The sequence below is a fragment of the Heterocephalus glaber genome, unplaced genomic scaffold (genome assembly GCF_053883595.1).
Source record: "Heterocephalus glaber isolate CG9 unplaced genomic scaffold, H.glaber_assembly_v1.0 deba00001452, whole genome shotgun sequence".
Lineage (NCBI taxonomy): Eukaryota > Metazoa > Chordata > Mammalia > Rodentia > Bathyergidae > Heterocephalus > Heterocephalus glaber.
The window spans coordinates 21603536-21890062 of record NW_028258302.1 but is presented as its reverse complement, the minus strand read 5'-3'; the positions used below and the strand labels follow the sequence as shown (position 1 = coordinate 21890062).

The window sequence follows — 286527 nt, the reverse complement described above, 5'->3', positions numbered from 1 at the left end:
AGTTGCAAAATTTTGTGCCAAAAGATCTAGTATGATGATCAAACTAACTTTAGAACTTGCCCTAGAAAATACTGAGGAATCACTTGTTCTAAGTGAAACATTGTAGGGGGCCCTCAAATTAACCTAATTAATGAAGAGAGGGCTCGAGGGATATGCACAGTAAAAGACAAAAAAAAAAAAGCAAATGGAGTGGAGACCTGAGGAAACATGTTCTCAAAAGCCATAGGAGGGGCTGTGGAGAGTTCAGTGGTGGAGCACTTGCCTAGTATGCATGAGGCCCTGAGTTCAACGCCAATACCAGCAACAAGAAGGCCAAGACCTAAGTCAAGACTTGGCATTTGCTATTTTAAGCACCTGCTTTGAGGTAATCTACAGTGAAATGGTAATGATTAAAGCCAAAATACAGGGAATTTCATGAAAGGGCAAGTAATTTCCCTCCCACTAGCTGCTTCTTTGAGATTCCAGCACATAGGTAAATGAAAACTATAATCTTGCAAATTGGGCTGTGCAAGCAGAACAGGCAGCAAGACAATAGCTGATGATGTTAAAACTCCAGCCAGGCTATCTCAAAACTAGGGCAAATTTTTTTAACTTGTACCAATTCCCTTCTCCCAGGTCACATTATACAAAGTATGCCTTGAGTCAAGATGAAAAGGTGCCTGTTTTTTTCTGGAGATAATTTAGATGTTCGTTCCTTTATAAACACCATTTGACAGTTTTATTTCTAAAATAAAACAACTCAGTTTTCTTCCTTCTGTGCCATAACCTACATCAGCCTATGAACACAGAAAGATGAAACAATTTTGTTTTTAAGTAATCTGAACCAACTCATACAATACGTTGGCACATTTCCTTACTAAATGCACTCCATTTCTGCACTTTTTCTTCTAATGTAAAAGCAGACTTTGAGTGATCTTCCTAAGACGCAAAAAGAACTTAGGTCAGAATCATTCATCTTTTACTTTATTCTGTCACACAGTACCTCTCACCACAGGGCTAGAGTCACAGCAAAAGTCCTCTGATCTCCCAAATCCACGAACAAGGAAAATCTTTTTTAGGCTTCCTTTAATTTGTAGCAAGGACTCAGCAGCCCAGCCAGTGAACAATGCAGAATCCACAAGAGGCCAGTTTCCTACCCGGACCATTTTTCTCCTCTCGTTTAAGCTTCAAAGGTTAGATCCAGGGCCGGGAATGGAGCTCATTGGTAGAGTGTTTGCCTAGCATGTGTGAGGCCCTGGGTTTGATCCCTAGCACCACACTCAAAAAAGATCAGTAGAGCCTTAAGTCAGCTCATTTTAAAGGAAATATAATGACATTAATTTATACCTACACCTAGCTGGGGAGTATAGCTCAGTGGTAGAGCACATGGGGCTGTGCATTCATCCCCCAACACACACACACGCATGCGTACACACACGCACGCAAAACTAAAAATAAATAAGGTCCTTAAGAGCATCTTTCCCTGGGTTGTATGATGACTAGGCCAGCCTGTGGACAAAATGAGACTGAAATCTCTTCAGGTTCAGAAAACTCAGTAGTTTTAAAAAGGCCTTTGCTCTGACACATCTTAGGAGAAACACACAGGCAATATCCAGCAAACCAAGATGCTATATGAACTTGGCTCTGATAAACTGAGGACTGGGTGGCTCAATCTTATGAGAACACAAGGGCTGGGTGTGGTGGCACATACCTGTAATTCCAGTACTCAGGAACCTGAAGTGGGAGCATCACTGAATTTGAAGCCAGCCTGAGCTCCACAGTGAGTTCAAGGTGAGCATGAACTACATAACAAGACCATCTCAAAGATCTTGTGTTTCCCCATCCACCAAGGTCAAGTAGCAAATGCACCTACAAGGTAAAGTTGGCAACAGAAGCTCCCTACCGACTTTGAAGCAAGAGACAGGGAAAAAATCAGGATTTCTAAATAAGACTGGGAAACACAAAAGGCAAACGAAAATCAATTTAAACATGCATTGCAAAAGAGAAACAGCGCCGCACCTGCCTGGCAAGTGCAAGGTCCTGAGTTGGATTCCCAGTACTGGGGGAAAAAAACAAGAGAAACATCAAGGCTTGGGATGTAGCTCAATGTTGTTAGAGAACTTATCTAGCTTGCATGAGGCTCTAGGTTTGAGCCTCAGCACTGAAAAAAAAAGGAAAAAATAAAAATCAGCTATGATGATTGTAATCATTATGTACTGTAAGCATGTACCAATAAAAGTTTTTTTAAAAGTCAGTTGGGTTTTGCTTTGTTTTGTTGTACTGGGGATTGAACCCATGCCAGGCCTTCTCAGTGAGGTACATCTCCAGCACCCCCGCCCCTTTTAATGTTGAGACAGGGTCTCTTTAAGTCACTAAGTTCCCCAGGCTGAGCTTAAATTTACAATCATCCTGCCTCAACCTAGCAGAGTATTGGGATTACAATGGTGGGTCACTACGCATGGTTCAGTTAGAGGTCTTCATGGATGGGCAAAGGAAATGGCAGTGGCCCCAGACTTTGGGGGAAAGTCCATCAGATGCTTGGAGATCCTCAGCTGGGGTGAATGAGCTCAGTCTTTATCCACAGGATCGTGCATCATGTGTCTCAAAAGCAGTTCTACATTAAGGTCCGCATTTCCCCAACTCAACAGACAGCAGAACCCAGCACACACATTCCACCAATCTGCCAAACCACAGGTGTAGCACCTCAGCTACCACAGCTCTCCACTGGGCTTGGAGTCTTCAGTCTACCTCCAAGCTCGATTCAGGAGTTTCACCTGTGCCAGCCTCTTAGTGATCATAGTAGCAAAAACCAGGCCAAAGAGGACACTGCTGATCAATACATAGTCATAGTCATCCTTCAGGACATCAAACTGTTTGGATGGGTAGACTCGAGTTTGGTAAATGTCCAAACCATAGGCTACAACCTGGAAGGCAAACGGAATGAGAATCAGGAAGAAAAGCAGCCAGTGAGCCACCACAACCTCAGACTCAGGTAAAGAAGGAAATGGGATCCCAAGCTGTTCTCCCAAGAATGAAATGAAGAGCAGCTACCATAAAGGCTGGTGTGGGCTTCACTCACCAAACATGTAGACTCCAGGCCCGAGGGAGCTGTGTAGATACCGCGCATTCGAGAGACAGTCTGATTATAATTGATGAATCGCTCTGCGTGGATCTGTACATCTGGAGAATAGGGGATTAGGTTCTCCTCTCTGCAAAACACCAGCAGGGATAGGCACTCTGAGAGCTGCTGTAAAAGGATCTCCTGGCTGCCCTTCTGGGTCTCTGGAGGGTTCCCGGACACATACCTAACCTCAAATCACCTTCGAGGTCTACTTGCATTAGGTAGTTAAAAATTTAGCAACTGAATGTTAGGAAGGACTGCAGGAAAGAAGGGTGTTTGGATAGTAAAGCTGAGATCTGAATGCCTACCTGAAAAGAAATAATATGATCCAATTGACTGGCATTTCACACCGTAAGAAGAAAGAGCCATTTTCAAGCCAACACTCTGGTCCACAAGGCCAACTCCTGTTCTTAAGTGTTCCCATCCCCTTCCTCTGAAAGCCCGGTCATCATCCCACCTTTTCCCAGCTTCAATGCCTTCTCGTGCAGTGCTCCAAACCACACTGCTGTCTGCTCCACCTGGGCCCACAATGAGCCTGCTCTGTCCTCCCACTGCCCATGGTTCTCATGGCCATAACAGCTTTCAGGACAGAGATGAGAAAATACTCAGAGGGTGGTTGTGAAACACAGAAGTTAACACTGCTACGTACGAGTTTTGGCCTCCCCACATGATTTGACCACCAGGACTTCCATAACCTCATTTCCCAGTGTTTCCACCACTGCTCCAGCCACACAGCCCTGTCCTCAACAAATATGATGTCAGGGCCTATGTGCTGCCTGTCCCTGCGGCCTGTGCAGTTTTCCCCAGATATCACTCAGCCAGCTCCCTCACCTCCTGCAGGTCTTGACCCAAGCTGCTTCTCAAATGGGCTTTCTAAGCCACCGGATCTCAATGTCACCCATGCATATTTTCTCCTCATATCTTCATAGCCCATCCCTGTATTTTATTTTTCTCCTTAGCTTACAGGTACCTAACAGCATGTCATTTATTGTCTGTTTCCTACCAGAACATAAGCTCCATGAAGCCAGACTTAAGGACCAAAGCGCATAAGTGAGGTCTAGTTCCCTAGTCAGAGCCTCCAGCCCTGCCTACAGGGGTCTTACCTGCTTTGTTCTGTTGGGATCTCAGGTCGCCGGGGATCCAGTAAGGCCTTAGGGAGAGAAAGAATTGCTCCGGAAGGTAGCCCAACTGCACAGGGAGAAGGGAATGTTCACACTTAACTAATTCCACATGAGGACCAGTTACCAAAATATAATTATACAAAAATCTTAAACATAGAGTTTAAAACAACCCCCCCAATCAGTGAGGCTCCCTTCAGTATTCAAAACAGTAATCAAATAATATGCATGGGTCTGAATGAAAGTTCCCACTTTTGAAGATACCAGCTTCTTCATACATCACCCCAAGAGATCAAAAGATAAAGTTTAACACTCAAAGCTGGGTATAGCAGTGCATGCCTGTTAATCCAGCACTCTGGGAGGCTGAGGCAGAAGGATCACAAGTTTAAGCACAGCTTGGGCAACTTAGTCCTCACCTCTAAATAAAAAAATTTAAAAGGCTTGGGAGGTAGCTCAGTATTAAGGCTCTGGTTCAATCCCCAGTACCACCAAAAAAAAAAAAAGGTGTAAGATTCAAGATACAGGGAGGTGAGGGATGAGACCAAAAAAAAAGAATTAAGGTATATTAGGTACATGTACCAACTCCCCACAATGAATATAATCATTGTGTAGTGCAAACATGTACTAATAAAAATTTTAAAAATACTTTAAACCCTTGAGCTATGGGTAACAATGAAAGATCAGAGTATGGAAGGCACATTTCTGGATCTCCTCTCATCCCTCCTTCCCCCAGTAATACTGCTCTGACAAAGCAAGACCCCCATTAAGCAAATTCAGGCAGTGAGCACCACTGGGGCAGTGTGAATGTGGAGGACCAGGCAGCACCAGACAGCACCAGTGTCGGTAATGGCGGTCAAAGCCATTTTGTCTTCACATTTTGACAACAAAACAGTGATATCAAGTGTCTGTCAAAGCTGAGAGTCCCACATGTTTTTGCTAAAATCAAGTAGGCAAAGAGCCTGTTAAACACATTCCCTGAGTCCTGAACTTAAACCAAATAGGATGAGATCTTGCCAGTTTCTACACAAGTACAGGCTATATTAATAATATGGGGGGAGGATAAAAATGATTCAGATGCAATACATATCCGTACCAATTCCCAAAGATAAATGTAATTATTATGTATCACAAGCATATATGAATAAAAAAAATCAGGAAGTTAACAGTTTGATAAAGTTGTCATTAATAAAATAGGATTCAGTCTTTCTAAAAAAAAAAAAACAATGGTAGCAAGGATCAATTTTCTGAGCAAGGTGAGAACACCAAAGAAGGGAAGCAGTTCATCAGAAGTGACAACTAAGAGAAAGTGGTCATCTTCATAGGAGGCAAAGCTGAATGAAGAGACTTTCCCCACTTCAATAGAGCCCTCTTCACCAACCTTTCCCTATGGTACTCAAACGGCTCTGCTGGCAATATGGCCCCTGCCCTTCAGTGTCACTGCTGAGGGAATCTGGTCACCCCAGAGCCCTCCTCCCAACACTCACTAAGCAGATGTCGGCTGGTGATCCCCCGCTCAGTGATGGTGGCTTCCATGGCACTGATGGAGGAAGGGAAGATGTAGGACTGCTGAAGGACCTGGGGAAGCTGTGGGCGGTCCAGGGAGCTGAAGGCAGTGGCATTGTATTGCTCAGTCCCCTCGTAGAGCTCCAGGGCCGTGAACTCATTGCGCCGAGCCTTGGTGTTCCAGTACTGGTACTGCAAGGAGACAGAGAGGTACCTCAGGTTCAACTAGAAAGGGGAGTTTACACTGGAAGGCACTTCGCAAACTGGCTACAGATTCAGGGAAGAACAAAATCATGTTTCCACCCCAGTTTCCTTCCTGTTTCCCAAGTTTACTAACATTCCAGGTAGTTTTGTCTAGGCTGCCCAAAGTTTGCCGTGTGACACAGGAATTCTCAATATTCTTAGAAGTCATAACAGCTACCCTTTGCAGCTTACCAAGTGCCAGGCATTGCTCTGGGCTAGACTGGAGGTTACTATTATTATCTCTACTTCACCAATGATGCAACACAGAGAGCTCACATAACTGCTTCAAGTTTGGACAGTCAGGAATAAGAGCTAAAATCAAACCTAGACAATCTGATTTTGGGGCCTCACCCTTAACCAGACCCTAGGCTGCCCTCCAGGAGGTTTGGGATCCTATGAAGACACAAAAGCAGCAACTAGGTTTCTGGAAAGGATTTAAACTGGAAGACCTCCTCAGTGACTTTGTGTTCCCAACAGAAACTCCTTACCACCACCCAGTTCTCTGAGTGCACGATGTGGACAGGGCCCTTGGCTTTCTTCTGCACCGAGGAGTGAATGATGCGTCCTGTGACACCATCAATGAGAAAGACACCAATAAAGGTGCGCTCATGGTGCGCATCCGTGCTCTCTGTCACCACGGCCAGCAGGTTGGGGTTCAGGCTCTGATGAGAGAGAAAAACTCTTTCATACTTGGCTCCACTGTGAGCGTGGGGCCTGAGGACAACCTGGAGCTCACTGGCCTAGCAGAGAAACCAGGGCTTCTGGTCAGAAGAGCTTCCAGTGTCATTTCTCATCCCCATACTTGGTTTATGTCCCTGGGGCCTGGGAGGTGCACTAGGTGCCTTATGTTGCATTTATTCCCTTTCCAAGACCGTGTAAAGAGGCTGTTAATATCCATATTCTACAGATGAGGAAATCAGAGTAGTGAGGCAGCTTCTCAAGTCACAAAGCCTGTGAAACAAGCCCTGGGTATACCACCCAGGACCTAAGGACACAGCTCCAGCAATGTCACTTCTCTTGGCCAGAGCCAATCATCCCAGTCAGCAGTGCCTTCCTCCTTCCTAACTCTAAAGGATGAGTGTTGGTCCTCATCTTACCCAACCTACGAGTACCATGTGACACGGGAGCACACTCTTATGGAATACTTTCTGCACCTGGCATCCAGGATAGTGGCCCCTGGTTTCCCTCTAGACTTTCAGGCCAATCCTCCATCTTTGGAGGGTCCTCCACATCTCCCCAATCTGTATCTCTTCATGATACAACACACTAGCCAGCACTCAGACACTGGGCATTTCTCTTTTTATTTTATTACTTTGCAGTAGTAGGGATTGAATGATTGAACCCAGGGCCTTCATACTAAGCTACATTCCAAGCCCTTTTCTTATTTTTTATTTTGAGACAAGGTCTTGCTTATGGGCTCAAACTTGTGATCCTCCTTTTTCAGTCTCAGAATTATAGTCTCTCTGGGATTATAGGCATGTGCCACAGTGTCCAACTGGCGCTGAGCATTTCTATCAACACCCACCTTCTGGTGACCTCAGCAAACTTCATGGTTCTACCAGTACTTATGGGTGCCAGCAGTGCCAAAATTACGGACACAAGCTAGACTCCTGGCATGAGGGTCCCTCCCCTTAGATATGCTATACTTCCAATGCCCCAGGCTGAAGGAACTATTCTAGCTGCCTAAGCCTGCCTTGCCTCAGGCTTTCCACCTAGTCAGCGGGAACTCTCTATGTCTTTGGCACAAAGCAACACTGTCTATATTACCCTTGACTGTTCTCCCTAGTGTGTGTGCACATGCGCGTGCACAAGCTCACGCGTGTGCACAAGCTCCCCGTCCAAGGTGGGGGGAGGGGCACTACTGGCTCTACCTTTAAAAGTATCCAGAACCCGATCCCTCCTCACCAACTCCACACTACCAACCTAGTTCCAGCCATATCACCTGGCCTGCATTACTACAATGGCCTCACTGGTCTTCCTGCTCTCCTCCTTGGGCAGATATAGTCAAAGCCAAATGAACCTCATTTAAAGGTTAAATCTCAGCCATTTATATCAAAACTCCCCAGTGATTGGGCTGTTCCTCTCACTCCCAGGGAAGGCCAGAGTGACGCCTGGTGTGATCTAGTCCTTCGCCTCTGACCTCAGCATCCCCCATGCCTCTCCTTAGCCACTCACCCAGCTCCCATCCCATGGCCCTCCTTGCTGTTTCTCTAAGGCCCCAGGCAGGCTCTGGCTTTTCTGTTCAAAAGGCTCTTCCCCCAGGTACCCACAGCCCACTTCCTCACCCCAAGCCTGAACATCAGGGGCATTTTCTCAGCGAAGCCCTCCTTAGCCACCAGTTTTAAATTGCATCCTCTCCCCAGTTATCTAGTCTGCTCACTCTCTCCCTTATTCAGGCTTTATTTTTCCCTACAGAACTGGACCTCTGCTAAGTGACTCTGTAATCTGCATTTTTGTTTGTGGCTTTGTAGTTCAGACTGGCCTTCAACTCACTAAGTAGCCCAGGTTGGTAATCTGTCTTTATTGTTTTCATTATTAGCCTCTCCCAACAACAATGAAAGCTGCAGGAGACAGAAGTTTTGTCTGTTTCGTTCACTGATATATTCCACTGTCTAAAAAGAACATGTCACATCCAACTAGGACTCTCTTCTTTACTTATGTGGCCTTCCTTCTAAAAGTCAAAAACCAGTCTAACCATGGGAAACCATCAGACAAACCAAAATTGAGAAACATTCTACAAAACACCTCACTAGGACTCTTCAAACTATCAAGGTCATAAAATACAAGGGGAGACTGAAAACCTATCTCAGATTACAGGAGACTAAAGAGGCCTGACAACTAAATGCAATGTATGATCACAGTCTAAAGTAATGGCATCAGTGGAAAATCTGGTGAAACCTAAATGAAGTCTGGAATTTAGTTAAACAGTCACGTGCTAATGTTGGTTTCCTAGATTAGACAAATGTACTATAGTTGTATAGGCAAACTAGGAAAAGGGATACAAAAATTCCGTGCATTATATCCACAACTTTTCCAGGAGTTTTTTAGTTTGTTTTGTTTTCTTGAGTTTTTCATGACAGCATCTCACTATGTAGTTCAGATTGGCTTTGAACTATGTAGCCAAGGAAGGCCTTGAACTTACAGCAATCCTTCTGCCTCAGCTTCCCAAGTGCTGAGATTACAGGTATGTGTCACCACACCCAGCTACCACAATTTTTCTCTAATTCTACAATCAAAACAAAAAAGTTTATTTGAAAAAGAATAACCTTGAGTATTTGCATAATAAATATGAATTTTTTTTGTTTTTTAAAATAAATATGAATTTTAACAGCCTTGTTCCTAGCTACTTCTCATTTTACCATGGAATGGTAAAATTACATATAGTGTATGTTTTCTAGTACAAATTAATATGAACTTTTAAAAAATTTTAAGCCCCCATACAGAAATCGAACTCAGGACCTTGCACTTGCCAGGCAGGTGCAGCACTGCTGAGCTACATCCCTGGCCCAAACCTTTTAAAACTTTAAAAAAATTTTATATTGCTTTGTACTTTTTGGGGGGGTCCTTGGTGCTGGAGATCTAATTCAGGGCCTCAAGCACTCTACCACTGAACCTCATCCCCCAGCCTGAAACTTACTTTCGAATTTGTATTATTTTGGTCATTCTAAATAAGCTAAAATTAACTGCTACCACATGGAAGATGTTCATCAATAAAGAATTCAGAAGAAAGAAAGAAAGAGAGAGAGAGAGAGAGAAAGACGGAGGGAGGGAGGGAAAGAGAGAGAGAAAGAAAAGAAAAGAAAAGAAAAGAAAAGAAAAGAAAAGAATTCAAGGGCCGGGGATTTAGCTCAGTGGTTTCCCGCCTGCTGCGCAAGCGCAAAGACCCGCGTTCAATCCCTGGTACCAAAAAAAAAAAAATTCAAGTCAATAGGTCTAATGTTACCTAAATGGCAGGCAATATTCTAATCACTTCACATGTTCTGTTTAATCTTGAAGAGAGTCTATGGAAGTCAGTGCTGTTAGCCACATCATACTGGTGAAAATAGAAATGTAGGTGGCCCAGGTAAACCACCAGTAATGAACAGCTAGGCCACAGCAGGGCCAAGTCTGAACCTGACAGTCCAACTCAAGGCCTGCACTCTGCACTGCTTAATGCTTGGTACAGCAGCTCTCTGTCAACTTCCATGGTCTCATTACCCTATCCTATTACCCCACTTTTCACACAGTCTCTGCTGTCAGTAATTAATGTTCATTCCAACCACAACTACAGTCTATCTCCTAGGCAGCCCAGTAGTCACCTGTTTCCCTCCCTTTACCACTAATTTGAGTGCTGGATCATAGACACGGAATCTCTTTTTGTTGTTGTTTTTCTTTGTGGTGCTGGGGATCAAACTGAGGGAGGGCCCTGTGGACACTAAGCAAATGCTCTGTCACTATACCCCCAAGCCAAGATGGAGTTTCTGACAGACTGACTAAAGTTTAACTCCAGAAGGGTATATTAGCATTATTACTACCACTACTACTAAGAACTAACACCTATCAGGTAGTTACCATACATATGCCAGGCAGTGGGCAAAGCATGAGTATTTCCTGTGATCATTCCAACAACTATACAATAGGAATGCGTTATGCCCAGGCTGAGGGTGTAGCTCAGTGGCAGAGCACTTGCCTAATATGAGGGAGCCCATGGGTTCTGTCCCCACTACTACCAAAAAAAAAGTCCACTTCTCAGACAATAAATTAAGGTTCCAAGGGATTAAATGACTTGCCCATGATCATATATCTACAAAATCCTAGCGCCAAAATTCAAACCCTAATTGCTCTGTGCAACAGCTGTGCCATACCTTGTAGAGCACACTGCGGTCCCCCATCACCCGGCCCTGGGAATGGACGTGCTCGCTGCTGCGCTTCCCCTTCACCTTGACGATCCGCTGTATTTCTGGGGGAATGGTCAGCTCCCAGCTCAGTTCAGTGGTGAGATCCTAGGGCAAGGGCAAAAGCACTTGTGAACAGGAGGGCACACACAGACCTGAGACAGCCGTAAATGACATGTCCAACAGTTTAGCATCTGAGGCCTTTGTGCCAGAAGGAGTAAGACCAGAACTGTTAGAAAAATAACAATATAGTTCTGGCTTATGAAGAAGTTTAGAACTCTCAGTTTGATTAAGAAAGATACTAAAACCAGCAAGACAGGAAAAGAATACTCAACAGTATCCCATTGTTTATCTGAGGAGGAAGGATCCAAGGAAAACTCATCATTTATAAATAAAATCTAGCGTACCTGTACACCATGGCCAATGGTGATTACTAAGCTAGCAGGGACCTTCAAACATTTCCTACATGGTTCTGTCAGTACAGGAAAAACACTAACTGTTCAACACATTCTCTGTCCATACTACGGAGATACATGGTACCCTTCAGGATAGCGGCCCAGAGCCTTCTGCAATGCTAGTAGTGCTTCGCTTCCTGACCTGCCATGGACACAAGTGTATAGAAGGTTCACTGAACCTCATGATTGTGTACTTTACTCTAATAAAAACTGGGTTTCTAAACCAGAGGCAATACCACATGCCTGTAATTTCAGCACTTGGGAAGCTAAGGCAGGAAGAGCATAAGCCTGAGGACTACTTGGGCAACTTAGCAAGACCCTAACTAAAAATAAAATACAGCCAGGTCTGATGGCACATGCCTAGAACCTCAGCACTCAAGAGGCTGAGGCAGATGGACTGCCACAAGTTTGAGGCCAGCCTGGGCTATACAGTGAGTCTAAGGCAGAACTACCTAGTAAAAGACACTGTTTCAAAGAAACAAAAAAATAAAAAGGACTGGGATGTAGCTCAGTGGTAAAGTATTCCTGGATTCAATCTCCAGTTCCACAGAGGGGTTGTTCTGAACAAAATACTGAGACAAGAAAATGTACTAAGCAAAGAACCTAAATAAATAAATAAACATAGGTCAATTCCCTTTGAGCAAGAAAATAATTTTATAAGACACAAATGTATGTATCCATACAGCTGCTAACATGGTTACAAATTCACAGAAAGACTGGGTGTAGTGGTGCACACCTGTGATCTCAGCACCCTGGGAGGCTGAGGCAAGAGGATCGCAAGTTTGAGCCCAGCCTGGACAACTTAGCGAGATTCTGTCTCAAAATAAAAAAAGGAAGGGCTGGGGATGTGGCTCAGTGTGAAGGCCCTGGGTTCAATCTCCAGGACTTAAATAAATGAACAGAAATGACAGGGAAAGGCATGGCAAATGGCTGATGGATTTAGCCAGCGATGGTACTACAAGGGTCTTCCCACATCTTGACTGTGTACCTCCGTATGAGTGAAATCTTTTATAGTAAGAAGATTCATGTATTAGTTATGTGAATTTTAAAATAAAAATGGTACTAATTTTTAAAAATACACATTCTTGGGTAGGGGATTTAGCTCAGTGGTTCCACCATCTGCCTCGCAAGCACAAGGACCCAAGTTCAATCCCCAGTACCATAAATAAATAAATAAATAAATAAATAAATAAATAAACATTCTTTGCCATAACTTTCTTAGAAAACCTGGGAACTCACAAAAACATCCCACAAGAATAAGGTCGCCAAGTGAGTGGACAGGCAGCAACACTGCTAGAGGTCAGACTGGAAGCCTGGCCCTGGTTTGGGCCCTGCATAAAGTTCTGCTGCCTGCTCCCCACTGGTCACTGCTGACTTGGATGAAATCTTCTGGACTCCCCTGATTCACGATGCCTACATCCACTTTGCTCCCTTCCATCTACAATGAACTATCTCTTGTGAGGTCTCTTTTTTATGATCTGAAAGGGTGTTTTTCACCTACAAGGATGAAGAATGTTTTAGGGGCAGACAATTTCCTATGCTGTTTATGCTAAAGATTAGCTGCTATAAAAATGTCAGGAAAGGCCAGGGATTTAGCTCAGTGGCACTGCACCTGCCTTGAAAGCGCAAGGTCCTGAGTTCAATCCCAGTACCACAAAAAAAAAAAAATTTTAAATGTCAGGAAAGGGCAATGCATCTTCAAAACAACTACAGCTCAAACTCAGGTAGCACTTGCCATGTGTCAGGTACGATTTTATGTGATTTACACATAAAACTCACTGAACTCTCATAGCAACCTTATGACATAGGTACTGTTACCATCTTAACTGACAAGAAAACAGAGCACCAGAGACTTGTAAGTATGCCCCAGGTTACAAAGTAAGTGACAAAGCTCGACTACAAGCCCAGGCAGCTGACTCCAAGTTCATCACACACTTCTGTGCAGTCTTGCCTCTCAAAGGCCTTACAGGATAGGAGGGAAGGATTTTCTGGTGAGTGCAACCACACAGTAGGCCTCTACTGAGCCCTGCTAGCAAGGCCAAGGCTAGCCCCCTGGCACTTCCAAGCCAGTGTGTATCACTGTTTGCCAGAGCTGGGCTCAAGTGTGTCAGCATCAGAGCAAACCAACTCCATACCTAAAATTAAATTCAAAGCACACATGCTATCAAGACCCTGTCAATAGCATCTTTGTGTAAAAATACAACTCTTTTTTTTTTTTTTGGTACTAGGGATCAAACTCAGGACCTTGAGCTTGCCAGCCAGGCACAGCACCATTGAGCTACACACCTGGCCCAAAAAATACAACTCTTCATTCAACCCTCATTGCTACTTTCCATCCTCCTGAGAGGAAGAAAATGCCCCTTCCCTGGGCTACAGGAAAGGAGTGTGGATGAAAAGGCCATGTGGGCAGACATGGGCCACTATGCAGTGCTCTATCTACGGCACCTACTGCCATGTGTGCCACGGAGTATCTGCCCAACAACAAGAACACATGACCAACAGGCAGCAGGATTATGCTGACCTAAGTTTACTACAGGACTAGCAGCATGGTTCGTATCTTTGCTAAATAACCAAGAAACACTCACATCCCCCATACAAAGACTCCTGCCAGTGCGCCCCTTCCCTACCTGTCAGTGTGCGACTGTGGCTGTGCAGAGGATGAGAAAGATTAGTCAGAGGCGAAATTTAACTCAATCACTGAGCACTCAGAGGAGCCATTTGTTGGGTATCAGAGAGCCTCAGGGAAACAGTAACCAATACTCATTTGCAACTCAAGGACATGAGAACAAAGACGTACAAGAAAAACATTTTGCAACATACTGTATAGGAGTTTTTGTCAGGGGACAAGGCTGGAACGGGATGGTTTGCAACATGACACATGTCCACCCAGTTTAAACAATCTTATCAGGGCTGAGGGAACACACCAGCCAAAGCAAATCTCTCAGACAATAACTTGCTCTTAACTCTGATGACTGCTGTCCTGCAGATTCTGTTCTAAACTCTAACCACACAATCCAGGAGCACAGGAACTACTGTTCCCCAAGGTTCCTTCTTCAGTGCACTCAGGTTCAGTCACTGCTTTGGCCAGAGTCTCCCCACACCTACCTTGCGAAGCCGATATCCACTTAGCCATCCCTGCTCTGCATCCACCAAATAGAAGAAGATAGATGGGGCAAGCTCATGTAGCTGTCGCAAGACATTCCGAGTGGCTGGAAAAGCTGTGACCTTAAAAACCCAAAAAGCCCAAGGAAAGGGTTAAAGCAAAGTCCATGACTCTAAGCCCAGTTTCCCAGCATTCATTACTACCTCATCAAAGAGTCCCTTAAGAATAAAACAGCAAATCTCAAAGGAAATACAGTCTAATGGACTCCACTTAGGGCTTCAATTGAGGTCTGTGAAGAACCTGAGGGTTCACAAGGGCAGCCACAGCAGTCATGTCTCTGGGGGATGGGCCAGCGCACACATGTGCTACTGCAGTCCAAACTCTGCCTCTGGTTGGCCACCTGTTTGACCACCCATCCCCTGCCACCTCCGCCTGAATTCTCAACCCTCCTGAAGACACAGTACCTTGTACTCATCGTTTATCAACAGCAAGACTTTGGCATAGTCTTGATCCATGACTGGGAGAAGCAAGGACTGCAAGATGGGGCGCTTCAGCACCGGGGTGGCTACCTGACTCCACTTCCCAAAAATGGGATTGAAGACATACAGAGAGCTCATTCCTGTTTCCTAAAATGGGCAGGCAAACACAGAAAGAACACCAATCTTAAGGGTAAACCAGGAAACCTGTGACTTCAGCTCAACTGGGAGGAATTCCCTATTTATTGCCCTCTTTGTGGAAAAATTAAGTTCTTGGCTTCAGGTGAATAGTCAAACTGTCTCTGGCTCCAGACCTAACAAAGAACAGGCATGATGCTGCACACCTGTAATTCCAGCACTTTGGGAAGCTGAGGCAGGAGGATCACAAGTTCAAGCCCAGTTTGAGCAAGTTAGTAAGACCTTTCCTTAAAATAAAAAATAAAAAGAGGTGGAGATGTAGCTCAGTCCAAAGGATTCAATCCCCAATACTGCAAATAAATAAATAGGTCAAGTACAATTCAGTAACCCCACAATGGCCTTTCCAGAAGAGTGTCTACCAAGGCCCCTCCCGAGTAATAGAATGGATCCACAAAATCCATTCTAATTCTGGGAGGCAAGAATGTAAAGTTTTGTGTCTTGCTCCCCCTCCTAGAGAAAAAGAGAAAAGAGCCACTCAACTACCAACAATGGCCTATGACTGGAAAGAAAGCTGGCTGAAGTGAAACCTGCTTTTGATTAACTCTGCATTAGCACTGGATAGCTCCTCCACCCAGGCAAGAAACTGGAAGAAACAAGAGTCCTAACCCTTGAATGTTCCTCAGGGACTCACATAATTCCAAAGGCCTGGAAGAAATGTGAATTGCAAAACACCAAAAAGGCTACACTGTGGCTTGCCCAAGTCAGAGATGGAAGGCCTCACCTTGTCCTTTATCAGGAGTGTGCACTGTGGGGGGTGGGGGAAGTGAGCAGTAGTTCTTTGGACCATCAGTTTAAAAGAGGAGTCTGGCTTGACACTGGGTAGATACTGTTTCCACAGAATGGTGCCAGAGCTGCTCTCAATGCCAAAAAGCTGCAAGATAAACAAATACTTGGCTCATGACTAGAAAGAAAAGCCAAACAACTGGTTCTATCTTTGCAAACTAGAACCAGCACTACTATCCCCTACCAAGTTTTTTATTTCCCACTCCCTGAACTTCAGAAGGTCTGGTACCTGGGGCTCATAGCTATACCTTGCCTGAGGCTGTTACCATCACCATCATCTTCTGCAGGTTGAATTCATCCCTGGCCAAGGTGTCAATGTTGATCTCGTTCTTAATCTGACTTCGGGGCTTCCGAGCATCATAGAACATTTTCCAGAGGTGGGAAGTCCACGCTTGCAGTAGGATGAGCTGAGACGAGAGGCGTTTTAGGAACATCCCCAGCAGGCCGTCTGGTGTCAGGAAATGGTAACGCACTCTGCATCAGACTGGGTGTCCAGCAAGGAGGCACATGCTTTTCCCAAGGAGAGATATGTCCCTCTCCTGTAGAGCGTTTTGATCACTTATACTCTATGCGCCAAGCCCCAGAGGCAGTCTGTCTGCTGCCAGCAATCTCAAACTGAGGTATGACCATGCACAAGCTTCCAAAACCCCTTACCTGGCACTTATGATTTCGCTTCACTGGAATCTTTAGGAAAGGGAGACTAAGAGGTCAAGGACTGGCCATGCAGGATGCAGCCATGCTGTGAATGTCACCACCACAACCCCACATCCAGCATGGCAAAGGAAGGCTTCTGGGTGCCACAACAAAGCCAGGAGGGTGTGGGAGTGCAGAGGCACATGTATCACAAAGGGGTGCTTCTATTTCTCATTGTTTCATGCCTACTTTGTCAGCTATAATCTGTACCCAACAGTCCTACCTGCAACCCATTCACAGGGTCATCATTCCCTCCATCCCTTAACTAAGGCCATCACCATTAACTAGGCCATCACCCTCCAAATCTCCATCTCCAGGCCAGACTTGATGACAGACCCAAGGTAACATGGTAAAAGGAGGAGGCTCTCTGGAGTCTGCATGGCTGGATTAAAATCCCAGCTCCACTCCTTGCTACTGTGTGACCCTGGGAAATATAATTAACTTTGATGCTTTTGTTTTCTTCATCTGTAAAAGGACATGTAACCCAGAGGGCTATTACAAAGATCAGATCACATGATGGACATACAGGGTTGAGCACAATGCCTGGTTCAGGCTAAGTGCTCACTAATAAGTAGTACCTTTGCTTATCTATTTTCCATCAACCTCAGCTCAAGGAAGAGAAGTGACCAGTAGAGAGGACAAGTCATAAGCAGAGCAATTCACACACGTGTGGTATGTATCTCAAGTCAGAAAAAACAACCAAATGCTAGTCATGTGGACAGCCAACTAGCAACAAGGCAGCAAGAAGCAGGCTTTACCTTGAATTGCTGGATCCAGGCAGCAGAAACAAATAGTAAAGTCAAATTAATCCTTGGCTTAAGAAAATGTGAGATGCTAGCAAGGCTCACGGCCCAGGCAGGCCCTTAACTACCTGCTGGGTGGCTGGATCAATGGATGGAGGGGATGGGGGAAGCAGGATGGATTCAGAGTGGAGTAAATATAGTTCATCAGGGAACTGGGACTGTGGCTGGCTTCAGAGTGCACTGGGCTATTTCTAGAATTAACAGATCAATACGGTCCTGTCTCCCAAGGCACATGTGGCTGTTGCTTTGGGGACAATGGGTGGAATGCCTGACACAGTGCCTGACAACTTTTAGGCACTCAGGTAATGACAGCTATTACCATACTAAGTTAAGGAGTTTTTTGTTTTGCCTCAATATCCTTCCCTAGAGGGACTCAGAGTTCATTCCTTTGCTGGAAAAAATGATTACATAAACCACAGGGACACAAATGCACTACAAACTCACCGCCTTACTTAGAACAGACTTGCAAACTGGTTGTGCCCAGGAAGCCAGGGACACCATAGGGTATCTCTTGTGTCTAACTAGCAACCCCCTCCAGCAGCTTTGCAGTCCAGCCCCCGTGGGTTCATACCTGCTTTCTTGCCAAATTCTCCTTCCAGCTCTGCCTGTGCCCCTGTCAGGGGGAGGTCCACCATCTCCAGGCACACCACCTCTGCCAGGGACTCCTCGCGGCTCCATAGCACCACCTTCCCTGCTGCAGGAAACCAGTGGACAAGAGCTCAGCCTGCCTCTCCTACCTTCTGAAGAGACTCTGCTAGGTGGCTCAGGGATCAGTTCTCATATAAAAACAGAACAAGCCAGGCGTGATGGCACACATCTGTAATCCCAGCACTTGAGAGGCTGAGGCAGAAGGATCACCATGAGTTCGAGGCCTGGGCTACATAGTGAACTTGAGGCCTGCCTGCACTACACAGTGAGACTGTTTAAAAAAAAAAAAATAGAACAACAGGCTAGAATCAATAGGTAAGGTGAGGAAAGTTCAGACCCTATTCTAAAATGCTAAGAATTTGGGGGAAGGAGGAAGGGATCCAAAAAGAATAGAGATATGTACATGTACCAACTCCCCACAATAAAATCATTATATACTGTAAACATGTACCAATAAAAAAAAATAAAGAATTTTAGAGGGGGAAAAAAAAATCCTAAGAACTTACTCAAAAGCAAGTGACATGTGGCTCAAAAGAAAGAAATGCAGGGCTGGGGATTTAGCTCAGTAGTTTAGCTGCCTGCTTTGCAAGCACAAGGACCCGAGTTCGATTCCCGGTACAAAAAAAAAAAAAAGAAAGAAAGAAATGCACAGTATACTCCACCTGAGGCTGTCCTAGAAGCCTGTCCACCGCCCCCCAGAACCAGCATGTGGGGCAGGCTGAAATACAAATGGGTTGCATAAGATACACTCACCCAGCTGCTGCAGAAAAAGTAGCAGATGGTCCTGTGTCTGCACCAAGGCCCGGTAGCCCACTGAGTCATCCTTCTTCAAGAACACCTGGATGTATAGCTATAAGCCAAACAGTCAGTGAGAATCCAGATGCTTTTCAGAGCCCCAGCTCCTAAGATTCAAAGTGTTTGGAGTTCTTAGCGGTCATGTCATTATTTAACAGCTAAACATACACCAATTATCTGGATGACAATAAGATTAGGAATATTTTCTGAAGCCAACACAACAAGAGTCTTGAGCTCTCTCGGACCTGTCCATGAAGAAACTTGAGTACTTAGTATTATATCCATCCAAGCCCCAGTCCCGCTCCATGATACAAGCAGGAGGCCAGGACTAGACTTTCCATTTTAGGGATAAAGAAGCCAGAGCCCAGAGGCTAAGAAACACAACTCCATAACCCTAAAGAGACTCTGGGTAGGATTATGAGTGCAGGCGTGGAGTTACACAGCTGTGACCTTGAACCTCAGCAACATGTCTTACTAGCTGTGATTCTGGATAGGGTATCAGATGCCACTGGGCCACGGTAACATTTGTAAAACCAGGTCAGTAACAATCACAAGACTGTTGAGAAGGTTCCATCAATTAGTGCACAAGCACAAAGCTGAGCACTCTGCCTGGCACACAGTGATACATAGGCACAGGCCATAGCTGCTTTTCCTATTATTTATGATCAGTTGATGGCTCAGGAAGAACTAGAACCCATGTCCAGAGGGCTTTTATCCAGGATCCAAACTGTGACCTAGCCCTGAGGATGAAAAGCCCCATTGCGAGAAGCCCACAGGATGGACTCTTGAGGCAAATGCTCTGACTCACTCGCTCAGGTTGAGTATGGTTCTGCTCCAGGCTAAACGTAATTGTGGTGTCCAGCAGCCGCCGACCCGTCTCCACTAAGTAGAGGTTAATGGTGTAGGTCTGGTTGAAGCAAGCCAGTGAGTCCTGGGAGAACACACAGCGTGGTCAAGTACAGCAGAGGTTCCCAACCCTGGTTGGTACTGGCCCACAGCCTGTTAGGAACCAGGTACAGCAGGAGCTGAGTGGCAGGCAAGCAAATCTTCTGTATTTAGAGGTGGTCTCCATCACTTTCCCCATCGCTCCCATCACTATCAGAGCTCCACCTCCTATCAGATCAATGGCAGCAATAGATTGTCATAGAAGCCCAGACCCTACTGTGAACGGCACATGTGAGGGATCTAGGATGCAGTCCTTATAAAGATCTAATCTAGGGCCAGGATTTATTAGCTCAGTGGCACTGCGCCTGCCTCACAAGTGCAAGGTCCTGAGTTTCATCCCTGGTACTGGAAAAAAAAAATCTAATCTAATAAAGTATACATTAAATGTAAGGCACTTGAATCATATCAAAATCATTCCCCCTGCCTACATCTATGGAAAAATTGTCTTCCATGAAGCTGGTTCCTGGTGCCAAAAAAGGTTGGGGACCACTGAACTAGAGGGATCCCCAAATTCCCCCAAACAATGTGCAAAGATTCAGTGCAAATATCCTAGAGAAGGACCAGAAAGGGAAATATGTGTAAAGGAAAATAAAAAAAGAAAGCTAAATCCTAAGAAAGAAAAATGAGGTACCTGAGTAAACAAAGGAAATGACGATTACTACACTTGCTTTAGAAGGAAGCCAGGAAGCAGAGTGCAGAAGAGATTTCAAAAGAAGGGTAAGATCCTGAGCAAGGACAGGAAGAAAAGGAGGCTCGAGAGCCAAAGCCAAGTTGAAACCACAGCTGAAGTCCAAAGCTCTAGCCAGAGCCTCACGCTTCTGCCTCAGTGCAAATGCACAGACCACCACTCAGCTCTGCCAGCCAGGATCCCCAGAGAAACGGGGAAACTGAGGCCCAGGGAAGAACATGGGTAGGAACAGATTCTAAGGACTCTCGTCCTCCTTTCACCATGAAAAGGGGTGAAAAGAAACATTATTTAGTTCACAGCACTTAGGCACCACTCAGGACAGAGAACTTGAAGAGACCCACTAGCCTCAGCTGCTCTACAGCTTTCTCAAGGTATCTCCTGTGTCCCCAGGGCTGGCACACTGCCTATACCACACCTACCTGTGCACTGGACTTCTCCACAAAGTTCCCCATGAACCCATCTTCAGAACTGCTAGGTTTCTAAGGAGAAAAGAAGGACAAGAGAAAATTCAGCCAAAGGGCCATTCCCCAGTCACCAAAATGAGGTCTCCTTCCTGGGAAGAAAGAGGATGTGCACAAAGCTCTAGAGGTAAGGAGAGGACTGACTCAACTTGCAACAGCCTCCTGTCCTCGCGTTCTACCTCACTTGGCAAATACACCCAGACTTCTGACTCAGGGTTCTCAACAGGAAAACGCCATATGCTGGCTGTTACTCTCAGTACTCACCACTTCATTCCGACAGGTCATGACTGCAGCCACCGTCTTCTCCCCAGTAGTAGCAAAGCTCACAAGGGCAGTCTGGGGGGAAGCAGAATGTCAACTCCCAGATGAGGCCTATATTAGCCAGCAGCCTTCCAGATGGTCACCTCTCCTGGGAAGGTCTCTTGGCCTTGGAGTTCAAAGTGCTCCCAACTTTGGAAATGATAGCCAGGGCATCTCAGCACAGGAGGTCCTTGTTGCATCTAACAAAACTCTCCACTCCCTCTAACACAGGCACAGATCACCCTAAACTCCATGCTGCACTGAGTATACACAGCAGGGCTTTGACATCCCCATTTTTCTGTGATCCCCAAGGAAGGCAAGTTTTCCTCTGAAGATCTCTGTAACACTCGGGGGAAAGGGTTGTTGCATTCCTGCTGTGACACAGTACCCCTCTCAAGCCACTCATGGAATGGTAGCATCAATCTACAAGTAAATCTCTCCAGATTTAAAAACATTGCCTCCTAGGGTCCTTGTCTTGGCCAGACCCTCCTACAACCTAGCAACCACGCTGCCTGCAGTTACCTGGGGGAAGTTTTTGAGCAGACTCAGAGTTCCCTGGTGGTAGTGTAGCAGGGCATAGTGGCTTGGGGACAACTGCAGGAAGAACTGGGGCCGAGAAGGATCCACTGGGTTGGGCTGTGTGGGCAGCACTCGAGGCTGGAATCCACTTCCAAATTCTAAGTCAAGAGACTGAGAGAGACAAGACAGATTAGGATTAGGGAAGGCAGTTGACCAGTCACTGACGCACCTATGCGTCCATCCTCTGTCCCCTTTGCCAGGAGACATAATTAAACCAGGGCAGAAGCTCCAGAAGCTCCCATTCAGCTTCTCCAAAGCACAGTGGCCTATTTCCCCAATACCAGATCGGCCAGAGGCCTGTTCTTTTCTCCATGACTGCATAGCTAAAAAAGGAAGCCACAAAACCAGGAGAAAGACCCCCAGGGGAACTGTGCTGACCATTCTGAGCCCTGCAGGCAATGCCTTGGGCCAGGAAAAGCAGCTGCAGCTTCTCACCTGCAGTGGGATCTGCTGAAGTTCCCATTCCGTCTCCAGGGCCAAAGTATAAAGAGAGCGTGAGCTAGGGTCAGGGCACACCAGGACAGCCTCTGCTACCAAACCACAGCCTCCAGTGAGACGCTGCAGCCATGGAGTTGAAACCCTGACCTACAGGAATGACATCAGAACATGAGGTTCCCGAGGGACTTCTATATCCCCTCTCAGCCCCTTAACAGCATTACGACCACAATGCCAGGAGGGTCCTAAGCTCAAAGGCTTTTCATGGTTGGCTCCAAAGGGATTCCTACTGCCCCAACCCTCAACAACCTTCCAAGAGCCTCCAAAGATGGAGAAAAGTCAGGATTTTCTTTCTGGTCACTAGACAAATGTACTAGGTAACTGCAAGTACCTCATATTTCAGGTAAGTATTTCTCTACTATGTTTGTCTACTATATGATGTTCTATAATTACTTTATAATAGTGCTTAGAAAATACCTAAGGGCAGTGACCAGATCTATACAATTTTTCAGACATCATAGAAGAGCACTTCATGCAAATGTAAGTACCTTAAATACATGGCAATGTGGATGAGACAGCAGCAAGGGACTAGAATCAGGAACCACAAACCACTTTTGATCTGCTGATCCAAGTTCTCTGGCCCCAGTGCAAATAAGTACTCTATCAATCCCTCCCTTCCCCATTCACAAAGCTCCCAAGCCAGATGCATTCCCATACCTGCTGAACAATCTCTCCATCCTCCACGTTAAACTTGACAGTGTTCACATGGCTGAAGGGAACAACGCCAAGGGCCCACACTACCCCAGAGCCATAGGAATACACCATCTGATAGTGGATGCTGTCACTAAGAGAGGGAAGAAAGAGTAGGGGCCACAGCGTTAACCTGTGGCTAGGAACATCCTACAGGATCTTCCAAAATCAGGCTGCCAGGCCTTTGCCAGATGTCACAAACAGGTATTCATACCCAAACAGGTATTGCTTAATTCACAGTTTTGGGTTTTGCTTTTGTTTTGTTTTTTTCAGTACTAGGGGTTGAAGCCAGTGGTGCTCTACCACTGAGCTACATCGCTAGCCCTTTTTATTTTTTATTTTTTTGGTACCAGGGATCGAACTCGGTCCTTGTGCTTGCGGGACAGGCGGTGAAACCACTGAGCTAAATCCCTGGCTCCTTATTTTTTATTTTGAGACAGAGTCTAAGATGCCCAGGCTAGCCTTGGACATGTGATCCTCCAGCCTCAACCTCCCTGTAGCTGGGTTTATAGGGGGGGGATCACATTGTCCAGCCTTTTGGGGCTTTGAGGGGGGGTTGATTTTGGGTTTTTTTGCAGTGTTGGGGATCAAACCCAGACCCTTTCTCATATTAGGTGTCACTAGTACAGCACCACTGAGCCACATCTTTGCTTTGCTTTTGTTTTTAATTTGAATATCTGTCAACATTTAGAATTGAGGTTACTCATAAAAATCAGATTTCTAGGGCCGGGGATTTAGCTCAGTGGTTCTGCCACTTGCCACGAAAGCACAAGGTCCTGAGTTTGATTCCCGGTACCAAAAAAAAAAAAATCAGATTTCTAGCTTTCCTTATGTTAGAGTTGCAACTCCAGGCCTACCCACTTACCCATCAGCTAAGGCTGCCCCCTGGAGGTAGGTCAGGTACACTACAATTCCCAGCCAGCCCCACAGGAATTTGACTTTTGATCCCTGCCTAAACTTTGAAAATGGCCATGGGTGGTCCAAGGAGATCCTTTCCTTTCCCTCCTCTTGTTCCTTCCCAGCTTCAATACTTTCCACCATCAGGACCTCTGAAATCCCTCTCAAGCCTCACTCAGCCCCTACCCTAGGGGCTTTTTGAGTCCCTCCCTTCCTTCCTTTGTTCCTTCCTTCTTTTCCTCCCTTACCCCTCCTTTCCTCCCATTCTCTTTGTTCTATTTATTAATATGAATGAAAGACTCAATCTAACTTGAACTGGATGTTGAAAAGCCCCAAGTTACCATGCCCATGAACATGCAAGTAGCTCCCATCCTTGGCCAGCTCTAGTGCCCCAGTATAAGAATTTTTCCTCCTGCAGAGGACACTTGCAGTGTAGCCACAGCGTTTGCACAGGGGTCCAAATCCACCAAGTACAACACACCATACACACCACCAACATGAGGGAGACCTGGCCAAGCAAATGCTGCAGGACCTTCAAGGAGAATGAGGGGCTCACAGGAAATAGAATGAGGCACCCATAGCCTGGGAGAGGCCAGTCTTACCTTTCTGGGAGATGCTCCGCCCACTTTAGGTGCCCACTGGAGAGGTGATGGAGGGCGAGAGTTGTCTTCTTCAGGACCACAATGTACCTCACTGACTCCTGCAAGCCTACCAGCCCAAGTGCCTGAAAACTGAGCACAGGTACAGGGGTGAGGGCCTCAGGCTAGAGCATAGTCTCACCACTGCCACATTGCCTGAACGTCAAACTTGGCCAATTTCAGAGTCTGCGTTGCAACCACTGAGCCACACTACCTCCCTGAATCCTCAAATCTCCTAAGGACTGTTCCTTCCTTCCACCAAAACTTAACAACCAGATCAACTCTCTACCCTACACCCATCAGGCAATGCTGTCATCATTGGGCCACATGCCCACCTCCCCTGAATTTGATAACAGAGCCATCTCACATTCATATGCCCTACAGGATGGGAACCAAGTCTTTACTGAGTGAATTATTATCATAAGATGTATAAGCTAATACCAAAAACCTTGTAACTTAAACAACCTTAGCAAAGAGAAAACAGTGACTCAAGCTGCTCAAAAATAAAAACATGGAAAGTTTTATATTATGTTCTTAGACCTAGAACATGGCCAGGTGTAATCCCAGGCTGAGGCAGGAGGATCACTGTGAGTTCAAGGCCAGCCTGAACTACATAGCAAGATACTGTCTCCAAAATAAAAAAGGAATATGGAAAAGGTCACATAGTAAGATGAGGAAAAGCATTCAAGTACAAGAATAAATAATGCCCTCACAGAACTAGAGAAAACAATAAAAAACTTATACGGAGCCAGAAGAGATCCAGAATAGCAAAAGCAATTCTGAGAAACAAGAACAAAGCAGGAGGCATCACAAGCCCAGATTTCAAGTTATATCACCAAGCTACAGTGATAAAAACAGCATAATACTTGCACAAAAACAGACATATGGATCAATGGAATGGAACAGAGGATGCAGAAACAATCCTGGGAACATTCAGCCATCTTATTTTTGACAAAGGCCAAAAACAAACACTGGAGGAAAGATGGCGTAAGATTAAATTTCGTGGGCAACCGGCGGAGACGGCCCGAGCCTCAGGGGCAGTACGAGAGCCGAAGGCGCCCTTCCCGGCTCGAGACGCTCGGCGAGCGGCTGTGCCCGCGCGCTCCGAGGGCCCAGTGGAGACTGCTGGCCAGCGGGCGGCTCAGAGGCCGGGGGCTGCCCCGGAACGCCTAGGCGCTGGCTGCCGCTGGGCTGATGTGCACTGCGCTGGCAGCCTACACCTGCTGGGGACAGCTTCCCTGGGCGTCCTCGGCCCCGCTGCGCTGGCTGGTGGGCGTGCTGCTGTGGTGGGAGAGCTAGGGGCTAGCGGCCGGGCCTTGAGGCCGGCCCCCAACTGCTGGCTGCGCTTCAGTATCAGCGGGTGCCGCCTGCTCACTGACCGCGCGGCCTACCGAAAGGCTCAAGCGGTGCTTTCCACCACCGCGACCTGGTGTGGGGACCCCCCGACTGGCCCCTGCCCTGGGGTGCCCAGGTCCAGGCGGACGAGCTGCTGCTGCGCGTGTTAGATGACCCCCGGGCCAGTGCTGGGTGTGGGTGAACTTCCAGTCACCCTCTCACTCTCCTGGGGCTGCGGGCCCTGACTGGGAACCTCTTCAACTGGACGCTTTCTCAACGGGCCGACCCCAACATCTTCATGCCCTACAGCTACCTTTATCCTAGGAGACACCCTGGCGACCACCCCATGGGTCTGGTCCCGCTGCTGGCCCGGAAACAAGGTCTGGTGGGCTGGGTCGTGAGTCACTGGCATGAGCGCCAGGCCAGGGTCCGCTACTACCACCGGCTGAGCAAGCACCTGCTGGTTGACGTGTTCCGCCGCGGCGGGCCTGGGCGGCCTGTGCCCGACAGCGGGCTTCTGAACACCGTGGCCCACTACAAGTTCTACCTGGCTTTTGAAAACTCTCAGCACCTGGATTATATTACTGAAAAGCTCTGGCACAACTCGTTGCTGGCCGGGTTGGTCCCGGTGGTTCTAGGCCCAAACCGTGCCAACTACTAGCACTTTGTGCCCTGTGACTCCTTCATCCACATGGACGACTTCCCTAGTGCCTCTTCCCTCGCTGCCTACCTGCTTTTCCTCTACCGCAACCTGGCAGTGTACCTACTTCCACTGGCGCCAGAGGTACACGATCCACATCACCTCCTTCTGGGACGAGCCTTGGTGCAGGGCCTGCCAGGCAGTGCAGACTGCTGGGGACCAGCCCCAGAGCATTTGCAACTTGGCCGGCTGGTATGAGCGGTGAAGCCACCTAGAATGTGACCATTTTGATCCTCTACTGGGTATTCTCCTTGACTGCCACCAATTTGTGGGACTAAGTTCCCCAATCGCCTATTTTTGCTCTCTGGGATTAAGGTGATTTACCAATTAATATTAATTAGCACAAGGATGAGGTGGAAAGGATCCTTGATTCTCATGGTCTTTCAAACAACTAGCAGTTGTACTCCCTCTGTTGTAGGTGGACATCTAGGAGCCTTTCCTTACCCAGTATACATTTGTACAAAGTCTTTGGGAAGGTTTCTTTGAATTTCCTCCTCTACCACAGGCCATATTTGTAGCCTATGTAGACTCTCAATCTTGTACATGCTGCTCCTCCACTCATATTTGCCTGAACCAAGGTGAAGCAGATCCCTGGTGTTTAGAAAGAGCGTTGGTGTGAGATAGTGGAAGGACTGTGTCCCCATGTGGGTCTTTTTATTTTGTTTTTGGTACTGGGGATCAAATTCAGGTCCTTGCACTTTCAAGGCAGGTGGCAGCACTACTGAGCTATATCCCCAGCCCTGGGTCTTTTTCTTTGTTGGTTGGATTCCTCAAAGCCTCTGCTCTTGGGAAAGGTGAGGAGTAGTTTATGGAGCCACTGACTTCCTTAATAAGGACTGTTTGTTTCTTGCCCTTTGAATGGGAACAAGTGCTGGATTGTCCTTGGAGGAGAATTAAGATGAATATATGGGTGTACCCCACTTTATACAAGAAGTGTATTCCTGAAAAGCTGCATCTAAATCACATCCTAAATTCAGTGCCCTAAGGGAGTTCAGTATTTAATGGAACCCTGTGGAAAATCTCTTTACAATGTGAATAATCATCTAATTTATTTATTCTGTCTTTATATTTTCCTATAAACTGGTTTTTAAGAACATGAAAAGTACAAATGTGAAAATAAAGCACAAGCAACCTTCTTCTCCTCCTCTCCCCGCTCCCCCCAAAAAAGATTAAATTTTGTGCCAAGGAGCATAAGTTATGATTTGGGTGTATTTTAACCAACCTTATGCACGCTAGGTTTTAAAAATTGGTGCTGGGAAAACTGGCTATCCACATGCAGAAGACTGAATCTAGACCCATATCTCTCACCATCCACTAAACTAAAATCAAAATGGATCAAACATTTAATATTAAAACAAAAACAATCTTCTGCAAAATAGGTAAAACTCTTGAAGATAGTGACATAGCCAAGGATTTTCTGAACAGAATCCCAACTACACAAGAGATAACATCAAGAATCAACAAAAGGGATCATATCAAATTAAAAAGCTTCTGCATAGCAAAGGAAACAACCAACAGAGTGAAGAGACAACCTACAGAATGGGAAGAAGATTTTGCCAGCTATTCCTCGAACAGAAGACTAATACCTAGAATTAAGAACCCAAAGGGCCAGGGATTTAGCTCAGTGGTTCCACTGCCTGCCTTGCAGGCAGGACCCAAGTTCGATCCCCAGTACCAAAAAAAAAGTTATCTACAAGAACTCAAAAAAATTAGATACCCCCAAAATTAAAAGATCCAATCAAAAAACGGGCAACTGAAATGAATAGACACTTCTCAAAAGAAGTACAAATGGGGCTGGGGATTTAGCTCAGTGGTGCTGTGCCTGCCTCAAAAGCACTAGGTCCTGAGTTCGATCCCCAGTACCGGGGAGAAAAATAAAGAAAGAAGTACAAATGGTCAACAAATACATGAAAGAATGTCAAAAAGAAAAAAAAAGATTAAACCTAATATAAATATTAGGACTGGGGGTTTAGATCAGTGGCACCGTGCCTGCCTCACAAGCCCAAGGTCCTGAGTTCAATCACCAGTACCAAAAAACAAACCTGAAGGCAGAAAGAATGTCAATATCTCTGGCCATTAGAGAAATGCATAATTAAACAACAATGAGATTCCATCTTACTCCAGAAAGAATGGCCATCGTCAAGAAATCAAAGAATAACAAGTGCTGGCAAGGGTATAGGGAGGAGAAAAAGAAACTCTTTTACATTATCGGTAGGAATATAAACTAGTACAATCACTATGGAGATTCAGCAAAAAACTAAAAATGGAAACTCCAGTCCTAAACTGGATGATTCCAGCACTTGAGAGGCTGAAGCAAGAGGACTCCTGCAAGTTCGAGGCCAGCCTGGGCTACATATCCAAAAAACAATAAGGAAGGAAGAAGGGAGGGAATAAAGATAGACCATTGAACCAGCTATTCCCTTTTTAGGTAGCTTCCCAAAAGAGTTAAAGACATATTACTGCAATACGTGTATATCTGTGTTTATAACAGTACAATTCGTAACAGTTTAATCTTGGAAGCAACTTGTATGTCCATCAACAGACGAGTAAAGAAAATGTAGTATTCACACACAATGGAATACTACTCTGCTGTAAGAATGATAAATGAGTCATTTGTAAGAAAATGAATACACCGTGAGACCATAATTATAGGTGAAATATATCAGACATATAAGCTTAAACATCACATGGTTTCTCTTGTATGAGAAACCCAGACATAAATAAAGTGCAAAAAAGGGGAAAAAAACTAAGATAAAATAAATTAGGAAAAGAAAGAATAAATTCTGCACCTAGCTCAGAGCTCGGGATCTAAGGGGTGCTCAGTAAACACTGGCTGAGGAAAGACACATTCTCCATAACCTCGAGCACATCAAGATCAGGCATTTGATGTTCTCTGCCTCCTCACAAGGCCTGAGATTGCTGTTCGTGCAAAGGTGTGCCCCAGCTGAGCTTTTCAGTGAGCCAAGATGGAACACAGCTTCTTCCCCTACCTGCTGCTGTCCAAGGTTATCTCCCAGTTCAGGCCTCCAATGTTAGTCTCCCAGGAGCGCATAATGCGGCCTCCATTGGACACAGTGATTGCATCTGGAAGAGAAAAGATGATGGCAAAGTCATTTCCCAAACTTGCTCTGTCACCTCCTAGAGTCCACCCAGAATAGCCTCACCTCTGACTTAGAAAAGCAAACAGACTTTAAAGGGTGCCTGTCCTTCACCCGTCAGTAGCACCCTTTCCCTTTTCCTATCAGATGTGGTACAAACAAGGGAGCCAAAGAATGGGAGGGTGGCAGCCGGAGACCCACCATGCCTCTGCTTACCCTGTCCATGGAGCAGCATGGCGTCCACGGCTCCTTCTGCCGTGCCTTTGTCAACATGGCGCCACACTGGAAGACATGAAAGCAGGCATGACTATGGACATTTCCATGACCAAGAAGACTGGGAGAGGGCTGAAGAGATCTCTATTTGGACAGCAATATCCAATTTTATTTAGAGGAGAAGAGGAGTACAGCTAATAGATCATGATCTAGTCCCATTCACTGAGTAATGAGAGGAGAGGAAGGGTTGGAAGGGGCCACTATGTCCCCATCTGAGGCCTCTATACCTCCAGTCCCCACTACCACTCCACTGGGCATGTAAACAATTACAAGATTAACAAAACCCATCTGATTCATAAAAAAAAGTGATTACAAATTCCATTCTATGATTTTAATACCTAACAACCCAGCTAGTAGCAGAAATCTAAGAGGGAGGAGGGAATCTGAGCCTTTACTATAAAATAGAATAAAGTGCTATGCAACAATATCTTTTTTTTAAGACAAGGTCTTGCTGTGTGGTTCAGGCTGGTCTTGAACTCACTATGTAGCTGAGGTTGGCCCCGAACTCAAAGTAATCCTCCTGTCTCTGCTTCCTGAGCGCTGGGATTACAAGTGTGCACTACCACACCTGGCTCAGTAATATCTTACAGTATTTAAAAATGTTCAGGACTAAAAGAATACACTACAAAGACCAGTTATAGGAACATTAAATACTCAAAGATGACAAGACTGAAAAAAAACCCAAACTATCAGAATCCACTAAGAAAGAAATCTTTTGGCCAATGTGTCTGTAACTTGAGAATCAGTTCGGTAGGCATGACAAGCCACAGGCCACTCAGATTCACTACAATCAGCCTTCTCACCCAGAAGCCAACCAGTCTACACAGCCCACTTACAGATCTCCCCAGTGCGAGAATTTAATGCCGCAATCACATTCTTCTCTGTGGCCACAACCAACTTCTTGGATCCAGGGGAAAATTCCAAGGAGGCAAACTTGAGCTTCCCAACATACTGCTGTCTCCTGTGGAAAAGCACAGGAGAGCATCAAGGAAAAAGTAATAACTGTAAATAAGAACCAAGAGGCATCATGTAAAGATACAAGTTCCCAATGAGAAATGTAATTGTGTTGTATACCTAAAATGTACCAATAAAATAATTTAAGAAAAAAAAAAGAAAAAGAAAAAGTAATCACTGCACAAAATGACCTGCAAAACAACAAATCACTGGGTTATCACCATCACACCTATATTATCCCTAAGAAATGTTTTGAGGACATCTGACAGAAAAGACTTCCACACAATGGAGTCAAAAGCAAAGGGAACCAAAGAAGAGAATTACCTCCATATAGATGAGAAATAGTTGTCCAACTAAATGTAAGCACATGTTTACTCAAGGTAAGTGACACCTAAAAGAGCCCTTGAGGGCCAGGTGTTGTGGCATATGTCTGCAAGCCCAACACTGGGGAGGCTGAGGCAGGAGGACTGTTGTGAATTCCAAGCTAGCCTGGGCTATATAAGTGAATTCAAGGCCAGCCTGAACTACATAATGAGAACCTGTCTGGGGGGGGAAAGGCCCCTAGCCTAAACCCCACTAGAACAAAGTTAGTCTTCTCTATACTCACTGATAGTGGGAGTAGGCAGTCAGCTTACAAAAGGAGACACACAGGCCTACCTTTGATGAGCATACACTACAACATTCCTTTCTAACTTCAGTAACCTTTAGGGGGAAAAAAAAGTTCTTTTGTGTCTTTAGTTGCACTCAACAAATACATCAAGCTATCTGAGACAAAAAAAAAAAAAAAAAAACTTCACAGAAGAGGAGATACCTGAGGACCTGATGGATAAAATGTAAATAGTAATAATAATTATTTGGGGGCTACCAGAGATCGAACTCAGGACCTTGCGCTTGTGAGGCAAGGAGCGGCACCACTGAGCTAAATCCCCAGCCTAGTAATAATTATTGATTGCACTCAATGAGCCAGATTTTGTGCTAAGTACTTTAAAGGGATTATCTCATTTATCCTCACAATATTGTAAGAACTACTGGTCAATTAATAAACCCATTTGACAGACAAGCCAAGGCAAAGAGTGGCTAAGTTACTTCCCCAAGATCACAAAACCCTTAAGTGGAAAAATGGATAAAGCAAAAAGCAAGAGTGTTAAAGAAGATGAGAGTGAACGCATCGCACCTTCTGGCTAATGAGAGTTTGCGGCGTCCATTCTCTGAGCCCTGGGCCGCCTTCAGATGACAGGAGGCGAAACAGGACTCGATACAGGACTTAGAACCAGCCCTAGTTCATATGACCAACTGACGCCAGCCAGTTCGAGAAGGATAGCAAGTTCACTGAGGGCTGGTGACCTCTAACACCCTGGAGACCAGAAACCTGACAGTCGAAGAAACAAGACCAGGCGTGGGAGGAGGGACTCAAACCAGAACCCCAAAGCACAGCCAGCTTCAACAGTCACACAAATATCAGCTGAGAAGATCTCCCCAACACTGGCTTAATACTCCTCGGTCGAAGTCTTAAAATCTTTAAATTCTTAATTTGTGAACAAGGATCCCACGTTTTCATTTTGCACAGGGTGCAGCAAGCTATGCAGCCGAACCTGCTCCATGGTAACCTCCCTCCTTTTACCAGACAGGAAACGACTCTGGAAAACAGCCACCTCCTTCCCGAACAAGCCCCCCACGTACGCACCAATCAAACTTGCCCACTTGGTCTTCATAAACCGCGGCCGCAGGGACAAGCAGCACAGCCCAGAACCAGAGCCGGGAACACAGCACCGACGCCATGACTGAAGCCCCGAGGCGTCCGCCGCCGACCCAGCATGCACCAGGCCGCAGGCCCCGCCTCCCGGAACCATAGAGTTGCGACCGCGCGAGAGGCTTTTGTTGGCCCTAGGGAACTTGGAAGCGGCCGAGGCTCCTAGGTCGTTTTCCTGCAGACACGGGAGAAAGCAGGCGGCGGCCCGGAGAGACGAGTACCAGCTCAGATTGGGTCAGGCGCTCACGAGGACACCCCCCGAGGGCCATCCCAGAGGCCCCCGCGCCACCGAGGTCCTAAGGAGCCACACCGCCTTCTTCCGCCGCACGTGGTTCCAGCGCGATGCCCAAATCCAAGCGCGACAAGAAAGGTGGGCGAAGGGATGTCGGGAGCCGGTGGGAATCTCTTGGGCTAACCGCCTGGCTTTCGGTGGGGGCTTCAGATAGATGGAGTAACGGAGTGGAGCGTCTGGGCCTCCGTAAAGAGCTCCACGGTTTCTGCGAGTTGGGTGAGACGGTTCGGAGCGGCGGGGCCGCCGGGGGGAACCAGAGCCTGGACGGGTCCGGGGTTTTTACTTGGCCTCTAGTGCTTTTGCCAGCCCTACGGGGCCGAGAGACAATTCCCAACCACCCAAATTGCGCTCGATTGTCGCTGTAGCACACATTCTCCACCTCAGCCCCAACTCATCTTCCTTGATTGCCTTTGCCTCCCTGCTCCCATTTTTTTCAGCACAGGCTTGTTCCCGCGTCTGGCTCTTAACACCTGCAGTCCCTCTTGGAATGCTTATCCTCTGGTATACATAGGGCTGGTTCCTCGGTTCCAGGTTTGCAGAGCATCTCCTAGCCCACCTTTACGATGAATGGTGCCATGTATCTCACCCTGCATCTCTAGCACATTCAATAAATATTTAGGGGCCTGACACTGTAGGCGATGAAGGATAGAAAAGTTAAAACAAGAAAGGCCTAGCACTGTGCCCCCGCCTTGAGTAAATACAGTGTGTCAGTGATGAGTCTCAGAGTGAAAGTGAGGTAAAAAAATGAAAATAATGTTATTTCATATAAAAGTAGTCAGAAAAGATCTGTCTGATGAGGTGACAAATGAGTAGAAACCTGAGGAAAGGAGGTGAGAGACCTGTGGAGTTACCTAGAAGGTTGTTCAAAGTAGAGGGAGCACAAGGTGCAAAGGCCCTGAAGTGGGCCATAGCTGACATGTTCTGGGACAAGGAGCCAGTATGTTTGGAGCAGAATGATCAAAATAGACTTGAGGGAGGGAGAGCAAAGCTTCAAAGGTCTTTGTAAGGAATTGGCTTTCACTCCCTGTGAAAAGGATAGACATCCTAGACCTTGAATAGAGGAAGAGTGTAGTTTAACTTTAACTGGTAACATTTGACAATAGCCTAAGGAAGATAGGATCAGGAGGCAGCAATGAAAAGAGTAAGAGTTTGTGGATTAATTTGATTCTGTGGAAGGAATTCTACCAGATCTGGCAAATGCCAAACTCTGGGGGCAAATTGGGCCCAGGTATTTTTACAGTAGTCACTTGTCCCATTCCAGAGAGGCAATACCGCATCCATAGGTCTAAGTTGCAATACTGAAATGCAGACATACAATAGAAGAGATACGGTACCCAGGTTCCATTCCACAGCATGAGCCAGCCATCAGTGGCTTCTGTGCACCATGGCTAAGAACAGAAAGAAGCCTGTCTAGGCCAGCAGGTTCAGGCTGCCACTGAGAGCACTTCAACACTAGGGGCAAGCCCTGCCCCCATGCTGCAGTAGATTTCGGGGTTAGCTTAAGGGGCCAAGGAATATTTGGTTTGTGTAAGTGACTGAGGATGTAGCCAGGGATCTCCAGACCTGGGAACACTGGAAAGTAAGCACACCATGGACCCCGGGAATGGCCTTGTATGCCAGAAATGATGACAGCCACAGCCTCGCTGCCTTCACTTGGACTGGCTTGGTCCAGCTGAGCCACCAAGGCTGGTAGGAAGTAAGTCTCCAGAGTGCCTAGATTCATCTCTCACATCTCTTTTTCTTCTTTGCATTAGTTTTCTTAACGAAAACCACCAAGAAAGGCTTAGAATTGAAACAGAACCTGATAGAAGAAGTAAGTGTGTACTGCTTTTATTGGGGGGGGGGTAATATGTTTAGTTTATAAAAGTAGGAATTGGACTTTGCTAGGGAAGCATACTGTTTACCTGCCCTTCCCTCCGACAAGCAGCAGCAACACTAAAACCAATAAAAACTTATGGAGTGAGGATTTCCAACTGTGATAGAAATCTTACCATGTGCCCTGCACTATGCTGTTTCATATGCCTTTTTCTACACCCTCCTCCTCAGATCTCTGTGACATATAGTGACTACTAAATGATGTTACTGCTGTTTTACAGTTGAGGTAACTGAAACTTAGTAAGGCTGACCTAGCAACCCCAGGCTACAAGGTAGCTGAGAGCAGAGTCACCTACTGCACAAAGATTCCATCCATTAAGAATGGAAGCACCTGTCTTGATGGCTTCGGCATTACTAGCAGAGCAGTGCAGATGAGCCAGCTCCCCTTATCAGCAGATAATGAGGCACCAATGTTTCCATTTAGGAGGAACCTGTCCATTGAGGGCAGATGTTTAGACACCAAGGACAGATGTGGGATCTAGACCTATGGCTCAGCTTCCCCTGTAGGTTCATGGCTTTAGTGTCAGTAATGGCAGTGAAGAGACAACCAGATTAAAGGCCTAGAGCAGATTCTTTCCCATCTGAGGCAGAGTTGCCCAACCCACAGTGCCTCTTAAACTCCAGAGCCTCGTGAATTGTCCCACAGCTTCGGAAATGTGTGGACACATACAAGTACCTCTTCATTTTCTCTGTGGCCAACATGAGGAACAGCAAGCTGAAGGACATCCGGAATGCCTGGAAGCACAGCCGGTGAGTGGGCAGGGGAGGGTCCTGCTGAGTGAAGAGGGGCCAGGCTGCTCTTGGCCAGAGCATAAGAACAGTGTCTGACCCCTCTGTGTCCCAGGGTCACACTGATGGCACATTAACAATGACAAAGTGCCACCTTTACTGCTGAGCACTTTTTAAACATTAAAACTGGTCTTATGCTGAGCTAGAACATGAGGGCTAGAACAATGAGGGGACAGGACTTGGTAATTCCTCAGAGGATGTTTGAGAATTGCTTCCTTTGTGAGAAGTTGTCCTTGACCTGGGACTCTGAGCATCATGCAATTTTAGAATGTCACTGTGGCATCCGCCACAGACTGTGACCAATATGAAGCTGTGGGGGCCATCTGGCAGATGGCTCTTGGGTCGATCAACTGCTGCACCAGTTCTATTCAGTCTGGGAGAGATTGTTACATGATGCATATGGTGGCCTGGCTACAAAATATTGCCTATCAGGTTCCACAAGTGGAAAACTAATGGAAGGAACCCTGAACTGGGGACAGAGTGGGTGGGCTCCATGGAAAAGTGGGAGCCTCTGGACACACCTGTGTCTGGGCTCACTGGGATCCTGGGATCTAGAGCTGCATGCATTTGACTGAGGGAGGGAGAAGTGAGATACTTCCTTTCACGTCCTCCTCATTCTTGGTAGGATATTCTTTGGCAAAAACAAGGTGATGATGGTAGCCTTGGGTCGAAGCCCGTCTGATGAGTACAAAGACAACCTACACCAGGTGAGTCCCTGACCCTCACTGGGAGGGGCTAAGGCCAGCTGTCTTTTTTCCTACTGCTCCCATGTGCCACCACAGCCACGTGGCCTACCTGTGGGTCAGGATGGCCAGGCCTGGCTTACAGCTCTGGGTTCTCCCTTAACCTGCAGACCCAGGGAATCATACCCTTGTGTGTCATCCCCTCCATAACCAAAAATGTCCTTAGACATTACCAGATGTCCCCTGATGGGCGGAAGTATCCCCAAGAGAAAAACTGATCTCACTTTTGATTTATAGGTCAGTAAGAAGTTGAGGGGTGAAGTTGGCCTCCTTTTTACCAACCGGACGAAGGAAGAGGTCAATGAGTAAGTCTCCATGAGGAATGAAGGGGAAGAGAAGGTGAGAGGATTCCAGGACTAATGAAGGGACTGTCCCGTGTGGCAGTGTGGAGTTCGAACTGATCCTGGAAGCCTCTTATTTAGAGCAGTGGGCCGTGATCAGAGATGTCTCTGTCCTCTCCGGCACAGTGGTCCAGCCTGGCCATGGGCCTGGGGAGGCCTAGAGCTACTGGGCACTTGCTGGGAGACTCAATTTCAGTTGGTGAGTGGCTCAGAAACATCCCCTCTCATCACTTCTTGCTTCCCTAAGGTGGTTTACGAAATACACAGAAATGGACTTTGCCCGAGCTGGTAACAAAGCAACTTTCACCGTGAGCTTGGATTCAGGGCCCCTGGAGCAGTTCCCTCACTCCATGGAGCCACAGCTGAGGCAGCTGGGGCTGCCCACTGCCCTCAAGAGAGGTACGAACAGACCCCAGAGCTGAAAGGTGACAGCCTAGAGCCCAGGACGATAGGCCTCCAGGCCCACCCCTTCCTGATTGAGCAAGTTACTTCTACTGGCCTCTATTTTCTCACATGAGAATGGGGTTGAGCGCCCAGCTCATAGCTTAGGTGAAAGTGGAGCACATCACAGCCAAAGTACAGCACTGAAGGGCCACTGAAGAGGTGGCCATTCACTTTGAAGTGAGCTGTGCGAAGGACAGCAGCCACCATGAGCTTCCCAACTCGGGGCAATCGTGGCAAGTACAGTGTAGGCCTCTGTGCCAAAAATAACTTGGGGCACTCACCTGCAGGTGTGGTGACCCTGCTGTCCGACTACGAGGTATGCAAGGAGGGTGATGTACTGACCCCAGAACAGGCCCGTGTCCTGGTGAGTCTGGCCCTCCAGGGCTCTGGCGGGAGGGACTGCTGCTTTCCCTGGCCTGCACTTCTGGTAACATTCCTTCTTCCTCTGCATCCGTCTGCCTCTTACAGAAGCTTTTTGGGTATGAGATGGCCGAATTCAAGGTGACCATTAAATATATGTGGGATGCACAGTCAGGCAGGTTCCAGCAGATGGGCGATGACGACTTGCCAGAGAGCGCACCTGAGTCCTCAGAAGACTCAGAGGATGAAGACGACTGACTCGGACTCAGGACCTAAGACCTTCTGGCATGTTCTGTTCTTCCCCAGCCCACACAGGACTGCGGCACAGCTCTGAGGAAGCAGCTATTTATTTTGCTGTGGACGAGGACAAAGGGTAATGGGGACTGACGTTGTTTCCATAAAGAATAAAACTTTGTCCACAGGGTGTTCCCCTGTAGATGGCAAGAGACTCTTAGAAGAAGGCCTTTAGGTTTGTGCTTCTACTTGGATTCCCACCGTGCATCTAGTCAGCCAGTGCAGTGCTGCAGCTTTGGAAACAGCTGAGAACAGCCCTCAGACCTGAGCTTTCTTGCCCTCTCCAGCTCTTATTGCCCTTTACAGTACTCAGAACAGAGATTTCCTGAGGAAAATGGGCACTCTTGCAGCCCTTTCCTGCCTCTACACACATAGTCTCCCTCTCCAAACCATGGCTAAGACTGATGGGTACCAAGGGGCCGGGCACTTCAGCTAACTCAAGAGTAAAGCCACTGCTGGAGGTGGGGGTGAGTGTTTAATGTGGCACACAGCATCCTGGGACATTTTTAACTCCAGCAATGGACTCTTGCAGGTATTTATGAAAAGAAAATCTAGTCCATGGTGTATGACATTGAGATACATACATTTTTTTATGTCCACTCTTCCTGGCTTATAACTCTCTTCTCTAGTCCCTGCCTACGGCTGACCATAAAGATTCTCTGGGAACAGGCAGCAGAGCTCAGTGGTAGAGCACCTGCCTAGCATGCCTGAGGCCCTAGGTTCATCCCTAGCACTGCAGAAAAAATCCTGACGTATCTTGTTGATCCTTGAGATCCTCATTGCAGACGGATCCTGCCCCGTGCTTGAAGGAAGGAGAACTTCATGGAAGCAAGAACAAGCTAACTACAGGCTCTTCCAGGTTCCCCACTCAATCTCTGCATTCACATCTGCAGTGAAGTCGCCAAGTAAAAACTTGGCACCACAGGGTTCAGAGCACTCCCAGGATGTGTGAACACATGGTTTCCAGAGAGTGGCACATCTGTTCCCCATACTTCACTCTCTACAGCCCTTCACCTATATCCTTTCTAATCCCCTTTAAGATAAAACAGTCGATGGTGTTTCCCTGAGTTGTGAGATCCTTAAGCAAATTAACAACTGAGGAAGGGGTTGTGAGAACCCTGATTTGTAGTGGGACAGTCAGAAATAAGCTTGCAGTTGGCATGGGGGGGCAGTCTTCGGGGCTGAGGTGACAGAAATGAATTGGATTTGGGACACTAGCAGGTGCTCACTGCTGATGGTGCTAAGAGGAGAGGGAAAGCTGGCAGTTTTTCTGGTACAGAGTTCCTGGCAGACTTCCCATCACACAGAAGACAGGCCACCTATCACTTGCCTGGTGATAGCATTGTACATGCCCTGCAGGGAAAGGGGCCAGTTAGGGTGGATGTGTGAACGGAAGGTACCCCAAAACTATCCTTTTAAAGCCCCAGCTCAGACCTAGAGCATAGGACTTTGCCAATTAGGGCTTGGTTATGGCTTGTGTTTGGATGCCCCGTCCCCCCCCCCCCCCCGCCCCAAAAGCCTCACACAGTCATAGGTGGGGCTTTTGAGAGTTGGCTGGCTCTAGAGTGTGGGATGCTGGGGTCAAGGGTGTATAGTATTAGATTAGTCCACTGATTGGTTTAGCAGAATTCTGGGAGTAGATAATGGGAAGGCCCACCCTGGGTGTGAGTGCTACCTGCCCCAAGGGCTTGTAGTCTGGATAGAAAATAAGACAGGAGAGCTGTAGTCACTGCTTACTGCTGTGTTACTTTGCTGCTTTCTGCTTTGTTGCCTTCTCTTGCCTTTCAATTCAACTGTGAATTGAAACCTCTACAAACTATGAGCTACAATAAGCCTTTCTTTAACTTTGGATGTTGGGTATTTTGTCTCAGCAAAGAGAAAAGTAACAGAAGTAATTTAGTGTTGGAGAAGGTTATTTTTAGGAAAAATTCGTCCATTCAGCCAACATTTACCTGCATCAACTGGAAGCCAGGTTCAGAACCACAGCTAAAGGAGAAGGTCCTTGCCTGAGGTTACAGCAAGGGCGAGTAAACAAGTGTAACGATACAGAGGCAACCTTAATGTACTAGTAAGTTCTGTGACCAGTGCCTGCAACCAAGCAGGTGTACAAACATTTGTTGACTGGACAATGAGGACATAAAGTAGAGGCTGAGATCTCAGGCTCCTGAGGGCTTTGGATAGGCACTTCCCAAGGAAGAGTCACTTAACTGAGACCTCAGCCCTTCTCCCAGGGAGCAGGCAGGAGTGTTCCAGGCTGAAGTACAGAGTGGGTATGAAAGGAAGGTGGAGCTGCAGGAAGCCAGCAGGTGCCTGGAGGGCAGGCTTAGGAGCTTGGGCCTCATGCTGAGGCTACCTGGGAGCTACCTATGGGTTTAGTAGAGGAGACACTGCTATATAGGGACATAGGGGCAGTCTGAGGGACAAGGAGAGCTGGGATCAGCAGAGCCCTGCAGCCTGAGACCCCAGCAGCCCTGGCACCCCAGGAAGCCCTCACCTGGTACATGGTGGCCAGGATCCAGCCATTCTTCTTGCACAGGGTACAGATCTTGGCCATCTCCCAGGCAGCATAGTTGGAGAGGCCAAGCTCCACAAACTTGCCCTGCAGGAGAGAGGCCTGGTAAGAACCAGCTCAGCCCAGGAGTCAGGCATGGAGACCTGGTAGGGAGTGGACTTGGGAGGGGGATTGCCCCCAGCTCTCTGGCTGCCCCAGTGCCTCCACTCTCCTGGTAGTGTCAGCATGAGGGCGGGTAGAAACCACCTCCCACCCTCACCTCTTGTTGCAGCTGCTGGCAGGCCCGCAGCGTCTCCTCCACAGAAGTATCATGGTCAGGCATGTGCAGATAGAAGAGGTCCACTAGGGGACACTGCTGCCACTTCAATGACGTCTCCAGCTGGGACTGGAGACTATCGGGCTTCAGTGTGTTTCCATACAATGAATTGGCCTTGGTGGCAATTTTCACTTGGAAGGGACAGAAACAAAATTTGAATCAGTTGTTCATACATCAGACATGGGGCCTATGCAATGGATAAAACAGACCTAGGTTCAAATCCCAGCTCTGCCACTGCTAGCTCTTTGGCCTTGACTAAGGTACTTTATGTCTGAATCTCAATCCTCTTCACTGTAAAGTTCCAGTAAAAATGGTAACATGGGTAAGTCTTGAGGATTGGTTGGAACTTGGCTAAGTGTAATCATCATGAATTGGAGATGTCCTCAGTATGGTGATTACATACAGGGCTGTGTCAGACCTGGCTGTAGGGCTGGTAAAGGGAAGAACTCTCATCTTTCAAGGATTCAGTCTGGAGAGCCACTCTCTAATAGGGAGGCAGGGAAATGCATAAGGTGCTGGAGGAGCCCAGGGCATAATCATATGAGGCCTGCTGGGAGCTCAGGAAGGATCTCCTTAGAATCTTATTTAAAAACAATCTCAGGTGGACTCTTGGACCAAAACCTGAGGTCAAGATGTGGAAAAGTTGGAAATTCATCCCAGAATGTGAGGCATAAGGGAAAGCCAAGGGGAGCCATGTCTATTAGTCCATGGATCAGAGCACCAGGTTCAAGGTGTGGGACATGGGACACAGGGCCAATTCCAGAAGCCAGAGGGGCCCAAGTGTACCCATACAGTGCCTTCAGAGGGCCCTGGAAGCCCCTGAATGCTTTTAAGACGTGAGCTCCATGGTCAGCCTTCTAGTTTTGAAAGATGACTGTAAATGCACTAGGGATGAAGGGCTGGTCTAGACACAGGGAGAGCAATAAGGAGACTGCAGCAGGAACTAGGAGAGGCCTAGACATGGGCCTCCAAGAAGGAAAAGCCAAGATCACATATAGACCTCCCAGAAAATGGGGCCAGCAGTGGGCCATCCATGGGAGTCCAGACTTTCCTGCTTGCCCTAAATTTAAATACCATATTGTATCTCTCATTGGAGCAAGACAAAGTACAAACAGAGAATAATAAAAGATGGAAAGATGGGGACAAGGGGATGGATCACTTGCAATAGGGAAGTGGTCCAAGGGAACAAGGTCAGGGGGTGAGGAGGAGGTAAAGGGGAAATAGGTAGAATAAAGATATGCTGTGTACAAGAACCTAATAACCTCAATGAATATAAACATTACCTACCATAACATGAGTTAAGAGTAATAATATCAGCAAGAATGAAAATCAGGATAGGGGAGTTAGAGGAGGGAGGGAGAGGGAAGGGGATTAAAAAAAAAAAAAGTTGCAGCATGTACATGTAGCCACTCCCCAAGATGACTGTAAACTGCATGAACTGCAGACATGTACTAATAAAATAATAAAATCGAATCCTAGTTGGCTAGATGGACATGTGAGAGAAGTGTCCTCTTCCCATTCTCCACACTCAGAAAGTCACTTGATCTTGGAAAGTCACTTGGGGTTGGAAAGTCACTTGGGCAGGCCCGTGGGCAATCACTGGAACCCTTGAGACTTGGGAGAGTCCAGGCTCAAGGAAATACACATGGGAAACTTTTCCATTCCACCTCTTCTTGATGTGAACTTACCTTCAGATCTGAGATCTGTGAATATCAGGCCAGCTAGTCCTGGCCTCAAAGATGGAAGGGAAGAGTTAGAAATAAAGAAAAAGCAGAAATGAGATCAGAGGCAGCCAGGCAATTTATAAAGAGCTTGGCCCTGAGATGTACCCATCTCCTATTGTTTCAAATCTACTAAGCTGTGAAGCAAGGAGCAAGATGGCAGGGGGGATTTGAGGGGCTAATACAGACTGCAAGAAGGCAAAGGAGGCTTTTAAGAATAAAGTGGGTTAAACCATGTACCAACTTTTTGGTTGAAATTATGTAGCATAAGTTAAATGTATTCTGTTAACCAATACAAGTATATTTCTGTAAGTACAGTTATATTGAAATAAAGTTTTAAAAACCAAAAAAAGAACAAAGTGGGAGGTTGGGCATGGTGCCGCACACCTGTAATCCCAGCACTCAGGAGGCTGAGGCAGGAGGACCACTGCAAGTTCAAGGCCAGCCTGGGTAAGGGCCAAGGATGTAGCTCAGTGGTGTCATGTCTGCCTGGCAGTGCAAAGTTCTGAGATCAATTCCAGGTACCAGAAAAAAAACAAACAGGAGGAGCCAGGGTAGTCATGCCACACATGCAATTCAATTCCAGCACTCTGGGAGGCTGAGGCAAGAGGATCACAAGTTCTAGCTCAGCCCAAGCAATTTAATGATACCTTGTCTTGAAATGAAAAATAGAAAATGACAGGGGATGTAGCTCAGTGTGAAGGCTCCGAGTGCAATATCCAGTACTGGAGGGGAAAAAAAAGGGGTAAGGATAGAAGAATATGATGGACAGACACAGTACCATATATACATGTATGGAAATATCACAGTAAATCTAATTAGTTTGTGCAATTGATATGGGTCAATAATTTTAATAAAAGAACAAAGCACCTGCTCAGTGTGGTGCATACACCAGTGGTCCCCAGCCACTGGGAAGGCTGAGACTGGAGGACCAGTTGAGCTCTACTTTGAGACCCCATTTCCAAAGGAAAGACAATATCTAAAACTTCTGAGCCTGCTAAGATGCCTGCAAGCCGATAACGTGGCATTAGACCAATGAGGGATGCTCCCTCAGCTCCATACCCATCTTCCCCTTAAATTACATAGGTCTCCTCCAACCTCGAAGCTTTAACAAATCTCACTGCCTTTGCACACCCACACCATTGCCCAGAATGCGCTTTCTCCCCTTATATCCTCTAGCAAACTCCTACCCAGTCTTTAAAGATCCCCCCTCTGGAGGGGCTCTCTTCCATGGCTGGCTCCTGAGAAGCGTGCCCCCTGTGCCCAGATATCTCTAGAATCTGAGCTCCCAGGAAGGTTCACATCAATTTCTCTGCTATAGCCTTAGAGTCTGGCATGGATAGAGTCAGTTGCAACTCCAGTGTAGCAGGAGACACTGCCAAGCCTCGGACACAGGATAGCTACTAAAAGCAAAGACCTGGGCCCAGAGCAAGGCTGGTAGGAGCAGATGAGCAAGCAGCTCTCCTCCAGAGTTGGATCTGGGGCTGTGTCAGGGAATGCCAGGGTGGTAAGGACAAGATTCCTGAAGATGAGGCCGGTGAGGGGCAATTCAGAGAGGAATAAGAAGGGAGGGGCAGCAAGGAGCCAGTTTCAGAAGTCCTCAGAGCCCCACAAAACAGACAACAGGGTGATTCCAGCTCGACCTGGGTTGAACCTCGCATTGGGGAGGATCCTGCCCCACCTTCCCGAAAGGGAAAGGAGTCTGAGCAAAAAAAAATCGTTCAGGTGTCCGTTGCCTGGGGCCCATAGAGCTGCAGGGAGCAGAGGGAGAGGTCGGGTCCCAGGAGGATGAGAATACTGTGCTGTGGAGGGGTCAGCTCCGCACTGTGTAAGGGGTCGGGAGGGCAGGGATGGCCGTTACCTCTGCAGTCTGCGCCGTCCAGCCCGAGCCCCAGGCTGCCCAGGATGCTCTCGGACTGGCCGTCGCTGTACATGAAGGCCGTGTCTGTCTCGGTGTGGCCGCGCTCCAGGAAGGCGCGCACGGACTCGGCGCTGGCTGAGGCGCCCAGGCAGCGCCCCATCTCCATGGCGCCCAGCACCATGGCGGGCCGGGCCCGCGACTGGGGTGAAAACATGACGGCAGCGGCGGTGGCAGCACAGAAGTGATCCACAGGAGTACTCCACACAAGCGTCCAGGGGAGCGCCCACTTCCTTTAAGAAGGGCTGGCCTTGCCCACTAGAGGGACAATCGCGGAGGGGAATAGTGGAGGGGAAGAGTCAGAAAGGGAGTGGAGGGTGAGCGGGGCGGGGGGGGGGGGCGCAGGTGGCGCACGTGGAGCTGGTGCCAGCGCCAGCCAGGGCTGCCAACACGTAATCTGGGTCTTGGCCCCAGGTCCACGCGAGCGAGCTGTGTCTGAGGGCTGTGAACGAACCTGAAGGCTGAGGGCTGACACCCCTTTGTAAGACCGAGGGCCTTACCAAACGCTCCGAGGAGCTGACTAGTGAAGCACACCCAGGGATCCCAGCGGTGCCTTCAGAATGCAAGACCAAGAGCCGAGCTGACTACAGCGAAGAACACCCGGGAAGGAACACACCGGACAAGTTGGAAAATAAAACAGACCTTTATTAGTCTGGCCAGACGGCACTCCCAAAGCAAAATAGCTTAGAGAGGCAACTGGCTCAGAATCCGAGGCTGTTTTTATAGGGGGTTGAGGGGGAAGTTAACATATTAAAGAAAAGGGGACAAAGGTTAGTGGTCGACTGTCACATATTGATGGTCAGCAGACATCTGCAGCTTGTTCTAACAATTGTGGTGCCTGGAATATCAGTTCTGGATAAACAAAGAGTTGAGTAGTTTACTCTGGGACTCTAGGTCTGTTACAGATCCTTATCTAGTGTCCCTAGACTAACAAGCATCTCCATCTATTAACTCACATTTTAATCACAATGGGGCTGGAGAAAAAGGAACAAAGGTTATGCAGTCCCACACCTTGGGCCTTCCTGCCTTGCCGCCCCATTTCTTAGCCTTGCCCCTGAGCTGTCCTGGGGTCTCTGTCCCCAGCTCAGGGAGATCAGGACATGGGTGACTTTCGGGCTGGCTGCCCACTGTGCAGTCCCATAGTTGAGGCTTGTAAAGGAAAGACCTTCAGCCTCCAACACTACACACAGACAAAAAAAACCTTCACACCTGAAGGCAAAATAGAGTCATCCAGGAAAGCAAAGGTGAACAGAATCCATAGGCTTTCACTACAGGAAATACTTGAAAATGTTATTTAGGCAAAAAGGAAACTTGTTTATTTGTACCAGGGATCGACCTCGGGTCTTTGCACTTTCAAGGTAGGGGTGGAACAACTGAGCTAAATCCCCAGCCGGGCAAAAGGAAATTTGGATTTACCACATGAAAAAGAAGAGTGCTGGAAACGATCAACATATAGATATAGTATATAAAAAGCTTTTTCTCATTTTTAACCCTTAATAAGTTGAGGGTTGGGAGTGTATTACCGTGCTGTAGAGCACTTGTCTGGCACACATGAGGCCCTGGGTTCCATGCCTGCACCACCCACCCTTAATATAAACAAGATAACTTGGCTCTTAAAAAAGTTAATCACACACCTTGCACTGTGACTTAGCAATCTCAGTCCTAGGTATTTACCCAAGCAGAGTGCAACTTATGTTCACTAAAACCTGTACCTGGTTTTTTTGGTTTTGGCTCTTTATAAGACAGGGTTTAATTAGGTATTCCAGGCTTGCCTTGAACTTACTATGTAGCCCAGGCTGGCCTCAAACTTGCAGTGATCCTTCTGCCTCAGCTCCCCAGGGCTAGGACACAAGTTTTTATGGTGGTTTCATTTTTAAGTGAAACATGGAAAAACTGAAATGTCCTTCAATTGCAGAATGGATAAATAAGTGCACTACCTGATCAACCTGATAACACAGATGAATCTAAACTGAAAGAAGCCAGATTCAAAAGGCTACCCGGTGTGTGGTTCCATTTATATGACATTCCTGCAAAGAGCCCTTATAGAGGCAGGAAAGAAACCAGCTGCTGCCAGGGGCTGCCGGTAGGAAGAGGGGGGGATCACAGGGAGGGGGGGTTGTGGGCAATGGAACTCTTCTACATCTTGGTCATGGTGTTGATTACTTAACTGCACAGAAGTATCAAAACCCTGAGAACTGTGCAGTAAAAACAGTCACCTCCAGCCAGGGATTTAGTTCAGTGGCACCGCACCTGCCTTGCAACCACAAGGTCCTGAGTTCAATCCCAGTACTGCAAAAAAAAAAAAAAATTTATGGCATATAAATTATGTATTAAGAAAACTGAAAAAGAAAATTGACTGCTAAAGAAAAATAACTTTTTGGTTTGCTTTTGAGACAGTGTCTCCCTTATGTAGCCCAGGCTGACCTCATCCTGCAGTCCTTCTGCCTCAGCTTCTGGAGTGCTTGGATACAGGCACCACCATGCCCAACCACAGTGTATTATTATTATAATACAAAGAATGTCTTCAACCATAATGGAATTAAACTAGAAATAAAAAATAGTCTGCTATCTGGAAAATCACCAACTATTTGGTTAATACACTTCTAAGGAACCTATGAATCAAAGATATAGTCAACAGGGAAATTAGAATGTATTTTGACCTGAATGAATGCAAAAGCATGACATTTCACATTTCTGAGAAGCAGTTGCTGTTCTGTCATGCTAAGAGAAATGTGTGGCACCACTTGGACATATTGGAAAAGAAGAAATGTCTCAAATCAGCAATCTAAGCTGCTCCTTTAAGTAAGCAGAAAAGCTAGAAGTGGTGGCATAGTACTGCAAAGGCTGAGGCAGGAGGATCACTTGAGCCCAGGAGTTTCAGGCCAACCTAGAGCATGTCATGAAACAGTTATTAAAATATCTTTAGGGTGAGTGTGGTGGTACACACTGGTAATCCCAGCACTCTGGAGGCTGAGATAGAGGGTCACTACTAGTTTGAGGTAGGGCTGGGCTACATAGTGAGAACCTATCTTAAAAAAATAAAATAAAAATTTAAAAATTTTAAAAGCACTTTGTGATTGAGCCATCACACTCCTAGATATTTGCCAGAGAAATAAAAACATATTCAAACAAATACTTATATACAAATGTTTATAATATTGAATTAATAATGGTCTACCAGAAACAACATATCCAACTTCTGAATGGATAAACAAACTATGGATTCTCTATACACTGGAATACAATATAATTAACCATAAAAGAGTGAACTACTGATAATACACAATGACATGGATAATTTCAGAACTATGCTAAATAAAAGAAACACACAAATTCTACATGTTACACGATTCCATTTATATAAAATTCTTTTAAAAGGCACATTTACTAGCACGCACAAAGCCCTGAGTTCAAACCTTAGCATGCAAAAAAACAAAAACAAAAAAGGCCAAACATGGTTTTACACATCTGTATCCCAGCACTCTAGGAAGCTGAGGCAGGAGAATCAAAATTTGAACCCAGCTTGGGAACCCAGCTGATTTAGTGAGATCCTGTTTTTTAAAAAAAGTGTTGGGCATGTGGCTCAGTGTGCAGAGTTCAATCCTCAATACAGAAAGAGAGACAGACAGACAGAGACAGACACAGAGACAGAGAGACAAACAAAGAGAGAAAGAAAAAGAAAAGGCCAGTTTATAGTGACAGCAAGCAGAGCAGTGCAGACCAGGAGCATAATGTGGGGGAGGTAATTAACTACAAAGAAGCAGAAGGGCATCAATCACACACACAAAATTGGTGATTATAAGCAAATTATGTTGCAATAAACCTAATAGTTTTGTTTGTTTGCTTTTTTGTTGTTGTTTGCTTTTTCAAGACAGAGTCTCCCTATGTAGTGCAGGCTGGCCTTGAACTCACTTTGTAGCCTAGGCTGGCCTCAAACTCCTAGCAATCCTTCTGCCTCAGCCTCCTGAGAGCTAGAAATGCAATCATTGTGTCACCATGCCCAGATAAACATAATTGTTAATGATTTATGTTATTCCTAAATTTAATATAAAATCCCAAAGAGACATCATTAGAGCCCATGATGGGAGCTCGGCACTGTAGATCACTATGGCCAGGCCTAACTCGCCTCCTCCCACAGATGAGGCAGGGCCCGTGGGAGAACAGGTGACAAGAGGGTGTGATGAGCGAGGCCTGGCCGAGAAGAGGATGTGCCTTCCTCCTTGTCCTTTCCCCATAAAACCATCAAAGCATGATGTTCTGCAGACCTTAGCTACTCTCCTGGCTCCAGTTACAGACCAGCCCCTTTTACCTCTCTCTGCACTTCCCTTATCTCTACCACTATAAATAAATGGGGTGCAGTTGCCTGGAAGTCTTTTTCTCCCATCAGGAGAAAAAGTCCCACCTGGCCCCAGCTTTGGATCTCTTTGTTCTTTTCCTTTTCTTCATCCCCGACCACTATTCTCACTCTGTGGACCCTTCAGCCATGCAGGCTGTGGCAGTTGGCACCCAAAGCAGGCAGTGTGCAAGAACCAGAGAGGAAACCAGCAGGAGGTTGGGGGGGTTGCAGATTTAGGTGAGGGGACACCTCGGGGTGTATGTGCGCATGAATAAGTTAGGGATGAGGTGGATTGAAAATTCACTAGGTGTAAAATATGGGGCAATCAGGATCGCTCAGCCACATCTGTATACAGAAATGCTTGAGGCACATTTCAGAGGTAAAGGGTCTGATGTTAAGAAGTCCCAATTAGCAAAGTTTTTAAATTTCTTTCAACAAACGTATCCTTGGGGCCAGGGATGTAGCTCAATGGCACCAGATAGGTGCAGGACCCTAAGGTCAATCCCTGATTCTGAAAAAAAAAAAAGAAAGAAAGAAAGAAAAAAAGAAAAGAGAAGAAAAGAAAAGAGACATGTCTTTGGTTTCCTGATCCCAAAACTGAGGGACCGGAAAAAATTTCTATATATACCTTTTCATTATGGACTCTAATCCATGAGTGCTTTAACAATTGAGCCTTCCCAGAGTCCACCCCTAAAGATCTGGCAAAAAATAGTGTTCTTAGATTACAAGAGACTGCCCAGGAATGTGGGACTGTGGGGAGGTCCTCGCCCAGTCTGGAGCTGCCAGCTCCTACTGAGCTCCTGCTCCACTTGGGGAGCTTGCTGCCTCTTGCTGTGGTGGCTGTAGTGGGGAGGTGCTCAGTGGGGAGTGTGGTGGAAGAACTCTTGAGGAAAGTATAATGGCACTTTCATTGTTGGCCTGGCCAAAAGTTAAATCCACAATTTTTCTGCACCACAGGCTCAAACTTCCACTTTGCAAGAACAAAGAAATTCTAATGCACATGGTGCAGCTTCATCATTTCTTGCAGACAGGCAAAGGAGACTTTTAAAGTGTCTACACCCACTGCTCTGCCTGCTTTTGGTCCTTTACACCCCACCACCACCACCAGGAGAGGGACTTCACAAAAGAAAGGAATCTATAATTCTCCCCTAGCTCTGCCTATTTATCAACAACTTGTTTGGCAGGCTACACTAACAAGAAATTCCATTGGGCACTATTGTTTTCTACACAAATATTGGAAAACAAAATGTAAGAGTTTAAAACAAAACAAAATGTTATGGTTAAAATCAGAGCTCAAAGACCAAATGCTAAACTACTGCCCAGTGGCTGCTACAGTTTGCTTGCTCCATATTAAAATCAGCTGTGATGTCCTGCCAGTAGGGGAAACTTAAAAAACAAACAAACAAAAAATCAAATTATAAATTCTGGTTAATTGACAAATGTATCTTGCATCTCTAACTTAAAGTAATGTTTAATTGGTGTTTGGTTTCCAGATGTTTTATTGGTATATTTAATTATTTTTTTTTTTTGGTACCAGGGATCGAACTCGGGTCCTTGTGCTTGTGCAGCAGGCACCAAAACCACTGAGCTAAATCCCCAGCCCTATTGGTATATTTAAAACACTTGTTCTACATTGCAAATTCTTAAATTGTAATTATAGGGTTAACTTGCTCTTCTCTCTACTTTCTGCTTACAGACTTCTGATAATAACTATAACACAAGATTATGCTACTGTTCTATTACTAGCTTGTGATACAAGTTATGCTTACAAGTATAAAGCACTTTTATTCCTTCTGATTCTAATTACAAGAGATCTTTATTGATTGACCTACAAAAATTTTGACTAGTCTTAATTACAATTTTAACCAAAAAATTATAAAAAGGATGTTATAATTCAAATTGGCCAAATATATTTGAGTGAACTCTAGTTTCATAGTCTTATATGCTTGTTTGTTTGTCTTTCCAATTGTACACTCTTTTGTTTGAGCTCAACAATATATTTTTGCCTTAAAAATTTTTTCTTAACAGATATTTGCCTATAATTTAAATTGGCTTATAGATAAATGTTATTAAAGTTAAAGGCATGCCTTCCTTTTCCCTCAGGTTGCTACCTGATCAAAATGTCATCAAAGATTAATTTTGACTGTAATGCATATTGCTGTCTACATTAAATAACTCAATATATATATTTTATTGGTTAAAAATAATATATATATATATTTGGTTACAAATAATGTGTTAATTGTTACAATCTGGTTTTTATAGGTTAAATAAAAAATTGTCAAGGTAATTAAATGGAGACTTTTAGGTTTGGGGAGATGGCTAAATGGGACTCCCCTTGGTGAATAAAGAAGCAGCTGCCCAGAAAACAGTTATTTTGTTTTTGTTCACTAATGGGAGCCTCAGTAATTTTCATAACTTTATGGGAAGACACATCTCCAGCAAACATTGCTTAAATATGTTGTTATAAAATGTTTGCATTGGTCATCATCAAAGGGTTAAGTTCTAAATATGTTATTGTGATATGTTCATATTGGTCACCTTCAAAACATAAAATTTTCAGTGGGAAGAACAAGGTGTTATTAAAAAGTTGCTTTTGGTACCAAGCTACATTATAGGACATAAGGTTGCATATAATTGTAATAATTATTATTGCTACTTTTCTGGTGTGAAAAATGTATTCATGTCTTCTGACTGCACAGGTCTTCTAACATATTGTTTATGATAATAACCTCCTTTTGATTCAGGTATTCACCTCTCATGCTCCAGCTACTCATGATAACAGGTACATTTATAGGCCCATACATTTTCCTTAGATGGAATCCTATCAAAAGATAATAAGTAAGAGTTTCCTTTTTTTAAAATGTGTTTTTGGAAGGGAGTGAGTGTGTTTAACAATGGCTATTTTACACTAAGATACACATCTAAGTGTGTTACAAAGATAATGTCATCATGATTGTCATGCTAAAGTATTATGTGTGACTCCTGATTTAAAGTTTTTCCTATTAATAGTCTACAGGAATTCAACTACTAGAACAACCATGATTGATAAAAATAACAGTCCTCTAATTGTATTTTAGATTTCAAAATACTTGCTATCCAAGTAAAATTATAATAGTTAAGTTCATTACTCCTATTGCAATGCTAAGGTTATTAATCATCTCTTCTGGGTATTCAACCACTAAAGTGCAGAGACCAGCACTAGAAAGGTAACTGAGCTAAGAAGCTAGCCAATATTTTGGGCCTGGTCCTCCAAGGTCAACAAAGATCCAGAACATGAAGAAACCTTTTCTATATTTTTGATAAGTCATTCAACCTCCTCTTGGAGGGAGATTGTTTGGCAAACTGCAGTTTGCCAAAGCAATGTCACCTGGAGGGAAAAAAATCTCCCATGCTTTCACAGAAAGCAACATGGTCAAGTGAGGCCATGACACATCCTGATGGCTGACACTGACAGGAGCTTAGAGGCTCTATACATGGTTCCAAGATATTGCTTGAGGAGACCTAATTGACCTTAGTAGATAGCAAGAGGTTAATTTAATATAGGTCTCACTGACACTTGGTCTTAAACATCCAGTAGAAAATTATAAATAAAGATGTGTAAAATCAAGAATATATTTATATAGCTAGACTTAAAAAGAGGCTCTAATTGCTGACCCATTCTGACAGTTTCCAGATACACTGGTAGTAAACCACTGTTGTGGATCATTGGATAGAACCATGGTAAAATTTATACAAACTCAACAACAGTTTTTAAAATATTTTGGCTTGGGCCAGGGATTTAGCTCAGTGGTTCCACTGCCTGCCTTACCAGTACAAGGTCCTGAGTTTGATCCCCATTACAAAAAAACATATTTTTTTTGCTCAAATTGTTTTTTGAAATTATTAAGTTTTAGTCCTTTTATAGCTACAATTAAAATTATGACAAAATATCAGGCTTATAGATTATCTCCATTAGCGGAGGGTCTACAGGTTGACAAGTTACATTCACTATTTTAATCCCCTGAAAACAGTTTCTAAACATGGCTCTTTCCCAAAACCACCCTTTTATTTTAGTCCTTATACCTTGACTATACATGCTCTAATTTCTTTAAAAATTTTGTTCATTCATGCCTATAGGCTGCCATACTCAAAATGATCATACAGATAATATCAACAACTAATGTGCTAGACATTTTTCTTTATCAAAATCCATCAGATTGACTTTACAAAGAGAGTTTATAATTACTAAATTACCACATGATTTTTATTTAAGGCCTGTAAAAATTAACTACCTTAAAGGAGCCCCTAACTGTGGTCTTCCCTACATCAACTCCTTTCAGCTTGAAGCACTTAGATGAAACCTATGCCCCTTCTTCCCTAACTGCAGTTGGAGATAGCCCTTTGAAAAAGAGCTTATTATACACAACTAATCCAGTTAAACACATTATAGATCTTTATTACCCACAGAGACAAGCTATTGTTGGATGTACTCACTTTTCCCTAAAAACACACTTACATAAACAAGAAAGGGGGAGTAAAGCTACCACTACAAGCTTAATTAGATTTTGTCACCTTCTCTAGTTGGCTTTATTTAAAAATTTTTAAATCCATTCATGAAAAGTAAATATCCTCCATCAAAACTCCATTGATTCTAAGATAAATCTACAGACATGTCCTAGACACAAACGTTGTCAAAAGATGTCCTAACTAAAAGGTAATATGGCTCGATGCAATTAATAACAGGGGGCAGAGTTTGCTTGTGTTCCTACAGAGGACAAACTCAGATCCCCCTTTGGCTCATCCCCTTCCTTCCTTGAGAAACTCCTGCTTCCGTACCTATTTTCACCAATCAGTCCGACATCTTGGGGGGCCATCCTGATGCTCATATCTCTCCTACATATCCTACCACATATAATTACACCAGGAGAACAGCAGGGCTCCCTCTCTGTCTCAGCCCAAGCCCACCCCCTCCCACAAGAGTAAGTTAAATTAAAATAGCTTCAAAGTTCATCCAGTTTACTATCATAATGATTGGTGGCCACAATATTTTCACTGTGCTAAATCATGCTAGCTCATCTTCTAGCTTCTAGAAAAAGAAGAGTAGAACAAACCCAAAGCTAATACAAGGGAGGAAATTATAAAGATCAGAGCAGAAATCAATTCAATGGAGACTAAGAGAATGATACAAAAAATTAATGAAGCCAAGAGTTGGTTCTTTGAAAGAATAAACAAAATTGACAAACTCTTAGCCAACCTTATCAGAAAAAGGAAAGAAAAGGCCCAAATCCATGCAATTAGGAATGAAAAGAGTGAAATTACAACCGACCCAGCAGAAATCCAGAGGATCATCAATACCTACTTTGAGAACCTATACACCAATAAGATGAAAAACACAGAAGAAATGGACAAATTCCTAGATACGTATGAATTACCAAAGTTGAATGAAGAAGACCTAAAAATTCTAAACAACCCAATATCTACCAATGAAATTGACAACATAATTACAAAGTTACCAACTAAGAAAAGCCTAGGACCTGATGGCTTCACTGCTGAATTCTACAAGACATTTAGAAAGGAACTACTGCCACTACTCTTTAAACTCTTCAATGAAATTGAAAGGGAAGCAATACTCCTGAATTCATTCCTGGAAGCAAGCATCACCTTGATCCCCAAAGCAGAGAAAGACCCAACCGAAAAAGAGAGCTATAGGGCAATCTCATTAGTGAACATAGATGCAAAAATCCTTAATAAGATACTGGCAAATAGAATGCAGAAGATCATCAGAGAACAAGTCTTATAGACAGGGCTTGGAAAAGCCACTGATTTAGCTAAAACACCCATTGAGACAGTCACTGTTCCTAAAGGGTGGGCAACTACTTACTCATGAACATATCTAATTCCACCAGGCTTTCTCCTTGATGGCACTCTCTTGTATCACATCACAGTAGTTCATTTTAGAACATGACCCAACTTTTGTGGTTTTGATTCAGAAAGACCTTAGTATAGGTGGGAATGCTAAGTCCGAGAGTTAGAACTTTCTATTTAATATTTGACAATTCTACTAAGATTGCATAATGAATGAGTTCAAAAGCCATGCCCTTGGGCCGGGGATTTAGTTCAGTCGTGCCGCCACCTGCCTCGAAAGAGCAAGGTCCTGAGTTTGATACCTGGTACCCAAAAAAACTCAGGAGATAGCAAAGGCCAAGGTCTTCACCTAGTTATGTGATTATTGCAGACACCTGTAATTCCTTGTAGCACTTGATTTACTGCTGCTGGGACCACTTTCAATGCTTGGTTTTGTTTTGTTTTTTGTTTTGAAGTAAAACATTTATTGGTACATTTTAGATATACAGAATGATAACATTCATCACAGGGAATTTGTTCCTGTATATCATACATCTTGTTTCTTCTTTATTTCCCTTTCCCCCACCCTGACCTCCTCTTCCCTTCCTTATTTACAAAAGCTTTGTTTCCATTTTTTCCCTTCTATTCTCTTCCCCCGCCCCCTTGGCCATTCTTTCCTTTCCCCCCTCCCTCTTCTCTTGTTCCCTTTCTCATTTGAATATTTTCTTCCTATTTCCCAATATCTATTATACATTTTGGTCCTTATTAATACTTTTGGTTTCTCACACCAGAGAAATAATTTGATATTTAAACATGTGTGTCCAATTTATCTCAAGATGCATCATTTAGCTAGAAATGTCTCAAGCTTATACTTTATGGCAGAGTAGTACTCTCTTATATAAAAAAAACTCATGTCTTCTTTATCCATTTATCTCTTCATGGCCATTTGGACTATTCCCAAGATTTAGCTATTACAAACTGTGCTGCTATAAACATGGATGGGCAAATATCACTGCGGTATGATGCTTTGAATTCTTTTGGGAGGATATCAAGGAGGGGAATAGCTAGGGTAAATGGAACCTCTAGTTTTAGTTTTTTGATGAATCTGCACATTGATTTCCACAGTAGTTGCACTAGTCTACACTCCCACCAACAGTGGAAAAGGATTCCCCCACAGCCCCACCAGTTATTGGTTGATTTCTTCATAACAGTCATTCTTTCTGGAGTGAGATGGAATCTCAGCGTTGTTTTGTTTTGTTGTTTGGGTTTTTTTGTACCAGGGATCAAACTCGAGACCTTGCACTTGCAAGGCAGGAGCCAGAACCACTGAGCTAAATCCCCAGCTACTCTCAGCATTGTTTTACTTTGCATCCCTCCAATGACCAATGACGTTCAACATTTTTTCATATATTTATTTGCCATTTCTACTTCTTCATCTGAGAAATGTTTATTCATTTCAGATGCCTATTTTTAGATTGAGTCTTTAAATTGGGGGGGGGGTTGACTTTTTTTAGTTCTTTATGTATTCTAGATAGTAGTCCTTTGTTTGAGGGACAGCTGGCAAAAAATTTTTTCCCACTCTGTGGGTTGTTGCTTCACTTTCTTGGTGATTTCCTTTGGTGTGCAAATGCTTTTTAATAAGATGACATCCCAGCTGTTGATTCTTTGTGAAATTTCCTGTGCAATTGGGGTTTTGTTCAGAAAGTCTTTGCCTACACCAATGTCTTCAAGAGTTCTATCTATTTTATCTACCAGCAGATTTAGTGTTTCTGTTTTAATTTTTAGATCTTTGACCCACTTTGGTTTTAGTTAGCATGGTGAAAAATATGGGTCTACTTTTAATCTTTGGCATGTGGACAGCCAGTTTTTCCAGTGCCATTTATTAAAGAGGCTATCTTTCTTCCAGTGCAGGTGTTTGGCTCCTTTGTCAAAAATAAGCTGGCTGAGTATGTTTGGAGTTGTTTCCGAATCTTCTAGTCCATTCCATTGATCCCTGGGTCTGTTTTTCCCCAGTACCATGCTCTTGTTTTTTGGTTTTTTTTTTTTGGTTTTTTTTTGTTTTGTTTTTGGTGCCAGAGATCGAACTCAGGTCCTTGCACTTGCACAGCAGGCGGCGAAACCACTGAGCTAAATCCCTGGCCCCCATGCTCTTTTTATAACAGTAGATTTGTAGTATAATTTCAAATCAGGGATTGTGATGCCCGCTGACTTGTTTTTGTTTCCCAGAATTACTTTTGATATTCTAGGTCTCTTCTGGTTCCAAATGAATTTTCGGATTGTTTTCTCTAATTCTGTGAGATATGGTATTGGGATTTTCATCAGGATTACATTAAATCTGTATAACAATTTTGAAAGTATGGCCATTTTCTCTATATTGGTTCTTCCTACCCAAGAACAAGGGATATCTTTCCATTTTTTTGATAGCCTCTTCTGCCTCCTTTTTCAGATTACTGTAGTTTTCCATGTAAAGGTCTTTTACTTGCTTCAGTAGATCCACTCCTAGGTATTTCATTTTTGGGGATGCTATTGCGAAAGATGTTGTTTCCCTAATTTCTCTCTCTGTGAGTTTGTTGTTTACAGGAATGCCATTGATTTTTGAGTGTTGCCGGGCATTTAGCTCAGTGGTTCTGCTGCCTGCCTCGCAAGCGCAAGGTCCCGAGTTTGATCCCTGGTACCAAAATAAATAAATAAATAAATAAATAAATAAAATGTAGATTTTTTGAGTGTTGACTTTGTATACAGCTACACTAATGAGTTTGGTTATTAAATCTAGAAGTCTTTTGGTAGAGTTTTTTGGATCTTCTATGTAGAGTATTGTGTCATCTTCAAATAACGATAATTTAATTTCTTCATTTTCTATCCTTATTCCTTTTATTTTTTCTCTTCTATAATTGTACAGGCTAATGTTTCCAGAACTATATTAAATAACAGTGGTGAGAGTGGGCACCTTTGTCTTATTCCTCATTTTAGAGTGAAAGTTTTCAGTTTTTGTGCATTTAGTATGATGTTAGCTGTTGATTTGTTATAGATGCCTTTTCTCAGATTGCGATAAAGACCATCTATTCCTATTTTCTGTAGAGTTTTTTTCATGAATGGGTGTTGGACTTTATCAAATGCTTTTTCTGCATCTATTGATATGATTGTATGTGTTTTTGTCCTTGGATCTGTTAATATGGCATATTACATTTATTGATTTACGTATGTTGAACCATCCCTGCATCTCAGGGATGAATCCTACTTGGACATGGTTTTTGGTTTTTTTTTAGAGAGGGGAGCTGTATTATTAAAAAAAACTCAGTGTATAAAATATACACTAACACCTAGACACACACCTATATTTAAGTACATACATATTTTGTTATTTTCTCACCATATTAATACACTAAAATGTGCATGTATCTCTTTTTTCCTAACTAGTCCTTGAATGCAGACCCTTGAAGGTGTGTGCAGTCTAATACAGGGCATCATCCACACTGGGGACATGCTCTACCTACGAGTTGTACCCTCAGCTCCTGTTTTTAGGTGTTTTGGGGTTTTTTTTCTTCCCCCATTAAGTTTATTGGTACATTTTAGGTATAAAATACATTTACATACATCATTAGGATCTTGTACCATTACATGAGTATCTTGGTTCTTATTTTTTCCCCTTCCCCTGCCCTCCCTTCACCCCCTCCACCCTTCCATATTTGAAAAGACCTTGTTTCCATTTTTTTCCTTTTCTCATATTTTTGCTTTTCTCTTCTTTCCTTTCCCCTACCCCTCCCACTTCCCCAGCTCCTTTAGACCTTTACCTCCTATTACACAATATCAATTACACATTTTAAAAATTATAATATCAAGATCTAGGAGACATTACCACAGATTTTACAGAATTTAAAAGGATATAGAAAGCATATTTCAAAAATCTGTTTTGAAATAAATTTGACAACTTCTAAGAAGTACCTTGGAAGACAAAGTAATGAAACTAATTCTGGAGGAAATATAAAATTTGAATAGCACCTATTAAAGAAAGTATATTCCTAGCTTGAAAACCTACCTATATGACAACAACAGGCTCATAAACATTTTAGCTGATAAATTATATCAAACAAAGCAGAAAAAAGAAGGAACATTTCTCTCCTCATTTTAGGAACTCAACATTGTGCTAATACTAAAACTGGATAAAGATAATAGAAGAAAAAAGTATGAACATAGATAGAAATTTGTTTAACAAAACAAACTATCAGAAGTCAGATCTAGCAGGATGTAGAAAGTGGTTTTGTTATAGGGATGGCAGTGTTGGTTCAGCATTGGAAGATCCACCCCCAAAAGTCATCATTTTAACAGAGAAAAGGCAAAAGCCATATGATCCTGTCATTAGTTGGAGAAAAAGTATTGGACCAAATTCCACAGCTGTTCATGGTAAAAGCTATCAGGAGACTAGAAGTAGAACAGAACCTTCTCAACATATTAAAGACATGTACTCCATACTTCCAGCAAAATCACCTTATATGAATGGAGAAGATACAATGCTTTCTCCTTAAGGTGGGGAACAAGGGAAGATATGCTTACTCTTAGGATAGGATAGGCAAGGTAGAAGCAAAATCTTTATTATGTAGATGAAGTGATCCTCTACAGAGAAAATACTAAGAAATCTCTAGGAGCCCCTAGATCTTGTATTTGAATTTAGCAGGATTAGAAAACACAAGGTATATATAAAAATTCAAGTCTATATATACTTGCTATAAATGAAAATTGGATATTGCAATTTAAAAGTTATGTAGGAGTACAAAGGACCTAGAAAAGTAAAAAAAAAAAAAACAACAATGTTGGAAGACGTTTAGTATCTAATTTTAAGACTTCCTCTAAAGCTACAGTAATCAAGGCAGTGTTGGTGTAAGGAAAGACATATAGATCATTGGAATAAAATAGAGAATCTAGAAATAGAACCACACATATATGGTCCACTCAGTTTTGAAAGATTATTTAACATTAACATTTTATAGAATATAAACTCAATTCAAGAGCTAAGGAAAAGACAGTGTTTTCAGCAAATGGCACTAGAACACCTGGTATCTGTATATAAAAAATTAACCTCAACCCTTTATTTCCATACATAAAAATAACTTGAAAGGATCCATGAACCTAAATATGAAAGCGTAAAAGTATAAAACTTTAAGAAGAAATTATAAGAGAAAATGTTTATGAATTTAGGGCAGGCAAGAACTTCCTAGGATACAAAAAGCATGATGTATAAAAGAACAAAATTGATAAATGAGATTCCATCAAAATTTAGAACTTTAAATGACATAATTAAAATGAAAAGTAGTCCTTAAACAGACCATATTTATAATGCATATAACCTATGACCAGAATATATAAAGAATTCTTACAGCTCATTAATAGACAACCCAATTAAAATGTAGACATAAGAAGATGATAAATAGCTAGTATAGCACAAGGAATCGTGTGCAACTCTAGAATCAGAAAAACACTAATCATGAACAATAACAAGATTGAATTATATACTCATTAGGGAGATGAAGTTAAAAGTTTTAAAAGCCCTGTCATGACATTTTCTTTTTGTTGGATTCTCCCCCTTTGCATTTAATTTGTCACCCCCAATGGATTCATTATGCTGGGCTTCCTGGGGTTGTGATCCTCATTGTCTTTTCCTAGGATATTGTCTAAAATTTTTTGGAGTGCTGGTTTGGTATTGATGAAGTTCCTAAGGTGCTCTTTATCATGAAAGTATCTTATTTCTCCATCAATTTTGAAAGATAGTTTTGCAGGGTACATCAATCTGGGTTGGAGGCTGTTTTCATTTAGGGCTTGAAATACATCACCACAAGCTCTTCTTGCCTTGAGGGTTTGTGTTGAGAAGTCTGCTGTGATTCTGATGGGCTTTCCTTTGTATGTGATTTGTTTCTTTTCTCTAACTGCTTGTAGAATTTTGTTCTTCTGTTGGGTTTCTGGAATCCTAACTATTATATGCCTATGTGTAGAGTTTTTTTGGTCAAGGCTAGCTGGAGTCCTATATGCCTCACTTATCTGTATGTCAAGTTCTTTTCCCCTGCTTGGGAAGTTTTCAGCTATCACTTCTGTGAAAATCTTTTTCATGTCATCTGCACTCTCCCCTGTTTCTTCATTGACTCCAATCAGTCTTATGTTATTCTTCTTTGCATCATCTAGCAGCTGCTGGATTGATTTCTCATGGTCCCTTACAATTTTAAAGAAATTTTTCTTTTCCTGGTCACTAATTGCAATCTTATCTTCTATATCTGAAATTCTGTCCTCACATTGGTTCATTCTGCTGCGTAGATTTTCAATGGAGTTTTTGATCTCCTGGAAATCTGTTTGCATCTGTTTTATGGATTCCATTTGTTTCCTATGTTGGGATTCCATCATGTTCCTCAGATACCCTATTTTTTTTTTTACCTGTGTCCTCTCTAGATTTATTAATCATGTCTTGTGCTATGGGCACAATCTTTGGTGTTATCCGAGAAATTATTTCTGATTTCATTTTTTCCAGATCCTCTTTTGTTGCCAGTTCAGGGAGTCCAGGTGGTTGAGTATCAGATTATTCCATCTCATTTCCCTTTGGGGTTGCTGTAGGTGATCTGGAAGTCTGTTTTTGAGGCTTGTTTACGTGTCTTCTCATTTCCACGGGGTGGCGGGGGGGAGTGCTTCTGGCCCTGGGATTGGCTCACCTTCTCTGCCCTAGGAGCGTGGAATGGTGGCGGGGGAGCCTCTTGGTCATGGTTTTTAATCTTCTTTATGATTTGCTGCATTCTGTTTGCCAGTATCTTATTGAGGATTTTTGCATCTATGTTCATTATTGACATCATCCTGTAGTTCTCTTTTTTGGTTGGATCACTCTCTGGTTTTGGTATCAGGGTAATGCTTGCTTCCAGGAATGAATTTGGGAGTGTTGCTTTCCTTTCAACTTTTTTGTCTGTTTTGCTTTGTTTCGCACTCAGGACCTTGTGCTCACCAGGCCAGCACTGTGCCACTGAGCTACATCATCAGCCCCTTTTCAACTTCATTAAAGAGTTTGTGAAGTAGTTGCATTAGGTTTTCTCTAAATTTCTTGTAGAATTCAGCAGTGAATTCATGAGGGCTGGGTTTTTCTTTGTTGGTAGGTTTTTAATTACATCTTTAATTTTATTGGCTAATATTGGTTTATTTAGAATTTTTACATCTTCTTGATTTTTGGTAATTCATATAAATTTGTCCATTTCATCTGTGTTTTCAATCATATTAGAATATAGGTTCTCAAAGTAGGTCTTGATGATCTTCTGGATTTCTGCAAGACCTAATTCCATGCATTTGAGTCTTTTCTTTCCTTTTTTTTTGGTACCAAGGATCAAACTCAGGTCCTTGCCCTTGCACAGCAGGCAGCAAAACCACTGAGCTAAATCCCCAGCCCTCTTGCCTATTTTTTTTGACAAGTCTGGCTAAGGGTTTGTCAATTTTATTTAATCTTTAAAGAACCAACTCTTTGATTCAGTGATTCTTTTTCTTGTTTTCTTAATCTCCATTGCATTAACTTCTGCTCTGATCTTTATGATTTCCTTTCTCACATGAGCTTTGGGCTTGAAGCCTAAGGTTCAACATTAGATTGTTCATTTGAGCTTACTCTGTTTTTCTGATTTGAGAATTCACCACTATAAATTTCCCTTGTAGGACTGCTTTCATTGCATCCCATAAGTTCCAACATGTTGTATTGGCATTATCATTTAATTGTAGAAACTGTCTAATTTCTTCTTGAACTTCATCTGTGACCCATTGGTTGTTATTTAATTTCTACGTGTTCGTGAAGTTTTTGTGGTTTCTTTTGCCATTGATATCCAATTTCATTGCACTATGGTCTGATAATATGCATGGTATAATTTCAATTCCTTTGTGTTTATTTAAGCATGTTCTAATAGCTAGTATGTTGTCTCTTTTTGAGAATGTCTTTTGTGCATCTGAGAAAAATATATATTCTTATGTTGTGGGTTCAAACACTTTGTAGACATTTACTAAGTCTATTTGGTCAAAAATTTGGTCCATTTCTGATGTTTCTTTGTTGTTTTTTTGTATAGTTGATGTGTCTACTTGTGCCAGTAGGGTATTGAGTTTCCCCGTTATAACTGTATTAGTGATTATTTGATTTTTCATGTCTGTTCATATTTGTTTTATATAGTTGGGTGTGCTGCTATTTGGTGCATATATATTTATGATATCTCTTCCTCTTGGATTGTTCCCTTTACGAGAATGTAGTGACTTTGGTTGTCTCTCTTAATCAGTCTTGACTTGAAATCAACTTTGTCTCCAAATAGAATAGCTAACCCTGAGTTTTTCCAGTTTCTTGTCTCACAGAGTATTGTTTTCCATTTTCTGACCTTTAGTATGTGAATTTGTTTTTTAATTAAGGTGTTTCTCATATGCAGCATATTGTTGAATCTTGCTTCCTAATTCATTATGCCAGTCTGTTTCTTTTGGTTGGTGAATTGAGACCATTTACATTGATGGTTGTAACTGATATGTATTTGTAGGAGACCAGATAATGAGAATTGAGGCCTCATTGACCTCTGCAAGTACAGAGGAGAAAAACAACAGGCTGTTTCTCCTTTGCCAACATGTAGGCATGCTAGCATGCTGGAAATCCTAGAGAAGAGTCTATGCAGCTGAGATTTGGTTTTCACCTGGGTATATCCTATAGATACCAGGAAGCAGATGAATCTTTTATTACCCTGAATGCTTGTTCTCATGTCTAAGTGAATAGAAGTCAGATGGGCCAAATGCTCAGGGCTCCTGTCTACTAGAGACAGAGAGCCCCCTGGCTCCCTCATTCTAAATTAACTCTGTATCTTTTTGTCTTTCATCTTCATTCATCCTCTGGCTGGGAGCAAACTTGTAGGTTGACCTCCTACAAGTGGGGCCTGAAAAGGGACGTGACTGGGGAAGGTCAGGGAATTGGGATCTGTATAGGGATCTGACCAGGGAAGTCCACCCAGGCAGAAGGAATAGTGAGTCAGCGATCAGGGAGCTCCACAGCAGAAGAGGAGCCAACCTAGACAGCTAAGAAAAGGAAAAGTAGATGTGCAGGGAAATTTTTCTCACTAGGGTAATAGGGGCAGAATTCATTGATTGAAGTACAGCATTATACCCCTTTTTTGGAAATTCTGTTGCACTAGTCTGGCACTCAAGTCAGTACTTAGTTGCTTTCTTATCAGATATAATCTTTGGTTTCTTAGACTAGCACGTTTAATGTAGAAAGTTGGGGTCAAGTGGGAAAGAATTTTTTTTGGTACCAAAGATCAAACTCAAGACCTTGTGCTTATGAGGCAGGTGCAGCACCACTGAGCTAAATCACCGGCCCTGAGTGGGAAAGAATTTAAAGTGTGCTCATTCCTAGGGCTCTATTATATTCCCAAAACTTTCTCCACATGGAGCTTGATCTGTGAAATTCTTTGTCCTTTTACTGTGGGAAAATATCCTACATTTAGTGCACCCTTGAGAGAGGATAAAAATGGAGTGAATAGCCTTGGTTCCCTTCTCTTACCTTTTCTCTTCCTCCTCCCCTGCACTTGGGCTCAATACAGATAAAAGGTTTATAATAAGTAAGATGGAGGCTGCTTTAGGATTTGTAGGCTGTTGATGCATGTGGGCACTTTGCATCCCATACTTCCATCTCCAGCTGCAGGTCCACAGGACTGAATTATGGTAGTTATTAATCCTAAGGATTGCTTCTTACCATCTCCTTAAACCCACTAGATCCAATATAAATGAACTTTCTTGTCACTGGGGATGAGGAACAGTTCCATCCTATGTCAGCATTTTGTCAATCAAACTTTAGATCCTTTTAGGAAAAATTCCCTCAAGCCTATATAATACATTGTATGGATGGTATATTGCTTACTGTTGATTCTCAGCAATAACTTACCCTTCTTTTACTGAAAGTAAGTGAGCTTTGATACAATGTGGGTTATGTATAACCCTAGAGAAAGTGCAATCTCCCCCTATAGTTATTTGGGTACTCTGGTGGTGGAAAGAGCAGTTCAGGTGACACCTGAAGCCCTTAAAGAGCTCCAAATAATAGAAGCTGCTTTGGCAGATAAACAGGTACTTCAAGTTATTATCTTCCTAACCAGCTTGCAAGGGGTTTTCAGACTTATGCAAATCTAAAGGCTGGACTGGTTCAGTGGGCCTGCCACCGCAGTGTGCAACTTTGGGGATTTGATCCCAATCATATCATGTTCCCCATTGATCTTGCACAGCATACTTATTTATTACAAACTTTCTTGGTCTGGCAAATAGCCTTTGAGATTATATAGGATGAGTTGATAATCACTATCTGTCTGATAAGTTTGTACAGTTATATTGTCAGTATTTGTCTTACCTAGTAATAGTTAAACAATTCCTCTTACAGATGCCTCAACTTACATTGCAGAGGAATCTTCTCATGGTTTTCTGGCTTACTGGACTATGCAAAATCACCAGAAAGCTGCTGCCCCTGGACTTTCAGCTCAAAGATGAGAATTAGTTGCTGTAATTACTGTATTAGTATGTAATATGAGCCAGGTGTGGTGGTTCATGTCTGTTGGGAGGCTGAGGCAGGAGGATTGCTGTGAGTTTGAGGCCAGCCTGGGCTATATAGTGACCTCAAGGATAGCCTGAACTACAGAGAAAGACCCTGTCTACAAAAAAAATAAACGTACTCTGGCAGAACTGTTAACATTTTGTGTGATTCCACCTATGTAGTTAGTGTCACCAATTGCTTGAAGATAGCTGCCACAAAGGGCATCCTGGATTCCCTTCTGTTCAATCTGTTTTTATGATTACAGAAAGCCATTTGAAATAGGACTCCCTTTTTCTGTAGAGATCATGCGTGCTCACATTCTGGTCTTTCTGGACCAGTGGCAGAAGGAAATCATCACACTGATAGACACATCCCCTTGACTTTTCAATAGGCAAGGCTTTCACATTCTTATTTTCCATTAAAAAGCTATAATCAGGGCCGGGGATTTAGCTCAGTGGTTCTGGTGCCTACCTTGCAAGCTCAAGGTCCCAAGTTTGATCCCTGGTACCAAAAAAAAAAGGCTATAATCAGGGGCCAGAGATTTAGCTCAGAGGTGCAGCCGCCTGCCTCGCAAGCACAAGGTCCCGAGTTTGATCCCTGGTACCAACAAAAACAAAAACAAAAAAAAGGCTATAATCAGCCTCCAGGTGAATGAGCTATGGCCAATTGACGTGGCCATATATACTCCAAACTGTGGAGTATATATAATCCAATTTGGCAGACTTCAGTATGTGAAAATTACTTTTTAGCAGCCTTTAGAGGGAACAATTACATGTGGCTGTCAAAACAGCAGTTTTGGCTATCAGCTGTGACTATCCAATAACTATGGCTATCAAAGCAACATTGTGAAGTATATATAGCTAGATATTCCAACCAGACAAACTGTCAGTTTAGGGCCATCTTAAAAACTGTTTTTACTTTCACAGGTGCAAAGGTTTTCATTCCTTTAGATTCTTATTACAAGAGATCTCTATTAATTGACCTACAAAAGTTCTGACTAGTCTCATTTATAGTTACAAACTTGAAAACTATAAAGGGTTATTATAACTTGGACAAATACATGAGTGCAGTCTGATTTATAAACAAATCATCTTGTCTGTGTTTGTCCATCTGTCTTTTCTATTGTTACAATATGAACAGCTGTTTTGTTTGAGCTTAATAGTTTGTTCATTTTTACTTTTTGGATTTTTTGAGTTAGTAACCTAAACTGGCTCATAGATAAGTATCATTAGCGTTAAAGTCATGCTCCCCACCCAGATTGCCAGCTGATTGAAATGATGTCAGGGCTGGTTTTACAAACATGATGCACATTGTTGTCTGTGTACAATAAATCAGGAACCTTTCATTGGTCAAGAATAATGTGTTAATTGTTACAATCTGGTTCCATAGGTCTTCTAAAAATTAGTTAAGGTAATTAAATGAGGACTCTTAGGCTTAGGGAGACTGCTGGACAGGACTCTCCTTGGTGAATAAAGGATCAGATGCCTGGAAATATTTTATTCCAGTCTTTGTTCACAAAATGGATCTCAATAGTGTCCATAGTCCTATGGGAGAAACATCCCAATAAACATTGCTAAGCATATTATTGGGATATGTTTACATTGGGCATTGTCAAAGGAATAGGTTTTCTGTGGATAAAACAATAAGGTATTCTTCAAAGATTCTCTTGGTACAAAATGAAACTAAATTAAGGGACAAAGAGTTTTATATAGCTGTGACACTCATTCTTGCTGATTGTATGGTGTACTGAATATATTTACACATGCCATCTGGGTGTACAGGTCTTCTAAGATATAAAACCAGGATCGTTTATGATGATAACCTTTTTTAGACTCAGATATCTGCCTTTCTCTTGCACTCCAGCAACTTGTGGCAAGAGGTACATTTATAAACTGACACATTCTCCTTAGATATTATATTAAAGAATAACAAATTAGGTGAGAGTTTTCTTTGTGTCATTTAATGTTTTGTGATCAAATGAAGATGTTTGACTAAAAGGCTACTCTATATTAAGATAGACATTTAAGGGGCCAGGGATTTAGCTCAGTGGTTCCCTGCCCGCAAGTGCAAGGTCCCCAGTTTGATCCCTGGTACCAAAACCCCAAAAAAAGATAGACATTTAAGTGTATTACAAAGATAATATCATCATGATTATTATGCTAAAATACTATTTATAACCACAAGTTTTCTCTGTAAACTATATAACTGTTGTCTGTTAATTCTACAGGGATGCGACTACTAAAAACAACCATAGTTGTTAAGAAATAATGGTCCTAACTGTGATTTATATTTAGATGAAATTATAATAGTTAAGTTCATTGCCCTCACTGCAATACTAATGTCATTGATCTTCTCTTCTGAGTGTTCAACAACTAAAGTTTGGAGACCGGAATTAGATAGGTAACTGGGCTAAGAGTATAGCCAACATTTTTGCAATAGCCCTCCAAGGTCAACAAGGATCCAGGACATGGGAGAACCCTTTCTGCAGGATCCTACAACTATGTGAGTCACGCAACCTCCTCACCAGAGAGATTACTGGACCCCAGACGGGACAGGAATCAACAAATGTACAGTGTGCCAAAGGAGGGTCACCAAAGCGGGAAAGTCTCATGTTTCACCCAAAGCAACATGGTCAAGCAAGGCCATGACCAATCCTGATGGCTGACACTGACAGAGGAGTTAAGAGGCTCTATGCATGGTTCCAAAGTAATGCCTGAGGAGACTTAACCAACTTTGATAGACACCAAAAGGTTAATTTTAATTAATACAGGTCTTACTTTAACTTGGCCTTAAAAACCTAGTAGAGAAGTATAACTAAAAGATATATAAGATTAATGCCATAGTAATAGAGCTAGATACAAAAAGGAGCTCCAACCACTGACTTCTGGCAGTTTCCAGTGATGCTGGTAGCTGACAACTGTTACGGTTCATTAGAAACTACAGTGTTATCTATAAAATCTTAACAAGAGTCTTTAAATTCTTTAGCTACAATTGTCCTTCAAAATCACCAAACTCACCTTCTAACACCTGAGACTAGAGAGACTTATAACAAAATATCAGATTTATGGATAACTTCCATCAGTAGAGGGCTCCAAGAGCCAGTGGGTTACATTTGCTATTCCAGTCTTCTAGGAGCAGTTTCTAAACATTGCCCTTTCTCTAACCTGCCATTCCATTCTATTGCTCATGCTTTGATTGCACATGCTCTAATTCTTGATAAATCTGTTCATTCTTGCCTAGAGGCTGTTAAACTCCAAGTGCCTGTACAGATGGAACAAATGACAAATGTTGTAGACTTTTTCCAGAATCCACCAGATTGACCTTGTAAAGAAAGTTCATAACTGCTAAACTATAGCATAACTTCTATCCAAGGCCTATTAGATTAGTTCTCTAGAGAAGGCCCCTGACATTGGTCTCCCTTACATCAACACTTTTCAGCTTGAAGCAGCTAAATGAAAATTATGCCCCTTTTCCTCTAACTACAGTTAGGGATACTTCTTCAGAAAGGGGAATATTGAGCCAGGGATTTAGCTCAGCTGTTTTGCCACCTGCTGTGCAAGCACAAGGACCCAAGTTCATCCCTGGTACCAAAAAATGGGGGGGGGGGATATTATACACAGTTAAGCTAATTAGAAATATTATAGTGAGGCTGGAGTAGGCCCTCAGGGAAGTCAGTGCAGAAAACCACTGTGGCCAAAGACATTCACTGAAGGCCAGAATTTAAGAAAAAGAGGAACCCAATAACATATGAAACAGGCACAACTGCTGCTAATACAAAAACAAGAAGGGGGAGATATATGAGACCAGATAATGAGGACTGAGTCCTCACTGACCTTCTCTGTAAGTAGAGAGGACAAAAACAACAGGTTGTGTCTCCCTTGCCAACACAAGGTCATGCTAGCACGTTGAAAGTCCTAGAGAAGAGTCTATACAACTGAGATCTGGTTGTTTACCTGGGTATTGCTACAGATAACAGGAAGCAGATGAAACTTTTATTACCCTGATTGCTTGTTCTCATGTCTAAGTGAATAAAAGTGAGGTGGCCAAATGCTCAGGGCTTCTGTCTACTAGAGGCAGAGAGCCCCTGGTCCCCTCATTCTAAATTAACTTTATGTCTTTTTGTCTTTCATCTTTGTTCATCCTCCAGTCAGGAGCAAACTTGTAGGCTGGTCTCCTACATGTATTGATTTATCTTTGTCATGTTATTTTCCTATTGTTGGTTCCCTTTTTCCCCCTCTGTTTAATTGCTTACCTTGCTGGGTGAATTCATTCTGTTGGGAATTATGGAATTGTAGTCCTTATTGTCTCTTTCTAGAATGTCCTTCAGAACATTTTGGAGTGCTGGTTTGGTGATCATGAATTTCTTCAGGTGTTCTGTGTCATGGAAGTATCTTATTTCTCCATCAATTTTCAAAGATAATTTTGCAGGGTACATCAACCTGGGTTGGAGGTTATTTCCTTTTAGGGCTTGAAATACTTCAAGTTCTCTTTGACTCAAGAGTTTGTGTTGAGAAGTCTGCTGTGATTCTGATGGGCTTTCCTTTATAGGTGATTTGTTTCTTTTCTCTTAATATTCTGTTCTTGTGTTGAATTTCTGGAATCTTGAATAGTATGTGTCTTGGTATACATTTTTTTTGATCATGGGTAATTGGAATTCTGTATGCCTCACTTATCTGTATGTCAAATTCTTTTTCCAGGCTTGGGAAGTTTTCGGCCATTACTTCTGTGAACAGGTTTTTTATGTCATTTATGCTATTTCCTGCTTTTTCATTGACTCTGATCAATCTTACATTAATCTTCTTTGGATCATCTAGCAGCTGTTGGATTAATCTTTTGTGGCCCCTTCCTATTTTTAAGAAATCTTATTTTTCACAGTTGCTAACTGCAATCCTGTCTTCTATATCTGATATTCTGTCCTCATATTGCCTCATTCTGTTGTATATACTTTCAATGGAATTTTTAATCTTCTGGATATCTGGCTGAATTTGTTTCATGGATTCCATTTCTCTCCTATGTTGGGTATTCATGGTTTCCATAATTTCCCTAAGCTCCTCTATTTTCTCATCTGTATCTGCTCTAGAGTCACTAATCACATCTTTCATTATGGTCACCATCTCTGTAGTTATCTGAAAAACTATTTCTGCTTTGATTTTTTTCTACAACCTTATTCATCTGCTTTGTTACTTCTGCTGTTACCACTTCAGATAGTCCAGGTGGGTGGCTTTTGAATCGTTCCACCTCATTGCCCCCTGGGTTGCCTTTTGTGAGCTGGGAATTGGGGGTTGCATCTTGCTTAAGTGACTTCTCATTTCCTTTCTTTTTAAAAAGTTTAATTCCTGGGTTGATGTTTATTAATTACTTATAGCAAGTAACTTTATTGCTAGTATTTAGAATATTTAGGAAATGAATACTTCTAAGAGATGTCTACTAGGCATAGTTGGCTTTTGGGTTTGGAGTTTGTTGCAAGATCCTACCTCTTCAATTTATTGGGGATGAGAAATTGCTGCCTTTTTGGCCTAACCCCTGGTTTTTTGACACTGGCACACAGTATTATTTATGACCCTTAGGCAATATCAATCTTGGTATACCAGGAAAAACAACTGATTAGAACAACTATGTCACCTTGGCTAAAGTTGTACAATCATCAATAGTGATAGCATCAAATACAGTGTAGAAAATAACAAACACTGGTAACTTTTACTTTGCCACCTTTAACCATATGAACTATATTTGTGGTTATATAACAAAATCTAAAACAAACCGGAAAATTCTATACAGTTAATATGCCCTCAGTATGGTGATTTTACCCTCAGGGAAGAAATTTTAAAATAGGTTAGAGTGAAAAATAGATAAATAAAGAAGAGGGAAAGATTAGAAGCAAGGATGGAGAACAAAGGAAGATTATGCAAACTTTGAGAAACTGGTGAAGAAGACAGGAGGGAAAGAGAGGGGAGAAATAAAAACAAGAACAGAACAGAATAACAACAACAAAAACTAGAAACAATGTTCACACTTATATAACAACAAGAACAATCAAGAAAAAAGAAAACAAAACAAGAACAAAAACAAGAAGAGAATCTGGGTCTGGTGGCATATGCCTGTAATCCCACCACTTGGGAGGCTGAGGCAGGAGTATTGTCACAAGACTGAGGCCAGCCTGGGCTACAAAGTGAGTTTAAGGTCAGCCTGAACTACATAACAAGATCCTGTCTCAAAAAAAAAAAAAAAAAGAAAAAGAAAAAAAGAGGAAAAGAAAAGGAAATGCAAAAACATGAAAAGAAAAAAAGAAAATAAAAATTTTTAAAAGTCCACTTCAAGGTTTGTTCCTGCTGTCAGTAGTAGACAAAGTGATGGAAATAGCTTTGTCCAAGAAGGATATCAAAAGGCAAGTTGTGCAGTTGTCAGTTCACAACAGTGAAGCTAAACTTCTTCCCCTAGGAACCTCTGGTCAAAGGGCAGAGCTAATAGCTCTAACTCCAGCACTGATATTAGGAAAAGGCAAAAAGTGAACTATCTATACAGATTCCAAATTTGCCTTTCTGGTGCTACATGTCCATGCATCAATCTGGAATGGAAGAGGCTTAGTGACTAATAAGCAATCAACTATGAATAACAAGCAGGACATTCTACAACTCCTAAAGGCAGTCCATCATCCCAAGCAGGTTGCAGTCATGCAAGGACACTGAAGAGACACTGAAGTCTCCTTGGGAAATCAAAAGGCTGACAGGGAAGCAAAAAGGGCAGCTTTATAACCCCTTAAGGCTCTATCCTTATTCCCAGTTCCTGAGAAACCATTAAAACCAGTCTATATTCCCCAAGAAGATAAATAGGACTTTGGACATGGGGGAATTAAAAATAATCTCTGGTGGTATTTAACAAAACAAACTGGCCCTTCCTCAGGGGACACAGTGAAAGCTATAAAAACACATCATGATTCCTTCCATATGGGAAGAAATCCTACATTGGAAATGGTCACTCAAGTTTTCACAGGACTAGGACTAGCAACAACTACCCAATAGGTCTGCAAAGTTTGCTCACTCTGTGCCTACCATAACCTGGGCAAGCCCAAACCACTTCCTTTATTAGAACCTCTACAGAAGAGAGGGATGTATGCTGGAGAGGACTGTCAACTAGACTTTACACACATGCAAACAGGGGGAGGATTTAAACAAATGTTGACGCCTACATCTAACTGACACCTTCATAAGCTGCACTGAAGCCTTTCCTACCTGTTCAGAAAAGGCTACAGAGGTAGTCAGGGTGTTTCTTAAAGAAATCATCTCAATATTTGGTCTACCTCTGTCCTTCCAGAGTGATGATGAGCCTTATTTACCTCTCAAATAATTCAAGGAGTGGCAAAGGCTTTAGGCTAAAGGAACCTAAAAGTTCCTAAAGGCTTTAGGTACCTCCATTCCACCTGGCGGCCTCAATCTTCTGCAAAGTTAGAGAGAGCCAACCAGATCTTAAGTGAGCTCTGCCAAAATGTTGCTAAGAGACATCTGAGTCCTGGCTCTGATTAGTGTCAATAGCACTTACGAATTTATAAAATGCCCAAAACTGGGTTAAATTTGAGCCCATTTGAGATGTTATATGGAAGGCCATTTTTATCCTCAGATAGTAGACCCAGAGACTACAAGATCCTTACAATAGCTCATCAATATGGGCCAAGTACAGCAGGCTATCCAAATGTATTCTAGCTACTGGCCCAGGGGGACCACCTACTGTCTACCTTGGAAACCAGGTGCTTGTAAAAACTTGGAGAGAAGAGATTCCCACAGACCAATTAAAGCCAAAATAGAAAGAACCCTTTTAAGTAATCCTTGCTACACCTACTGCAGTAAAAGTGGTAGAGATAGATAATTAGATTACTCTTTCTAGAACAAACTCTGTCCCACCTGAACCGTCTGAAGAAAGAGATTATCCAAAAAGGAAAAACTAATCCTGTGAGCCTCTGGAAGACTTGAGATTTCTCTTCAAAAAGCAAGACTCCAGTGCTGCTACAGATAAGTAAACAGGATCTTGCTATGACCCTAATTCTCAGATTTTTTTTTTTCTAGCACTGGGGATCAAACTCAGGACGTTGTACTTGCGAGGCAGGCAGGGCGCCACTGAGCTAAATCCCCAGCCCAGTTCTCAGATTCTTGATAACTTACATTCTTCTCTACAGGAAGTGTGGAAATCTGACTTGCTCCTTATATTTGGGCTAACAGTAAAATTTCTTTCCCCCATGAAACAGGCAGCTCAATGGTCACTCTTTCCTCATTATCTTCTGACAGGCTTTTCTTTTCTTTTCTTTTTTTGTACCAGGGATCGAACTTGGGACCTTGTGCTGGAGAGGCAGACAGTGGCACCACTGAGCCAGATCCCTGGCCCCTTTTTTTTCGGGGGGGGGGGGTACCAGGGATTGAACTTGGGACCTTGCGCTTGTGAGGCAGGTGATGGCACCACTGAGCTAAAACCCTGGCCTCTTTCTTTCTTCCTTCTTTCTTCCCTTCTTTTTCTTAACAGTGAGCCCCAGGACTCTAAAATAGTTGGAGAGTACATAATCCCCAGTAGGTGAGGTCTGTAGCCTCTTCCAGCTTGAAGAAACTATAGATCACAGAGACCTACACTCCCTCTGCAAACCCTAAAGAATTATGAGGATTTGTGCCCCTCAGTGGAAAATGAGGCTGGAAGGCAGGGCATGGCAAAGTTGGTTGGGGGAATAAATGTGAGGAGATTCCAGGACACAAATCCCAAATAAATCCCAAGGCCATGCACATGAAGTTCTCTCAGGTCCTGTGATGTGTAGAAGAAATAAAGAGACTGGACACCACTAAAAGTGTGTTACTGTGGGTTTTCTTATGGTAGTCCACTCTGTGTACTGCACTGTATACTTTTATTTTGGTTTTTTGTTTTTATTTTTCTCCACTTTACTTGGTCCAAGTTCACTCTGCAGAGGGAGTTTCTCTCTTACACTTCATTTTTAATTTTTCTAATAAACTCTGTCACCATTTTTGCTTGCTTTGCTCAATTTTTTCCATGAGATGGAAGGAACTTGGAAACCAAGGTGCCAGCATCCCAAACCTGCTAACAACCCTATGTCAAAAAAAACAAAATAAATTTTAAAAGTTAAATGAAAACAATGAAATAAAAAATTCTCAGAATTCTATGAAGTGTCAGTCTTCATCTTAGTGGTGACTCTAATGGTAATTTTTGCCCAAATTGTCCCATTTCTGATTATTTGGTGCCACAGTCCCGAATAAGAGAAAAGCTACTCCAGGGTGCCTGGCCCCTTTTTCCCATCATGTGTAGGAGACAGTGAGGTCAGGTGGGGCTCAGGAGAAGGAGCCAGGAGACCTCTGCAAGGCCAGGGTGCTCCTGAGTCTGTCCTACTGATATAGGGGGAAGAGATGCAACTCCCAAACCTGCTAGATATCCAAAGTGTGAGTTCGTGTTCTCTAAAATCAAAGACTGAATTCTAGGAACATCAGAGGTTAAGAGTAGGAAAATTTATTGAGAGAAAGATAGCTTCTGTCTAAGAGATAAAGAAGTGGGGCCAGAAAGTGGGTTGCCTACTCACCCAACTTCTCAAAGGTGTTTTATAGGACAAAGCCATGAGGTGAGGCGAGTTCAAGGTGGGACAAAACTATAGTCAAATAGTAAGATTACAAGTATAGTCACTTAGGTAATATTGATCCAATGAGAAATCACAAGGTAGACAAAACTATGAACAACCAATAAGATTATGACAAGTGCTTAGGTAATATTGATTAAATGGGGATTCAATGAGGAAACAAGTCAAGTAGCAAGTGTATAAGGAATGAGCAAGGATTTTCAGTGTTAAGGGAGGTGTCAGTGTCAGGGATCTTTCTTGAAAGATCTTTGTCCCCCACCCAGATGATTGATACCTATTTAGTATATCAATCACTGCTATTCATCCTTCTGGGAAGCACATGGGTGTGGTAGTTTCTCTTGTTTTAAAATGTTGGCTTTCATTGAATGTGTCTAGATTGTCCTCCATGTTGGTTCTGTGAAGGCCACCAGCCCTGCCTAACAGCCTACAAGATATTTAAGTAACTTACCAATCTACAATACTATAATGTTTGCCTTCTAGAGACCCCAGCTTACAGCTGCAGCCTTTCTGAGAGGCCCCCAGGCAGAGTGGCAAAAAGCAGGTCAGCAAGGAGACAAGTGAGTTTGGTGTTTCACCATGCATGGACTGCACCTGGGTTGAGGGCCTGCTTTATTGAGACAGAAATGCTCATGTAGGACTCATGGACCTCAGCTTTTCCAGGTTGTGAGAGGAACAGGGAGCAGGGTAGGAATTTAGAAAATACTGCATGATTGAGACAATCGGGAAAGTCTATGCTAAGTCAGCTTAGGGAAAACTGGCCACAGTAAGAGAATCAAAGAGACAGAGAAACCTTTGGCACCTTAAGCCATACTGGCGCCTAGCGAAAATAGTTGGGACACTCATGGGCAAGCAGGTGCCAGCCCTGATCAAAGGCCTCCACCACAGCTGGCTCCAGGGGCCCTTCCTCCACTGCGGCCAGGTTTTGCTGCAGCTGCTCCAGGCTGGACATGCCCAGGATGACTGCATCCCCTCGGGTGCCCTGCAAGGGGAGAAGCACCCTTGAGCACACTTGTGCTGCCCAGTAGCTCCAGTCACCCCCCCCCATCTTGCCCTGCCCCTGCCAAGATTTGGGATCTGTGTGTATTTATATCCTGAGCACCCAGTAAGAACTCAAGGTACCTCTGACTGTCATACTTAGGTGACTTTATACCTTACCTTCTCTTCCCTGCTCATCTACACAGAGCCAGGTGAGTTCTGCCACCCAACAGCTGGGTAAAGGCCTTGGTTACTTAAGCTCCTTGAGATTCAAATCTTCTGTTTTCTTCTTTTCTTTCAAATCTCCTGTTTTTAGTGTAGTTACGGAGAGGAAAATTATCTAAAGCACTTAGACCCCATGTATGGAGCAGCTACAACATATACACTGTGAGCTGCCTAAGGCTGTGGCTGGAGAAGTTTTCGCCAGGAAGACCTGGGCCTGAGAGAGAAGGAAACCCAGCTCCCAACAGAGGAGTGGGGCCAAAGGGTTTTGCAGTTAAACCTGCATTAAAATTGCTACCCCGTTAAGAGCCATAGGAACTCCAGTTTTTCATCAATAAAACTGGAGAAACCACACCTCCTCAGGCCTAAGATAGAAGGAAATCAGGTTAGCAAAACTCATATTATAAAACCTGGCACTTAGATGACAGCACAAAACAACAGGAAGAGTACCCATGAGAACTGGAAGGAGAAATTTCAGAAGAGAACAGAAAGCACCTAAAGGTGATTCTGAGATCCTAAAAGAGCACAGGAGGCATCCCAGGGCCAGCCGGGTTACCTGCAGCTGAGAGTGGTGGTATATCCAGCGCAGGGCAGCCGAGGTCATGCTGGGGGCACTGGTGCCATAGGCAGCCTGCAGGGCCTTCTCCACCAGGGCAATGGCCTTGAAGTGATGCTCCTTCCAGAACCTGAGCAGGTGGCAGGGTGGCACGGGTTCAGTACCCTGGAGCCCACAGGCAGAGTCAGCCAGTGCAGTTGCTCCTATCCACATCCTGCAGTGTCCCCTCCAGCAGTGGAGCTTCTGCTCTATGGGGCACTGGAATAGGCCAGGCTGCTGGCCCTCACCAGAGACACTGATGACATCTTTATCCTTAGAAACTCATGCACCTGCCCCTCTTTACCTAATGAAACAAAGTAGCTAGGCCAAGGGCAAGATTCAGCCCCAGGTCTCCTGAGCCTCTGTCCAGAGTTCTTTCCTTCTTTCTCAGCAGGTGATTTCTCAGGGCACAGCTATAACTGGAAGACCACATGACCCTGGATTCCCAATTTCTTCACAGAGGTCCAGAGAAAAGAAGAAACCTGAGACTTTGACAATTCTTGTAGGAATCAAGAGAAGTAAGTACAGGCAGCAATGAACGTTTCACCCCAGGAAAGCCACTTAGAAATTCATTTCAGATAAAGGAGATTTTCTGCATCTCACCGATTCCTGTAGATCTCAGCCCAGCTATTTCCAAAGAAGCGGCCCTCTGGCTTTTTTCCGTCCTTGTCCTCATACTTGTACTTGCCGGTCAGCAGGCCCCCTGCAGGAAGGCTGTGGTCAGATCTGGGCCCAGACTTCTCCCAGTGGCTGTCAGACCCTCCAGCTCTGGACACGGGGAGGCAGAGGAGCCAAAAAGGGATGGGGGATCCAGCCCAGCTCTTGCTGAACCCTCCCTGCTTCCCAGGCCCTGGGCTGGGCATCCACAGGGACAAATTAGGCATAGACATGGCCCGCAATGCCCACCCATTCCAGAAGAGCCTGTTCCCACAGGACCCATACCAGCCAAAGGGTTGTAGGCGTAGAACCTCAATCCAAAGTGTCTGAGGCAGGGAAAGAGCTCTGTTTCCACCTGCCTGGTGGTGGCGTTGTACATGCCCTGCAGGGAGAGGAGACAGTTGGAGAAGGTGAATATATCAAGGGAGGGGACCCAGTCTGTCTATTTTCTTTTCTTCTTTTTTTCAGTACTGGAGACTGATCCCAGGGCCTCTGTACTGAGCTGTATCCCTAGGCCTTTTAAAATTTTTTATTGTGATACTGGGTCTCCCTAGGCCAAATTACCCAGGCTGGCCTCAAATTTGCAATCCTGCCTCAGCCTCTCAGAGTGCTGAAATTAAGGCATGTACTACCATACTTGGCCTCTTTTGTTTTTTTAATAAATAATTATATCTTTAGAACTTTATTTTTAAAGACAGGGTCTCCCTATGTTGCTAGTGAAGGACCCTAGTTAGTAAGACAGACTCCACACTGCTGCTTGATCCACCTGCCTGCCCTTTAGATGAACTCAGAAGGAGGAAGCTTAAAATCCTCCTCCCCTTAGAAAGTCTCTTTAGAAATAACAATTAATCAACTATTGTTTTCCAAATGTTCTAACAGCAGGATGTTCTGCTTCTGTACGTTTTGCTTGCTTTACTAGTTCTATCCCATAGGGGGGCCTAGAAACTGTTGGCCTCAAAGGTGTATAAAACATGTTTGTCAACCCCCAGTCAATGCTGGAGTCCAATGCTTGGCTCGGGTCCCGGCCGGTAATAAACTCCTGTGTGGATTTAATATCGGTCTCTGGTTGGTTCTCTCTCACTGGGTGCAACATTCTTGGAGGCCCCAGCGAGATAGCCAGCTGCTCTGGAGCCTATTATCTTGGAGCCATTGTTTCTTTTTAGGAGACCAGGATCGGACATCAGCGGTGTTTGGCCCCTCTGGACACTGGTCTGCAGAAGGAGAGGCCACCCTGACGGTATTCCGGGGCTCCGAGTAGACGGGTCCCAGCCGGGCCCTATCACCAATCAATCGACTCACAGGAGTTTATCAGGAAAGCCTCTAGAGGTAAGAATCTAATGATTCTTAGTGCACTGTGGGTAGGTAGAAGGAAGCCAGACATGGTGCAGGTTCCCCTATCTACAGTCTCTTCGTAACGGCAAGCAGACTCAACTGGGTCAGAGTCCTCAGAAGAGTGACTCCCTGGGTGGGGTCCAAATCCATTGGGGCCCAGAGGTTTATGTGGCCAAGGTTTGTCTTTGTTTGTTTATTGTTGTCTGTCTGTTTGCTCTGTGTGATTTTTGCATTTTCACAGGCTAAAATTATGGGTTCCTCACAGTCCACAGAAGGAACTCCACTTGATTGTGTTTTGAATACCTTCAAAAAAACTTATTCGGGCTGGGGATTTAGCTCAGTGGTTCTGCCACCTGCCTTTCAAGGACAAGGTCCTGAGTTCAATCCCCAGTACCAAAAAAAAAAAAAAAATTTATTCCACAGACAGAGAAGATGAATATGGCATGAAATTTTCTAAAGGCAAACTGCAAACTCTGTGTCAATCAGAATGGCCAAGTTTCAGAGTCAGTTGGGCCCCGGTGGGAACTTATTCTGTGCACATTGCTCACAAGGTTTGGAATGTGGTCACGGGAGTCAGGGCTCCACAGGTCCCGATCAACCTTTGGCACTCGATTGGGACAGGACTATGGTCCATGAGCCCTGTCTTCCTCCTCCCTTTTTCCCTTAAAACAGACAGAGCCTGGGGGAGGATTGATTTATGTTCCTTTTACAACCAGTGATCTTTACAATTGGAAACATCAAAATCCCCCCTTCTCTGAAAAACCTCAGGCATTAATCTCTTCTTGAGTCTGTTTTTCATACCCATCAGCCAACGTGGGATGGTTGCCAGCAGCTTTTACAGATCCTGTTCACCACTGAGGAGCGGGACCGCATTTATCAACAGGCAGTCAAAGAGGCCCTGGGGCCAAACCCCAGTGTCACTCCGGGAACTACAGGGCACTAGGCCAAGGCTGAAACAGTAGTTCCATCATGACACCCTGAATGGGATCCCAATGATGATGACGGTAAGAGGAGGCTGGGGACCTACTGCCAGCACTTATTAGGGGGACTCTGGGCAGTGACCAGAAAGCCCACTAATTTGAGTAAGGTAAGTGAGGTTCGCCAGGGAAAAACAGAGTCTCCGGCTGCATTTTTAGAGACTCTTGGAAGCCTATAGAGTTTTCACTCCTATCAACCCAGAGGCTCCCAAAAATGTAGCAGCTTTAAATTTGGCCTTTGTTTCCCAGTTGGCCCCAGATATTAGAAAAAAAAAATTACAGAAATTGGAGGGATTTGAGGGAAAGAATAGGACTAAACTCCTGAACATAGCCCAGAAAGTTTATGATAACCGTGATGCCCCTGAGGAAGTCCTAGCCAAAAAACTGGGGAAAGTCACTATTGCTGCACTCTAGGCACAAGAGATAGTCCCTCCGGACAGAAAAGGAGAAAGTGCCTTTTCGGCTTTAAAGAAAGCCTTACTGTCAGCACCAGCCCTGGCCCTACCTGATGTCACCAAACCCTTTCAGTTGTTTGTGGCTGAACGGGGTGGCGGTGAGGCATAGCCAAAGGAGTGCTAGCTCAGGCATTAGGGCCTTGAAACAGACCTGTGGCCTACCTGTCTAAAAGACTTGATCCTGTGGCAAGTGGATGGCCTACCTGTTTGAGGGCAGTTGCAGCCACCACCCTCCTGGTCCAGGAGGCAGATAAGCTCAGCCTGGGACAGGACCTGGTCATCACCACACCCCATGCGGTGGAGGTGTTGCTGAGAGGAGCCCCAGAATGATGGCTCTCCAACGCCTGCCTGACTCAGTACCAGGCCCTGTTGCTGGATGCTCCACACATCAAATTCACCCGAGAAATGACCCTCAATCCGGCCACCTTACTCCTGGACTCCGACTCATATGCATGCCCCTCCATGACTGTCTGGACACTCTGACAACTTCCACCACCAACAGCCCAGACCTGACTAATGAGACCTTCTTCACTGATGAAAATAGCTTTGTGGAAGATGGAGTCAGGTATGCAGGGGTGGCCGTAGTCAGTCCAGGAGGACAGGTGCACTAGACACAGGCATTAAGCCAGGGGCTTCAACACAGAGGGCTGAACTAATAGCCTTAACTCAAGCCCTGTTAGGTTGAGACAAGGCTGTAAACATCAACACTGACAGCCGGTATGCATTTGCCACTGCCCATGTGCATGGCCACATCTACAGACAGAGAGGGCTATTGACATCAGAAGGAAAAACAATCAAAAATAAAAAGAAATTTTGGCCTTATTGGAGACAATTTGGGAACCCAGGGCATTGGCTATTATTCATTACAAAAGCCACCAAAAAGGAGACAGCTTCGAGGCCCATGGTAACCGAGAGGCCGATGATGCGGCCCGACGAGTGGCCAGAGAACCAGTGGGGCCAACAGACATTCTGCCCATCCGACCCTTTGGCTACCTGCCAGAAAGACCCACATATACCCCGAAATAGGAAAAAAAAAACCCCAAAGCGAGGGGGTATAAAACTGGACTCAGGCTGGTGGAAAGGGACAAATGAACAAATTTGTCTCCCCCGAGCCCTGGGGCGACAACTTGTTCATCAGTTACATCACTTAATTCACCTGGGAAAATCAAAGTTAAAAAGACTAATGAGCTCTAAGTTTTCAATCCCAGGACTGACCTCTGTGGTCCAGGACATCAGTTCCAGGTGTCAGGTGTGTGCACAGGTAAACACCAAGACGAGACCAAGGAACAAAGGTAATCGACTACGGGGAAGAGAGCCAGGGGAACATTGGGAACTTGATTTCACCGAAATAAAATCCAACAATAGGTTCAAATATTTACTGGTATTGGTTGATACCTACTCAGGTTGGGTAGAAGCTTTCCCCACTCATGGAAAATCAGCCAACATAGTAACTAAGGTTTTGCTCCAGGAGGTAGTTCCCTGATTTGGCATCCCTTGTTACCTGGGGTCCGACAATGGGCCTGCCTTCACGGCACAGATATCCAAATTGTTGGCAAGGGCACTACATATCGATTGGAAGTTACACTGTGCCTATCACCCACAAAGTTCAGGGCAAGTGGAAAGGATGACTAGGACCCTGAAAGAAACCCTGACTAAATATGTTCTAGAAACTGGCAGTAGGTGGCCCAATCTGCTTCCTCTAGCCTTGTTAAGAGTTAGATGTACCCCATATGTGACAAGTTTACCTCTTTTAAAATCTTGTATGTGAGACTGCTGCCACTCCTCCCTAAGTTAAACCTTAAACAGATTAACAGAGAGTTCTTGTATCTCTTTACTTCAGTTTCTTCAAGCCTTACAGATTCTTCAGAGTGAGATCCAGGCTACAATACAACAGGTTCAAGAAAAACCCTTTGCGACGTTCCAGCCCCACGGTTTCAAGCCAGGAGACCTGGTCCTGATATGATTGGTCTCCTTGCACCGAGGACTTGACTAAATACATTCCCAAATCAGTCTTGGCTACCCAATCTGCCGCTTTATTTTGTGTCACCGTGTATGTTGTTCTACAAGTCTTGTATTATAATAAAAAAGGGGGCCACGGACATCTGGGATTAACCACTGAACACTATAGAAGTAAACGGGCTGCCCCCGTTTTAGTGGCCATTCTGGGGGGATTAGGAATAGCCGGGTCAGCGGCTATTGGAACTTCCTCCCTGATCCTTCAGGACATAAATTTTAAAGCCCGAAGCCACCAAGTAGACAGAGATTTGGGTAACCTGAAAGACTCGATCTTCAGATTAAAAAAACCAGGTTGATTCCCTAGCTGAGATGGTCCTGCAAAATCAAAGAGGACTTGAACTCCTGTTCATAAAACAAGGAGGGTTAGGGCCGGGGATTTATATCAGTGGTTCCGGCGCCTGTCTTGTAAGCACAAGGTCCCGAGTTCGATCCCCAGTACCAAAAAACAAAAAACAAAAAAAAAACAAAACAAGACCAAAACAAGGAGGGTTATATGTAGCCCTAAAAAAAAAAACCTGTTGCTTCTATGCTAATGGTTAACTACCCTAGTTTTTGCTGTAACAGGCCCCCTAGTTATCTTACTTCTGCTTTTGCTTGTGAGACCTTACTTACAAATGCTCTGACTAAATATGTTAGAAAGAGAGTTGAAACAGTTAAACTGATGGTGTTGAGACAAAATTATGAGATTTTTAAAAGATGTTTAAAAAAAATTCAAAGAGTAAATACAGGAATCAAAGATTTGACTAAGTTACAAGAACCAGTGGGGAATGAAAGACCCTAGTTAGCAAGACAGACACCACACTGCTGCTTGATCCACCTGCCTGCCCTTTAGATGAACTCAGAAGGAGGAAGTTTAAAAACCTCCTCCCCTTAGAAAGTCTCTTTAGAAATAACAATTAATCAACTATTGTTTTCCAAATGTTCTAACAGCAGGATGTTCTGCTTCTGTATGTTTTGCTTGCTTTACTAGTTCTATCCCATAGGGGGGCCTAGAAACTGTTGGCCTCAAAGGTGTATAAAACATGTTTGTCAACCCCCAGTTGAGGCTTGAGTCCAATGCTCGGCTCAGGTCCCAGCAGGTAATAAACTCCTGTGTGGATTTAATATCAGTCTCATTGGTTCTCTCTCACTGGGTGCAACAGCTAGAATAGCCTTAACTTCCTGGGGTCAAGTCATTCTCCTGCCTCTCCTGAGTTGGTAGGATTATAATCAAATGTCACCGAGCCATTCACCATTCCTCTTTTACAATTCTAAATCCAAGCCAGGTGCGGTGGGGTATGCCTGTAATCCAGACGCTGAGGTGACTGGGGCAGGAGGACACCCCAAGTTCCAGGGTAGCATGCACTACAGAGCAAGATCCAGTCACAAACAACAACAACAACAACAACAAAAACTAAGTCCACACCAACTCAGGACATCAACAATTATTTGTAAATTTCCTTGTAGTGAGTGGTACAGAGTGGGAAAAGGGTATCTGCCCCAAGAAGGAACACTGGCCTGGACTTACTCTACAAATGACTGTGAACCTGTCTATAGGCTGGACACTGGATTTACAACCACTTGCAAGTATAGCAAAGTCTTTGCCTCCAAGAGATGTTATAGTTAAAAAAAAAATGAAAACAGGCTGGGGATGTAGCTCAATAGGAGAGCACTTGCCAAGCATACATGAGGTCCTGAGTTTGATCCCCAGTCCAGAAAAAAAAAAGAGAGACATAAGAGAATTGTACAGTAATTAAGGTAGATTCTAGGATTATAGTAGGGGCTCAAAAAGATTCACTGAGGACATAGTAACTTCAAGCCAGTCTGATCTACATAACTGGACCCTGTCTCAAAAAACTAACCAACTAAATAAATAAAGCCAGGTGTGGTGGCACACCTGTAATCCCAGCACTCAGGAAGCTGAGGTAGGAGGATGGGTGAGAGTTCAAGGCCAGCCTGGGCTATATAGTGAGTTCAAGACCAGCCTGCAATACAAAGCAAGATCCTGTCTCAAAAAATAAAAAATAAATAAAGACTCACTGGGTGCATAAAGATGTGGTTTAGAGACTGGAAGCCTCAGGGGACTGTGGGGAGAGGGTCCAAGGAAGAGCACTTAAATAACACTTCAGCCCTTCTTACAGGGAGTGGGAAGGAGTGTTCCAGGCTGAAGTGCAGAGTGAGCATGGAAGGAAGGCAGAGCTGCACACTCAGGCAGGAAGCCAGCAGGTGCCTGGAGGGCAGGCTTGGGAGCTTGGGCCTCATGCTGAGGTCCCCTGGGAGCTACCCACAGGCTTTAGTAGAGGAGACACTGCTGTGTAAGGACACAGGGCCCGTCTGAGGATCAAGAGGAGACACTGCTGTGTAAGGACACAGGGCCCGTCTGAGGGGCAAGGAGAGCTGGGATCAGTAGAGCCCTGGAGCTCGAGGCCCCAGCAGCTCTGGCACCCCAGGAAGCCCTCACCTGGTACACGGTGGGCAGGATCCAGCCATTCTTCTTGCACAGGGTACAGATCTCGGCCACCTCCCAGGCTGCATAGTTGGAGAGGCCAAGCTCCACAAACTTGCCCTGTAGGGGAGAAGCCGGGTGAGAACCAGCTCAGCCCAGGAATGAAGCAGGGGAGACTGGGGTGGGGACCCAGGAGAGGGTTCTTCCCAGCTCCACTCTCCCGGCAGCATCAGCATGAGGGCAGATAGAGACTACCTCCCACCCTCACCTCCTGGTGCAGCTGCTGACATGCGCACAGTGTCTCCTCCACGGGGGTGCCACGGTCAGGTGCATGTAGGTAAAAGAGGTCCACTCTGTGACACTGCAGCCGCTTCAATGATTTCTCCAGCTGGGACCGGAGGCTGTCAGGTTTCAGTGTCTTTCCATCCCAAGGGTTGGCCTTGGTGGCAATTTTCACTTGGAGGTAGAATATAAGAGTATCAGAGCTACTTACTGGCCACGTGACTCTGTGTAGCAGACACCTCTGCCTAGTATTAGCTACAGTGCCACAAGCTTCTTTCCCCTCCATAATTCAGCTATACTACATTAGAAGTAGCAGGGCTTGGCTGAGTTCACTTCCAGCCAAGGTCAACTGACTCCAATGCTTCTCCTCTGAATTAACCATTTGTTCTTTTCTGCAGAAGTTAAGCTAGTGTCTTCATTCTATAGTCCTGCTTACAATACGTGTTATCAGCATGTGTCCCAAGGGCTGCCCAGGTTCCCACCTTGCCACGCTTGTAATGAATAAACACTGGATATCCTTGGTGTCTTTGTCTTTGCTGCCCAGAGCAGCTGACATCAGCCCAAGACCCAGCTTCTCTTGAGTCTCTGTCTATGTTTTTGTTCCCTCTTTCCTATCTTGCTGACATCATTCTGGTTCGCAGGAGACCAAGACCCACAACTGGAGTTTTCAGTAATGTCTCTTATAACCCTGATAAATTACTGAAGTTCCCTGAGCCTTATTTCCCTAATCTGTAAAATGGGGTAGCAATAATTGAACTGTCCTCACACAGAAGTCACAGGGATTAAACAATGTTTTAAATTGAAGTTCTCAACATTCACTTTTGTTCCAGGCACTATCATCAGTCACCAAACTGCTGGTGGTGCCAGACCCTGCACAAGGGACTGAGAGTGCAGAGGCAAAGTGAACACACTAGATCCTTGCCCTCCAGGAGCCCACAGTCTGCTGGTCAGTGCAGCAGACAAATGAACTCAGCACTACTGGAGCCCCTAGGAGAGGCACGAGGCCAACCCTGGAATCTGGGTAAGGCTTGCTCTAGGCTAGAGGCGGTGAACCTATGGCACCCGTGGCCCAGTGAAAGCTCTAAGAGGTCCCCCCTCACTGCTCTAGATGATGATCCCAATCTGAGTCCCCAGGATGTAGTCTAAGCTAACAAGGAAAGGACAAACAATGTCACAGAGACAAGCAAACACAGATGCGAGGCTGGACGGTTCCAATTCTGAGTCTGTAAAGGAAACCTGGGAAGAGGGCACAGATCTGATCCCAAAGGTTCTCAGACACCATCCCAGTGAATCTGAATTAGATCACTCACAGGTTTTGTCAGGTGTGAACCAGGCAGCAAGTTCGCTGTGTTTGCAGTATAGAGAAGGAACTCAAGGAGGCGGCCTGGAAGCAGGGAGACCAGGACAGAATCTGGCTCTTCAAGGTATTGATCAATTGGAGTTAGGGGCACCCTGAGCAGAAGGTAAGTACAGACCCTCCTCCTCCTCCTCCCAGACTGTAGGAAGCATGCACATCCATACATCCACTGCAGAGGCACCACCCCCAGGAGAACACCACAGTGTTCTGCCATTCAGGAAGCTTGGAAGTGAGTTAACTTAGAAGCTGTCTGGACTGATCAGTGGATGGGTTTGGCACTTTTTCCTCTTGGCTGAGTTAACTCAGCAAGTCAGAGGGGTGTCCTCAATCACGTGGGACAAGGGAGAGAAGTCCAGAGTTCCTCCCCTCATTGCCCCCCAGGCATTCTTGGTGTGAACTTTGCCTCGGGTGTGAACAGCATCTCTAGCCCAGTGAGCTCCAGGCCTCAAAGAAAAAAGCAGGGAAGGCTTGGAGAAGAAATACCACTTCAGAAACAGAAGGTTCACTATCAACCAGATGCAGCCAGGTCAACTAGTAAGTGCAGACTGGAGAGACACATTCCCATCTGTCCAAATTGTGGATCTAAGAAGATGCATAGAGGGTCACTCCACAGGCATGGGAAGAAGGAGCCTCAGGATGGCAAAGAGGGGGCCCCACTACATGCCAGGGACCCTTCTGGTACTTCCAATGGCACCAAGCTAAGGAGGGACAGGACACACACACCCCCACTGAGCCACACCTGCCCACACTGTGCAAGTCAAGTCTGCACAGCTATTCCCCAGCTTCTAATGCCCGTTCTCTTGTTTTCTCTCTCCCAACAGCAAACTACTACAGGAAACCTTTGAAGGCTCGGCTCCAGAGTTTTCTAAGCCTTCCCTACTCCATCTTTCTGAGCCTCTCTCTTCTGCCCACTCCAGAAAGCAGTGCTCCAGTCTTCCCCATTGGTCTCCCTAGGGGGCTAGTCGCCTTCCCTCCTCTAGCCCCATGATAAAGCCCAGCATAGAACACCTCCACCTCCACCACCCCTACTTCCCCAGTTGGGGCCCTGGCATCCCCACACTTCTCCCTGAGACCTGGAAGCACTGCCAACTACAAGGAACAAAGTCTAGGGACTGATCAAAGACTGGGATAGACAGGGTGCTCAGAGAATGCATGGGTGGTCAGGGTCGGGTGGAGTGGAGAGGCGCAGAGCCTGGGTGAGGGGACACCTGCCAGGGGCTGCAATGGAGGTAAGGAGATGGAAAAGACAGAACTGGCTCAGGGTGTGGTGGGGCCTGTGGAGCTGGAACCCCCAAAGGAGGAAGCAGAGGAGCTAAGGAGCCACAGCAAAGCACCATCCAGTTTTCCAGGGCTAGATGCACCTGAGGAGTTGGAGATTCACAGGGCTGTGAGGAAGTAGAGAGGAAGTTGCCAACCCAGGACTAGGACAAAGCTACAGGTGCTGAGCCCAGCTGGCGTGCAGCTGGGCAGGGGTCAGCTCTGCACTGTGCAAGAGTGAGGGAGTCCAAGGGAGGCCGTTACCTCTGCAATCTGTGTTGCCCAGCCCGAGCCCCAGGCCGCCCAGGATGGTCTCAGACTGGCCGTCGCTGTACATGAAGGCCGTGTCCAGCTCCGTGTGGCCGCGCTCCTGGAAGGCGCGCAGGGACGCAGCGCTGGCGGACACGTCCATGCGGCGCCCCATCTCCATGGTACCCAGCACCGTGGCAGGCTGGACCGGGGTACCCGCGGTGGCCCGTGGCGGCGGCGACTTGGACATGAGGAGTGTGCGGGAGTCTGTCAGCCCGGAATTTCGAGCGCAGAACACTGCAGCGAGGTTCACAGCCCGAGAAGTTGGGCGCAACATCCGGACTGCGCCTGCGCACGTAGCCGCTTCAAGCCCCGCCCAGGCGGGAGGGGCGGAGCTTGGAACAGGTTAGGGAAGGAAGAGAAAACTCAGGGCGCTGAATGGAGCACACAGAGTGCCTGCGAGGCCTCCAGGGATGGTCTGCCAAGTACGGGCTGTGAGAGGACGAGTCGCGCGGCCTTCAGAGCGGGGCGGAGGTGCCTGGTCAGCTGACCCAGAGGACTAAACCCAGAAGCCGGATCCCGCGGCGGATCCTAAGGTGGTGAGAGGGCTTGGGGGCTCCCCGCAGGTCACACGACCGGGGTCGGGACTCTTGAGGCTTCCTGCCACGTTTTCCTCCCGCCCCTGCTCTGTCGGGAGTTTCTGTTCCCTCCAGCGGCGAGAGATTTGGGGACGAGGCGCGGGCTTGCTTGGGGCAGCTTCTTGGGTTCGGGGGCTTTGTCCACCTCGGAGACGGCGAGCAAGGCGGTCAAGCCACCCTGGGCAGGGTTGGGTCCGTGTCCCCTTTCACCTGCTCCTGTGGCCAATGGCTTCTAGTGGCTTTGTTTTCCTGCGGTAGACCGAGGGAGGGCACTGGCCCAGCGGCTGCCCTGTCATTATCCCTCTAAACTGGCGGTGGCCGGAAGGCCTGGTGCAGGTGGAATCCCCAAGCCGGGACGCCGCCCCGCCACATTCTCCCCAGGTCTGCCCAAGCCAAGTGTAGGGCAGGGTGCCAAGAGTGCAGGGCTAGTGTGGGTTTAGATATGTGAGGACTGGCCAGGGTCATGGTGGCAAGTCTTGTCCATTCAACACTTACCAAAGAATACTGTGTTTCCGAGACCCTGGGGAGGGGAGAGAAGTTACAGCAGGAACTGTCATAGCCTCCGTGAATATTGCTGTGAGTGTTCCCCACTGAAATCGCGTGGCCTGGGTTATTTCAGTGAGCCCTGCATTCAGCCTAGGAGGTAGGCACTTGCATTATTTCCCCCGAGTTACAGATCAGAACGCTGGGGCTCCATCACTTGCCCAGGATTTCTAGACCAGCAGCTGGACCAGCAGCTAGACAGACAGATTCACTTTTCTCCTTAGTCCTAGGCCCTTTGAGCTCAGTTTTCGTCTTCCTTTCCTTTTTCTTGTAATTTCTTTCACTCTTTTCACTTTCTTTCTCTTCTTCTCTCTCTTTTCTTCCCTGCGGTTGCTCTGTCTCTCAATATTTTCTGAACTTTTACTGTGTAGCTTTTACTGGTAAGCCTAGCTGCTGAGACCAGGAAAGGAATAACCACGGCGAGGGGAGAGGTGGGTGTTCAAATGGTTGCTGAGGACCTTCATAAGCCTTCTTCAGGTGTATAGTCCAGGGAAGGGGAGGAGGTGACAGGTTAGATACAGCTGGCTTTTTGCAAAACCTCTTGGAGAGGGCCATTTAGAACTGGGTCATAGTATCTCTTTAACCGACCCTGTGTGGAGAAGGACATTTCTAGGTGGAGAGACAGTGTGTGAAGACACCTGGGATTCTGAGATGACTCTTTGCAGACCCGGGGCAGGAGGTAGAGTTAGAAGGTCAGTTCTTGGGTTGCCTTGGGGCCTTGTCTCAAGGAATGTGGACTCTATCCAGTAGGCTAAAGTGGACAGTGGGTCTGCTTTGGTGGGAAATGCCTCTTTGGCTTTGCTTTGAGTCCGGGAGAAGGGTTGGGTGTGGATGGAGAGGCTCTTTCCAGCTCAGCCTTTCTCAAAGTACATGGTGTGTGTGTTGGAATTCTTGAAGAACCCAGAATCTCTGTCCGCATCATTTCTTCCTTACCCCAGTGAGAGAGAAGCCCCAGAATGGTCCAGGTACTGGGTTTTCGTTCTCATAACAATCACTGCCGAGTATTAAGTCGGACACTGGGCTGAGAGTTTTAGGTGCACTTTGTCAGCACAGCCATCCAAGGATGGAGTGTCATTAGCTCCATTTTATAGACAGGCTCCAATAGGTTATATTGCTCACCAAAGCCACTCAACCACATCTGTGTATGGGGACAGTGTCCTCTACCCTGCTGGGAAGTTGTAAGGATGACAGCGTCCAGATATGTGATGGCTGAATCTACCAGAGGAGGGTGGGGGAAGGCAGTCTGGGGGGGGGGCGATTGTATTAAAGGACTTGGTTTGAAATCCCTTTGGCATTACAAAGAGGCAGTTCCTAACCTGGACTGTATTAGTATAGGGTAGCCTTGCAGCTGACAGTGACAAGGCATCAGGTAAATGCTTCCAGCATCAGCTATGCTGATGGTCATCAAGGAGGGCCACTGAGATCCAGGAAGAGCCTTTCCACCCCCACTGTGCAGGCTCCCCGTACCACAGTGAGCCAGATAGACAGTGACCTGGGCCCTAGCTCCCACAGCCAGTCACGTTAGGGCTGAGACTTACAACTTCCTGAGAAAAGGAGCTGACTTGCTTCCTCTCTTCTTCTGAGGCTCCCTGATCTCTGCGACCTCAGCAGTTCCATGGGTCCAGCCAGGGCATTGCTTTATGAGGAGCAGGGCTTCCAGACAGAAGTGGGAACGAAGGTACAAGAGGGAGCCACCACCTGGGTGAGGAAACCCCCGCTACTTAGCACAGTAAGAAAAGGGGAAGCCAGCTTTTTGCTCTTCGGGAGCTGGGCAACCATGCCTTACAGGAGATTCTGCACACCCAGGGACAAAACCGCCTGGGGCAGTGGAGTGTGGTGGCTTTGAGCAGGGGTCTAGGTCTTGGTCCTGGGTATGACCTTTTTGATTTCTGTTGGGGTAGCCCTGGCAGAGCACATCCTTGCGGGTGGTCTCAGGTCCCTGCTGGGTGTATCAGTAGTCCCCACTTCCCCGAGTGGGGAGGACAGGCTGCATTAATCCATGCCAGGTGCTCAGCCTGGAGCTGGGGAGGAGCTGAAGTGTCAGGGTGGTGGCGGTTATCATCGATACAGAGGTGGCTCCAGCCAGGCCCCCCTCTCCCACGTCAGTGACTGCTCTGCTCTCTCTTCAGGGTGCCCAGGCACTGGGAGGAGGTGTCTCCACTCAGCTGGATTTTGGCTTGGGAGGTGACTGTGGATTCCTTCCCAGTAGGCGTCCCACAGGCCATGTGAGCTCCTTGGGGAATTCAGGCTCAAGAACCTCAACTTGTATCCCAGCTGCCAGGGCAACCCTGGGGGGATCACCTTCTCATTCTCATGTGACTGTCATGTGGGGCAGTTTATGAGAGCATGAACTGGACAGGCCTGGCTTTGCACACCCTCCCAGAGTAATTCACAATAACAACAGCAAAAAATGGATTCAACCTCAATGTTTGTGCAAATGCTCCTGTCCCTGACTGCAGGTTCTGGGCTCCCCCTGTATGCTTGTGGTTGCAGGTGCTTACTTTGATCTGTGTGCCTGGAGGCCTGTTGTGTCCCCACTGGCAAAAACTATGTCTTTTATTTTTTTGGTCCTGGGGATCGAACTCGGGTCCTTTTGCTTGTGCAGCAGGCGGCGAAACCACTGAGCTAAATCCCCAGCCCAAGGACCATGTCTTTTATCTTTCTCTTGTCCTGGCACTTGGTTAGGGCCAGGTGATGGGGCTGGGTTAGGTTAAGGTTGGAGGGGGTCGGTGAATAGGGGCTGGGCCTCCCACAGCTGAAGGCCTGCTCTCTTTCTCTCTCTAGAAGGAACCCTCGCCAGCCTCAGTGCACCAGTGTCCGCTTTCTCTCCTGTGTGGTCCCCCCAGGCCAGGACCCTCTTTCTGCAGCCATGCTCTGGAGGAAACTGGGTGCCAGCAACTTCTCCAGCTGTCCCAATGGCTCCATCCTGTGGATATGGGACGTGTTTCATGAGTGTGTCCAGGACGGCTGGGACAAGGCCAGCGTGAGCCTGGGCCTGATCTCCATTCTCTGCTTCGCTGCTTCTACCTTCCCGTGAGTCATGTCTGGGTGGCTGGAACAACCAGGGCTAAGGGGTGGGACTGTGGTTTGAGGCCATGATGGGCCTGTGTAGACTGTGTAGCCCAGGTATGCCACCCCCATCCAATCACAGTCACTTACTTCCGGTTTGCTTGGGAGGGGCCTGAATGGAGGCACACACACCCCCACCCCGCCCCGCCCCCACCCCCACCCCTGCCAAGCTCTCCCGCTGGGGATTGCTGATACAGAAAGCATAACCTTTGCTATGGTTTACTGAGTGTCCTCTCTGGACCTGGCTTAGGTCTAAGTGCTGAATATGTTTTTACCTGTTTTGGTCCTGACAGCAAGCCTGTGGGATTGGTACAGTGACTTTTCTATTTTACAGATAAGGGAACCGAAACCCAGGGAGGTGAAGTACTGTGCTGTAGTTTACACAGTTAGTAAGAAGGGGGTGGGGCGCAGGAGGGCTGGGGTACATCCAAAATGGCCTTTGTCCTCAAAGCATGGATGGTTTGGTGGTGGAGACAACAGCACTGAATACAAAATGCTGATGATGACGGGGTACAGACACACCGTGTAACAACGCAGGAGTCAGGACTGGCTACCCTCAGCAGCCAGGTGTGTTGTCACACACCTGTGATCCTGGGAAAGATTGCGAGAAGCTGAGGCAAGAGGATTGCAAGCTCAAGCCTAGCCTGGGCAATTTAACAAGACCCTGTTTCAAAATAAAAAATGGGATAAGGATGTGCCTCAGTGTGAAGGATCTGGGTTCAATCCTCAGTAGTAAAGGAAAAAAAAAGATAATCTGGAAGTGACAAAAAAGAAGGACCAGAAGCCTGAGTCCAGCAGAGTCGGACTGTTTGGTGTCTCCATGAGGAGGAAGACGGCTGGGTGCTGGAGGAAAGTCCAGGGAGGAACCATTTCCTGAAAGTGAAAGATGAAGAGGGGGTGTTTGGGCCTCGGAGGGGGCAGCAGGCATCTGGAGATGAGTCTGGAGGAAGGGAAAGCAACTTTGTGTGGGCGTGGTGTCAGACCTGGGGCTTGGAGGGCACATGTTGAAGGATGTGGGTTGTTATCAAGGAGCCTGGATGGTTCTTGGCAGTTTCTGGCAAGACTGAAATTTTAGAGAGATCCCAGAGAGGATGGATGGCTCTGGGGGAACAAGGCTGGCTTGGAAGGCCAAGAGAGTCAGGGCCCAGTAGGAGATGGAAGAGGGACCAGTGGGTAGAACCGGAGGGTCAGTGCCCACCCCTCCTCTAATTTTAGGCTTGGGCGGTGGGTGGGAGGAGGTGCTGTTTAGTTTCTTTCCTTATCTTTTTGGTGCTGGGGATCAAACTGAGGGTCTCACATGCTAAGCTGGCTCTCTACCTCTGAGCTACACCCTCAGCCCTTCCTCCCCTCCCTTCCTCTTTCCTTTCTGCCTCCCTCCCTTTTCTCCTTCCTTCTTTCCTTCTCTCCTTTTTCTTTCTGGGTCTTCATGGGTACCTGCATGCAGATGGTTAAAAGGAAGTTTGTGGAACTGGGGGTTTAACCCAGTGGTAGAGCTCTTGGCCAGCATGTGGGAGACCGTGGGTTTGGTCCTTAGTACTGCAAAGAAAGAAATCTGAACAGTAAATGCTGTGTGTATAATGGTTAAGCACAAGACCAGAGGCTCGGGCCGGGAGAATCTGAGCTGTGTGACAGCACCCTCAGTCCACAGTGGAGGGCCCATGACCGCCCTGACCTCAAGGGGAACTGGGAAGACTAAGGAGCCAGTGCCCACGGAGGGCTCTGAACTGTGCCTGAGACACCCCCGGCCCCAGCAGCCTTGGCTCATGCTCAGCTTTGGCCTCAAACTTCCACCTGGCCACAGGTCCAGAAAGTGGGTCCCAGCACCAAAGAAAGACCTTTAGGAAAATAGTGGGGGATCCAAAGTACTGGAACTCTTGCTACTGAGTTACAGGCTCCTCACCTCTCCTTCTCTGTTGCCCTTTGTGGTTTGGCCTATCTTATCATCGACTGATCCTGGAGCTGGAGCAAGGTACAAACTACCCTCACCCTGCTCTCAGTACCCCTCATTGGATTCAGAAATACAGGAGGGCTGGGGATGTAGTGCAGAAGTAAAGTGCTTGCCTAGCATGTGCAAGGCCCTGAGTTCTGTCCCCAGCACTGCAAAAATGAAACAGAACAAAAAGAGCCAGGGAACCTGTAAAGTGGTTCTCAGGGCCTGACACCAACTTCCAATCCCCATATAGCCCCTGAGTCCCCTCTGGGATCCCAGGGGATGGCAGGGCAGAATCTGAGTGAGGCTGAGGGTCTCTCTGGCTGTAGTCACCCAGGCTAGAAGGGATTCCCCCAGGTAAAGGGCAAAGAAAGGTCATGCAGACCCTGCTACCAGGAAGGACCTCCCCCCAATCCCCAGGCCATCTCCTATTCTAGGGTTCATGGGGGAAGTTTCCTTGTTGGCCCTCCGAGGCAAGGTGCCCTCACGGCCATGGTCCCCTGAGCTCATGTCCCCTCCTCTCCACAGACAGTACATCAAGGCCTGCAAGACAGGCAACATGGACCAGGCTCTGTCAGTGTGGTTCCTCCTGGGCTGGATTGGCGGAGACTCCTGCAACCTCATTGGTTCCTTCCTTGCTGACCAGCTGCCCCTACAGGTGAGTGCAGGGTGGGACAGCCAGGGGCAGCTAGGGCAGAGGCATTGGGATCAGGCAGCAGGAGAAGAGGCCCAGGCCTCAGAATCCTGACCCATCGGTCCATCCACTTCGGATCTGCTCCTGGAGTGCTGTGTGACAGTGGGGAAGTCACTGCCCCTCTCTGTGCTTCCAGTTTCCCATCTCCAGTCTGAGCACTTCCAACCCCTGGGGTCTTTTGCTTTTGAGGAGCTACAGCTCCAACTTAAGGTGTCAAGGTACAGGACCCTGGAGGCAGAAATGAGTTTTTCCTTGGGACCCTCTGATGTCATCATCCTCCCTTGGCCAGGCACAGCTGAGAATCACAGGAAGTACTATCTTCTGTAGTAGGACTGAGGTCCTGACTGGTAGAACCGGCCACAGATTCCTCGGCACCTCCTGGGGCTGGGCATTTGGCTGAGCCCTTTGCCTACATGGTTTCTCCCTCTGCCAGGCAGGAACCATGATCCCTCCTCCTAGGTGAGGAAACAGAGGCTCAGTGGTAACGCCGCAGGGCCAGTCCTGAGTCTGAGGCTCTTTTCTCCCGCAGAGCTACACAGCTGTGTACTATGTCCTGGCTGACCTGGTAATGCTGACACTCTACTTCCACTACAAGTTTAAGAAACGCCCCTCTCTGTGTGAGTACGGGGTGCTCTGGAGCAGACTCCCTCCTGGCAGCCTGGGGGGCCTGGAACTTGTGAGGAAGCAGGTTTCCCATTGCTGGGTGATAAGCCAGGCCTCAGAAAGGCCTTATCTAAAAGCCTGAGTTCATGGGTCAAGATAGTGACTGGAGGGCAGTGAGCACATCCGGCCCAGACCACAGGGAGTTCTGCTCGCTCTGCTCCCATTCAGCCAATGTGGCTCAGCTCCTCCCCTGTGTCTGGCTCTGGGCTTGGAGCTGGGAAAGGAGGACGAGTCCACAGACTGCCGCTGCCCTCCGGGATTCAGAAGGGGCAATATACAAGGTCAGCTCAAGGGTGAAGAAGACATGGGGAGGCCTTAGGGAAGGAATTGTGTCGTTGGCATTTCCTCTTCCGGACTCTGCTGTCCTCATTGTTTTACCTTTGCTACCCTAGGAGAAGGGTACTATTGACAGACTCATTCTACAGATGAGGAATTAAAGCTCAGAGAGGTTAAGATCACTTGTCCAAGGTCACACAGCTACTGGGGGTTATGGCTGGGATGCCAACCCCAGTCTCTCTGGTGCACGCAGATATGGGACTTTGGATTCTCTGTTGCCTCGTGTCTAGTGTCTGCCCCCATCAATTCCGTGCTCTTGTTCATCTCTGGGACCGTGTGTATCACACCACTGCTGAGCAGCACTGGCCCTGTGGCTGCCCCTAGGGAAGCCTTCCAGGGGCGGATGCTCCTGTCCGTGGAGCCCGGCAATAAGGTGAGGTGGGGGTAGGCTGGGTGTGGGTTAATGGGTGGGGGCTGGTTCTCCCCCACAGCTGCCCCCTGCAGGTCACATGGGTGTTTGGTGGAGAAGGATCACCCTTTCGGCCCCTGCAAGGCTCTGAGTACTCCCTCCTGTCCCTCCAGCCCTTTACAAAGCAGGAGATCATTGGCTTCGTTGTTGGTTCTGTGTCCAGTGTGCTGTACCTGCTCTCGAGGCTGCCACAGATCCGCACCAATGTGAGCCTGCTCAGGGGTGGGCCCGGTTGGAAGGAGAGTGACCCAGTGGCTCAGGCCTCTGGGTTAAGGAGCGGCATGGTACAGGAGTCTTTGTCCAGAAGGCCTGGCACCATCCTCACTGGTAGCTTGGCAAGCTAGTCCAACTCTCTGAGCCTCATTTTCTGCCTGTGGAAGAAAATGAGCCAGGAGATAGATCCCTACCACAGAGGGGTACCTGAGAGCTGTGTGTGTCCCAGGAGTCAGAGGTCAGAAGAGAAGGACCATCTCAGAGCTTAGAGGCAGGAGAGGAGGAAGGGAGGGGAGGGGAACAGGGATGGGGAGGCTTGCTGGGCGGTAGGAGTCTGTGGGGCTGGAGAGCAGAGCATTGTGGGGCCAGCAGGTATGTGCAGCCATGGTCTCTGTGGACCTGGGTAGGGGCTTGAGAGAAGAGGTCAGAATGAGATCAGAAGTGGTTAGAAGTGGTCTGGATGGGGCTGGTCTGCGTACCAGTTCAGAGTGTATACAGTGCAATGGACCCAGTGGACATGTGAGCAATAACAATCCAGAGTGACAGGAGTCCTCTTTCACCCCCAGTTTCTTCGGAAGTCAACCCAGGGAATCTCTTATTCACTGTTCGCGTTGGTAATGCTGGGGAATGCACTGTACGGGCTGAGTGTGCTGCTCAAAAACCCCGAGGTGGGCCAGAGTGAGGGCAGCTACATGCTGCACCACCTGCCCTGGCTCGTGGGCAGCCTGGGTGTGCTGCTGCTTGACACCATTGTATCCTTCAGTGTGCACAGGGCAGGTGGGGCAGGGTGGGCTGAGCAGCCTCTGCCTACACACAGCCCTGCATTCATTACCTGTCTAGCCATCCACCCGTCCCTACATTTGTCCATCTACCCACCATCCATCCATCTCTTCTCTCATCCATCCACCCACCTACTCACCTATCTAGCCTCCCATCCACCTATCTGTCAGTTCATGCATCCTCCCATCTGTCCATCCATTCAAAGAGTGCATAACCCCTGTGGGCCAGGCACCTGACCCGGCACTAGACCAATCAGTGAGCCAGAACAGAATTTCCCTGGCCTGGAGACACAGCTTGGTGGACAGTCCTACAGGACACATGGCTTATCCTTCCAGTGGCACCAAGTGCTGCAGGGAAAGACCAGAAGAGTGCATTACCATGGGATTGTCCTGGCCTAGAGGGTAAACAAAGGCTTCTGCAAGTGTCTTTTAAACTGTGGCCTGAGCAAGAAGAAGTTGGTCAGGCAAAGGCAAGGGAGAAAGTTCCAGGCACAGCTTGTGCAAAGGGCCTGAGGAATAGAAGAGTCCATCCAGGCTCTGGGAATGAAAGCTAGAACATAGAGTAGTCACTCTTGAGTTAAAGTCAGAAAATCCTGGGTTCAAATCCTGCCTCCTCCACTGCTTCCTAGCTGTGTTGACACAGCAACCTGTCACCCTCTCTGTGCTTTTATATCTTCATCTGAGTTAAACAGTTGCTGCCTCACCAGGATCCTGGGTAGTGATGTCAGATAATGTATCTGAAAGCTCTCCCCCTGTAACCCAGCACTCAGTGAGTGCTGAGGAAATGTTTGCTAAAGGGCTGCACAGGACATTATTTGGGTCTTGTGCAGGAGAAAGTAAACGTTGCCCTTGTTTCAACACTTCCTGATTCTGCAAGGGATATAATGAGAGAGGGGAGCTGTGCTGAAGGATGGAGGGAGGCAGGTGGCAGGGCAGGTCCTGGACCAGGCCCTGGGAGGCTGGAGAGGAATGGGGTGTGGCTGGGCTGGGGGACCAGGAGGGCACTCAGAGTGGAGGACCCAAGGTTGGGAGTCGTGGCTGGGCTCCCACCTGCAGGGGGGAAGCGGTGTGAGAGAGAGGGAAGAGGAGGCACGGCCCCATCCCCACCCAGGCAGGCCCAATTTCTGCTGCCTCTCGGCCTTAACGTGGGCCTCAGATCTCCATCCAGTTCCTGGTGTACAGGGACGTCATAGAAGCTGCCTCCCTGGAGCGCGAGCCCCTCCTGTCCAGCTGCGCAGGGCCAGAATGAGCCCAGGACTACGGAGACTTCCAGATTCCAAGCCCAGAAGGAGAGATGCGGGCAGTGACATTGCCCAGCTGCCCCACCCCTGGTGCTTCTGACCCCTCCAGATGGATTGACTCTCCCAGAAGTAAGACAGCCCCGGGGCTGGCCCGCCCAGCAAACACTTCCCGGTCAAAGGCAGCTGCTCTAACCTCGGAGACGCCCACCTACCTCATTCTGCCTGTGTAGGCCTGGGGGCCACGCCACCCAGGACTGTCTTGAGGACTGATATAATCTAGTAAACGTACCTTCCAGCGAGGCCTGTCCCTGCTGCTGGTCCTTGGGTGCCAAGGTCTGAGCTGTTCCAGAAACAGCGGTAGATGGGCGGGGGGGGGGTGAGGGGTGAGGAGGGGAACCGTGTCTGCCTGTACCCCGGCCTGGCCTCCCAGCGTCCTTGGCTTCTTTCACCCACATCTCTGTGCCCTGTCTGTCACAGAAGGGCTGTTTGCAAAAAGCCATCCTGCAGGACAGCCAGGTCCTGGGACAGGGCTCACGGCAGTGGCCGTGGGCGATGGCAGTTTTTTGGGGAGGTTCCTCTGGCTGCAGACGAGGAAGAAGGCACTGGGCTCTGAGGCTCAGGCCCATCTAGCTTCCCCGCCCCATCTTCCTGTGCAGGGCTGGGAAGCCCATGTGTCCTGTGCCTGGGCTTCATCCCAATGGCCCCCTCTGCTGGGTGGAGTTGTAATGACCATTTTCGGATGGGAAAGCAGGCTTAGGGGACAAGGTGCCCAGTTAGGGGTGGCAGCGGTTTGGAACACATTAGTTCCTCCAGTCTCTGGGCCGGCCTGGGCTGCAGGAGAGGTACCCCGGGTCCTGGTCACTGCCTGCAATGGCTGGCACATGTTTCAGGTCCAGGGCTGAGATCTGGCCTGATGGTGGTGACCTGGGGCCAGGTAGCACCCTTTCTAGCCTGAGGACCTGTGGGGTCTGTGTGGCAGCATGAACCTCAAGTGCAGGCCTGAGCTGAAGCTGGGTGGGAGGAGAATGAGGTCACACAGCCCCTGGCCCCGGAAGCCCTGTCAGGTGAGGGTGCACAGTCCCTGCCTGTGGGAAGTGCTTGTTTGGGGGTGGGAACTCTTGCTATCAGACATGGCCCAGCTCACCAAGAGCTGTGTTCCCTGCCTCAGGAAGGCCTGGCTGATGGGGGAGACATGGCCCTCGCCCCGTGAGTGCCTGTTCTGTGGAGCAGATGTGGTCCCTTCCCTCAGGGAATGCCTGGTTTGTGTGGCTTATCCTGACCTTGAATCCTCAGCCTTGGAAGGCCCACAGAGGAGTCACACTGGCAAGGCTGGAGGAACCTGGTGGCCTCTCCCAGGGCGTCATGTTCATACCCTGGCTCTGATGCTTGGTCAGGGAAGACCTAGTGACATACCCAGTTGACAGGAGTGGGGGGGGGCACAGACTTCGAGGTCCTACACCTGAGCTCCAAGCATGCCCAGCCACTGGCAAGCCCCGTGACTTGGGCACCTGTCCCCAGCCTCAGTCCCTTCAACCCATGAGACCAACAATAATGGCATCAGCCTCAGGACATAGTTGTTTTTTTTTAAGTCACAGACAATTTTTATCATTCTCTGATTAGATAAGGAGAAAAAAAATGAACTCTTGGGTAGCAGAAAGAAGCAAGTGTCTTTGAGAGTGTGGCATTTGAGAAAGGTACTCAGTTGCCGTGCATTTCCATTGTTTTTCCATGGCAGAACATATGGCAGAGACTTGGGAACTGGCATGCCTGAAGCCAGGTTGCTCTTATGTTCCGTAACTATGTTGCTAGCAGGACTGTTGTTGCCACAGAAGCTGGCTGTGCCCCAGACAAATGGGGTGCTAGTTTGTTCCCACAAATCTTTGCCCCAATCTTCATCGCAAGGGGGACATTGCCACGTGCTCTCAGCCGGTGTCTTGTCCAAGGTTTCTGGTCTGGTTGACCACGTTCTGCTCAATGCAACTGTTGTCATCACAGCTTGAGATATGGTGACTGATTTTGGCCCAAGGAACCTGGTGATGAGCATCAAGGGACAAATAGCCAATTTGTTTGCAACATCAGGATGATTCTTTGTGCATTGATAAGATGATAAGGAACCCTGCAGGCCCTGATCTGGTGGGTTTTATCACAGGGACACTGTAATAGCTTTTCAAGGTCCAAGGAGTCAATGTAAGTGTCTTCCATACTGAAAATGAAGGAGCTGATTTCAAGTGCTTGCAGGTGGATTGTTCTGGAGAAGCCAAGCCGGACTCAGGGCCCTTTCCTACCTCAGCAGTGCCACACTTGCCCCACGGCCACTTTGCCCCATCAGGACATAGTTGTTTTTTGTTTTTGTTTTTGTACCAAGGATCGAACTCGGGACCTTGCGCTTGCAAGGCAGGCGGCAGAACCACTGAGCTAAACCCCTGGGCATACCAGGACACAGTTTTGATGTTGAATTGAGGTGTGCTTGTGGCACCTGGGACGGGGAGGTAGACACACGATGGCTCTGTTAGCTTATCCTGAGGGAACTGGGACAGTCACCCCCAAAAGTCACTGCTACAGCAGGCCACATTTTAACTTCTGAGTGAGGTGCCACTTATGAACCAGCAGCCCACAGACACAAGGACCTGCCCCTCCTGGCCCAGGGGTAGGCTGGTGACTTCCCCAGGGAGCCGAAAGGATGGGCCCAGCGGTCCAGTCCTCTGAACTTGAGCCCAGGCCCCACTGGTTATTTACTGCACCAGGGATGTCCTGAAGTCACAGCTGAGACAACATGACCTTTAGATCTCCCCTTCTGTAGGAAGGCAAAAATCCTCAGCTCACCCCTCAGTCCATCCCTTTTTCTGTCTGACTTTTGACTTTATTATAGTCAAATGGCTACCAGGATGCAGCCAGGTACTGAGCACTATTGAAAAAAGCATTAAACTGGGGCCGGGGATTTAGCTCAGTGGTGCCGCTGCCTGCCTCGCAAGGGCAAGGGCCAGAGTTCGATCCCCGGTACCCCCCAAAAAGAAAGAAAAAGCATTAAACAGAGTGTTGTGGCTGGCGTTATCTTTCCCTGTGGCTTAATTCAGCTCAGGACTACTTATCTAGTCTTCCAGCCCCATGACAACCCTGAGGACAGTCACTTCCACTGTGTCCCCTTCCCCAGCCCTACTACTGTGGACAGAGACAGTCTGCCCTGTTTGCCATGTATCCCCAGTATATAATAGGTGCTCAATACATGCCTGAGACATTGTCCCTCGGGCTCTTGTTCCAGTGCTAGCTACTTGCGGCCATGTGGCACCCTTTCCAACCCGAAGACCTGGGGCTCCTTGTGCAGCATGAACACCAAGTGCAGGTCTGACTGGAGCCAAACTGGAGTGCAGGTGACAGGCATGTCACCAGCAAGCACAGAACTACTGAGCTGTACATGTTACATGGTTGAAGTGCATGGTATATGAATTATACTCCGTAAAGCACTTTGAGAAACAAGTTAGCTGTTAAGTACGGTAATATCTCAGCTCATGAATGCTTCTGTTTGCGAACAATTCAGTTCAGAAACAGAAACGTTTGCCAAAACTTTGCTTCCGTTCTTGAACTCCGCATCGGGTGATGAACATGACCATGGCCATCTTTTCTGCAGGAGTGAGAATGCAGACACCTTTCCCAGCATTGTGGAACAGATTATGCTCGTGACCCGAGGCACAGTGGGAAGGCAAGGGTGATGAGACTATAATTAGAGCTTGGGTTTCTACTCATATCTAGTCCAAAGTAATGGGAACGCCAGCTGGTGAAGGAATTCTGCAACCAGTCAGCTCCTAGGGAAGTCGAGGTTTCATTCACTGGAGGCTTAAAGGGTTAAATAGTGTAAGGATTTGTTTTCTAAGTCTGTCCACCTTACAGAGCATCTATGGAACACCTATTCCAAATTGTAGTTTCTTTTTTTTTTTGTACCGGGGATTGAACTCAGGACCTTGTGCTTTCGAGGCAGGTGGCAGAACCACTGAGCTAAATCCCCGGCCCTTCCAAAGTGGAGTTTCACAAGAGAGGTAGAGACAGTGACGTCAAAGTGTGTATCTACATGAGCAGAAAATAAGAATAGAAAATTCAGCCAAGCATGGCAGTCCATGGTTGTAATTCCATCACTCGGGAGGCTGAGGCAGAAGAATCATCTTCAATTTGAGGCCAACCTGGGCTACATAGTGAGTTCAAAGCCAGTCTGAACTATATACAGCAAGACACTGTCTCAAAAAAACAAAAACAAAAAAAACTTAAAAAATGAAATCTATTTCACAAGCTTAATTTCTACATGAGTTTATATGAAAAAATGTTTATCTTCTAAAAAATTTGTAAAAGGTAAATGGAATATAAGTAGGGGAGATACAAATTATAACCAAACTATAAAACAGGAAAAAATAGCACCAGGTAGTTTGTCCTAAAGAACTATCTATTTAAATCAGGTACGGTGGCACACACCTGTGATCCCAGCATTGGGAGGCAGAGGCAGGAGGAACATTGAGTTTGAGGCCAGCTTGGGCTACATAGTGAGTTCAAGCCCAGCCTGAACTACATAGTGAGACCCTGTCTCAGAAAACAACCGCAAAAACCCACACAACTATCTGTTTAATAGATCATCTGCTTCCTAAAGGGTCACAAAGCGAGTTGCAAAATCTGAAACAAGGCCAGACACAGTGGCACATCCTTGTAGTCCTAGTTACTTAGGACACTGAGGCAGGAGGATCAACTGAGCCCAAGAATTTGATGTGAACCTAGCAACATAGTGAGATCCCATCTTAAAAAAGCCCAAAACAAAAAACTGCAACAAAAGTTCTCACCCAAAATACTTGTAGCTATGTGGGTTAGTTTTGAAGGAAATAACTACACCACAACATGTGATTAAGTAGTCTAGTTTCCTGAATAGGTTTTATGAATCTTAAATTACATGGAGAAAAAATAAAGTGAGATGTTTTGACTTCAACTTATGTAACGTTTAGTTTATAATATTTATACATTTTATAATATTGTTAGGAATGAAGCATATTTACTGGGTTTCCAGGCTGCTGTGGAGGCTGGGGAAGTAGCTGAGGGGAACAGCATGTACTTAGAATGCACAGGCCCTGGGTTCGATCCCTAGCACCAAAACACAACCGCCACCGCCACCAAGACCAAACCATCTCAGAGAGAGCAGGAGAAAGTGGCACCAGCTCTTGGAATTCAGACGAGCACCAGGAGCCTGCTGGGCATGGACAGCAGCTGGGGTTGGTGAGGCAGGCAGATCCAGGTGGTGGGGCTGTGATCCTGGCTCCCCACCTATGATCTGATGGGGCGGGGTTCCACCTGCTGCTTTGACTTGTGAGGGTTCGGGCCAGCTTGGGGCCCAGTGACCAGCCAGTCCTTAGTCTCTTTAGGGCTCACTGATTACCAGTGGGCACCCAGGGTGCCACACACTAAGCAGGCAACACAGGAAGCAATGACAGGCTGCAAGTTGATCACTGAAGGGAAGGAAACCGAGAGGCAGTGGTGTCTGGAAGGGTAGGAACCAAGGTGCTCCAGGCAGCAGTTCTGCCAAGGACCAGGTCTCTCAGGAGAGGCCATCTGCACTGGTCTGGCGGGGCCCTGCAGGGAATGAGGGACCACCAAAGGGGCATCACATGGAGGATGCATGGAGGTGAGGTGGCACCAAAAGAGAAGAGCAGCACCATCCTCTGAGGGCCTGCGCTCTTGGAGGTGACCAGTTGCTTAAGGGATGAGCTGAACGAACAGGAAAATCTTTTTTTTTTTGGTACCAGGGATCAAACTCAGGTCCTTGCGCTTGCGCAGCAGGCGGTGAAACCACTGAGCTAAATCCCCGGCCCTAACAGGAAAATCTTGGAGACAGGGAACCCAGGGCCACAGAACCTCCCCTGCAGGAAGGGCTGCAGAGGGAGATTTGGCAGTGGCGAGACCAGCTCCCCCAGACTATCCGCCTGAGCCCTCCCCAGTCCGGAAACACTGCATCCACAGCCCCAGGGTGCCAGACAGGTCTGTGCAAGCTCGGAATGAAAGGCGGGCTCCTGATCCAGGGCCCCTGCCACCACACTCTCCCCTTGGCTGCCTCCTGTCGTTTACCGACACCAGGGGCACCTCCAGGGGGCACCTGGTGAGCCCGTGGGGTAGGGGACATGGCCTACTGCTGCCAAACCCCAGCAGCCCTGTCACCTGCAGCCCACAGAGCCAGAGGGCTATCGCCACCCCTCACCCCAGCTGCCTTACACCATTTCCTCAGCCTCTCTTGGCTCCTGTGTCCTTCCAGCTTCCACAAGGGAGCAGGGACAGGAGTGGCCAGGAGGTGGCAGAAGCCTACAAGGTGGCCCTGAGCCAGGTTACAAGCTCTTGTCTTTGGCCATTTGATCCCTGCTGGCCCTAAGAAAGCCTAGGTCAGGGGCCACTGTCCCCATCTCACTGGCTTGACTCAGCATCATAAGACTAGAAGTGATGTCCCTGTGAAGACACCAGTGGGGAGAGCAAGACCAGGCCTGTCTTAGGTCACAACTTCTGGGATTCAAGTTTTTTCTGGTCACATGATATCACACCTATACACAAAAAACCTCATTTATTCTGTGCCCTGTGTATGCCAAGTACTGTGGTAATACAAGCCTATGAGGCTGTAGCATCCCTCCCAGGTCCTGGAAGGAAATGGCTCCATACGTTTGCCTCACCCATAGCCCATACTGCAGTGTCAGAGCCCAGGCCTGCCTCTCTCCAGCGTCCCGTCTTTTCCACCAGTAGTTTTGGGATCCATCATCTTAGTTATTTTTAAAATTTATTTTTATTTTTAACTTGTGGCAAGAGAAGCTAAACCCCCGGGGTACTAAAAGGAACTCTGAGTGGGAGGTTTCTCCTGTTGTTTGAGTTTTGCGGTGCTGGGATGGAACTGGGGCTTGGTGTGTGCTGGGCAAGCCCTCTACTGTGGAGCCCCCCCCAGCCCACCCCCAGGCCCATCCCCTTTCTCTCCCATGCTACTCCACATTCCATGAGGTGTTGCTTCAGACTGAGGGGAAGCCAGGACCAGGAGCTGGGGACCAGCGTTAATTGCACCCCAGTTTTTTTATTTATGGCCTGCAAGCCCAGGAAGGCAGAGGGGAAGGCTGGGAAGGGTGTGGCAGGCAGAGACCTGCTCTGGGCCATCTCTGTGGCACTGCAGGGCCTTAGGCCTGTCTGACTGCCACAGCTGGTTTCCACCCTGCAGTGAAGGGCACATGGCCAGATGCTACAAGCACCCAGTGGGGGTTGATGGCTCCCTCACCCTTGCTGTGGTCTTGCGGTTACTTTTTGGCCAAGATCAAGTGTAGCATGTTTTTATCAGTTTAATAGCTGAGGACAGTATGTCACAGGGACTTCTGGAGTTGAGAGGAGACAAGCTTGTTCCACCCACCGCACACCCCACCTAGAATTACAGTACTTTCTGCAATGGTGGAGCCCTCGGGAAATTTAGAAACAAGGAACTGAGGGAAGAGGGCAGAGGGTAGGGAGGGCCAGGGAGCTTCCTTCCACCTCACGTGCACCAGGTGCTGCCACATGGCCAGCCCTTCCTGGGGTGGGCAAGGGAAGCGGCCCACTGTGATGCCTGTCCCTCCTGGCTCCCCACTTGTCTTCGGTCTCCCCCCTGGAGGCCCCCAGCCTCATCTGGCTGAGGCCATGGATGCATGCTGAGGTCAGCAAGAGAGAACACAAGGCCAGCACTGTGTCCCAGTTTCTTTTTATTTTTTTTTTGTTCTTTTTTTCATTTTTTTTTAAGTATGGAGGCTCAAGTATAAGATGTAGATTTATTTTTTTAAGCTTTACAAAAAAACAAAATAAAACAAAAACTCCTTTTGCATTCCATAAAAATTGACAGAAAAGCACCTGGCCAGAAGAGCAGGGCGCCACCCCTCCCGGGCTGCGCAGCTGCAGGGCCGGGCGGGTCTGGTCTGCCCAGGCAGATGCAGGGCCATCTCTCCCTCCAGAGCTGCCCATCCCGACCCGACCCCCACCCCGACCCCCACCCCGACCCCAACCCCAACCCCAAGCAACTCCCAAACACACATGGAATCAGTTTTTCTTCTATCTTTCACACACCACAGTTATTTCATAAAATTTTTTTGTTTTACATTTTTTACACCAATGTAACAAAAAGGTGGGAGGGAGGGGTGGGTGGCTGACGGACAGTGTATTTTATGCCTCTAAATGGAGGGGAGGGGAGGGAGATGGGGCCCAGGTGAACAAAAAAACACACAGTTTCTATGGAAATATCGAGAGTTTCGATAGCAAAACGTGGTGGGAAGCAGGCCTCAGAGCCAGACAGGGTGGTTATTGGGCTTTATTCTCAGGGAGAGATGGCGCTGTGCAGTGGGTGGGAGGTCAGTGATGCAAGTTGTTATGTGACCTGTCAGGGAGGGCAGGGGCAAGGATGAGGGAGCAGAAAATGAGTTTTCTAAGAAAGGAACCTAATGAGGGCATGGCGTGGCCAGTTAGCACAAAGCAGAGGTTTAACATTGCTGCTTTCTCTTCAAAGCCTCCACCAAGTCATTCTTAAGAGCTTCTTGTTTTGATTTGTCTGCGAAAGTCTGCACAGACCTGCAAAGGAGGAAAGGAGGAGTTACACGTGGATGGAACAGGAAGAGGCACAGCTCTGAGGGCCAGGCCAAGGCTCTGGGCCTGCTCCGGACCTGCACCTGCACCCTCAGCACCCCACTAGGCTTCCTGGGGAGGCACCGCCCACTGACGGATATCAGCTCAGCCCCAGGCTGTGGGTGACCTGGTTCTAGCAAGTAGAACTTAGGGCCACTGCTTTGGGCACAAGCGCCCAGAGCCATGGGAACCAGAAGGTGGCCTCTGGGCTTTCGAGCACAATGCAGTCACAACCCTTAGCTGCAGACCTCCTGCCCCAGGCTTCCCGCTGGGGGCTTGGGTGAGGGGCAGAGGGCACCAGCTCCTCCTCTAGGGTACAGCAGGGCCCCACCCGGCGAGCCGTCAGGAGCAGTGTCTCTGCAGTCTGAGCTCTGGGGATTACAGCCAAGGCAGCACAGGAAGGGCAGGTGCTTTTAGGCTTCTTCTATAAGGCGCTACTGGCTGTGAACTTGGCCCAGACTCAGGGACTCCCTCAGCCAGGATAGTGGAAAGCAGCACAGGAATGAGGTGAGCGCCTGCACCCCCTGCTATTCAATCCTGGAAACACCCTTTAAGAAACAGAGAAGCCCCTGGAAATTCCCAGAAGGATCGGTGGGAGAGGGAGGGCAAGCTGCACGGAGGTCTCAAGTTTGAAAAATAAGTGGGAAGGGAGCGTCAGAAAACAAATGGCCAAGTGCTGGACAGTGGGAAAATAAAAGGAAGCAGGCCCAGAAGAGGCAATGGCATCCCAACTCAAAAGTCTGGCTACTGAATCCTAGAAAAATCACAGAAGAGTAAGAGGTGGCACAGACAGGACTCTGAAGCAATCTGTACACAAACGAAAACAGCCCCACCAGAAAGGCCTCCACTGTGGTCAGTGCTGCTGAAATGCACATCTCTGTGTATTTGCCCCAGACCGGCCTGGGGTCTGCAGCAGGGAAGGCAAGGGCAGAACTCCAAATCCCAGCTGACCCACAGAGTTCACAATGGGCAGCCAACAGCACCATCGGAAGGACACGGTGGCTCAGCAGTACTATAGGGGCTTCCAGCCTGGCAGGGCCAGTTCTTCTGGGAAGGAGGAACCAAGAATTCCATGTAGAGCTATGTCCAGCTGACCCCACCCTGGAAAGGTGACTGTTCCAGAGTCAGGATCAGGCTAGAGTTGGGGATGCCAGACTTGGTTAGCCACAGGTCTAAGGAGCAGAGGCCTCACTCACGGGCAGAGCTTGGGAAAGTCTTGCTCAGGGACCGAAAACCAGTACCTGGAGGCTGTGCTTTCAGGAGGTGTCCTAGCAGGCAGGCCCCCACCCCCACCCACCAGGGATCCTACACCACAATGACTCCAGTGGGCAGCTGGGGAATGCTGCTGTCACGGTGCACCTTAAAAGGAGTTTTCTCCATGACATGATGGGAAGCCTGAGTCTTGTTCTGCATCTCAAGCTGGTGGCTGCCTTGGACTGGGAACCAGCATATACACTCACCAGCCTATTGCAGAAGCCACACAGCCTCAGAGCACAGCTCTGCCTGGTCACACACACACACGCCTGACCCCAGCCCACTGAAGTTCCCTGAGCCTCTTCTGGGTTGGGCAGACCTGCCGGGTTTCCAAATGCTTGTTTTTCAAAGCCGCTTCCCGCTCCTACCCCCAGGGATGCTGACTGTCTTGGTACATCTGCACTTGTCCAAAGCTCAAGTCATGATTCTTGGCCATTGTCAACAAGCACGACTGTTTGCCTCTCCCTGAGCAGAGCTGGCAGAAGAGGAATGTTCAGTGCAGCTCATTAGGGTGACAGCCACATTTGGCTGGAATGGCTCTAGCAACAGCCTGGAGGCACAATGGGTTGGCTGGGGGAATCAGTCTCACACCGTGCCCCATCCCCAGGCTCAGGGGGAGACTACCTTCCCAGGTCAGCTGGTCCCCGTTCCACTGGGACAGGGCTTCCTGGGCTTCGGGGATCCCTGCTGGAGAATATGGGAAGGGCTGGCTATGAATCCTCCACACCCAGAGAGGCTGCCCCAAGGAAGGAGGATAGGCAGAGGGTGAAGGGCAGAGGGCAGAGGGCAGTGGGCAGGGCCCAGCCCCTGTTGCACAGGGAGCTGACAAGTGCACACTAGCGGTCTCTGCTGGGCAGCAATGTTAGTTCCCAGGGCTGGGCTTCTACAGGAGCAAAAGCCCAAACCACATGTCTTCACCAAGCCTAGCCTGTGCCCAGAGTGCAAAGCATACACACCACACACGTGATACATGTCTGCGTTACATGGGGCCGAGGCTACATGTTCATGTGGCTGCTCACCAGCCAAGAACAGACACAGGGTTAGTGGTGGTATAAATGGCCTCGCAGCAGCCACCGGACCTGCAGGGTCTCGGCGGGTTGGTAAGTCCTGTTTAGTGCGCATCTCAGGCCTCTCGAGCAGGGTACCTGGGCCAGCTTAGTTATCAGGCTGGATGTAGACCTGGCGCTGGGTCAGCACTTGAGAAAGCTCCCTCTGCAACTGCTTAAACTTGTGGTTGTCGGGGATAGCATCAAGAGATCTGAGAGTGTTCAGAGAGGGTGAAGCCAGAGGGAGAGAGCAACAGCAGTGAGAACATGGGGCTGGCAGCTAGGGGACAGGCAGGGACATATGGGGGAGTCAACATGGCCACTGTAGGGCCTCTGGTGCAGGTCAAGGCTGGCAGTGGTGCCAGGTTTCAGGGGCTCATAGCCATCACCCTGCAGGTCCACGGGGGAAGCCTCTTTATAAAACTGTATAGAAGGTGACTCAGATCGGTCTTCTGGACAAATACACAAGCTGGGGCAGCTGCAGGGTCTTGCACTCCTCTCCTCTGGCTCAGCCAAGAGATCCAGGCATTGAATGAGCTCGAGGGCTGGCCACCAGGGGCTCAGCAGGGCCCGAAGACTCACAGTGGAGCTGGGCTGCAGAATTTTTCACAGGCATCACCAGTCCACCTGACCTCATGCCCTGCCTGATTGGTGAGGGCCACTGAGGAGTATGTGGAAGGTCTCCTTGAGGACTCAGGTGACAGCTTAGAGGAGAGCCTGGCCTCTGGACTCCAAGACCAGTGCTTGTTCCTTAGCTACCACCTGCTGAGACCCCTGTGAACTCTCAAGGCCCCAGAGATCCTTGGCTTTCTGCTCAGCCTGACCCAGGACCTGAAGTGGGTGAGAGGGACAGCTCAGGACCCTGACTACAGCCATAAGACACAGAGCGGCCTGCATCCTCTGCAGCAGTCGGTAGGCCACACTGAGCTGCCCCGAAGCCTGGGCTGGCCATAGAGGCTGGCCCAGCAGCGGGGATTCTCTCTGGAATCTTGGGGATGGTGGGGCTCCTCAGGCCCCAGTGCCAAGGGAGCCAGGCAGATTCTCTACATGGGCCCAACGAGCTGGAGGGGCAAACTGTAAGGATAAGGGCACCAAAGGCTGAGAAGGTGAAAGAGGCAGGAACCCAAAGCTATGGAGAGTGTGAACTACAGGAGGCAATGTATCTTTCAATCCCAGAGTAGGGGTACTTTGGCTCCATTTTTAAATTTTTTGGTACTGGGAATTGAACTCAGGACCTTGTGCTTGCGAGGCAGGCGTGCTGCCACTGAGCGAAATTCCCGGTCCCTTTGGCTCCATTTTATAAATGAGGAAGCCAAGGCCCAAGGCCACATAGCTATTAACTAGCAAAGCCAGGCGTCAAACCTGTGGTTTTGGTTCCACAGCTTCTGACTTTTGGTAATTACCTCAGCCCGTTGACGATGTCCTTTGTTTTTCCAAAGTAGATCTCATTCAGCGTACTTCTGATTTTATTTTCCATGTCCTAGGAAGGGAGGGCGGTCAGCCAGGATGGCAGTAAGGAATCACAGGGCCACTCCATACCCTGCAGTCCCTGCTGCACCCACAGGGGGAGACATGCAGCTACAGCACTGCTCCTTGAGTGAGCTCCCAGCTGCCAAGACGCCACCTCTCATTTGTGCTCTGAGTCTTTCCTGTCCTTAGGCCTTAGGCAAGGAGGAAGCCAACACCTAGGGACTGGCGGCCAACTCTGACCATTATTGGGAGCTGGTTTAAACCACATCTCCACCCCTTGGCCTGGCCACCAATTTTGTGAACAATTCCTGTGAAACCAGAGTACTTCCCCTCTTCCAAACAATGTGGTGACAGGCAAGGCGGAGGCAGCCTCAACTGAAGCTGCTCCAAGGCCACCCTGTTCCAGGGATCTGCTTCCTTCCTGAGCCTAGGTCTCTTGTTCACACCCGGTGGACTGGGGGAGACAGGACTTATCACCTCCTAGAGCCAAGGGCTGAGCACAACCCTGTGGGAGCTCGCTGGGTGGGGTGGTGCCCAGAGTGGAGCCTTGTGTGTGAATCAGGTGAATCAGAAGGCTCAGAGGCCGAGGCAGGCAGAGCTGAGCAGGCTGGCACCTGCATCCTGTGCTGCGCTGGCACAGAAATGAACCACAGCCCTGGGACCCAACCACTCACCTCTACCAGGCGCCCGATATTGGCTATGTGTGGGGAGCAGTCACTCACAGTTTCATCTTTTTCCATCTGCAAATGACAAAAAAGCATGGTTCCAAGTGAGAGGAAGCACTGCTGCTGGAGAATGCACCCTGCTGACCTCCAAGGTTTACAAACAGCCCAGGGTTGTGCCGTGGGTGGCTCTGTGGAACCAGCTGCAGTTACAAAGCCACTTTTGCCGCACAAAAATGAAATTTCAGACCACAAACAGCCCAGCCAACAGAAGCCCCGAGAGCCTATTTCCAGGGGAATTTTCTGCTGTGGCCATGGGAGGGACAGACACCCAACCACCCCGCCCCCGGCCACAGAGGTATAGTAGAAAGGCCACTCTAGCCAGGTACTGGCTTACCCAGGGCCACCTGGAGAGGACTCGCTCACTCACTCTACCTTCACACCACTGCTGGCAGGTGTGGGTCCAGGCTGCCTGCCCAGGCAGGGGCCAGGGTCTCAGGCGAAGCCTCCTGGACCACAACACCGTCACACCTCGACACTGTTGGCTGAACCCAACCCTGACCTTGCCAGAAGGGCCTGACAGCACTGGATGACAGTGGGGAGCCAGTACCCCAGTCTCCAGGATCTTTCTCCTAAGCCAGGCAGTCAGCTCCACCCCCACAATCAGCACACTGAGTCCCGACAAGAAAGCAGGCGGAGAAGGAACTTCTAGGCCATGCCTGACCTGAGCTCCTGGTTACGGATAGTGGGTTTCCCCTATTATTTTCCCTGTTACTTCTCTGACAAGATTATAACTTTTTTTTGGTACCGGGGATCGAACTCGGGTCCTTGCACTTTCGAGGCAGATGGTGGAACCACTGAGCTAAATCCCCGGCCCAAGATTATAACTTTTAATTTTGGGTTGTACTGGGGACTGAACCCAGGGCCCTGCTCTACCACTGAGCTACATACCAGCCCTTTTTAAATTTTGAGACAGGGTCATGCTAAGCTGCCCAGGCTGGGCTCAAACTCACCATCCTCCTGCCTCAGCCTCCCAGAGGGCTGGGATTATGGGCATGTGCCACTACACCCATGTGATTATAGCTTTTTGAGGAAAAGATCCCGATGTCTCACAGGGTGCCAGGCAGAGTACAGATCATGTAAGTGTTCAACATCACTAAACTGACTATAAGAGCTTACTGCTGAAATAAATGGAATCTGGAATATGAAACAGGGAGAGCTGGGCATGGTGGACTGCCACAAGTTCGAGGCCAGCCTGAGCTACATAGTGAGCTCAAGGTTGCCCTGAACTGCACTGTGAGACCGTGTCTCAAGACACACAACAGAGAGAGAGAGAGAGAGAGAGAGAGAGAGAGAGAGAGAGAGAGAGAGAGAGGGAGGGAGAGAGAGAGCGAGAGAGAGAGAGAGAGAGAGAGAGAGAGAGACAGTATCAGAAAGGCCAGTGGGGTCACGATCTTTTGACAGGCACGGGCGGCTGATGGTGTGTTCAGGGGTCAGAGGCTCTGTGCTTCCACCTGCTTCTGCTTGTCTTCATCAGAGAGGATTTTCAGGCAGGGAAGAGAAAGCCAAACCCAGTTAAGAGGTAGCTGAAGACACGAGTTGATGAGCAGAGGGGAGGGAGAACCAGGTCACTTTACTGACTGACTGGTTGGGACAGGGTCTCACTGTGCAGTTCTGGGCGGCCTTGAACTATGTAGCCTCGGCTGGCCTTGAACCCGTGGCAATCCTCCTGGCAAGTGCTGGGATCTACAGGTGTCCACTGCCACCATGCCTGGCCCTGTTCTGTTCTGGACACATCAGCAGGGCTGGTTTCAGTTCAGGACCCTGATGGGTGGGTGGGTGGGGGCAGCAGGGTCTTGCTAAGTAGCACAGGTTGGCCTTTTACTTGTGGCCATCCTCCTGGCTCAGCCTCCCAGGTGCTGGGATTACAAATGTGTGTTCCATGCCCAGCTGGAACACTAGATTTTTTTTTTTTGGTACGGGGGATCGAACTCGGGACCTTGTGCTTGTGAGGCAGGCAGCAGAACCACTGAGCTAAATCCCCGGCCCCTGGAACACTAGATTTTTAAGGGAGCCTTGGACAAGGCATTTTTTTCCATCTAAAAGGTTTGAACATCCTAACCCCAAGAACAAAGAGGGAAGAAATGGGGATATCCAAGCCTAGATATGTGGGAAGGGACTCAGGGGAGCCTGCAGGACTCTGAAGGGGGAACAGACCAATTTTTGTCATTACAGATGGCAGAAAGGTGGAACTGAGAGGGGTGAAAACATTACAGATGATTAGGTTGGGCCTTCAGTGTGCTAAGAGATTGTCCTTAACAGGCATCTGCTTACAAAGCCGTAAGCCCCAATCACTGAGAGGCCTGGGGGGAATGGGGTAGCTGTTGGTAAGATGCAGTAACATGGGGATCCAGTTTAGAACTCCAGAAACTATGGCCTTGCAAGCCCCTTCTGAAGTTATGCAACTCAATCTCTGCAAAACAAACACATCTGGTTCTGGCACTTGGGAGACTGAGGCAGGAGGATCATGAATTTGAGGCTAGCTTGTACTACACAGCAAGATCCTGTCTCAAAAAACCAAGACATCTGGTGGCAGCAGGACTGTTCTGCTGAGGGCCGGTCAGATGGAAAAGGGAGAGGAATTCTAGGATGATGGGCTCCTCTGCCCCCATCTAGGGTCCTGGATTGCCCTGAGCACCCTTGGGCAGGGATCATGGGGAGTGTCAATCTGAGAGACCGAGAAGGTACACACAGGACTGTAGTGAGAATGCCCAGGCACGTGCCAATGGCAGCCACCCCCTCCATGTCAGGAACACAATTCAGCCTTCCCAAGCTGGACCCCCACCAGGTTGTGTGCTCTCTCTTCACATGGAAATGGTCACTGTGCCCAGACTCAGGGCTGCTCAGAGCTACTCCGCTGGGCAGGGAGAAGGCTGGGTGCACGGGATGTTGTCTGATCCAGGTGAATTACATCCTTCCAGCAAATCATAGTCTTTCTCCTTCCTCCCCAGCTCCTCGAAGAGGGCAGGTCCCTGCTCAACCCTCACCCTGGGAAGGGATGAAGGCTTTGAGCTCACTGAGGGCTCCATTTTAAATGAGTACCAGCAGCCGAAGGTAAAGCCGGGACTGTGGACAAAGGGCTCATTAAAAGGGTAAGTAAAGTCACGCCAGCCATTCAGTCTTTTGGTTCCTATCTTTGTGCTTTAGGATCCAGAGCCACCTTCCAACAAGCAGAAGGGCTGAGACCACTGGACACTCAAAAGGAGGTGGGGGAGCAGATGGAATCCTCAGGAGCACATAAAGGGACCCCTTAGCTAGGGCAGGAAAGCTGAGCCCCAATAAAATGTCAGCAGGGGCTCGGGGAGGGGAGGGAAGGTGCCTGGGGTGGGGGCCAGAGAAGCTGGCACACACCAACATTTTTCCACGGACCCCTTGCCCACCCTCCGCTGACTCCCCTCCACACCTGGCCAGGCTCAGCTTGCTGGCAATGCTGACCCACCAGAAATAGAATTATTTTTGTAATGCATATATTATTACATCCTTATAAAAGTGGCTGCCAGAAGGAAAACACTTTTATGTGCTGTGGCCGCACAGATGTTCCACAAGGTAGTTCCAACTGAAGTCTGAAGTCAGAGCCCAGGCTGCCTGTCCTCAAAACCCTCTCCTCCTGTCCATGGCTTGAGGTGGGGGTGACATCGGAAAGCTCTTGCAAACTGGTGGCCGTTGTCCTCAGAAGGGGAAACTGTCTCTCACTGGCATGTGGCATCTTTAAGTGGGCACAGCCAGGAGGGAGGGCCGCTCAAGAGCCCTGTGGCTGCTTCTGGCACTGGCTCCAGGGCCCCTGTGCTGGAGCCCAAAAGGAAAAGGGCTTCAGTTTGTCTAGGACTTGATTTCCTTGCCTCTGCCTCATACTAAAGAAACTAATATATATAAAATGCCTAGAGTGGTGCCCAGTGGGATGGCAGCTCTTCCGGCTTGTCAAAACAGAGCTCCATTCCCAGTCCCCTTCTGGCCCTTGGAGTCCTGCTAGTTGCCAAGGCATGCTGTGGGCATGAGACCATGTTGGAGGCCAGGATTCAACCCGCTGCCAAGCCAAGGAAGGCTAGAGTTGCCCAGTGTAGGAAAACGTTGGGTCTAAAACTCTATACATTCTAGAAGGTCTGTGGTAGCAGCAGTAACAGCTATCTTTATTGGGTATAAACCATGTGTTGAAATGTTAAGAGCTTTCAAAACAGACAGCATTGACTCTACCATGAAAACCCAGAGTCTCAGAGAAGCGAGGTGGTCTGTCCGGGTCACATAGCTGGGAAGCTATTGGGCTAGGACCAGAACCAAGGTCTGGATGATTCTGAAAGCTGTTTTCCTCCACAAGAGCTCTTTGCTGGCTCATTTTCCTATGTTCTTTACCAGAAAAGCCAAGGATAAACCACAGTCCAGAGCTCAGAAATTCCCACCAGAGTCCATCTCAGCCTCATGTGTCTCCCCTTCATCTCCTGCCCTGTCCTCCGCAGCCTGGGATGGTGGCAGAGAGACAGCCTAACACCAGCTTTCCTTCCCGACCAGGCACTGGGTCACTCTGCCCCAGGGCATCTATCTGACAAATGTCCCACAAACCACACGTAGGAGCCGCGCTGCTCAAGTGTGGCCACCCAGGCAATCTCATGGAAAGCAAGGAGCTGCCTGCAGCTGCACACACTCCCAGATCTGCCCTGAGCTCACTAGCCCACCCTTTGGTTCCCTGCATCTGGAAGGGCGGGTAATGGCCTCATCCCTCTAAGGAAAATATACTGCCTGGCTAAATGAACTGCCGAGCCCAAGTCAGGGAGGCCTCTGCTGCCATGACCCATAACAAGGGCCACAGCTAGGGCTTTCCTGCCTAAAGACACATTGGGCAACTTGTGGCTGTGTGGGAAGACAGCTCTGCCTGCAGATGACCGGTCTGACCTCCCCACTCGACAAAACATTCCACCTTCATGTCTAAATATTTAGAATCTGGAAAAAAAAAAAAAAATCAAACGAACATCTGCAGGGCCCTTCCCAGGATGGGAGACCTTGGATCTCCTTCTAGAGATTTATGGTCTGCCTTTCCCACGTCTGCTGTCACACACAGATGGGACCCCAGTGCAGCTTCCTTTTCAACATGCTGGTACTTGGCATGCAGCCCTTTTTCACTTGCCCCAGGCCTTCCTGCTGGGGCTCCGAAGCAACACTCCAGGGGACACCTTTGCTGGCCTTCCTACTTCCTCACAGGAGAGTCCCAGGGGGCAGGAATGAGCCTCCACAAAGCCCCATGGTGGCAGGGATTCGCCTAAACACTTCATTCCAGAGAAACAGCTCTAGGTGGCAGGGGTCCCAGAGGCTCATACCCAGGTATGTCCTGACCAGCTGGGAAATGCAGCTGTGGCTATTCATCACCGTGACAGGGACCACGGAGAGCAGCACTCCAGCTCATTCGCTGGCACTTCCCAAAGCCATCAAACCGAGGACACAGGGAAGCCTGGGATGCCCGGGGAAGGGACCCCTGAGGAGAACCACCAAGTCTTTCTGGGACATTTCTGCAGGCAGGGCCTAGAATGCCAGAAAATGAGGGAGGGTCTGGGGCCATGCATAGGCCAGGGCCCTTGGCCAGATTGCTGCTGGGGTGGGGGACAGAACACTGGGAGAACTGGGACACAGCTTGGCTTGCTGGGGAGGGCTCCTGACAGCTGGCCAGGATGACACTTTTACCCATGGGCAAAGTGAGTGTGATGGTAAGGAGGCTGAGTGTCCACAGGAAAACCCTCAGCCTGCCACTGCAAGGACAGTGTAGGGAAGGGGCGAGGGAGACTCCCATCTGACTGTGCGCGCAGCCTGGGGCTCACACAGCCTTGGCTGTTCTGCTCCAAACACTTCCCAGCTGTGGCTGCTCCTCTAGCCTCCTCCTGCCTTTGCCCTCCTTCCTGCCTGGAGCTGACAATGACTTCTGTGCAGACCCCTCCTGTAGAGACCCTTGGGTCTCTGGGGGCTTCCCGGGGCCAGGCCTTGCTACCTCCCTCCTGGGCAGCTCTAACAGACAGCCCTACTGTCAGCCAGTTTCTACAAATGAAAATCAGGTCACATCACAGGACCACCTAAAAACCCTAAAGCCCTCTTTGTTCCTCCAGGTGTGAATGCATCTCTGGTGGTCCACCTGTCCCCTGGTGCCCATAAGGCGGGATCCTGCCTAGAAGCAGCTGATTTTCATTTGAACATTTATTTACCATCTACTGAATGGCAAGCAAGGAAGACAGTTTCAGACCAAACAAGTGTGGTACAGTAGAAAGTGGCGTTTTTTTTCAGTCAGGCAAATCTAAGTTCAAATCCTGGCTCTACCTCTTATTGGTCAAGTCATCATGGACAAACTATTGAATAGCTGAGCCTCAGTTTCCTCACCTGTTGGGTGGGGTTATATGCCTTGCTTATAATCAAATCAAAGGAGATGGTCTGCACAGCCATACATGCTTACTGTGCACTGCTTGTCTGCCCAATGTTCCAGGAACCCTCTGTCTCCCATCCAAGGCAACCCCAGACATTTTTCCAGGGCTCATCTGGGACTCATACCTAAACCCCTCAGCCCTCGTTTCCCTTGTTTGCTCAGAAGCTGCGCATCATTAACTTAGATTTGTCTACCTCACTGCTCCCCCTTCCCCCTTTTATAGTTACTTACATTGGAAGCGAGCCCTAGCTTTAATGCACCTCAGATGAATTATGGGATTGACCGTAAGAATGATGACAGAAGCATGAATTTCCTCATTAAAGCCCCAAGAGCAAAAGGCAATGCAAACAAGGTCCGCAGCCCCAGCCGAGGTGTGCTGAGGACAGCCACTCATCAGGCCCGAGTTTGGCTTGGCAGCAGCTGCTGCTCAAGGCGAGCCGGAACCAGACGCTGGCCATGGCTGACAGCTCTGATTTAAACTATTAGGAAGGCTGAGGATTAAATATTTGTCCAGGTCACTGTATACCTGGAGAAATTATAAACAGTTCAGAATGGTAAGTGATGCAGGAAGTAGTCTCTGGATACAAATTTAGGGCTTTCCACCATTCCCCAGGTGTGAGGGTGTGGGGAGGCAGGCAGTGGAGAAGCTGGGGGCCCGGGGGTGTGCTGCCCTCTCAGGGTCCCTGGAAGGTGAGAGGCTGTTTCCAGGCAGCGGGAGGGGCTCTGCCCTGGAGCACCAGTGCTTGGTTCTGGGTGGGGCAGGGACAGCCTTGTCTCGAGGCCAGGCAAGGGGACCCTGTGCTCCCTCTGGCCTCTGGCCGAGATACAGCGGAGGTGGAGGAGGTTCTGCATGTGAGAGTCTAGGGCTCCGACACCCCCCAAGGTGTACTGGCTGACTTCTGCCTTGCACTACTATTTTTCAAATGCGTGTAGATGTTGTTGCAACTAGTAGAATACAAATTAACTTAAGAGTTACTAACTAGAAAAAAAAAAAAAAGTTACTAACTGATCCTGTCATTTTTTTTTTTGGTACCAGGGATCGAACTCTGGTACTTGAGCCTGCACTTGCGAGGCAGGTGGCAGAACCACTGAGATAAATCCCCGCCCCTTTCTGTCATTTTTTTCTATCAGGAGCTATTAAAAGTATGATTATCTTTTTTGTGTGTTTGTGGTGCTGGGGATGAAACCTAGGGTCTTGCACATGTTGGGCAAGAGCTCTGCCCCTGAGCCACACTCTCAGCTCCGAGAGTAACCATTTTATTGAGAAAAAAAGAAAAATCTCCTGACACTAAGGGGAATGCTCATTCTCAAAAGCTAGGTATTCTAGAACGGGACAGGGTGCCATCTGGCAGGCTCCCTCCTGAGGGCAAAGTACTGCTCCTTCAGAGCCAAACTGTGCTGCCTCTGTGTGTTCTGTGCCTTCTCTTTCCCCTTTACTCAAAGCTTCCTGTGAGAAGGTGAAGGGTTCTGGAAGGAAGAGTGTGACCCTCAGAGGGGTCAAGGTCTTCAACATGAGCTTCACCCTAGACGGGGTCTTAAACCGGCTTAGATGCTTCCAGTAGTGTCTGATGAAGACAGTAAAGTCTGCTGCAGGAGCAGACAGTCTCTTCCAGTGCAAACTCCAAGTTCAGTTTAGACACAGCAGAGAAGGGATGTTTAGAAGCCTGGTTGCTAGTGATACCCAAGGATAAAATGGGTGAGAGGAATGGGTAAGCAGCACCTTTTTCAGTTTTAATGTGCACACAGAATTCCCAAGAGAATTTCATTAAAATGTAGCTCCTGAGTTGACTGGTCTGGGTGAGGCCCAATCTTTCAGCTTTTCTGTTAAGCTCTTCAGTGAGCTGTGGCTGGTCCTCAGACTGGGCTGAGGCAGCAAGGTGCAGAGACCCTGAGCAGCAGATGAATGGCTCACAGAGAACCAAGCTGGCTTGGCCTGACGGTGGTCTTGACAGGAGGGCAAACAGCGCAGCACTGCTTCCTGGAGCACTGCGTGAGCCTGCAGTGTAGGACTGTAGCCAGCCCCAGTGAGTGAGAAGAAACCATGGCTAAGCCTGCAGTCACCTTGTTCTGCTACAGAAGGGAGCCAGCTGGGACGTGGCAGGGGTGTACGCTCAGAGGGCACTGATTTGAAACAAAGCTTTCTCAGATGGCAGATTTACAGCTGGCCAACACAATCACCCTAAGTGGGGCACACTGCTCACTCATCTCTGCAGAAGGTCAGCTCTGAGGCTGGCACCCGTGGGCACTGGCAAGTGGCTGGCAACAGGAACTTTACCTGTCTGGTGAGGCTGCCCCCGAGGTTCATGGTGCCCGAGCCGGATTTGTTGGTTTGCAGCCAGAGCATCACTGTGGAGGTCAACTTATAATGGGCAGTGCGGCCACTGGACTTCTCCTAGGGGGATGAGGCAGAGATCAGAACCTGAGGAGCAATTTAAGCCGAGGAGGGCCTTGAGTGTCTCCTTCAATTCAGGGTCATTGTAACATGTCCCTTCTGAAGGCATCACCACATTACCTGCCTTAAAAATACCAACTGTTTTTTTTTTTATCTGATGCCAAGAATCAAACTCAGGACCTTGCGCTTGCCAGGCAGGTACGGTACCATTGAGTTACATCCCTGGTCCTCCCAACTGTTTTTTTTTTGTGTGTGTGTGTGGTACTAGGAACTGAACTCAGGACCTTGTGCTTGCGAGGCAGGTGCGGTGTCACTGACCTAAATCCTCGGCCCTCCTCCTAACTGGTTTTTAAAGGGGCAGAATCTGCAATTCTGTATATTAAGTTCTCTTGGGATCTTTATTATAGACTACTGCAGCCTTGTATCTATCCAAATGGATTTGGGGCTTTCTTAGGAATCAGCAGGGGTCTTTGCATCACATCGGAAACCTTTGCTAGAGACCAGGCTCACTGGTGGGCTTGGCACCTGCACTGGGAGGCCTGGGCCACCAGCTGGTACCTGCACTTCTACCACATGGATGGAATCCCAGCAGCCTTTGATCTTCTTTGATCCATCTCCAGCCTTCTTTATGAGGATCACTCCAGCAAACCCATGATCCAGATCCCAGAGGTAGACAGACGAGACTCCACCTTCAAAATACCTGCAAGAGACAGGCCCATGTGCCCATTAGGTGTTAAGAGATCTTAGACCAGGTCCCAGGCTGTCATTTGGCAACAACACACCTAGACATCTGTCTGGGATTAAGGACCCCCCTTGCAATGTTTCCAGGCCCGCTCTTTCCATCCCAATCACCCTCCAGGTGAGAGTGAGATGCTGCATTTTCAGGGTCAATAGAAGAATGTAGGCTTAGGGGTCATGAATATAAATTTGAATTTGAGCTTTGTGCTTCTGGCAAGCTTATTAAACTTCTCTAGCCTTCAAAATTCTTCCCAGATAAAGGATCTGACATAGTGTGTGACACACAGCAGACTGGAATGACTGGAAGCCACCACTACTGTAGTAATCATTATTATAAATGACTTTAGTCAGTATTTCTATCTTTTGAGATTCCTATTTGAAAGGGGAAATGGGAAAATATAGCAACAAGCACTGCACTCTTCCCTGAAATCCCACCCATCCCAGGAAGACCCCCTGATGGTCTTTCAGGGTCACTTGCTACAAAACCCTAGCGAGAAACAAAGGGTCAAATGCAGGAATACAGCTTCTCCCCAGCTCCAAGTCAATATGGAAAGATTCCCTGTTATGATCAAATGGAGGAGGCAAAGAAAAGGCCAGGCGAACAGGCAATCAGGCTGAGAGCGCAGATCCAAGGGACCTGAGGTGACTGTTGTAGCAGAGGCTGCTGTGAGTAGAGATCCCAGGAATGGAGCGAACTGACACAGAATCTCAAACTGCCGATAGCTGACTACAACTCTGGAAAATTCAAATCTCTCACGGCCAGTGCATTCTTTACCCGGCAGTCCAGGACCTCTCTGACACCAGGGAGGCCATGAATTAACAGTGCAGCAGCAGTGTGTGTGAGGGACCTCAGCCTCAACAGCCCGGAAGGCCAGCCACAGGGGCACAGAGAACATCAGACACACGGGCCAGACCCAGCAGCCCCAGCGACAAGCACTGCTCACGTGCCTATCCTATCCACCCGACAATGATTAGCTAAGGGCAGTGACCAGGGACCAGTTGTGAGAACCTGGGCCACACAATGCCTACTTTATCCAACAGCTTAGAGACAAAAGCAAAATAAACAAAATATCTGACAGATGATTACTGTTGTTTTTTATATTAAATACTAAAAATTAACAAGCATCTGTGGATTATATACCAATAGAACTGTTATATAACACACACACACACGCGCGCGGGCACGCGGGCACGTGTGCATGCAGTAAATGTTAGTATTTAGGGAGCATGGAAGAAGAGCAGATAAGAATTCTTTGTATAATTGTTCCTCTGTACCTACAGCCGGTTCCACATCCTTGGACTTGGCAAATTTGGGGTTGAAAATATTTGGGAGAAAGACTGCATCTGTACTGAACATGTACAGACTTTTTTTCCGGTCATTATTCCCTAAACAATATAGTATAACAACTATTTACATGGCAGTTGCACTGTGTTTGGTATTGTAAGTAACCTGGAGATGATTTAAAGCCCACAGAGGGTGTGCACAGGTCCTGTGCGATTACAGTAGGATTTTATGTGAGGGCCTTGAGCATCTGAGGACTTTGGTTTCCACACAGGGTCTGTGAACCTACCCCTGCAGATACTTAGGGCCAACTATACTCTGTATTTGCAATTTTACTCAAAGTCTAAAACTATTTCAATTATTCACTAAATGACATACACCAAAGTATAACAGACAACCAGACCAAGGAATAGCCCGACCTCATGGATACACTGACACATGAGGGTGGCAAAGCTATTTTATCTCCTTGTTCTAACTTGGTGCAGACTGCAGGTTCAGGGTGCTCAAGGGGGCTTGTGCTTAGCTGGCTGCCCTTGCCTCAGCCCTCCAAGACTCCTTAAGGTAGATGGGGCCAGTCCTCTGGTGCAGGACCCTTCTGTCCCCACTTCTCCACCCCACACCCCCACTGTGATTAAGCCGTCAAGGTGGACTCACATCCCACCTCCCACTGCCAGGGGCAAGCACAGGAGCCACAGTGAGTATCTGTGGATAAGTGTTGAGGAGCCAGATGCACAGTGACATGCTGCAGTGTGGGGCCTGGCTCTGGACAGGTGCAACACTGCAGGACCATGAGAAGAAAAGGATGTAGGAATGAGCAGACACCTGTGGGGCCCGGCACTCAGGCCAACCCTGCACCCTCGGGGATGTGACACTAGAATATAAAGGTCTCTTAACCCAAATTCTCCCCAAACCTCCCCTCCCGGGATGAGATGTGTTTTGATTTAAGGTCTGAGGTCCCACCTCCCTCTGTAGAGCAACTCTGGTGTGGATCAGCCCCACAGGGTGGGCACACACTGGGCCATTCTTGAATTATCCCAGGCCATGTCGAAATGGATCAGTAACCTCTAAATTAGAGCTGTGCTGGACTCCAGGTTTCACAGTGCTCAGGCAACACGAAGCATGGGCTCATGAATTTTTGTGGCCATGAGTTAACTTAGGAGGCTGGAGGGAACAGCAACCCACAGCAAACCTTCTGGTACCCTTCCTGCTTGTAATGGTTCTTGTGTGGCAAAAGGGCTGGGCTGATAATTTCTTCTTCCTTCTGCCTATGCTGGAACAAAGGCTGGAAGGCCAGGGACACTGTGGCACCAGCCATAATGGCACCACTCCTCTGTATGCTGTAGTATTGGGGAGAAGCAGGTCAGGCTGCCCTTCGAGGGAACTAGGTGTCCTGGCTGCTTGGCAGTCCTAATTAACACCATCTAGTGACCAGTTCAAAAGTACCAGGTGGCCTAAGGTTGAAAACCTTGGTCCTATCCCTTTGTTCTTCCAGAAAAATAAAACATCAGCATCAATGTTTTATAATGTGGAACTGGCTGTTTCTGCTCCAGTGCCCCACCCCGTGGCCTGGCTCCTACCCTGGTCAGCTTCTGTCTGCTATCCTTGGCTACCCTTGTGGGCCACGCAGACCAGGTCTAAAGTTTCAAAATGCTGGAGAGGAAGAAGGTAAAAATGAAAGCCCAATAGTGACCTCCTTGTGGGTTACTTTTCTTTTCTCAGAAAAAAAAAAAAAAAAGAGCATAAATATTATTAAAAAAGAAAATTTAAAATATAGCCCACAATACTATAAATCAATGTATCCCATAAATCTGATTTTTCCAAAGTCCCTTCCAGTCTTTGTCCAGATATCTAACCTTTATATAATCATAAGCACAACAATGGGTACCATGTTGAGTTCAGCTTTTTTTCACTTGGCACCTAATGATTATCACTTTTCCATGGAGCCACATGATCTCCATAATCATTTTTTGTAGCTGGGATAGTATTCCACTGGGCAAGATCCTAATTTATAGTTGCTTTGACTTTTAATAAAGAAATGACGGCAGTGGAATTAGAGGCGGTGCCGCTGGCCTCTCAATTTGAATGTGTTCTTCTCCAAAGGAATTGGGGTGTTCCCTCCTGAGGTGTGGAAGGCGTGCTGGGACATAGCCTCCTCCAGCATGGCCAAGACACCACAATTCAAGAATGGACTTGTATTCCATGCACCAAGAGGGATCTCCAGGGACTTGAGCGGCCACAAGTCTCAACGTGACATTCCAAGACAAAGTGATGAGAAAGGACTGCTCTGGAATGGCTCAGAAGCACCAGCCTTCCGGCTAAGTGCTGTCAGGTGAGCTCCTTGCACAGTCGGGTGGGAGGTGACTTCAGGGGGCACAGACACCCCCCCCTCCATGGTTTATGGTTTTATTCTGCGCGTGAAGCATTAATTAGAGAGACTTCAACAAGATTTTGAAAATTTATTCTTACCTACTGTACTTTGATCATAATGACATGAAACAAGGAAAAAATAACAATTTTTATGTGGTTCACATTTATGAATTTTTACATAAAGGCTTTTGTGGGTATTTTAAGAATGTGCTAAAATGTCTGAAACCACATGAAGCCATCTGGGAAGTCACCCGCCAGAACTAACAGCACACACCTGGAAGCACTTTAACTGGCCTTTGTATATGTAATGAGTCAAATAGTATTAATATGGTTTATATGCTAACATGCTATTTCAATAAGGTGGCTCTGCTATCACCAGCGACCTGCTCTCGGGCCCCACGTGGCAACACGAATGATCAAATGTGGCCAAGAGTTGAGAGCAGGCTCCAGGGGAATTAAGCCACCCTGCCTTGAGTTCTGCCTGTGCTTGGTCATTTCAAAACCCCCAGCTCTCCAGGAAGCAAGAACGGACCCAGACTGAGTGCCTCAGCTCAGCCAACTGGGCTCAAGAGGGAAAGCCCAGAGTTGCAGCAGCAGGGTCTCCGGTCACGGGAGGCACAGAGAACATGTGCCCAACTGGAGGCCCAAAGATGAAAGCACGGGCTTTGCTTGGGTCACCTATCAAAGAGGGAAGCTGAACAGCCCAGGGCTGAATTCAACACACATGGTCAAGGTGGTGAACACCTCGCTCAAATGACGACACCCCACTAGCAGGCTGACAATCTCAGGAGACTGCAGAGGGTCACCTCGGACAAGGGTTGGACATGAAGTGGTGGGGCCTCAGACAGCTCCAGGACGCCCAGAGTGGGTGGAATGACTGACCCAGATGGAAAGCCAGGAATCACCTTGCTGTTTGCAAACTGTCAACTGGTAGTTCCTAGCAATGATGAACCTTTGCTAAGGCAAATGGACCTGCAGAGGAGTCAGACAGCTGGGACCAAGGCAATGGAGCTGCTTGGGGTAGGAACTGTAACCCCAAGATTATGTTTCTGGGGACTCTGAACTGGATGAGCAAGGAGCAAAGGGCAAGACACTCAGGCAGGGCTGCTATTTATCAGCCTAGTCAATTATAGGTTGAGTTTATTCTTCACCATAAGATCCCTGAACTTGGATCAGCTCAAAGCCTAAAGTGTCAATAATCTTTCTCTTGTGAGTTCTAGGCTGTTTCTCCCTGAATGCCCCTCTTCCTCTAGTATAATACCAAAGTCATGTACTGAGTTTACCCCCATTATTCTTCCACTGCAGGACTTCTAGGGGACAGAGAAAAAAAGGGAAAACAGTTCTTCACACTCAAAATGACCTACTTCACAAAAGTAAAAAGTATTTTGGCCCCAAAGCCTTGTGGAGTGTTTGAAGCTGAGGTGGGCCCAGAGACCTTAGATGGGAACGTGTGGCAGGAACCTGAGCTGTAACTATGACTAACTCGATAGCCAGGGCTGGCCAACACCAGGCTGCAAACATAATGGGGACATGGGCTGCAGTGGAAGCTGACCTATACTCCTTCCTTCAAATTGCCTCCTGGGACAGTGGATGCATTCCAGGTGGAATCAAAGGATCCCGACAGGTAGTGAGTCACATGCCACAATCTTCCACAGAAGAGCCAAGGCCAGGACAGACCTGCTGGGAAGGTGCTTTCCAGTGCTGAGCAAGAAACAAACCCTGAGGTTCTGGGCTTCACTCAGATGTGTCCTTCCAGCACTTACCTAGCTGGGCCACTGTCATGGTACTGGGCTTGGACCAGGAGTCTCTTGCAGAGTTGGGCCTCCAGCCTGGGGCATCTGTGATGCCAACACAGACCCACACACCACACAAGTGTGGGGCATAAGGGAAGTCCCAGGGATGCTGGATGGGGATTTTTTTCTACAATGGCTTTTTATTAAGTAAAGCCAAGAAGACAAGGAATATTAATTTGGCACCAATGTAGTGCCACAAACCATTTTCCTATCTGTAAAAATTTTAAAACCTGGCTAGAGGATCCCTCCTAGCTTTGACCTCCCCATCCAGGGTCTGGTGGCCTGAATGAGGAAGGCCCTGAGCACCACAAAGGCAGGTTCTGAACGACCCCTCCCCTTTTGTGAACTGGGGATTGATCTCAAAGCCTTCACACCGAGCTACATCCCAGCAGCCTGTTTTGCTTTTTATTTTGAGACAGGGTCTCACGGCGCCATTTAGTTACCTAGGCTGGGCTGGAACTCGTAGTCCTCCTGTCTCAGCTTCCCAGAGTGCTGGGATTGCAGGCAGGCACCACCATGGCTGGCTTGAACACCTGAATCAACCATCTGTCAAAGCTTTGCTTACATGCCTGTAGTGACAGGGGGACTCACTACATTCTTAATACAAAGATTTCTCTTTAGAATAATTCAGACAGCTGTCTAGACTTGAGTGAAAACTACTTTCTGCCTTCTAGAGCCACACAAAACAAGAATCTAAAGGCTCTTCTTCATTTAGTTCTTTCAAAGATCTAAAGTTGGCTTCCATAAATGCCCAGATTTTCTTTTTTGGCCTTCCTATCATTGTACATATGATTGCCTGTAAGTCCCTATACTTGATCTGCCTCTTCAACATTCCCAATGTCCTTCCTAAGGTAAAAGAGAAAGCACTGGCCCAAGAGTGTGTTAATCAATACCTTGTGGAGATGAATACATGGCCTGGCACAGGCTATTCTTTGATCATATATGCGGCCCAGCCAGACCTTTGCAGTCACACCTCGCCACTCTGGCACACACAGAGCATGTGGTCATCTCAAATGGAATATGCTTCCTTGTGCATTCCCATGAATTGTGTTATGATTTAAGTATGAAGTGTCCCCAAAGACTCACTGTATTGAGGGCTTGACCCCAATGCTGCTATGCTCAGAGGGAGGGCTTAGAGAAGAGAATGGATTCCTCATCAATGCATTAAGTCTGCTGAATGTGCTTTGAGGAGCTGGGGACCAACTGGAGGAAGTAGGGGACTGGGGGCATGGCTTGGAAGATGCTATCTTTTGCAGGGGATGGGAAGACAACTAGAGATTGAACCCAGGGCCTTTACACTGAGCTAGATCCCCCCTCTCCTTACCCTAGTACTGGGGATTAAACCCATGGTCTTTGCACTGAGATACAACCCCAGCCCTTTTTTGATTTTTAATTTTGAGACAGGGTCTCACCGAACAGTCCAGGCTGGTGTCAATCTTGGGATCCTCATGCCTTAGTCTCTCAGAGTGCTGAGATTACAGGCATGTGCCACCATGCCCCACTTGAAAGATATACCTTGTCCCTGATCCTTTCCTTTCTCTTAGGCTCTTTGCTTCCCAGATGTTTCGAGGTAAGCAGCTTTCCTCCGCCATGTCCTTCCCACAATGTTTCTATGTTGGAGTTAGCTGACCATGGACTAAAACCTCTGAAACTGTGAGCCAAAATAACCTCTCCTTTAAGTTGAGAGTGTCAGGTATTTTTGTCCCAACAATGGAAAGGTGACTAATACAGATTATCTTTCACACTGGACATGTGAGTACTTGGTAGACCAGACCTGAGACAATCACCCTCCACTGAAATCCGTTATGCATCATTCTCACAGATACAGCTTCACCACTGCAACTCATCTTCTGGATTCTGAATCTGCTGCCATCCATGTCCTATATCCGGGGCACCCTACCAGAGAGGCCTTTAGGCCTGTGACTACATGTGCAAGAAGAGACAACACAAAGGAGAAGAAGACCAAGCTCTAGATTGTGTAGACCAGTTTTCTGCACTTGAAAATCTCAAGGCTTTCTACAAAGGGGCCAGAGGCCAGATTGAAGGCCTCTGGAGAAACTGATGTCCACTAGGCAGGGCCATGGGCTGGTGTTTCTGTCAAGTTGGAGGTAGTACCAAGACAGGAACACCCACAGCCTGACTGGAGTCAGGAGACCTGCCAGGCTGTCTGAGGGAGAGAAGGAAGGAAGAGACGAGGCAGGCTGGCTGAAATGCTAGTTAAGGTCCAAAGTGAAATTGCCAGCACAACCGAAACAAGATCCCTCAGGTGCCAAGCTAGACACACTGGCCCTCAAAATGTCCTAAGTCATAAGATTCCACAGATTTTCCCATTTTCAACCCTACAGCCTTCTTTCACGGGTATGGTCTATTTGCTTCTGAGATCACACTAAACAGCAGCAGCAGGATTTGTGATAAAATGCCCACAAGGGACACTTTTCGTTGTAACTGGAGCTTGGACATGGCAAGGACAAGGTCATGCAGGTGCAACTCACATGCTCCACAAACAATGACAGAGGGGGAGCAAAATCCAGAGGCAGTACTGCTCTGCCAGGGGCTGAGACTCTGGCCCAAAGACAATACATTTTTGTTCCTTTCCAGTCTCAAAAAAGAAAGCAAAATCCCCAGCTACCAGCAGCAGTTTATTTTTTCTGATCATCTTCAACATTCTCACAACATAAAAAGGCACCTGGTACCACAGGTGGGAACAATTCAACTTCCTCCCAGGAAAGAAGAAAAGCCCCAATTTGCTTGGAAGAGGCAGCTGAAGCCCAGCCACTTCCTAGCCAGCACAGATCAACATTATCTTTTGTGTCCCTTGGCTCCAAACCAACCGCTGAGAAGATAGGCATATCCCCTGTCCATCGCAAGGACATGGGAGCTGCCCAATGGATACAACTTCGCTAAGGTCCAGAAAGTTGCAATCAGCCACAACTACCCCAGGGGCTCTCTTCCTCCTGCTGGTTGTACTAGCTCCCACTTAGGATGCATCTGCAAAAAAAAAAAAAAAAAAAAAGCTCCCGGAGACAGGAGGAAGGTGACAGGAAGTGAGGGACTGGAAGGGCTCACATCTATGTCCAATTCCATTAGGCTTTTTCCCTCTAGGCAAGGAGGTTGAGGGGACATGACAGCAGCCTTGACATGTTCTGAGCTGCCCAGGAAGCATCCCATCAGAAACAAGATACTGTGAGCAGGGTCCCATCCCCACAGCCCTGGGGGCTACACTTGGCTCTGCACCAACTGGAGAAAGTTCAACACTTGGCCTTGGTCTGGCCACATCCACATCTGACACTGAAACCCAACTGCCCTTGGTTGTGTGTTGAGACCAGCAGTTTTCATCACAGCTTACGGAACTTGTCCCAGAGTCTGCCTGTGGACACAGGGCAAGTATTCTGTGGAAATTCCTTCCAGCACACACAGGTGTAACGGCCCCCTGAGCAAACATACCAATGGGCTTAGGCATGTGCGACTTTAATGCCAGCTGCACTTAGAAGTGCACATCTGGACTACGGCTGTAGCTCTTTATAGCCTCTTTTTACAAGGCTTTTATTTTTTTACTTAAAGGGGAATAATGAAGCTCTCTCTGGAAAAAATGATGTGGCTGGAGGGGCCAGAGACCTTCCCTGAGCTCTGGTTTTGGGATCTGATGAAGCATCCACCTGCAGAACCAGTGACCACCTTGCCCCTGTGGATGGCATGAGGAAATGCTGCTGCCTGGTTAGCCTGCCTTGTTACAATTCAACAGTTAAGACTCTGGAGCTCTGAAGCTGTTGCTATCATAACAAAACTGCTATTTGTAAAGAGCCAATTTGGGCCAAGGGCCTTGCACTTATTACTTCACAGAATGTGCCCAAGTCACAGAGCTGAGAAGTAGGCAGCTGAGACTGGCCATCTGGTGTGGCTGACCCCCAAGATCCACATTCCATCCCCATGGCAGGCTGCCTGGCCTCATGAGATATCCAGCTGTGGTGGGAGGCATCCCACAGAGCGCAGGAGGGGTTCAGCTTTAAGTTAAATGCAGCATAAAACCACCTTATTGTGCATGTGCTCCCTTGCTCAAGGTGGAAAAAGAGCAGGCAAGGAGGTCCCTGGGCCACCAGGAAGCTGGGGGAACTGACTGAATATCGACACTGAGAATTCTGGGAAGGAGCCTTAGCGAGACATGGATCCTGACATTAACAAGCAGCCTGCCACACGGGGGAGTGCAGGGCTCCGGCAGAACCAAGGGCCTGACCATGGAGAGAGCTGGTCCCTGGCTTCAGTTTCATCCCATGTGGTGGTTAACCTTGACTGTCAACCTGAGTGGACTGAGAAACACCTAGGAATTTAGTAAAGCACACCTCTGGATGTGTCTGTGGCACACAGGAGCAAACTGATGGGGTAGACTCACCCTGAATGCGGGCAGCACCATCCAATAAGGTGGGGCCTAGATGGAGCAAAAGCAGAGGAAGGAGGAATCCTGCTAACACAGACTCTCTCTGCTTCTTGGCCCCCATGAGGTGAGCAGCTTTCCTCTGGCCATGCCCTTCTGCCTTGTTAGAAATCTAAACCAAAAGAGCTGGCTGGCCATAGACTGCAACCTTTGAAACCATATGCCCAAATAAATCTTTCCTCTTGCGAGTTGTTTTTTTCAGGTGTTTCTGTCACAGTGACAGAAAGCTGATGAATACCGCCCAGCACACAGCACTGCAGGAACCCAAGTATGACTGCACCATATGGTTATGAGAATTCTGGAGAAATTACAAGAGTCCATGATGCTGACCTGGGGGATCACGTTTATAAACAAAACTTAGTTTCCACACACTCCTGTTTTCCATTTAACTTGCTTTTAGCAGATGAAAATCAGACAGCACATGCCAAGGCAACTGATCCCTAGACGGCAGCCTCAGAGTGTCCAATGAAAGGGACTGCATAGGGTGCTCCTCATGGGTCCCCAGCAAGGGGCAACAAGCAAGACCATCCAGACTCCTTTAGGGGCTCTGGAGACTGCAGTAGATGACCCCACTTAAGGGTCACAAGAGAGCAGGACGCTGACAATCCATTCCCCAAAAGTCCAAAGGGCTTTTCCTGATCTTTCTCGCCATTGAACCAACAATATAACTGCCGTGGGCCTAGTTTTCCCCACTAACTGCTCTCAGCACTTTCACATGGCCAGGCTATGGCCTGCTGTGGCCCACAGTGCCCATGGCAGGCAAGGCATTGTTCTCAGAGGCTCTCTATCCGCACTGGTTGAAGATACAGATAATACCTGTTAAAACCCAAGTACTAATCACACCACTGACAAACTGAAAGCCAGGGATGACCTCGCTGCCTCCACCCGCTGTCTCGGGGCCTCAAGGTGAAGCAAGTGACGCCTGTCACAGGGTCCCCCCGAAGACCTTCAGACCTAGGAAACAATCCCACTTTTGGTCGAGGAGGAGGACAGAGACCTATTTCAAGGGGCAGGCAGAGGGAGGATGTGACTTACTCAAAGGTCCCTCCAGCTCCAAAACTCTCCTGTACCTTCTCCAGACCCTGGAGCCACCTACTCCCTGCTCTCCTCCACTTCCTAGGGTCCCTGACTCTGGAGACCAAAGGCTCCTGGGCTGGTATTTCTGATGGCAGAAAGCCCTGGGCCTTTACCAGACTGAGCTCTTAGCCAACTGGTCAGAATCTGTCCCCAGCCTCTCTTTCCCAGCCTTCAATGTCATACCCTGGGCACTCTTCAGAACGATAGCCCAAGCCCATGCCCAACAGGCCTGTGTACCTCTCCCCACTGCCCTTGGCCCTCACTAGCCTCACTTGCCATCACAACCACTTGGACCCATCTCAGGGCCAGTCCTAGGTACTGCCCACTGTTCCAAACATTGCCTACTGTCAGGTACATGGCTGTGTGGGCCCAAGGGTGCCAAGGCTCAAGAGTGTGCTAGGTGGTAACACAGGATCCTGCACAGAGCTGTATTCATGGCCAAGATGTTAGAGTGGAGACACCCAGGGAGAAGGCCAGGGAACCCAATGCAAGCTCATGCACCTCTCTGGGTGGGGCAAACCAGACACACTGAATTCCCAGCCAGGAGCCGCAAAAGCCCAGGGAGACTCATTAGAGATTTGGTGCCCAGGGTTTTACTTATTTATGTTTCGGTACTGAGAATTAAGCCCAGGGCCTCATGCAGGCTAGGCAAGGGCTCTACTGCTGAGCCACACCTCTCCTTTTTTTTATTTTGAGAAAGGGTCTCAATAACTTGCCTGGGCTGGCCTTGAACTTGCAATCTTCCTGCCTCAGCTTCCTGAATAGCTGGGATTACAAGTATACACTGTAATGCCTCACCAAGGGCTTATTTAAGCCTGCATTAAAACTTAAGACTCCATAAAGAAAGCAGGAATTCAGCACACACCACAGTGTTTGAATACACAGTTCATGCAGTGTGAGACGATCTCATCAGAGAACGATAGGAAGTCTCTTCAAGTCAAGTTCCTGGATACCATCCAAGGCCGCACTGGCCAGAAGGCCTTTTGAAGGACACCAGTCTCTGGCCTGCTTGGCCACCTCTTATCTGCACAAGGCAAAGTGTTGTCGTCCCCCACAGCAGTGTCCTCAGCTGCCCTCATCTGTAGCCCAGTCCCTCTCCTCTCTGCTCTCGGGGGGCCTGTTTTGGCTCTTCACAACACTTCCTGACTGGTGCGGGCAGTGTTGACATATTTGTTCACTGTTCCCATGTGTGCCTCTTCAGCCCTGTCACCTGGGAGCCTCAGCAGGGCAGAGGCAGCTTAACTCCACCACAGCTGTGCCTCAGTGCACTGCCTATCCCTCAAGGCTCTTGGGAAATGTGTTCTGATGGCCTTAAGTGTTTTCTCTCCAGTCACACAGATGGGAGCTTCATGTGTCCTCATGTGCTCCAGGGGGCGGGATGAGCAGGACTCATTAACTCCACTTTCCAGACAGACTCACTTGAGGTCTCATGGTGGGTGGTGGCCTAGCCACGACCTGACGCACAGCCTTCCCATGCAGCCAGCCACATCACTTGGCCTGCTACCTTGCCAAGGCCACTACACAAGCAGCCCAGTATCACTGTCACAAACACAGAGGAGACATCCATATAGGTAACTGCTGCATCATCAGGATGAGGCTGATAGCCTAGCAGCCCAAGGATGCTGCACAGATGTGAGGATTGCAGCAGCAGGGGACTCAACACAGTACCTTGCTGAGCGCCCCCGGCTCATGGAAGCTACCTTACACAACCAAGTTCATATCCCTCTTAAGGCTAAGGTCCTCCCCGTTCTGTGGCCTGGCCCCAGACTCACTCTGGCTGCCTCCTCTTTGGGGGGCCCTCCCTGGATCCCAGTGACTACTCCCACACTTCTGCAGGGCTTCTTTAGAAGGTCTCCCTGCTACTTGCAGTTCCCCACAGGACTGAAACACTCAGTGCCCATGTTCAGAGGAAGGAGTGGCCAAGAGCCCAGGGCCTGGGGCTGGGCCGTGCAGCTTCAGGGACCCAGGGCACCAAGGTACCAAACTTCACACACAGTTGTGGCTGTCCTGCCCTTCCTGGACCACAGCTGCTCTAATGTCATCAGATTATACAGATGGAAAGTGGAAGGTGTGAAAACAGCCACAATCTAATGCAGTCCCAGAAAGGGGAGAACAGACAGAAAGCCTGGAGAGGCCCATCTACCAAGTATCCTGGCTACTCCTACAGAGGCCCATGGGCTTCTGGGACTGCCACAAGGACACCCGTCTTGTTGCACTCTGTAAACTTCTTCCAGACAAGGAGGGTTGATTAGAAAAGCTAATTAAAGCCCCAAACAAGGAAGAACACAAAATGCCTTCTCACCCTGCTTTTCCACCCTTTAGACTCTGGCCTTCATTAAGTTTTGATTTCAATCAATTGCACACCCACTAACGTTAACTTATAAGGCCAATAAATTACAACCGCATGTCTGAAGGTATTATCTGCTCCAAGCCAAGAGCCAAGGATTGCGGAGCACGGGACAAGATGTCTGGCGCAGATGGGACTGATCATCTTTGGAAGAGAGTGGTGCCAGCCCTTTTCGTTAGAACATCTGGTCTCTCTCGCAACCCAGGCTGACAGAGGCCAGGCGCAGCCCAACACGAGAGATGGAGCAGGAAGAGCTTATCATCTTCTCTAGAGACCTCAAGAGTCAAGGTGCTGCCCTTGGGGCTCCCAGCACCTATGGTGGCTCAACCTGCCCTTAAGCAAGCTAATTCCCTGGCAGCTTCGAGTGCCTGCCTGCATCTGAGGCTCTACTTCTAGATACCTCCTCAGAAAAAAATGGACTCTTGGGTCCAGTGATGAGGTTTTGTGACGGATGAGCTAGACTAGGATGGACCTAAAAAAAGCAAAGCATCAACTCTCTTGGGAAAGAATGTGGAGGAGCCAGGGATTTAGTGGTTCTGGCACCTGCCTTGCAAGTGCAAGGTCCCGAGTTCAATCCCCAGTACCAAAAAAAAAAAAAAGAATGTGGAGCAACCCACAGGCCAGTCACCCATGAGTTTGCCATCTCTGCTGCCTTTCCTGACTTTCCCACCTCAGTGCTTATGGTTCCTATACCGAGCCTGAGCTATTAATCAATCAGGGAAATCCCCTTGGGCTTGGGACAGAGGGATGAGAACAGCCAAGGTACCGGTGAGCCGGTAGAAGTGGCAAAATTCAATATGACTTGGGGTAGGTAATGCCCTTACCCAGCCCCAGCACTCTAGCAAATGGGCCTATCATCTTCCAGGCAATCTCAGCGACGTGGCTCACTTTAATCTAAAAACTGAGCTGTTTAGGTAGTGCTATCAATAGCTATTTGACAGTCTTATGGGAAAAGGACTTGTAGATCCCTTTAAGCTGCTTCAGAATGGCAAAGAAGAGAATTGGTACACGTGGGAGGCGTGTGTGTGTGTGTGTGTGTGTGTGGCACAGGAGTTAGGTGTTGCAGGGAAATCTAGGAACTGGCAGACTTCAAAGGGAACTGTGCAGGACACACACCTCAGCTCCTTGGACCTCTACTCACCTTTTGCCTATGGTGGGGGAAAAGCCACACTTCAACTGTTGGCCCTTTTAGTCCATAATTCAGAAATGCTGTGCACAGGCCAGAGGGGGTGAGGTGCCACACCCCTACAGTAGTCAGAAGCCAGAGGGCCTGCAAGCCAGCCATCTTGGCCCCAGCCCCATCACTTGGGCCATACTGATTCCATGTGCATGTGATTAACTCCTACTCCCTGCAAAGTCAAAGCCTTTAAAGACCTAGGTATCAAAGCCAGGGCCTGAAGATAGAATGCAGCCTTCCCTCAGGGTCTTGTGAATAGAATTTTCTCTTTTGTGGCAGGAACCTTCTGAGGACACTGAGTACTCCGTATATCTGGTGGGTTGCCTGGCCTGGATCTTGTTTCAGCTTCAGACCTCCTCACACTCACTGCTATCTCCTTCTACTCATCTTTTAAGCACCTCAAGGAGGAAGGAAAGACAAGGCTAAAGGGCTCACGGGTTATGACCAGAGAGGGAACCCAGTGCTTGCAGGGCCAGGTCTGCTGTTGGCAAGGGCAAGGCATCTGAGGCCTCTGTCTTCGTTTGATGTGTGTGTGTGTGTGTGTGTGTGTGTGTCACATCTCTGGTGAGCAAGCCCAGTGTGGCCTTCCCAGTATACAGAGAAGTTTAGGTCACAAACCAGAAGCTCCCTGAAAGTTCACAGCAGTCCAGCATACCCCATAAGAGCAGTGACCCCAGAGATGGCTGGAGTCTGGCAGCTTTCAGTCATTTGATCCATGGGTGGTCAAGAGGTACAAGCCAAACACAGTTTTAATGCTGCAATTTAACAGATCCAACAACTCTGAAACACCAGGATTGTCAGAAATTAAAAGATGGGTCTGCACTGGATGTGGATCTGCTCTTGCCTGGGAGCACCAGCCTCACTTACCCGGTCCTCCAGCAAACAATGTTGTACTAATCTTGCTCTGGAGGTGGTGCCTTTTCTTTCTAACAGGGATGGGTCTGCCTGAGGACCTGAGCATGCCCCATCAGCACTGAGATGCAGGCCATCTTCCTGGCCCTTATTCAACAGCCAACAGGCCTGAGGTGGTGTGGTGTGGGACACCTCCTCCCCAGAGGGACTTTGCCTGAGCCTAGTTGCCAAGGCAACAATAAATAAACTATGTTAGAGCAGTGAGCCATCTTGTCAGCGTCAGCGGGGAAGGAGTTCTACAACAGGTTTGAGATGTAAGGACCTTTTTTTTGTTATGGGGGATCGAACTCAGGACCTTGTGCTTGCAAGGCAGGTGTGGTGCCACTGAGCTAACTCCCCAGCCCTGTGAGGACCTTTAAGCAGTGAAACCTATTCTAACTGAAATCAACAATTTGTGGAAGTTTCAGGCAAATATGGATTCAAATTCAACTCTTTGCCTCCATTCCCTGTTGTTCTTTATGAGTCATTTCATATCCCGGAACCTCAGTCTCTTCGTCTGTAACACAGAGGATGAAACAATGTTCCCCAAAAGTTCTCTTAAGGATTAAAGATATTGCACATAAAATACTGGCACATGAGAAGGTACTGAAAACAAACTGTATTATACTGTTACACTTGGGGCTCCTGAAATGTTCAGGGCCACTCAGTCACGGCTCCCTTAGCACTATGGCTGTGTATCTCATTCATCTGTGCAATGTTACGGGGCTTTGTGTCAGGCCAAGAAGTGCCTCCTTGCCTCACAAACTTCCAAAAGCCACTTCTTATTAAGCGTGTTAGAGCAAGCGCTGCTGCTCAGTACATCCCAACAGCCTGCCTTGAAGGTCCTGCACCTCCTTTTCTGACAACAGATTCAGATGTTCAGATGCCTGGTTTCTCGGATTTCCATTTTCTTGCCTACATCCTAGACCAGAGGGGGCAAACTACAGACTGAGAGCCAGATCCCACTTACATCAAAGCTTAAGAGGTGATTTTTACATTTTTAAAAATTTATATAGAGAAAAAGAAAAAAATAGTAATAGCCTTCCATGGCCTACAAAGCCTCAAATGTCTATTTGGCCCCTTTCAGCAAAAAAGGTTGCAGGTCCCTGTTCCGATGATGGAATTTGTATTGAACTAGGATTGCACATTTGACAGCTTTGCTACACACCCACACTCACTACTTGGGGTGTGGGGTGGTATTTGAGACTGAATCTGTATGCTAGCACCCCAACAGTTCCAGGTCTTTTCATTTTTATTTTTAGGCAAGGTCTCGCTGAGCTGGCCTCAAATTTGTGATCCTCCTGCCCCAGCCTCCTAAGTAGCTGGGATTACAGGTGTGCACCACAATACCCAGCTCACTGTATTTTCAGTGTAGAATTTAATTTAAAATGAGATTCTGCTGATAAGAAACAAAACAAAAAACACCACTCCAGAGGATAGGATAGTCTTCTTGGAGCTTTCCCTTGTAAGAGTGAGTAAGTGACTGATCTTTGTGGTAGTATGGTCATGGCAGGATTAAAAGGAGAACAGAAAGAATCTAAATAGTCTGGCATAAATGCCTTTTTTGTTGTTGTTGGTACTGGGGATTGAAAACATGGTCTTTGCATTGAGCTACATCCCCAGCCTTTTTATTTTGAGACAGGCTTTCACTAAGTAACAAAGTTGCCCAGGCTGGGCTTGAATTTGCAGTCCTCCTGCCTTAGTCCCCCCGAGTGCTGGGATTAAACTTTCTTAAAGAAGAGGCCAAAGCCCAGTCAAAGAGTCACAAAATGTTAGTTAGAGATGGCTGCACAGTCCTTATGCATGAGACCTCGACTCATCCTGCCCTGGCACTGGGGGAACTGCAGGAGCTCCCAGTCAGAACTGAGGGTGTGGGGCAGGAAAATCCAGAGGTTACTGGAGACAGATCTGAGGTTGAGCCCTGGCTCTGCCAGTTGCCTTAGACAAATACCTTCATCTTTCTGAGCCTTTCTTTCCCAAAATTGATCCCAGTTAAAAATCAGTTGGGTGAACCAGGCAATAGATGTAGCAGAGACTGGCTCAGTCACACTGTCATCCAAATCTGTCCCATCAAAGCCACAAGAGCTAGAAGACAAAAGGAGCAAGGAACTCACAGGTCTCGGTACTGGTCAAAGGCATTGTTGGCTTCCACTTCCAGCTTTCTCAGCCGAGCAGACGGCATGGCCCCATCTTCCAAAGGAGGGTCATACTTGTTACTCCATGGTGACCTGGAGGGAAGGGAAGGAGAGGTCGTATGAGTCACTCCAGGGGAACATGACTTGTGAGCAATAAGCCTGAGCCTCAGCTGCCTGAAAATTCAAAGCCACTGCCCGCAGCCCAGAAATTTCAGGCCTTGGCAACCAAGAGGGCTTTCTGGAGTTTCTCAGAGCAAGGGCTCAGAAGAAGGGAGACTGGGGGATGCACCCAGTGGCCTCTCTCACCAGCTGTGTGACATGAAGCTAACGGTAGGGCTGTTGTGAGGAGCCAAGAGAAAAGATGCCCAGTGCCAGGGCCACAGCTTGGCATACAGCAAGTGTTCAACAAATGCTAGTCCTTCCCTTCCCACTTTCTTAGCTTCCTCTGTAGTGATCAACTGATGTCCCTCTCTCCTCCCTGACTTGCTGGTGGCTCCAGATAACTGTTCCCAAGACTTTCTCACACAGGAAGGTCTAAGAATAGAGCTGTCAGTTACAGCAGCAGGCAAGAGACCTAGGTCCAGTGGAAATGCCAATTACAGTGAACCATCAAGTCATGACTGTCTTGACATACGAACCAATTGGGTTATAACTGGACATTTAGTTTTAACTTATGAACAAAGTCTTGAGTTACAATCTGAATGCTGGCCGCTTGTGCTTCTAGATGGTCTCAGATACAGACTGAATCCCTAAAGAGTTCTAGAAGGAGCATTATAACATCCTTTCCTGTGTGGGGTTAATTGAGAAATCCTGGGCCAATGTCTCTCTAAGAACACTGAGAACTGCCTGGATACAGGAGAGAGACTTCGAAGGCTAGCCTTCAGCTAACCAACCTAAGTTACAACCAGTCTTCACAAATGAATTGATTTCTGAAGTCAAGGGTTCACTGTCCATTAGAAAAGCAGAATGCCTGACCACCCCACAGGGACAGAGGGCAGCTTTCCCAACAGCTGAGGGCTGTCCATGCAACTATGAAGTAACAGGAACCAGCCCTGCAGTCCAAGATGTGCTGCACTTCCCAAAGTGTACTGTGCTGCATCAATAAAGCACTGTTACACAAAGAATGGGGAAGAGGGTTACAGGGAAAGGTCTATTCATTAGTTCCTGCAGGTGGACTCTTGGGGATGGGTACTCAGAGAGAGAATTAAGAAGGTGAGAGAGAAGTGAAAAGAAGGAAAGACAAGATGGAACTGGGGAAAAACCTTTATGCTCCTGAGTAGGAACCCCATGATATTTCCTGTCCAGAAACCCACGCTGCCCTACCCACTTCCCTGAGGACCTTGAACTTTCATTCTCCAAAGACCCTTTCATTGTAAGACTAATGTTAAGGGGGGAAAAGATACTATCACCACTTTCTTGGTTTTAATAAATTCTGTACACAGATGCCTTCTCCTGGTTAACTGATGGTTCCACATTGCATCTATGTCAGCAAATCATGTCTGGAACTAGCGTAAGCTGCCCTTGGGCAGAGGTCCCAGCTTTCTCAGAGATGACTCTCAAAGTGTAATGGGTGAAGAGTCATCATGTGTGTCCTTCTAGGGTCCCCAAGCAGCAGTAATGCTGACCACTACAGCAAGAGCCTTAGAAACCTTTCCTTCCAAGCTGGCCACTTCCAGGCCCCTGATCACTAGAACTACTGGGGACTCTGCATGGATGGTAAACCCCCTTTCTGTCATCCCCAGCTGCCCCAGGACTGGCACTAGCTCCTAGTCTGCCTGCACTCGCGCGCACGCGCGCGCACACACACACACACACACACACACACACATCACAACCTGGTGTGGAGAGGAGGTGATGCCTCTCCTTTCCCAGGCTGCCTCTCGTCCGGGAACCTGCCTTGTTCACCCATGGATGAACTTTCTGTGAGGATGGAAATGTTCTGCACTTGCCCTGGCCAGCAAGGTAGCCATGACCAACGTGTGGCTTCAGAATGCTTGAGATGTGGCTAGTGTGCCCGTGGGGCTACAGTTTAATCTTATTTAATTTGAATGAACTTAAATCTAGATAGCCAATTCTAGAACTTCAGCTCAAAGAGGAATATGGCTTTCCTGCCTTGCTCTCCACTGGTTTCTCAGCCCCTGAACAGTGCCTGACACTCAGAAGTTTGTTCATTTAAAAATAAATTGCTAAAAGAATAAATAAATTCTTGTACTTCCCCTACAAAAGCAGAAGTGACCACTCCCTCTTCCCCGCCCCTCCCAGACATCCAGATGTGAATTCTCACACTATTATAATCCTTCCCTTCTTCTGCCCAAGCCTGCAAGTCTTTGGAAAGAGGGCCTATGCTGGCTGCTGGATAAGGATGCTGAGACCATAAGCAAGGGAAGGAAAGACAGATGGGAAGTTCTGCAGGTGGTCCTCTAGGCCACAGAGACAGAGTAACTTTCTGTTCTTTCTGCTCAGGGATATACAAGCTCAAAAAAACCAAAACTGAACTGGCTGCAGTAGCTTGTGCCTGTACTCCCAATTACTCAGGATGCTAAAGATCACCTGAGCCTAGGGGTTTGATCCCAGTTGGGCAACATGGCAAGACACTTTCTATAAAACAAAGAAACAAAAAAACCTCAAGGACTTGCACTGGATTTCAAAGACATGAATGCTGTTGGACGAACGCCACTGCCACTGTCATTACCACTATTTACTTGTAAAGGAGATTTGGTGTTTCTACTGGTGGGGGTATGTGTGTGAACCTAACTCCTGCATCCCCACATGCTTGCTTTGAGACTCCCCCTCAGGACACTCATCCGCCAGACACTTCCACAGTGGACCAGCCATTGCTGTTCTGTGGCCTGGGACCACCACCCCCGCCCAACTGGCTCTCATTTAAGGCAACCTGAGGAGACACAAGAGCCCATCCTCTTGCAGACTGAGGGCCTGGAACTTTCAAGCAGCCTGTAACTCACATTGCTCCTGGCTCACAGACGACAGCATTTCAAGCCGTTAGGCCTGGAGCCGGGGTAATTGTAGCTGGGGGAAAAAATCCTAACATTACCCATAATATTCTTAGTGGAAGGGGCATTCAGAACACATTTAAGAGCTTAAATGGAGGCCATCTGAGAAAAGACAGATGGACAGGGTGCTTAGATTTCAAAAGTCAGGCCTTTCATTTTCCCCTGAGAGCTTTTTGTTTCAGCTAACAGGTTTCAAACAGTGCTGCTGGCAGCGATCACACCATAAGGATCTTATTTAAGCAAATGATCAAACATAGGATAGAAATGTGTGGGGAAAATCAGAAGACCTTGAAGTTTCCTATTGAGGAGAGAGAAGAAAAGACCAGGTTTGCCTTGACACCCATGCTCTTCTACAAGGAGGCTCAGATCCCCAGAGCCCTCTGGGACCACTGGAGAGGGGCAGGTTCTACAGGGCACCCACCCTGGAGGACCACAGGTCCCAGGGGAGCACAGCCTCAGTGTGGACTTGATCCCTTCTTTCCACTGGCTCCCCTCGATAGGCTGCCTTACAGAGTTGCCTTACCTTGAGCTTTCTAGTGAAAAAAAAAGAAAAACAACAATGCTGATACCACCTCTTCCAAGAAGCCCTCTCTGAGCCTGAGCCAAAGGTCTACCAAGGGTGCTTCCCATGGCCATGTGTGACTCTGGGCTGTCAGACCATTTAGCACCTTCACTGGACTTTTTCTCCAAGAGTTGTTCCACCCACTTCCCAAGAGGCTTACAAGGAAAACAAAGCCTGACACCACGCTGTGAACTCGATCTGACTCAGGACTATACCACAAGCTCTGTGATTCATCTCCCGCCCAGCCCTCTTTGTGGGAGGTCCATGTTGTGGGTACATGCCCACTCGGCATGCCCTCTTTGGTCTAACAGGCATCTCAAGCTTAACACTTCCCAAGGCAGGTCCTTCCTGAGTCTTCCTCCCTGCTGTCAATAGTAACCCACCTTCCAGCTTCCCGGGCCCTTCATCTCTCCCAAACTGTGCCCATCTGCATACCAGCCTGCATACTTCTCAGTCACACCTCTACTTCCCATCTCTACTCCAGCCCTGCCCTAGATTATGCCATCACATATTTTCTACCTAACTTCAGTGTGAAGTCAAGAAGGGAAAATGATCATAAAACACTGGTCTAGTCTCTTATAAAACGTTAGTGTAAACTAAGCCATTCAAATATACAAGTTCTGTGCTGTTTAGCACTACATATATTGTTTCTTTTACTCTTCCCACTAGTCATCAGGCTGGCCTTCAAGGGCCTGTGTGCCCTCCCTGCCATGCCTCTGATCTCCTCTCCCACCCTCATGCCTTCTTCACGCTGGCCTTCACAGCTCAGTGCCAGCAAGCTTATCTCCACCCAGGGCCTTGACGCACAGAAAGCTCTTCTCCCAGACCTGTGTGTCACTGAAGGTTTTCATCCTGACATCGCACTTAACAGGCAAGCTCTGCCTGTGTAACCACTGTCTCCTCCTCTCTGTGTCCTTTGTTTTCTCCAGCAACACTTTCACAACCTATATTACTTATGCATGTGCTTACAGTCTGGCTGGCTTCCTTACTGGGCTGCACGTTCCATGGAAGAGAGGCTGAGAACAGTGCCCGGTATGCCAAACATGCTTACACAAAGATGCTACAGAGACCAGAGATAACAAGTGTCAAAGCCCCAGTGCTGGTCTGCAGCCCACACTGGCTGACTTCAAGTAATTCCACCTGCTTTTGCTGTCCAGACACACAGTGCCCTGTTCAGTGAGAGCATCAGGCTGAAGCTTCAGGCCTGAGCCCAGGTGATGTGTCCTCTAATACACCTAAATCATATTGTGATACTCCTCCATTCTCCAAGGTGTTGAGTAATAATTCCATCATGGAAATACTAGACTGCTTAGGGAATCCCACTCTTAGGAATAATCACCATCCACCCTTAAAAACCTGCCTCAGATATTACTTCCTTCAGGAAGTCATCTTCTATTCAACCCCAAACCCTGGACAAGCTTTGCACTGGCTGCATGACTATTAGGTGATGAAATGTATCTCCCAGGGCAAGGACTAACGTCAGCCTGGCTGTTTACAGCCCTCACCATGGGGATGGACAGAGATCTGATGGAGCCAGATCAAGCATCCCTTAACCACAGAAACCTGTCCTCAGGACCCTCATCACCTATATACCCTGGACTTTGCCCTTTGCAGAGCTAATGGAATTACAACGCAGCAGCTGTTTTGGTAACGTTCCTCTCCCATAGACGGTAAGATGCATAAGGGTTCTACCTCCAATGCTTATGACAGGTGCTTCAGCTGGTGGACGGGATGAACAGCTGGAAGGAGGGGGGAAGAGGCAGAAGAGAGGAAAGAAGAGGACAGAAGGACAAATGGAAAGACAGGTGGGTGGGCTGGTAGCCTGGCAAAGTCCAGAGGTCCTTGTGCTGCCAGAAAGGGCAGAGTGGCTGACATCATGGCCCTCCCGAGTATGAGCTCACCTGTAAGAGTCCCCATCTCTGTTGTAGTCACACAAAAGGTAATCCTTGCCCACCATCTTGTCTCTGGCAATTTTCAGTGGCTGGTCAACAGAAGATAGGAGATCTTCACACAGACTGGGGACCTGGCAGAAAGAAAGGAGCAGGTAGAAACTGGTTAAAATAACACCCTGAATTCAGGTCAATGAGTGATTACCGTAGCCATCTTGTGGTCAGTATATTTAACATCTGTCCTTTGTTGTCCTGCCAAAATTACAGGCCTGTTCTTTTCTTTTCCACATGTGCCTGACACCAACTGTGTCTCTCTATAAAGAAACCTGCTCTTGAATTACAGTGGAGTGTGATTTCCAATACACTCTTCCTTCCAAAACCTGTGTGCAGCTCTAATTACCTGATCGCCAGGGTGGTCTAGCAAATGGAAATACGTATGTGGTTGCTATTGGTCTCTGTGGAGTGGGCAAAGGACAAGTTGAAGTCCTGAGAAGAAGGTAAACATTTCAAATACACAGGAATCCAAAGAACTCAGAGAAGAATAACCCATCCGCGCTGGGAACTCCCACAGGCTCCCCTGTGCTGGGTGGCGTTTCCAACACTTTCCAGGCCCCTGGCCAAGCATTACCAGCCTGGCTCATACAGTCAGTCCTATCTGCTGTGGAGGTGGCTTCGTATCGCTTTTCCCCAGCATAGCCCGGCCTAGGCAGCCTCACTGAGGAAGACAGCCTCATGGTCAGGGACAGGCAGAACTGGACCTCAGGATAAATGCTGCTGATTGTGACCAGGTCCCTGCTTGTAAGCAGGCTCCTGGGTGCCTCCCTCCACCTCAAACATGAGTTTCCACCAAAAAATTCCAGGAACGGATGGCAGCACTTGCCAGAAATGGATTCCTTGGGCCTTGAGTCATTTCCATGCTGTATTTTCATGTGCTGACTTGCTTCATGGTCTGGGTTTATGGGGACCCCATCATATAGTTTACCAGGCAGGTGGCTGCCAACAGCACCAATAACCCTTCCCAGTAGAGAAATGAAACTGTAAGGCAAGGACAATCCGAAGAGGGGCCGCATTCCTCCTGAAGGCCCTCACCAGCACCTGAAGACAGGGACAGAGAGCATGCCACCAGAGTCTGTCAGCCAGGCATCTTGAGCACCCAGCCCCTCCCCAACCCCATCCTTTAGAACTCAGCTTGGAAGGCACCAAGAGGCACAGTTGGAGGAGGAACACAGAAACTCTGGCCTTGTTGAGATGATCTGTCTCTTGCACACAGAGCAGCTCCAAGGAGATGCACACACCATTAAGCTCAGTCAGAACCTTCTCCATGTGTACTGGCCCTCCCCTCAGCAAACCAATAAATGGGGGCTAATTTTCAGTCACTGGCTACCACTTCCAAGAGCCTGTCATGGATCATGCACTGTGTTAGGGGCCCTCTGTAGACAGCACATTGTTAACTTGAAAGCACACACACCTGCTGTAAAGTAGGTATGAATTGTCCCCATTTTACAGATTAGATGGTTAGGGCTAGAGTCATTAAGCTCCCCAAAGGCCATATGATCAGAAATCAAAGACAGGGATAAAAGGCTCCAAAGCCCCTGCTCTTCTCAACTCTGACTATAACTGACTTCTAAAGGGAAATAGCAAAGAGTCCCTCCTGGCCCTACTGCTGCTCAGTCATAGTCACAGAGCCCTTCATCAGGGGAGGAGTCCTGGCTGAGGAAGGAAGGTCTAACAGCCTCTACCTGAGGGAGCTGGGTCAGGGTGGTTCAGTTGTGATATCATGGGTCCAGAGAAATGACCCTGAGCACCTCTGTATCTGCCTATCTCGTTGAGCCCATCTCTGAGGATCTCCACTTATGTCATCCATTCTACCTAAGTGAGCTCCTTAAACTAAACTTCCTGATTCCACTCTGTGAAAGGGAGCTTCCAGTCTTGGGCAAGTCATTTTACTTTTCTACTACAGCCTGACTTCCTCACCTGCAAAGGGGTGCTAATAAAAACCCACTGAGGTTAATTTGAGGTTCAAATGAGAGAATGCATTCTATCTTCAGAAAAGTGCCCCATGCAGGGAAAGCATGTATATTAGCACTGGGCTTAGTCATCTCCCTGGTCTCCTGTTCTGGATCCCACACCCTTTGCTGTCTGCTACTCTCAGATGGCAACTACTAGCCCTCCTCACACTTCAATTCACCAGCTGCTTCAGGCACTGGACACAATCAGACCCAGTTCTTCTTAACCCAGTTCTGTCCAAAGCTGGCTGGTTCCCTTTCTTTCAGTCAAGCTGACAAGAAAATGGGATCTGGTAGATAAGACTCCGAATTCACTCTTACCCAAGAGGTTAATCCATGGATAAAGAGTATTTCCATAATTTCTTCCTAGCACTTTATATTAACTGAAACTATTTGTTCATTGATTGGCTGTGGGAGAAAGGAAGGAAAGTGAGAGGTGGAGAGGAAGAAAGGAGCTTTTGCCATACAAGACCTCTCGAACTCCAATTGGCTTTACTTTTTTTGGCGGCAGCGAGTGAGTGGGTGAGTGGGTGAGTGTGTGAGTGTGCGTGTGTGTGTGTGTGTGTGTGTGTGTAGTGTGTGGTTATGGGGGATTGAACATAGGGTCTTTGCACAGAGCTGCATTTCCCAGCCCTATTTACTTTTTGAGATGGTCTTACTAAGTCACTAAAGTTGCTCAGGCTGGGCTCCTCCTGCCTCAAGTCTCCTAGACTGCTGGAGTTACAGGCATGCACCACCATGCCCAGCTGAGCTTTATCTTTAAATTAACAAATCAATTTACCAAAAGAGTCTGTTGTCAAGAACCAAATTTGGATGGACGCCAATAACCAATTCCACTTGGGGCTCCAACTCGGCATTCTCAAATACAAACCCTGATGTGGTGGGAAAGCACCAAACAAGAGAGACCTGGAACTGTCCTTGAAGCAGGGGATGGGGGTGTATGTGTGTGTGTTTCAAAGAGGAGGGGTCTCACTGGGGTTGCTCAGGTTGGCCCCAAACTTCCGAGCTCAAGTGATCTTCTTGCCTCAGCCTCTTGAGTAGGGGGAACATGTGCACATGCCACTGTGCCTAGCTTAGCTGTGACTTTTAGAATACACAATGTGGAGGAGCCACAGCAATGGTAGGATTGAGAACTGAGAGACCTAGGCCCTGGCTTCTGCTCCACTTATGAACTTGGAAGCACAGTAGGTGAGCCACAACAGAGACAAACCACTCTTGAAGATCTGAGCCTGGATTTTTGAAAGCTATAGCCAGGCCTGGCCAATCTCTGCAAAGCATACATTTAAACTGACTCCCCCAGATTGTCTGCAGAGAAAGGCCAGGGAGCTCATAAACTGCATGTCATCTGCCCCTCTATGAAAAGCATCTGGGATGGTATACAACCTATTGGTTCTCCACCCACACAGGTATGTAACTTTTGACTTAAAGATAAACTCTCAAATTGGGCCACGTTTTCACATTCTATTGCCATCAGTCTTGTTTCTTTTGATCAAAGATAATCTGCTATGGAATAATGATGCTATCGTTGTCAGGGGGATTAAGTGTGGACTGTATTGTGTGCCCACAGATGTGTGCCACACCGGCAGCCCAAAGGTGCACCAGTCACCTGTCTCAAACCTTTGCCATCCCCCACCTGTGCCTACTCACTGCCTCTGCAACATGGTTTGTGCATAAAAGTCTCCCCATTTAGGAACTGTGCATAAACTACAGGATGATCAGTGAAATTTGAATTTCAGATACACAATGAAGAATGTTTTAGTATGACTGTCAAGTGTTACACAGGATATGTATTTTTATTCGCTAAATCTGGCAACCTATCCCCAGTCCCCACTTAAACCCCACCACCCATCCTTCAGAACCAGCCTAGACTCCAACTTCTCACTGGGATTCCTGCAGGAACACTCACATCACTCAATCCTCAATCAGGTGGCTATTTCAATACTGCTTTTGGCTAACATTCTTCTCCTTCATTTTTCATCATATGTTGGCCCTGTCCCCTATATTGGCACAGTGTCCCACAACTACCGAAGGTGCTCAGTCTGTGTTGGAATTCCATGGGAGTGTTAAACACATGGTGTGAAGTCACAGGAGAAAAACAGAAAAATGAGTTTATCTCTGCAATCTAGTCAACTAAACAATTCTTCCTCCTCCAATCCCAGCCCTGGCCTCATGCTTGGAACAGTGGAGGGAAAAAAATCACAGCAAGCCTCATGGATCATGAGTTTGCACAGGGATGGAGCAGAGAAGACAGGTCCAAAGAAAGGCAGAGCTCACTCTGGGGTGTATGGGTTGCTGGATCCGCTGCCTGCAAAGCAGGGAGGCCCTCAAGCGGGGAGTGGTGCCAACACCAACGGCCAGTGGTTTCTCTCCATGCTGCCCATCTGAGCTGCTTCCCGGCCCTTGAAAGGAATGTTGAGATAACACCGAAGGTGTCAGGCCAGTCCAGGTCGCTGGGGGTTTAGAGTTAATTCCCAGTGACTTGGAATAATAAACAACACTCTGCTGGCCAGGACCGTGCCTGCCTTCTTCCTGGCAGAGATTTAGGATTCTGCCAATGTCTTCACTACCACACAGAAGCATGGCAACATCACAGGGACTGGGAACCGTTTTGGCCTCCTTCCCAGCCCTGCACCTCCTCCTGGCTCACTGGTACCCAGGGGCCACTGGAAAGATACAGAGTGAGGAATAAGGTGAACTGAGCCTGGGGGAAGAGAAAGAAAAAAATCCCACCAAAATACAGATGTAAAGGGTGATGCTACTGGCATGATCTCAGATGACACCTTCATAATGAGGATAGGGCTGGGGATGTGTGTGGCTCAGCTGTAGAGAGGGCTCACCTAGCACACCCTGGGTTCAGTACTGTGATTTACACCTGGATGTCTCCTCAAAGCCTCACAGGCTCACGGGCAGGGGTTTTGAAAGGTGACTGGATTACAGGGCTTATGGCTGACTTGGTCTTAGGAGGTGGGGTGTGGGGCATGGCCTGGAAGGACTTATTTCCCTCCCCAGCTCTTCCCTTCACTCTCTGTGCCTCCTGGATGCCAGGAGGTCAGCAGCTGTCCTCTACCCAGGCCCTTCCACCATGCCACCCTGCCTTAGAGCCAGCCAACTATGGACTGAAACTCCTATAAACTGTAAGGCAAAATAAATTTTTCTTCCTTTAAGTTGTAGCTGTTGGGTACTTGATCTTAGCAACAAAAGTTGACTGAGACAAATCTCCAGCATGAACAAATAAAAACTTTTAAAAAAAGAAAATCACATTTGCCAGGTGTGGTGGTACATATCTATAATCCCAATATTCAGGAGGATGAGGCATGAAGATCTCCTCAAGTTAAATGCCAGCTTAGGCTACATAGTAAGTTCAAGGCCACCCTGAACTACATAGTGAGACCCTGTCTCAAAAAACAAAACCAAAAAAAAAAAAAAAAAAAAAAAAAGATTGCACTTAGCCAGGTGCAGTGGCTGAGCAGGGGATTGCTTGAACCTATAGACTTGAGACCAGGCTAGGCAACATCCAAAACTCCATCTCCAATAATAACAGTGAAGACAAAGATGAGTGCCAGGTGCTCTGCTACCAAGTCTACCTGCACCATCTCTTTCAATCCTCAGGACAGCTCTATCTGTAGAGTCCCATTTTTAAAAAGGAAGAAACAGGGCCTGAAAGAAATGAGCTGCCTGGATTCACATAGCTACTAGCCAAAGTTTAAAGGGGGACATGAGAGATACAGAGAGATCTAGGTTTAAAAAAAAAAAGTCAAATCCTTGCTTTTGCCTAAACTGAATTCCTGTCTAAAATCTAACCCAACAGCTGATCACATGAAAGGAGATACAAATCAGAAGTTTCCGGCACAAGTACGGTTTGTGTTTGTGCTGCCATATGGTTCCACTTTGCCTCTTCCTCTTCTCCATTAGTTATTAATGTTGAAAAAAATTGTTTAACCAGAAAAAGAAACTTGAGATGAACCCCTCACAAAAGCCCAAGAGCCAGACCCGTTCAACTGCATGGATAATCTAATCTGCGGTGCCCTCGTCTCTAAGAAATGCACCCTTGGCCCTTGGCCCCATCCCCCCCAAAAGGCCAAATGAATGCATTCCATCTTTTGATCTGCCTCTTGGCCGAGAGCCTGCCACCAGAGAGATAAGAATCAAAACCAGACCCTGCTCACTCGGGCACACGCTCAGACGAGTAACACTGCTGAAATCACTGCTTCCAAGAGTCCTCCTGCCTGGCCCCACTCTTGCCACTGGAACAGCTCATTCCAGGGAGCCAGAGCACCTGGGGGCCAGCAGAGGGCTCTGTTTACAATCTGTTCCCTCTATTTTGTCCAAGGCCCCAAACTTACCCTTTTTTAAAATAAAAAAGTAAACAGAGTGTTCCTAGCAGGACATATCCCAGTGTTGGAAACATTAAGTGTGAAATCAAACACAGGTTCAAATCCTGGTCTGCTATTCTCTGCCTAAATCCAGGCACCAGGGTCATAACACCTACACCAAAGAGACATTCATCCCATTCACAAAATACTGAGAGCCTGCAGCAGCAACTATGCAAGAGGCCAAGATTCTGCCACAAAGGGGATATATGCAGCCACCGTGATTGCCATAGTTCAGCCACAGAAAGGGACCAGACAGAGGAAGGCCCGTGTCTAGAAGTCCTAGTGGGGCAAGGAGTGAAACAAACCGAGGACACTGACTGAGGACCACGGATGGGGAAATCAGTGGTCCAGGAGGTGGCATGGGATGAGCGGCAGCTGATGGGGAGGAAAGGAGCCTCCCAAATGGAGAGGGAAATCAGCACAAGACCTCCGAGCTAAGTGTGAGAGCAGAGGCAGACCTGTGGGCTGCTCCATGTGTGAGGGAACCCTTGGCTTGCTGCTTTTAAAAGTTGCAATTTATTCATAATAGGCAACATACTCACATTTTTAGTTGGGTTAACTAAAAAAAGAACAAGAATATAGGTAGAGAAGAGCAGCCACCAAGCCCTGCAGCACCCACCCAATGTCATTACCAGTATGGAGACACAAGCCCTCTCATGAATTCCCCAAGGACACTTTGTCGCAGGGACCTGAGTCTGCCAGCAGAAACACTGGGCTAAGGAAGCAGAGCTTCCTGGGAACCCATCTTGGAGGTCTGGACCAGTTTTCCTGAAGGCCTCTGCCCACCTAATAAGAAGCCACCTTAGGGCAGAGGCCTCGCCTTCTTTATCCCCACCCGTGTCCCACTCTGGTGGTTGAAGCTCATTTGGGGCTGGAAAGCAACGGATGCTCCGAGCTACTCAGGAAATGAGGTGCTTGAGCCAGCAGAGGGAGTCTCAGGCATCAGAACATGGCACCCAGGACAAGAACCTGCAAGCTGAGGAGTTCAACACCTACTCTATGGCTGGACTGATGGCACCCAGCTCTCATGGCTGTGGACGCTACAGAAGACAAGACCTCATTTCCTAACCTCAGAGCCAGCTCTTCCACAGTGCAAGGTTGCTTATACCCCAGGCAGCCTCACAGGGCATGGGGGAAAGGGAATTGGATTAGGGGGAGGGGAAGCATGCACCATGGGACCTTAGGGACCAAAGCCTTCCCTTCTGGGGTTCTGGCCAGAGCAGACAGAGCTCCTGGCCTCCTAAGGGCTTACGCCAGCACCACAAAGGAAGGAGTGCTATCCCCAGATCCTTCAGACCCAGCTTCTCTTCTCCTTAAGCAATCACTTGGCTCAGTACTGTAATCCATTTTTAAAATTAAAAAATTTTTTTAAGTATATGTTTGCAGTACATACTGATTATATTCATTTGGGGAGTTGTACAGCATTGTATTCTTTAAATATAAGTACAAGCTGCAATCATTATTTGAAGATTGTAATCTGAAGATGTCCCATTAATTAGAACACTGCTAAATGTACACACGAATGTTAAGAAGCAACCTCCCCACCTGAGAAGCATCACCATGTGAGTGAGCTGGGCAGGGTGGTCTTGCTCTTGTAGGCACAGTTACAGGCTGGGCTCCTGGTGAATGAGGGCCGGGCGCAAATGAAGCTGGCCAACATGGGAATATCATTTTTGGCCAACAAATGTTTTCCTCTACTTAGAAGTGAGTTTTGCACATGCCATTCATAGCAAAGAGCATTCTGAAGAAACAGTAGGTCCCCTCTCCTGGTTTCTTTTCTTCTGCAGGCTCCCCAAACCATTCCTGAGATAAATAATCAACAAAGCCAAAACTCCCAGGCTTAGTTTCAGCCATTCATACTCAAGACTCAAAAGCCTCATTTTCTGGAGGCTCAACCCTGAGAGTAAGGGGCCAGAACAGTTTTCTAAAGAAAGGGTCAAGAAGGGGCAGAACAAAGAGAACACAATTTGAAAGGAGAAATTAAAATCACTATATTTGAGTCACCCACAGGCATACACAAGGCTTCTGTTGTCCACATGTAACCCTAAGCTTCCAGAAGGGGATGAACCGAAGGGGATGAACCGGGTGCTTACAGCCTGATTAAATTAACTATTTCCTGTCCAGGACTACATCTCATCACCTGCCTGCATGTGGAAAGACACCAGGGCTTCTCTAACTGCCTGTTTGTTTTGTTGGCAGTACTGTGGGTTGAGCCCAAGGGTGCTCTACCACTGGACTATCCCCCCAACCCTTATTTTGAGACAGGGTCTTGCTAAGTCATCTAGGCCGGCCCCTTAACCTCCCAAGTAGCTGGCATGCCTGCACCTTCTGATTAAGGACAAGTATCTGAGGACAGAGAACAACATACATATAAGCATCTTCAAGACACCAAAGAGGTGGAGAACTCACAGGATGGAAGTCATCTTGGACTTAGTGCTGAGGACTGCCTATAGCTACCCAGGGCAGGCAAGGAGGGTCCCACAACTTGGCTGGCCCCTCAACCACTCGGACAGCCTATCCAGACCATCCGCTGTCCTTCCTACCAGGAATGGCCTGCCTTCCCCCACTCCATCCGATGCACCCCAAGTGCTCCTGCCAGGACTGACTGGCCACCCTGCCTCTGGCACACATCTTCCCAAAGGCTCCCAGGCAGAAGGTCTCCCCAGTCAGCCATATTAGCTTGTGATGCTGGGGTCTCTCCTCAGAGTAGGATGCGGTGGCTGGACCACCTCATGCCTGGTACAATGCTGGAAGTGCTTCCTGAATATGGCAAGTGGTACTGAGCTGTGTAAGACTAGGGCCATCTGCGCTGCATTCTGATATGTGTGTGTGTACCATTCTGATATGTGTTTGTATATGTGTGAGTGTACATGCACATGCAGGTGTATATGTGGTACTGGGGATTGAATGAACCTAAGGCTTTCACACTGAGCTATATCCCCAGCTAACCTGTCTAGGCTGGGCTTGAACTTGAGATACTCCTGCCTCAGCCTCCCAGAGCACTGAAATTATAGACACTAGTTGAGTTTTGATCTCTGGAAGCCCACGTCTGCCTTATAGGAAGCAAGCTCCTAGAAAATTTCTTGGTGCCTCTCTAGGAGACAGGACTGGGAAGGAGACCAACCAATGATCCCTGCATGGCATTTAATCATCATGGACACCAGTCCTCAAAGTCGGATGGAGAGACTTAAGCTCTTGTACTCACGGGGTGTGGACTAGCCCTGTGCCTCGAGTCCTCACACCGCAGCAGGCTCCTCCTAGAACCCGGCCTAATAATGTTCCTACAAGAGTTAGAGTGCCCAGTGGGAGGAAGGCCAGCATGCACAAGCAGCTTCGATGTTCCTCCTGATGTCCCAGGTCCTGCCTTCTTGTTCAACTTTGTTACAGTACTATCCTGTCAGTTGTACACTTCTGAGTCACCTCACATCTCTACCCTCCATGTTTGGCATTGTGGAAGTCATGACTAGAACAGCAGAGATTTTGTAGTATGTCCCAGGCTCTTTTAGGCATGTAACACACATTCTCATTTCATCGTCACAGCAGCCCTGTAGGAGGGCGCAGAAGTATCAGGTCAGATCCCAAATTATTATTGCCAGATGAAGCAAACAAGGCACAGAGAGGTTAAGTAACTTGGCTAAATTCACAGTTAGGAGGTGCCAGAGCCAGAATTTGTGAAATCCAGGGAATCTTCCCAAGGCCAGAGTCCCCAGCCTCTTGCCTGGCAAGTCACCTGGGGGCAAAAGCATTTCAGCTCAGAGTTACCAACTGAATGGTAGCAGGGAGGATCTGGCAAGACTAGGATTTGGCACAATGAGGTCAGTGTGAACCAAACCTCTCGTAAAACCTCCTGAGGCAAAGCAGTGAGGCCTCCTTGCTGGGCAGGCTGTGGAAACTAGTCTGTTTCCTCACCACTGGGTACCAAGGGCAAGGCCTGGCCTTAGAAACATGTGTATGTCAAGTGTCTGCCTCTAAACCTCAAGTTTACGATGAAACCAATGAATGGGCTATGGATAGGCTACCATGGAAATACATAAAATGAACTTCTAGCAGGTTCGTCTTTGAAGAGGGCAAGCACACAGGGCAACGCCAAGGGCCTGGTGGCACATGCCTGTACTTCTAGTACTCTTGGAGGCTGAGACCAGAGGATTATAAATTCAAGCCCGGTCTGGACACTTCAGCAAGACCCTGTCTCAAAATAGAAAATAAAAAATGACACTCGTGATTTAGCTCCAGTGCAATGGCCCTGGGTTTAATCCCCAGTACATCAACCTACCCTTCCCCACCTTCTCAAAACAAACCAAAAAAGAGGGCAATGTTGGAGACAGGGACGTTTCCTTACACTCATCTGGGTTGGCTCTAGGGACAGGCTCACACATGATAGTCATTCATGTGTTAATACTAGACATGAACCCCAAAATTGGTGAGGTCTGCTCAGCACTAACAGGACACTGGAGGGAACATGACATCAGGGAATCACAAAGTCAGGCCGGCATGGGCAATGGTAAGGCAGTGGTTCTTTTGATTCTGAAACCTCACAAGACACCCTGAGGTCCAAGAGGATTTGTCCAGACTCCAAGTATAAAGGAGAAGATGGCTTCCACAGTCAATGCTGACTAAGCCATGTCTTCCCTGCAAGGACCCTGCCAACCCTGCCTGGGAGGTGAATGACTGAATGACTGACAGGCAGCAGCAGAGGATCATGAGCCCAGAGCCATAGAGCCACCAAGTCGGGCGCCAGAATCCTGGTTCCTTCCACCACGTGGTCTCCCAACCCTCTCAAGACCACAGGCTTCTAGTAGCCCCAGCAATTCACCAGATTCCAGGAAGACTTTTGTTTCCTTTCAAGCAGAATTGCTCCTGTATCTATGGAAGTGTCTGGGTTGGGTTGGTGAGGGGTAGGAGGCTGGCGCTGAAGTACACTTGAAAAACGTGACGCTGGCCTTTCCCCTCCTCCATCAGGACATAAAGCATCCTGCTGGCCACAACATTTCATGCTGGATTCCTTCCACTAGATGGGTGTTTTGTAATTTTATTGAGTCATCCATTGAAATGACCACACATGGACAAATAAAAACCTGTTATTCTTCCCACTGCGGATATGGTCAATTCCACTCAGGAGCAACTGATGTATTCCCCTGTTGGCTGGGTCTCCCAGAATCAAGGGCTTCTCTGTTTCTTCACTTTGGCTCATTAGGAAGTAAAAAAAAATTGTAGCTCCAGATAATATTCACCTAAATTTATTAGGGATTAAGGACACAGTCAGGGTCCCCACTCTTTAGGAACTCAAAGTTTAAGAGGAAAGAGGGCCACAAATGAGAATCAATGTGGCATGCAAGCTCTGAACAGAGAACATCCTGGGTACAAGGGAGATGAAGAGGGGACAGCTTGGTGAGCTGCTTTAGAGGTGGGAAGGAGTAGGGGGGACTGGAGATGTCTTGTAGGAGCTCACATCCAAGCTGAGTTCCAAAAGTGAAAGAGTGTGGCAGCAGAGGCTACAGAGCAGCCCATGTCACTGAAGCTTGGAAGGGGTGTACATTGTGTAAGGGAGGCCAGTATGGGGTACTGAATGCTAACAGCTGCACAAGTGAAAAGCCACTAGACAAGCACACTGGAAAGGCGTGAGGTCCATGAAGCTGTTGTTTAAAAAAGGGGAAAAGGTAATCAAGGCAGAAGCTACTCCAAGCACAGGACAGCATGGATCCAAGATAGCACACATACATCCAGGGCACTCTAACTTTAAGACAAATATAGATGACAGCGTGTCATGTGACCCAGGTTTGAATTAGTGGAAGTGACCACAGCAGTGTCCCCTTCCTCTTCATTCTTAGTTTTAGCTACCTGACTATCCTTACAATCAAGGATTCTCCTGCATTGAAATAAATTAGTGCAGCACAGGTGACTCAAGGCAAGACTTGATTAGGTGACCACTTGGGCCACCATCTCTGTCTCTGGTTTACTCAAGTAAACCAAAAACAACTTTTAGGAAAGTTTCTATATTTGGTACAGAATCCAAATTTCCTCTTCTGTTCTCCAGGACAGATCTCTCCATCCCCTGCCACGTTCCCCCTTGCCCATCTTGCTTACTAAAGAAAGGTCAAGTTTTCATTACTGCCAGTGGCGCAGGTCTTTACCTATTTCAGATAAAGACCTATTCATGTCCCTGACACCCAGTCACTGGCAGCTGGAACATCACCTTTCAAAGGACTGAGATGGGCACATCAGAAACCTTGAGGCCCTGGGAAGAGAGCCCAATTCCAAACTCCTTTGGGACACGCAGGCTCCTGGGGCTCCCGGGCCACATTCTTGTCCTAGTTCAAATGTCAAGGAACACAGACTGAGCGTGCCATGTTCTTCTCAAGCAATTTTAACCTGTTTGCAAAAGCAAGAGTGTCCAAGGGGTGGTCCAGGCACTCCTCACTCAGGCCAGTGCCTGAGTGATGTCTTTCTAACAGCAAGCCGGGAGAAATATCTTGCTAACAGCCCTCACAAAGGAGACGCTCCTGCCTCTGGTCCTTAGGGAAGTGGAAGCTCTCCTTATTTCACTCATGTCTCACATTTTTCATCAACCAGAAGGCAGAGTCTTACTGAATGGAATATTTGTCAGACCCTCCTCGACAGAAGCTCTCCAAACACTGTCCCCTCTGGTTTTCCAAAAAGTTCCTGAACTGAAGGAACTAGACTGACCTTGTATTAGAAAATTCTATCAGAGCAAGCCCAGGGGCAGGGTTTTGTGTATTTTAGGTGAAAAAAAAAGCCACCAAGCTCCAAGCAACAAGAAGCAAGTATCTTCTTCACCTTTGGACAGGACAGCCTCTGTTACGGCTTGTATCTAGATGTCCCCTCAAAGCCTCATGCAGTCATAGGTGGGGCTTTTACAGAGGTGGCTGGATCTAGAGTGTGCGGTGCTAGAATTGATTCATGGTGCAATGCTAGGCTCAAGGGCACTGGGGTTAAGGGTGTGAGTGCTACCCACCCTAAGTAGCCTGATAAGATACAAGGGGCCGAAAGATGCTGTTAAGGTCTCTTGTTGCGTTGCTAACTTTTTGCCACCATGAACTGTTTCTCCTCTGCCATGTGCCAGCCAACTATGGACTGAAACCTCTAAGAACTATATGCTAAATAAGCCTTTTCTCTTTTAACTTTGGGAGTCAAGTACAGTATCCTACTTCTTATCCTAATCTTTCCATTTCAGATTCCTTCCTCATGCACTCTCTGAGCTTGTAGTACAGCTGCCCATGAAGGAGAGTCACAGGAGAGCTAACTACTTTTGTGCACTTTTCCCAGAGACAACCAAACGACACTTGGGATCCTCGTCCATCTATAGGGTCTTCAAATGTTAGGTACAACAGCAGGGACTCTGAGAGTGTTCCTCACCACTTTCCGATATGTACTCAGATTAAAAGAAGAAGAAGGAGAAGAAAACCAAAGAGTATGTTCATAAATGATTCTAGAGCTTAAATTTCCTGTACATAAGCAGAATAAAAAGCAAGAAGTAGAGGTGGGGAAAACTGCCCCAAACAAAAGTAGGGGCTCTTCTGAGGAGACTTGCTGAGTGGCAAACATTTTGGAAAGAAGGAATTTTAAACACAAACACAGAAGGGCAGACTGGAGGCAGAAGAGCTGTGCACAGCTGGGAGTCCTTTAATTGGGAAAAAATTTGCAAAACCTGCACAGCATCGGCAGATCTTCGGAATTGAAAGAATGCAAAAACAAATGGAGTAGTCAACAAGTTGGATTGTGTTAAGATACTCTTGCCAAGAAGGAAGCCAGTCGACCTCTACTCCTTGCCACCTTTTCAGCAGTCCCAGGTGATCCCTTCAAAGCAGCACAAAGGCTGGGGCTTGGTGGCGGAGTCCTTGCCTAGCATTCATGAGGCCATAGTTTCAATCCCCAGTACTGCAACAGCAACAGAGTTCTGTAAAAGCAGCAAAAGGGGACCCCTTGGGCTGGATGCACCCTTAGGCACTTCCATGGCACACAGGAAAGCTATGCTGGTGTTTTCAGGCAGATATAGAATGCAGGGGAAAACTGACCAACCCCAAGGATCTAGGTGAACTTTCTGTTTGCATGTATGTACTAGAGATAATCTTCACAATTATTTCCAACAATATGTAAGTTATCTCGCACGTGGGCAGATGATCTGCAGTGGCACAGGAAAGGGATATCATCCTCCTATTCCACACAGGGGGACACCTGCTTATTTGATTCCCAGCTGGCAGAAGCAAAAATGGTTTTCTCCAAGTGGCTGATTCCCTTCTGATCCTTTTCTGAGATGTCACAAAGTTTAATGCAATTTGGGGCATGTCTTCTTTAAATAGGTAATTTATTTCTGAGGATATCCTGTGCACACCAACCCTGCACAGTTATGAGTTACCAAATCTTAAATTATAAGGACAACAAAATTAGGAACAAGGTCCCATCTCTCTACCCTTCTTGGCCCAAATGTAGGACGTTCGGGAAAAAGGGCCAGTCAGGGGTTTAGTTCCCTCTGGAGCAGCCTATGCAGAGCTGGGAAGATGACCACAGGCCCCGAGAAAGCACCTGCAGGCCACCCAGAAAGGCCTTGGTCCTAGGACATCAAAGACAATGGGGGGGCGGGTTGCAGGGTGAGAAAGCACTTGGTCTCAACAAGCCTCCAGGGCCGCACTTCCTGTGGGGACTGGTATGGGCTTTCCCAGGGGCAGGCACTGGGCAAAGAGCTCACAAGTTCACATTCAGCTATAATCTTGAGACTACAGAGAGCCAGTGTCTGTCTGTCCCTGGGAAGTCTGAGTAGGGACACAGAGCTGATCTCAGCAGGACTGAGTGCCCACCACCTGTTGCTAGCCAGGGATGCATGAGGTTGATTCAAGGCCTACTGCTTATGAGACTCTGGGTTTTTCTCCATTAGAATTCTGTTATGTGTCCACCTGTATGTCTGTCTCTCCATGAGTATCAGTTCTTTAAAGACATATATGTTACCAGGCGCTCCAAGCCTGGTGTTTCAGCCCAGACAGGGTCTAGCACTCAGCAGGGACTTGAGCAGGGGCTTGCTGAGCATCCATACATGTGTGACACTGGGGATACAGAGGTGGACAAAACACACTCAACCCCTACCTTCAGCAAGCTTAGTATGCAATCAATGGGTTCCAACACATAGTACAGGTGAGTGCCACAGTTTGCGGGGAGAGACAGGAGGGTGATTTGGGGCCCAAGAGGGGTGTGGAAGATGAGGAGATGTGTCGCAGTAAAGGGGTAAATACAAAGGTCCAACCACACTGGGCACAGGCTGTGGGGTGCGTTCGCTGGATCTGATTCTGACAGTTTGGGGTCTCAATGGGATAGACAGGATCAGAAGCACACTTCTGACACTTTACTCTGGTTGCAAATTTGGCTGGGGTAGATGAGAAATTGTCCTAAGACTCTGGTCAGCTGGGTGGGGTGGCAGCAGTAAATGTTCACTGAGCCACTCTAAAGTGAGGGCTTGAACAAACTCTCACCCAAAGGCTGGATGGGGATGGGTGACCACTTTGGGCACACAATCTCCCTGCCCATCTACCTTTCTCCTGGATTCCTGGCAGCAGCTTTTTCATGCCACATGCCTTAACACCTGAAGTGTCAAGTGCAAAGGAAGTACTAGGGTAACAGCAGCAAAGGCCCTTGCCATGGTTAGGGCAGAGCACAGTCACTGCTTCACTCCTGGCTGGAAGAAGGCTCACCTACCTCAGAAGGCCTGATGGAGAAGTACTGACCACTATTCTAGCCAGAGAAATGCAGTCCCTTTCTGTTGAGGGGTACACACAACCCCTTGGAAGGCCAGCTGACTATTAGAAAGGGCAATGGGTCCAAGCTGCCTTTGTTGCTAGATTTTTCCTCCCTTCAACTCAGGTCACAATAATTCACAAGGCAAGTTCACTGTCACCTCCTTTCTCATCATCACCACCATTTGCATCATTCTGCACACAGCAATCCTTGAAACTCTTCCCTACATAGCTTCCTATAGTGTTCACAGCTGTCCCCCTTGAGAACAAGGTAAGTTTATAATTCTTCCACTGCACAGGTGAGGAAACAGCCTAGGGCCAAGGTTGCTTACTCAGGGTCACCTAGATATTTAGGCTCCACCCAGACCTGGCTAACTCATGATTTACTGCCTTTCCATGAATTACCACCTCCGGGGGCCAATGTCTCCCAAGTTACAGCTCAGCAACAGGAGGCATCTGTGTCCCCTCATCCCCTAGTCTCAGATTACTCAGCTTGGAAAGTCTAATATGGAGTCCTCTCTTCCCAGAGTGTGGGCTGGTGGGTTTACTGGCTCGTCAACTAGATTCATTTAAGGTCCACACACAGCTGAGCACTGTGTTAGGATCTTGGGCTACAGATAAACATTTATGACTGCCTTCCACAGTGGCACAGGTGCTAAGAATACGAAATTAATAGGAAGTGTTTTAAACCAACCTCTTTGAGTGATTCAACTTGGAAATGCAGCTGCCCCCAACATGCACCATTTTGAAGTAGGAAGGTCAGTGAGAGACATAAAAAAGCACGTGAAGCATAAGCCAATTTAAAATGCCTGCTACACATCCCTCTTCCCAACTTACACTCAACACACAGAGAGAGGAAAAAACTACTTGTTTGAAGGATAATCATTTCCAGCCTGGGGCAAGTCTCCTAAAGGGTTTTGTTCTAGAGCAGTAGCGTTATTTTAGCTTCCAGTCAACAGTAATTAAGTGTCCCAATACAATCAGAAAGCGGGGAGAGGGAGATTAACGATAATTAAATCTCTTCTGTATTTGGCTCAGGACCTCTCCTCTGAGTGGCCTGCTGTCAGATACTTACTCAAAGCCTCCATCTGACAAAACTCCCACCACCACCATCTGTAACTTCAATTCTGGTCTTAGCTTGAAGGTTTCAATTACATAAAAGGTAATGGGCGCACCAGGACCTGGCAATCAGGAGTCTGACAAGAGCCACTCACACCTCTTCTTTAGCACACAAAGCACCCAGAATTCACTCAGCAATCATTTGCAAAGAGACTCATTTTTGGGGGGGGGGTGGCGCCCTCAGGGGTAGACAGCCACTGCCAAGGCGGCACCCGCCTAGCCCTTCTTGAGGCCTTTGGGAGGCAGGCTCTGTGAGTGTTGTGACTGACAAGGTCTCTAATGAGCCTTAATTGTGAGCTCAGCAGGCCCAGGAAGGCAGCCACACATGTGGCAACGGGACAACTGCAAACTGCCTGATTAGTGCATAAAGTGTCCAGCCAGATGAGGGCCAATGACCCACAAATGAGGAGGGTGGAACCATTCTTCACCCTGGATCCTGCACCCTTTCTAAAGCTCAGAAGACTTTTCTGTAAGCAATCCTTAGCCTCTGGGTGTAAGGGAGCCCCCAACCACAGGGATGGTGCTGCTGCTTGGTGGTGACATCTGATTTTGGGGTTACGTGTCATTACCATGACTGCTTCCATGTCCAACAGCATTTCACCTTTAACAATGGAAGGCCAGAACAGGACACCCTTGCTATGTGGAAATGGGAAAACTATACTCTACAAAGACTGAGTAAGTTCTTGTTGGTGCTAATCACCCTGAAGATATCTGCACTCAGAGTCAGTCACCTGCTGCTGACCTGCAGTGACAAGGAGAAAACTATTCCTGGAGCAGCTGTGGGCACAGACAGGCTTCAGGCTGACACCTGCTGGAACTGATCCTGACTCTAGTCCTTAGCAAGTAGCTATGAGACTGTGCCCAACTATGAAACTTGTTTCCTCACCTATGAAATGAAGACTAACCTTGTGTTGTGTGGCTTAAATAAGCTAACCATGTAAATGATCTAGAATAGTACTTGGCACACCACAGTTATGTAGTAAAACTAGGAGTCTAGCAGGGCGCTTGTGCAAGTCTGATGCAACTGTAGAACCCATGTAGATAGCGACTATAAGCCAAGTACTATCTAGCAATTTTATATCCATGACCACCAATTCTTGAAGTCAAACTGAGGCTCACAGGTCACACAGATAAGGCATGGTGAGAGCTGAGCTTGAGAAGGCCTTTCAATTTCGAGGAATCCAATCATCTCACACCCCAGTGCTCCTAAGTGGACACCTCAGACACCCAAGCTCAGGCTAGCAGCCTAGCTACACCTAATCAAGAATCTGACAGAATTCCTCAGTATGTTAAAATAGGCTAAATTAGGCTAAATGTGGCCTGGCAAACAAAGGGGTAGTGATGGTGGGGTGCCATTAAATAACCAATCTGTTTCCAAGAATTATGCCACAGCCGGGAGTAGTGGCATACACCTGTAACACCAGCACTCAGGAAGCTAAGGCAGAAAAATTGCCACAAGTTTGAGGCCAGCCAGGGCTATGTAAGGAGTACAAAGCCAGCCTGAACTACACAGTGAGGCCCTGTTTCCAAAAAAAGCAAAAAACAAAACAAAACAAAAAAAAGTGTGCAAAACCAGCACTCTGCTTTCTACGGGCCTTGCTTCCTCCTTGGCTAGTGGCATCTATAGGTGTCTTCTCCATTAGAGGTCATGAATAGCTAGGAGCAGGTGTGGTGCTCCAGTGGCCTGCATCTGAGCAGACTCAGGATAGGTCTAGAGAGGGAAAATAGCTATGAACAGAGGACTGATAAGCAATTATGAAAAAGCCATAGAAGTCTGGACTTGAGGAATGGATGTCTGGGCTACATGGCAGTGTGGGGGATGGGGAAGATCAGAGATGTGGGTTCAAGAGGGAGAAAAGACATTTAAAAGTAGGGGATCCATGGTTCTGGAAAGGTGGAGGAGGGTAAACTGCAGAAGGCTAGAAGCAAGACACAGGACACTGTGGAGAGCAGAAGGGATCCTAAAGAGCTGGATTTCACAGGTGGCCTGGTGCCCCAGATGGCTAGGGTGAAGGCGAGGTGGTCAAATGACCTGCAAGGCTACAAAGTCAGATGGCTTATCCTTGGACATGGGTATCACTCTGTCTCCTTCCTGTCAATCATCCAACTACTCACTTTGTGTAGCTCTCATCTCCGCACTCCACCCACTCCCAGAGAATCCAAAGAAATAGCAATGACAGAAGAAGGCCCAGTCAGGGAAATGAAGCAGGGAGAGAAGTGCCTGCCATGCACTCAAGAAGAGCAGCAGAAAACACCCAGGCCTTCCAGGAAACTCCCAGGAGCCCACCAGGGCGGGAGACTAGGAGCCATGGCATGAGATTGCCCTGGTCTCCGCACAATGAAAACCAGTGGGTCATGGCCCCCATTCTGACCTTCGGATCTCCTCATCTTGCCCTGGGACTGAGGATAGCTTCCTATTTTGGCATCTTTGACAGTTCAGGAAGATAACGGTGAATGCTTTTTATAACCCTTTGAAAGGCTTCAGTGGAAGGCATTCTCCTGCTTCCAGGTTGAACAAAATGCTGAGTTCTAAAACAACGCGCAGTGGAAGCCACAGCTGGAACTGTGCTCACCTGTGAAGACAGAGCCCAAACAATGCTGGGTTATCAGGGCACAGTGTCAGGCTGATGGAACCCAGGGTGAGCCCACAGGGCCCAGAAAGCCAATGAAGTAATAAAAGCAACAGCCAGGGCTTACTAAGCCTTGCCAGGCACTTGTTAGCACTTGATGTGCATTTCTGGGACTTCACAACTGTCCCATGAATTCAGTTTTATTACTTTACCATAATACAGAGGGTACCAAGAGAGGTGAAGTAACCTGCCCAAGGTCTCAAAGCTGGAGGTGCCCCACAGGTTTCAGTCCCAGTCAGCTTCTCTTCCTGGTACCGCAGGCACAGAGACTGGGCTGGAAGCCCCCACCTACTTTGTTCCCTGTACATATTTACCATAGCAGGAGCACATGTGAGCACAGACCTTAGAGAAATCGATACCTTTTCTACCAGCAAAAGAGGATCTTAGAAGTAGTGACTTCGACAGAAAGATGTCTATGGTGATGTTCTTCTAGCTCCTGGCTCTCAGACTTAAGAGTCTGACAGAATGGGACACCATCAGGCCGTCACTTTACAGAGAAGACAGAGCCACAGGAATACCTGCCAGCCCAAAGCTGCCGCCCAGGCTTCCTGACTTCCAGTAAGATGTGCTAAGTCATCTTGATGTACACAATGCTTGCTTGCTTTCCATCTGCCTTTTTCTTTGCTATTGAAGAAGCCAGAATAAGGACAGAAGTTTCTGAAGCAGTTTTCTATTTGCAAGAAAAGGAAAAAAAACTTTTCAAGTTAAACTTAGCTGAAAGTAAACTGGGAAATGCTGAATTAAAGGAAAGCAAATTTTTTTCTTTCTTGCCCCTTTTGATTGCAGAACTTCTAAGGACCTTTGGTAGAAAAATGTGCCAGGTTTCTCCCAGTCACTTACTGCTCAAAAGACTCAATGCCAGGGAAGTGAACCATTTCATTAAGAAGTCGGGAAACTGCAGGTCACAGTCAAGGAACAAAACAAGCATCCACTGAGCAGAAGGGTCATCTGAAGGAACTCTTCCAGCCATCCTACCTTGTTTCAGTTTTGAACTTTTTTAATTACTGCTGACAGCAAGAAGCTTTATGTCAGATGTCTGACTTTCTTCCTCTGTGAATCACCTCTTTGTGTAGCCAGCTGTTCGTATTCCTGTTTCTTATAACCCTACAAGCGGGTAAGAGTCCTGACGTCAGACTGCCGGGTGCCAAGCTTGTCTCTACCTGGTGTCCCAGACAAAGTCCTGAAGGCCCTGCTTCTTCATCTGTCCATGGGACAAGAGTAACAACCTGAGGTGTTCTGATGGTATTGAGATGTAAGTTCTTTGCCAAGAAACACAATTATTTTTCAATACATTCTTTGCCTTTTATTTCATTTAAAAGTTTAAGTTAAATTTGCATGTTGTCAAAGCTATCATTTTTAAATTAGTTTACATGCCTTACAAAGGCCTCTCCCACCTCAATACTAGACAGTATCAGTGTTTTCTCTCGGGTCTTTCGTGACTAGTTTGCTCTTTGGTCATGAGTGTATGATTACCTGCTGGGCAACAGAGATTTAGTTTGTATTCCTTTAAAACTACTAGTTGTTTAAATATACTTCTTGAACATCACTTTTAATTATTCAAAGTTCTTACAATTGTTATTTACTGAAAGAACAGTAATAAACTATTCATACTTGGGCAAAATGTTTTGTTGAAAAGCACCTTTCCCCCCGATGCACACAATGCAAAGCGTGTGTCTGGATCACTGTCACAGGAGGCAACTTATCTCCTCTAAACTGGATGACAAGGGATTACTGTTCTGCACAAAACAGGCCTCACTGGAATTCCTATCACTTCTGGCCACATTTATGGGGGAAGAGCAGGGCAGCTAAGCGCACCCAGGAAGCCTATTTAAGCAAACCACCATTTTTTCCTGGTTGGGAGGGCTTCCTGTTGCCACCTTGACACAAGCCAGGGGCTACACCTTTAGGTGGCAGGGTCCTCACTTTAACAACAGGCTGGGGTTACAGAGGGCCACCATCACCGGAAAGCAGTGCTGGCTGAGACCAGAGGGCCAGGTCTGCACCAAAGCCTGGGCTTTGCTTTCTCTAGCTCCACTTTACTCCTAACAGCTGCAGTTGCTTAGAGTAGGAGGCTGGCATGAAAAAGCTCACCACAACTTTCCAAGGATGGAGTTCATTAAGATGCTGCTGGAGGCCTTTGGCTGGAATGTTTTCCTCCTTGTAAAAGGGAGACTGCAAACAATGTCACCCACAGAAAGGCTCAGTATAAGTTCAGAAACACCAGGACAACCAGACTGTGCAGGGCCAGTGCATAGCACTGATCGTTTGCTCTATTCCTGCTCCTGTCTCAGAGATAGTATCAGGCTGAGCAGAGAAAGCTTTCTGGCAGCCCTAGGATGAATGGGAGACTGGAAGCCAAGCTCTCCCACCTTGATGTAAATTGCTCAGGAAGCATCCCTGGGCACCAGACTGGGGACCCCTTGCTTCCTAGGCAGGGCTCTAGAACACACCAAGAGGTACAGTGGAGCCCCAGAGAGACAGCACCCACCCTCCCGGAGCACCAACCTGACTCAAGACTTTGGTGGGGAAAATGTTACTTTTATACAAAGATGTGGCCACGTTCTGGTACCAGGGATCAAACTCGGGACCTTGCACTTGTGAGGCAGGCGGCAGAACCACTGAGCTAAATCTCTGGCCTCTGGGACACAATTCTTAAAAATGTAAAACATAAAATTTCTTCCTTGAGGTAGGCACTTTGGATTAGCCCCCAAAAACTCCAAAAATGGGAATTTTCTCTCCTGTACTCCGAGCACACTTTGGGGGAAGAACCTGAGAAGCTCCAAGGGACGCATCACTAGGAGGCAGTTAAAAGGGGTGAGCAGCCAGTCAGAAGAGTGGGCAAACACATGCCGAGAGGGGGCACGGCCATTACAAAGCCTCTAATACCTTTGCACAGCAGTGAAAACAGGCAGATATGCCTCTTTATCCTGTTCAAAGACACGGGAGGGCCAAGGACCAAGGCCAAGTCCTCCTACCAGAAATCACCCATTTCCTGTCAGTTCTCCCGAGCAAGGCTTTTCATCTTAGTCACCACTGCACCCTCAGCACCAATGGCATCACACACACAGTAGATGTTAAACACTTCAGAAAGAATAAATCAGTTCTGTGGCTCTTGATACTCATCCTCGAGCTCATTATCTGGTGAGTGACCAGTGGTCTGAGAGAATTCAACTGAGGTCATAGCTTTCAGGGCTCAAGTTTTGGAGTCTCTGTCTTCTTTCCTGTGGAAGACCAAGGAACAAAGGCCGTATGCTTTGTCTCAGGGCTAGGCACAGCGCTAAATCGTAGGAGGCGGGTTGATGTGACTGAACCTGTTCACTTTTCACTTGTTTACACTCAGCCCTTCCGAAAGGAGAAGACATTTAAAATGTTGTCTTTGTTTTATTTTTAATTTTTTTCCAGTACAGGGGATAGAACTAAGGACCTTGAACTCACCAGGCAGGTACAGTGCCACTGAGCTAAATCCCCCGCCTTTTGTTGTCTTTGTTTTAAATGACAATGATAAAGGGGGAAATAACAATGAAGCCTGTTTACTCTAGAACACAGATAAAACAGATCTTGCCTGGGCTTCAAGACTTTAAGAAGCCAAGGAAGGGGTGGTGTCTTGGGTCCCCAAGCCCAGCACACCTTTATTATCTGGGGACAGAACTGAATTTCAGCTTCATTCCACACAGCTGTCACTGGAAAAATCATTTCCAGATTTTATTGATTTAACTATTAGAGACCAAAAACTGAGTAACAGTGCTTAGCATACATCTGCTACTCTGATAATCAATACCATTAATGAACTATTAACTTCAATATTAGTCTTAATTTCAGGAACTGATCACAGCAGTGTGTGAGCTGCCTCCCAGGTTGCTTCATGGACACAAATTCTTGGATGTGTATGCATCAGGCATCCACTCAACTGCTCTCAGGGCTCGAATGCTTATAGGTGCCTGTGCACTCCAGCCTTCTGATCTGTCACCTCATGTTCCCTGCAAACATCATGTTGGGTGTGTCACCAGAGGTAGTGCTGAGGCTGGGAGTGCAAAATCCTATGCCCAGCTGGCCCTTCTATTTCTGGAGGGCCATTCTGGCTTCTAAAAAGAGGAATATGCTGAACTGAAAAACAATCAAGTTATCAGCTCCCTGATAAAGCATCAGGATGTCTGTTGCACCTCTACCCACAGGCCTAGCCAGGGTGGACTAGAGGATGTCCTAGCTCAGAAGTCTTCCCTTTGCTTGAGTAAAATCTGGGTAGACCCAAGAACCATGACTTCAGGTGACTACAGGAAAAAAGGAGTTAAAAAATGAAGTGACCACTGTTTACAAGCACCGACTTTCTGGCCTGGTTAAACAGATTTGTTGCTATTTTTGGTTTGCTCTTAAAAAGGCAATGGACTGATGCCCTGTTGGGTGCCAATCTGTAGGGACAAACTGCTTCCTCAGCTTTGAGCTCAAAATACTCTCCGGCTGAGAAGTTTCGACCCTTGTTGCCAATATGCAGAGCAAGGCCATAGAAGGTCAAAGTCTAGGAAGCCAAGGGACCATCTTCACATCACATGATTCTTGGCCCACACAGATATATGGGTATTTTTGAAATGGCTTAACAGATTTTGGCTAGCTTCACTCTAGCACAATAGGATTAATATGAAATGAAATGATGTTTTGGCCATCTGCAAAGGATGGTCATTTCCCACCAATCAGAGCATGCATCATAATTCCAAGCAGTAAAAGCTCTGATGCTGGAAAGAAAAAAGAAAGCTGATCTGGCATGATAAATCATGCTGCTTTGGCCTGGCTGCCGAGCATACACCACATTTCTCTTTAATGCCGCTCGGTAATTGGACCACTGGTGGATCAGATAAATTCCCCTACAGTTCCCTGGCTCTGACATCTAAGTGTGGCCAGCCCCCTCCCGGGGAACAATGGCAAATCCCAGCATTCTTGTCAGTCTTAGAATTGGAAACTTTTCTTAAAACCACTAGGGTCCCCTCACCTTTCTGGGCAGGTGAGCAGGGGCAAAAGACTGTGTCTGCACAGAGCCCAGCACTGCCTGTTTAGGAAACACTGATGGATCCCAGATGATGTAAAACGAAGGCCCAGACACTACTCTTACACAGACTCCACACAGTGTGAGCTTTCTGAAATTACAGTTTGGGGAAGAAACTAAAACTGCACGTGAACTTCAGAGCCACAGCAGGACACTCAGCAGAGAACAACTTTCACAGAATAAAAGAATTTTGCAACTTTGGTTGAAAAGTAGAAAACAAAACAAGCCAGGCATGGTGACACATACCTGTATGGCTCAGGCAGGAGGACTGAAAATTTGAGCCCAACCTGGGCAATTTAGCAGTCCTTGTTTCAAAATAAAAAATGAAAAAAGGACTGGGGAAGCACCTTGGTGAAAAGGCCCTGGCTTTGAACACCAACATCACAGGAGAGAAAAGTGAAAAACAAAAAACAGGAGAAAAACCGCAATGAGGAAAGGAAAACATTCAAAGTAACTTCTAGGAGGGATCATAGAATATAATAAAACACCAGCCCGACTGCCCCTTACACATGTACTGCACAGCAAGCATCTCAAAGCTAAACCATCAAGCAAAAAGTGGCTGTGAAGCAGGCCAACATTGTTTTAATGTGGCATGCCTTACCAGATCCTAATTTGCTGAGAAGTCATGCTCCATTTCCATTCTGACATCATATTTCAATTAAAAAATTAATGAGAGTCCCAATTCCCCAACCCATTCTATGAAGGGAATCTACCATGGCCTCTGGTTCACCCTGGGGAGCCAGACAGCTCCAAGGCTGCCTCCACACAACCTAAGTGAGGGAAAGTCAGTACCCTGCATGCCACCCCATGGAGCTCATCCTAATCGGCCTGGCCCCAGGAAGGGAATTTCTTTCATGTCTCTAGTTTTGTTTTTAAATTGTGTGAATTTTAAAATATCCTCCAGAAGATACCTATGTTCAACATCTTAGATTATGACAACTTTGAGGACGCAGCACATCCCTTCTGCTGCCATGAGTGTGCAACAGCACCCGAAAGCCAGCATGCAGAGCTGTCCATGCAGCCTGGCCACACTGCCCTGGCTCCATCTTCACAGAGTCCAAGCCATCTAAACAACAGGTAGATTGGTCACATGCACCTTTCAAGAGGCATTGCAAAAATCAGATGGAATAGTAAGAAACACAAGTGGAAGTGTCTAGCTCAGTCCTGGGCATTCAGTGGGTGGGATAGTCAGCCTCACTGCTGTGACCAAACACTGGAGATAATTAACAGGACGAAGCATCCAACTCATGGTTTCAGAGGGTTTAGTTCTGGTCAGCTGGCTCCCTTGCTTTTGGGCCTGTGGTGAGAGACTATCATGGCAGGAAATGCATGGCAGAACAAAACTGCTCATCTCATGGTGACCAGGAAGAAGAGAGAGGAGGGACCAGGGTCCCAATACCTTCTTCAATGGCATGCTCCCAGTCTCTTAACTTCCTTCCAGTAGGCCCCATCTCCTGAAGGCTCCACCACCAACCAACAGTGCCATCAGCTGGGAACTAAGCTTTCAACACATGAACCTTTGGGGGACATTTAAGATCCAAAGCACATTGCACCAGGTATGGTAGTGCACATCTATAATCCCAGCACTCAGGAGGCAGAGGTAGGAGGATTGCTGCAAGTCTCAGGCCAGCCTGGGATACACGGTGAGCTCAAGACCAGCCTGAACTACATAGCAAGACCCTGTCTCAAAAAAAACCTTAAAAAAAAATCCAAAGCAAAACAATGGATATTCAACAACTGTTAGCTGTCAATGGCATGATGGCACACATCTGTAATCTCAGGAGGCTGAAGCAGAAGGATTTTGAGTTTGAGGCCAGATACCTTGCCTCAAAACAACAACAACAATAACAACAAGGTTAGCCAACCCTGATTTGCCTCCATTTCCCAGCTGGTATACATTCTGCATGAGACAGAGGTAAAAAGGGTAAAGCAGTGTGGTCTGACAGTATCCTTGGAATAACACATAACGTATCAGGTACCAGTGACTGATGCAGTTTGGTACCTCAGCCTGTGTCCAAGCACCAGCCTGCACAATGAACCTCAAGCTGATCTCTCTTCTCAAGTGTTTGATGTAAAGTGGCTCTTGGTCCTCCTGTCCTTTCCAATCCCCATCAGTGCTGCAAATTCCCTGTTGACCCAAGGAAAACTGGCACCTGTTGCAAAGGAACTAGCTGGCTAGGTTTTCATAAAAGCAGCTACACGTACATCTCTAAGAAAATCCTGGAGAAAATACACAATAATAGTACAATCCTCTAGTTGCCATAAGAACAAAATAGCCTGTTAAGTACCAAGAACAGCTAATAGAGAAGAATGAGCTTATCCTTTCTTACTTCTGTTTGGTTTATCTCTAAAATACAGTAGTAACTAAACTGGCAAACTAAATCGAATTTCAGCCAAGCATATTTTCACTCCAAGTTTAAAAGGAAAAGGAGGCCCCTACAGTGAGCCAGATCAGGGATCCAATGACATCTTCAACTGTGGCCCACCTCGTCCATATGGGGTCGGTCAGATTCCTAACCAAAAAAAGGCAAAGACATGGCATACTTGTCCAACTCCATTTTGTAATGCTGCCTTATACGACTGCTGAGTGTTAAATAAGGCCATGCAAATCAGCATCACAAGGCCCTCAGTGCAAAGGCCAGTAAATGGGTTGATAGGACAATTACTACTGCATCAGATCTCCTCTGGACCTCCAAGGACACCTCCTACCTATCCAATTTCACCATCTCTTCTAAACCCTTCTGCCTGCCCCGTCCCACCTCACATGGTCAGAGCCAGGGTCTACACAAAATCAGACACAACCAATTTAATGGTTAGGTCAATGTTTAAAAATCAGGATAGTTCAAATAAAAATCCAAATGTACAGCTCCTTCAGAAAAACCTGAAAACAAACAAGAGGCAACAAGTGCCTGAGGAGAAGGGGCGGCTGCTCTTCGAGATGGGCCTGTGTGTGCCCCGACACACTGCGCCCCTTTTCTCACACCAAATCCACTTCAGTGATTTCCCTTGCCCAGCCTGGCCCTGCTCCTGGGCACACAGCAGCTTCATTTATATCACAATTCAATCTTCTATCCTTCAGTATGCTTCTAAAATGTGTACCTGTCTGGCCTGGAACCATCACTTTTTATACCTTCCTCCTCTTCACATCCAGCACAAAGCTCCTGCAGCTAGCTCTCAGCAGGCAAGGATCTCAAGAGACCTCTTCCTCCTCACTTCCTGAATTACTTCACGTAAAATATGGCAAGTTCACAACTCCTTCCTTAGGTTCGACTCTGTCTCACACACCTGCCTCACAACTGCAAGTTCATGTTTTTGTAAACATAGAAAGAGGTGCACAGTGGACCTTCCAGACTGCTATGAAGAAGAGTTTATCTGTGAATGACACCAGCTTCCTGCTATTACATTTTTTTCTAGTAAAATTGTTCTGAATCTGTACAATGGAATTAAATAAATCACCACAGCAGATGAACAAGTTTTCAAACCCCCATTTTAAGACACTTCATTGATGAGCCATGCATGGCAACTGATAATCACATCCAAAGACGCGGGACACAATGGAAAAAACAGAGGATGTGGCTTCCAGAGTGAGTGCCAGAACCCGCTAGCTAAGTTGGCTGGCCTCTTAAGACCTGATTTCATTTTATTTCTTTTCAATTTTCCCAGTGGCTTTACAGATGTTTTTGAGTATTTTAGCATTTTCAAGTAATATTATGGTCCCAGTTAATCTGAGGCATCATTTTGAAATAAATCATTCTGAGTATTTAAAAAAACATTACAATTAAAGTGAGGATTTAAAAAATAGATGTGTTGAGCTCCTTGTTTGTTAAACTTTTTCAAAGTAGAAATGAGGCCTCTGAAGTACCTTCCAGGGTAGATGGTACCAAGCTGGCTGGAGGAACTCACACAGCAGCACAGCCTTACAGAGCCTGGTATGGCTGCCTTGTTGGGCATCACTAGAGTGCGGCTTCCTCACCATGCCTAAATGCCAGCTAGAAGACAAGCTAGGGGAAGGGGTGCAGATTGTAATCAACTTTACAATGCTTATCCTGGGCTTTATCAATACAGATGGTCTCAAAGAAACCCCACCATATGAAACTCATCTTTTTTGTCCAGAGGACTCTCCAAGCCCAGTGGTGTTGTCTGGCTAGGGGAAGAACAGGTTTCCTGTGTTTTGAATTCTGCATGGAAAGAACTACATATGCAGGAGGCTCATACCAGGTCAATCAGGTCACTGAGGTTCTTCTCGATTTGCTGTGGAGGCAGGCGCCTCATTAGGTCCAAGGCACAGTCCAGCTGTTGATCACTCTGTGGAGGAAGAAAGAAAGGCACGTAAGTCTTTTTGGCCAACACCAAGACTCCTTCTCGAAAGCATTCTTCCAGTTGCTGCTTGCCTGGGGGGTATTCTAAGACCCAAATCACTGGGCAATGAGCCCTCCCCAAGGCCTGCAGGAGCCTCTAGCTTGGGGTGACTCTATCAAGGCTGCCTGTCCCCCTCCAAGGCATCCTCTTTGCACAAGCTCCAGAAAGAAGCAGAAGCAGGTAGGGGAGTTCAGCAAACCCGCTTGGCTCTCTTGGTTCTCAGCACACAGACCCAGTAGCTGCGGCTGTGTCAAGTGCTAGCTGGTGCTACGGGGAGCAGGCTTGTAACAGATAAGGGTTGCCCTTGCTGTCACCTGGACATAAATGTCAGGTAACATCACTAGGCCATGGTCCTTGATGAGCTCTAAACCAGGGGAGAAAGAAAGCAGGCAAAGAATCACTGGCAAGATGCACACCAAGGTTAAAAGTGCTTTGTCCATTCAACTAAATCTTGTACAAAACTATACTGAAACCTGAAGGACACTACAGTCAAGAGCTTGCTCTCCCCAACAAAGTGGACAACTATGACAAATTCAGGGGACTGGAGGATAAAAAGTATTCTCGTTTATTGAGCATCTTTTAAAAGAAATGCATGATGTGCTTCACGACATCCTCTTCACTTAATATTTATGCTAAAACACTTAGAACCACCATGTTCCGGTCATCATAAACATACAAAAAAAAAAAAAAAGTGAAGAAGGAAGAAGGGAGGGAGGAACTGAGTTTGGGCAAGGGTGGTAAAATGCAAAGTAAATATGAGGCATGGTGGGCACAGCACTGAAGGCTAGATGTCAGGAGGAGAGACAAGTCATAAAGCAAGAAAGGGTGTACTTCCAGGTAAAATCAGTCTATCTGCTGTAAGGCAGGTGGAGTCCCAACACTATCAATCAGAGAGGCACTATGTGATTTGAATGTGCAACCTGCTCTGTGCAGACTAACTTCAGGACTTTTGAAAGCCCTAAATCAACAAGCTAAAGAGTCACATAAAGTATACAAAATAATCCTCAAAATGCTACATTTGGTTGGAATATCAGCATTTATACTGCAGGTTTATTAACCAGGAGCAGGCCATGAGTCAACAAGGACTCACTTTATATCCAAAGATGTAACACACACATTGTTAACTGGAAATGAACTTGATTTTCAGATACTGGTATGGCACATACAGCTAGTTTAAAAAAAAGAAATCCCTTGCTTAAAATAGTTATCAGCGACATTTATTCTAGGACACAAAACAAACTGTGTACAAAGAAAAGAAAAGAGAAAACACAACAGAAAAGTAGAGGAAAGAAAGCCCTGTCATTTATTTTGCTTTATGAAGCACTATGGCAACCACAAACTCCTTACTTGTGCCACACTCTGCTCTGCCAACACACATCAGCCAAGGCCACGGTGACATGAGTTTGGCCTGCTGGCATGAGAAGAGATTTCAACACCACATCTAGGGTACAGCACAGATAAGCTGACTGGAATCTAGAGAGACTTATTCAATTCCCAGGTCTGCCATTCATTAACTTATAACCCTCACCAGGTTTTTTTAACCTGCACCAGCCTCTATCCACAAAATGGCATCATTCTATGGATAACTCTCTCACAGAGTGTTATGATGATTTAGATAATACATGTGGAATATATAATATGCAGTAGGGTGTGTTTTATGATTGGGGATCATGTTTAAATACATAGATCCTAAATATTTAAAAATAATTTTAAATATAAATATTTTATGACCCCTCCCATGCACACTAAATCCAACCCCAACCTCTCCTGTTGCTGTAGGCTGGAGCTAAGTGTGTAAAAACGCCACCAATAGCTATGTGCTCTCTGGCTTGTGCAGCAATGAAAACCTTTCAAAATTTAAGCGAAACCTGGTAAAAGCTGTAAACTAGTTTCTCAACTAGGGGTAATTTTCTTAAGCACACATATCTCCACCCAACCCCCACTCGGAGACATCTGGCAATGTACAGAGACATTTTTAGCTGTCACACTGGGGAAGGGGGAAGATGCCAGCATTTCATGCAAATGGGCCAGGGATGCCTCTAGAGACTCAACAATGCAAAGAACAGCCTCCTCACGATAAAGGATCACCCAAATGTTTGACAGAGTCAAGGCTGAAAATCCCTGGCCTAAAAATAACCACTGGGGGGAGGGGTTGCTGGCTCCTAGAATCTGGTCCAGGCCAAGGGTCCCCTCCAGAAAACTGCACATGAGGAGAAACACTGCATATAATTCCAATTCAAATACCACTCATAAGCCCTAAAACCTTTTGATTTCCGCAAAATACCTAGACATCAACAATCTTCTTCTGAATTGAAAAGCAAATTTGTGATATAAGTAAACCTAGCTAATTTGAAACTGTAATCTGGAACATACCGGGATTCAGAGGGCATTAACTAGAAACTGAGCAGTGTGATCCAGGAAAGAAGAGACATAACTTGACCAGAGAAGGTCAACGGGAAGAAACATAGTTTCAACCCTGTGCGGAGCCTCTCTGCACCTCAAGTCCGGCCCCAGTGTGCCACTCCTGTCCTTACATCCTGCTCCCTGGGGTGGGGGCCAGTGCAGCAGGGCTTCCTCCCAGTCAGCCAGACTGCACCTCGCCAGCAGCACCAAGACACTTTCGCAAAACCATCTAACTCATATTCCGACATCCATCCCAATTAACCTTAATTGGAAATGTTTCACAACAAACTGCTAGGGCTAAGGATGTTTAACTATCATTAAATTAGGAAATGACTAAATGCTTCCCATAAGTGAAGCAGCATGGGAAAACTTACTGACAGCTTGTAAAAAGTTAAAATTAGAGTTAACTGGAGCCATTCGCTTGGGAGCCATCCCAAACCCTAAGGGGTCCAAGCAGGAAGCAGTATGAGGAGAGTGAAGAAAACAAGGATGACCCACGGCCACAAGCAACAAGTGACTCTAAGAGCAGGGCGAGTGTGTGAGGGAGGTGTCAACTCAGGGGACTACGTAGGCTAATGCCACTTTTCAAAGGCTCAGAAACAAGCTAAGTGAACTTTCTGTGATTCAGACATAAACATACATGTGTACATCTGTGCATGCATTTTATTCTATCTATGTACTTATCTGCAATGCTGGGGACCAAACCCAGGGCCTCTCGCATGCTAGGCAAGTGTTCTACCACTGAGCTATACACCCACACACCAGCTCAACACATAGCAGAGGGTTTTTTCTTTCCTTCTTATTCTTTAAGCCAAGTGAAGGGATTGATGAATAAATACTCGGATGAATGAGAAATTACAATAGAAACCACCAGGAGAATATAAACTGATATTGTCCAGGTCTTAGATGGAATAGTAAGATTAAGAGTATTCATTATATCATGATGCTTAAAAGATAGGTTAATGTCCTGCCATGTAGTTATCAGATGTCTGGTTTTTAAAGGTACAGGAAAACACAAACAAGTGCAAGTGAGGACAGGACTTAGGATTCAGGAGTCCAGGCTGCGTGTCTTCCCTGTCCTAGACGTCTGTATGATCTGGCTGTCCCCTTAACTTTGTGGCCTGGGATCTGGACAAGCTGATCTTAAAGATTCCTTCTAGATGGACCATGCCCTTTATCTCACCCCAAGCACAGATACCACACTGGGTTCCATCTGTCCTGTCCTTCAATAAAACTCTCAGTTCTGGATTCAGACCTCCTCAGGCCAACAATTAGGTTGCAATCCAACAACAGTGAGTGCCAACCTCAGGCCAGGCCCCGAACTTGGCCCAATGTGTGAAACCTAGTCCTGACCCTCAAGGAACCAACTGTTCATAAAACGGCAGCCACTCAGCTGTGGGATGTGTACAGTGAAGACACAAGATATAGAGGCACAGTTCACAATACAACAATTTGCACTTCTTTCTGTTAATTATTTTCTCAGGACTCCCCCCACTTTTGTGGTTATGCCCTAACCAGTTTTCTATTTATTCTGTAAACTGTCAGCCCCTGACTAAGCCAGCTTCTTCAAAGTGTTAACTGATCCCAGACATCGCCTTCATAGCATGAGCTTTGCTTTACCGGTTCCACCTCCCACTGGCGCTGTTCTCGACTGAAAAATAGCAAAAGAATGACCATTTCATGTCAGCTTCCAGAGTTCTCTGCCCATTCAATTAGTCATTCAATAATTATTTCGTGCTTCCTAGGTAACAAGCACTGTTTTTAATGCTGAGAGGTGAACATGAAGTCCCAGGTTTCACACAGATGTGGTACAGTCAAAATCAAAATGGAAAAGAATCAAGGGTTGAGTCTTTGAGGCTGTGAAAGGACAGCAGGGGTCCCTTTCCCCACTTCAAGCTAGTGGGGCTGAAGGACAGCCTTACTAAGTACATAAACTGAGGTGGGAAAGTTTTTGCTTTTGCTGGTCTTCATAATGCAACTCACCCTGCAACAAAAAAACATGAAAATGGACTAGAACAATTTTTCTGAAAAACAGTTAAGTCAAATAAGACACCAAAGCCTAAAATAGCTTAAGAGTTCACACTATACCGTGTTGTCAAGTCATCTGCATACAGTCAAACCTGGCCTATTAAACCAGTGCCAAGGGGCAAAAAGCCCAAGGTGGAAACCATCGACAGAAAGTCTTCAGGTGGAGATGTGAAGACAGGACATGTTCCAGCCTGTGATAAACTCCACTTTAATACAACAGACACACTATCCTCAACACTAATGAATATTCGTGCAAAGGTACCCACTAAGTAGCACAGAAAACCTCAAAAGATGTCTTAAGAGGGCCACAATAGCTGGGCTGTCATCCTGTGCCCCAGGCAGCCCCCACAGGCTTCTCCAGGCCACTGTGCACCTGCAGCAGCAGCATTTAGGAGGAAGAGATGAGAGCACATCTCCAGCCCCAGAGCCAAGTGCTGAAGGGTGGGTTGTAGGACACTGCAGCTGTACCACTGGATCACGCCCCAACCGCTCAGAGGGCGGCTCACTCTGAGCTCCTCGGCTCAGACCCTCACTTCTCCAAGAGTTTTGCTTCTGTCTACCTCACAGGCAAGGCTGCTGTGCCACGCTGTTTAGCCTTTTCAATTTGAAAATAATTCACTTTTCCATGAGGGTTTAAGAGACTCTAAAGATTTTCCTGCAGCAAAACGACAGAACATTATGTGTCTGAGAAGGTGAATCAGGTTATTATTTTCTAAAAATCATCATTACCAAGTCCACCTCCTATGCACCTCTTTGTGGCCTTGCATGTGTCTGTGCCCCCTCCCTTGGAAAGGGGGAGCATCTGTGACTGTTCTATCAGCTGGTTCTCTGGGACTTCTGAGGCCAGATCATGGAAGACTGCAGCTTCTCCCCAGCCAGCTGAGCACAGGTCCTGGGACCCCAGTGGCAAAGGCCACTTCACCTGACCTCCAGCTGCCATGTTGTATGGAGGCCTCATCTCGTCCTGCGGCCAAGTCACACACAGAGACCCTGAAACAGAGACGTGCCCAAGGATCCCAGGTGCTGTAGCCCCCCACAGTTCCAACTGTGGCTGTCTGCAATAGCACAAGGCCCCAAACCAGAACCATTCAGCCAGGGCCCTCTCGAATCAACAACCCACAGAAACTACTGGAAGACAAGAAAATGATCATCGGCCTCTGAGGTCGTTAGCCTTGGGGTAACTTTGTTAGATGGCAACTGTAACTGCCATAGAACTCCTGTGGTGACCCTGGGGAGATGGGTTGAGCAGAGATTTAGCTAGGGCAGGGCACCCAGTGTGCGGGGCCGGGGCGGGGGGTGGGGGCGTTGCTCATTAGCACCCTGGGCTTTCACTAGAAGGCTAGTGAGGAGTGCAGTAAGAGACTTTCCAGAGCAGAACACAGAGGACAAGGTGACTTCCTGGAGATAGAAGGGAGACCAAGAAGCTGGAAATGACTCATTTTCTAGTTGAGGCTACCTGCTAGGAGATGGTGCCAAAGCCTCATGAGAGTGCATGAGATTTGTGTGTATCCTTTAAAAACTCATTTTGAGGACAAGTAGTAACTCACACTGCTAATTTCTAAGCAGGAGCCCTGGCCAGCCTACCCCCATGACTGGTTAAGGTAGGTCTAGACTTCACAGCATCCGTCTATGCAAAAACAATTGGCTGAAGCCTCAAGGCCTGCCACGGTTATGGTGAAGTTCATCAAGACTTTGGTAAGTCTATATTCCCAAGAGGCTTAACAAATACTGTCTTGCTAAGACTGCACAAAAGTAAACTCTGTTGGAGCCCAGGCTTACTGACCTCAATCACACAGCACCTAACTTAACCATAGCTTGCTTTATACAATCTGGGACCCATCAAACAACTGTTTAAAAGTTAAATCTGTTTTCTGCTATGAGGCTTAGGAACAACTGATCCTGGGGGCTATTTGGGAACCGATTCAAGGGTGAGCCAAGGCACAACCATCTTCAGGTCACTCCAGAAAACTGCGCATTTGGATTAATAAAAAGAAAAATGCTTCTTCCACTGCCTGACTGCCCTCTGGGAAGGACACGGTGATGACAGCGAGGCAAACACGAACAGTCGTGTACCATCTGTCCAGGTGACTTTTATTTCCATGGGAAAATCCTCTACGGATGAAGTCAAAGCCAAAGTGACATTCCAATTGGCAAACCGAACTACCCTTAACCTTTGGGGTCTACTGTGCACCACCATAGCTGGGTCAAAGCCACCTTTTAAAATTGAGGTTAAAACAAAAATCAGACAACAGAAAATGCTTCAGTCCTAGATGCAACTATGCAGAGGAGGATAAGAGAAGGAATCTAGGTCCATGAAATGAATGGCCCATTAGCCAAGCGTGTAAGTAATCAACTCCTATCTTATATGCCGTCCCCAATTAACCATTTAAAAATGACCAGCTCAGTGGTTGTGTCAATGTCATTTTTATTACCATGAAAACAAAATCATTTTACAAGTACTCTGTGTCAGCATCCCAGAAAACAGATCTTGGCAGGCCTTTCACACCCACCTCGGTCCTGCACTCTCATTTTACAATGAGTAAGAGATGCAGAGAAAGTTTTCAAGGCTGCAGAGTGGCAAAATCAGCACCCAAGTGGAATGCCCATGCTGGAAGATGTCCTGTTATGCACCTTGCCATCTCCTCACTGGATTCACCAACCAAGCAACCCTGAGAATGCCAGGCTGGCAAAGTCCAAGCTGTCAGACACAGGCCTTGCCAACAAGGAGCTTATGCCTGAAGGAAGATGACAGCGCAAGAAAGACAGCAGAAAAGAACGCGTGCACCATCTTCATTCTACAGTTAGAACTGCTGGCGCCCCCTGTTAACCAGTATCATGGAGTATCAGGAGTTCCTCCCAATGGCTTCTCCAGACAACCAAAGTACTAACTGTTTTTTAAATCATAAAAGAGCAATCTCTCTAAGATGTATGACATGGTTCGATTTTGTCCACAATGCAAATGAACACATGACAGTGCACTAAATACAGTTAAACCATTTTTTCCCCTGGTCTAAAGATACTGCATATACAGCTAACTGTACTTCTGGAACATAGCCCTCTGTCTGCTTTTTTTTTTTTGGTACTGGGGATCGAACTCGGGTCCTTGCGCTTGCGAGGCAGGTGGCGGAATCACTGAGCTAAACCCCCAGCCCTCTGTCTGCTTTTTAAATTTTTCTGCCTCTTCTGTCAGGCTGAGAGCTACACTTTCACTTTCTCATCAAATATATTGCTTCTAATCAGTTATAGGTTGGGAAACCAGAAAACTATAAACTCAATTTAAAACAAACAAACTAATTCTGAGACCAGGAATAAACCAAAGATTCATAACTTGGGATCCAGAGTTACAAGCTCACACATAGTTTATAAGTACTTTGACTCAGTGCGAAGATTTGTATGTGTACAGGATATGCACTCATTTTTCATTCCAAAACTCGAAACAGCACCACTATCATCCCACCACCATCACCACCATCATCATCATCCCCACTTTCCCATGTAACTCGAAGGGTAGAACTAAGCAAGTCACCAAATAGTCCCTCGAGAGCCTCAATTTTCTCCACCTTGCAGGGCCCCTGAGAACAAGAGACCTCATCTGGCCAGGACCATGCCCCCCATCCCACCCCAGTGCATCCTCCCTAAAGAGCAGGACTCTTCAGAGCAAGGGGCTTCTCTGCTAGGACTTTTACATAACGTTTTGGGTGCTCAAGGGCCTGTTCCTCCCTGATTTTTCCTTCATTTCACATAGGTTTTCCATTTAAGGTGCCAGGAGTCTTAGAAAGATAGGTAGAGTGTTGGTGCAGTTTCCCAAGTCATTGGCACCAACAAAGAACAGCAGACTTCCACAACACTCACCCCCACTACCCCTCTGCTCTCTGTACCAAGGAGCACAGGGGCTAATGCTTCCCTAAAGCCAAAATGAGAGGAAGGGCAGAGGACAGTAAGAATCTACCAATCTCAGGTTCATTCACAAAATCCATGTTTTCCCTTGGTTTTTCTGTACTGTATTATTCCCTCATTTTGCCAGCTTTCTAAAGTCCTCCAACCCATTTCTCTGGCCCAGGAAGAGTTCCACCACTGAGCCTGATCTCCATTTGCTGGTGTTCCCAGGTGACAGGCCCAGTAGAGTCCCCAAGCTCCCTTGACACCTTAGCCAACACTGAGAATAACCACGTGCATCTCCTTAGTATATTTATTCCAGAGAACTTAGCAACTCTCATACAGGCTCTGTGTCAAACTCTGCAACAGCCATTAGTAGATTTTTCCCTTACACATCCCTTCAGGAAGTAAAATATCCGAAATGAGTCACACTCAAGAGCTGGAGCTACGCTTATGTTTACAGCCCCAAACCTCTAACTGCAGAACATAGGACAGTTTCTCTACAGGGATCAGAGTTCACCTGGAGAAACTGGTGGCATGGCAAATATTCCCAGGAGTCAGCCACCCAGCATCACAAGGGAGGGAGACTTGGACAAGAGAGTCCATACTCAGCAAGCATGGGTTGATTCTAGTGTTCTACCTCCCCTGGAAGGCAGGTGCTCTTTCTTCCTGCACTCTCCAACTCTAGCAACTCCCAACATGCAGCTGGTGCCCACCCATACCCACCAGCACCTCGGACAGCTTGCTGACCCCTTTCCACACACAGAAACTCAGTTTCCAATCTGCACTCCACCGAGAGGTGACTGCTGCCTGCTCTCTGTGACTCAGACATACATGAGGCAATGGTGATGATGCAGAGGACACCACATGGATGACAATGGGCAAATCCACTGCACAGTGGGCTCTGCTTGACTTCTACACTGTTTTTGTGCCTCCTCATAAGCCAGCTGACTGAGCTGGAGCAATTTCTCTTGGGTGCGTCTCCTTCACCTGTCCAGGCTTTAAAACACAATGTTATAGCAAAGGAAACCTTACAAACCATCAAAAAGAGAAAATCTGAGGCCTAGACTTTTTGTAACTAATCAGACCTATCATACAACTAAACAGCAAATGAACCAGGACCAGGAAACAAATCCTTTATTATACATCAGTGCTTTTCCTCTGCTTATAGTTTTCAAAATTTAAGAATAGAGCTGGGTTTATACTCCCAAAATACTATTTTGGATAAAATTCTACATTATTAGGACTACCAGTAGCAGTATTAAGAATATTTATACAAGGGCTAGTAATGTAGCTCAGTGGTAGAGTGCATACTTAGCATGCACAAGGCCCTGGATTCAATGCCTAGCACCAAAAAGGAAAAGGAAAATTTATATATTTCCCAGATCATCTTTGAAATGTACTGCTCTTTAGGGATTAAGAATACCAAGTAACGGCCAGGGATTTAGCTCAGTGGTTCCGCCGCCTGCCTTGCAAGCGCAAGGTCCCGAGTTCGATCTCCAGTACAAAAAAGAATACCAAGTAACCAAAGTGTAAAGCAATTCTGAAAGATTAAAGAGAAAGAAGCTAACATCACTAATGGTCCATGGAAGACCGGGCCCTGCACTGTGTGAGCTGGAGGAGAGGCAAGCAGTGGCTGCCCAGGGCAGCCTCCACTACCCCAAGTTCACAGGGAAGCAAACTGAGGCTCAGACAGGTTAGGTGACTTGCCCCAGAGCCTGCACACTGAATGGCAGGGAAGGACTGTAATCCAGGTCCACCTCCATGCCAAGCCTCCAAAGACTCTTGGACAACCTCAACTACAGAAAAACTAATTTCTAGGGCCTTCTGGGAAATAATTTGCTAGCTCATAAAGTCAGATAGGGAAAATGAGTGTCTTTTCCTAGGCTAGGCAAATTATGGGCAAGTCTTTCTACCACCAAATTCTGAAATCTGTCACCTTGGACTCTTTTCTCACAAACACTGTATCACTGGCAGATGGACCTCTCAGAAAATACTAAAGCCTTTTTCAGAGAGCTTCTCTTGATGGTTTCCTGGACCCCTTCAGAAGATCCACAAGGGGCTGTCACCTATGATCTGATCATAAATGCTTCGCAGATGTCTACAGCTGCTTCCTCTGCACAATCCTGGCTGGTTCATGTAACAAGCAACTAATCCCTCCATTTTGTCAACTGGCAGTGAGACACATAATTAGGGACAATCCCAGGACATCTTCAATGGATCCCATACGTGCTGTGCTGTCCAGGTCCCCTGCAATGCCACAAGAAATTAAAAAGGCCCTTCTAAAAATCAGAGACAATTAAAGCCGAATCCCCTATATTTAACTGTGTAACAGTTAAAAAAAAGAAGTTTGAAAAACATAGTCCACATGTTCACTGGCTAAGAAAAGTAAACTCCCTTTCTCATAGCAGAAGCAGCCAACTCACATGAACCTTCTCCCAAACACATTTACAAGATGGCCTGGATGCAATCTGTAACATTTGGATATGGTTTTACGTACTCCAAAATAAAGTGCTATGCCTGCCTTCCGAAGGTGAGGAGACCTCAAGTCCAACTAGCAAACAGCACAGACAGACAAGTCTTCATGGGAAAGAAGCAAGATTTAAGAATATGGAAAAAAATAAAGCCTTCATCAATTCAAGCATTTTATCTAGATTGGGAATAGTGCTGCCTCTTGACTTCCATCCAAAGGGAGGGATGAGGAAATGAACACAACATTTATGCATCAAAAACCATCCCCATCCCATATACTGGGGGACTGGATTCAGGACCTTCACACTGAGCTACAACCCCAGCTGCATGCATGCATTCACTCATTCATTCACAGACAGGGTTCTCACTAAACACTAAGTGGCTCAGGGTGGGCTTGAACTTGCAATCCTCCTGCCTCCACTTTCCAGAGTGTTGGGGCTGCAGGCATACACTTATTTTTAAAATATTATTATAATTTTTACTTGACACATAATAATTGTATATATTTGTGGGGTACAGTGTAACATTTCAATACACGTATACAATGTATAATTATCACATCAGGATAACTGGCATATCCATCACCTTGGGTATATATCATTTCTTTATGTTGGGAACATTCAAAATTCCTTCTATTAGCTATTTTGAAATACTCAATTAACTATTGTCAATGACAATGTTGTCAATGTTACCCTACTGTGCTACAGACCACTAGATTCTTCCTATCCAACTGCCTCCCTGCCTCCCCCTGCACTTGGCTATTTCTTTCTTGGGTTCCCACTTCTACTTCAGATGCCTGTGTGTGAATAAATACAGACAACTCCACCTAACCTCTGCTCTTCCCTATCTGCTTGCCCTATCTAGCTCAAGGGCAACACAATAGGTGCAGCACAGTGGAGCACAGCAGAATCCTGGAACTGGACCCCCATAACCCCAGATATATTGCCAAGACTTTAACATACTTTGGTGATGGAAATGTACAATGCAACATTTTACCAATCGGTAATACGGTTGCAAATTTAACTCCAAATCTGTCACCATGCTCCTCTGTTCTGGTTAATATCAGTACCCACAAAAAGCAGGAAGATGTCAAAAATGACATCTCCTGGCTTCAGTTTTCAATACCTAAGACAGAACACCTTGCAGGTCTGTGCCCCATCACTCTACACAGGCTGGCAATCATCAGTCACCTGCTGCCACCATGCCCCTTTCTTGTCCTGAGAACCACTGCCACCTCTCTGTTGTACGGTCTCAGCATCCACATGTCCACAGAGGAGCTGCAAATAAAGGAAGGCAGCACAGTACTCCAGACAAGGGTGTAGATGAGAGACGTAAAACCACTGAGAGCTTCAAGCCTGCACCTGCCATTTCCTAGCAGTAGAAAGTCCTTCACCTTCCTCAGACTTACTCCTTTGTCTGTTATGTGGGAACAACCATAATATGAATATCTATCTTGCAGGGATGTTTTGAGGACAGTATCAGAAAGTACTGTATAGGTAAAGAAATAAAATACTAAAACATAGTATTGGTCAATAAAAAACAGGTACACCACCATCCTCATACAGAATTTAGATGCAGAGGGTACAGGATTCTAAAGTTCAACGTGGAATTAACTTATTAGCTAAGCTGACCAGAAGGCATGCAAATGGGTAGCCATGGACACAGGCCGGAAAATCAAATCAGTCCGGGCAACTCCTCTGGGTTCTTTTCAGTTAGACCAAAGTAATCTTTACTTGTGGAAACATTATTCCTTCATCAACAGACAGGTTTCCTTGGTGTTAGAGAACACACTGCCAACTAGACATACTTTCAGAAGCTCAAAACTTCCTTTCCTTCTATCCTCTTGAGTGCTTTGTCTAGAAAGCTGGCTAGGTAAGAAGCTTAACATTCCTCAATTAGCAAAAAGAACTAAAGGGAAGTGAAAAGTTCCACATCCAAAACATCTTTCTGATAAGCAGGAACTAAACCCTGGACAGTGCCATATCTCATGCTACCATCTCAAGCAGACCTGGCAAATGACAGCACAACATACAACTACTACTGACAACAAGTTTCACTAAGCAGGTACTCGACCCCTCAACACAGACTGACATGTGGCTTAAGAGACATTACTAAAAAAAATTAGCTCAAACTTTTAAAGTCACTGTCCTAAGTGGTTTATATGCCATACATACCTCATCTAATCATTTTTGTTTGTGTGTTTGGTGCTGGAAACTGAACTGAGGGCCTCTCACATGCTAAGTGCTCACTGTGTACCACTGATCTAGGCCTCTCATTTAATCTTAAAAATGATCCTAGGGACTGGGGGTATAGCCCAGTGGCAGAGTGCTTGCCTAGAATGCACAAGATAACCCTTGGTTCTGAAAAAAGAAAGAAAAAAATTCTATGAGGTAAGTGCTACATTGATCTCAGAAGGGGAAACTGAGGCACAGAGAGTGAAGGAACTGGTATGCCAAGGCAAGTGCATCTGCCCCAAACCTTCTGTGCCCCATTCTACATGGCCTGGCAGTAGTCCGGCCACCTGATGTCACCATGCCCCTTCTTGTCCTAAGAACCACTGCCGCTTCTATGCTGTACAGTCCCAGAGGAGGAGCAGTGGGGTTCTCAGTATTTTTGCATCTGCACAGCACTGCAGCTGAGGGTGCTGAGGTGACGCAGAGGTTGTGTGCATTCAACTTCTGACCCCACCAGGTCATCGTATGGGACCTTGGACAAGTCATTCAACTCTGAGCCTCAGGTCTCTCCTAAAATGAAGTACTCATGGCCAGCACTCTACATTAAAGGATTAAGGGGGATAAGTTCTCCCCAGCACCTAGCACATACCTGGAATAGTCAATGCTCTATAAATTTTACAAGTGAGATCAATAGGGAAGGGGGAGAGGGTAAAAGGAGATAAGTATGTTTGTTCTCACATTTCAAAATAAAGGCCTCTCTGGCCTTCTGCCCACTCTGGGAAGGAGTGCTGTACTCTATATCCAGAACAGAGCCAAGATTGAGCACCAGGAAGACCTCAGGGGCAACAGAGCTTGGAAAGTTTGAAAATGTCTGATCAAAGCAGGCAGGGTTGGGACAGGCTCATTCATTCAGGCCGTGTATGCCTTTACCCAGTAGAAACACAGGGATGGCCTGTGTGACCATTCCTATATATGCAAACACTCAGTTTCTCAGAATGGCGTTTTCCCATTCCATGGTAGATAAACTGTTTCCTTATAGGTCTCATCAGACATATACATCCAATGCCTGATACCTTTCATTAAAAGCAAACGATCGGGGCTGGGGATTTAGCTCAGTGGTTTCGTCACCTGCTGTGCAATGACAAGGACCCGAGTTCGATCCCCAGTACCAAAAAAAAAAAAAAGCAAACGATCTCGTAATAAGGGACCTTAAATTAGCAAGAAGCATTATATTTTTCCATGAATATAAAAATGTCACAGGCCCTTTACAGCCTGCTCTGAAAGCAGGGGAAGAAGCAACTGGAGGTAAAGGTACTGATCCACTCAAGGGCTTTAGATACTGTCATCCTCCTCACCTCCAGTTAGTACATTTCTCACTCACAGAGGAAAAAGATGATGAAGGCCACACTGAGTATGCAAGTGAGCCCCTGGGAGACATTTTCCAAAATAAGTGTTGGAGTGGGATATTTGCTTATTTCTAATAAAGGAAATAAATGACAAATCAATTGTTTCCTGTCTCCTGGTCCTGTAAACACAGAATGCAAAGTCGGCCAACCAAAGGAGCCTGCACACCTCTGCATGGTCTGTGGCCCCTGAGGTTCTTTAAAGAAGGGAATCTCTACAGCTGGGAAAGCCATTAGAAACAAAACACAATGGGCAGCAAGACTCACTCCAGCACGGTCACAGCAAGATGCCCTTCTAGTATTCCAAAGCTAGAAATGCATCTCCCCGAAACCCCTAGGACCCTCGCCCAGGGAAAGTGAAGAAACTGTTTACCAGGAACTCAGCAAAGCCAGGCTCAAAACTCACCAGTGGGAGAGCTTCATGGCACAAAAAGAAAACATCTTTGCTTTAGTTTGCCAATTTTTAAAAAATACTTAGCTCATAAGTTCTGAGACCAAAACTAATGGGAGGCACAGCAGGAGAGCTCCGAAAAAGCAGAGGAGGTTGTTTTGCTAGGCTCCTTCCTCTAACAAGAAGGTAGAAATCAATTCACTTTCCCCTTCTAACCCTTGAATCCCCAGAGAATGATAGTGTTTGGATGGCCTACAAATGCTCAGCTTTCCGGCAGAGCCCCAGACAGGGAATCCATCCATCCAAGTATTGTTCTTACCTCCCACCACCTCCTACAGCAGGGGAGGGACAGGGCAAAAGGCTCCAAGGTCACACTCCTCACTTACAGGATCGTGGGAATGCTTAAGGAAACCCTTGTCACAGCTCTCCCAGCTGGAATCACTGCTTGGGGAGAGGCTGGAAAACTAGGACTACAGGATCCTATACCAGAAGCAGCAAGGCAGATGTTGTATGCTATCTCTGAAACAAATAATAATGATCCAACTGCACTCTGTAAACATGTACAGCTTTAGTGTGCTTCACTGAGACCTCATAGAGAGGAAAAGAAAAAATAGGAAGCTGGGCTACTCTTTTAGCACCCCACCAAGAGTGTCCTGCTGCTCACCAGCTTTGGGAAAGCAGGTTTCAGTAAGAAAATTCAATTAGGAAATACACTTAAGGCTATCAGAGGATACTGAGTGAAAAGAGGTTTTCCCAAGCCTCTCTGTGCACCCCAGGTAATTTGAAAAACAACCACTGGGGCTTCCCATCGCTTTGAGAAATACAAATCTCCAAAGATCCTGGGAATTGCCCAGCTTCTATGTGGAACTGGATCTAGGCTACCTTGTCTGTTTCCTGTGCTGCTTCCCGTGAGACTCAGCACGGGACATTAACACTGTGCCAGGTGCCACTGTCTGCACAACAGCTCTCAAACTCAGGAGTGGTGCCAAGAAGGTGGGGACACAGGTGTTGTGTCTGACTCCCTACCAGGGGCTGATGGCCCAGGAAGGAAGCCTTCATGGTCATCAGCAAGGCCTATTCACTCTTTCTTTTGGTTTCTTAAATGTCCCCTGGCTGAGGAAAATGGCTTAGCTCATTCTCATAGGAAAATTAAATCCAGAGCAAGGGGGCAAGAGCAAGAATCCGTTTCCAATCAACAATGTAAAACAGCTTTAATTCTCAGCCGGGATTCATTCTTGCATGTTGCAAAAATCACTTGTGTTCTACCCAAGACCATAAAAGTTCAAGGATGTATACAGCATGGTGGCACACGCTTGACAAAAGCTGCCTGTGCCAAAGAGACTGCTGGCCTCCGGCAAGCCCCTCTGAGAGACAGGAAACAACAATCTCTTGGAAGGTATCCCAAAACCTCCAAGAGGGAAAGGTGAGCTGAAGACCAGGACTGTCCATTCCTGTGAATGTCCCATTTATAAGAACTGGAGTTCTGAAGCCATCTTGGACAACTATAAACACAAATATTTCTGACCACAGGGGGAAAGAAGTTACCAATTAAAGCCTTTGAGTTGGAGGTCTTTTGTCCTTAAAGAATTATGAACTCTCAGAATTAGTGATGTTGGAGTACCAATGTCCTTATAGGGGAGCTCACCATGACCCAGCAGGCTGTTCATTCACCCTGCACTGGCTGCTCAGCAACTCCTCCTCCCATTTGCACTCTACCCAATAGTCCTTCCTTGTCCAGAGTCATGCCCGATACGTGCCAGTTTTCTGCTATGTCACATTCCCCAAAGGCCTGACACAGAGCCATCACAGACTCTGAAAATAGCACATGGTATTCCTGATAGAGCCAGCCCTCATTTTTGCTTCATTCTCCTTTGCGCTTTTTTTTTTTCTAGTGCCAGGCCTCGTATGTGCTAGCCAAGTGCTCTACCACTGAGCTACATCCCTACCCAGCCCCCGTCCTTTTTTTTGAGGGACTCAGATCCTAACACGCAGTACTTCTGCTCCAGTTCTCCTGCTGCCATCCACACCTCCTGGGCCCAGACATGAAGCCAGGATGGACCAGAGCACAGCCAGGTGTGTGGGGGGTGGGGCAGGAGAACACAGACTTTTCCCACAGCTGAAGCAAAACATGCACATATTACTGACAAATCCAATAAACTTCTCAGAAAGTACCTGGAGGTACAATCACTCAGGAAACACTTTAATAAAAGATACTTTGTGATGAATAGACGCTGGCAGGGATGATGTGAAAACAATTGGCTCTTTATGTAGACTGAACCATTTCTCCTGAAATCCAACTCTCACCACTCAGTCCAACCTTTCTCTACAGTGAAAAGGTAAATTTCAGTCCAACCTAAGGCCAACTGCTCTGAATGGCAACCACTGGATCCAACCAAGGAGCTGCTCTGCCGCTAGCCATGGGGTCTGTGCACCTGTGATCAATGTACAGCAGGAAAGTCTGCAGATTACCCCATGGCAGTCCCCAGGGAGGAATTCCAAAGCAGTGACTGAAGGGGAAGGCATCAGTGTACCTGCTCCACCAACTTCCTCTAGTTCATCCTAGACACATAATTACACTGAAAATCATGTTTCCAAAACAATAGTGAAATTAAAAAACACACATAATATACTGAAATGGTAAGCAGGGCTGAAACTCTAAAAGAGGGAATCCCAGTTAGCTTCCCCTGAATTTCTTGCCTATGCTGCTTGGGTTCTACCTATAGCTGCCAGAGAGGGGACATGTGCCATACTGGTGGCCTGAGCCCAACAGGAGTCCATGTGCTTACAGACTTTTCTTGGAAGTGAGGGTGGGGCTATGCTCAGAAACAATGCACGAAGATCTGGGATTCTGCTTTGTCGCTGGCCCAGCACAGAGAAAGAAGAGTGTCAAAGGCAGAAAGGGGAAGGCTCTGTCAGCTGGGGTGGGGGGTGTAACAGCAGCATACTCATTCAACTTCCTCCTCTGAGCACCTACCTGTACAAACAACAGGCCACCAGCTTGGAATGGGGGGGATGTTGGGCACGTTTACCCTTTCATACAACATACACTCAATGGTTTCCATTACTCAGAACCCTAGAAGTACAGAGAGGACAACTTCATACTCTCCTTGGGTGATGCTGCGTGAGGGTAGCTCACCTGAGGGGCTCTGGGACAGAAAGCAAAAAACAGCAGCACCAAGGTGCTCAAAAGCACAGCAGTGACCACAGGGGCCCTTCAAAACCATCATAGTAGGTTGCTTCTGATAGCGGAATTAATTATGGGGGCTTTGTTACCTTTAAAGTTTGTTTGTGACTTCTAGTTATAATGGGCCTGCATTATTTTTTAATCATAAAAAGGCTAAAGAATTTTTAAACTGATGGAATTTTTTAAAAAACAAAATCCAGCACTGACTGCTGTCATTTAGACCTCGGTACGGTGCTAGAATTCTGCCTCAGAATTGAGACATCCAGACTGCTTATTAAACTTAAACCAGATGATCTGATTCAAACTAATTCAGGCTTGGGGAGAGCACTGTAGGTAGGTGGAGATGAAACGAGACTGGTCATGGATAACGATTTTTTAGGTGATAAATGGGGCTCATTGTTCTATTATATGCTTGAGATTTCCCATAAATTGCTTTTTAATATTTTGCTTGGCAGTGTTGGGGATCAAACCCAGGGCCTCAGGCATGTTAGGCAACCATTCTACAACTGAGGCATATCCCCAGCCCATAAAGTTTTTTAAACTTTTTAATGAAGCAACCCTTGCTCCAAGTCCAGCTCTCATAGGCTCCCAGGCGGATGTGTGGAATGTTTACTGGACAGTGGGCAACTTTCTCCCCTTTGCAGTCAGTCCAGGAAAGTCCTATGGGGAGGGGCAAAGGGAAACCCTCCAGGCAGCTCTGCAGCAGCACAGCTGCTTTGAAGGACTGAAACAACACAGGGTCCTCAAAAGTCACCAAGCCCTTCTTGTGGGAAGCTCTGCTTCCCTGGAGTCTCCAGCTGGGGACTATGTTTAGGAAAGTTCAATGGATTCTGGCTTCATTTTAGCTGCCTTCTAAACCTCATGGAAATACAGCTCCTTCATGCAGTGGAAACTTACTCTGCACCAATTCCACTAAAAGGTCTTCATTATTTTGCATTCATTCTATCAGCATCCAGGAATGGTGAATTATGTACAATGCAGAACTGGTTTGATAATCTTCCTGCCAAAAAACTTAATTAAATAATTACAACCTTGAACATGTTTTCCTTTTATAAAAGGATTTTAAAAACCTCCTTATTTTAAATAATAAGATACCATACTATCAAACTACAATAATACTATCTATCTTAAAACCCAGCTTTAAGGAGATACAAGGCTGCTTGGGTAAGTTTCAGGTCCACAGCTATTTTGCACAACCACATGAGTCAGAACTCAAATAATGCTGTTACCCAAGCTGGCCTTGAACTTGCAATCCTCGTGCCTCAGCACCTCAAGTAGCTGGGATTACAGGTGCATGTCATTATTCCCGGCTTCAAATGATACTTGTCATGTGAAAGTGAACACCTCCAGTGTGCCAGATATTGTGCCAGTATTTTACAAAGAAGGAAACCAAGGTGCAGATGGCCAGGTCACTGAGAGCAGTATCATGGCCAGTATCATGACAGCAGTGTGAGGGTGTCCACCACATACAGCCCTCCTCCTTCAGGAGACACAGCCCTCTAGGGCACTTCATCATGAAAGCTTCAATCACTCTCACTAAGGAAATGCAAATACATACAAAAGATAGAATAAAATACCCAGGGGGATCACTGACCTCTCCAATCCCCCCACTCACTGGTTCGAAACTCTTAAAACTATCTTCTCTCATATAAATAAAATTTTACTGAAAACTAGTGACAAAGCAAAGGAATTATTTACACCAAACACTGGGTGCCTAAGCCCTGCCTGGATGTATAAGTTTTTGTGACAATGAACTGCTAGCTGGCTCCTAAAGGCAGCACCATCCTTGTGAGCGCTGGCCTGGCACTTCTGCTAATTCTCCACCACTCTCCATCTCGGACCTCAACTTGACATAAAGAAGTTACCTTCTGGGAATCCAGACCCAAGACCTGGGGCCAAAGTCAGTCATTTCAAGGAGGTGGTGGAATTCAGACAAGATATCGAGAATAGAATTTTGCCAAAAAATTCCCAATTGAGAGGAAAACAAAACAAAATAAATTTTAAGGCACAAACCACGACCAAGGAATTCCACAAACGCCCTACACAAAGCTTTGACTCAAAGACACTCATTTCAGCATTATTTATGATGGCAAAAAGTAAGAACAGTGACGCACTCTCAACCACTCGGTGCATGGTTGCTTGGTGGCCCCCCCGCCGAACCATCGCTGCCACCCCACCACGAGTGGCTGTATGATTAGGCCACAATCTTCAATGAGTAGACATATTCCTCAGTTCTGTGGTGTTCTTGGTCACACATTTATGGAGTTTCTGAGGGGCAGTGGAGATTACTGCCAGGCACAGCACAACCTCTATGCAGACAAGTGAACTGTAGAGATCCATTACTGCTCCACCAAGAAGCCCTGTGAGAGAGGCTCACCTGGACACAGAAGTGGTGAATTGAAATCGTAGAGCATTTTACAAGAGTTCTGACCTGGATGGGGTAAACCTTAGTGCACTTCCTTTCTCTTGCCTCAGTATTACTGGATTAAAGAATTGCTGCTTCTTGTTAGGAGGTTGATTTCATTTCCTAGTACTCCCAACACCATACTCAAAGCACTGAGAAGTTCAAGTGGAGTATATTGAAGTAGACTTCAGTTTCTTGCATCAATTCTATTCAAGTTTTAAAATCTTTCATAATCCTCTTAAGTTCTTTTTTAACTAAATTAATAATGGCTCGAATGAACTGCCCAGCTCCTGTGGAAGTCACATACAAGAGCATGAGATTCCTCATTACACACAATCCAACCAATGCAACCTTAAACAAGTTTATAGAGGAACTTAAGAAGTATGGAGTTACCACAATAGTAAGAGTATGTGAAGCAACATATGACACTACACTTGTAGAGAAGGAAGGCATCCATGTTTTTGATTGGCCATTTGATGATGGTGCACCACCGTCCAACCAGATTGTTGACTACTGGTTAAATCTTGTAAAAATTACGTTTCGTGAAGAACCTGGTTGTTGTATTGCTGTCCACTGTGGTGCAGGCCTTGGGAGAGCTCCAGTGCTTGTTGCCCTAGCATTAATTGAAGGTGGAATGAAATACGAAGATGCAGTACAGTTCATAAGACAAAAGCGGCATGGAGCTTTTAACAGCAAGCAACTCTTATATCTGGAGAAGTACTGTCCTAAAATGAGGCTGCGGTTCAAAGACTCCAACGGTCACAGGAACAACTGTTGCATGCAATAAAACTGGGATGCCTGATGCAACTGCCTTGGACGTGCAGCTTGAGGCAGGACCTGACTGTCATACAGATCAGCCCAGGTGTTGGCTCGGTGAACGAGTCTAATGAAGCTTTCTCCATAGGAGTGTTGCAAAGCAGTTATACAGGCTACACACAAGCTTAACAGAATCACAATCTCTGGGTTTGGGTTATGATCAGCATATTTGGACAATTACTACAAGATTTTTACTGTTCAGCATTCAAATTGTGCTTATCATCTGTACCAACTGACTTTCCTGAAACCATCCAGTACTGAGTTAGGATATTCCCATGCCAGAATCTTAATGATACATAAGAAATTTAGAAAGATTAGGTGCCAAAATACCCAGCACAATGCTCTTATATTTTTGGTATCACATAGAACCCAAATTCCAGGAACTAAGAAGACTCTAGACCTGTGGTTTATTCCTTCAGTCATTTCAAATGGTAGGGCCTATGTGGCTATTTTCTTGCTCACTTTATGTTTACATCTCACACTCAAACCAGTATGCATCAGGTTTGCTTAAACATTGATTGTTCTTTTTGATTATTACCAAGTCTTATGGTGATTATTTAATGTCTTTCTACAAGTCTTATTTTGTGCTGTTCTGGGAAACCTCCATTTTGAAAATCTACATTGTTACAGAAGCACATGTCTTTAATGTCTCAGACAAAAAAGGCTTACAGTTAATTTAATGCTTGCACTCCAAGGTGCAACTTAACAGGGAGGGCCTGAAAAAAGACTAGGAGTGGGCTAGTCAATATTTTTAGTAAAATGTTGCCTTTGTCTTGTGCAGAACATGTAGAATATGCTCTCTAATTTAGTAAATATTTTTTAAAAGGTATAGATGCTTTATTGTAGCTAGAACAATTCTTAATCATAAAATTTCTGAAATTCTTGTAATTTTTTCCATACTTATCAGAAGTTGTTTACCAACTTATTTTTGTTTGCAGTGTGATTTTTTTTTTCCTTTTCCCAGCCTCTTGCAAAAAACAGAAGTGAGTTTCTGCTAATGAACTGAGCAGACATCTAATATTTTATATGCCTTTTGAGCTGTGTAATTTAATATTTGGATACTTCATAATTTGTTTTATTATGTAACTGATAAAATGGTGATGTGTATTAATGTTAGTTCAACCATATATTTATACTGTCTGGGAATGTGTGGTTACAGTTCTGTGGGACAAATAATTTGTCAGTGTTCACCAGCTTGTAAAAATTTAGTGTGAGAGCTTAAACATCTAAATAAATAATGAAATCCATTTAAAAAAAAAAAAAGTAAGAACAACATTAATGCACAACATATGTAAATTACAGTATATCCATAAAATGAAGCACTGTGAAATTATTAACAGGAAGTTTGTGAGAGACTGCTAACAGGAAGAAGCAGGATGAAAATTTGAAGTATGAAAGCTACATTTAAAAATTATGTTTAAAGAAGACTGGGGGAAAATCCTCCAAAAAAAATAAAGCACAAGTGATTTTATCCATGAGAAGAAATTGTGACTTTTTATTTGTCGTACTTGTTTGTATTTTCTTTTTTGGTACCGGGGATCGAACTTGGGTCTTTGCGCTTGCGCAGGAGGCGGCGAAACCACTGAGCTAAATCCCTGGCTCCTTTTTTTGCATTTTCTACAAGTGAAACATCCATATTCCCCCTCCTACCCTTTTCTTCTGATTATAAATGTAATGCAAACGCTCTGTAAATGAATCAAGCTCACAAAAATAAAAAGTCCCCTTGGAGCCTATCACCTAGAGACATCCCACAGACAACTGTTAATAATAATTTGATTCCTATTCTTCCAGAGTTTTTAAACAGGTATTATTATTTTAATTAATCTATTTATTTATTTTGTTTTTTTGAGACAGGATCTCATTGTGTAGCTCAGGCTGGCCTCAAACTCATGGCGATCTTGTCTCAAGTCTCCTGAGTGCTGGGATTACAGGCGTGCACCACCATGCCTGACAACAAGTATTATTTTTAGAATCAAATAATTTATTTTAAAGAACAACCCCCATGATACCAAACATACTAAAAATGGTTACAGAGACAGTTAAAGATTGCCTGGGGCAGGGGTGGGAATGAAGAGTAGCTGAAATAGAGGTAAGGGATCTTTCTGGGGTGATGGACATGTTCTCTGAGTGGATTGTGGTTATTGTTGCACAACTTTGTACAATTACTGAACATCTACAAAACTACTTTACACTTAAAGGTGGGGAATTTTGTGGTATATAAATCAATTGCTCAATAAAGCAGTTGGAGAAAAACAAAACACAATCCTAAGACTAGAGGCAGAGACAGCTCTGGCTGTGAGAGAGGGAGCCCACGGCTTCACGGCTCTGTGGTTAAGAGAATGTGGCAGGTGGAACTTGTGGGATCAGGAGGACGTGGTGGCTGCTCAGCTATTACCTAGACAGAGGTCCACCGGGTGAGAGGGGCCAGCTCCAGGCTCCACAGCGTACAGGGCGAGGCATTCATAAGCTGGGGCTGAGCTGCCAGGTTCGCTTCAGATGCACACATGAAGGAGACATCACTGGCCAAAGTCCCCAGAGTGTGTACTAGAAAACTGAGAACGTATTGCTCTCACTCAACAGAAACTTTGAAGCCACCCCTGACAAGATAGCCCACCCCGGAAGTACTTAAACAAAGGGGAAGGGCTGGGGATTTAGCTCAGTGGTTCTGCCGCATGCCTCGAAAGTGCAAGGTCCTGAGTTTGATCCCCGGCACAAAAAGAAAAAAAAGAACAAAGGGGAAAAGGCCTGGGCAAAATGAGCCAGGCATGCTTATGAGTGACTGTAGTCCTGGCTACTCAGAAGACTGAGGCAGGAGGATTGCTAGTACCTAGAAATTTGATACCACCCTGGGCAATATAGTGAGACCCCATTTGAAAAAAAGAAGTTAAAAAGTTGGGGTTTTTTTTTTTGGTACCGGGGATTGAACTCGGGACCTTATGCTTGCGAGGAAGGCGATGGAACCACTGAGCTAAATCCCCAACTCAGAAGTTAAAATGATGAACAGGACAACAAGCCATTTGGGAAGAGAAGGTGAATGGAAGATTAAGTGTTACATAAAAGGCACAATGATTATGATCTAGAGAAGCAATCCGGATGCTTGAAAAGGTATAAATGTGTATAATTCTCTTAGAAAATAACTGGCAATTATATATCAAAATCTTTTAAAATGTTTCTTCTTTTCTAGGCACCTACTCTAAAAAGACTCAAGCTGAAGCCAGCAGCCTGCTGCTACTGGGCAAGCCTTCCCAGGGATGGGAGCAGATATTCTGTAACTATTACCATGTCTTCAAAAAAAATAGGGAAATATCTGTTTTATGTTAAATTAGCAAAACTGGATATAAAAATTTAACCTCAACTGAGTTACCAAAAAAAAAAAAAAAAAAAAAGACCCAAATCCTAGGGAGAAATGATATATGAAAATACTGTTTTTTCCTGGGTCAGAAGATTGATGGATCTTTTTTCCCCATATATATACACACACACACACACACACACACACACACACACACACACACACACACACATATATATGTGTATATATATATACCTAGCTTTTATTACAGTATTTCTCAATTTCTACAAGTCTATAATGTGTCTGCAACTAGATTTTGTCAATTTCACCCTCTAGGGTTTGTGTTGTGTAAAAACTAAGCTTTAACTTCCAGACATAAAATTCGACACTGAATGTTTTCCCACCACTGTCCGAAGCATGACAACCACCACCGTAGATTCCACAGTGGTCCCAGAAGTGGCCCTGGCCCGGCCCTCCCAAGCACCATCAATGCTCCCTTCAGGGAAAACTATCACTTTGGATGGCCTCAGTAGGACATTGTGTCACAGGGGTAAGCAGCGCCCCCTAAGCTATCTGCACTAATGGTAGGTGGAGCACATGAAGTGTATTTTAGGTTTAATTAGAACAGACTTGATGTTACCTTTAATTATAACACTGACTCTCCTGCACCCTAATGAGCCTTCTTCAATGTGGGGACAGGGTGGAGACAGCGAGCAGGAGGAGGTAGGTGCAGGGAAGCAGCAGGGACTATCGAGTCTGGGATGGGTGGGCTTTTCTTCTGGAGGGATAACCACTAGCCAACCTGCCAGCCAAACACTAAGGGATTGTGGTCTGTAGAGAAGGGAAGCCAAAAATCTCCAAGTAACCAATGTAAGACTGGGGCCTCAAGAGCAAGCAGGGCGGTGAGCCCTTGGCACTGACAGTGTCCTGGGGCAGTGCCCAGGGCAAAGTAAACATCCAGAACACCCACGTTTTCTGCAGGTGCTTTCCACCTGTGAGGGGATGTTTCCTCCCAGCTATAAATCCAAGTGAATGGGCTATCCTCCCTCTTCCTCCCTTCCACCCTGTGGGTAAGCTTCTGATTATCATTTGATTAATATTTTTCAACTTTTCTTGCCCCAAGTGGAGGTACATTTAGATATGAAAATTAATGTGTTGGTGCCCTTCTGGCAACCTCCTTAATCCACAAAATCCACAGGCAAAATTTCCCGAGCCATTTCATTTGTAAACCAGGAATCAAAATTGGTTATAGTTTCAATCATTTGGACCAAAAGAAGATGCAAAGTGTTCCACCCTCCCTTACCTATGATAAATGCTGGGTTGTTTTTTTTTTCCCATTCCACTGCAGATGATTCACATTAGAAGTTGCCTGGTGACCAGACTAACTTTAATCCTAGTTTGGCAACAAGCTGTCACTTGGCCACCACATCTCCTGGGGGAGACTGTTTTCAGTATCAGTCATTTAGTCATTTGCCTTCTCACATCCAGAAGATCTCTCCTACGCAGGTGACATGTGGATTCCATCAACATTGCTATTTACCTACTTGCCCTCCCATCTCCCTTCACCACAACAGTTAGTGCTTTGACCCTGATGGTCACTTGGCCACCTGTTGCTCCTCCTCTAGCATCAGATCTGATGTGCGTGTCACCTTCTAGGCTGTGGGTCACATGTTATGTACTGGACATGGCTTGGGTGGGAGAATCTTGTGTCCTGGAATGATCTGGCACTGGAGGGGATGAAGGGTTAAAAGCAATCATCTGCAGCTGAAGAGGCATGGGGAAGTGGAAAGAGACCACTCAGATGCTGCCCCAGGCTGCCCCTACCTCCCCTGACTACTCCCATCTGGATTCCCTCTGACCCATGCAGCTGGCCAGGTGGTTTTCATTTGCAGATGAAACCCCAGCAGTTCCACCACCACCCAAACTCCTGACCCTGGAGTCTCTGTAAGGTTGATGTGCACAAAGTACACTTGTGTATCACTGAACAGGCCTGAAAGGTCACACTTCCCAAAGCCGGAACCAGGGCTACAAGAACAAAGTGGGGTCTCGATGCTTAGAAATGCTGATGACAGCCAGAAGAAGAAACTCGCCTGGAGTCACCACGGGGCATGCAGCTGGGGAACAGGGAGAGGGTGGGTCCTTAACATTCTACCTCTCTCACACTGCAGCCACCAGTGCATGGAGCCTTGTTTCTGTGCCACATGCTAGCATGCTCAGGACAATGAGAGCTGCTCTCAAGGCGAATTCTGGTTATGTCCGCATAACGGATGGAATAGAACACCTAAAATCAGGCTCTGAAAGAAAACAGTAACATATGGAAACAATGATAATAACAGTTACACCAACACCAGATTTTTGGTGTGCCAGGCACTGAGCTAAGCACTTTGTGTGTTAACTCATTCCATCCACAAAACACAACTCTAAGATAGCTTTCAGTATTTTACACGTGATGGGACTGCGGCACAGAGATTAAAGAACTTACCAAAGGTCACACACAGTGAGTAAGTGGTACAACCAGAAAATGAGCCCAGACAGCCTGGCTCCAGAGCCAAGAGTTTAACTGCCCTGCCCTGCTCTATTCACCTTCACTATAGTATTAGACATAAAAAACAGCATCTATGTTACATTTGGCTGCCAAAATAAATAATAATCAAAAGCCAGAGAGAAACACTCCAAAATAAATGTTTTTTTTTAATTTATTTTTTCAAAATAAATGTTTTTGTAGGTATTGGGATTAAAATTTTTTTATACACTGCTAGTTTTCTAAATTTTTGACAACTTACAAGATCAGAGGGAGAACAATACTATTATAATTTTGAAGTCCTTAAAGAACAAGGAGAGAGTATGCTGGCACGGGTTGCCAGGCATCAGTGCCGGGCAGGTCTAATGAAACTTACACACAGGCTTCTTCACCTGTGGATTGGGACTGCGGCTCCCTCACCTCAGGCTTGGGGAGGTAAGCACTGGCATTGTTCCTGAACAGTCTGGCAGCTAACAATTTCTTTCCAGAACCTGAAAATTGCACATAATAACAGCTACCACTTTTGAGGCCCGCCCTAGCAGACACTTAAAATATACTGTGTTAGTCAGGCATAGTGGTACATGCCACTAATCCTAGGACTCTGGGAGGCTGAGGCAACTTAGTGACTTAGCAAGACCCTGTCTCAATGGAGCTCAGTGCCCTGTGTTCATTCTGCAGTATGGCCAAAACAAAACAAATCAAAAGTCTGCTCTCACAAAACTCCCTGGTAGGTGAAAAGGAGAAAATGAGGTTCAGGAACTTGCCTGAAGTCACTGCACCCACAAAAGGGTGAACTGAGATTCAAATCAGATTTGCCAAGACCCAGGGCAAGGCTGCTTCACCTGCCTACTTCCTTTCAGCTCAAGATCTGGAGAAAGACACAGAGAGGACTACCACTGTGGACTTCACTTCATGTCCCCCTCCAGTCTGGGCAGCTCTCTAACTTTCCCAATGTTTCAGGAACTCCTTCGGCGCTAGTGGAAGGGAGCGTGCTCATGTTAAAATTATTATAGTGCAGTTCCCATGTCTCTATTCACACTGCAAGCCTGATCCCCTGGCCCAACTGTCCCCCCAGTGTCCTCTAACTCAGTCCAAGTTCATGGACGGAGATGCTGAAAATCTGAGGAAGAAGCTCCAACCCTCCCCTTCCACAGCCGTTCACAAGTATGGTCTATTTTTCTATATTAAACTCAGGAGAAAAGGTGATTGTGTTAGCCATTTTGTTTTGCTCTGTCCTGCTTTTGTTTTTAGTTTTATTATAGTAAGAACACTTAACGTGATGTCCAACCCCTCTTACTAAGTTTTTAAGTGCACAATACGTCGCTGTCGCCTGCAGCATGTTGTGCAACAGAGCTCCAGAGCTTATTCATCCTGCTTAGCTGAACCTTTTGTATTTGATTTAGAAGGTGGGTGTGACAGTCTGTAAATACACACTCTGTTGAGGGTTCTTTCAAACGGCACAAAAGCACAACCCCAGGAAGTCCAGATGGGAAAGGAACAGAGCTACTATGGCTAAATCTGGGGGAATGGAGGACAGGTGTCATTTTACAAAACTGGACACCTGTGTAAACAGGCACTCTGAGGCCGACACTAAGCTATGCAAAGCAGGAAATGCTTAATGATGTGATGCTCCTAACTCAGTAGAGCTAGGCTCTGCTTTAAGTAACCAGATGATCCCAGGACCCTGGGAGGCTGAGACAAGAGGACTGCAAGTTTGAGTACAGCCTGGGTAACTTACTCAGTAAAACCCTGTCTGTAAATAAAAAAGGTTATAGGGATAGGAGTAGGGTTGGGGAAAAAAAAATGTTTTAAAAAGCGAAAGGGATGTAGTTTGGTGTGAAGGCCCTGGGTTCAATCCAGGAAGGCAGGAAGGCAGGCAGGAAGGAAGGAAAGAGACAGAGACAGAGACAGAGACAGAGAGAGAGAGAGGAATGAATGTCAGGGTCCCTCCCCAACCTCCCAAGCAAACTTCCTGCTGGGGCTCATTGCATGTGGCACAAGAACTGTCTACCTTTGAGGCTTTTCATAAAGTTCACATGCGGGGCCCCTAAGGTGTAATCTGATGTACAGGAACTTCCTTGTCCTTACCGAATGAACTCCACAGAATGTTTGCAGTCTGAGCACAAAGAACATCTTAACGAGCTCACCTTAAAGCAGGTGGAGGAAGGGGACTTGAGGCCATCAGAGGTCACTCCCCATTTCACTAACCAGAACACTGAATCCAGAAGAGAAGCTGGCCCAAGAGCCCTGAGCCCTGAAGCAAAACCCTTAAACAATCCCTTCACAGAAACCTCTGCAGCATCAGTTGATAGGCTTGTACTGGAAAATCTTATACTTCTAAGGAAGGATAACGTAGGAAGAGGGAAAAACTGTCTAAAATGCAGACACACCGCATGTTTGTTTTGGAAAGGACCAGTCAAGAGTCCACAAGAGGTTATGAAAAACCCCAGCACTGCCACTGCCAATGTTTGTCTCTGGAATGACAGAGAGAGAGAGATGTTTGTTATTTGTAAGAATTATCTTTGCTGTTATATGGCTCATTCCTGCCTGCAAGGACTGCTCTCATCTGGTGCCAAGGAAAGACTACTGAAAACAAAGTGCAAAAATTATTATCATTGACCAATACTAGAAACACTGCAGGCAACTGAAATGCCCCCAATCCACAGTGAGGGGGACCTTACTGCTCCTCTACCACCAGTGGTTCTATTTCATGTCCAGGCCTTAATGACATCTCAACCTGAGCCTAAGAACTCTTAGGAATGCCCAGTGTTCACAGCAGTTCCCAAGGGGAACTCACCTGGGGTCCTGGGGGCAGGAGCTAAGAGACAGAAAAGGGAGTAGTGACAGAAACAGGAGAGTAACAGGGAAGGGAAGACTATGCATGAAAGGAAAAGAAACCCCTGGCACAGATGGCACATAGGAAGCCTTCTCGTGGGGAAACCAACAAGCCTGTAATGGGCAAAACTTGAGAGCTTTACTCCTGCTACCAACTAGAACAGGGTGAAAGGATGGAGAGGAAAGTTACATACCATAACAGATAAAACATGATACCAATAGCACCCATGTGTGTCACACCTAAGAGCCTGCAGAGTGCTTCCGTGGCCCGGCCCTCAACAAAGCTGTGAGGAGAGGTCACCCACCAGCCCCACACTGTAGAGGAGGATGTAGAGGCCGGAGGCCAGGGCTCCCCAGTGACAAGGTTGGGACTGGAGAGCAAGCACACTTTTGCACCAGGCAATGTGGAAGTGACAGCAAATGATGTGTCCTCAAACCATCTCCTGTGGCCTTTATTCTCTGCAGACTCAAATGGCCTCACCCTCAACACATCTAAAACCCAACTCAAAGCTGCGTGTGACTGTGATCCCAGTATTCCAGGATGAGCCAAGCCTAAGCAGCTCAGTGACTTAGCCAAAACCTTGTCTCAAAATAAAAAACAACAAAAGGGCTAAGATGTAGCTCAGTGAGAAGGATCTGTGCTCAATCTGCAGTACCAAAAAACTTGGGGGTTTTCCTAGCAAGACTTAGCAGTTACAATGCAGACAACAGTTAACATTTACTGAACATTTCTTATGTGCAAGTAATAACACTATGAGGCATTTTAATTATTTTATCATCATTTCTCTTTATCCCCAATCCCAACCCCATTGTGCAAGCAACCACAGTGGCCTCCAGATGGACTCGTACCTCTCTCCACACCTTGGATGGAGCCAGCTTTCTAAGGCTCAAACCTGACCACCCCTCACTGCTGACATCCCTGTAAAGGCTCCTGGGATAAAGACAAACCTGCCTTGGCCTCAGGGCCCAGAACCAAGGTCCACCCACCTCTCCACCCTATGTCACATTCTGCTCTATTTTTTTTTTTTTTTTGCTTAAATTCTTTTATTGGTATATTTTAGGTATACAATATGTTTACACTTATCATTGGGTGCTTGCACCTGTACATGATGTATCTTAGTTCTTATTTTTTCCCCATTCCCTGAGCACCCTTCACCCCCTCCACCCTTCCCTATTTACAAAGACTTTCTTTCCATTTTTTCCTTTTCTCATTATTTTTCCTTTCCTTTCTTCCCTTTCCCCTTCCCCTCCCACTTCCCCTACTGCTTTGGACCTTTTCTTCCTATTTCAAATGATCAATTATTCGTTTTAATCATTTTAATCCTTATTTACACTTTCAGTTTCTCACAATAGAGAAACTATTCGCTATTACACGTGTGTCCTATTTGTTTCACTTAAGAGTATGTCCTCGGGCCGGGGATTTAGCTCAGTGGTTACACCACCTGTCTGAAAAGCACAAGGACCAGAGTTCAATCCCTGGTACCAAAAAAAAAAGAGTATGTCCTCAATATGCATCCATTTAGCTATAAATGACTCTAGTTTCTCGTTCTTTATGGCTGAATAGTACTCCATTTTATAAAAAAAAAAATCTTCTTTATCCAGTTTCCAGTTGATGGGCACTTGGGCTGTTTCCAAGCTTTCGCTGTTACAAACTGTGCCACTATAAACATGGGTGCACATACATCGATGTGGTATGATTCTTTTAGTTCTTTTGGGAAGATACCCAGCAGGGGAATAGCTGGGTCAAATAGGACCTCTAGTCCCAGTTCTTTGAGGTATCTCCATACTGATTTCCACAGTGGTTGGACCAGTCTGCACTCCCACCAACAATGGAGAAGGGTTCCTTTCTTCCCAACACCCCCGCCAGCATTTGTTATTGGTTGATTTCATGATAGCAGCCATTCTTTCTGGGTGAGGTGGAATCTCAGGGTTGTTTTCATCTGCATCTCTCACCATGTGAATACAGCATGGATTGAGTTGGAATCACACCATGAGTCAGCACAACCCATGTCGAGCCCTTTTTCTTGGTGATGGCTCATCCTCTGACAAACAATAGGTGCAGGTGCCATCTCCTGGAAACCAATGCCAAAGCACTAATCCTGGGACCTCTGCACAAACCCCACTTTTGCATTCTGCTCTTTAGCTCTGCTGTACACCCTACTCTGCCCCTGCTTGGCCTTGTACCCTACAATTCTTCTGCTCAAATCCAAATAAGTAAGATCACAGTAGTCCCTTGCTTAAACTCTTCTTAGGGCTTCCTTTTACTGTTACAACTACAGCTGATACACAGGCCCTGATGCTCTGTTTCTTCACAGCACTTCTTATTACTAGAAGGAATCATGTTCGTTTCTTTATGATCTGTCTCACCCCACAGAAGCAGGGACTTGGATTTGTTCACTACACCAGTGAATATGTGCTCAATCAATGCCTTGTACCTTGTTACTAGCAAACAGCTGCTGAATCCTTACTGAGTGCTGGACAGTGAAAGAAACAAGTCAGCTACACAAACTCATTCCCCAGGCAACAACTCTGTTGCCATCTTCCAGATGAGAAAATGAGAGGTAGAAAAGGCAGGGCCCATCTGGGATTCTTACTCAGGCACCAGCTCCAGAGTGTTCACTACTACCCCACAGCACCTCTGCTGCCTCCCACTAGAATCCCATCCAGTTCCAGTCTCATCTCCCAGAATGGATGGGTCCTGGAGAACAGGCACTATATGTTAGGCACAGTTTCCTAGGGTCAAGGACTCACACAGGAGGTCCTAGATAAAAGCTTAGGAGAGGGCCGGGGATTTAGCTCAGTGGTTTCGCCACCTGCTGTGCAAGCACAAGGACCTGAGTTCAATCCCCAGTACCAAAAAAAAAAAAAAGCTTAGGAGAAAATTTAGGAATTCAGGGAAGCTGTGGCTACGAAAGCTCCATGAAAGGCAGACAAGATTAAGCAGCACTATCTTTTCATATTTACAGTACACATCTGTATTCACAAACGATGAAGGAGAGCATCAAGTGAGACAAGGAGAGAGATTAGTAATACATATCCCCCAAAGACCAAGTCTGTCCTTCCCGGTTTCCTACTTCAACCCATAAAACCTTTTTCCAGAGAAAGTCCAGCAAATGACATTTGGAGGGACTTCCTTCTGCTCCTAGTAGCAAAGTTGTACATACTTGCTTGCTGAATACTACCACCATCTGAGTGCCTGAGTGCTACTAGTTAACACACACTCAGTCCTCACAACAACCCTGTAAGACACATAGGATGTCCCAACTGACAACTGTACAAACCAAGGCCCTGCGATGTGAGGGGACCTGCTCTAAGCCTCACTGCTGTGGGCAGGAATCCAGACTGACTTGCATTCCATACCACAATGCCAAAAGCTTCATTTTGGTACTCTACTGTCACAAGATTTTCCAAACTACACAGAAGTACTCATTCAAGTAGTAGAGCTCAGAGGCTGAAGCATCTGAGGAAATTACTGTACCTCTTCTAGAAGATGATGTTTAAAATGGCCCAGGCTGCATGAACACTGGTGAAAATCTGCAGACATCAGCAGGAACTACAAAGGAAAGATAAAACCCCTGGTAAAGGAAGCGGGAGGGCTGGGCGGGTGAGTTAAACCTCAATTCACAGGATATCCGTCCTGCAAAGAGGAAGCTAAACTGCAGATCAAGCAGCTGGGAAGGGAAGTGGCCCGGTCTCTGGAGCTTGGAGCTCACAGACCAATTGCAGACAGCACGGCAGAGGAGAGGTGCACAGGTCAAGCCCAGAGCTGGCCCAGAGGCAGGCAGACACAATTAACACCTCCTGTCTGGTGAATGGGCAAGGGTACTTGGGTCAAGAGTAAACATATTTACATCTAAGAAATATGAGGTGCTGAGGGTGTAGTTCTGTGATAGTGTATGCTTAGCATGCAGGAGTCTCTGGGTTCCATCCTCAACACAAAAGAGAAGAGAAGAGAAGAGAAGAGAAGGGAAAGAGAAGGGGAAGGGGAAGGGATGAACGCCAGACTGTCCTGAGTGTGCGTTACTTGGGGAGATTTCTGCCTAAAGCATTCAGCACCAGCAACTGCTAACATCAAGGCACCTGGAATCTCCAAGGACTCATATCACCACAAACCATGATGACAGTCTGTTTCCACTTTTATTTCTTAACCCATAAAATTAAACTTTATTCTCTAAAATATAAGAATCTGAGAGGACTTCTGTGTGCCCACTGATGGGCCATACAAGCCTTTCCTCATTGATCACCATGCACCTTGTTATGGCTGGAACCATCTCTCCTCGACACACATGGTTTAGTTTATCCTGTCACATACTGGCAGTTATGACAGGTAGGACACCCACAACAAATGCTTCTTGACTGTCACAGCCCTGACACATCTTCCATCTCCTGGTCTGGCAAATGTACTACTCATGTTATCTACTAGCCTTTGTGGCCCTTTGAATTTGCAATCCTGCTCAAAGAAAGTCATGGAGAGCTATGGAAAGACCAGCAGAGATGTTCACAGGGTGCTCGCCTTCCATCCTTCCAGAAGGGCTGACAGACTTACAGGTCCAAGGATACTGCCACAGCACACAGAGGCCACCAGACTTTCCATGTTATGAAGAAGTCATAATCTCAGAGCAAGATATTTATGCGGAAAAAATTTAAAAAACAATTTCCTGCACTTTATTGGGTTTAATATGCAAGGCTCTTAATTTTAAAGGTAATCAATAATTTGTGGTTATCAAAAATAGAGCAAGGTAAAGAGAAAAGAAAGAGCTTTGAGAAGTAAAATAAATTTTAAAAATAGTCTCTGTACTCTTCTGTGCCTGGTGCAGCCATAGCTTGTGGTCCCAAGAAGCATCTGATACGGGCAACAGCTCCAAAGCAATGCATGCTGGAAAAATCAACAGGTGTTCAGGCCCCACAAACTGAGAGAATGTCCTCTTATCATTTCCCAAAGGAAAAGACTTAAGAATGCTCTTAAAGGAGATGAAGATTTGCATGCAGCACTTCATTAAGACTGATAGTCAAGTGTGAACTGATATAATCTTCCCTGCTGGTTCTATGGATGTCATCAGCATGGACAAAGTCAGAGAGAATTTCCGTCTGATCTGTGATACCAAGGGTATTAGATCCGAGAAGGACAGGTACAAGTTGTACAAAGAAAGAGCCTGTGGACACAAAAGGAATCCCAATGGAAATGCTCATGCCATTTGCTACCCCGATCCTCTTATCACAGTAATGATACCATCCAAATTGATTTAGAGACTAGCAAAATTATTGATTTCATCAAGTTTGACACTGGTACCCAGTATATGGTCATCAGAGCTGCCAACCTGGGAAGAACTGGTATGATCACCAATAGAGATGGCTCTTTTGATGTAGCTCTTATGAAAGAAGATAATGGCAACAATTTTAGTACCTGGCTCCCCAACATTTTTGCTACTGGCAAAGGCAACAAACCATGGATTTCTTTTTCCCTATGAATCTGCCTGCCACTGCTGAAGAGAGGGGTCAGGAGTGTGGCAGCCCAACAAAGCAGTGGGTGAAATGGTCTATAGGTGACACGTTGGAGAGGTCTAATTAAGGATAAGACAGCATGATCCTGAAAAACAAAACAAAACCATTCTAAATGTTTATAAAACCTCACAGAAGAGGGTCTGGTACAAATCTAAGGTAAGATCAGGTATTCTGTTGGAAACTTGTTTTAAAAAACCCAAAACTGGGCCAGGGATTTAGCTCAGTGGTTTCGCCGCCTGCTGCGCAAGCGCAAGGACCCGAGTTCAATCCCTGGTACCAAACAAAAAACAAAAAAAAAAACCCAAAACCCACAAGATGTACTATCTCTGGTTACATATAGAGCTCACATACAGAAAGGAGTATCTTTCTAACACTGGCCTCAAGTTCCCAGCCTTGGGTTTCTTCAGTGTAGATATCCTCAGTCCATAAATCAATTGACTTGGACAAAACGCAGCAGCATCCTTCCCTGTGCAAGGCTCCCTTGAATCTTAGTATCAGACTAGCCTGCCACAGACATCCTGGGACTGTCTCACTTGGTCTGCCTATGTGCTCTACTTGGGAAAGGGGAACAGAGCAACCTGTGGCAAGAGCTGCTCAGATCACAGCAACCTACAACCCAGCATGGAGCCACTAACGTCATAATTGGCAAAGGAAAACACAACTTCACTAAGAGGTGCTGCTGCACTGTCACCCCTGTTTCTCCAGGTAGGGAGGAGATGATGGGGGCACAAACAAGGGCCTTCAGTTACTCAAACAGGACCCTCTCCAGGACTTTCATCTGGGAGATGGAGGTGAGCATTCCAGACTGTGCTTAGAAATCAACCAGGGACCGATATGTTTAACCCCAGGAAGGCAGGAAGTTCCAGCAGAAACACTGTCATTCTACCCCCATCCTGTTGGAACTAAAACACAGCAGGGAAGTCAAGCAAATCAAAGGGGAATTAGAGCCATTCACAGAGGGAGGGGCACTGGGATTAATGAACTCTTTAATTTTTTAATTTCCTGAGGTTTCCAGCTAATTAGGCTCTCAACCATACTGTAATGTGATCAAATTCAACTGGATTTACATAACAGTTGAGAGTGGAAGATGGCACAGAAATCACAGGGGGCTCCAGGGACCGCAGACAAGGCCCAGGGTGCTTGATTCCAGCCTTGATCTGCACTAATTAGGCACCGCTAATTCCCCAAATAATGGCACTCAGAAGGCACTGTGTAATCTACCGTGTGCATTTAGGGAGCTCTGTTCTTAAAGCACTACTGACAATTCTCTAACTTGGTAAAAGCACGCGTGCGTACACACACACATGCACACACTGCTCAAAGGTGAGGAGGAAATGACCAAGTACAACTAGCAAACATATGGATAAAAATATTCAACCTAAAGATAATACCAATGAAAAATTAGATTCTATTACTGCCTGTTGAGCTAGAAATTAAGGGAGGAAAAACACTCAATTTTGACAAAGAAGAAATAAACTCATTCTCATATTGCTAGTGGCATTATATATTGGAATAACACTTCGGGAAATCAGTTTGGCAGTATTTGTCAAGAGTCTGGACAGTGTTCATTCTTTGACATAATATTATTCCTGTTAATCTATCCTAGGAAAGAATCCAAATGCAGAAAAACTACACAGAAGACCACAGTTACTATAAAATTGTTTATAATGCAAGAAATTGGAAGCAACCTTAAAGTCAAACATCACAGAAACTACTGATGTATTTAAGGGTTACTAAGCAGCCATTAAGAAATGATGGTTATAGGGGCTGGGGATTTAGCTCAGTGGTTTTGCCGCCTGCTGCGCAAGCGCAAGGACCCGAGTTTGATCCCCGGTACCAAAAAAATAAATAAAAAGAAATGATGGTTATAAAGACTTCCTAATAAGGTGGAAAAAAGATCAGATCACATTAATTTTTTTTTTTTTGGTACTGGGAATCGAACTCGGGTCCTTGCACTTGTGCAGCAGGTGGAGAAACCACTGAGCTAAATCCCCGGCCCCATATCACATTAATTTTAAAAAAAGAAGATAAGCAATTATATATAGCCTATGGCTCTAACTAATAAAAACGCACATGCATACAAGAAATGAGAAGAGCTATTAAAAATGAAACTGCTACAGGTGATTTTTCTCTTTCATAATCCAAACTTTCCATAAAGCAGCTTTGTCAAGTTGAACCATTTGAAACTGCCAACGGTCAACCATTTGGGGCTATAAAAGTGGCAATTTCACGTGGTTCAACCTATATTTTTATAATTACATTAAGTTTTAATAACTTAGGCTTTCAAAGCACTTGTTCTTATTGTATACCACCACCCCCTTTGATATAAAGAATTTGGATACATATAGGGCACACAAGTGGTTTAATAGTAATCCTCAGAATTTTGTAATACAAAGAAGAGACATCCTTTCAGAGGATTTGAAACAGCTGACAGGAAAAAAAGAGAATGGCCAATCCAAGTCAGTTTCACCACACAATATCGAAGCTCAGTTTTGAAAGACAGGCTCCACTAGCTAAAGGTGGAGGAGGCACCTCTAATATGCTTTACATCTCAAGGGCGGAATCCCTTCCTTGGGTCAGGAGAGCAGTGTGCAAAGTCGCATTGGAGACTGTCTATAGCAGGGTGAGGTGCCTGGCGGGGGGGGGGGGGGGGATCCTCTATCCTCACTGGACCTTTTCACTTCAGCTGCCCCTCATCTTCAAGTCCCATCTTTCCAGGCCAGCATCTTAAAGGATGCGAACTTTCTTTTTCTGGCCTGGGGACAAGGCTATTTGTATTTACTGAAGTACCTTGATTCTTGGTGCCCCAAAAAAGGGATTAGGATAGGAAGGCACACTCTATAAAGAGCAGGTAGAATCAACATCTGTATGGGTGGAATCTTTTAATAATATTAGCACATGCACAGAAAATATCTAGGCAAACATGTCTAGCAAACACTTAGCAACATCCCTAGGAGTACAATTATGGATGGAGGGGTTTACTTTCCAAGTAACACATTTCCATATTGTTTAAAAAGAGTATTATTGTTGTAGTCAGATTAAGATATTCTTGCTCACCTTCTGAGTCCTACACTTCATCGTTCCCAAATGGCAGAATTTTTCATCCAATAAAGGAAAAAGAGGTTGGGAGAAACACCACTTCCTGACTACCAACAGGGACTGGGTGCTGTGCTGGGCTTCATCCACATCAGCTGCCCTTCTTAGGTGACAGTCCTGCTCTTTCTGAACAGCGACAACAGCCATCTGCCAGCAGCCAAGGACCCTAGCTAATGACTCACCAACCTACACGTGTCCAGTGTTCTGAATTTGTACAATGTATTATTTGAGTTGCTTTATTGGCCTTTAGAAACCAGCCCAGTCATGGCTGGAGGCACTAGGAGCTACACTGGCCCAGGATCTCATTCTCTCTTCAAAACAAGCCCATGAGATAGGTTACTGACATTGGGGACCATTTCAAGCATAGGACACACAAGTTTCAAGATAGCAGCACTTTCTCTTATTCTCTCCTGGGGCTGAGCAGAGGACAAGTCTCAGGAATTGGGGGCAGATATGAGACTGAATCCTCACAGAGATGTCATGTGACTTGCACAAAGTCACCCAGCTGGTAATCAGGTAGCAGTCACCTTTCAGGCTCCAAACCCTTGGGCCTTAATATGAGTCTCCACTGCTTTGGGGCACACAGAGAAAAAAGAACACTTTGGGACCAAGGTTTGTCTCCTCTCTCCCCCAGCCCACCACCATTCCCTGGAGCTCTGGGCAAAAGCTGAGCCTCCTCCAGCCAGAGCTGAACACAGCACCCAAAAGGCATTGGTAGTGTGTACTTCCTGGAAGCAGCTGCTTCCCGAGTGCACAGAGGCCTGAGCTTGCCAGATGACCCAGCCTCTGTACACACTACCAAGAGTTTTAAATATTTACAGAAACAATCTTTGGGGGGGGGGGGGGCTTGAAACAGGGTCTCACTATGTAGCTCAGGCTGGCCTTAAACTCTCTATGCAGCCCAAGCTGGTCTAAAATTCACAATGCTCCTGCCTCAGCTTTTTCAATGCTAGGAAATACAGATGTATGCCACCATGGGCAGCTTAAAATCTATTTTTAAGTAGCCATTGTACAAAGACTTCACTGAAGATGAGCTTGGAACAAGGCAGCCTGAGTGGGAATACAAACTCTACAGCCAACTGGCAAAATGCATGTTACTTAACCTTGTTGGGCCTCAATTTTGTCATTTATAAAATTAGGATAATAGCTCCTAACTCACTGGAATGAATGAAGACTAAATTATTACATTTAAGTGGGCTAATGAACTTAGTGTCTTGAATACTGCATCTGAGCACACAAGGGAGTCAATAAATAACTACTGTGCTATGATTACTCCATTAAAGACAGAATCACAAAAATGACTGCAAAAGGAACTTTTAAAAGCCCATCTAGTCCAATGTCCTCATTATAGATGGGGAAACTGAGACCTGAGGAGAGAAAGTATGCTAAAAAAACACTTATCACAGTGACTTATAAACAGTACACACCCTGTAAGTATATGGGACAAATAATACTATATTGGCAACAATCTTCACTTAACCTACTTAAAAATAATTAAAAAGTTTAAGGTCAGGCATAGTAGTGTATGCCCAGCCACTAAGTGAGGCCGAAGCAGGAGGATTTCTTGAGCCTAGGAGTTTGACACCACCATGGGCAACATAGCAAGACCCAGTCTCTTAAAAACGATTACAGGTCCAGTTTAATGGTACTCTCTCTGACTCCTATCTAGAATAATTTTTTAAAGAAAATTCCTCAATGGGTTAACTTTTCATTTGGATCCACTCTGTTCAATACAGAAGCCACTAGCAAGATGTGGCTATTTAAGTTTACTTCAATTATAGCCAAGTAACACTGAATATTCAGTTCCTCCATCACACCAGCCACATTTCAGGAGCTCAAGAGCTGCATGTGGCAACCAGACGGCAAAGATCCAGAACATATCTGCCGTAATGGAAAGTTCCAGAGGGCAGCACAGCTGTGAAACACAGACAGCATCACTAAGCACTTTGTGATTTCTGTTCTTAAACAGGAGATTTAGTTTCCTACATCCTACTGTCCTTAGCTAGCACTACAAGAAGGATGAGACCTCACTGGACTTCCTTTTTAGTGCAAAACTGCATATTCTTGTCAAGTTCAATCTCCCTCAGAAATTTCCCAACAGTGCATACTGGGAGGCTGCTGGGTTGAGAAGGCAACGGGGATTAAAGGAAATATGACTTTGAAAAAAATGTGTTCTCTGACAGCCCGTAACATGTGCTGCAAGCTAAACACATCAACACAGGTCAGCCCCCCACTTATTGGGCCTCCCTACCACTGAAGTACCACAGAGAATTGCATCTCTCACTTCTCCAAAGCACCTGTGGTTTGTAACCGATGTGATTTCTTAGAAGTTGGTAAACAAGCTTATTTCCTTGAAAATTGAATTCTGATGCCAAAATACTCTCATGACCCCATCTAGGTGCAGCGCAGCCTCATCGCAGCCTCATCGCAGCCTCATCCTCATCACCTTTAACAGCTCAGGAAGTAAGAAGTCCTGTCAGAACTCATCCCCTTGACCCAGGGACTGAGCCTCGAGGGCAGGAACCAGGGGCGTGTGCATCTTAATCACTTTCCTCTGGGGTCCGAGCAGGAACACTTCTAATGTTTCTAGCGTTTTCTATGTGAGACAACAAGAGCAGCTACCATGAGCAGTAGTGCTTGGGATATGGTGTGTAGCTACTCATTGGACCTGCTCTTTTTAAAAATGTTTTATTAGTATATCTGTGATATACAATAATCACATTCATCTTGGGGAACTGGCCTATACTATACATATCACATCTTCATCATTCCCTATCCTACCCTCTCCTCTCCCTTCTTTCCTAATCCCCTTCCCATCTCCACAGAATCTACCTGTTTCCTACCATCTCTTTTATTTTGCTCTTTGAATTATTTATATTTTGGGATTCTCATATTAGAGAACCCATGTGGTATGTTCTCTCATTATTGATAATAAAACCAACAACACATGTGGTGTCCTAACTACATGCTAGGTATAGTGACAGGCATTTTACCTGCTTTATCTTTAGTTGACCTCAATCAGTTGAGGAACCAAACCCACAGAGTTAAGCTCACGGATACACAGCTAAAAGTAGAGCTATGCTTGCTTTACATCTATGTGCAGGGGCAACTCTGTTGCCACACTAGTCATTACACCCACTCAGGCTGGTGGGACAGGAGCCCACATCAGACATGTAAGTAGCTCTGTGTTCTCAGCCACCTCCATAGTATAACATCCCAGCAGGAGGGCCTTCCACTCCACATAGGGAGGATCCAATGAGATACAGGGGTTCGAGATCTTGCCTGGCTCCAAAGCCCTTGCTTCTCTGTACTCAACCAAGCTGCTGGCTAATAAGCGGTGAGAACTGAAACCCAAATAAAAACAAGAAGTACGTGTAAAGACAAAATGTTCCTGAGCTGCTTTATTTTTAAATCTCTTACTTCTCAAACAAACACATTACATGTCCTAGTCAGAGTTCTGGCCTCCCTAACAACCTCAGCGTTATCAGAGGGACTAGGTAAACCTGAAGGTGCCACCAAATAGAGGTGCCATGGAACAGCATCGTGCAATTTTGAACCTGGAGGGATCCAGTGTTCATCTGCCCAATATGCAGAAAAGACAGGAGGGAGGTAATTCAGTATCACACAGCACATAAGGGCTCCAGGCTCCTGGTGCAGCGCTCTCTCTACCCCAGCAGCATTTCCAGGGTGTGCTATGCAGACAGATCACTGGAGTTTGAGAGACGTTTCTGAGGGATATGGATAAATGAAGTTGAATCATTACTTATTTTTAATGCATATAAAAATGTAACTGGCACATCAATGTGCGATTTTGCAGATGTTTCTGCTTAGGAAGAGGTTAAAGTAGATTGTAGTGTTAGGCTCAAGCCAATTTAAAGAAAAATATTAACTAAATAATAATAAAGCGAGCATACAAATCCGGCAAACATCGTGCCGGCAGATGGCCAAGTAGGAAAACAAGTCCTACACCAGTCTGGGCTCATTCCAGCAACAGGCTAAAGCAAGAAGTAATAAAAGGAAAAATAAAAGAGAAGGGAGAAGAGCACCAACAGAGGGGTGGAGTGCCACCCTAGCCCCTAAGATGACTCCACTCTTATCTAGGGGAGTGAGAACCCAGCATCCATATGTGCCACACCCCTCCTCCTCCTCCCAGGGTTATCCAATCTAAGCCAACAGTCTTTGCGCCCAAAGGTACAAAAGTCCAAACACATACATCAGCCAGGTCAGGGGGAGCAATGGCCTGGGTCTCACATGCCCCAACTCCCTCCCAACCCAAGACTGCTGTCAAGATGCCCTCCTTCCCTTCTAATACCAGTATCTGAGCCAGCTGTAAATGATTTATCCATTTCTTTGCCTCAGTGATTCAGATGCCACAATTAGATCCTTTCTATTGTGCTGCATGCTTCCTTAAACTCCCATTCACAGAGGCCAGAAGTCCCCCTTTCAATGCCTCGTAGTTCACAAGAGCCCAAATTACCAGTGCTGGTTTGGTTTAAAGCACAATTCAGGTTCATGTAACACCTCATTAAGCTTCTCCACATCTGCTTCCACACCCGCATCAGATGCTGGGATCTGAGGGTGCTTGGAAAGGCTGCAGGGCATCAGGACTCTCTGGTGCCCCCAGCCACACCCCTGAAGCCCCTCACCAAGAATGGTGCCCTTCTCTAAAATCACCAGGGGTACCAGGGTCCTCATGACCACGCTGGAGGATGCCCCATCCCAGAGGCAGGAGCCTGCTTTATGGCACAGAGAAAGTGATTCCCAAACATCCTCTGAGAAACATTCTCTGGTTTACTAGAGAGGTATCAAATGCTGGCCAGGATTATACCCCCACCCAATACCAAACAAAATGTGTGGAAGGATCCTATTTAATCTTATTTTTAAAGCATCATCATTGTAACTACTTTTACCTTATGAGAAGTACATGGACTAGACTTTTGGGCACTTAATATGTTATGTGCAGAATTCTGTATTTCCAAATTCACCTACTTGATAAAATTTATTGAAAGCCTAAAACCAATACAGTCACACCTCATTATTCAAGGAGGATTTGTTCCAGAACCACCCACCCTGCCACCCTCCAGCCCACCCTCCCATGGATACCAAACCCACAGATACCAAGTGCTTTACATAATCTTGGGGTGGTACATGCATGTAACCCATGCACATCCTCCTGTGGGCTTTAAATCATTCTGACTACTTACAATAACCAATACAATGTAAAAGATAAACAAAAAGCTACTATACTGTACTATTTAGAAAATAATGGCCAAAACCAGTTTGTATGTGTTCGGTACAACCACAATTTTTGTCTCAGATCTTTCAATCTGGAGTTGGTTGGACCTGTGAATGCAGAAGCCGAAGACATGGTGCCATTCAGTCATTTACAGGTACGTACAGAGACGCAAGAACTTGGGTCACGCTCAATGCATGTTCCCCACTAGGGAGGTACAAGGCGACACTCGCTACAGCTCTTGTACTGTAAACAAGTGTCCTATTCACCGTGTATTTAGTGCATATTTTTCACATTTTTGTGCTTTTTGTTCATTTTCTGTTTAAAACAGTCCCTAGGGATGTGCTGAAGTGCTGTCTAGTGATCCTAAGCTCAAGAAGGCTGTGCCTTGTGTGGAAAAAAAAAAATACATGTGTTAGATAAGCTTTGTTCAGGTGTGAGCTAAAGTGCTGCTGCCCAGGAGTTCAATATTAACTCATCAACTATGTATTAACACATTCACGATGGGGCTGTAATTCATACATCTTGCTGCCCGCAGACAGTCACGCATGTACCACTGGTGGTTTAAGATGGCAGGAACATGTTTAACGCAGGCTTACACAGAAAAACACATAAAATAGGCTATGTATTAATCACATAATAACAAAACTGTGACCAGGGCTGGGGTATAGCTCAGTGGTACAGTGCGCTCACCTAGGATGCAAGAGGCCTTGGGTTAGATCCCTAGCATGGGGTGCAGCTGGTGGGTTCTGAGGCTGTTTTTTTTTTTTTTTTTTTGAATCAGGTTTTTGCTGTGCAGTTCAGGCTGGCCTTGAACTCACTTTATAGCCCAGGCTAGCCTCAAACTCATAGCAATTCTACCTCAGTCTCCCAAGTGCTGGAACTACAAGCATATGCTACCACACCAGGCATCTTTAAGGCGTTTTAAGTAAAAATTAACTAATAGCAGCTCTGACAGCTGAACAGGGCAAAGCCAGCTACCCTTAGGAGAGGATATTTTAGGGAGCCCAAATGAGGAAGTGAAGCTTGCTAGGCAGAGGATGAGGTCAGGAGGAACACAGAGGCTGCTAAGGCTAACCAAGAAGAATGTGTGAAGAGAAAATTGCTCATTCCCAGTGGCCCTATAATCTCACTCCTGAAGACCTATCCTAAGGAAGGGACTCAAAAAAAGGAAAGCAGAGGGAAATATAGATGGATATCCACTACAACGAACAACACAGTGAGGGCCTTATAAACTGTTCACTTAATTCTCACAACAATCCACAAGGTAGGTATTCTTAACATGAACATTTCACAGAATACAAACTATTTTGCCTTACTCAATACTATCTTAAACATTTTCCACACCACTACACAGTCTTTACATTCCGTATTTTTATTGTTGCCTGATATTCTATGTAATGTATGTTCCAACCCATTGTTGGACACTCACTTTCTCCAGCACCTTGTTAAGTGCAACTCATGCCACTTAAGTACTCGGTAACAAATGAGGAACTATAGGACGAAGGGACCTGGAGTATGAGTCTGAACCTTCTTTAATTCACCCATTGGCATTCTGGGCTGGTCAACTCAACCGCCATGAAGATCTCTCACAATGCCAGGTAGGAAAATGCGGTCTTTCCATGCTTTATGGCTGAAGAAACATGTTCAAAGATGAGCTTTCAAATGGGGCTGAAGGGCTGGGGATTTAACTCAGTGGTTCCGCCACCTGCCTTGAAAATACAAGATCCCAAGTTCAATCCCCGGTACCAAAAAAAACAAAAAAACCTTTACCATCTGGGTAGCAAAAGATCATCAAGGTCTAAACTGATAGGACAAAAGTATTTAATTGCTAACGTGGCTGTTCTATTGTGACTCAAATGGGGCTGAATTGCCAGTGGCATATGCCTGTAATGCCAGCACTGGGGAGACTGAGGGAGGAGGATCACAAGTTAAAGGCCAGCCTCAACTACAAAGCAAGGCAAAAAAACAAAGGGCTGGGGATTTAGATCAGTGGTTCTGGTGCCTGCCTCGAAAGCACAAGCTCCTGAGTTCAATTCCTGGTACCAAAAAAAACAGGGGCCAGGGATGTAGCTCAGTGGCACCACACCTGCCTCACGACTTCGAGGTCCAGAGTTTGATCCCCAGTACCAAAAACAAACAAACAAACAAAAAAAACACACACACAACAAATGGGGCTGAGATTATGCGACAGAAAAGATGGCTCAAGAGCATAAAATTCATGGGCCAGGGATTGAGCTCAGTGGTGCTGCTGCCCGCCTCGCAAGCACAAGGTCCCAAGTTCGATTCCCAGTACCAAAAAAAAAAAAAAAAAAGAGTATAGAATCCAGATTCCTTTTTTTTTTTGGCACTGGGAGTCGAACTCAGGACCTTGCACTTACCAGACAGGCACGATGTCACTGAGCTACATCCCCAAGCCTAGAATCCAGATTCTAAAGGGTCAGACCCAGGGCCTCATCCCTATTGTTCTAGTGGTTATGGTGGGTCCTTGGACAAGCCCCATGTCCCATATGAGCAGCAAAATTCCATCACATAGCAGAGATTAAGGGCAGAGCAGCTGGGTTCAACTTCTGGTTTTGCCACTTATTAGCAATAAAGTCTAAATTTATAGAGTTTCTAATTTATATAAAGTTCTACATTCATAGGATCCCATACTTTGGAGACTTTGGGAGCCAAACAGGATGATCCATGTATCCTAAATCCCAGATCCCAAAGGGCAAGTAACAGACACACTTGGCTTATTAACTCTGAGGGCCTAACAAATGCTATCAGTATTCATTGTTTCAATATACAGCTCATCATCTGAAGCTTGGAAATCATTTTTGCCATTCTTTTCCTTTTGTGAGAGATGCTAAAGTAAGATCCAAGCCCCAGGAAGCACTCTGAGCTCATCATACAAGATGCAGGACTAGACACTGCAACACTGTCTACATCTGCATTCTCCCAGTTATATCACGTGGTGGGAGGGCCCTTCCTTGGGGTCACGACAACCAGTTCTCACTGTGACTACAAGAAATGTTTCTCAACAACCAACATGTACCAAACCGATAAGGTGAAATCAAAACAAAAGCAGGATCTTGGGGGAAATTCCCAGGATGCTTCTGTGTGCTCTTCAACTGTAATACAGAAAGCTCATAAACACAAGAAGAAAACACCCAGAAAGCCAGCTTTATGTTAGGGAAAAGGGGAATTCTAGCTAGCAAAATAAACGTCTCTGGAGGAAGATACAGTGGACCCTTGAGTTATGACCCGCCTGACATACAAACAACTTGGGTTAGGACTCAAATTTTAGTTTTAACTTATGGCCAAAGTCTTGAGTTATGACCTGAATGCCTGCCACTTGTGCTTCCAGATGGTCTCAGATACAGACTGAACCCTTAAAGAGTTCTGGAAGGAGCATTACAACATCCTTTCCTGTGTGGGGTTAATTGAGAAATCCTGGGCCAATGTCTCTCTAAGGACACTGAGATCTGCCTGGATACAGGAGAGAGACTTTGAAGGCTGTGTAAAGGAGCCTGAGCCTTCAGTTGACCAACTTGAGTTACAACCAGCCCTTGTGAACGAATTGAGTTCATAAGTCAAGGGTCAACTGTATTTAAAAGAAGGAATGATGAATTAAAGGGGTTAAGGAAATGCAGCGACAGGTTCTATTATTGCCCAGGAAGATCACCTTCTGCAAAATTCTTCAAGTAATAGAGGCTGCTACAAACTGAGGCCCCAGGGATCCCATTCACTTGTGGGCAGGTGTTTTTATCCACAGCCTCTTTTAGCGCTTCTGGGTAACTTGAACCCCTGGAGATGAACTAGTAATCTGCTGTTTGTATCTGTGCTCATTTCTGGCAAGCCTGACACAGCCAGGGAAGGCATGGAATAAGTTAGTCCTGAATCTGAATCTGAATGCCACCTTGGTCAATGATAGACAGCTATTATCCCTCCTGGCTGGGCAATGAGAAGAGAAAAGTAAGGGAAGGAAAGGCTGTACTTGAGAACTCAAAGGTGATTCCAGACCTTGACTAAGGTAAGAAGTTAAGATGTGGAAGATGAGGCTCCTTTTTATATGATGAACTGCAACTACTGCACACTTACTCTTCTGCATTTTAAGATGGGCTCCAGTGGAGAAGGAGGGCTAGGAAAGGCTGATCACTGCATAAGAAGATATACTCACATAGGAGAAATGAGCTCTGCTATTCTATTGTACAGGAGGGTGACCACGGATAACGTATATTTCATAAGAGACAAAAAAGGATTTTGAATGTTTTCACCATCAAGAAATGATAATTTGAATAGATGTTTACTCTGATTTGATTACAGTGTATACATTATCAAAATATCACATGGTACCCCATAAATAGGTAAAAATTTTATGTCAATTAAAAATTAAAAATGAAACTGAAAGAGAGTCAATAGAAGACTATATATAGTTAAAATTTCAATAAGGTAGACTCCAAGTCACAAAGCAAAACCAGGGAAAGTCACCAACCAAATACTTCTCTTTTAGCTGAAGTCTAAAAAAATACAAAAGAACACTGTTAGAATCATCAACATAAGGCACCTTCCTCTGTACCTGAGAATGACACCCAAGAGCTAGTCACCAGAGTGTATGTATGATGGTTGCATTTTGGAATCAGAAGGGACTGGTTTTAAAGGCCACTTCTGCCCCTTACTAGCTGTGTGACCTTGTACAAGCTACCTCGTAATCTCTCATGCCTCCCCTTCCACATATGCAAAACAGGAGCATGACAAGGCTGTGGTAAACATGAGGTGGTCTGTAATGTTCAGCACACAGAGGCTGGCTCAATCCAGGTCCCTCTGCATGATAAACCCACCAGCAATGTGCAGAAGGCTGCTTGGCGTAAAGAGGGGCCCAAGAGCAAACACACTGAATCTCAAAGCCTCAGTCTCTCCTTAATCCGCTCTTCAGATTTACACTAGGTAGGCCTTAGTCCTGAGATTTTTAAACACAATCTGATAGTGCCGATTTGCACAACAAGTGAAATTTCTACAGATAATATAACAAGCCCATAGTAAATGCTTTATATACATTGTTATTTAATCCTCTTGGCTACCCTGAGGAATAATATGCTCATTTTACTGATCAGGAAGCTGAGGCTCACAGAGATGAATTCATGATTCCAAGAGTGCACAGTTCCTAAGCAGCCATGGCAGATGCAGATCTGGGAGACACTTTCCTCTATCCTGCACCAGCCTGCCTTCCAATGAGCACTATTTTATTTCCCATTTTCCTTGATCTTACCTCCTCCTGCACCTAAGCCCTAACATTCTATATGCCTTAAAATCAAACACATGTTCTCCAAATGAAAAAGTAAACCCTGAGGCTGTGAAGTCTCATAAATCTGTAGCAGTTTACAACTGCAGCATGGGTTGGTGGAAGCGGAGAGTGCCTATGAAAACCTGCCACCCTCAGGAAAGGAGAAAAGCATCATGTCTTGGTTCCCTCAAATACTCTAGGTACCAAATGTAATTGGCACACCGAGAGTGGCCACTTGGGGAAAAAAAAAAAAAAAGAGTGGCCACTTGTATTTGGAGAAAAAAAAGTTAAGCCATTTTCCATAAGAGTAGCTTGTATTATCTATCGTCTGGAACCAAAGGCCCAGCAACCTGTTCAGAGTGGCAGATGTGGCTCCTCAAGGCCCAGAACAGTGAGGTTTGCAGCCCACTTTCTCAGAGAGATCAGATCCAGCTCTGACATCAAATGCAAACTCCCTTGAGTCCAAGAGCAGGAGTGTCCACAAAAGAAGTCTCTTTCAGCTTTAAGAACATGCTGCTGATAATACCAGTGCTACTATCAATGCTAATGACAGTTAATACTACCGTGCGTCTGCCTATACATCATGTGTTAACCTGCTCAATCAAACCATCAGAAATACTTTTTCTTTTTTTTTTTTTGCTGTGTGCACACACATATCTGTAGTGCTGGGGATCAAACCCAGTTTTAGCAATGTCAGGCAAGCACTCTACCAAGGAATCAGACCCAGCCAAAAATTGCTACTTTTATTCTCCCTACTATAGACAAGGAGAAAGAAAGGATGAAGGAAACTGCTCAAGTCTCCAGGCTTGGACCTGATCCCAGGCCTTCTGATGCTGACACCTGCCCTTCATTGCCCTGACTGGGGAATCAAGCAGAAACTCCAAGAGCGCCTGGTCATGTGACTTCAGGACAAGTGCTCAGCACTCAACACCTTGCAGAGCCATTGTACTGTCACATATTATTAGGAGCACTGTTCCTACCACAGCCAGACTCACTAGGCCAGCAATGCTAGTCCAAAGTACAGAAGCGCAAAGAGTGCGTGGTCTTGATCGCTGGAGCAGAACCTGCTCAGCTCCTTCATTCCTAACCATGAGCATGACACCAATGACTAGCTTGGCCTTGTGAAAGAGCCAGCTGGCAGAGAGTACAAGTCCGAAGGCAGATCTGGACACTACTGTGGTCTCAAAGCAGAATCACCCTGCCTTGTTATTTAGTCTGTATTAGGCTCAACCACTAAAATGCTAATACCCCCCCCTTTTTTTTTTACCCACGGCCTTTGCACTGAGCTACATCCCCAGCCTTTTTTCTTTCTTTCTTCTTTTTATTTCTTAATTTTGAGATAGTGTCTCTGAGTTACTAAATTGCCCAGGCTGGGCTCAAACTTGTGATCCTCCTGCCTCAGCCTCTCAGAGGGCTGGGGTTACAAACATGCACCCAGCAATACCCAATCATTTTAGACCTAGAAAAATGGCAATTTCACATAGTTCAACATAACTTTAAAAAAAGGCTTACATTAAGGACCTACTAGGTGTTCATTCACTCCAAATGGAGCCATGGTGTGTGCCAAGGACAGTGGAACATCTTTATAGCAATCACAACTCTTGAGTAAAAGGATTTATCACTCAACTTCCCTCCTAAAGTCAAGAAGCAAAGTTATGAGGCAAGTAACAAACTCAAACTGCTCCTAACTATTCAAACTGCTTCTTTCCCTTCAGAAGCCCTGCATCTTACACTACATATACAAGGTGCCCAGGACTGAGATGGGCTTCACAGGAAAGTCAAAGGAACCCTGGAAGGCTCTGTCAACCAACAGTCCCCAGTACAACAGTCCCACATTTCTGCACAAAGTCCTGTCCTGGTGACACCACATGTGACCCAGGTGGCACTTTCACCAGTGGCAGGTGTTCTTCTAAAACCAGGCTTACAGTTCACTAAGTTCCCACCACTTTCATCTCAACAACTTGAACCAAAAACACTTCTGACTTCTAAACTAAACCATAAATAAATAAATAAAATGAACCCAGACTTCCTCAGCCACTGTGGGCCGAGCCTACAGGGGAACCCAGTTTCCTCATCTATATAAGCAGAATTCAATCAGCATGAGCTTTTGAATGGGGCTGGCTGGCCCTACAAGACAACTGCCACTACTGTATCTATCTGGGACCTTTGGGTAAGTTACTACACCTTTCTGAACTTTCATCTCCTTATCTGCAAAATGAGGAAACAGGCCTCCTAGGGCTGTGGTTGAATGAGAGAATTACTGTGGGATGCTCAGGCAGAAGGCGGAAGGGGACACAGTTGTGAGCAGTGGAGACTCCAGGAATGAACGTGCAGTCATCCAATGAAGTAATGCTGCTGTTTCAGGGAATCCTCTAGCTTCAGCACCACCAGCGCACTCCTCAAGACCAAGTCAGAAGTCTCAAATCTCAAGACAACCAGGGATCTGCATCCCCTATGCCTGGAAGAGACTTTAATAAGACAGATGGTCTGTACGGTGCACACAGAGAAAGCAATACAGTTCATGCTGGAAATCTGAAATAGAGCAGCCCTGGCCAAGGTCACCAGGCAGTCAGAAGAAAAGCAAAAGACTAATAAATTCAGAGATGAGCCAGGGCAGAGTGGCTTCTTCACAATGACCACTGAGTAAACTTTTCAGACGAGGGTGTGTTGGCCAAAAGCTTCGCCTCTCAGTTTCTGAGCATAAAACTGCAATGCCGGAAGCTGCACACATGAAACAAGAGATGGCCCATCAGTACCAAAGCAAGCCAACCCTGAACTCACTTTCTGGCACTCACAGCTACAACAACTGAAAAGGAGGAGAAAGGACATTTGGCACCACCAGGAAATGCTGCTGGGTCAGTTCAAAGTGAAAGCTTACTATTCATCTACCCTAGCAGAAAAGGTACAGGCAAAACGCATCTTTTCATAAGTTTACCACAGTTATGTGTCACTTAACATTTTGGTCAAGAATGAACTGCATATACCATGCTGGTCCCATAACATATCACATGCCCTGTCACAAATGTCACTGGAGGGCCGGGGATTTAGCTCAGTGGTTCTGGCGCCTGCCTCGCAAGCGCAAAGTCCAGAGTTTAATCCCCGGTACAAAAAAAAAATGTCATTGGCTCCACACTGTCCCAGATCAAATGCAAACTCCTTAGCTAGGTAGTCTATGAAGTTTGCACATCAATTACCTAAGGACACATTTCCCAGAACGTGTCCCTAGCAATGCATGGGCTGTATTTCAAGTTAAAAATATTTCACTTAGTAAATGGAACACCCAAATGTTATACTAAGACCAATACTGTTAAATCAAATAACGGTTTCGGAACAGATTCTAACTCAGAAGGGTCCTGTGAATTCAGCACAATAAAAGCAGAAGTTAAGCAGAAGTTTGGGGGCCAAACCAGTGGGGACAAGCACCTGCAATCTGCCCTGAGGTAAGAACCTTGAGGCCAGAAAACATTGGGCTGGAGTTTTCACCAGTGCTCAGTTTAATCAGTCTGACCCTACAGCTGCCAGCCCTGGGCCAGGGACTTCACCTCCAGGGACTCAGAAGAAGGGGCCAGTACTTGCCTCCCAGGCTGGTGGGAGGTTAAATGAAACATCAGACATCAACCACCCAGGTTAATAAAAGAACCACACTAATAACAGCCAACACTCCTCTTGCACTGACCTGTGCCAGGCACATCTACACTTTCCACCCACAAGCTCACTCAACTCTCACACAACCCCTACTAGGCAGATGAATGGTAACCACCAGGGTTGCTCCCTCAGAAGAGACAGGACTAGAGGACTGGAAATTGACCACTATTAAGTTGCAGATGAAGGCTCCTTTTCAGTTTTTCGGAGACAGCAAAAAAGGTAGAAGCATGGTAAAGAGGTGAGCAGGGGCCCACCTGTATCCTGATGTGGACTACCAAGCTCTGCACACAGCCCCAAGTCTTCCAGAGTCTTGGATGTGCTGCTTCCTCCACTTTTAAGAGTCAGACCCACGTATTTAGTGGGTCTACCTGACTAATCGACACATCTTCACAGAATGGATGACTTGAAATCATCACTTGAGGCTGCTCAGCCTGGCATCAGGACTGCATAGGTATGGCTCAGTTTCCTCACCTGCATAATGGGGTAACACGAGAACCTGTCCTAGCAGTCTGCATGGAGTATTGAAAAGCAGTTGGTAACCCAGCTCCTGTTGCTCATAGCTGCCCAGCAGAGCTGCCCACACTGCAGTCTCCCTCAGCAGACCAGGCAACTAAGGTGCTTCTGTGAACTCCGGGCTGGACGTGGTGGCGCCAGCAGATGCAGGCTGGCTGACTGGAGGATCACTGGGATAACCAACTAGGCTGAAATTCCCGTTCAGTGCTAATAGGATATCAAGGCTTTGCAGACATCACTATCTAGGATTTAAACTGCCCAGAAATAGCTTTGTGTCGATGATCAGCAGCCCAATCAGAATGCCTGCACAGGAAGTTTGGGGACAAAAGGGTCCCCTCAGCCCCACAGGTGGAAAATCTCTACATCTCACTCTGTTTCCTATCTTTATCTTTCTCCACCATCCTGCCTTTCCACACTCACGGACACACAGCATTCCGGGCCCTCAACCTCTCGGGCTGATGCCTACCAGGGCCTGCCTGCTTCCCTCCTATCCCTGTCACCTCCCCAGCCCCTCTGCGCACCATGGCCAGAGGACTCTTCCCAAAATACCACCACTCTGCCAGCCTCCTCAAATTTCAACCTGCCCTGTCAAAAATGTCACTGGCTCCACAATGTCCCAGATCAAATGCAAACTCCTTAGCTTAGCAACCCAGGCATCCATCAGCTCACCCCCAGGCCCAGGGCGGAGGACCTCCCTCTCATCCACTCCATGGTTCTCAAGCTCACAAGGCTGCTCAGACACCTGACCTTGGCATTGGTGGAGTAGATTCACTCTGACTGTGCCCCACCCTGCCCTCTTTGCCTGGGCAGTCTTCCCAAGCTGGCTGTGGCCTGAAGTATGTGTTTGCTGTAGGAGATGGAACACAAATCACACCTCCATACACATGGTCCTTCCTAAGTCTTTTCTAAGCCAGGTGTGGTGGTGCCTCAGTTTCCCAGCACTCAGGAGGCTGAGGCAGGAGGATTCCTTCGGGTTTGAGGCCAGCCTTCGTTACAGAGTGAGTTCAAGGTCAGCCTGGACCACACAGCAAGTTGTCTCAAAAGATAACAACAACAAAAAAAGAAAGTCTTTTCCAGTGATACTTCCTTCTTCCTGCTGCACTTAAAAGTTTTAGATGCATCTTGCCTATCCTCCTGCATTAGACTCTGAATTATGGCTTCTACATGTGTTCCTTGCCGTGTGATGTTCAGAATAAGACAAACAATAACCACAGCTACCACTTACTATGTGCCAGGCACCAGATTAAGTACATTAAAAACTTCATTTCTTTTTCCTCAGATCCCTATAAAATGCTCTCCTCACCCTGCAGATCAAGGGCTGAGATTAAGGGAGATGGGATACTCAGGCCACACACTGAGCAGTAAACAGGACTCAAGCCAAATGTGCCCCACTGCAAAGCTACCTCCCAGCTCTCACCACTCATTCACTGAGTGTTTCTAAAGTACTGAGTGCCAGAAGGCCAGCACAAGGTGCAGTGCATGAGGCCCACACTCCAGCAGAGCTCGTGGACTTTCCCCAGTCCTGCCCCTTCTCCCAAACCTGGAAGAACACAAGGACTCTCTGCTCAAAGCAGGGTCCAGTAGCCCTGAGAAGGCAGCCAGGCTGAGAAGAGCCCACCTCACAAGGGGCCCATCATCACAGATGAAGGGTCTCAGCCTCGATCAGCGAAGATCTCCAGTCAAAGCACAGCCCAAAGCCAAGCACACTTTAAAGCAGCCATCAACAGCCAATAAGAAGTAGGGAGAAGGGGCTCTGGAGACGCTTCTGGAGTCAGGAAACACAATTCCTCCATTAGCTACACAAGGACTAAACATATGCCTCTTTGTACCTTATCTATAAAACAGTGGCAATAATGGTTAATGTTTATACAATTATGTGTTCAATAATATCTGAAGCACTTGACAGTATTATTTCATGATATCTCATTTAACCCTTCTTATGAGGAGGTACTATCATTATCCTCAGGTAGTATGCTTCTACCTTCTCATACCTGTGGTGGTGAACCTATGGTACAGATGCTGCAGCAGGTACACAGAACCCTCTCTGTCACACATGAGCCAAAGTATAGGAGTTGTTTTTTCTAAACTAAAACCTCTATATTAGGGTTTAATTGCAATGTTGTCACTTCATGATAAATGAGTTCTGTGTGGCAGTTTGGGCACTCAGTCTCTAAAAGGATCTCCATCACTGTACTATGCTGCCTCTTGCCTAACCTGGCACCTTGCTCACTGGGTTGTTGCAAGGACAACTCGCTGAGCTAAAGCTTCTAGTAGACTATGGCACAGGGCCAGTGACTCATAAATGTTAAGTCTCAGCTAGGTACAGTGGTACACACCTGTAATCTCAGTTACTTGGGGAGGCTGAGGCAGGACTGCAAACATGAGGCAAGCCTAGGCAACTTAGCTAGACTCTGTCAAAATAAAAATGAAAAAGGCTGAGGACGTAGCTCAGTGGTAGAGGGCTTCCTTCCATGCACAAGGCCCTAGGTTCAATCCTCGGGACCACAAAAAAAAAAAAAAAAAAAAGTTAAGTCTCCATCTCCAAACACTGAAACATTAATCTGTAAAAGCCAAGCTCTGGGAATGGCACTGCTCTGGTCCCAAGAAGGGTGATCTCGCAATAGCATGATCTGGCTTCTACACCTCACCCTCACCAGAAGGATCTGCTGCAAAGAGAAATGGGACAAGATCCTGCACTTCAGGTCCCACTACCCAGTGTTTCTGAGCAAATGAGTCCCTCACAAGAGACAGGAATATCTAAATCTGGTCACACTGTCACTGGACCTCTCAAGCTTCGGGCTCCTTGTTAAGTACAACAGGGGCTGAGCTATAATCCAAGTCCTGCTTCTGGGGCACAGGAGCTCCTCAGTCAATGGCAGTGACCCAGGATGAAAGGCTGTACTTCCATGAGGCTGCATTCCCAGTGGGACAGTGCTCCAGGTGTGCGGAGGTACAGACTTGCAATACACTTCCACTGCACTGGCAGATGGGAGAGCAGACACACCCCAAAAGGCCTGGGAGTGAGCACAAAAGGCCTGGAGTTGGGCACAAGCCCCAACTTTCTCTTCAACCTCATGCTATAGCTCATGCTTATGTGCTTATATAGGTACATTAAATAAAGCTCTTTCCCCTTAAACTTTAGGTAAAAGTGACATGCCCATCCCCTAACAATGGATGCTGTGCGGGCACATACCCTTGTCTGTCTTGCTCTGTATCTGTGGCACATATGCAGCTCAGAATAAGCACCTAGCACATACATACCGAAGTCATGCTATCCTGTAAGTTCAGACATCCCCTGGCATGTCTCTGTACTTGCCTAGTGGGGAGCAGGATTTTGAATAGTGAGGTACCTATCCCCACACCATTTCCCTGTGCAGAGGGTTACCTGTCCTCTTTCCTTCCCCATGGAATGTAAAGGTATAGGACTTCTTCTGGAGTTATAAACAGAACATCAGCTTTCAAAGGCAAGGCTTATTCACCCTCTCAATCTCCAAGTATTGATCATTGGCTACTTTTTACAAGTATTTCACCAAAAAGAGGTCAGTTGGGTTGAAATGAACAAGACTATATATACATGGGGTCTGAGCTGACCTGTGTCTTATCCACACCAGACATTCACCAAGACACTTTAGTACCAACTCTACTGCTTTACCTTGTAAAATGAGGGACTTCTATCAGCTCCTGTTAGGCAAAACCATCTGTGATCTATAAGGACAACTCCTGAGGAGCCCACCCTGGCTCCTTCCCTGCTACAACCCCACCATCAAGCACCAGAATTGTAACTCTCAGAATAATCATTCCTAAATTAGAACCCAGAGCTGTGTTAGGAAAAGTGCTTTGAAATCATAAAGCACATAGGGGTGGTAAGATTATGAGCTGATAAAGGAATGCAAATAAACGCCATTTACCTATGCATTCTTAGATGGGAAAGTGAAACTAGTGCCAACAAAAATCATGGAATTCACTCCAAAGTCAAAGCAAACCCTTATTTCCTTCAATGGTAAACTAAGATCTAGCTGTTTCTCTACCATCAGGCCTACTGAAAATAAAAACCATGGTGGTCTAAATCAATCTGCCTATGATACACATTCTTTTTTTTTTTTGGTACCAGGGATCGAACTGGGGACCACTGAAACCACTGAGCTTTATAAATCCCGGGCCCCAATCTGCCTATGATGCAGCCCCAACCTGTCTTGTCCCAACTATGCACACTGGTTTATCAAATTATTCAAGTAAAGAGTAAATCTGACAATAAACAGTCAGAAACTATTTATGAGCCTAGGGGACACTAAGAACAAGTTATTGAGAGGATAAATATGAAACCCAAGTAGCTAAATTCATGCACACAGACACATCTCAAGAGAGCACTCAGCGGTTTTGTTTTTTTGAGATAAGGATCTGGCTATGTTGCCTAGGCTGTCCTCAAACTTGAAATCCTCCTGCTTCAGCCTCCCAAGTAGCTGGGATTATAGGTGTGCACCACCACACCTGGCCCTCCAAACCATTTCTTTCAGTGCTGGGTGCTGCTCTAGACCCCAGGGAAACAGCTACCAGAGAAAACAAAAACCCCTATCCTTAAAAGAGCCTGCATCCCGGTAATAAGGTTGCACTACTGAAAAGTATATCCTATGCAAAAATTCCCGCACATACCCAGTAGACCAAAAATACTGCTCCTCTCTTCCCATGGCTGAACATCCCATTATTATATTTCCTAAGCAGTATCATTACATCTTCGGATACATAAGCAGCTTGGTATGATGGGAAGAACACAGTTGCCTACCAGATTTGAGTCCACTGATCAACTGTGGCTCTTCCACTGACTGAGCAACACCTTGAGTAAATTACTACCTACCTAAGCCTTGGCTTCTTCACTTGTAAAATGGGGATAGCAAATATCCCAGACGATTTTGTGTGAGTTAAATGAGCTCAGGCAGATAAAGTACAGTGTCTGGCAGATAGTAGTCCCTTCTCTATCCCCATCCAGTCTTTTCAAATTGTCCAAGTGAGAGCCAAGTACAAGATTCCTGAGATGCCACATGCGACCAGTATCCCTCTTGAGTCATTAGCAGCACTTTCCATCCAGTCTGGAGAAGGGTCCCTCCCTACCTGATATGCTGATTGGAGCAGCCCCATCAAGCCACTCCACCCATCCTCTCCCCCTTCTGCCCAGAGAACACGCTTAGAAAACTTCAGTCCACTTTTACAACTGTCCTGGAGAAGTCCTTCTCCACTCAGGCTGGTGGCAAGGCCCATCCTTCATAAGTGAGTTTCAGCCAATAGCAACAGGGCAAAAATGACATCTCTCATGTTTTCAATCAATATAGAGGAAGGCATCAAGAAAAGACTCAGCCAGCCAGTCTGAATTTGTCTCCTTAGTTCAACAGCAACATTATTAAACAAGGAACCAGAATCCTCCAAAACATTTGGGGGCCAAAATCTATGGCAATCTTATGCCTGCACTGGATAGGAGGCACCCACAGGGGCCGGATGCAGCAGGTGGATGGCCCTATAGTCCATTCATTGAAGGTCCCTAGACCAAGTGAGGCGAAGTCCCTGGCCGTTCCAACAGGTCTGCCCTGCAAAAGGTTCCAAAGGGGATGGAGGGCAGGCTCATGTGTGTGGGTCTATGTAAAATTCAGGCTGCTCCTTCATTACCAAAACAAACTTGGAGTGGAGCTTACTCTGTCTTGGGAGTTTCTCTCACCTGATCGGATGCACCTCCATAATCAGCAGTTCCAACCCTTACGAGCTGACAGTTCAGATGGAAAGGGAGGCTGCGCCTGCTCCGGTGCATGGTCTCCCTCGGCAGGGCAGGGCGCAGGCTGGGCTCTGAGCCTGGTGGCCCCCACAGGCCTGCGGCCTCACAAGCGCGATTATGCGTTCACCTCTGACTGGTCTGCTCGCCTAGCTCACCCTACTGCTCCCACTCAGGCCGAGGCGCCCCAAGGATGCGCCCTGAGCTCCTACGGGCTGACGGCACCAAGACGGCGCCAAGGGAAAGGCCCTGGGCTGCCTTCCGGGCATACAGATGCCTGCCTTTCCCCTTCTGGCCCTCTCCCAACCTCCCCAGAAGGGGCAACCTTCGACCCTTAGGAGGCCCAGCACCCGGGTCATATCCACTCCGACTGGAGCGCTCCCCTGCCTCCCACAGGATCCTAAGGCGCGCCCCAGGTACAGACGAGGGGGCACCTGGATCGAAGACAGGTCGGGGAGAGGGAGCAGGGCCCTCATGGGAGGCCAGGGCTAGGGACGGACGGAGTGGGGCTGGTGCAAGCTACGCTAAGTGGTGAGAAGTCCGGGGAACCGGTTCACGGGGGAAAGGGGGCAGAGAGGCCCAGGCGGGGGCTACTGCGGGGGAGAAGCGGTCCACACTCAGGTCCATGCAACGAAGAAAAGATTGATGGCGCGGAGAAGAAACAAACCTAAGCTCCCATTGGAGGAGGAAGTGTCGGGGGTCCAGGCTGAGGCGGTGGAGAACAGTAGAGTCTGGGGGGTGAGGGGCCTAGCCTGGGCCATGGCAGGGAGAAACGACGGCCTAGCTTGGGCCGTGGGGACAGACTCTGGCCATGGACGGAGGCAAAGGGACCACACCTGGGTCAGCAGAGGGAGTGCCTGGCCTGGCCCGGCCCACGGGGGAGGAGGGTCTGCCCTGGCCTGCGGGGAAAGCAGCCTGCACACGGAGGAAGACGAAAGTGGGGCTCCAGCTGGAAACAGGGGCGGGGGCCGGAGAGGACGCAGGGTCACCGACCACCTTGGAGACCCGCGGCCCGGTCCAGAGGAGGGACAGTGGCTGCCTTGGGTCCCGGACCCCGCCCCTCCCCCACCGCGGAACCACCCTGCTCGGGCCGGGGGTCGGCGCAGACTGAAGGACGCGAGCTCTGGCGGGGCCGCCGGGCCAGGGCCGGGGCCGTAGGGCCTTTACCATGGTGGCGGCGGCGGAGGTCCCGGTCCCGGCGTCTGTGGCTCTCCCCCCCGCAGCAGGGCCCAGCTCTTCCACTTCCCCGGGTGCCCAGGAGTGAACATCCGGGTCAGCGCCCCCCTCCCCCCCGCGCCGGGCCGCAGCCACCTTCCTTCCCCGCCCCAGCCGGCCCGGACCCGCCCCCCACGCCGCCAGCTCCTGGCCAATGAGCGCTCGGGGCCTCGGCGATCGCCAAGTATGGAGCGCGGCGCGCGGGGCGGGGCACCGACTGGGAGCGGGGCCGGGCCTGAGGGGCGGGGCCGGGCCTGAGGGGCGGGGCGGGGCTTAGGCCGGGGCTTGGGCTGGGGGTCCCGGGGCGGGGCCGGGCCGAGGGGGCCGAAGTGCGCTGCAACTCTGAGCCCCGCCCCAGAGCTGCAAATCTAGAGTGGCGGAGGGAGCGTGCGCACACGCCCCACAGACCCTGAGTTTGGGATGCGGAAGGTTTGGGTGCCCTCCCGGCCCCACCCGGTGCACGAGCTCACGCCGGCGGCGGACCCGGAACTGGTGCCTACAGCCGGCCAAGTGCGGGCAGGCCCTGCGCCGAGAGCGCCCAGCGAGCGGAACCTGACTTGGAGTCCCAGCGCTGCTGCTTTCTCCAGAGGGACTTGGAGCACGTCACTCCACCTGAGCTGGGTCTGATCCTCAGAATTCAAGAGCTTCAGGCTACCTTTTTTATTGAGTACCTGCTGAGTACCAGGCACGAAAAGATGACAGGTGACTTAAAGATCCCTGCCTTGGTCGCTACCAGGATAGTTGTGAGGATGACAAAGGTAAAGCGTTTAGAAAAAGTGGGCTCAATAAATACTAGCAGTTATGCGTACTTTCACCTTTGCTGCAGAGAATCAGCCCGTTTGCCTAATACGAAGCTGTCTCCTTACTCCATGCAGTGCCTCAGAAATTCTCTCTCTCTTTCCCTCCCTCTGTCTGTGTTTAGAATTAAGTCGAGTCATTCATGAAGTGTTGGTAACCTATAAATGACAGGAGCTCTCTCCACGAGCTAGCCCCTCTACTAGGCCACTGAGTTCGTACTTGAATAAGAACTCAAACATTTATATACACCACACAGGTAAGTCCCGCAAAAAAAATGGTATAGACCAGTATTACAGGAGTTCAGAGAAGGGAAGGAGATTTAGGGAGTCCGTTCTCAGCCAGTGTTTATTGCACCCATATGCCAACAGCCATGAGCAAACAGTCCATGCTGGCATGGAGCTGGACTGGGGGGGGGGGGGGGGCGTGTGCTGGGGATTGAACACAGGACCTCGTGCCTGTTAGGCAAGTGCTGAGCTGTATCCCCAGCCCTGTGTGGATCTTGGACATCCACCAGGAGAAAATCAGCTACCAGGTAAAGATAGTGTCCAGGTGACCAGAGATGGGGAGAAAAATCAGAGTGAGGGAGCAATAGGCAAGCTAGCAAAGTGTAACCATGTTTTAATGGGTGGTCATGGAGGACCTAACTTAGGAAGTAACATTCAATCGGACAGTGGAAGAGAAGGGGGAGCAGGCCATGTGGAGAACAGACAGCAAAGACAAAAGCAAAGGATAGCAAGGACAAAGAACTCAAATGGGCTAGACTCCTGTGTGTTCATGGACAGCTAGGAGGCCAGTGTGGCCAGCCTAGGTTAAGTAAGCAGTTCAGGAGCCTAAAGACAGAGCTGTGATGAGCTCTGACATAGACTCTAAAAGGACCATGACCAGCTCTGTTCTGAACAGGCTATAGGGGGACTAGAGCCTTAGAGTGCTATTTCTGTCGTCTAGGCATTTTTATTTAAAAGGCACTGATATTATGCTTCCTGTAAAGTACTTTACAACTGTAGCTGAGTGATAGAGTGTGCACTTTGCATATGCTAGGTCCTGGGTTTGATCCCTAGAACCACCAAAAAATAAATTGGGCTGAGGGTTCAGCTCTGTCATGGTGTATCTACCTATCATGTACAAAGCCCAGTGCTGCAAATATAAATAACAATGCTGATTTTTCTAACAGAGGCCCCAAAAAAGTAAGGAACCTGGCTGCACAAAGATGAAGGTGCTTTAGACCAGAGCAGTAGGATTGGAAGGGGCAAGAAGTGATGGTATTGTAGGTGTTTGCTGATGTGTTGGTGGTAGGAGGTAAGAACCAGGAAGAAGTCCAGGATGGTGCTAAGATTTTTCACTTTATCAACACTAGAACAATTTGCTGTTTATTGAACTAGATAAGATTGGAGCAGGAGCAGGGAGTTTGGGGGGGAGAGAGAACATAAGAGTCCATTTGGGGCAAGTTATGTTTGAGAGGCCAATTGGAGTCTTAAATGGAGGTGTAAAGTAAATAATTGGATATAAAAGCCTGGATTCGGGGAAGAAGTCAGAGCAGAGATAAACAGGAGAACCGTCAACTAGAAAATGGCATTTAAAGCTATTTAAAAGCACAAGACATCTTGATGAACTCACTGGGAGGTGAATATAGAGAAGAGATCAAGAAGATTAAGAGAAGCCAGGAGACAGAAGGAGTGGCCCAGGGTCAGAGAAGAGGACCAGGAGAAGGTGCTTACCTCTGAGAAGCCACAGGATACAGTCATGAAGGAAAGCTTTCTGAAATAATTGACACTAAGAAAATAAGAAACAGAGGAAGCCTTTTTCAAAGTGCATTATCTGTAGTTTCTCATTGAATCCCCAGAACAACCCTGTGGGAGCAATACTGTCATTCCCATTTTACAGACGAAGGAACTGAGACACAAAAGGGTTAAGTAGATTGGCCCACATCAGGTAATCTGGGACCAGAGTCTTCAGTCATAACCCCAGGTCTGATCACAATGCCTCCCTGCTCAGAAACTTGAAAGGCCGAGAGTGGTGGTACACACCTGTACTCTCAGCAGTCAGGATGATGAAGCAGAAGGATCACAAGTTTGAACGCAGCCTGAGTAACTTAGCAAGACCTGGTCTAAAATTATAAAGGGTTGGGGATATAGCTCATTGTAAAGGCCGTAGATTCAATCCCCAGTGCCGCAAAAAAGAAGGAGGAGGAGGAGGAGTAGGTGGAAGAAGAAAGAAGAAAAGGGAGACAAAGGGGGAAATAAAAAAGGAACTTTTGGCACAATTTTTGGATAATACTTTAAATAAACATTTATTTTTTTGCTTGAAAAAGAAACCTGTGAAAGTAGTTATAATAAGAGGGCTCAGGAACCACCACAGAATTCAGGGACATGAACTCCATCTCTATCATAAGGACCCCATTTCTGCTTCTCTTTTTGCCTTTGCTACTTTATTGGCTTCCTCAGCCTGCTTATAACCTTATTCCCTCAATGTTTTAACTTATATGGAGGTCTATCCTGTTGACCTTTGTCCCTCTTTTATTCTCTTCAGCAGCTTCTTCTATTCGCTGACAACTTATTCTTGTGTTTTATAGTTCATACTCCCAAGACTGAATCTAACTGGCCTAGTTCAGACTCGCAAGACTGAATCTAACTGGTGACAGTTCATTGGCCAGATCATTGTTCTGTCCACAGATTGGCTGTCCATAAATCAAATCCCACCCCTAAATCCATCAACTATTGCCATGAGCACGCGCCTGTGGGCAGACAGGCAGGCACCATAAATATTTGTAGTACCATTTCCCTTCCCCTCTTCTAAAAGAAAAAGCCAACTGCCATCTTATTCCACCTGCCACTTCTGTTTGCTGCCATGAACTGACCTTCACCTCCCTCACACACCTTTCTTTATGACTTCAGCGTCTGTAAGCAGAACCTACAAGAATTCTTCCTGATTTTTCACTTATTTCTTCCCCTACAAGTGAGTTTCCTTGCCCTGTCCTCAAATACTCACTCCCATGACCTCACAGGCTTGCCCTTCACACTAATCTCACACTATCCCTGAAAAAAACCCCAAAGACCTCAGAACTGATCTTAACCTCCCACTAGTGTCAACACACAAGCATTTCTTCACCTTCATCCAGACCTGTAAACCTTTGACCCTGCCTGATTTTCATGTTATCTTTCCCCTTTGGCTCACTTAGTACTCATCAATAAGTACTCAATTTAAGTAAGGATTGCTACACTTCCTTCCTTGCAAACACCCATAAAGCCTCTGCCCCTCCCTTTGTAGCTAACTTGCCCAACCCTCACAAAGCCCAGCTACTCTCCTACTCTCTGCTTTCATCCGATGTCTGAATGTTCCCAGGAAATTGACAGACTGCTGTCACTTAAAGTTGATGTCCACAGATTTCAAACAAGCCTTCACTCCTGCCTAGAAATCTTATTTTTTTCTTTCTCTTTCCTTCTTTCTTTTCTTCCTTTCTTTTTCTTCCTCCCTTCTTTCTCTTTCTCCATATATATATAGATAGATATATCTATAGATAGGTAGATAGATAGATAGATACCTTTTTTGTGGTGCTAGGGATTGAATCCAGGGCTGTCACATCGGCCTACATCCGCAGTCCTTTTTCATTTTGTGACGGCCTTGCTAAGTTGCCCAGGCTGGGCTAGAACACACGATCCTTCTGCCTCAGCCTCCCTCACAGAGTGCTGAGATTACAGACATGCACCACCACACTGAGTTCATATTTCTTTTTTATAGTCAACTCTCACATTCTAAAATGAGGATGTTTCAGCCTTCTTCCTCAAACTTCCTTCGTCCTCTTCTCATCCTTTGCTTTAAGCAGATTACCTTCCCTCTCACTTGAAAAACACAATAGACTCAACCAGACAGGAGCCCTCTCAAGTCCCAACATCTCTGCACCTTCCCTGTATCCTCTGCCTTCCCTACTTTTACAGTGTAGGTTTGTGTTCCTCTCTGACCTGAACTCTGGATTTCTCTTCCTTCATCACCAGTTTCTTAATACTGGATCATTCCCATCTGCTTCAAAACATGCCCTGCTGTCTGGTATCATAAAAGTTTTAATACCAACAACCCAAACTGCTTGATCCCTCATTTTCTGCTAGCCATCTTCCCCTTCACATCAAAACCCTATGGGCTCTCTCCAGGGCCTGATTCTACACAGACTCCAGTTTCTCCTTGGGGGTCAGGCTTCTACCCCTGCTTGCCCGTAAACTTTGCTCTTCTCAGGCTGGTCTAGTAATTCTGTGTTGCAGAAACCCACGGTCACGTGCGGCCTCAGTCTACCTCTGACCTCTGGGATCTGCTATGACTGCTCACTCTCCCCCTTGCTGCACTAAACTAGGCTTTCCTAAGATGATCCTCTCCTGGTCTTCCTGTTTCCTCTGAATATATTGGATGGCTCCTCTTCCTTTTCTGAAGGCTTAGTTCTGGGACCCTTCTCTCGTACCTGAATCATCTTTTGGTCACTCACTATGCATCTTCAACATTTAGAACATAGGCGTTCCATGGAGATATGTGAATGAAGCTAATAGCATCGACATGATAGGATTAGTGTGTGAAGGCACAGACCAAGTACAGATAATGAAATGATGGCTACTTTTTAAGGAGCTTACTATGTGCTAAACACTTTTTCTATATTATCTCATTGACTCCTGCAACAATCCTTTGAGCTAGGGACTTTTATTATTACTGTTTTACAGAAGAAGAAATGGAGGTGTAGACAAAATGATTTGCATGAGATCACACAGATAGGTGAATGGATTTATCCTCACCTTTGGTCTTTCTGACTCAAGTGGTTTTAGAACCACCAAATTGACATAGGTAGCTGCAAAAGGCAGTGCTGCTGGGCCAGGGATTTAGCTCAGTGGCACTGAGCCTGCCTCACAAGCGCAAGGTCCTGAGTTCGATCCCTGGTACTGAAAAAAAAAAGACAATGCTGTTATACTTCCCAGAACATACTATATGACAACCTACACATAGCAGGTGCCCTTAAGTACCTGCTATGGCCGGTGGGAAAGAACCCTGAGCCCTGTAATAGCATCATTCAAGGTCGTTGAGGGCCTCAGAGAAACCATCTTCCACTATATGCAGATATGCTTCTGCTGACATAGGCCACACGAAAGCAGACATTACCCAAGGCTGGCCAACATGGTTTCTATAATTTCTTTCTCAATTAAGTCCCTGCAGCTGGAACTGTTGGTTAATAAATGTACAATTATCCCAGGAGGCTGGGGATTGCTTAACTCCTCAATCACCTCCAATTAACAGGTATGGGCCTGCTGCCTGAGTTGGGGGTCTTCCCAGGTTACTAAAGTGGTTTTAGGTGCTTTGCTATTGCTCTGGAGCTATGGGAGGACCCTGGAATATGCCAGATTCCAGCAGAAGGGAAGGAACACCCTGTGGTGATCTTGTCTTCCCTATCATTAAACTGACTTAAGAGGTCACTTCTGGGGTATCTACAAGGTATGCATACCCCCTTTTTTCTACAATTTAATCCTTCCTCATTTTTCACACATTTAGTTTATCCTCCCACCTCCAAGTCCAGAGGAAAGGATCCAGGCTGGCTGAAGCCAAAGTTTGGCTTTGGCCATACCAATTGGTTTGGGGATAGGCCTTTCACATAATTTGGGCCCAAGTGCTTTCTGGAAAACACTAATCAAAATAAACTGCCCCAAGGGGAACTGTGCATCAAGTAAGTTTGGAAAATACTATAAATGATGGTCTTTGGAGGATTCTATTCTCCAGGAACCTTGCACTTTGATTATCTGGTCTCTCCTCAAATCAACTACTCCTCTCAACTAGATGGTTACTCTGGTTTTAAACATCCCTGTGTCTTTGTGTGTGTGTTTGTGATACTGGGAATGAAACCCAGGGCCTCCTGAGAGCTAGCCAACTGCCCTACCACTGAGCTACACTGTCAGCCTTTACCTTTTTTTTTTTTTTTTTGGTTCCAGGGATCGAACTCAGGTCCTTCCATTTGCGGGGCAGGTGGCAGAACCACTGAGCTAAATCCCCGGCCCATCCTTTACCTTTTTTTAAAGAAAAAATTACTTGACTCTCACACCTCTTCTAGCAGACACTGCCTCTCCAGTCTTTCACAGCTGGAGAGTTGTTTGTTTTCTCCCTCCACTTCCTACCTCCCATTCTCTGCTCTCACTCTCTCATTGAAATAGCTCTAAGGGCACCCTTACCTCCCAGGGTCCTCACAGAGGCCCTTTTCAGTCTCATCTCCTGTGACTCCAGAATAGCATTGAACACTGTTAGCTGCTTTGTACTCAAAGCACTTTCTTCATGGCTTCCATGACATCACAGGACTCTCCTGGCCTTTATCTCACCAGAGGTGAGATGCTCCTTCTCTTAGAAGGGTGGCCCTTCTCTCTGTTCTCTACAGACGTATACCCTTCTACACAGCCACTCAGGGACGGAGCTCCCAGAGATTGGGAGCAGGTTCTCTCATCTGTCACTTTGTGCTACCTCCTTAGCTAGTCTCACTCAACCATGGTCATGGCTTCTGCTACCAGTAGCCTCAGTCATGAGCCCAACCCTGGGGCTGACAGACATGAGGACCCAGTAACAAAGTAAAAGACTGTCTCCTTGATAATGGGGTAAACCAGGGTACTCACCAGAAGAAGGAGAAAGAGATGCTAAAAAAGAAAGAGAAAGAAAGGAAAGAAAAAATCAAGATGGTCACTGCAGGCATTCTGGGTAAGCTCATGCAAATGGGTGAAACACTTCTTTTGACTCTCAAGAATTTCTAGTCATTGGAAGGACTGAGTGTCGACCCAAAAAAGTGCTGATTTTCTTTGAAGACAGAAAACTGTGGTTTGTTGAGGCAGCCTTGGCTAGACAGCTTAGATCAATTTTTTCCACCCATCAGCATCTTGAAAGAACATGTATGAAAAAGGGGAGGTAGACCACTAGCAATCCACTTCTTTTTAATACAGCCCAGAGCTTCAGGGCCAAGAGGATACTTTTCTCTGAGGTTAGACACAATCATCTCGGGGTTTGTTTTTGCTTTTCTAATGGGTACCTGGGAAAACTCACAGCTGTCTTCTTCTGGATCAGAGTGTTTGTATCCTGTCCATTGGGAAGGTCTTGATGGGAGCTGTAGAAAGGCCTCTTACACACGGGCCGGCTGTTGGAATTTTATGTATTTGGGAGAATACATGTTCAGAGCATGACACTGGCCAGCCAGCCTCCTGCCAGGCTTGGGCTGGACTCCACAGTGCATCTCAGGCTGACTCTCCTCCCCTTGGGCTCAGGATAAGCAGCGTTGCCGCTCCAAGTATCACTCTCCGACAGGACCCCAGAGCTGGGCTTGAGGCCTATGTTTCCATGGAAACCCTGTATTTTGTGTACCTTATCGGCTTACCTATGAGGCAGGGAAGGATTTATCACTAACCATTAGCATAGTGTCTGAGATATGGTACAATATGAATGAAGCCCATCAAGTTGGGAACCAGAACTCCAAGCCCAGTCATCCAAGATGCAGTCCTCAGTCATCCACAGCTTCTCCCAAACTCACTCCTCATTGCAATCAGACATTGCAATGTTTCAAGTTGGGAACCAGAACTCCAAGCCCAGTCATCCAGGATACAGTCCTCAGTCATCCACAGCTTCTCCCAAACTCACTCCTCATTGCAGTCAGACATTGCAACGTTCCAAATGAACTCAACCAGATGCAGAACTGGCATAAGAGTGATAAAGTGGCAGGATTTAGAGAACAGTCCTGTGAAAGGTTTTACTAAGAGATCAGAGCAGGCCAGTTGTGGTATGCAACTATAAACCCAGCTACTCATGAGGCTGAGGTGGGAAGATCACTTGAGCCCAAGAGTTTGGGACCAGCCTGGGCAAGATAGAGAGATCTTGTCTCTTAAAAAGTTAAAATCATTGAGTAATTGGAGAATTTTAAATACCATTTATAATAACATTAAAATAGGACATATTTAGGGGTTAATTGAAAGAAAGATATGCAAACCTTGTGTGATCTGAAAACCAGGAAAGGTTGCCAAGGGAAATTAAAGATCTCAATAAATAGATGTACCCTATTTATGGATTGAAAGATTCAATATTATTAAGATGTTCATTGTCCCAAAAGTAATTTACAATCAAAATCAAAATCACAGCAAGTTTTGTTACAGAAATTGACAAACTGATTCTAAAATGTATATGGAAATTTAAAGAATATTTAAAACAAACTCAAAAAAGAGGAAAGAAGTTAGAGAACCTGCTACTTAATTTCAAGACTTATGATAGAGCTAAAGAGATCAAAACAGAGGGGCACTGGTGTAAGGATAGACACAAAGAATAGACCCACTGTAAATACATTCATATAATTTTTGCCAAAATGCTATCATAATTCAATGGGGGAGAATACTGAACTAGAGCAACTGGAGATCCATTTACAGAGTGATGAATCTTGGCCCTTACCACGTACATATGCAGTTCAAAGTATAGCACAGACCTAAACATAAAAAGCTAAAACTATAACATTTCTAGAAGAAAACAGGAGAAAATCTTTATGACATTGAGTTGGCAAAGATTTCTTACGATATGAAAAACATTAACTAAAAAGGGAAAGACAATAAATTGGATTTGATAAAATAAGAAAATTTCTGGTCTTCAAAGGCCATTGAAAGAAAAGGATTTCAGAGCCTTGTAAAACACCACTTCAACACATAGGGCCAAGTTTGGTGGCACAAGCTTATCATCCCAGCACTCTGGAAGACTGAGGCAGGAGGATCACAAGTTTGAACCCAGCCCAGGAAACTTAGCAACTTAATGAAAGCCTGTCTCAAAATGAAAAATAAATAAAGGATTTGGGATGCAGTTCAGTCTGAAGGCCCTGGGTTCGGTCCCCACTATAGAAAAACAAAAACAAAACAAAAAACACATAAAGGACTTCATATTTTTAAAAAGAAAGTTATAGTCTCTCTACTATATGTTTCAATTCAACTAAACACATATCAGCCTTATTTTCTGTTCAAGTGAATCAATAGAACACATAGTACAAGAGGATCATTGTTGAACTTTTAACTCCCATGACCAGACCTGGTAGCCTATTCAGCAAGGCAGTCAATGTCATTTAGTCAGAATGACTGCAGATTGTGGTCAAAAAGGAAAACAGAGGTCAAAGACAAGTGAGAATAAATATTTGGTCTAGCAGTGAGACCATAAGTGGGAAAAATGAATCAGCATATCTGAAGCCAGACAGACTGGGAACAAAATGTGAAGGGGAAAAGTGAAGGGCATGGGAGGTCAAGGTGATTCAGTAGAGAGGCTCAAAGTAATGCTAATGGTGATTGACCCTATTTCATAGGTGCTGTTGCCTCTTGACAGCTTCAAACTGCCAGACAGGATCGGACATATGTGGTCTAAGATCTGGCACAATTTAAAACCTATACCAGTTAAGAAAAGTGATTGCCTAAGATTTCTCTGTCAGGCACACAGACAGCTACCACTGTAGTTCTCTTAGGGTTTAACCTTGATGATTGTTCATTCTCTGCCTCTCACTAGCTGTGACTAATACAGGTATGGTGGTGCTAACAAGCTGTAATGTCACTTTTTCCATTTCCTCTTTCTAGGTACATAGTCTTTATTGTCCATCTTCCCTTAAGGTCTTGTAACTCTCGTAGTCATATGACTGGGTTTTGACCAATGGATTGTGGGAGGGAGTGACATGTGCTGTTTTCAAACACAGCCAATACATGTTCCTTATCTCTTTGTTCATCGGCCAACTGAATGCAGAGGAGTTTAGGGAGGACTTCAAGATGGAAGGAGCCTATATGCCCTGCCATGGTAGAACACCAAAAACGTCCAATCATACTGTGTTTTGGGGTGGGGGAAATACTTCTTCACTTTAGTAAGCTACTAAGAATTGGGGTTGTTTATTCCAGCAGCATTACCTTGGTGAATACAAGTCGAAGGAGCTCTACACCATCATTGCTTGAAGGTTCTGCAGGTATCTGAAGTTTGGACAAAGATCACATAGCTGCTTCAGCAGAGAGCCAGAATTTGGATGGAGGTCTGTCTGATCCCAAAGCCCATGTTTGTTTGTTTGTTTGTTTGTTTTAAAACTCCTCCACCTTGACAGCAAACAAAGAGGTGTTTAGATGTCTTCAGTGGTGATCATAATGATGATAGACTCTAGGGTCATGTATAATTTTCTCTGGGGCACATCTTGCTCTATATTACTACAGAAATTCCACCACTTCCCACAAACCAGTGAAGTTGACTATAATGACACCCTGTAATCCTTGTTTTTATGTCAACATCATTCCCAAGCATTCAAAGAAGGGTAGTTAAAATTATTACATTTTTTCCAGCCTGCAACATCAGTGTTTATCAGTCTGGGAAAAGTCTTTTGGGACTGTGCCATAAATGTATAGATAATCTTCCTTCTCCGTCCTCTCCTTCCTTCCTACTCAACCATTCCAGTCATAAGTTGTGCTCTATGGTTCTCTTACTTGAATAATTGCATCTTCTTACCCCCTGCAGTTGTGAAGGAACAGATACCCAAACCTCCTTCTATATCCTAGTTTCTTCATCTGAAAAAAGATTGTTTTAGTCATCACTGAGACATAATATAAGAGGAGAGGCTTAACTTGGTTCATGGTTTCAAGCCATTCAGTCCATTCAGTTCTAAGGCAGATATATCATGGTGGACGGATGTGGCCAGACTACTTATGGCAGAGCAAAGCTGCTTATGGCATTTGGAAAGCAGCGCAGGGAACAGTGTCACTGATGAAGGGTTGAGGGAACAAATATAGTAGCCAGGGTCATGCTTCCATTACCTAACACCCAGATTGGTGTTCCACCAATCCCCTGGATGACTCCCAAGCCAATCAAGTTGATACAATCAAGCTTAACCTTCACAGGATGTAAGATACCTACCATTGTTGTTCAATAAAATGGGCAATAAACTAGTGCCTTTCATCCACTATTCATTTATATGGATGGTCACTCTTTTGGAACCCCAGTCTTCCTTTTTGATACCAAATGATTCTTGATACTTTGTAAATACATTACCAATCTTGTAATATCATCCATGTATTTTATACCTGATTATCAATGTCAGCTTTGCATATCTTTGAATTTACACTCCACATAGGGCAGAAAATTTGTGGTTCCTAAATATTTATTGGTCTCATGAACCATGTTATTCATTGTCTTCCAACCACAATAAGAAATCACTGAGCACTTTCTATCTTATGATCTTTGTGCAAAGAGACTCCTGGAATAAGATTTTATTTCTGCACATGAGGACCATAAGAGAGATAATTTTAAAGAAAATTATTGTTCTTTTTAAAAATAGCAATTAACCTGCCAGGCATGGGGGTGCACGCCTGTAATCTCAGCACTTGGGAGGCAGAGGCAGGAGGACTGTCATGAGTTCGAGGCCAGCCTAGACTACATAATAAGTTCAAGGCCAGCCTGAACTACATAGGGAGACCCTATCTCAAATAAATAAATAAAATTTAAAACAGCATTTTAAATACCTACCTACAGAAATACATGCTCATTATAGAAAAGTAATAGAAAGGGACTAGTGCTCAGTAGTAGAACACTTATCTGGCATTCTCAAGGCCCTCTGTTCAATGCCCAGCACTGCAAAAGAAAAGATAGATAGATGACAGATAGATAGATAGATAGATAGATAGATAGAAGCAAAGGAAATAGAAGCAAATAAATAGAAGAAAAGGAAATAAATAGCAAAGCAAATAAATAGAAACAAAGGAAATAACCTTCATTTTTTTAGAGTATAAACATCTCATTTTTCTTCTATTGTTCACATAACTAAGGCTGATCAAAACTTTTGGTGTGTATTTAATTTTTAAAATGTGTTACAGCAAAAGGTACAGTGCCATTAATCTGCCTCAGAATACTTCTTGCTTTAAATTCGCTTATCTCATTGTTCTTGCCACATTGAAGCAGTTCTGGAAGTTGTCTTTTGTGTTTTTTACAAGGTACAATAAAAAAAATATGGTGAGTGCTGCTGCAATTTCATCCAACAGAAAGACAGGTTCATAAAAACATCACATGTGGTGTGTCCTCATCCACCTACTTCATAGGATCTGGCACAATGGGACTTCTTGCTCTTCCCCAAAGTCAAAATGGCCAGGAAAGGTAAACATTTTGAATCAATTCAAGACAGAGGTAGCAATGACAGTGCAGCTAAAGACACTCACATAATAAGACTTCCAGAACTGCCTCAGAAAGAGGCAAGTACAATGGAATTAAGTGTGTTGAAGTGAGGGGTAATATTTTGAGGGGGATTAACAACAATGTGTCTTTTTTTTTTTTTGTACAGGGGATCGAGCTCAGGACCTTGCACTTACAAGGCAGGTGGCGGCACCACTGAGCTAAATCCTGGCACAATGTGTCTTTTATTATAATAATTTAAAAAATTTAAACATTCACCATAATTTTCAATCACATCTCATTTGATTTACAAAGATAGGATGATGGCGCACACCAATTTTTGTAATCTGCGTTTTTCTCACCTCATGAATATTTTACACATTATTAAGGATTTCCATGAGGCATAATTTTTTTTTGAAACAGAGTCTTACTGTATGTCTTGGCTGGCCTTGAATTCACTATGTAACCCAGACTATCCTGGAACTCATGGCTGTTCTCCTGCCTTAGCCTCCTGAGTTCTGGGGAGACCTAATTTTTAAGAGTAGTTTAGTATCCATTGTATGGAGGAATCATGATTAAAAAAAAAAAAAAAAAGAGCAGGTTCAGGATTTAGCTCAGTGGCACTGCTCCTGCCTCAAAAGCGCAAGGTCCTGAGTTCAATCCCCAGTACCAAAATAAAAAAACAATTCTCTAGTGTTTTACAGTGAGGTTATTTCCAATTTTCACTATTATTAGCAATAAACATCTCTGTATAAATCCTTCTGCTTATATTCCTACTTATTTACTTAGGACCCACAAGTAGAATTTAGCATCAAAATAAGAGCGCATTGTCAAAGTTTTTGCCATCTGTTGCCAAATTTCCTATTAGAAAATTGTACAAATTCACAATCCTACAAGCAGTGTATGAGAATGCTATTTTAAAAAAGGCTTTTGGCCAAGAAGATCATTATGAAAAAAATAATCAAGAAGATAAGTATTTGCTAAAGCCTTACCCCACGGCCAGCTGTGTTTATTTGTTGAATTCTATTGCCATGTTTGTTGGACTAGACACTGAAGGTCCTTTAGACCTTAGTTTATTTAGTCCCTCTTTCAACACCCTGCAACTTTCACCCAAGTTTTTTCTGAAGGAAAGGGGATTTCTGGTAAATAGGGTTTCCAATTTGGAAAGCCAACCCAAGCATGTCCATCTGTCTTCCCAGTATGGACCACCTCTGTGGGTTTAACTGCAGGGAATCCATTGAAAAAGGATGTTGGCAGCTTTGGAGCTAAATACTTAAGTGCTTATAGGAAATGAAAGAAATGGTTTGGGGTGAAAAAGTCATGTTCCAAGGTACAAAGGAAAAGCCAGTAATAACCTAAGGGTTTGGAGTCTCTTTCTGACCTGCTCTGATAATATCACTATGGTGATGGTCTCTACAAACAGTTGCAAAATAGCCAGATGAAAAAAGGACAAGCAAGTTCCACCCAGGCGATCTGGAGTTATTTTAGGGACCAATGCAATGTCATCTGGGGTAAATATGGAATGCAAAATCTGTTCTTTTAATAATCACCCACCCTTTCTTTTGTGAGGCTGAACAAAGGCCTGGCAAATCAGTCATTTGTGCTAAAAGAGACACTGACCCAGCATTTTCAGGGTTGAGGAGAAAGTACAGCCAAAAGAATAAAAATAATGGTTAATAACAGATGCTAAGATTCTTCTTTTCACACCCTTGGCTTCTGAGACTTGAATGAGTCTGGCATGGAATCCAAGGGTGGAATAAAGGAGATGTTCCCAGGAAGGGTTGGCCTGGTCCAGAGGCTGGGATCAGGACCCCGGGGAACTGAGCTTGGTTGCCTGCCCCTGACCTTAATTCCTAGGCCAGAGGAGGTGGACAAAAGCATCTTCTAAACCACTGCACCATCTGCTGCAGATGACATTTGTCACTCTTGTCCTCATGCTATTCTCTTTGAACCTCTGACTCAGTGAGCCCCAGTCCAAAATGGAGAACTATTTTTTTGCACCAAGAAAAAAATGTCAGGCAATGCACTTGCTGAATTCTTTACTGACCCTGAATTGCTTCCTCTTCACACTTAACCCCTTGCTCTTCCTCTCTTCTCTTTGCTCCTTTCTCTTCTAGACAGCTAAATTTTAAGTGCCACCATTGTCTCTAATAAAGATCATCTAGGGGAAAGAATGAACTGCTGCCATGGAAGCTGGCACAGTGTCTGGCAGATAGACAGTTCCCCATGTCAACTGATAGGAGCTGAATCCAAAACCTCTTGCCTATCCCAAAGTGGACGTTTCTCCAGCAGATCTGAGACAGGTGTTGGGTTCCTTCTTTCCACAAGTATTTATTGAACATCAACTTGGAACAGACCTTCTGCCAGGAGCTGGAGTTACAGGATGAACAAGGTCCCAGGATCTTACATTCTTGATGGAGAAATTACATCGTTGTAGACATAATATCTAAGTACTGAGCACAATTTCTCTCCTGCCAGCAAGCCTTCGCTTACATTTGAACATAAGATCTCATGTCCTCTTCCCTCTGTTTTAGTATATTGTATACTTCTTCACCTTCTGTCAGTCTTCCCATGCAAAAATATATCCTCTTGGGGCCAGGGATTTAGCTCAGTGGTGCCACTGCCTGCCTTGCCAGCGCAAGGTCCTGAGTTCGATCCCCAGTACCACCACCCCCCAAAATATATATCTTCTTTGAGAACACTTTTTCTGTGGTGTTCACTGATGAATCTGAGCAGCTAGAAACATCCTGCAACAGACAAGTCTTTTTATGTATAACAACATGCCTTAAACTGGGTGGCACACAACAGAAATTTACTTCTCATAGTTCTGGAGGCTGAAAGTCTTAAGAGTAAGGTCTTAGCAGATTTGACCACTGGTGTGAACCTTATTCCTGGTTTATGGATAGCCCTTCTGGCTATGCCCTCACAGGGTGAGAAAAGGAGCTTGCTCTGTGCTGTATCTTTTTTTTTTTTTTTTTGGTACCAGGAATCGAACTTGGGACCTTGTGCTTGCAAGGCAGGTGGCAGAACCACTGAGCTAAATCCCTAGTCTGTGCTGTGTCTTATAAAGATGAGTCCCAAGCATGAGGGGCTTCTCTCTTATGACTTAATCATTTCTCCAAATCCCTACTTTCTAATATACCATCACCTTTAACATATGAATTTTGGGGAGCTATAAACATTCAGATCATAGCAATATGCACAACAAATATATGTTAAATAAATTTGTTTAATAAACTCTGCAGTCTTCTAGAACTCTTTCTTTTTTCCTTTCTTCTAGAACTCTCTTGAAGAAATCTCCAGGGAACGAGTGGGGAAGACCAGGGAGTCATAATAACAAATTACAACTGTCCAGGGCTTCATAGTTTGCAAAGCCGAGAGGGGCACTGAGATGACCGTGCACCTTCACCTCTCAGAGCCCTGATCCCCTCCTTGAGGAATGGGAATCGTGATACCTATCTTTGGGGACTGTTGAGGTGATTGGATAAGATAATGCCTGTGAATCACCCCATAAGGGACCTGGCACATGGTAGATGCTCCGTGCCTGGGGGTGAACACTATTTTCTCTTATTTGAGCTTTAAATTCTGTGTGGACATTATTAGCATGGCTATTTAACTGGCAAGAAAAGCAGGGCTTGCAGAGGCTTACTAATTTTCCCCTGGTAGATCAGGGAGAATTAGAATCTCCTATAGGAGCCCAATCCCAAATCCAGTGTCATACCCACCACCCACAGCTACTAGCACTAGAGGAAGAATATATCTTACAAGCACCTCCAGATTCCTCTTTCACCCTCCCTCTCATCCCCAGGTTCACTCTCTCTCTGCAACCATCCCATGTGGGCTGTGGGGAGAAGTAAACCTGAGGGGAGTTGTTAATCTGATTAGTAAGTGAATGATGCTTCTTGCACCCACCTCCCTGGCCCATCCTGCAGCTTCTGGCAGCTCCCCACCACCACCACCAAGTTTCCCCACAGCCTCCACTTCTGTAATGCCACAGGGACCTCAGCCTGCCAGAGTTCAGATTCACAGGGATTCTGGTCCAACCAGATGGGCTGAACCATAAGATCATTAACATAAATCAGAAAATTTCTCAGAATTGAGAAGTCTTCAGAGCTACAAAGACTACCAATAATTAAATTTCTTAAAAAATATATATTCAAAACCATAATAGTGTTAATTGTAGTTTTAAGTTTCTCCCTGGTAAAGGCAGTATAGGAGGCAATTTACAATCCCCAGCCCTGACAACAACTGGAAAAGCAGATATTATTATTCCCATCTTATCAATGGAAAAGTCTAGGCTCAGGAAATGAATAATCTTGGTGTAAGTCATTTAAGTAATTGCTAAATGGTGAAGGCCTGGGATTTAAACTCAGGTCTATCTGCCCTCAGAGCTCCTGCTGTGGTCTAGAGCACTTCTTTAACATGCACAAGGCCCTGGGTTCCATCCCCTACACCACAGAAGAAGAATGAGGAGAAGGAAATGAAGAATGGTGTGTGTGTGTAGCGGGGGGAGCAGGTAGGAGGAGGAGGGGAAAGTAAGAGAAAAAGGAAGAACAAGACAGGAAGAAGAAGCAGGAGGAGGAAAGAAGAAAGGAAGGAAGAAAAGAGAAAAGCAAGCACTCTACCTCAAGGTTCTTCTGCCACACAAAAATACATGTACGGGGAGTTGTGGGACACCAATCTCAGCATAACTCTGAAGAAAAATGGAAACAGCCTAAAAACACAAAAATAGGGACCTGTGGGTCTAGCTCAGTGGTAGATCACGTGCTTAGCATGCTCAAAGCTCTGGGTTCTATCTCAGCACCAAGCAAAAGACAAAAATAGGAGGATATTTATATGTATTATAATGAGTGTAGTCACACTATTTTACAGTTATGGGAAATAATACAAAGAATACAATGAATATTTATGATAAATGAAAAATGTAGGTTATAGAATGTACCCCTATGGAGATTAAATTTATAAATATGCACATTAAGTATAAACATCAAATATGATGATGACTGTGTGGTGGGATTTGGAGGGATTTTTCCTCCTCCAGTTACTAATCTTGCTGTGATGCAGTTAAATTACTTTAGTAATTTACAGATTAAAAAGTTTTTTTAAAGACAGTCTTCTCAGAAATCCTGTAGCTTTGCACACAGAGTACATAAACCAGCAGGCATGGTCTTTAAATTGCTCACTAGTTAGATGAATTTCCTTGAGCACCTGCTCCAAACCCTAGAGACCCATCTGCTCTCAAATCATAGCCCTTTCTGCTTAAGCAGGCAGTGGGAATTACTGTCCCCCACTTCCATGTCTGTCTGCTGATGCCACGCTCCCATCCGGAGCTGCTCTCTCCACCATGGAAGCCACTGCCCTCTGTGCACCAGTAAAATAAATTAATTTAGATAAATAAACAATTCAGTTCCTCTGTTAGTCTCACTGGTCATACCCCAAGCACTTGATAGCCGCATTAACCTAGCAACTATCATCATGGACAGCACCAATATAAATATTTCTATCATAGCAGCAAGCTCTACCGGGCTGCACTGATCTAGCATCTAAGCCGAAGACAATACAATATCTTGAACTTTAGCTAGACAAAAGATTTCCCAACCACTTGGTATCAATGGATTGAACAGACAATGGTTTTTCCATCCTGAGATTTTACTCTAGATGTATCCTATCTATCTACCCTATGTCTATTCTGGAAAGTTCATGGGTCAGGGAAAATTAAGGATGTCTCCTCCCTGCTAAAAATGTGGGTAGGTTTTCCATTATAGCTCCCCTCCCCCCTCTTCAGTGCTGGGCATTGAACCCAAGCTTCATGCATACTAGGTAAGTGCTGTACCCATCTACCACTGACCTACATGCCCAATCCTAATCATGGTTATTTAAAAAGTGCTTTGCAGAATGAAGATTGATCAGGGAGGGTGGAAGGAGGAGGAAGGTTAATCAGAGTATTGCTTTTTATTATGCTTTTTATCAGTAAGCCACTTACTGAGATTTCCTATATGCTGAGCACTGGCTTATATTTTTATCTCAGTTAATTCTCACAGTTCTGCAATGTATGTTTTACTGCATTATATGCCAAGATAAAGACATTGAAGTTCAAAGAAGTAATGGAACTTACCCAATTTCATAAGCTGGAGTCCATACCTTCAGACACCAAAGCTCATGCTCTTTCTACTGCATTGACAAGCCTTCTGGGAAATTCCAAATCTCATAGGATTCTAATAGGCTCTGCTTAAGTAACAAGTCTACCCCTGGAACCAGTCATGTTGCATGGAATGATTGGCTGCCATATTTGGTCAGACTTAGGTAATTGTCCATCAGTGTACTGGTAGGAACAGTCACTGATAGTCCCAATAGAACCACTTAAGCCCAAGAAAATGCATTTTCCAAATAGGAAGAAAGATCAGGTAGTGGAAGCAACTGTTCTTATTAGGGCTACTCACATGCTGATCTTACTCATTTTCCAAATTAGCTTAAGGAGATCAATAATTACAATTATTACTAGCTTTTCCCGAGAGCCTGTATATCATGGCATGTGCCTTTTATGTGTATTAGTATAGATATTTGCACTTGTATCTTCACTGTTGTTCAAAAATGCTGGGCCTAATTCTTGCTTAGGGTAGAAATAGCAGCTGTGGTTTCCTGGACACTCAGACTTGGCCTTCTAGATTCTCTGTGGCCTGTTTCCCACAGCTGGCTTACCTCCTGCATAATGCTCCAGTCTCATTCAAGTCATCCACGTATTAAACATCAAACGCTTCCCCATGGAAGCCTGCACTCTCTCTTTGGGAGTTAAATGAATGAGACTTTCACACACAGGATTACTCACCAGGTTGGGTGCCAAGGGGCCAGTTCTAAAATAGGACTGGGTCTACACAGTCCAGGCTGATCACTGGACAGATGACCAGCGGCTGAACCAGATGCCTTCCAGAAGGGCCTGGAGAACTGGGAGGTCTGTGTTTCAATGGTTCTGGGAGAAGGAGGAATGTTCCCAAGTCATGGCTTCTCCTTGGATTGGATCCAGCCTACACAAGAGCCGCTTGGGGGCCAAGTTATCTAAGTAAACACTGATTCCTTGACGAGTTTCCAAAATCAGAAACACAATAACTGTTTGGTTTGAACAGGCTGTGCTCTGTAAACCACCACTTGTGTATCACCAGGGCCCCATGTAAATATTTTAGCTACAGATTGCAAGAACACAACTTTTAAAAAAATCCCATCACTTCATTCTAGACTTATAATATGAATTATGTGTTGTCTCTATGTGAAGTTAGACTTAAAATGAATTATGTGTTATTTCTATTTGTTGGGAGGTCCAGTTCTCTAATTTGATTACAAGCATCTCAAATGTGTCTCTACAGAGATTGTTGAGGTTTCAGGAAAGCCTAATAAATAACATACCACTTTTTCCTGATTGAACTCAGCACAAAATGAGGCATACACACAAGTAGGTGGAGCTGAAACATTTTATTTCCAATAAAGTTGATTATGAAGAAGTTGGCTTTGAGTATCTAAGGAGCTTGTAATTTCTCATCCTAGAATATGGTAGACTTATCCACCCAATCAGAAACAATCCTGACAATCATAAGTCAAGAGAAGAGACTGCACCATCCAACTGAAGGAGTGGAGGAGAGGAAGAAAAAGTATGTTGCCTAAAAGAAGGAAGGAAGGCACTGTCTTCCATGTTCTGTTGCTATAACAGAATTCCCAAGACTGGGTAACTTATAAAGGAAGTGGTTTTATTTAGGCTCATGGTTCTAGAAGTCCAAAAGCACAGTCCCAGCTTCTGCTAAGCATCTGGTAAGAGACTCGTGGTGGTACAGCTTGTGGCAGAAAGTGGAAGAGAGGAGTGGACAAAGCAGGCAGATGCTTTATCATAGCCTGTTCTCATAGTAACTAACCCACTCTCACATGAACTATATGAATCACTTCAGGAAGGCAGCGCCCCTACCCCCAGACCTGTCTTAAAGACACCTACACTTCTCAATACCACTACATTGCCAAGTAAATTTCAACAGAAAATGAGTAGGATGGCACATACTGTAATCCCAGCACTTTGGGAGGCTGAGGCAGAAGGATCATAAGTTTGAGCCCAGCCTGGTCAATTTAGTGACTTAGTGAGACCCTGTCTTATAATAAAAAATCAAAAGGCTGGGGATTTAGCTCAGTGGTGCCGCCACCTACCTCACAACCGCAAAGTCCCAAGTTCGACCCCCAGTACCAAAAATAAATAAATAAATAAGGGGATGGGGTTGTAGCTCAGTGCAAAGACCATGAATTTAATTCCCCTTCCTACCAAAAAAAATTTTTTTTTTCAACAAGAGTCTTGAGAAGGACAAACCACGCACAAGCCATAACAGGCACTAAGATAAGAATACCTGGTTCCTTCTCCCCAACCTGTCAGATAGTTGCCTCTCCACGCAGGGAAAACTGGGCAGGGGACGAAGGGCAGCTAAGATGCTCCTGTGATGGACTGCTGCCCCATGGAAACGTGAAACCAAATGGAGAAAGAGGCAAAGCACGGGCTCTGGACTCCAGACACTGCCTCGTGACTGAGAAGACACAAGTTCTGCTTCAATCAGAAAGCAAACTTGATTGTGTCATGAGGAAGTTGGATTTCAGCATATAGTTTCACCACTGGTAATAGGCCATTTTATAAGTAGAAAAACTAAGACTCAGGATTATTTTTTAAATTAATTTTATTGGTACATTTTAGGTATACAATATAATGACATTCATCATTGGAAATTTGCACCTTTACATGATCTCTCTTGGTTTTTTTTTCCCCTTCCCCTGCCCTTCCTTCAACCCCTCCATCCCTCCCTATTTACAAAGACTTTGTTTCCATTTTTTCATTTTCTCATATTAATTCCATTCCCTTCTTTCCTTTCCTTACCTCTCCCACTTCCCCTTCCCCCTTACTTCCTATTTCATATTATCTATTATACCTTTTAGTCCTTATTTACACTTTCAGTTTCTCACACTAGAGAAACTATTCAGTATTTACACATATGTGTCTTATTTATTTCACTTAAGAATATCACCTCAGCCAAGGATTTAGCTCAGTGGTTTCACGCCTGCTACGCAAGCACAAGGACCCAAGTTCGATCCCTGGTACCAAAAAAAAAGAATATCACCTCAATGTGCATCCATTTAGCTATAAATGTCTCTAATTTCTCATTCTTTATGGCTGAGTAGTATTCCATTTTATTAAAAAACCACATCTTCTTTATCCAGTTTCCAGTTGATGGGCACTTGGGCTGTTTCCAAGCTTTCGCTATTACGAACTGTGCTGCTATAAACATGGGTGCACATATATCGCTGTCGTATGATACTTTTAATTCTTTGGGGAAGATCCCCAGCAGAGGAAGAGCTGGGTCAAATGGGACTTCCAGTCCTAGTTCTTTGAGGTATCTCCATACTGATTTCCACAGTGCTTGCACCAGTCTGCACTCCCACCAGCAGTGGAGCAGGGTTCCTCTTTCCCCACAACCCAACCAGCATTTGTTATTGGTTGATTTCATGATAGCAGCCATTCTTTCTGTGGTGAGGTGGAATCTCAGTGTTGTTTTCATCTGCATCTCTCGAATGACCAGTCATCTTGAACATTTTTTCATATGTTTATTTGCTATTTCTACTTCTTTGTCCGAGAAATGTCTGTTCATTTTAGATGCTCATTTTTGGATTGGGTCTTTAAATTTGGGAGGACTGGGGCCAGGGATTTAGCTCAGTGGTTCCGCCACCTGCCTTGCAGGCCCAAGGACCAAAGTTTGATACCCAGTACAAAAAAAAAAAATTGGGAGGTCTGATTCTTTTAAGTTCTTTACAGATTCTAGATAGTAGACCTTTGTCTGAGGAAGAGCAGGTGAAAATTTTTTCCCATATTGTGGGTTATCTCTTCACTCTGTTGATGGTTTCTCTTGCTGTGCAGAAGCTTTTTAATAAGAAGAGATCCCACTTTTTGATTGTGCTAGTTCACAGGCAACTGAGGTTTTGTTCATAAAATCTTTTCCTACACCTATGTCTTCAAGAGTTCTACCTAACCTCTGTTCCAGCCGGTTCAGCATTTGCTTTAATATTTAGATCTTTAATCCATTTTGATTTTAGTTTAGAGCATGGTGAGAGATATAGGTCTAGTTTTAATCTTTGGCAAGTTGAAACCCAATTTTTCCAGCACCATTTATTAAAGAGGCTATCTTTCCTCCAGTAGGGTGTTCGGCTCCTTTGTTGAAGATGAGGTGGCTGAGTGTGTCTGGAGTTGTTTCTGCATCTTCTAATCTGTTCCATTGATCTTCAGGTCTGTTTTTTTGCCAGTACCATGCTGTTTTTAATCACAGTAGCTTTGTAATATAGTTTCAAGTTGAGGGTTGTGATACCCCCTGCCATGTCTCTGTTGCCTAGAATTGCTTTTGCTATTCTAGGTCTCTTCTTGTTCCAAATGAAGTTTTGGATTGTTTTCTGAAGGTCCATGAAGTATGCTGCTGGAATTTCAATTGGGATTGGATTGAATCTACATAGCAGTTTTGGAAGTATGGCCATTTTCACACTGTTGATTCTTCCTACCCAGGAGCAAGGGATGTCTTTCCATTTTCTGATATCATCTTCATCTCTATTTTTACAGTGCTATAGTTTTCAGAGAAGAGTTCTTTGATTTCTTTTGTTAGGTTGATTCCTAGATATTTCAGTTTTTTGGATACTATTGTGAAAGGAATTGTTTGCCCTATTTCTCTCTCAGTGAGTCTGTTGTTCGTGTAGAGGAAAGCTATTGATTTTTGTGTGTTGACCTTGAATACAGCTGCTTTACTAAATTTGGCTATTAAGTCTGGAAGATTTTTGGTGGAGTTCTTGTGGTCTTCTCTATAGAGTATCATGTCGTCTGCAAACAATGACACTTTGACTTTTTCATTTCCTATCTTTATTCCTTTTATTTCTTTCTCTTGTCTAATTGCTGTGGCTAATGTTTCCAAAACTGTATTGAACAGGAGTGGTGATATGGACATCCTTGTCTTGTTCCTGATTTTAGTGTAAGGGATTTCAGTTTTTGATCATTTAGTATGGTCATTTAGTATGGCTGTTGGTTTTTCATAGATGGCTTTTATCAGATTGAGGTAGAGACAGTCTATTCCAATTTTTTGTAGGGTTTTTATCATAAATGTGTGTTGGATTTTGTCGAATGCTTTTTCTGCATCTATTGAGCTGATCACATGGTTTTTGTCCTTGACTCTATTGATATAGTGTATTACATTTATTGATTTGCATATGTTGAACCATCCCTGCATCTCTGGAATGAATCCCACTTGGTCAGGGTGTATGATCTTCTTGATGATCTTTTGCATTCTATTTGCCAGTATCTTATGAAGGATTTTTGCGTCTATGTTCACTAGTGAGATTGGCCTATAGTTCTCTTTTTCGGTTGGGTCTTTCTCTGCTTTGGGGATCAAGGTGATGCTTGTTTCCAGGAATGAATTTGGGAGTATTGCTTCCCTTTCAATTTCATTGAAGAGTTTAAACAGTAGTGGCAGTAGTTCCTCTCTAAATGTCTTGTGGAATTCAGCAGTGAAGCATTAGGACCTGGGCTTTTCTTAGTTGGTAAGTTTTTTTTGTTTTTTGTTTTTTGTTTTTGGTACCAGGGATTGAACTCAGAACTTTGTGCTTGCTTGTGAGGCAGGCACCAGAACCACTGAGCTAAACCCCTGGCCGCAGTTGGTAAGTTTTTAATTACGTTTTCAATTTCATTGATTGATATTGGGTTGTTTAGAATTTTTAGGTCTGCTTCATTCAACTTTGGTAATTCATATGTATCTAGGAATCTGTCCATTTCTTCTGTGTTTTCCATCTTATTGGCGTATAGGTTCTCGAAGTAGGTATTGATGATCCTCTGGATTTCTGCTGGATCCGTTGTAATTTCATCCTTTTCATTTCTAATTGCATGGCTTTGGGCCTTTTCTTTCCTTTTTCTTATAAGGTTCAATAAAGGTTTGTCAATTTTGTTTTTTTTTTTTTTTTTTTTTTTTTTGGTACTGGGGATTGAACTCGGGACCTTGCGCCTTCGAGGCAGGCAGTGGAACCGCTGAGCTAAATCCCTGGCCCCAATTTTGTTTATTCTTTTGAAGAACCAACTCTTTGCTTCATTAATTTTTTTGTATCATTCTCTTAGTTTCCATTGCATTGATTTCTGCTCTGATCTTTATAATTTCCTCCTTTGTATGAGCTTTGGCTTGGTCCTCCTCCTCTTTTTCTAGAAACTTGAGGTTCAGCATCAGGTTGTTTAATTTGGTTCGCTCTGTTTTCCTAATATGAGTATTCACTGCTATGAATTTCCCTCATAAGACTGCTTTCATTGTGTCCCATAGATTCTGATATGTTGTATTGTCATTGTAAGACTCAGGGGTATTGTTCCCCATCCAATCAAGACAACGACAGCACCTGCTTCTGCCATTCCTGAGAACACTCCACTCCCTGCCCAGCAGCCCTTCCCTTCTTGACCAGGGCAGAAAAGACTTGCTACCATACATAATGGTATGTGCTCTGCTTTTGTGTGTGTATGTGTATGTGTGGTACTGGAGATCGAACCTTGTGCTTGCAAGGCAGTCAGAGCACCACTGAGCTAAATCTCTGGTCCTGTTCTCTGCTTTTATATGACTGGCAGTGCAGTGCAACATCACCACAAACACAGGAGTGGTAGGTTGTTCTATGATGTCACCAGGAGATGAGAATATCCAACTCCCTTAATATCTGTTTTTGTGGGGGGGGTTTGGTTTTTTGAGACAGGGTCTCACTGTGTCATTCAGTCTGCCTTTGAACTCATGATGATCCTTCCACCTCAGCCTCCTGAATGCTGAGATTACAGGCAATCCGTTATAATCTTATGAGATAACTGTCATGTATGGGTTACACCAGGTGTGATTGAAATATACAGTGAATGTTTAAATTTTTTTATTATAAAAAAGACACATTTCCACTGATCCCCCTCAAAATACTCCCTCTCATTTCAAACACACTATCCCATCATTCTTGCCACTGTCTGAAGCAGTTCTGGAAGTCCTCTTTCATGAATGTCTTTAGCTGCACTGTCATGGCTGCCATCGTGTCCTGAATTGATTCAAAATGTTTACATTTCACGGTACTTTTGACTTTGGGAAAGAGCCGGAAGTGGCACAGTGCCAAAGCTGGTGGATGAGGACACACCACAATGTTTTTACAAGCCTGCTTTTACATTAGATGACATTCAGCAGCAGCATTCATTGTATTTTTTTATCACACCTGGTAAAGACATGAAGGAGGGCTTCCAGAGCTGCTTTAGAAAGAATGGTAGGATGTATGTTCAAACTGAGGGGGAATATTTTGAGGGAGATTAATGGCAATGTGTATTTTTACTGTAATAAACTTTTTAAATTTAAACATTCACTATATATTTCAGTCACACCTCGTATGTATGTCATATATCCATCATTGACTGAAACACTCCATTTTTTTCCACCCTAAATCTTCAAAATCTGGTGTCCTTTTTTATACTTACAGTATATCTCAATTTGACCTCACCACATTTTGAGTGCTTAGTAGCCAATACAGGCAGTGGCCACCATACTGGACACACAAGACAGTAGGTTGGGTGATCAGGACTCTGAAGTTTCCATTTTCTGTATCTTCACATATTGTCTAGTTCTTGGGCTGCAAGGAGCCATCTCTTAGAAACCAGAACAATGTATTCCTGGTTCCATATGACTGAGAACCTGACAAACTCTTCTAGTGTTTCATTGATACTCACTGGTCTAGACCAGCCATCCTTAAACTGCAATTGGCAAAGGGGTGGGATAACTGTGACTGATTATGTTAATCAGAACCCTGGAGATGGCATTCATTCTCCAAGCATTACAGCCTTTACTCTGTGCAGGAAAGGTGGCTTTAGGGAGCCCGGTCCAAAGTCATCCACCTTTGGGAATGTTCTAGCACCCAGGAATACTATCCAGCCTGCTCAACATTTCCTCCAGGAGTCATGGGACAAGAAAGCACACTTCTCAATAGGACATCTTCAATGACCTTTGCCAGGAGAGAGCAGAGAAGTCTTTTCTATAATCTGGCATGAAGCCAAGGTTTCACAGATCCACTGGACAGTGCTATGTTGGTGAGACAGCCTTGGCCAAGTCAGACACCTGGTCTACCCAGCACTCATTTCCCATGGGACCTTGGGCACAGCAGGGGGCTGTTCTGGTAGTGTTTCCTATTTGTAAAATATAGGATTATATTGTACAGGGGTGGTCACCCACTGTCCTTCCTTTTAACGACATTTTAAAAAGAAGGCCAACATATAAAACAAACAAAGCAGAGCTTTTCTGCTTGTAGTGAGGATAGGGACCTGGTCTTTCCTTTGTGGACACTGAGTCATTCTTCCCCGCCCCCCGCCATTAACTTTATTGGTACATTTTAGGTATACAATACAGTTACAATCATCATTGGGATCTTGTACCATTACATGAGTCTCTTGGTTCTTATTTCTTTTTCCCCTTCCCTTGCCCTCCCTTCACCCCCTCCACCCTTCGTTATTTGCAAAGACCTTGTATCCATTTTTTTCCTCTTCTCATATTTTTTCCTTTCCCTTTTTTCCCTTCCCCTACCCCTCCCAATTCCCCTGCTCTTTTAGACCTTTTCTTCCTGTTACACAATATCAGTTATACATTTTTAAAATTACAATATCAAGATCTAGGAGACATTACCACAGATTTTACAGAATTTAAAAGGATATAGAAAGCATATTACAAAAGCTTTTTTGAAATAAATTTGACAACTTCTAAGAAGTACCTTGGAAGACAAAGTAATGAAACTAATTCTGGAGGAAATATACAATTTGAATAGCACCTATTAAAGAAAGTATATTCCTAGTTTGAAAACCTACCTATATGACAACAGCAGGCTCATAAACATTTTAACTGATAAATTACATCAAACAATTAAACCAGAAGAAAGAAGGAACACTTCTCCCCTCATTTTAGGAACTCAACATTGTGCTAATCCTAAAACTGGATAAAGATAATAGAAGAAAAAAGTAGGAACATAGGTAGAAATTTGTTTAACAAAACAAACTATTAGAAGTCAGATCTGGCAGGATGTAGAAAGTGGTTTTGTTATAGGGATGGCAGTGTTGGTTCAGCATTGGAAGATCCACCCCCAAAAGTCATCATTTTAAAGAGGAAAGGAGAAAGCCATATGATCCTGTCACCAGTTGGAGAAAAAGTATTGGACTAAATTCTACAGCTGTTCATGGTAAAAGCTATCAGGAGACTAGAAGTAGAACAGAACCTTCTCAACAGATCAAAGACATGTACTCCATACTTCCAACAAAAACTCCTTCTATGAATGGAGACGATACAATACTTTCTCCCTAAAGTGGGGAACAAGGGCATATATGCCTACTATTCATCTGTCCATTAGACTTTGAAACATAGGTCTAAACCAAAATAGTCTGGCAATAAAATGACACAACTAGGATAGAATTGGCATGGCAGAAACAAAATCTTTATATGTAGATGAAATGATCATTTACAGAGAAAATACTAAGAAATCTCTAGGAGGCCCTAGAACTTGTACTTGAATTTAGCAGGATTAGAAAACACAAGGTATATATAAAAATTCAGGTCTGTGTATACTTGCTATAAATGAAGAACTGGATATTGAAATTTAAAAGTTATGTAGGAGTACAAAGGACCCAGAAAAGCCAAAAACAAAAACAAAAACAAAAACAAAAACAGTGCTGGAAGACATTCAGCACCTAATTTTAAGACTTCTTCTAAAGCTACAGTAATCAAGGCAGTGTTGGTGTAAGGAAAGACATATAGATCATTTGAATAAAATAGAGAATCTAGAAATAGAACCACACATATATGGTCCACTGAGTTTTGAAAGATTATTTAACATTAGCATTTTATAGAATATAAACTTGATTCAAGAGCCGAGGAAGAGATAATGTCTTCAGCAAATGGCACTAGAACACCTGGTATCCGTATGTAAAAAATTAACCTCAACCCTTATTTTCCACACATGAAAATAACTTGAAGGGGTCTATGAACCTAAATAAGAAAGCCTAAAAGTATAAGACTTCAAGAAGAAATTATAAGGGAAAATATTTATGAATTCAGGGTAGACAAGAACTACCTAGGATACAAAAAACATGATGTATAAAAGAAAAAATTGATAAATGAGATTCCATCAAAATTTAGAACTTTAAATGACATCATTAAAATGAAAAGTAGTCCTTAAATAGACCATATTTACAATGCATATAACCTATGACCAGAATATATAAAGAATTCTTAGAGCTCATTCATAGACAACCCAATTAAAATGTAGACATAAGAAGATGATAAATAGCCAGTATAGCACAAGGAATCGTGTGCAACTCTAGAATCAGAAAAATACTAATCAGTACAATAGTAAGATTGAATTATACACTCATTAAGGAGATGAAGTCAAAAATTTTAAAAGCCTTGTCATGACTTTTTCTTTTTGTTGGATTCTCCCCCTTTGCATTTAATTTGTCACACCCAATGGATTCATTCTGCTGGGTTTCCTGAGGTTGTGATCCTCATTGTCTTTTCCTAAGGTATTGTCTAAAATTTGTTGGAGTGCCGGTTTGGTATTCATGAAGTTCCTGAGGTGCTCTTTATCATGAAAGCATCTTATTTCTCCATCAATTTTGAAAGATAGTTTTGCAGGGTACATCAATCTGGGTTGGAGGCTGTTTTCCTTTAGGGCTTGAAATACATCACCCCAAGCTCTTCTTGCCTTGAGGGTTTGCATTGAGAAGTCTGCTGTGATTCTGATGGGCTTTCCCTTGTATGTGATTTGTTTCTTTTCTCTCACTGCTTGTAGAATTTTATTCTTCTGTTGGATTTCTGGAATCCTAACTATTATATGCCTATGTGTAGATTTTTTTTGATCAAGGTTAGCTGGAGTCCTATATGCCTCACTTATCTGTATGTCAAGTTCTTTTCCCCTCCTTGGGAAGTTTTCTGCCATCACTTCTGTGAAGAGTTTTTTATGTCATCTGCACTCTCTCCTCTTTCTTCATTGACTCCAATCAGTCTTATGTTATTCTTTTTTGCATCGTCTAGCAGCTGCTGGATTGATTTCTCATGTTCTCTTACAATTCTAAAGCAATTTTTCTTTTCCTCCTCACTAATTGCAATCTTATCTTCTATATGTGAAATTCTATCCTCACATTGGTTCATTCTGCTGCGCAGACTTTCGATGGAGTTTTTAATCTCTTAGAAATCTGTTTGTATCTGTTTTATGGATTCCATTTGTTTCCTATGTTGGGATTCCATCATGTTCCTCAGATCCTCTATTTTTTAATCTGTGTCCTCTCTAGATTTATTAACCATGTCTTGCACCATGAGCAAAATCTTTGCTGTTATCTGAGTAATTGTTTCTGATTTCATTTTTCCCAGATGCTCTTTTGTTGCCAGTTCAGAGACTCCAGGTGGCTGAGTATCAGAATGTTCCATCTCGTTTCCCTTTGGGGTTTCTGTAGGTGATCTGGAAGTCTGTTTTTGACGCTTGTTTATGTGTCTTCTCATTTCCATGGTGTGTGGGGGGTGCTTCTGGCACCCACGTGGCTCACCTTCTGTGCCCTAGGAGCTTGGGATGGCAGCGGGGGAGCTTCCTTCCGGGTGCTGGGACCGGCTGAGCTTCACTGCCCTAGGAGCCTGGGATGGAGGTGGGGAGCTTCCTCCCAGGTGCTGGGACCAGCTGAACTTCTCTGCCCTAGGAGCCTGGGATGGAGGGGGGCAGCACTGAGTCATTCTTTAATTTAACAAATACACAGTGGCATCTCAGTTTATAAACTTAATTTATTTTATAATTTGGGGAAAGATAGCTGCATTTGTGTTTGTGTGGGGAAGATGGCTGTTATCATGTTTGTCACCCAGTGTGGAGTTTGCAAATGGATGCAAAATTTTGCCAAACAGAAGCATTCATGAACTGAGGCATTACTGTATTGCATTTACTATACTGGGTGCCCAGCTTCATTCCAAGTTTCTTACATATATTAATTCATTTACTATTTCATTTGAATCCTCTTATAACATGAAGTAAGAATTATTAAGATTCACAATTTGTATGCGGAAGTTGAGGCCCAGAGGGGTTGAGTTTGCCAAAGGTCACATAGCTAGTGAATCACTGAGTTAAGATTCCAACCCAGATAGTTCCATTCCAAAAGTTACATTTCTATCTTCTCTAAGCCCTGTGACTTCACAGACCAGGATGTAGCCCTTGGGCTAGATGATCTCTAAGGACCTCTTCAGGTTTCCAGTCTGTCATCCTACCAGAAACAGTCTGGTTTGTTGCTTAATTGTTTCATCAGAGTAAAATTCTTCAGTGCAGAATTCTATGCATGGGTGTAAGGGCAGTGGTGGTAGGACAGTGAGTGGAAGTACACTCCTTAGAGGTCTAAGTCCTTCCCAGCCAAGCCCACTGCAACTCATGGACTCTTATGTTGACCTTTTGGTCATTTGTCTCTATGCCATCATTGCAGAGGGAGCATATTTTCCTAACCTCCACTCATAGATTCATGGGGAAAGTGGCTAAGAATTTTAGTAGTCAAGATTATTCTGGAAAACTTATATGATGCACCTAAGGGAGTTAGCTTCCTAGAGAAACAGAAGGTAGAATAATGTTTATTGAGGTTGGGACGAGGGCAGAAAGGGGGGATTATGGTTTAATGGTTACAGAGTGCTCTTTAGATGGGTAGCAATGATGGTTGCATAGTAAGGTCTACCATTTATTCCCATATTGCAGAGGAGGAAAGCAAGGCACAGAGAGGTGAAGTAACTTGGCCAAAGTTACATGGGCAGCAATTAGGAGAATTAGAACTCATTCCAACTGGACCAACTTCCCCACTAGGCACAGTATGCATTGTGCCTACAGTTCTTTTTGAGACTTACAAATTATTTCATTTTATTGTATTTAAAATTTTTTCATTAGTATATGTTTGCAATACATAAGGAATATACTTGTTATGGAGTATTGGTATATATGCACATAGAATCTTTTTTAAAAATTTTTATTTTATTCATCTATATTTTTGGTACTAGAGATCGAAATTGGGTCCTTGTGCTTGCAAGGCAGGCAGCAGAACCACTGAGCTAAATCCCAGGCCTATTGCACATAGAATCTTGATCCTTACTACTTCCCCTTCTCCTCCTCTCCTTCTGATGTGTAATGATAATTAATATATAACAGTGAACTTAGTCGGGATTACATTCAATTTCATTGCAACATAGTCAAATATAATGTTTGATTTTTTCAGTGGAGGAAAAGGACCCACTGAAGCAAGATTTCCTAGGGCCTTGAAGTCAAGGCCCTTAGTCCAGGCTCCTGCTTACCAACTCTGTGAACCCAGGTGACCACTTTGAGACAGGATGTCTGCATGGATTCAGGCAAGTTACTCTCTGTGCCTCAGGTCCATCCTCTGTGAAATGGGAAGCATGAACAGCATATGTGCTTTATTGGCCCTGAGGTGCCAGAGTGATGGTGCATGTCACCTTCCCATTGTGCCTGAGGCTCAGCAAGGATTCTGTGCTACGAGCCACATCTGACCTCTTCCTTCCAGCAGCAGCAAGGCCTGGACTATCTCTGAGGGCTGGCTGGCTGACAACTCCCGGGTCACAGCACCTCATCAGGCACACCAGCCATTCCACAGCATCTTCGCAGCAGCCTCTGGAGAGATTCTGACATATTCTTCAGCTGACCAGGCGAGATCCCCACTTATAAAAGCTTCCAGACCTCTGCAGTCATTTCCCCCCTCTTCACCCCCTTAGGGCCCTTTTCCATCTAGCTCTATTTCTCCAGGAACAAGACAGAAAAGACTGTTTTGAGCAAGTGTAAAAGAAGGAGCCCAGACTTGGAACTCCCAGGAACTGGCTTGGAAGCTCAGCTCTGCCAGAAACAACCTGGGGGCAAGTCAGTCAACCTCTCTGAAGCTCAGAGCCTTTGGTGGCTGGCCAGACAACAGGATTGCACCATGAAATACTAATAACAATTTTTCTGCAATTACTAGAATGTGATGGTATAAACACAACACAGACTTTGAGATCAAAGTCCTTTGATTTTGCTCTGGTCTGAATGTTTGTATCTCCTCAAAATTCGTAAGTTGAAATCCTAACTCCCAGGGTGATGCTATTAGGAGGTGAGGTCTTTGGAAGTTTATGGGTCTTGAGGGTGGAGCCTTCATGGAAGGGATTAGTGTCCTTATAAAATAGGCCCAAAGGAGACCCTTGTCCCCTTTCACATGGGAAGATACAGTGAAAAGGCAATGTTGATGAGCCAGAAAGTGGGGCCTTACCAGACACTGGAATCTACTGACTTTGTTTTCTCAGACTTCCTGGTCTCTAGAACTGGGAGGAATAAATGTTGGTCAGTCATAGACTCCCAGTTTGTGGTGTTTTTGTTGTAGCAACCCAAATGGATTGACAAGCTCCACTCATGGATTCTATCTCTTAAAGGTACATAACCACCCCTTTCTAAGTTTTTCATTTGTAAAATGAGGTACAGTAGTACCTGTTACAAAGGTATATTGGAAAAATTAGATGAGATAATTAGACATGAAGCTCTTTGCAGTCCTGGACACAACGAGAGCATTCTATTAAGGTCAGTAGTTGTTATTTTCATTATAGTTGTGTTTCTTCATGAGCCGTATAACATATAGTGTGATTTCCCAACTGCATGTGGTAGACACTCAATGAATAGGTGTGGAATGAGTAGATGAATGAAGGCATGAATAAATAAATGAGTTTCCCCAGCACTCTCAATCTGAAACTCTTTCTCATGCCAAATCTCTATTGACCTAACAGTAACAAGAATTTCAAAAGCTTCAAGACTTCCAAATTTTTTATTTCTTCTTGACCTGATCAGGTACAACTATTTGCATATCTTTTAAAACATGGACCTTATCAACACTCAAAAAACAATAGCCTTCTTATACGCAAATAGCAGACCCATTGAGAGAGAAATTCGAGAAATAATTCCTTTTACAATGGCATCTAAAACAATGAAATATCTAGGAATCAACCTAACAAAGGAAGCAAAAGACCTCTACACTGAAAACTACAGCACTCTGAAGGAGATCGAAGAGGATATAAGAAAATGGAAAGATATCCCTTGTTCATGGGAGGAAGAACCAGCAGAGTGAAAATGGCCATACTTCCAAAACTACTATATAGATTTAATGCAATGCTGATTGAAATTCCAATATACTTCACAGAACTAGAGAAAACAATTCAAAAATTCATTTGGAAGCAGAAGAAACCTAGAATAGCAAAAGCAATTCTAGGAAACAGAGACATTGCTGGGGGTATCACAATCCCCAATTTGAAACTATACTACAAAGCTACTGTGATTAAAAACAGCATGGTACTGGCAAAGAAACAGACCCGAAGATTAGTGGACTAGGTTAGAAGATGCAGAAACAACTCCAGACATACTCAGCCACCTCATCTTTGACAAAGGAACCAACCACCCTCATTGGAGGAAAGATAGCCTATTTAATAAATGGTGTTGGAAAAACTGGATTTCAACCTGCCAAAGATTAAAACCAGACCCATACCTATCACCATGCACTAAACTAAGATCGGAGTGGATTAAAGATCTAAATATTAAGACAGAAACACTAAACTTGCTGGAAGATAAGTTAGGTAGAACTCTTGAAGACATTGGTAAAGGAAAAGACTTTATGAACAGATCTTCAGTAGCACGGAGCTAGCACAAAGAATCAACAACTGGGATCTCATCTTATTAAAAGCTTCTGCACTGAAAGAGAAACTACAGAGCTAAGAGACAACCTACAATGTGGGAAGAAATTTTTAGCACCTGTACCTCAGACAAAGGTCTACTATCAAGAATATATAAAGAATTGAAAAAATCAGACCCCCCAAATTCAAAAACCCAATTTAAAAATGGGCATCCAAAAAGAACAGACATTTCTCAGACAAAGAAGTAAAAACAGCAAATAAATATATGAAAAAATGTTCAGCATCACTGGTCATTCAAGAGATGCAGATGAAAACAACACCGAGATTCCACCTCACCCCAGAAAGAATGGCTGCTATTAAGAAATCAACCAAGGGCTGGGTCTTTAGCTCAGTGGTTTCACCGCCTGTTGTGCAAGTGCAAGGAGCTGAGTTCAATCCTCCGTACCAAAACCAAAAAACATACAAACAAAAAAGAAATCAACCAATAACAAATGCTGGTGGGGGTGTGGGGAGAAAGGAACCCTTCTCCATTGTTGGTGGGAGTGTAGACTGGTGCAACCACTGTGGAAATCAGTGTGGAGATACCTCAAAGAACTAGGACTACAGGTCCCATTTGACCCAGCTATTCCCAAACTGGATATCTTCCCCAAAGAATTAAAAGAATCATACCACAGTGATATATGTGCAGCCATGTTTATAGTGGCACAGTTTGTAATAGCTAAAGCTTGGAAATAGCCCAAATGCCCATCGACTGGAAACTGGATAAAGAAGATGTGGGTTTTTTTTTAATAAATGGAGTACTACTCAGCCATAAAGGATGAGAAACTAGAGACATTTGTAGCTAAATGGATGCATATTGAGGCCATACTCTTAAGTGAAAGAAATAGGACACATGTGTAAATACTGAATAGTTTCTCTAGTGTGAGAAACTGAAAATGTAAATAAGGATGAAAATGATTAAAATGAATAATTGATAATTTGAAATATGAAAAGGTCCAAGGGTATGGGATGGTGGGAGGGGAAGGGGAAAGGGAAGAAGGGAAAGGAAAAATTATGAGAAAGAAAAAGAAATGAAAACAAAGTCTGTGTAAATAGGGAAGGGTGGAGGGGGTGAAGGGTGCACAGGTAATGGGAGAAAAAATAAGAACCAAGATACATCATGTACAGGTACAAGCACCCAATGATAAATGTAAATGTGTACCTAAAATGTATCAATAAATATATAAATTTAAAAAAAATACATGGACCTTACTTTCCTGTTCTGGGTGAACTTAGTGAGTCATTTCTTGAGGTTTTTGTTTTGTTTTGTTATGGGGGCAGGGAGCAGAGTCTCACTACATAGATAAGGCTGGCCTCAAACTCATAGTGATCCTCCTCCCTCAGTCTCTTGAGGGCTGGTATTATAGGCGTGTGCCACCACACCCGACAGTGACTCATATCTAATAAAGAAAATAAGGCAAAAGTGACAGTGTGCAACTTCTAAGACCAAGTCCTAAAGGATTTTAAGGCTTTTAACTTGGTCTCTCTCTTGGATGACGCACTGTGGGGGAAGGCAGCTGGTAGGTCATGAGCATGCCCACCCAGCTTGGTGGAGCAGTCATGGAAGGAGGAACTGAGGCTTCCTGCCAAAAGCCATGTGAGTGCGCTATCACTGAAGCAGGTCTTCCAGCTCTAGCGAAGGCTTCAGATGACCACATCCCAAGCCAACAATTTGAGTATAATCTCCTAAAATACCCTGAGCCAGAACTGCTCAGATGTGCCACTACCAGTTTCCTGACCCTCAAAAACTGTGAGATAAATAAATGTTTTCAGTTGCTGTATATGAGGAAAATCTGTTACACAGCAATAGAGAAAACTAACACAATTTGTACAGGGTTTTTTGGTGTGTATGATCCTGGGGATTAAACCCAGGATCTCATGTGTACTAGGCAAGTAGTCTACCTCTAAGCTATATCCTCAGCCCTTCCCCCAATTCCAAACAGTATTGAAGATTGTGTGTCTGATTTATTTTACTTAACATCATGGTTTCAAGGTACATCCATTTTCTGCAAATGACTCAAATGTATCCTCCTCTAAACACAGTAGTATTTCATTGTGCATAAATATCATATTTTGATTATCCATTAATCTGTTGATGGCTATATAGGCCACTTCCAAGATTTAACTATTATGAATTGTGCTATTGTGCTAATATCAACATGAGTGTGCATGTATCATTGTAATATGGTGTTTTTAACTCTTTTGGGAGGATATTTAATAGGGGAATAGCTGGGTTCAATAGATTTCTATTTGTATTTGTTTTTTTGGACTCTCCATACTGATTTCCACAGTGGCTGTACTAGTTTACATTCCCACCAACAATGTGGGAGGATTCCTTTTTCAACAGAGCCTTGCCAGTATTTGTTACTGTTTGGTTTCTTTTTTTCTTTTTTCATTAAGTTTATTGGTACATTTTAGGTTTAAAATACAATTACAGAGTGAAGCTCAGCCACTCCCAGCACCCGGAAGGAAACTCCTGGCCTCCATCCCGGGCTCCTAGGGCAGAGAAGGTGATCCAGTCCCAGAACCCAGAAGGAAGCTCCCTGCTTCCATCCCAGGCTCCTAGGGCAATGAAGCTCAGCTGGTCCCAGCACTCGGAAGGAAGCTCCCTGTCTCCATCCCAAGCTCCTAGGGCAGAGAAGGTGAGCCGTGTGGGTGCCAGAAGCACCCCTGCCCCCCACCATGGAAATGAGAAGACACATACACAAGTCTCAAAATCAGACTTCCAGATCACCTAAAGCAACCCCAAAGGGAAACAAGATGGAACACTGTGATACTCAACCACCTGGATTCCCTGAACTGGCAACAAAAGAGCATCTGGGAAAAATGAAATCAGAAATAATTTCTCAGATAACAGCAGAGATTTTGCTCATGGTGCAAGACATGGTTAATAAATCTAGAGAGGACACAGATAAAAAAATAGAGGATCTGAGGAACATGATGGAATCCCAACATAGGAAACAAATGGAATCCATAAAACAGATACAAACAGATTTCTAAGAGATTAAAAACTCCATCGAAACTCTGCGCAGCAGAATGAACCAATGTGAGGATAGAATTTCACATATAGAAGATAAGATAGCAATTAGTGAGGAGGAAAAGAAAAATTGCTTTAGAATTGTAAGGGAACATGAGAAATCAATCCAGCAGCTGCTAGATGATGCAAAGAAGAATAACATAAGACTGATTGGAGTCAATGAAGAAAGAGGAGAGAGTGCAGATGACATAAAAATCTCTTCACAGAAGTGATGGCAGAAATCTTCCCAAGGAGGGGAAAAGAACTTGACATACAGATAAGTGAGGCATATAGGACTCCAGCTAGCCTTGATCAAAAAAATCTACACATAGGCATATAATAGTTAGGATTCCAGAAATCCAACAGAAGAATAAAATTCTACAAGCAGTGAGAGAAAAGAAACAAATCACATACAAAGGAAAGTCCATCAGAATCACAGCAGACTTCTCAATGCAAACCCTCAAGGAAAGAAGAGCTTGGAGTGATGTATTTCAAGCCCTAAAGGAAAACAGCCTCCAACCCAGATTGATGTACCCTGCAAAACTATCTTTCAAAATTGATGGAGAAATAAGATACTTTCATGATAAAGAGCACCTCAGGAACTTCATGAATACCAAACCGGCACTCCAACAAATTTTAGACAATACCCTAGGAAAAGACAATGAGGATCACAGCCCCAGGAAATCCAGCAGAATGAATCCATTGGGTGTGACAAATTAAATGCAAAGGGGGAGAATCCAACAAAAAGAAAAAGTCATGACAAGGCTTTTAAAACTTTTAACTTCATCTCCTTAATGAGTGTATAATTCAATCTTACTATTGTACTGATTAGTATTTTTCTGATTCTAGAGTTGCACATGATTCCTTGTGCTATACTGGCTATTTATCATCTTCTTATGTCTACATTTTAATTGGGTTGTCTATGAATGAGCTCTAAGAATTCTTTATATATTCTGGTCATAGGTTATATGCATTGTAAATATGGTCTATTTAAGGACTACTTTTCATTTTAATGATGTCATTTAAAGTTCTAAATTTTGATGGAATCTCATTTATCAATTTTTTCTTTTATACATCATGTTTTTTGTATCCTAGGTAGTTCTTGTCTACCCTGAATTCATAAATATTTTCCCTTATAATTTCTTCTTGAAGTCTTATACTTTTAGGCTTTCTTATTTAGGTTCATAGACCCCTTCAAGTTATTTTCATGTGTGGAAAATAAGGGTTGAGGTTAATTTTTTACATACGGATACCAGGTGTTCTAGTGCCATTTGCTGAAGACATTATCTCTTCCTCGGCTCTTGAATCAAGTTTATATTCTATAAAATGCTAATGTTAAATAATCTTTCAAAACTCAGTGGACCATATATGTGTGGTTCTATTTCTAGATTCTCTATTTTATTCAAATGATCTATATGTCTTTCCTTACACCAACACTGCCTTGATTACTGTAGCTTTAGAAGAAGTCTTAAAATTAGGTGCTGAATGTCTTCCAGCACTGTTTTTGTTTTTGTTTTTGTTTTTGTTTTTGGCTTTTCTGGGTCCTTTGTACTCCTACATAACTTTTAAATTTCAATATCCAGTTCTTCATTTATAGCAAGTATCACAGACCTAAATTTTTATATATACCTTGTTTTCTTCTCCTGCTAAATTCAAGTACAAGTTCTAGGGCCTCCTAGAGATTTCTTAGTATTTTCTCTGTAGATGATCACTTCATCTACATATAAAGATTTTGCTTCTGCTATGCCAATCCTATCCTAGTTGTGTCATTTTATTTCCAGACTATTTTGGTGGGGACTAGGTTTCCAAGTTTAATGGACAGATAAAGAGTAAGCATATCTGCCCTTGTTCCCCACCTTAAGGAGAAAGCATTGTATCTTCTCCATTCATACAAGGCCTTCTCGCTGGAAGTGTGGAATACATGTCTTTAATTTGTTGAGAAGTTTCTGTTCTACTTCTAGTCTCCTGATAGCTTTTACCATGAACAGCTGTAGAATTTAGTCCAATACTTTTTCTCCAACTGGTGACAGGATCATATGGCTTTCTCCTTTCCTCTTTAAAATGATGACTTTTGGGGGTGGATCTTCCAATGCTGAACCAACACTGCCATCCCTATAACAAAACCACTTTCTACATCCTGCCAGATCTGACTTCTAATAGTTTGTCTTGTTAAACAAATTCCTATCTATGTTCATACTTTTTTCTTCTATTATCTTTATCCAGTTTTGGTATTACCACAATGTTGATTTCCTAAAATGAGGGGAGAAGTGTTCCTTCTTTTTTCTGCTTTAATTGTTTGATGTAATTTATCAGTTAAAATGTATATGAACCTGTTGTTGTCATATAGGTAGGTTTTCAAGCTAGGAATATACTTTCTTTAATAGGTGCTATTCAAATTGTATATTTCCTCCAGAGTCAGTTTCATTAATTTGTCTTCCAAGGTACTTCTTAGAAGTTGTCAAATTTATTTCCAAAAAGATTTTTGTAATATGCTTTCTATATCCTTTTAAATTCTGTAAAATCTGTGGTAATGTCTCCTAGATCTTGATATTGTAATTTTAAAAATGTATAACTGATATTGTGTAACAGGAAGAAAAGGTCTAAAAGAGCAGGGGAATTGGGAGGGGAAGGGGAAGGGAAAAAAGGGAAAAGAAAAAATATAAGAAGAGGAAAAAAATGGAAACAAAGTCTTTGCAAATAGGGAAGGGTGGAGGGGGTGAAGGGAGGGCAGGGGAAGGGAAAAAGAATAAGAACCAAGAGACTCATGTAAAGGTACAAGATCCTAATGATCAACGTAACTGTATTTTATACCTAAAATGTACCAATAAAGTTAATGGGGAAAAAAAATAAAATATTTTTTACAGAATTTAAAAGGATATAGAAAGCATATTACAAAAATCTTTTTGGAAATAAATTTGACAACTTCTAAGAAGTACCTTGGAAGACAAATTAATGAAACTGACTCTAGAGGAAATATACAATTTGAATAGCACCTATTAAAGAAAGTATATTCCTAGCTTGAAAACCTACCTATATGACAACAACAGGCTCATAAACATTTTAGCTGATAAATTATGTCAAACAATTAAAGCAGAAAAAAGAAGGAACACTTCTCTCCTCATTTTAGGAACTCAACATTGTGCTAATACTAAAACTGGATAAAGATAATAGAAGAAAAAAGTATGAACATAGATAGAAATTTGTTTAACAAAACAATTAGAAGTCAGATCTGGCAGGATGTAGAAAGTGGTTTTGTTATAGGGATGGCAGTGTTGGTTCAGCATTGGAAGATCCACCCCCAAAAGTCATCATTTTAACAGAGGAAAGGAAAAAGCCATATGATCCTGTCACTAGTTGGAGAAAAAGTATTGGACCAAATTCTACAGCTGTTCATGGTAAAAGCTATCAGGAGACTAGAAGTAGAACAGAACCTTCTCAACAGATAAGCCATGTACTTCATACTTCCAGCAAAAATGCCTTATATGAATGGAAAAGATACAATGCTGCAGGGCCGGGGATGTAGCTCAGTGGTTCCAGCGCCTGCCTTGCAAGCGCAAGGTCCCGAGTTCGATCCTTGGTACCAAAAAAAAAAAAGATACAATGCTTTCTCCCTAAGGTGGGGAACAAGGGCAGATATGCCTACTCTTCATCTGTCCATTAAACTTTGAAACATAGGCCCAAACCAAAATTGTCTGGCAATTAAAAGACACAATTAGCATAGGATTGGCAAGGTAGAAGTAAAATCTTTATACGTAGATGAAATGATCACCTACAGAGAAAATACTAAGAAATCTCTAGGAGGCCCTAGAACTTGTACTTGAATTTAGCAGGATTAGAAAACACAAGGTATATATAAAAATTCAAGTCTATATATACTTGCTATAAATGAAAATTGGATATTGTCATTTAAAAGTTATATAGGAGTACAAAGGACCTAGAAAAGTAAAAAGAAAAAAAAAACAGTGTTGGAAGACATTTATTACCTAGTTCTAAGACTTCCTCTAAAGCTACAGTAATCAAGGCAGTGTTGGTGTAAGGAAAGACATATAGAACATTGGAATAAAATAGAGAATCTAGAAATAGAAGCACACATATATGGTCCACTGAGTTTTGAAAGATTATTTAACATTAACATTATATAGAACATAAACTCAATTCAAGAGCAGAGGAAAAGATAGTATTTTCAGCAAATGGTACTAGAACACCTGGTATCCGTATGTAAAAAATTAACCTCAACCCTTTATTTCCATATATAAAAATAACTTGAAAGGATCTATGAACCTAAATATGAAAGACTAAAACCATAAAACTTTAAGAAGAAATTATAAGGGAAAATGTTCATGAATGTAGGGTAGGCAAGAATTTCCTAGGATATAAAAAACATGATGTATAAAAAAATTGATAAATGAGATTCCATCAAAATTTGGAACTTTAAATGACATTGTTAAGAAAATGAAAAGTAGTCCTTAAACAGACCATATTTATAATACATATAACCTATGACCAGAATATATAAAGAACTCTTATAGTTCATTAATAGACAACCCAATTAAAAAGTAAACACAAGATGATAAATAGCCAGTACAGCACAAAGAAAGGTGTGCAACACTAGAATCAGAAGAATTCTAATCAGTATAATAACAAGATTATATTATACACTCATTAGGGAGATGAAGTTAAAAGGTTTAAAAGAACAAATGTCAGCTTAGGTGTGTACCAGTTAGAACTTTCTAATACTGCTACTGTGAATGTAAAATGATAAAACCATTTTGGAAAACAATATAGAAATTTCTTGTATTACTGTTAAGAACCAACAATTCTGTTCTTAAGTTTTACTTAAGAGGAATGAAAACACATGTTCACCATAGATTTGTACATTCAGGTTGACTATCCCTTATCTGAAATTGTTGGGACCAGAGTGTTTCAGATTTTGGTTTGAAATCCACTTGATCTGCAAAGAGGATTTTTTTTTGAGTTCCTGTCACATGGAGTATTGTTTTCCACTCTTTAACTTTCAGTTTATGAGTTTCTTTTTGAATTAAATGTGTTTCTTGTATGCAGAATATTGTTGGATCTTGCTTCTTGGTCCATTCTGCCAGTCTATTTCTTTTGATTGGTGAATTGAGACCATTAACATTAATCGTTATAATTGATACATATTGACTTATCATTGTCATGACTTTTTCTTTTTGTTGGATTCGCCCCCTTTGCATTTAATTTCTTGTGGCACCTGACGGATTCATTCTGCTGGGCTTCCTAGGGTTGTGATCCTCGTCGTCTTTTCCTAGGATATTGTCTAAAATTTTTTGGAGTGCTGGTTTGGTATTCATGAAGTTCCTAAGGTGCTCTTTGTCATGAAAGTATCTTATTTCTCCATCAATTTTGAAAGATAGTTTTGCAGGATACATCAATCTGGGTTGGAGGCTGTTTTCCTTTAGGGCTTGAAATACATCACTCCAAGCTCTTCTTTCCTTGAGGGTTTGCATTGAGAAGTCTGCTGTGATTCTGATGGGCTTTCGTTTGTATGTGATTTGTTTCTTTTCTCTAACTGCTTGTAGAATTTTGTTCTTCTGTTGGGTTTCTTGAATCTTAACAATTATATGCCTATGTGTAAATTTTTTTTTTTTGATCAAGGCTAGTTGGAGTCCTATATGCCTCATTTATCTGTATGTCAAATTCTTTTCCCCTGCTTGGGAAGTTTTCTGCCATCACTTCTGTGAACAGCTTTTTATTTCATCTCGCTATCGCCTGTTTCTTCATTGACTCTGATAAGTCTTGTTATTCTTCTTTGCATCATCTAGCAGCTGCTGGATTGATTTCTCATGGTCCCTTACAATTTTAAAGCAATTTTTCTTTTCCTCCTCACTAATTGCAATCTTATCTTCTATATCTGAAATTCTGTCCTCATATTGGCTCATTCTGCTGTGTAGACTTTCAATGGAGTTTTTAATCTCCTGGAAATCTGTTTGTATCTGTTTTATGGATTCCATTTGTTTCCTATGTTGGGATTCCATCATGTTCCTCAGCTTCTCTATTTTTTTATCTGTGTCCTCTCTAGATTTATTAATCATGTCTTGCACTATGGGCACAATCTCTGCTGTTATCTGAGAAATTATTTCTGATTTCATTTTTCCCAGATGCTCTTTTGTTGCCAGTTCAGGGAATCCAGGTGGTTGAGTATCACAGTGTTCCATCTTGTTTCCCTTTGGGGTTGCTTTAGGTGATCTGGAAGTCTGGTTTTGAGACTTGTGTATGTGTCTTCTCTTTTCAAGGGGGGGGGGGCTGTGCTGCTGGCACCTGCGTGGCTCACCTCCTCTGTGCTGGGGGTGGTGGTATGGTGCCCCCGGAATCCTCCTCCTGGGCACTGGGAGTGGCTCACCTCTCTTGTGCTCACTATTTGGTTTCTTTTTTTTTTTTTTTTGGTTTCTTGATAATAAGCCATTTTTTTTCCTGAAATCTCAGTGTTGTTTTAATTTGCATTTTTCTTTTTTTTTTTTCTTTTTTGGTAAAGGGATAGAACTCAGGACCTTGCACTTGCAAGGCAAGCACAGTGCCATTGAGCTAAATCCCCAGCCCTTAATTTGCACTTTTTCTAATGGCCAGCAATGTTGAACATTTTTTCATGTATTTATGGGCCATTTGTACTTTTTTTTATTTGAGACAGGGTCTTGCTACATGGTTCAGGCTGGCCTTGAGCTCACTATGTAGTCCAGGCTCTGGACTCTAGCCTCTGCCTCCTGAATGCTGGGATTACAGGCATTCACCACCATGCCCAGCTATGTACTTCATCTTCTGAGAAGTGTCTATTCATTTTAGTTACCTATCTTCTGATTGGGTCTTTTATTTTCATCCCCTGCTATTTTTAAAAAACTTCTTTTTATTTTGAGACACAGTCTTGATAAGTCTCTAAATTGCACAGGATGGGTTCAAACTGGCAGTTCTCCTGACTTGGCCTCCCAGAGTACAGGGATTATAGGTGTGTGCCATGTATGCCACCATGTCTAGTAGTAGCAGCACAATTATTTACAATTATTCTTTTTTGGGGGGGGTACCAGGGATCAAACTTGGGACCTTGCGCTTCCTAGCCAGGTTGGAAGAAAGTACAATTATTCTTAATAAAAGGTGAAACAAATGCTTTTCTGATAATACCTGGCTTCTGAAGATTGCTTACTGTTTATTTTCCATATTGCTTTCGTACTATTCTTAAAGCCTGAATTCTACACCTTACTATTAGAACATGCCTGCTAACTGATGACTATCCCTTCCTCCTTGAGAGCTGAAATGGACTGCCTCCTGACATAGTGTCGAATACTGGAGCTCAGAGATCTTGGCTTCCTTTGATCCTTGGCTTGAGGAAAGTGTCAGGCTGCAAGCTTCTGTCCAGTCTGCAGCTCACATTTGGAATCATCTTGTTTATTTCAGGAGGGGTCATCTCAGAGAGACTATTCCCTTACTAATAGCTCCCATGCTGTTTCAACAGCAGCTAATCCTTCCACCTTACTTGGAAACTACTTCAGAACCCTTTCTCTGGCTGGCTGGGTCTCAGCGCTGACTGGAGAGAACTCCAGAGGCCTTTGCATGGGAGAAGGTATTTTTTTTCTTTGCATGCCTGATGTAGAAAAATGTCTGTGCCTGACAAGGCAGCTCTGCCTTGTGAGTATGTTAGATATTGGGCTGTCCTGAGGGTATGGCAGTGTGGCTAGGGCCGTCGAGTTCAAGAGACTGTCAGTGAGCACCTGCTATGTGCCAAATGCTGTAGACCTGGTGGACACAAAGAGTGGATACAAGAAGTGGACAAGAATTGGCCTCAATAATTCATGGCCTAGTTGGAGGAGATGGACAAACCATACAATAGATGCAATTCACAGCAGTAAGCAGAGGTTTTCAGACACCAAAGGTGGACAGGGAGGGCAGAGGAAGGAAAATTCCCAGGTTCTTGGAGGCCAAGAACCTGAGCTGGTCATGAGGCAAGAGTAGGAATGACCTCACAAAGAGGCTTGGAAAGGTTTTCTAGCCAAAAGGAAGAGCAGAAGCCAAGGCTACTATGAAGTAAGGAGTGGCAGGAGGAATACAGAGTCCCAGGGGAGGCTGGAAGTATAGCTGAAGAGTCCTGCATATCACAGAAGGACCTTGAACGTCATCCTGGAGGTGAGGAGCAGTCACTGAAAGCTTCCAGTGGAGAGGGGAGAACATCGGATCAACGTTTCAGGATGTTCATCCAGACATTCCCATGGATTTGGAGACAGAGAGGCCAGGGAGGATGCTGCCATCTTTTATCCTGGCAAGTTGATGAGGGTCTGGAAGTGGCTTTTGGAGGAGATGAGACAAATTCAGGGAACACTGAGGTTTATCAGCCCTGAGCCAAGCCAAGGAGGAATAGATCCTTTGGCAAGGACTTTGAAGGCGAGGACAAGGACTCCTCTGAGTTCTTGGTCATAACTTCTGAGGGCTGGCAGGATGTAGTTTCTCCTCCTCCAGTCCCTCTTCGAGTCTAGCTAGAGCACTAACTGGCAAACAAGACTTGATATTTGAAGGAAGATCTCATTAAAAGAGGTCCACAAACCCATATCCAGCTTGTAGCAAGGATTCTAGCACAATGGTTGATTTTTTTCTCTCCATTTGCTCCTGTCCTCTCCTGGCCTCAACCTCCATCCTCTCTTGACTGGGCTGCTACTATAGCTGCCTAACTTGTCTACTCATTTCTACCCATTTCTGCTCTTGACCCCCAATCCAGACCCCACGTGGCAGCCACTGTGGTGTCTGGAAATACAAATTGGATCATGCCATTTCCCTGCTTAAAATCCTTGAAAGATCCTCCATTGCTCTTAGAATATACTTTACCTTCCTTTCCACAGCCACCAGGCCCCTAGGTCTGCCTTCTTCCAGCCCTCCAACCTCCTCCAGCCCTGTCCATCTTGCCCATCATGTCCTATGGCCTGGCCTCCTACCAAATACACCAAACTGTCCCACGCAGAGCCATTCATTCACTCACTCCTATTTATCAAACACCTACTATGTGCCATACATGGTTCTTAGTGCTGAAGATATGGTGGAGAACAAAAGGCACACAAATCCCTGCTTTGGGAAACAAGTCAAGTAAATAAACATACTGTCAGATGGGAATCGGTACTAAGGAAAAAGGAATAAAGCTTGGGAGAGGGAACCAAAGGTGTTGGGGAGTAGGTTTGCAATTTTAAGCAAGGTAGCTAGGGAAGGACTCAGTGAGGAGGTGACACTGAAACCTGAAGGCTGTGAGGCCACAAAGCCATGGAGCTATGTGAGGGAAGAGCATTCTGGGCAGAGGACAGGAGATGCAAAGGCTCTGAGGCTGAGACAGGTCTGGTGCATCCAAAGAATAGCAGAGAGGCGAGAAGGGATGGAGAGGAACAGGAGGGGCGATTAGGGAGGGAACAGGGATATTAATCAGGTGACCCTGACAGGCCAGCACAGGAATGTTGCATCTTGGAAACTGCTATGGAAATATTCCACCCCGCCGCCCCAGCTCTTCCCATGGTGCCTTTCAGGTCCCAGAGAGGCTCTGCCTGACCATCCTCATACTTCATCATCCAACAGTCTCTTTTACTCATAATGAGCAGCAAAATATGAGACTGTTTAATCTATTTTCACTTCTCCTTTTACTATAACCCCAGCATCCCAGAGGATAAGAGCCCTGTCCGTCTTTCTGAGCACTGCAAACTCAGCAGGGGCTCATTATATAATTTGCTGAGTGAAAGAAAGAAGCAGGGGGTGTCTGTGATTGTTATTCTAATTTTGAGGCCTATGGAGTATGGAGTATGTTTTGATATTGGAGAAACATCCCCAGAAAACTTGTGGGCTTTGGCCTAGAAGTAAGAGAAGCATCTAAAATATTTTCTTTAGTGGGGGAGGTGAAAAGAACAAACCAAAACTATGCTACATTAAAGTATATTGATTATATTTTAATAAAGCTGTTTAGAAATAAATGACTTGGGAATTAGAATGGCCCTGAATTTCTAAATAATAGCATTAGAAACTAAAAGGTGAAGAACAATACCTTTAAAATACCGAGTGAGAAATATTAACACAGAATTTTAAGAATATGGCCAACTGGGCCGGGGATTTAGCTCAGTGGTTCCGGCACCTGCCTCGCAAGCACAAGGTCCTGAGTTCGATCCCCGGTACAAAAAAAGAATACGGCCAACCTCTCAGTCAGAATAAACATAATTTCATGCATGCAACTCTCAACACTTTTACCTCCTACACATTTTTTCTCAGGAAGGGATTGATGAATGATGGGAGGATGGGGAAAAAGACAAGTGTCCAGGAAACAGTGAGCCAGCCCGGGAGGAAGGCGAGGGACACTCCACAGTTGGTGGCAGAAGGAAGACACAGGATGACAGCTGCACAGGGGACCAGAGAGGTAGAGGAAGCAGAAGTGGATCGAGATCTTCTGGAAGTGAGGGAAATTCACTTGTGATCAGTGACACTCAACCAAGACTGGCTGTATAATGTGCAGGGCCCAATGCAAAATGAAACAAAGAGGCAAGGCCTCTTGTTTAAAAGTTGTTAAGAATTATAGGATGGTGGGCCGGGGATTTAGCTCAGTGGTTCCCGCGCCTGCCTCGCAAGTGCAAAGACCTGAGTTCGATCCCCAGTACCAAAAAAAAAAAAAAAAGAATTATAGGATGGTACCTGGGCATGGTAGCACATGCCTGTAATCCCAGACCTCTGGAAGGCTGAGGCAGGAAGATCTTAAATTTGAGCCCAGCCTAGGCATCTTCGTGACTTAATGAGACCCTCAAAATTCAAAAAAAAAAAATGCAGTGGATGAAGCTCAGTGTGAAAGCATGGCTTTCAATCCCCTCTACTACCAAAAAAAAAAAAAAATTGCAAGAATTGCAAGATGGTGGCCTAAAAGTAAAGAGGCAAAGTGGCTTTGAGGTTTTTTGTGGAGGTAGAGGAGGCTTTGGAGGCAGACGTGATGGCAGAGGAGGTTGAGGCAGATTTGGTGGCACAGGCTGGGGAGGCTTTGGAGGATGAAGAGGAAGAGGAGAAGACCACAAGCTGCAAGGAAAGAACATAAAGTTTGAATAATTCCTTTGGTCCCTGTCTTTCTCTCCAAGCCTCCAAGGATACCGGGGTGTTTACTTTGTGCCTGATCAATGACAGAGCCTTCTGAGGACTTTCCAAGATGGTATACAGTCCCGGGCTCTGCTGGAAATCCATTGCTAACTTTTCAGGAGGGACACCCTGTCCATTTTGACTGTACATCCATATAAACTTTCAAAGAGATGAGTGATAGAGCTAGCCCTTTTCTGTAAGGTTTTTTTGAATTTATATTTTTTCACCACATGAAAAAAAAAGCCATTTTTTCCTTACAACTGGTTTTTTGTGTATTGGGGAACTATGAAGGACAGTGGAGTGTCTTATCATGATTTTTGCTTCAGTGACTAGAACAAATTAAAAGTTCTAAGTTCTGGTGCCAAAAGGGCAGAAAAAAGTTGCAGGATGATGAAGACAGAGCATTAAAGCAAGTCAAGCTCCTCTGAGAGCCAGGGTGCTGCAAGACCACACAGGTCACACACCCAGGAATTCAACCCTGCACGTAACCATGTGGAAAATGACGGCCATTCTCATCTGCAAGCTGGGACCTAAAAGGACATTAGGTGGCCCGTACACCCCAAAGGCTGGAGAACTTCATCCATGGCTGCCCAAGGAGATACATCTCCACCCAGGTTGTAAGGAGTATAGGCAGGGTGATGTGGCTACTGCCACCCACTTGCAAGCTGACACTGCCAGTCTCTGACCACCAGACATTGCCACTGACTAACGCTGCTGTCCCACTGCAACTGCAAAAGTTTCTTACCTTTCCTGCTTCTTCTATCCTGAGTTCTCAATTCAAAGTCTGGAATCAGATGCAAAGTGGTTCGGACAGTGAAGCCCAAGCCAGGTGTCCTAGCTTCAAGAGGCTGGAAAAGTGGGCATCTAGAGTCTTCCATTTGCGTGGTGGGAGTTCCACTTCCCATGAGTCTCATAGGTGAGTTCCTAAACATAGGAAGGGCTCAGGATCTGGGCACCAGGTAGAATGATTAATGTCCACCATAGGTGTGCGGGAAGACTTGATGACATGTACATTTTTTTAAAATTAGCAAGCTGAGCATGGTGTTGCATGCCTGTAATGATTAGAAGCAGGAGGAGCTCAAGGTCAGACTGGACTATAATAGCAAGAGTCTGCTTCAAAGAGACCAAAACAAAACACGATAAAAAACTAAGCAAATGGGAGAAAAAAGAGAGACAGCAAATATGAATGCAGATAAAAATAAAGTAAAAAGTTATACAAGAAAAGAAACATATAGAAATTCTGTTTGTCTCGTGTGTTCTACATTTTCATATCTGAATAATGTAAAAATGATACAGATTTAACCAACACATTTGATGTTCATATCATGAAGATGAGAGGGGGACAATCAAGGTTACTGATGATTTAAGATTGCTAAAATCTCATCTGCCACCATAAGAATTAATACATAATGCCGAAAATTGATAAACTAAAAATTAAATCATACTTAGAAATACAGACAGAATTGCTAAAAGAAGCTGCTAAAATACTTCAAGTGGCCCTTTGGGAAGCAAGACTGGAGAGTGAAGAGAGCTGAGGCTTGAATACACCCCAAAAAGTGCATGTACGGGAAACAAATCCCACATTCATAAGTTAATGCTATTTGAAGGTGCGGCCTTTGGGAGCTAACTAGGGATAGAGGAAGTCATGGGGGTGGAGCCCTCCTGATGGCATTAGTGGCTTTATAAGAAAAGAGGACCACCGGGCACAGCGGTAGACACCTGCAGTCCCAGCTACTAGGGAGGCTGCTCAAATGATCCTCTTGCCTCAGCTTCCCAAACAGCTGGGAAAACAGTGGTATGCCAGTATACCTGTCTCAGGTATTTTGTTATAGCAACAGAAAACTAAGTCAGTAGAGGAATTGCTTCTTTTATTGTTTGCTTGTTTGGGGTACTGGGGATCAAACTTGAGTCCTTGCGCTTGAGGGACAGGCAGCGGAATCACTGAGCTAAATTCCTGGCTATTGTTTGTTTTTGTTATAAGACTTTTAGTATTTGTTTTGACTGGACTATACTATGCCATGCTGCAGTAACAAATAAATTCTAAAAATCTCCATGGCTTAGACAATAACAGGATGGGGTTTTTTCCTCATTCATGTGGAGCCCAGTGCACTTTGGGCAGCCTTCTCCAGTCTTGTAGTCTTGTCATCTGGAGCACAGTCACTGCAAAAGGAGAAGAAAACAGGTTTGGTGTGGGATGCTTTAAAGGACCAGATCTGGAAATGACCTGTATTTTACCTTATGACGCACATTCCACTGCAGCCAGCACAACTAAGAGGGCTGGAAATTGTGAAAACACATTACTTTACTCTGCCGTGATACCACTGACATTTTTAATAGACTATTACTTAGTGCAGTTTTAGGTTTACAGAAAAATTGAGCAGAAAAAAGAAAAAAAAGTAGAGTGTTATCATATGTCCCCTCTCCCCCTAGCCTAACACAATATCCTGTGTTTTTAGTATCTTGCACTGGATGGTACATTTGTTATCATTTATGAACCCATACTGATACATTACAGTTAGCTAAAATCCACTAAAGTTTTAGGCAGGGTTCACTATCTTGTAACTGCTTCATGGTGTCTAACAAAGCCACAATGTTATGTAACCACCATTGCAGGGTTGTTTCACTGCCCTAGATATCCCCTGTGTTCTACTTGTGCTTTCCTCCCCCCACCAGGCTCTCTGACTCCCTGGAAACCACTGATTTCTTTTTTTATTGTCTTCATACTTTTTTGCCTTTTGCAGAATGCCTTGTAGTTGGAATCATACAGTATATGGCCTTTCCAGGATGCTTTTTTTCCCCACTTAGCAATATGTATTTATGTTTCCTTCATGTCCTTTCGTGGGTTAATAGCTCATTTCTTTTTATTGCTGAATTAATACTCCATTATATGGATGTAGCACAGTTTATTCATCTATTAAGGACATCCTGCTTGCTTCCAAGTTTTGGCAGTGAAGAAGAAATCTGTTATAAACATTCATTTGCTGCTTTTTGCATGGACAGGTTTTCAACTCAGTAAATACCTAGGAGCATGCTTTCTGGATTGTGTGGTGAGACTGTTTAGCTTTCTAAGAAACTGCCAAACTGCTTTCCAAATTTACTATACCATTTGCATGCCCATTAGCAATGAATGGATGTTCCTCTTGCTCTACATCCTAGCCTAGTGTTCGGACTTTAGCCATTTTAGTAGGTGAGTAGTGGTACCTCAATGTTGTTTTAATTCGTAACTCTCGATGACATATAATGTGAGAATCTTTTCACATGTTTACTTGCCATCTCTATGTCTTCCTTGATCAAATTTCTTGTCCATTTTTTTTTTGGTACCAGAGATCGAACTCAGGTCCTTGAGCTTGCGAGGCTGGCAGCAGAACCACTGAGCTAAATCCCCTGCCCTCTTGTCCATTTTTTAATTTGGTTGCTTGTTTCTCACTGGGCTTAAGAGTTCTCTGGATATTTTTTAGAAACAAATACTTTAACAGACTCATGTTATGCAAATATTTTCTTCCAGTGTATGGCTTATATTTTTATTCTCTACACAAAGATTCTCACTGGAAAAAAAAAGGCTTACATTTTATTGAACATCATCTTTCTCACTTTTTTTTCCCTTTCACAGTTTGTGCTTTCAGTGTCTATCTAAACACATTGCCAAATTGAAAGTCATTTAGATTTTCTCCTATGTTGTCTTCTAGAAGTTTCATAGTTTTGTGTTCTAAGTTGAGATCCATGATCCATTTGGAGTTACTTTGTGAAAACTGTAAGGTCAGAGTATAGATTAATTTTTATTGTATATGAAAAAAGACTATGCTCTCTCCATTGAATTGTCTTTGCTCTTCTGGCAAAGTTTAATGACTGTATTTATGTGGGCCTATTTCTGGGTTCTCTCTTCTATATCACTGGTCTAATTGGCTAGTCTTTCACTAACACTATTCTGTCCTGATATTGTAGCTTGATAGTAAGTCTTGAAATTAGGTAATGTCAGGCTTCTGACTTTGTTCTTCTTCACTAATATTGTCTTGGCTGTTATGGATCTTTTGTCTCTCTACATATAAATCTCAGAATCAATTTGTCAGTAGCCACAAAATAACTTACTGGAGGGCTGGGGATTTAGCTCAGTGGTTTCGCTGCCTGCTACACAAGCGCAAACACCTGAGTTCAATCCCCGGTACCAAAAAAAAAAAAATAATAACTTACTGGAATTTTGACTGAGATTGAACGGAATCTATAAATCAAGTTAGGAATAATTGTTTTTTGGGGGAAGGAGTATTAGAATAAACCCAGGGCCTTTTCACTGAGTTATATCCACAGTTCATTTTTTAATTTTTAAAAAATTTGAGATGATCTAGTGGTCTTGGTTAGTTGGTTGGGCTGGGGTCAAACTCAATATTCTCCTGCTTCAGCCTCCTGGAGTGGTGAGATTACTGGTATACACCACTGAACCTGGCTCTTTTTTTTTTTTTTGGTGCCAGGGATCGAACTCGGGACCTTGCGCTTACGAGGCAAGCACCAGAACCACTGAGCTAAATCCCTGGCCCCCTGGCTCCTTTTGACAATATTGGTTCTTTCTAACCTTCAGGATAGAATGGTTCATTCATTTAGATTTCTAATTAAATTTCATCAGAGTTTTGTAGTTTTTTGCATAGAGATCTTATGCATGTTTGTTACATTTTATTTAAGTAGGTTTTTAGTGCTCATATAAATGATGATGTGCTTTAAATTTCAAATTCCAGTTGTTCATTGCAGGTACGGAGGAAAAAAACTGACTCTTTTATTTATTTATTTATTTTAAAAAACTGACTCTTGTATATTAAAGTTGTGTCCTGCAATCTTGCTTATAATTGCTTAATAGGAGGTTTTTTGAGTTTTATTATTGATGTTGATTGTTTGAGATTTTCTAAATAGCCAATCGTGCCATCTAGGAACAAAGTTTTATTTCTTCTTTCCCAATCCTGAAGGAATTATTTTGTT

The 286527-nt window shown here is 45.5% G+C and overlaps 6 protein-coding genes, 1 long non-coding RNA gene and 5 pseudogenes across 31 annotated transcripts in view; 7 read left to right on the top strand and 5 right to left on the bottom strand.

Annotated features, from left to right (window-relative positions):
* The window catches only part of Emc1 (ER membrane protein complex subunit 1), a 33123-nt gene extending 463 nt beyond the window's left edge, over positions 1-32660 (bottom strand). The window contains exons 1-23 of the mRNA XM_004850419.4: positions 32530-32660; positions 30728-30852; positions 29835-29900; positions 29511-29604; positions 24450-24578; positions 22918-23044; positions 22201-22350; positions 21709-21876; positions 21151-21222; positions 20845-20904; positions 19601-19723; positions 18751-18847; positions 17921-18043; positions 16102-16301; positions 15792-15941; positions 14861-15022; positions 14399-14518; positions 10809-10946; positions 6453-6626; positions 5703-5913; positions 4204-4288; positions 3059-3188; positions 1-2903 (exon numbers count right to left, since the gene is read on the bottom strand). The exon at positions 1-2903 is cut by the window's left edge and continues 463 nt beyond it. Coding sequence (XP_004850476.1) covers positions 2724-2903; positions 3059-3188; positions 4204-4288; positions 5703-5913; positions 6453-6626; positions 10809-10946; positions 14399-14518; positions 14861-15022; positions 15792-15941; positions 16102-16301; positions 17921-18043; positions 18751-18847; positions 19601-19723; positions 20845-20904; positions 21151-21222; positions 21709-21876; positions 22201-22350; positions 22918-23044; positions 24450-24578; positions 29511-29604; positions 29835-29900; positions 30728-30852; positions 32530-32624 — 2979 coding nt within the window. The 5' untranslated portion in view covers positions 32625-32660 and the 3' untranslated portion in view covers positions 1-2723. The remainder of the gene's footprint in view (positions 2904-3058; positions 3189-4203; positions 4289-5702; positions 5914-6452; positions 6627-10808; positions 10947-14398; positions 14519-14860; positions 15023-15791; positions 15942-16101; positions 16302-17920; positions 18044-18750; positions 18848-19600; positions 19724-20844; positions 20905-21150; positions 21223-21708; positions 21877-22200; positions 22351-22917; positions 23045-24449; positions 24579-29510; positions 29605-29834; positions 29901-30727; positions 30853-32529) is intronic.
* On the top strand, positions 25156-27667 carry LOC110350458 (alpha-(1,3)-fucosyltransferase 4-like; annotated as a pseudogene).
* A 117-nt stretch (positions 32661-32777) lies between the features above and the next one.
* Positions 32778-37899, top strand: Mrto4 (MRT4 homolog, ribosome maturation factor). 2 transcript variants are annotated; one of them, XM_004850423.4, is made up of 8 exons: positions 32778-32965; positions 34642-34700; positions 35409-35512; positions 36177-36258; positions 36532-36599; positions 36883-37034; positions 37367-37443; positions 37548-37899. In XM_004850423.4, exons 1-8 carry the CDS (start codon positions 32938-32940, stop codon positions 37695-37697), a joined length of 720 nt encoding a protein of 239 aa, XP_004850480.1. In that variant the 5' UTR covers positions 32778-32937; the 3' UTR covers positions 37698-37899. The 2 variants fall into 2 exon arrangements, with proteins under 2 accessions (XP_004850480.1, XP_087071232.1); XM_087215106.1 differs by having other exon boundaries at positions 32938-33103.
* A 153-nt stretch (positions 37900-38052) lies between these two features.
* LOC101702417 (aldo-keto reductase family 7 member A3) lies at positions 38053-73215 on the bottom strand. Of its 3 annotated transcripts, XM_087215109.1 has the most exons (5): positions 54400-73215; positions 44144-46489; positions 40505-40692; positions 40228-40332; positions 38053-39086 (listed from the first exon to the last, which is right to left on the bottom strand). In XM_087215109.1, exons 2-5 carry the CDS (start codon positions 44355-44357, stop codon positions 39033-39035), a joined length of 561 nt encoding a protein of 186 aa, XP_087071235.1. In that variant the 5' UTR covers positions 44358-46489; positions 54400-73215; the 3' UTR covers positions 38053-39032. The 3 variants fall into 3 exon arrangements, with proteins under 3 accessions (XP_087071235.1, XP_087071233.1, XP_087071236.1); XM_087215107.1 differs by having other exon boundaries at positions 38053-40332; XM_087215110.1 differs by lacking the exon at positions 44144-46489 and having other exon boundaries at positions 38053-40332.
* Positions 73216-73730: 515 nt separating this feature from the next.
* On the bottom strand, positions 73731-87685 carry Akr7a2 (aldo-keto reductase family 7 member A2). The gene is made up of 7 exons (XM_004850438.4): positions 87339-87685; positions 84447-84634; positions 84194-84298; positions 77259-77355; positions 76920-77019; positions 76278-76407; positions 73731-75503 (listed from the first exon to the last, which is right to left on the bottom strand). Exons 1-7 carry the CDS (start codon positions 87658-87660, stop codon positions 75342-75344), a joined length of 1104 nt encoding a protein of 367 aa, XP_004850495.1. The 5' UTR covers positions 87661-87685; the 3' UTR covers positions 73731-75341.
* A 25-nt stretch (positions 87686-87710) lies between these two features.
* On the top strand, positions 87711-98138 carry Slc66a1 (solute carrier family 66 member 1). Of its 14 annotated transcripts, none has more exons than XM_087215096.1 (10): positions 87711-89196; positions 90089-90206; positions 90634-90729; positions 91289-91537; positions 94032-94161; positions 94727-94814; positions 95427-95569; positions 95719-95811; positions 96385-96570; positions 97754-98138. In XM_087215096.1, exons 2-10 carry the CDS (start codon positions 90145-90147, stop codon positions 97844-97846), a joined length of 1140 nt encoding a protein of 379 aa, XP_087071222.1. In that variant the 5' UTR covers positions 87711-89196; positions 90089-90144; the 3' UTR covers positions 97847-98138. The 14 variants fall into 14 exon arrangements, with proteins under 14 accessions (XP_087071222.1, XP_087071223.1, XP_004850488.1 ...); XM_013074291.3 differs by having other exon boundaries at positions 87732-87919; XM_004850428.4 differs by having other exon boundaries at positions 87753-87922.
* Positions 98139-99291: 1153 nt separating this feature from the next.
* Positions 99292-100040, bottom strand: LOC101725044 (gametocyte-specific factor 1 pseudogene; annotated as a pseudogene).
* A 5083-nt stretch (positions 100041-105123) lies between these two features.
* LOC147827275 (U2 spliceosomal RNA) lies at positions 105124-105283 on the top strand (annotated as a pseudogene).
* A 258-nt stretch (positions 105284-105541) lies between these two features.
* Capzb (capping actin protein of muscle Z-line subunit beta) lies at positions 105542-232841 on the bottom strand. 8 transcript variants are annotated; one of them, XM_021262949.2, is made up of 11 exons: positions 232687-232800; positions 205985-206059; positions 172564-172653; positions 143458-143579; positions 137963-138076; positions 120306-120447; positions 119631-119747; positions 110914-110979; positions 110173-110249; positions 108869-108981; positions 105542-106415 (listed from the first exon to the last, which is right to left on the bottom strand). In XM_021262949.2, exons 1-10 carry the CDS (start codon positions 232687-232689, stop codon positions 108879-108881), a joined length of 909 nt encoding a protein of 302 aa, XP_021118608.1. In that variant the 5' UTR covers positions 232690-232800; the 3' UTR covers positions 105542-106415; positions 108869-108878. The 8 variants fall into 8 exon arrangements, with proteins under 8 accessions (XP_021118608.1, XP_021118606.1, XP_087071229.1 ...); XM_021262947.2 differs by lacking the exon at positions 232687-232800 and adding an exon at positions 231469-232147; XM_087215103.1 differs by lacking the exon at positions 108869-108981 and having other exon boundaries at positions 232687-232798.
* Positions 193293-193844, top strand: LOC101706134 (protein tyrosine phosphatase type IVA 1 pseudogene; annotated as a pseudogene).
* LOC147827274 (small ribosomal subunit protein eS4-like) lies at positions 207365-207974 on the top strand (annotated as a pseudogene).
* Positions 232842-233012: 171 nt separating the features above from the next.
* On the top strand, positions 233013-270171 carry LOC110350404 (uncharacterized). 2 transcript variants are annotated; one of them, XR_002396951.2, is made up of 3 exons: positions 233013-233492; positions 243426-243553; positions 264971-270171. It is a non-coding gene; the product is annotated as an uncharacterized LOC110350404 (long non-coding RNA). The 2 variants fall into 2 exon arrangements; XR_002396950.2 differs by lacking the exon at positions 264971-270171 and adding an exon at positions 248951-253693.
* Positions 270172-286527: the final 16356 nt, after the last annotated feature.

Bases quoted from the DNA above. Each gene is read 5' to 3' on its own strand.
- Mrto4 (XM_087215106.1), top strand. From the start codon at position 32,938: ATGCCCAAATCCAAGCGCGACAAGAAAGGTGGGCGAAGGGATGTCGGG. The intron at 35,513-36,176 runs GTGAGTGGGCAG...CATTCTTGGTAG, and splicing joins AATGCCTGGAAGCACAGCCG to GATATTCTTTGGCAAAAACA. The intron at 37,035-37,366 runs GTACGAACAGAC...ACTCACCTGCAG, and splicing joins GCCCACTGCCCTCAAGAGAG to GTGTGGTGACCCTGCTGTCC.
- LOC101702417 (XM_087215107.1), bottom strand. From the start codon at position 44,357: ATGTTTTCACCCCAGTCGCGGGCCCGGCCCGCCATGGTGCTGGGCGCC. The intron at 40,693-44,143 runs GTAACGGCCATC...GTCCCTTCCAAG, and splicing joins GGACGGCGCAGACTGCAGAG to TGAAAATTGCCACCAAGGCC. The intron at 40,333-40,504 runs GTGAGGGTGGGA...TCTCTCCTGCAG, and splicing joins GCCAGCAGCTGCAACAAGAG to GGCAAGTTTGTGGAGCTTGG.
- Akr7a2 (XM_004850438.4), bottom strand. From the start codon at position 87,660: ATGTTGCGCCCAACTTCTCGGGCTGTGAACCTCGCTGCAGTGTTCTGC. The intron at 84,635-87,338 runs GTAACGGCCTCC...TCTACCTCCAAG, and splicing joins GGGCAACACAGATTGCAGAG to TGAAAATTGCCACCAAGGCC. The intron at 77,020-77,258 runs GTATGGGTCCTG...GCCTTCCTGCAG, and splicing joins CGCCTACAACCCTTTGGCTG to GGGGCCTGCTGACCGGCAAG.
- Slc66a1 (XM_087215096.1), top strand. From the start codon at position 90,145: ATGAGGAGCAGGGCTTCCAGACAGAAGTGGGAACGAAGGTACAAGAGG. The intron at 90,730-91,288 runs GTGAGCTCCTTG...TTCTCTCTCTAG, and splicing joins GTAGGCGTCCCACAGGCCAT to AAGGAACCCTCGCCAGCCTC. The intron at 91,538-94,031 runs GTGAGTCATGTC...TCCTCTCCACAG, and splicing joins TTCGCTGCTTCTACCTTCCC to ACAGTACATCAAGGCCTGCA.
- Capzb (XM_021262947.2), bottom strand. From the start codon at position 231,558: ATGCACCGGAGCAGGCGCAGCCTCCCTTTCCATCTGAACTGTCAGCTC. The intron at 119,748-120,305 runs GTACCAGCTGGT...TCATCCCCCTAG, and splicing joins TCCATGTGGTAGAAGTGCAG to GAGAAGTCCAGTGGCCGCAC. The intron at 110,250-110,913 runs GTGAGTGGTTGG...CTCCCTTCCTAG, and splicing joins ATATCGGGCGCCTGGTAGAG to GACATGGAAAATAAAATCAG.